The following is a 288,358-nucleotide window of genomic DNA, read 5'->3' on the forward strand; positions in this document are numbered from 1 at the left end:
TCCACCTGCCTCAGCCTCTCAAAGTGTTGGGATTACATGCGTGAGCCACTGTACTTGGCCTGACTGCACTGCTTATGAGGGTTCCAGTTTCTCCTAGTCTCACCAACACTTGTTATTATCTATCTTTTTTATTTTAGCCATTCTAGCAGAGGTAAAGTAATATCTCATGTGTGGTTTTCGTTTGGTTTTTGAGATGAGGTCTCACTCTGTTGCCCAGGCTGGAGTGTAGTGGCATGATCATGGCTCACTTCAGGCCCTGCCACCCAGGTTCAAGTGGTTCTCTGCCTCAGCCCCCCAAGTAGCTGGAACTACAGATATGCCATCACACCCAGCTAATTTTAAAATTATTTGTAGAGATAGAGTCTTGCTGTGTGGCCCGGGCTGATCTCAACCTCCTGGGCTCAAGTGATCCTCCCAGTTTGGCCTCCCAAAGTGCTGAGATTACAGGCATGAGCCACCATGCCTGGGATCTCACGTGGTTTTAATTTGCATTTCCTTAATGACTAATGACACTGAACATCTTTAAATGTGCTTATTAGCCATTTGTATATCTATTCTGGTCAAATGTTTTGCCCATGTTTTAATTGGGTTGTTTGTCTTGTTGTATTGTAAGGATTCTTTACGTATTATGGGGGTATTATCAGATACATGATTTACAATTGTTTTCTCCCAGTCCAAGGCTAATCTTTTCCTTTTCTTAATGGTATCTGTTGAAAGACTTTTGAGGAAAAAAAGGACAAAATACAGCCATGCTTCAGAAAAGTAGGCAGGCAGCAGTACATGGGATAAATCAAAAGGGACAGAGAACTCTTTTTGAAAGTTGTAATAAAGGGAACAGGCACAAGCCAAGTTTTAAAAAATTCTCCGGGAATCAAAGGGTTATAAGCAGCTATTTATTGAAGCCTGTTTACAGTCCAGTTAACCAGTAAACCAGAATCAGTGAAACTACCCATCTAGGGAAGTGCAAAAAATCTTTCAAAAGGCTTTCCCGGATTAGAGAAGGAAAGGGAGAGAGGGAGGAGAGATGAGTGGCTATTCTAGAGCGACATAAAGAATTTCCAGCCTTGGACGGACAGTTCGGAACGTCTTCCAAGTTGGACTGGTGTTTACAAGCGAGAAGCTAGGCGGACCTTGGATTTCGGCGGGTGAAGAGGCTAGGTTGTTTAAGGAGGTGGGGCGCATTTCAGTGGCTCTCTTTGAAAAAGCCCAGCAAGATGTCAGACCTCCTCTCAGTCTTTCTCCACCTCCTCCTTCTCTTCAAGTTGGTTGCCCCGGTGACCTTCCGCCACCACCGCTATGATGATCTTGTGCGGACACTGTACAAGGTGCAAAACGAATGCCCCAGCATCACGCGGGTCTACAGCATTGGGCGCAGCGTGGAGGGGAGACACCTCTACGTGCTGGAGTTCAGCGACCACCCTGGAATCCACGAGCTCTGTAAGTCCTGAACAGCTCTTGAGGGTGTGTGGGGCAGAGCCCTTCCCTTGCAAATCCCGTAATTGGGGTGGTTTCTGGGGTGGTCCGTGGACGCCTCCACCTACAAGGTACTATCTTTCTCAGCCTGTGCTATTTCCCTCTTAGCCCTCAAACTGCCACTGCCTCTGGGGAGCTACAGCCCTCCTTCAGGCTTCAGCCTTTTCCTCCTTTTTGGGTTCTGTTTGCTCAAAACCTTAATGGTAAAAGATGAGTCTTCTTCCCTGCTCATGTCCCACCTCCCTTCCTTTCCCCTATTTCCTTTCTTTTCCCCTTGCTATTGTTCTGTCTTTCCCGATCCAGTGGCTCAGGAGACACAGGCAGAAACAAAGAGCCCTTCCAGTTCTGCCAGGAAGCTTAGAAGGGTATAGGGAAATCTCTTCAGGGAGTGACAGTGTGGTATTCAAGACAGAGTTTGGGGACTGGGGTGTTAGTTTTATTTACTGGATTTTTTTTTTTTTTTTTTGAGACACAAGATCTGGCTCTGTTGCCCAGGCTGGAATTCAGTGGCATGATATCAGCTCACTGCAGCCTCGACCTCCTGGGCTCAGGTGATCTTTTTCCCTCAGCCTCCTAGGTAGCTGGGACCACAGGCATGCACCACCATGCCCGGCTAATTTTTGTATTTTTAGTAGAGACAGGGTTTCATCATGTTATCCAGCCTAATCTTAAACTCCCGGGCTCAGGCGATCCACCCACCTGGGCCTCCCAGTATTGGGATTACAAGCGTAAGCCACCACACTTAGCCTGGATTCCTTTTTTTAGTTTGTTTCTACTACAAAAGCAATTCATGTTTGGATTAAAATTTAGAAATTAGATAAGGAAAAAAATAATAAAACTCACCCCAAATCCCACCACCATTAATGTACTGATGTATATCCTTCCAGACTTTTTTCTATGCATATTTAAACCCCCTGACACAAATACATGTAATCATTTCTATAAAAATGAAATTGCATTGTAACTGCCCTTCTCATTTCACAATCTGTTATGGATAGCATCCATGTCTATAAGTGCAGATCTACACCATTGTGGGTTTGACTGTGTAATAGCTCATTGCATGACTGTATTTAACTGTCCGTATATTGATGGACATTTGTTTCTAATTTCTCACTTCTTTCCTTACCAATTCCTCCTTCAAACTGTCAACTTCAAATCTCCCTTTATCTCTCCACTTCCACATCCCGTCTGAGACCAGACTCCATCACAAGCTGCCTACATGATTGCGCTGAACCCCTAACTGGTCTCTAACTTCTTTTTTTTTTTTTTTTTTTTGAGACAGAGTCTTGCTGTGTTGCCCAGGCTGGAATGCAGTGGCACGATCTCAGCTCACTGAAACCTCCGCCTCCCGGGTTCAAGCGATTCTCCTGCCTCAGCCTCCCAAGTAGCTGGGATTACAGACATGTGCCACCACACCTGGCTAATTTTTTAAATTTTTAGTAGAGACAGAGTTTCACCATGTTGGCCAGGCTGGTGTCGAACTCCTGACCTCAAGTGATCCGCCTGCCTTGGCCTCTGAAAGTATTGAGATGACAGGCATGAGCCACCGCACCTGACCAGGTCTCTAACTTCTAACTGCTGTACTCTGAATCTTCCATTTGGTACACAGATGCCAGAAAAATTTTCCTAAATCCTGACATGATCCCACTTTCCTACTTTAAAAGCCTCACACCCCATGGACTGGCCATGGGATTCAGAATATTGCATGGAGGAGGCTCAAAGAAGGCCATGGGGTTACCTGGGATAATTGCCTCGCTTTGAAATTGCACTTCCATAGCAAGCATCCTGCTGTCAATCAGATCATATGTTCACTGTGGAAGCTTGTGAGTGTTCATGGACATCATGGGGTTAGCCCCCAACACTCCAAGCTCCCTTCTTGGTGCTTCTGTACTTTCTAGCTTTCAAGACGTTCCTTGAAGTTTTTTCACAGGACTCTAGCCCTCACTGTTCCCTCTTTTCTCTGAAGCACTTTAATTGCTATTCACCCATTCATTCCTTTCATTCATTCATTCCACAAATATTTACCAATCACCTACAATATGCAGTCACTTTTGTAGACTCTGGAAGTAAAACAGAGAATAAAATAAAGAACCTGCCCTCATGGACCCAAATTCTAGTGGGGTAAGACTGGCAATAAATGGGTAAAAGAGTAAATATGTATTACATCAGATGGAAATAAGTGCTGTAGAGAAAACTAAATCAGGAAAAAGAGATAAGGATAGCATGGAGGAAGACAAGGGGCGGGAGAGGCACTCAGGAGAGGCGTCTCCACTGAGGTGGCTTTGAGCAGAGAGCTGAAGGATGGGTGTGATGGCACATGCCGTGATGATATCGGGGAGGAAAAGATGACGGGCAGAGGGAAGAGCAAAGGCAATGCTCTGGAGCATGCTTGGCACATGTGAGGAACAGTAAGGGGGCCAGTGGGGCTCCAGCCAAGTGAACCAAGGGGAGAGCAAGAGAGGAGGTCACAGCCATGTGATGGGGACACCAGGCAATAGGAGATCATGCAGGGCATTGTAAGCCCTGGTAAAGATCTGGGCTTTTACTTTGAGTCAAGTGAGAAGCCACTGGAGGGTTTTTTTAGGCAGAAGAGGGAGACGATCTGACTTCAATTTTGTAAAGATCACTCAGAACAGGGGTCAGCAAACTACAGCCCAAGGGCCAGCCACCTGTTTTGGTAAGTGAAGTTTTATGGGAACACAGTCACGTCCATTCACTTTTATCTTGTCCGTGGCTGCTTTTGCTGGAAGAGTTGAGTAGCTGTGACAGAGACAACACAGCCCACAAAGCCTAAAGGATTTACTCTCTAGTCCTTTATAAAAAAGTTTTGCCAACCCCTGACTCTGGAGAATAGACTTTAAAGGGGCTAGGCAGCTGCAGGGAGAGCAAGTGGGAGATTTATTGCAATGACCTAATATGGCCAATAGTACCAAGCTTGAAGGTGCAGGGGCTTGAACCAAAATGGTAGCAGTAATTGTTATGAGAAGTGGTTGTATTCTAGATATATTGAAAGTAGAGGCCAGCTGTGGTGGCTTATGCCTGTAATCCCAGTACTTTGCGAGGATTGCCTGAGGCCAAAAGTTTCAGACCAGTCTGGGCAACATAGTGAGACCTTGTCTCTATAACAAATTTTTTTAGAAAATTAGCCTGGTGTGGTGGTGTGCACTTGGGGTCCCAGCTACTCAGGAGGCTGAGGCGGGAGGATGGCTTGAACCGAGGAATTCGAGAGGCTGTCCTGAGCTATGATTGTGCCACTGCACTCCAGCATGAATGACTGAGCAAGACCCTGTCTCTAAATTAAAAAAAAGAAAGAAAGAAAGAAAGAAAAAGAAAAAAGAAAATAAAAGAAAAAGGAGAGCCAAAAGAATCTGATATTAAGTATCTACTAAGTACAGGGCACTGTCCAAAGTTCTATAGGGCAGTGGTTCCCTATAGATTTCATAAAGAAGTTTAAAAAAGATGTTTTTTCTTTTTTAAATAAATAAGAGACTGGGGGGAACTAAAACATATCTTCCAAATTTTATTTTACTGAATAAGGATATGAAGAAAACTACCTGTCATCTTCTATATCCATCCTTTTGTAACAGAAAAGACATTTTAACACCAAGAAAAGTAAGAAAGACATAATCTACGATTAAAAAAAAAAATACACTAAGATTAAAGAATACCCACTATGGAAAATCCACCACATGATCCTTATGGATTATAAGCATTCCTTTGAGAAAAACTGCTGTAGGTATACTAAGATAAATAATAATGAATGGTGTCACAAGTTAAAAATTATGTACTCTGCTAAGGCCAGGTCCAGTCAAGGAAATAGAACATGTACAAAAACAGGTAAAACCTGCTGGGTGCAATAACTCACACCTGTAATCCCAGCACTTTGGGAGGCCAAGGTGGGTAGATCACCTGAGGTCAGGAGTTTGAGACTAGCCTGGCCAACACGGTGAAACCCCGTCTCTACTAAAAATATAAAAATTAGCCATGTGTGGTGGCAGGCACCTGTAGACCCAGCTAATTGGGAGGCTGAGGCAGGAGAATTGCTTGAGCCCAGGAGGTAGAGGTTGCAGTGAGCTGGGATTGTGCACTTCAGACTGGGTGACAGAGACAGACTCCGTCTCAAAAAAAAAAAAAGAAAAGAAAAAAGAAAAGACAAGAAAAGAAAAAAAGAAAAAGGTAAAACCGGGGAAGCCAACAGAGAGCTCTCTCTCATCAAGGAGAACCCAAGATGACTTCACAGAATATCATGTGAACTGGGCCTAGAAGGGTCATGAGAAGGATTTGGAAATGAGAAGATGAAGAGGTACAGAACCAGAAAAGTCATAGAGGCAGGAAAGTGTTGAGTGGAAGAGAAATCATTTGGCAAGAACTTTTCTCCTACCTCTTGAAAGAGGGCAAGAATGATTTTCTTTAGGTGATGCCAGAAACTTTCAGATCCTCAATTCTTACCTCAAGTTGAACAGTTAACATGGCCCAAGAGAAGACTAAGGCATGAGACATAGCAGGTGCCTTCCTATTCTGTGCCTCCAGCCTTGGCCTGCTTGGATTTGAAGGAGTGATTTTAGCTTTCCCATATTGCAGTGGGGAGAATGGAGAAAAAGCTCAGTCCTGCCCACAGTCCTATTCTTTGTGGTAGGTGGGGTGGGAGGGAGTGGGGAAAACCCCTGCCAGCCCACTGAATCTTAGAGCCATCTCTGCGAAGCTGGTCACCTCTGCTCACCTGCTGTGTTCTTGTTCAGATGGAGTAAGAAACTTTTCAAGTGCCAAGAAAATTAAGTTTTCAACTGGGATCATTAGCAGCTGTTATGCTAAAACCTAGAGTACTTCATGAGAGCAGGTTCTGGGGAAACATCCTTATCCTGAAAGGTTTGTCTCTAAGAAGCAGCATGCTACTGTAAATGGCACTGTAAGTGCCACGTGGGCTTGGGCCTCCATAGAGCTATTAGCTAGACAACTTCAGACAAGTTACTTAATCTCTCCCATCCTTATTACCCTCACCCTGAGGCTATTAATGCCCACTTTACAGGTTTTCTGTGAATTTTAGCAGTATCGAACATAACTGTCTAGAACACTATGGGGGTTCAATAAATGGCACTCATTATCCCTGGCATGAATTTTTGTAGTTTTCATAACTAATTGGTTAGGAAGGGGCTCAGGGATTATTGTAAAAGACCCAATGAAAGCATGAGATTTTCTTTCATTCATTACTGAAAAAGAGAAAAACGGTCTTCGTGCAAGGTTAGGCGTCAATGGCACTTCCAAGCTTCCCCCATCTTTTCTCTTCCTTGCATTTCCTCCTTGCAGTGGAACCGGAGGTCAAGTACGTGGGGAACATGCATGGCAACGAAGCGCTGGGCCGTGAGCTGATGCTGCAGCTGTCAGAGTTTCTGTGCGAGGAGTTCCGGAACAGGAACCAGCGCATTGTCCGGCTCATCCAGGACACGCGCATTCACATCCTGCCATCCATGAACCCCGACGGCTACGAGGTGGCTGCTGCTCAGGTACGAGGTCCAAGGGAGATGCCGGGAAGAGATTAAGGCCTTCTTAGGAAATAAAGGCCAGTGGACAAGATTCCCTCTCTGTCCCACTGTCAATGTCATAAATGTTAAAAGTAAAAGATTAAATAGTCAAGAGAAAAAATCCATCAGAAATATAAGAAAGGATGAAGAGGTGGGTTCAGTCCTACAGCACCGCAGGCAATAAACGTGGGCTCTGTCTGAGCCTGCATTCCCTCAACACCTTTCCAGATGACCTCAGGGTTTTATTGTGAGGATTAATGTGGCAATATCTGTGACAACACTTTGTAACCTGGAAAATACTCAACAGATGTGGAGGGATATTGCAAAACAAAGCTCCTTTCCTGAACTTTTAGCTTCAAACCCTAAATACCTTTCTTCCTTCCACACTACATTTCCATTTGCATTTGTGGAGAAAATATCAAGGACAACAGGCTTTCCACAGAATTGGGGGGTAGGGGGCTAATTCTAGATTCTTCATACTGTATTATATTTCCATAGAGTTGTTTCCTCTACTAGTATAGTATTTAACCTATTGATTCTATATTTTAGAGTTATTTTTGCAATGGGCCCAATAAGAAAAAATGTCTAAGGACTTTTTTTTTTTTTTTTTGAGATGGAGTCTTGCTTTGTTGCCCAGGCTGGAGTGCAGTGGTGCGATCTCGGCTCACTGCAACTTCTGCCTCCCAGGTTCAAGCAATTCTCCTGCCTCAGTCCTCGAGTAGCTGGGTCTATAGGCATGTGCCACCATGCCCAGCTAATTTTTTGCATTTTTAGTAGAGACGGGATTTCGCCAGGTTGTCAGGCTAGTCTCAAACTCCTGGTCTCAGGTGATCCACCTGCCTCAGCCTCCCAAAGTGCTGGGATTACAGGTATGAGCCACCATGCCTGGCAGGACTTTTTACTTTATTTTCTAACATAAATTCAAAATGTCAGTGTGCCTAACATTTGTCTTATTATTAACATCTTAAGTGTTTCAGACCGATGTGCCTAACTTTAAATCAATGTGCCTGAATCAAGTGTTTCAGACCAATATGCCTAACATTAAATCTTTTGTGGCCGTGCATCAGAATCACAGGTGAAGATTTTGAAATACAGATTCCCAGGTCCCATCCCAGACCTACTGAGTTAGTATTGTCAAGGGTGAGGCCAAGCATCCATCTGCTTTATGCAATGGAGATGTTCCTTTAAAAGCTGTGTTTAAAAGGCAGGGTTTTTGGTCGGGCGCGGTGGTTCACGCCTGTAATCCCAGCAGTTTGGGAGGCCGAGGTGGGCGGATCACCTGAGGTTGGGAGTTCGAGATCAGCCTGACCAACATGGAGAAACCCTGTCTCTACTAAAAATACAAAAAAATTAGCTGGGCATGGTGGCACATGCCTGTAATTCCACCTACTCAGGAGGCTGAGGCAGGAGAATCGCTTGAACCCAGGAGGCAGAGGTTGTGGTGAGCCAAGATTTTGCCATTGCACTCCAGCCTGGGCAACAAGAGCGAATCTCTGTCTCAAAAAATTAAAATTAAAATTAAAATGAAATTAAAAAGGCGGGATTTTCTTGGGGGGAGAGTACGTTAAAGCATATTTTAAACTGACTTGAGGATAGGGCCGGGGGGTAAGTAGAGACAGAGAGAGCGATAGAGCCAGGACGTTGAACCAAACACAAACTTGACTCTTGCAGTCTCACCACTTCCTGTTAAAATTACTCAACAGATGAAGAAAGATAACTTTCTTTCACCACTGGAAATCAGGGTGGTGCCCACTACTCTTCCTCAAGACCTGAGTTCCCAAAGAGCAGGAAAATTGGAAAGAGGTGTGGGAAGGAATTCCAGCCTAGCTGATTTCCTTCTATTAGCCCTTTCCTGTGTTGCAGTGGGGAGAGTGGAGAACCAGCTCAGTCCTGCTCACATCCATTGCAGTAGTTGGGGTGGGAGGGAGTGGGGAAAACCCCTGCCAGTCCACTGAATCTTAGAGCCATTTCTGGGAAGCTGGTTAACTCTGCTCACCTGCTGTGTTCTTGTTCAGAGGGACCAGATCTTGAACCTGAACCCAAGAGGACCCATCAGGTTCTCAGACTCTCAGATATATCTGCCATACCCAGAGGCAAGCTGTCTGCGTGGCTACACAGAGAAGAACTTCCTGGCCACCAGACTTTAAAGCCATGTGTAGGTGGCGAGAGTAATGCCCCCCACCAAAGATGTTCACGTCCTAATCCTCAGAACCTATGAATATGTTATGTTACTGGGCAAGGAGGAATTAAGGTTGCAGATGGAACTAAGGTTGCTAATTAGTTGACCTTAAAATAACCTGGAGTATTGTGGGGGGATGGGGCCCAGTGTAATCAATGACAAGGGTCCTTTAAATGTAGAAGAGGGAGACCAAGGTCACAGTCAGAGAGAGATCTGAAGATGTTATGCAGCTAGCTTTAAAGATGGAAGATCCTTGGCTGGGCGCTGTGGCTCATGCCTGTAATCCCAGCACTTTGGGAGGCTGAGACGGGCAGATCACCTGAGGTTGGGAGTTCAAGACCAGCCTGACCAACATGGAGAAACCCTGTCTCTACTAAAAATACAAAATTAGCCAGGCGTGGTGATGCATGCCTGTAATCCCAGCTACTCGGGAGGCTGAGGCAGGAGAATCACTTGAACCTGGGAGGTGGAGGTTGCGGTGAGCCGAGATCCGAGATCATGCCATTGCACTCCAGCCTGGAAAACAAGAGCAAAACTCCGTCTCAAAATAAATAAATAAATAAATAAATAAATTTAAAAACGTGGAAGACCCAAGGAATGTGAATGGTCTCTAGAAACTAGAGAAGTCAGGGAACAGATTACCCTAGTCCCATGAAGGAACGTAGCCCGCTGACACCTTGCTTTTAGGGCTGTGAGACCTGTTTTAGTCTTCTAACCTCCAAAACTATGAGACAATACACTCGTGCTGTGTTAAACCACTAACTTTGTGGTAGTTTGTTACAGCAGTAATAGAAAACACAACACTAGCCCTGTTTATGAAACCTGTTAGGGGAAGCCCTTTCCTGCCAATCTAACTATTGACCAGTGTGCAGGGAAATCAGTGGATAACGCTCATAGCTGTTTATGCTGACGGTCAAGAGCTGCCTTGATATAAATAAGCAAGCAGTGACAAGCCCCTGGAAGCATAAAGAAAATCATTATGTCACAGAAGTGTACACCAAAATCAAAGATCCAATAAATGTTTTCCACTGGAACAGAACTGATGTAGGAAACTTAAAGGAACTTCAGAACAATTATGTTTTCAATGGGATCTAAGAATGAAATCCAAGCAGGGTGCCATGAGAAGAGGAGAAATCGGAAAATAATACTGAATTCTTAGAAAAAAATGTAATCTGCCGCATTTTATTGCTTAGAAAAGTGAAAATATGAGAGCGGCAGTTCATCTGTGAGATTCTAGCTTCCTGGCATCCATTCATTCACTTCTAGTAACAGCCTACGATTTGGGCTCCACCTTCTCAGTCTACAGGGATCCACTTGGCACTATTTCCCTTCTCCAGTGCCACACAGAACATTAAATGGAATTTCAATTTTGAATGAGCCTTGTAACATATCTCTATTCTATCGCTCTATGTATTTAATTATTTATGTGTATATCCATCTCCCCATGTGTACTATGAATTCCTAGAAGGCTAGACTACAATGTCTCACTTGTCTCTTTCCCCAGTGTCTATCTGAGAGCTCTGGATAGAGAAGGACTTAAGTAAATGTTGGTTGACTAAATAGATGACCTAATGAGTGAGTGAATACATAAGCAAATAAATGATAAAACCTGAAATATGGACAGAGAAATGAAGGGATCCAGAAAGTTGATATAGCTCAGAAGAAAGATAAACAAGGATCCTAAATTTTTTGAAAGGGGGAGGAGTGAGTTTCTCTAGTGTAACCACTTTGAAAAACAGTTGAACAGTTTCTCAAAAAATTAAACATAAGGCCATAGTGGGTCACGTCTGTAATCCCAGCACTTTGGGAGGTAAGTGGATCACTTGAGCCCAGAAGTTCGAGACCAGCCTAGGCAACATGGCAAAACCCCATCTTTACAAATAATTTAAAATTAGCCAGGTGTTGTGGCTCATGCCTGTAAGTACCAGCTACCAGGAGGTTGAGGTGGGAGGATCACCTGAGCCCAGGAGGTTGAGGCTGCGGTGAGCCATAATCATGCCATTACACTCCAGCCTGGGCAACAGAGTGAGACCCTGTCTCAAAAAACAAATAAACAAACAAAAAACAGTTAAACATGGACTTACCTTATGACTCGGCAGTTCTACTTATAGATATCTACCCAGAGGAAATGAAAACATACATCCACACAAAGACGCATGGATATTCAAAGCAGCATTATTAACAATAGCCAAAGGGTGAAAACAACCCAAATATCCACGAATCTCCCCCTACCACCTTTCGCCAAAATTCGCATTCACCTGAAATCTGTGACTCTGACCTTATTTGGCAATACATAGTCATCCTTCAGTATCCGTAGGTGATTGGTTCCAGGGCCCCCCACCAATACCAAAATCCTCAGATGCTCAGGTCCCTTATATAAAATGGCATAGTATTTGCACATAACTTATGCACATCATCCTATATACTTTAAATCATCCCTAGATTACTTATGTTACCCAGTACAATGTAAATGCTATGTAAACAGTTGTTATAATGTACTGTTTAAGGAATAATGACAAGAAAAAAGTATGTACATGTTTGGTACAGATGCAACCATTATAGGCCAACTACATTTTCAATCAGCGGTTGGTTGAGTCCACAGATGTGGAACCCATGGATGTGGAGGGCCTACTGAGGGTCTTTACGGATACAATTAAGTTAAGATGAGGTCACATAAGATCAGGATGGACTCTAAATCCAGCATACCTGGTGTCCTTGTAAGAAGAAAGAAATTTGTGAATAGAGATGTGGACAGACTGGGGAGGAGGCCACGTAAAGATGAAAGCAGAAATTAGAGTGATGAGTCTACGAGCCAAGGAATGCCAAGGACTGCCTCTGGCCACCACAAGCTGAAAGAAGCAAAGAAGGGGACCAGAGAGTGTGCTGCCCCTCCAGTTGACCTGATTACAACTTCTAGCCTCCAGAGAATAAATTGGAGAATAAAGTGCTGTTGTTATAAGCCACTTAGTTTGTGGTGATTGTTATGGCAGCCCTAGGAAACTAAGACAGTTTCCTAATACTAATAGTATTAAACTAATACTCATACTGGTGAATGGATAAACAAAATGTGATAAATCCATGTAATGGAACTACGCAACAATAGAAAGAAATGAAGTACTGATACATGCTACAACACAGATGAACCTCACAAACATTATGTCCAGTGGGGGGGGGGAACCCATAAAAGAACAGATAATGTATGACCCACTTATGTGATCTGTCCAGAAGAGGCAAGTCTAAGGAGACAGAAAGTTATTACCTAGGTCTGGGGTGAAAATGAGAAGTGACTGTAAATGGGAATGAGGTGTCTATTTAGTGTCACAGAAATGTTCTAAAATCAGATTGCAATGATAGTTATACAACTCTGTAAACATACTAAAATTCATTGAATTGTACATTTGAAATGAGTGAATTTTACAGTATATGAATTATATCTCAATAAAACTGTTCATAAAACATTGGGGTTCCCATGATCCTGAAACACCCTACTCTTACTAGAACTTCTCTTGAGATATGTACCTCTTACATGTGATCTACAGGGAACTTGAAGCACACCACTGTGACTTTGGATAAGTTAAAGATGAAAATGATTCATCTTCCTGTGATGGGCACTAAAGGAAAAAAAAATGTTACATCATTTGATGAAGCTAATATCTAAGAACTATACAATGTTCTTCAAATATAGGATTCATGGCTGCATGCGGTAGCTCTAGCCTGTAATCTCAGCACTTTGTTTGGTTTGTTTTTTTTAGACAGAGCCTTGCTCTGTCACCCAGACTCTAGTACAGTGGCGTGTTCTTGGCCCACTGCAACCTCCATTTCCTGGGTTCAAGTAATTCTCCTGCCTCAGCCTCCCAAGTAGCTGGGACTACAGGCACGTGCCACCACACCCAGCTAATTTTTGTATTTTTTAGTAGAGATGGGGTTTCACCATTTGGGCCAGGCTGATCTTGAACTCCTGACCTCAAGTGGTCCACCTGCCTCCGCCTCCCAAAGTGCTGAGATTACAGGCGTGAGCCACTGCACCTGGCCTCTCAGCACTTTGGAAAGGTGAGGTGGGTGGATCACTTGAACCCAGGAGTTTGATACCAGCCTGGGCAACCAGCCTCATCTCTACCAAAAAAAGAAAAGAATAAAGAACTATTAGCAGGTGTGGTGGCATGTGCTTGTAATCCCAGCTACTCAGGAGACTGAGGTGGGAGGATTGTTTGAGCCTAGTAGGTAGAGGTTGCAGTGAGCCAAGATTGTACCACTGCACTCCAGCCTGGGCAACAGAGTGAGAAGCTGTCTCCAAAAAAAAAAAAGTTAAAAATATAGGATTCAATCTGAAACTTTCATTTTTCATCTTTTCATTTTCTCCTTAGGGCCCAAACAAGCCTGGGTATCTAGTTGGCAGGAACAATGCAAATGGCGTGGACCTGAACCGTAACTTCCCTGATCTCAATACCTATATCTACTACAACGAGAAGTATGGAGGCCCCAATCACCACCTGCCCCTTCCAGACAACTGGAAACGTCAGGTAGGAGATGAAATTTGCAGACAAAGCAGCTAAATCAGCATCTGGCACTTCTTGAGAAAGACTGCTAAGCCATCTTTACATCAACTAAACAAGCAAGATTTAAGCATCAACTCAAGTCAGTGTTAACCCATCTAAATCAATAATATCTATTTCTTCTGTGTCTTTGTATTTTTCTCCCTCAGCATAGAGCCCTCCATGGAGCACACACTCACTAAATGATTTTTTTTTCTTTTTGTTTTTTTCAGATGGAGTCTCGCTGTGTCGCCCAAGCTGGAGTGCAATGGTGCGATCTCAGCTCACTGCAACCTCCGCCTCCCGGGTTCAAGTGATTCTCCTGCCTCAGCCTCCTGAGTAGCTGGGATTAAAGGTGCACACCACCACACCTAGCTAATTTTTGTATTTTTAGTAGAGACGGGGTTTCACCATGTTGGCCAGGCTGGTCTTGAACTCCTGACTTCGTGATCTGCCCACCTGGCCTCCCAAAGTGTTGGGATTACAGGCGTGAGCCACGATGCCCGGTTAAATGTTTCACATTAGTGGTGATTGTGGTGAAGGATATGAAAGCAGTATCATTTGGTTGCATGCTTCTTAACAGTTTTCCAAAATTATTCCACAGCCAGTTTCAGCTGATCATGACATCATGTGAAATGCACCAAGCAGTGTTATCCATCTCTGTTTTATAGCTATTACACTTAGAGAGAAAATAATTTACATTCTCACAGGTAATGATTGATGGAATCAGGATGAAGACGCAGGCCTTCTGATTCTTATTCCAACACTCTTTCTACTATGCTAGAATGTGGACAGAATCATTCTATAGAGAAGTCTGCCTTACATGTGATAAGCTGTATGCTTACCAACAATTAGCTATGGAAAGAGGTTCAGGCTGGGTGTGGTGTCTCACGCCTGTAATCCCAGCACTTTGGGAAGCTGAGATGGGAGGACTGCTTGAGGCCAGGAGTTTGAGACCAGCCTGGGCAACATAGTGAGGCCCCATCTCTACAAAAGAAAAATACAAAATTTAGCTGGGTGTAGTGACACATGTCATAGACTTAGCTATTTGGGAGGATCCCTTGAACCCAGGAGTTAAAGAGTTCAAGGTTACAGTGAACTATTGTCCTGCCTGCTCTAGCCCAGGCAACAGAGCAACAGACCCTGTCCGCCAAAAAAAAAAAAAAAAAAAAAAAGTTCAGGGAATCTAACCTTTAGTTTTTTTTTTTCCCTTTTTTTCTTTTTCTTTCTTTCTTTTATTTTTGCGGGGGGTGGGGGGGGAGACAGAGTCTTGCTTTTTTACCCCAGGCTAGAGTGCAGTGGCACAATCTTGGCTAACTACCACCTCCGCCTCCAAGGTTCAAGCGATTCTCCTGCCTCAGCCTCTTGAGTAGCTGGGATTACAGGACATGCCACCATGCCCAGCTAATTTTTGTATCTCTATCCAGCACTTTGGGAGGCCGAGACGGGCGGATCACGAGGTCAGGAGATCAAGACCATCCTGGCTAACACGGTGAAACTCCATCTCTACTAAAAATACAAAAACTAGCCGGGTGAGGTGGCGGGCGCCTGTAGTCCCAGCTACTGGGGAGGCTGAGGCAGGAGAATGGCGTAAACCCGGGAGGCGGAGCTTGCAGTGAGCTGAGATCCGGCCACTGCACTTCAGTCCGGGCGACAGAGCGAGACTCCGCCTCAAAAAAAAAAAAATAGAGACAGGGTTTTACCATGTTGGTCAGGCTGGTCTCGAACTCCTGGCCTTGTGATCCGCCCGCCTCAGCCTCCCAAAGTGCTAGGATTACAGGCATGAGCCACTGCACCTGGCCCCTTTTCCCTTTCTATATGACCCTTGACTACTTTATCATTACTGTACCCTCCCTGATTTCCCTTACTCTTCCAATCGGAGGATCCCATTCAATATTCCTAGGCCTCACTCTCCAAAGGCCTGTAATGGAAGTCCTTGGTAACATGAGTGGTTTCACCCTGCTGGTGGGCCTGCTTCTGAAAATAACTAGGCATCCTCTGAGCATCACTGCCACCCCTGGTGATCACGCTGTGTGGGATAGTTTGAAATGTTCTATTTGTGAATGTCTAAACTTAGAGACTGGGGAAAGAAAAGCAAAGCAGGTGTAAGCCTTTTAATTGGGAGTTTCCCAAATGGAATATTCTGGGATTTTTTTCTCCCTTGAAAATAAAGCAAAAGCCATGCTGACATGTTAGATTTCAAACAGCAACTATCCTCTTGGTTCAAGTAAATAGTAAATAAAAAGTAACTTTGTAAGGCTGGGCACAGTGGCTCACACCTGTAATCCCAGCACTTTGGGAGGCAGAAGCAGACGGATCAGCTGAGATCAAGAGTTCGAGACCAGCCTGGCTAACATGGTGAAACCCCATCCTACTAAAAATACAAAAATTAGCCGGGTGTGATGGTGGGTGCCTGTAATCCCAGCTACCTGGGAGGCTGAGGCAGGAGAATCACTTGAACCCAGATAGTGAAGGTTGCAGAGAGCATCACTGCACTCCAACCTGGGCGACAAAGTGAGACTCCATTTCAAAAAAAACCAAAACCAAAAAGCAAAGAACTTTGTGTTAGTCAGCATATCCAACCAGAAGAATGTTCTGATGTATTAAACTTGTTTCTCTAAGTAAAATAAGGTAATTGAATCAAGGATAACTAGGCTCCCACTCAATCCTCTGTCTAAATTTTAGGGGAAAAAGCAATGAGGTTTCCCTGGCTCTAGATGGAACAGCCTTGAGGAAGAGGAACAGTGAGAAGCCGGCCTTGTTCTGATAGAGGCTTAGGACACAAACACAGAACTGCCCCAGAGGGTCTGAGCCCTGGTCACAGACCAAGACTGGTGCCCTCGCAATTATATCCATTCTGATTGAGACTCAACCCTATTTATCCAGTCCCCTTGGGATGGAAAAGATGGAACCTTTAGAGCTGAGTGTGGTCCAGGAGGAGCCATTAACACAGTAACACTACATAATCTCTAAGCTTGTTTATCCTGAGAGGAGGAAAAATGCTGCAGACTGTAAATTATTTACTTATGCTGCAAGTCCAAGTGGATTCAAGGCTTTCTTTGGCATACTGTCACTCACTAGCAATATAATATGCAAGAGAAAGGGTGGAATTTCACTGCTTAGCCAAGACTGGCCCATCTGACAGTATGTCTAACCCATGAAATTTGGATATGACCACAGGTGTGTGTTCTACATGTCAACGTTACAGCAGGGAAGGAGGAGGTTAAAAACCATCACTGTAAACTAGCATTTTTCAGATTGATTTATTGGAGTCCTAAATTTCTGCTAAGATGACTTAGAAGTCGCTGGAGCAGTGGTAAAATGGGAAACCCTTTTCTAGGGTCCAGAGAGAGGCCAAGCTGGGGCTCCGAGCTCTCCAATCATGGTATCTCTTCATACAGAACTTCTCTTTTTTGGGTGGGAATGGTGGCTTAGGCCTGTAATCCCAACACTTTGGGAGGCGGAGATGGGCAGATTGCTTGAGGAGTTCAAGACCAGCCTCGGTAACATGGCAAAACCCCATCTCTACAGAAAATACAAAAATTAGCCAGGTGTGTGGTTGCATGCCTGTAGTGCCAGCTACTAGGGAGGCTGAGGTAGGGGCACCGCTGGAGTCCGGGAGATGGAGGCTGCAGTGAACTGAGACTGCACCACTGCACTCCAGTCTGGGTGACAGAGTGAGACCCTGTCTCAAAAAACAAAACAAAACAAACAAAAAAATCAAAAAAAATCCTCTCTCTCTCTCCCTTTCTTTCTCTCTCAACAGACTTTGTTTTTTTAGGATAGTTTTAGGTTCACAGCAAAATTGAACAAAAACTACAGAGTTCTCATATACTCCCTGCCCCACTTCACCTACCCCACCATCAGCGTCCTACCCGAGAGGGGTGTGTTTATCACAGTCAGTCATGAACCTACCTTGACTCATTATGAGCGCTCTGAGTCCTTAGTTACCTTACTGCTCTCTTGGTGTTGTGCACTCTCTGGGTTTCAACAAAGGTATGATATATAGCCACCATTATGGTATCATACAGAATAGTTTCCTTGCCCTAAATGCTCTCTGTTTACCTATTTTGTATATTGGGATTCCACATAAGATTTCTTTTTTTTTTTTTTTTGAGACGGAATCTCGCTCTGTCGCCCAGGCTGGAGTGCAGTGGCCAGATCTCAGCTCACTGCAAGCTCCGCCTCCCGGGTTCACGCCATTCTCTTGCCTCAGCCTCCCGAGTAGCTGGGACTACAGGTGTCCGCCACCTCGCCTGTCGCCCGGCTAGTTTTTTGTATTTTTTAGTAGAGACGGGGTTTCACCGTGTTAGCCAGGATGGTCTCGATCTCCTGACCTCGTGATCCGCCCGTCTCGGCCTCCCAAAGTGCTGGGATTACAGGCTTGAGCCACCGCGCCCAGCCTTAAGATTTCATTTTGAAAAAAGTTCTACACACTCCATTGTTGAAACCATCATTCCAAAGGTTGACATTCCCCCATCTCCACTTTTCATAGCCGCCAGGACGCTCACTGTTCATTCAGACATTTGATCTCATCAGGCCACTTCCTGACAGACTTACTCTAACCGCCGTTTGTTTGGTAGCCTTAGTTGCCCCTTCACCGCCAACCTCTCGCCTCCTCCCAGGTGGAACCCGAGACCCGGGCGGTGATCCGGTGGATGCACTCCTTCAACTTTGTTCTTTCAGCCAATCTCCACGGAGGGGCGGTGGTGGCCAATTACCCGTATGACAAGTCCTTTGAGCACCGGGTTCGAGGGGTCCGCCGCACCGCCAACACCCCCACGCCTGACGACAAGCTTTTCCAGAAGGTATGTGGAGCGACTGCTTGTCCGGCCAGGGGAACTTGGGGCTCAGGAGATGAGCTTAAGGTCAGTAACAGACCCTTTTTCAGTGCGAGGCCACAGAAAATAATTGAAAATACCACTTGCTTGTGAGGTGCTTACAGTCTACTAAATGACATTTGGTTTTGAATAATAAGCCATAGATTCATAAAAAAGTAAATACAAAGAAAGCTTTATAGTAATTACCACGATGCAGAAAATACTTAGGCTAATGATGAGCAAGAAATATGCCTGAAGACTAATAGCGCGAGTGTCATTAAATGTGAATTTTGGGGGGGTCTAAAGTAGAATTTTATGATAATATATCCACATTAATGAAAAATAGACTGTGATGGTATTAGGTGGGGCCTTAAAGAAAAAAAGAAAAATAGACTACATGAAAAAGGTTTAAATAACAGTTCAAAACAGTAGAATAAAATCAATGTTGACATTAATTTTATATTAACATATAAAATGGTATAATATAATAAATTTGTAAATATTGGCCTGGTGCGGTGACTCACACCTGTAATCCCAGCACTTTGGGAGGCCGAGGCAGACGGATTGCCTGAGGTCAGGAGTTTGAGACCAGCCTGCGCAACATGGTGAAACCCCGTCTCTACTAAAAATATAAAAATTAGCTGGGCATTGTGACAGGTGCCCGTAATCCCAGCTATTCGGGAGGCTGAGACAGGAGAATCGCTTGAACCCAGGAGGTGGAGGTTGTGGTGAGCCAAGATTGCACCACTGCACTCCAGCCTGGACAACAAGAGTGAAACTCCATCTCAAAAAAAAAAAAAAGTACTAATATATTAATATGTATCTATATAATATCAATGAACATTAATGATATTAAGTATTAATCATTAATGTACTACATGGTGAATAGCACATTTGTTTTTTCTCCATTGATCTCACTTTGTCCACTGTATAGTAAATGGTAATGAAGGAGAATTGTAGAGTTCAAATATATTCCTCTCCCTCCAACACACACCTCTCACCCCCCAAATACACATTACTTTTCCTGGAGAAGTCTTGCCTTACTTACTCTTTGATTTATTTGACAAAATTCGGCTAGAAAATGGCACAAAAACAAGGAATCTTCAATGATCTAGTGCGACTCCTGACTTTGCACAAGAGAAAACTCAGCCCCAAGATAGTGACAAAATCGGAATACAGATCTCCTAACTCTAGTCTACTACACATATACTCTCTTAGACACACGGTCACATTCACACACATGCATTCACACATACTCACCTACATACACACACTCATACACACACACATACACACGCTGTCTCTATCCCTGATCCTATTTTCTTTCACTAAAGCAAATAATCCACTGTTTATGTACCTAGCAGGGCTTCTTGGCTTCACCCTCGTTGTGAGTAGGAGCATTGCCATTTGAGTTGGGACTCATCAAGGTCGTTTTCTGCCTGCTTTTCCTCTAGCTGGCCAAGGTCTACTCCTATGCACATGGATGGATGTACCAAGGTTGGAACTGTGGAGATTACTTTCCAGATGGCATCACCAATGGGGCTTCCTGGTATTCTCTCAGCAAGGGTAAAGAGAGTCCTGGGAACTGCTCAAGCTGAAGTGGAATAGTGCTCATTGCTCCTTCTAAATTCCCAGTTTTCTCAGGGAAACAATGGGAATAGCATGGAGTTTTGCACTCAGGTTGAGATCTGGAAAATGGGGAAGTCTCAGGTTGACATTTAGTCATCATCTTGTGATTCTTTAAAACTAAGGTGGGGATGGCTGGGCACAGTGGCTCATGCCTGTTATCCCGGCACTTTGGGAGGCCGAGGCAGGCAGATCACAAGGTCAGGGCATCGAGACCATCCTGGCTAACATGGTGAAATCCCGTCTCTACTGAAAATACAAAAGAATTAGCCAGGCATGGTGGCGGGCGCTTGTAGTCCCAGCTACTCAGGAGGCTGAGTCAGGAGAATGGCATGAACCCAGGAGGCGGAGTTTGCAGTGAGCCGAGATCGTGTCACTGCACTCCAGCCTGGGCGACAGAGTGAGACTCCATCTCAAAAGACAAAAACAAAAACAAAAAAACTAAGGTAGGGACACTTTTTGGTCCTGTAAAACTGGTGGTTTACACAGTAGATTAGTACATAGGAGGAAAATAATATAGTCACTTGTGGGATCTGAGAGTAGATTGGGTTGAAACCTGGCTTGCCCATGTACTAGTCATGTGGCTCTGGGATAATTACTTATTCTCTCTGTGCTTTCATTTCCTCATCTGTAATTAAGAATAATAAGGCCAGGCATGGTGACTCATGCCTATAATCCCAGCACCTTGGGAGGCCAGGAAGGGAGAATCTCTTGAGGCCAGTAGTTTGAGACCAGCCTAGGCATCATAGCAAGACCTCATCCCCCTACCAAAAAAAAAAAAAAAAAAAAAAAGCCAGTCACAGTGGTGCACACGTGTAGTCCCAGCTAATGGGGAGGCTGAGGTGGGATGATCACCTGAGCCCAGGAGGTCAAGGCTGCAGTGCATTGAGCCAAGACTGTACCACTGCACTCCAGCCTGGACAACACAGTGAGACTCCAAAAAAAAAAGCGAATACTTGCCTCATAATTTTAATATAAGTATTAAATAAAATAATACACATAAGGCATTTGGAAATGCCTGGCTTATAAATGTTGTAACTGTATTTTAAAAAGTAGCACAGATATATGCCTCACATAGCAACAGATGAGCAGAGGATCTGGCCTGGGCACAACCAGTTCCCCTGAAATACGCTCCCTGGACCCTGACTGCCTGGCCCCAACAAGCAGGGGTTTGCCATGGACACTGGCTATTGATAATGTAGGCTTCAAGAGCAGAAACCTCCACAAGAGACTTCTGTCCCTATCCCCTGGGCCTTCCCCATGACCAGGGGTCAAGATAGAACCTTTGTTTATGAACCTTCACTGGATTGAAGGATAGAGAAGAGTCTGGAGCAAGAAGCTGGGTTCTTTTAGGAATCATTCTCTAGCATCTGTCTTTCCCCATCCCCTCAAATCTGACCTGGCCATGGCCCAGGCGGCAGATTGGTGAGAGCTGAGTTGGTAGCTGGTCCTGTGGAGAGTAGAAGAGGTGCAAAACTGAGGAGTTGCCATGTACTGGGAGGGTAGACTGGGGACGAAAACTTGCTTGAATACAAGGCACTGCTGGGCGCAGTGGCTCATACTTGTAATCCCAGCACTTTGAGAGGCTGAGGTGGGAGGATGGCTTAGGGTGGGAGTTCGAGGCTACAGTGAGCTATAATCATGATGCTGCACTCCAGCCTGGGCAGCAGAGCAAGACCCTGTCTCTGAAAAATAAATAAATGCACACATACATAATTTTACATTTTTTTAAAGTTACTTTCTTTAGTTTGCATTAGGAAAGCAAAATATTTTTTGCCCTCCAAATTGAAAATAACCAACATACTTTTTCAAATTTCAAAGCATTTTTCAAATGCTTGTTCTTTTTTTCTCTCTCTCCTCCCTCTCCCTCTCCATCCTCTGAGACAGCAAGGCCCATGCCTCCACTGAGAATCATTGCCCTAAATTAAGCTAGTACAATTCCAAGGTCATTACATTTATCAAATTGATTCTTCCAACAGTGTGGTCTCTTGATTAGCATATCAGCATGAGCTGGGAACTTGTTAGAAATGTACATTTCTAATAAGTTGCACCCCACCTCATACCTACTGAATCAGAAACTCTGGGGGTGAAGCCCAGCAAGCTGTATTTAGCCAGAAGACTCAGCCTTCTAGGTGATTCTAATGCATGGAGAGAACCAATTTACTTATTTATTTTATTCAAGCATTTGTAAATTTGTATGGATACATGCGAAGTGTATATATTTAAGGGGTATATGTGATATTTTAATACAGGCATACAATGTGTAATAATTACATCAGAGTAAATGAGATGTCCATCCCCTCAAGCATTCATTTCTTTGTGTTACCAACATTCTAACTGTACTCCCTCAGTTATTCTAAAAGGTACAGCAAATTACTGCTAATGATAGTCACCCTTTTGTGCTATCATTTATTCTTTCTATTTTTTGTATCTATTAACCATCCCCATTCTCCCCACCCCCACCATCCTTCCCAGTCTCCGGTAACCATCCTTCCTCTCTATTTTCATGAGTTCAATTATTTAAATGTTTAGCTCCCACGAATGAGAAAGAATGTGCAAAATCTGTTTTTCTGTGCCTGGCTTCATCCCTGTTTTTGCAAATGACAGGATCTTATTTTTTTTAATGACTGAATAGTACTCTATCGTGTAACCCTGCCACATTTTCTTTCTCCATTCATCCGCTAATGGACACTTAGCTTGCTTCCAAATCTTGGCTATCGTGAATAGTGCTGCAGCAAACACGGGAGTGCAGATAACTCTTCAATATACTGATTTCCTTTGTTTTGGGTATATACGCAGCAGTGGGATTGCTGAATCAACTGGTAGTTCTGTTTTTAGTTTTTTAAGGAACCTCTATACTGTTTGGAGAGAGCCACTTTAATAGGCTATAGTTATTATTCTTCAACTTTCCCCATTCTTTCTGTAACAGCTTGCTTGTACTCATCAGCTTGAAAAGTAAGTGATACTTTTTTCTTATTTATTTATTTATTTATTTATTTATTTTGAGATGGAGTCGCTCTCTGTCACCCAGGCTGGAGTGCAGTGGCTCTATCTCGGCTCATTGCAACCTCTGCCTCCTGGTTCAAGCAATTCTCCTGCCTCAGCCTCCCGAGTAGTTGGTGCTACAGGGAACCACCACCACACCTGGCTAATTTTTGTCTTTTTAGTAGAGACGGGGCTTCACCACATTGGTCAGGTTGTTCTCAAACTCCTGACCTCAACTGATCTGCCCGCCTCAGCCTCCCAAAGTGCTGGGATTACAGGCACCCCGCTTCATTTTTATTGTGGTAAAATATACATAACGTGAAATTTACCATTGTAATAATTTTTAAGCATCTGATTCTGTATTATTAGGTACATTTATAATGTTGTACAGTCACCACCAGCACTCATCTCCAGAACTCTTTTCAGCTTATAAAAGTGAAACTCTATATCCGTTAAACAATAACTACATTTCCCCTTACCCCAGCCCCTGGCAACCACCATTCTACTTTTTGTCTTTATGATTTTGACTGCTCTAAGTAGCTCATATAAGTGGGATCATGCAATATTTGTCTTTTTGTGAATGCCTTATTTCACTTACCATCATGTCCTCAAAGTTCATCCGTGTTATGGTGTTTGTCAGAATTTCCTTACTTTAAAGGCTGAACAATATTCCATTGTATGTTTATACCACATTTTGTTTCTCGTTTATCCACCGATGGACATTTGGGTTGCTTTCACATTTTAGCTATTGAGAATAATGGTGCTACAAACATGGATGTGCACATCTCTCTTTGAGACCCTGATTTCTGTTCTTTTGGATATATAAACCCAGAAGTGGAATTGTTGGACATAAGGTAGTTCTATTTTTAATGTTTTTGAGGAACTGCCATACTGTTTTCCATAGAAAACACCACCCGTGCACAGGAGTTTCAGTTTCTCCACATCTTCACCAACTCTTACTTTTTTTTTTTGATAGTAGCCATCCTAATAAGTGCAGAGTAGTATCTCATGGTAGTTTGATTTGCATTTCTCTAATGATTAGTGATATTGAGCATCTTTTCATGTGCTTATTGGCCATTTGTATACCTTCTTTGGAGAAATGTCTGTTCAAATCCTTTGCCCACTTAAAAAAGTCAAGTTGTTTGGGTTTTTTTTGTTGTTGTTATTGTTATGTTTTAGGAGTTCTCTATGTATTCTGAATATGAATATCTTATCAGATGTATGAATCACAAATATTTTTCCCATTCCATGGTGGCCTTTTTACTCTGTTGACATTGTATTTGTTTGTTTGTTTGATTCTGTCATCACCTGTTCTGTCCTAGAGATACTGTCTTTCGATGAGCAAAATTTTTCCATTTTCATGAAGTCTAATCTGTGATTTTTTTTTTCTTTTGTTGCCTGTATCTTTGATTTCATATCCAGGAAATCATTGCCAAATTCAATGTCATGAAGCTTTTGCCCTATGTATTCTTCTAAGAGTTTTATAGTTTTGGGTCTTACGTTTAGGTCGCCGATCCATCGTGAGTTAATTTTTGTATATGGTGTTAGATAAGGCTCCAACTTCATTCTTTTGCATTTGGATATCCAGTTTCTCCAGCACCATTTGTTGACATGACTGTCCTTTCCCCATTGAATGGTCTTGGCATTCTTGTCAAAAATCCTTTGACCATATATGCAAGGGTTTCTGGGCTGTCTTCCATTCCATTGATCTATATACCTGCCTTTATACCAGTACCACATTGTTTTGATTACTGTAGCTTTGTAGTAAGTTTCAAAATCAGAAATTGTGAGTCTCTAGCTTTGTTCTTCTTTTTCAAGATTATTTTTACTCTTCTGGGTTGCTTAAAATTCCATATGAATTTTAGGATGGGTTTTCTATTTTTGCAACAAACATCATTGGGATTTTGATAGGGATTGCATTGAATCTGTAGATCACTTTGGGTAGTATAGACATTTTTAAGTGGGTAATTTTTAACCCAAATGAAATTGTAATGAAAATAACCATCCTAATAATGAGAAACATATTAAAAAGTAATTGACTTAATTGAATAATGTAGAAGATCAGAACAAGCAAGTATTTTTTAGAAGAAGAAGAAAATATAGCTGTCTTCTGCTTTTTCAGGAGTCTGTTTTTCTGGGATGGGTATTTTCAGATTAATATTGTATTCTTAGATAGGAGAAGGGATGTGAAAGCAAAATATTAATCACATTCCTGACCTCCCAGGTCTGAAGAACATTGTAGTTCAAGGAGAAAATCTGTTCTCTTAAAAACAATCCATGTGCATAGTCAATAGTAGGCACAGCTACTAAGCAGACTTTGGAAATGATAAAAGGGACAAGAAGTGAAATTCAGTCATGAAATGGAAAAAAACATAAAGGATGAAGATGACAAAAGGGACATTTAAGAAGAGAGGAAACTGCAGAGAGAGACGCATGTGAACTGGAAATTTGGGAAAAATTTTATGGAGGAAAGGAAGAAATAGAGGTCAAGAGGTAGAATAGAAGTTGATGAAGAAAAGAAAAAAAAGATAATGAAGGGGGTGCTGGGTATTTCCAACACAAAGAAATGATAAATGTTTGGGAGGATGGATATTCTAATTAGCCTAATCTAATCACTGTACAGTTTATTGAAACATCACTATGTGTGTCCCATGAATATGTACATATTATTAGGTGATGTACATGAATATGTACACATTATTATGTGCCAATGAAATAAATAAAATTAAAAGATAATTCCCAAATAAATAAAAACAGAAAATTTTAAAAAGAGAGAGAGAGATGAGATGGGGCATTGAGTGGGAACCTGGTTATGGGAATCTGTCACTGCCCTCTTTCCCTTAGGAATGCAAGACTTTAATTATCTCCATACCAACTGCTTTGAGATCACACTGGAACTGAGTTGTGACAAGTTTCCCCCGCAAGAGGAGTTACAGCGGGAGTGGCTGGGTAATCGGGAAGCCCTAATCCAGTTCCTGGAACAGGTAAAACCTCATTTGTTAACTCTCATGTTTGCAAAAAGAGAAGTGCTTCTCAATGGCAGACAAGGTGTTTCACAGGTTCAGGTCTGACTTTTGCTCTGACTCAGTCCAATAGATCTGGGCTGCTTCTTCCAATGAGATTTATTCATTCAACATTATTGAGCATCTGAACACAGTGGTTCACACCAGTAATCCCAGCAGTGTGGGAAGCTGAGATGGGAGGATCACTTGAGCTCGGGAGTTTGAGACCAACTGGGGCAACATAGCTAGACCCCATGTCTACTAAAAAAAAAAAAAAAATTAGCCAAGCATGGTGGCATGCTTCTGTAGACCCAGCTTCACAGGAGGATGAGGCGGGAGGATCACTTGTCTTGTGCTGGGAGGTCAAGGTTGCAGCGAGCTGTGATCATGCCATTGTACTCCAGCCTGGGCAGCAGAGCAAGATCCTTCTCAAAAAAATTATCAAGCACAACTATTTGTCAGAAACTGTACTATACGCTGTGAATTATGAATAAATAAGCAAATATCCCTGCCCATATGGAACTTACCTTCTAGTGAGGAGAGACAGGCAGTAAACAATAAGTTGTATAACATGTTAAAAAAGAAATGCTATGATGAAAGTCTTTCAGGGGAAGTGATATTTAAACAAAAATTTCAAGGAGGTGAGGGAGAGAAACATGCAGATATCTAGGGGATAAAAGGGTTCCTTGAAATGGACACAACTGCAAGAACAAAACCAACAAAAAGAATATGAAAAGTGCTCAGCATCACTAATCATTACGGAAATGCAAATTAAAACTACAGTGAGATTCCACCTCAAATTGGTTAGGATGGCTGCTATCAAAAAAACAGAAATTCACAAATGTTTGCAAGGATGTGGAGAAATTGGAACCCTTGTGCACCATCAATGGGAATGTAAAGTGGTACAGTCATTATAAAAAACGGCTAATGGCAATTCCTCAAGCAGTCAGAATTCCTATGTGCTCCAGCAATGCCGCTTTTGGGTATATATTCAAAAGAACGGAAATAAGAGCCTCAAAGAGATATTTGCACACCCATATTCATAACAGCATTATTTACAATAGCCAAAAAGTGGGAGCAACCCAGTGTTCATTGGTGGATGACTGTATAAATGAATGTGGTATATTCCAGTGGAATATTATACAGCCTTAAAAAGGAAGGAAATTGTCATCAGGTGTAGTGACTTATGCCTGTAATCCCAGCACTTTGGGAGGCTGAGGCGGGCAGATCGCCTGAGTTTGGGAGTTTGAGACCAGCCTGACCAACATGGAGAAACCCTGTCTTTACTAAAAATACAAAATTAGCCAGGCGTGGTGGCACATGCCTGTAATTCCAGCTACTCGAGAGGCTGAGGCAGGAGAATCGCTTGAACCCAGGAGGTGGAGGTCGCAGTGAGCCGAGATGGCGCCATTGCACTCCAGCCTGGGCAATGAGAGCAAAACTCCATCTCAAAAAAAAGGAAGGAAATTCTGACACATGCTACAACATTGATGAATCTTGGGGACATTATGCCAAGTGAAATTAGCCACCCATAAAAAGACAAACACTGTATTATTCCACTTATATGAGGTACTTAGAGTAGTCAAAATTATAGAGATGGAAAGTATTGATAGAATGGTGGTTGCCAGGGGCTGGGGGAGGGGATAATGGAGAATCATTGTTTAATGGATATAGGGTTTCAATTTTTTAAGATAAAAAGAGTTATGCAGATGGATAGTAGTGATGGTTGCACAACATTACAAATGGTTTTTTTTTTTTTTTTTTTTTTTTAGACAGAGTCTCGCTCTGTCACTCAGACTGGAGTGCAGTGGCACGATCTAAGCTCACTGCAACCTCCACCTCCTGGGTTAAAGCAGTTCTCCTGTCTCGGCCTCCTGAGTAGCTAGGATTACAGGCACTCACCACCATACCTGGCTAATTTTTGTATTTTTAGTAGAGACGGGGTTTCGCCATGTTGGCCAGGCTGGTCTCAAACTCCTGACCTCAGGTGATCCGCCCACCTGGGCCTCCCAAAGTGCTGGGATTACAGGCATGAGCCACTGCACCTAGCTAAATGTATTTAATAACACTGAACTATACACTTAAAATGGTAAATTTTATTTTATGTGTATTTTATCACAGTCTGTCACAGGAAATAAAAAAAAATTAAAAAAAAGAAAAAGAAAAGAAAGCCAGGACACCAGTGTGGCTGGACTGATCTCAGAAGTAAGGGAGAGAAAAGGTGGTTGGAGATGGGATCAGAGAGCTAACAGGTAGCTTGACAGACAGACCATCAAAAGAACTTTAGCTTTTGCTCAGAGTGAGTTAGGTTTTGAGTAGGATAGTGACATGATTTGAGTCAGGCTTTAACAGGATCACTCTGACCACTCTAATTGCGAAGAGATTAATTGGGGCAGGGAGAGAGGCAAGGAGACCAGTTAAGGGACTATTACCATCATCTTTGTGAAGATAAAATGCAAAAACATACGAGAAAGGGCTTTGAGACTCTAAAACACCATACAAATGTTTTATAATCATAACTATATACTTGTTCCTGCAGGTTCACCAGGGCATCAAGGGAATGGTGCATGATGAGAATTATAATAATCTCGCCAATGCTGTCATTTCTGTCAGTGGGATTAACCATGATGTCACTTCAGGTAGGTGGCCACTGCTTAGGGGAGGAAGGAAGCGTTCACTCCTGCATCTTCTTCAGCATAATCAAGGGGCCAGTTTGTAAGCCAGTGAAACTAGCAGGGGCGTCAAGGATGCTGGGAGTGGGGGCAGGGGGATGGAGGAAAGAAGGGCAATGAAAATGGAGACAGTAAATTAAGAGGCTGAATCAAACAGCCAAGATGTTTTAATGCAAAATCTTTTGCTTCTGATGCAAGCAATCCCTGAGAGGTCAGGTCCAGGAAAGACTGATGTAAATGTAACTTCTCCTCAGCATTCAGGAGTGGCTACCACATACAATTTTGTTAGGGGTATTTTCTGGGCTTAAGCCTGTTAATAGCTCACATACTGGTGTGAAATTGGGTAGAAAGAGGACTGTAAAACGGATAGTTATCCTTGTGGCTGACTTGGCATTTCTCTACACCTCCAATGGGAAAGTTAGCAAGATTCTTTCCATCATAGGCTTACTGTGGGGCAAGATTGATGGTGGAGACGGATCTTAGAGCTACCTGGAACCTCCTAGAAGAGCACAGAATTATGTCACAGCAGAATGGTGTTGTAAGCTGACTCAGCCCAGCTTGATCATGCACAATTTGTAGGATTTTTTGTTTTATTTTGCTTTTAATGCGTAACAGTAGCTACCAACGGTTATGGTTACAAGTAGATGAGATTTGCCTAACTCCCCACCTTTTTTTCTTTCTTTGAAAAGGAGTCTTATTCTGCCATCCCGGCTGGAGGGCAGTGGTGTGATCTCACTGCAACCTCTGCCTCCTGAGCTCAAGCCATCCTCCTACCTCAGCCTCCAAAATAGCTGGGACTACAAGCATGCAACACCATGCCTGACTAATTTTTTGTGTTTTTTGTAGAGATGGGGTTTCACCATGTTGCCCAGGCTGGTTTCGAGCTCCTGGGCTCAAAAGCCTCCCAAAGTACTGGGGTTACAGGTGTGAGCCACCACACCCAGTCCTCCGCGCAACCTTAATACCAGCAAGTCTCACCTGAATTTTACTACACTAACATTTATTACCTAGCAGCCGTTTCACGGTTCCTACAATCTGTTTAAGCTGGATGAACCCTCAGCTTTCTGTTCTTTAAAGTGATCTCAATGCATCTTACATGAAAGGTTCATTCAAGGCAAAAGTATTGTCTAAAGGCAGAATCCTGTAGCCTCACAGTGAAGTATCAGACAACCAGAGTCTGGACACAGGACTGTTTAGGAATCCAGACTCAGGAATCATCCTTTTTATTTGTTTTTTCTTTTTCCGTTTTTTACGGAAATGTTTCTGAGTCGTAGGAATCATTCTTATAAGCACAGCCTTCTTCAGGACTTGCTAGATTCTTTCAAGCAAAGTGATGGGGTCTCACTATGTTGCCCAAGCTGGTCTCAAACTCAAGCAATTCTTCTGCCTCAGCCTCCCAAATAGCTGGATTACAGGGTCTCTATTGCCTGGGCTGCAGTGCAGTGGTGCAATCAGGGCTTACTGCAGCCTTGACTTTCCAGGCTCAGGTGATCCTCCCTTCTCAGCCTCCCAAGTAGCTGGAACTACAAATGCATACCACCACGCTCAGCTAATTTTTTTGTTTTTTATTTTTTTTACAGAGACAGAGTTTTGCCCTGTTGTCCAGGCTGGTCTCAAACTCCTGAGCTCAAGTGATCTGCCTGCCTCAGCCTTCCAAAGTGGTGGGATTCCAGAAGTGCACACCTGGCTTTTGCTAGATTCTTATGCTCTGTCCAAGCAAGTGTGGGAATGTCTCTAAAACAGGCTAGCCAATCAACATATATTGCTGGGCACAGTGGCTCACGCCTGTAATCCCAACACTTTGGGAGGCCCAGGCGAGAGGAACACTTGAGGTCAGGAGTTCAAGACCAGCCTGGCCAACATGGTGAAACCCCTATCTCTACTAAAACTACAAAAATTAGCTGGGTGTGGCCAGGTGCGGTGGCTTACGCCTGTAATCCCAACACTTTGGGGGGGCCAAGGCGGGCGGATTGCCTGAGCTCAGGAGTTCACAACCAGCCTAGGCAACACAGTGAAACCCCATCTCTACTAAAATACAAAAAATTAGCCACGTATAGTGGCGTGTGCCTGTAGTCCCAGCTACTTGGGAGGCTGAGGCAGGAGAATCACTTGAACCCAGGAGGTGGAGGTTGCAGTTAGCCGAGATCATGCCACTGGACTCCAGCCTGGGCAGAGTGAGACTCTATTTCAAAACAATAACAAAAACAAAACATATTAAACACCACTGATTTTTCCAATAAGTGCCACTTTGACCTTCCATTGTGTTAATTAACAAATTATTAGGCTGGGCACAGTGGCTAATGCCTGTAATCCCAACACTTTGGGAGGCCAAGGCGGGTGGATCACCTAAGGTCAGGAGTTCAAGACCAGCCTGGCCAACGTGGTGAAATCCCCGTCACTACTAAAAATACAAAAAATTAGCTGGGCATGGTGGTGGGCAACTGTAGTCCCACATACACAGGAGGCTGAGGCAGGAGAATCGCTTGAACCCAGAAGGTGGAGGTTGCAGTGAGCCAAGATTGAGCCACTGTACTCCAGCCTGGGTGACAGAGCAAGATTCCATCTCAAAAAAAAAAAAAAAAAAAAAAATCATTCATTCACCAGTGAAAAAAACCCTTTGTAAACATTCATTATGTTACTTAGCAAAGCATCTAGTGTTGAGGAGAGAGAAAGCTAGCTGAAGCCCTCATAGGAGCTGCATCTGGAATGGGGCCTTTCTGATACAACACTCGCTCACCACTTCAGGATGCAAGTCCCCAAATTAAGAAAATGACAATCCCTGGGGTGTCATTTCAACTATCCAACATGTGTACTTTGCTGAAGTATTTTAAAGTAAATTACAGGCATTTAATAGGGGGCAGAAAAAGACTTCCTCATTGTTGTTTGTCTCAATGTTTATTGTATTTGTTATTTCAAATATTCATTGCTATATACTTAAAAAAATGAATTTTAAAGTCACTGTCATAACTGAGTCTAAAGGAATGGAAAGTCATTAGCCAAAATGCTCTTTTCCTGTTATGGAAAAACAGTCTTCTTTTGAATTTTATTTTTTCCCTTGCCATATTTTTGAAGGTGATAAAAGACATTTTTTTGTTTTTTGAGACAATCTTGCTCTGTCGCCCAGGCTGGAGCACAGTGATATGAGCCACTGCAACCAGCCCAATAGAAGCAATATTAAAAATAGGATTCTCACTGGGCACAATGGCACATGCCTGTAATCCCAGCACTTTGGGAGGCTGAGCTGGGAGGTTTGCTTGAGGTCAAGAGTTCAAGACCATGCTGGTCAACATAGCAAGACCCCATCTCTACAAAAAATAAAAATAATAAAATTAACCAAGCACAGTGGTGTGTGCCTATAGTCCTAGCTATTCAAAAGACTGAGGCAGGAAAATTGCTTGAGTCCGGGAGTTCAAGGTTGCAGCGAGCTATGATAACACCACTGCACTCTAGCCTGGGCAACAGAGTGAGACCTTATCTCAAAAAAAGAGATAGGACTCTCAAAATCGTATCTTTACTGGTCATGTAGTCCAGCCTTCCCACTGAATATAAGATTACACCCATACAACACCACCAGCAGCTTTTTAATCCAACCCAGGGCCGGCATGTTCAGTGGTGCAGGTTTTGCACTGTACATCTGGGTAGCCTTTCCAGGCTTCTGATCCAGTCAGTGCTTGTGTGCTCACAATTTCATAAAGCAGTCCATTCCTTTTTATGTAGCTCTGTTTCTCTCAATGGGTTTGTATCTTTTATTTATTTGAGACAGAATCTTCCTCTGTCACCAAGGCTGGAGTGCAGTGGCGTGATCTCAGCTCACTACAGCCTCCATCTCCCACCTTCCAGCAATTATCCTGCCTCAGCCTCCCAACTAGCTGGGACTACAGGCATGTGCCACCATGTCTGGCTAATTTTTGTATTTTTAGTAGAGACGGGGGTTTCACCATGTTGGCCAGGCTGGTCTCAAACTCCTGACCTCAGGTGATCCACCCACCTGGGTCTCCCAAAAAGCTGGGATTATAGGCATGAGCCACTGCACCTGGCCTCAACAGGTTTTATTTCTATCTAGCAAAATCTGCCTCCCTGCAACTTAAACCCATACTTCTCATTCTTGTTTCTTTAGGTAGACATCATTTCTTCACAGTGGCCTTTCAAAAATCAAAACTGTGGGCTCATGGAGTTTCTTTATTAGGCAAAACATTCACAGACCTTTCACCCTTTCCTCTCTCCTAGTGATCCTTTACTGGAGATGAGTTTGTATTAAACTGCAGGGTCTGGAATTACATTTAACACGTTCAGTGTAGAGCACAGTAAAACTCCTGCTTCCTAGGAGCTGAGGCCATACTCCTATTAAGATAGCCCGCAAATGATTTAAATCTTCGCTAGTTTCATGCTATTAAGAAATGCCAGGCTAGGTGCGGTGGCTCACGCCTGTAATCACAGCACTTTGGGAGGCTGAGGCGGGAGGATCACTTGAGCCCAGGAGTTTGAGACCAGCCTGGGAAACATAGTGAGAACCAGACTTTGTTTATTTATTTTAAAAAAGAAAAGACGGCTGGGCTCAGTGGCTCATGCCTGTAATCCCAGCACATTGGGAGGCCAAAGCTGGTCAATCACCTGAGTCCAGGAGTTCGAGAGCCATCTGGCCAACATGGTGAAACCCCGTCTCTACTAAAAATAGAAAAATTAGCTGGGTGTGGTGGTGCATGCCTGTAATCCCAGCTACTTGGGAGGCTGAGGCAGGAGAATGGCTTGAACCCGGGAGGTGGAGGTTGCAGTGAGCTAAGATCACACCACTGCATTCCAGCCTGGGCAACAGAGTGACAGAGTGAGACTCCATCTCAAAAAAAAAAAAAAAAGCCAGTGGGCTCAGTGGCTCACGCCTGTGATCCCAGCACTGGGAGGCTGAGGTGGGCAGATCACCTGAGGTCAGGAGTTTGATATAAGCTTGGCCAACATGGTGAAACCCTGTCTCTACTAAAAACACAAAAATTGGCTGAGCATGGTGGCATGTGCCTGTAATCCCAGCTACTTGGGAGGCTAAGACAGGAGAATTGCTTGAACCTGAGAGGCAGAGGTTGCAGTGAGCTCACATTGCGCCACTACACTCCAGCCTGGGTGACAGAGCGAGACACCGTCTCAAAAGAAAAGCTAACTGTCCAAACCAGGTCCAAATAAGGCAAACACCAAGCTGTAACCAATCTGGCTGTTTCTGTACCTCACTTCTGGTTTTTTTGTATTTTACTTTCCTTTTTCTATTCTTAAAGTCTCTTCAACTGTGCAGAGATAACTCTCTGAATTTGCTGTGATTCTGAGGGCCCAATTTGCAAATTGCTTTTTCCTTGATCAATTAAACTTTGTTAAATTTAATAATAATAATTTTTTTAAAAAGCCAAGCTTGTAGTCAGTTAAAAACCCCAGCTTATTTGGGACAGGTTTTTAATCAGTGGACTGAGTTATATCCTTGTGACTTTCAGGTGACCATGGTGATTACTTCCGGCTGCTGCTTCCAGGTACCTACACTGTTAGTGCCATAGCACCTGGGTTTGACCCAGAGACAGTGACTGTGACCGTGGGTCCTGCGGAACCAACATTGGTGAGTTAGGCTGAGTGTGATGGTGCACTATAAAGATCACTTATACAGTTGTACAGTCTATTTTGGAGGATAGTGTCCCACTCTGTCACCCAGGCTGGAGTGCAGTGGTACCATCGTGGTTCACTGCAGCCTCGATCTCCCAGGCTGAAGCAGTCCTGCCGTCTCAGCCTCCCAATAGCTGGGAGTGAGTATAAGCGCACATCACCATGCCCGCCTACTTTTTCTACTTTTTGTAGAAAAAGGATTTTGTCATGTTACCCAAACTGGTCTTGAACTCCTGGGTCAAGTGATCTGCCTGCCTCAGCCTCCCAAAGTGCTGAGATTATAGGCATGAGCCACCGCCCTTGGCCCTTACAAAATCTTCAGTGATTGTACAGCTTTCATCTTTGCCCAGCTTTCTTTTACGGTTTTTAAAAAAATTAATTGCTCGCACATCCTAATTTTTGTTCTGTCACTCTCCTATTATATCCTTACTCACTTCCTTTTGGCTTTTCCTCTTCTGTCTCACATAGCATAGTGATTCAAAGCACTGCCTAGTTCTAAATTCAGCTCATTTGCCCACAGACCTTAGACAAATTACCTAATCTCTCTTGTTCTCAGTTTCTTTCTCAGTAAATTGGTGATGATAGTGCCTCCTTCACAAGAAGCTGAAATGAGAACATGCACATAAAGCCTTTAGTATGCAGGGGCCAAATCAACTCTCAAAAGGCAGATTAATTGGAGAAAAGCCATACCAGTTTATTTTTATTTTATTTTATTTATTTATTTATTTTTGAGACGAGGTTTCGCTTTTGTTGCCCAGGCTGGAGTGCAATGGGGGCATGATCTCGGCTCTCCGCAACCTCTGCCTCCCAGGTTCAAGTGATTCTCCTGCCTCAGCCTCCTGAGTAGCAGAGATTACAGGCATGTGCCACCATGCCCAGCTAATTTTGGGGGTTTTTTTTAGTAGAAACGGGGTTTCTCCATGTTGGTTAGGCTGGTCTCAAACTTCCGACCTCAGGTGATCTGCCCACCTCGGCCTCCCAAAGGGCTGGGATTATAGGCCTGAGCCACCGTGCCTGGCCTGTGTTTTTTTTGTTTTTGTTTTTGTTTTTTTGGAGCATGTTTAATGTGCATACACAGGAGCCTTCAGAACGAAGGCCCAAAGATACAGGGGAAATTGTCCACTTTTATGCATAGGTTCAACAAAGTAGGTACAGCTAGGTATAAATGCAATTGGACAAAAAGTATCAGCTAATGCTATGCACTGAGTAAAGAAATCCAGCAAGGCCTGTCTGTCCAGACTCTTCTGGGCTCTCTGACCATGTATTTCTTCCTTCTGGGTGTGGGCCAGTACCCTCTCTGGAAAGAGGGTCTTATGACCTACAGTCAAACAAGGTAGGTCAGATATGTCCTCCTCCTCTTCCTCCTCCTCCTGCTTCTTCTCCTTCTCCTTGACCTACAGTCAAATAAGGTAGGGTCTTATGACCTATAGTCAAACAAGATAGGTCAAATATGTCCTCCTCCTCCTCCTCCTCCTCTTCCTCCTCTTCTTCTTCTTCTTCTTTCGTAGAGACAGGGAGTGGCTCTGTCTCTCAGGCTGTGCACTGGCACAATTATGGCTCACTACAGCCTCAAACTCAAGAGATCTTCTGCTTCATCTTCCTAATAGCTGGGACTACAGGCACATGCCACCATGCCCAGCTAATTTTTTTTTTTTTTTTGAGACCGAGTCTCACTCTGTCACCCAGGCTGGAGTGCAGTGGCTCAACCTCGGCTCACTGCAACCTCTGCCTCCTGGGTTCAAGCGATTCTCCTGCCTCAGCCTCCCGAGTAGCTGGGATTACAGGCATGTGCCACCATGTCCAGCTAATTTTTGTATTTTTAGTAGAGATGGTTTTTCATCTTGTTGGCCAGGCTGATCTTGAACTCCTGACCTCAGGTGATCCACCCTCCTCAGCCTCCCAAAGTGCTGAGATTATAGGCATGAGCCACCGCACCCGGCCTAATTTTTGTTTTTTTTTTTGTAGAGACGGGGTTCTTTGTGTAGCCCAGGCTAGAGTCCAGTGGTAGTCATGGCTCACTGCAGCCTTGAACTCCTGGGCTCAAGAGATCCTCGCACCTCGGTCTTCCAAAGCACTGGGATTACAGGCATGAGCCAGTGTGCTCCCTCGGCCGAGACTGTGCTCAGCCTAAATCGGTTAATTTCTTTAAGACCAGTTTTTACAGAGAAAGGCAGTGGGCTTGCATTCTTCTGTGCCACTGGTAAGGGCTGCCACCAGAGGGCGCTCTATCATACCTTCTGGTGCTCCATGGGCCCTGATCTTGCTTTCCACTCAAGGCCGCAAAGATCCAGTAGCTGCAGCTACTCGGGAGGCTGAGGCAGGAGAATGGCCTAAACCCGGGAGGCGGAGCTTGCAGTGAGCTGAGATCCGGCCACAGCACTCCAGCCTGGGCGACAGAGCGAGACTCCGTCTCAAAAAAAAAAAAAAAAAAAAAAAGATTCAACTCTCCAGGGCTTTCTTTTACAGATGGGAAGAGAAGCAAAGAACTTCTTTGATTCTACAGCCTGGATCTTTTCAGTTTTAGTTGTACTAAGATCTCAGAGCTAACGGAGCTCAGAGATCGTGGACACTAATCCTCAGATTTCTCAAACGAGGACAAAGTAATGAGGCAGTCCTATTTAACAGCCATCTACAGATCTCATTTCTCAAAAGTCAGCCTTTCCTAGGGCTGCCTCGCTCCTTCTGTACACAACCCTAGAGCTTACTAGACCCTCCCACCGCCTTTCCCTATTAACACAATGCAGTCAAGTCAACCTTGTCTTTTACTCTTTATTGAATAAGTACTATGTATGACAAGATATGAGAGCTTTCCAGCATTATCTCATTTAACCTTCACAACAACCCTGTGAGGCAGATGCAAGTATCCCCATTTATGGCTTACAGAAGATAAAAGAAACTTGTGTAATATCACATAACAAGTGGTAGGAGTCAGGATTCGAACCTATATCAGGCTCTCTGGCTCCCTTCTTAGCCAATGTGTTACTGTAACTCATACTAAGTGTACAACCTGTGTTTGTAGTTCCTTATTGTAACACAAGGATCAGGGGAAATAACTATGCTTTAAGTGCTTTGAGAATTCCTCTGGAATTTCCAGGTAGTTTCTTCCTCCATCCACTCCCCTAGTCCCATCTCCTAAATAATGTAAATTACTTCCCATTACTGTTGCAGGAAACAGAGAGTAAATCTTTCATTGTAGGCTATTAGCTGATCTGGGGTCCTCTTTCCCTTTTTTCTTGTTATATCCTAAAATTGAATGACTGGTAAGCAGCTACATATATAAGTTTTGCATTACCAGCAAGTCTGTTCAACGCCAAATTCAAACAACTGCACGTCCTCTTGAGTAACACACTCAATTTCAAAGAGTTTTGCCCCCTTTTTCGCATATTCTTTAAATAAATTAACATAACCCATCATTATGTCAAATATACTTAGAGAAGAAAAGATGTCTGTCATTTGGACACAATGTCCAGACAAAATAACAACTAAAAATCCATTTATTGATCACAAAGGAGTCTATCTCCCCTCCCAGTCTAAAGCAGATATCCATCTGTCTGGGAAAGAAAAAAGGAAAAAAAGATTGCCCAGGCGTGGTGGCTCATACCTGTAATCCCAGCACTTCGGGAGGCTGAGGCAGGCAGATCACTTGAGGTCAGGAATTCGAGACCAGCCTGGCCAACATGGCAAAGCCCTGTCTCTACTCAAAATACAAAAATTAGCCACGTGTGGTAGAGCATGCCTGTAATCCCAGCTACTTGGGAGGCTGAGGCAGGAGAATTGCTTGAATCCAGGGGGTGGAGTTTGCAGTGAGCCGAGACTGTGCCACTGCACTCCAGCCTGGGTGACAGAGCAAGACACTGTCTCAAAAAAAAAAAAAGATTGTTTATTACAGGGTTTCCAGCTTTAAAATGTGTCAGTCGGGTGCAGTGACTCACACCTGTAATCTCAGCACTTTGGAAGGCCGAGGCTGGCAGATCACTTGAGCCCAGGAGTTTGAGACCAGCCTGGGCAATATGGTGAAATCCTGTCTCTACAAAACAGGACGAAAGTTAACCGGGCATGGTGTCATGCACATGTAGTGCCAGCTACTTGGGAGGCTGAGGTGGGAGGATCACTTGAACCCAGGAGATGGAGGCTGCAGTGAGCCATGATTGCGCCATTGCACTCCAGCCTGGATGACAGAGTAAGACCTTATCTCAAAATAAAAATAAAATTAAATAAAATATCTTCCAGGGCCCAGTGTTCCCTTTGCTTTTCCCCAAGGCCTTCCACATGTGTCACCACTCCTTTCCTTTTCTTCTGTCCTTGCCTCATTTTCTTGTCTCTCTTCTCTCATTTTTTTCTGTCCTAGATTTCCATGTTACTAAATAGGAACTGATAAATAATACAGTACAGTTGGCTCTGATTCTCTCCTCCCCTCCTGGAGGAACTAGCAGAAAAATTGGCTATGAATTTTTGTGGAAGGGGCAGGAAATAACCCCACAGAGAGGCCTCTCAGTCAGGGGCATGTTTTTTAACTCCCAGCTGGCTTCAGGGGCTCAAGCTGTTCCAAGGGTGGGAAAGCCCAGGCCTGCCCCAGGGGAGTGTGGTTAGGACACTGTGCCACTCCCTCTCCTTCCTCTTCAGCCTGGGATAATTCTGCGACTCTTCCACACCCAGAATGTCCCACATTTGTCAGTGAAAAGTATCTTTCCATCTGCATGCCATGGCCAGAAGAGAAGTTGCAATGTACTTGAAAGGATGCATTAACATACATGGAAATTTCCAGTTTAAGAATCCAAGCAGGGTGTGATGGCATGTGCCTGTAGTCCCAGCTACTCAGGAGGCTGAGAGGCTGAGGCAGGAGGATCTTGAACCCAGGAGTTTGAGTCCAGCCTGGACAACATAACAAGACCCCATCTCTAAAATTAAAAAAAAAAAAAAAGTAAACTGAATAAAAGAGTCCATACCAACACTCTTTATCATCTCTACTATCTATAAAGTCAAACACATGTGGCAGAAGGTCTAGTTCTGAAGCACGGTGACACTTACCGGCATGCCTGAGCATGGCACCTGTGAGTCACCCAGGCAGCATAAAGGAGATTATTACAGCACTGTCAGTCATGGCTCTTGTCCTAAGTGGCAGTATTGGTGAAATCATGATTTAATGTGTAGATATGTTTTTCTTTCTTTTCTTTACTTTTTTTTTTTTTTTGAGATGGAGTCTCACTTTGTCACCCAAGCTGGAGTGCAGTGGCATGATCTCGGCTCTCTGCAACCTCTGCCTCCCGAGTTCAAGCAATTCTCCTGCCTCAGCCTCTTGAGTAGCCGGAACTATAGGCATGCGCCACCAGCCCAGCTAATTTTTGTATTTTCAGGAGAGGCGGGGTTTCACCATGCTGGCCAGGCTGGTCTGTAACTTCTGATCTCAAGTGATCTGCCCACCTCAGTCTCCCAAAGTGCAGGCATTACAGCCACCGTGCCCAACCTATTTTTTCTTTCTTTCTTTCTTTCTTTCTTTTTTCTTTCTTTCTTTTTTTTTTTTGAGATAGCGTCTCACTGTCACCCAGGCTGGAGTGCAGTGGCAAGATCTCAGCTCACTTCAGCCTCCACCTCCTGGGTTCAAGCAATTCTACTGCCTCAGCCTCCTGAGTAGCTGGGATTATAGGTGTGCACCACCATGCCTGGCTAATTTCTTTGTATTTTTAGTAGAGACAGAGTTTCACCATATTGGCCAGGGTGGTCTTGAACTTCTGACCTCAGGCGATCCACACCGCCTCAGCCTCCCAAATTGCTGGGATTACAGGCATGAGCCACCACACCCAGCCCGCTTTTTTCTAATACATATAAAATCAATGTATATTAAGTTCATCCAGTCACACTCTATCTATCACCAGTGATTGCATACCAATTTGGGGGGAACATTAGGCAAGTCTATATGACACCACCGTGCTTCTCTGGGTCACTGCTATAATAATTCTCCCTAGTATCCAGCCCTCAGAAACCGGAACTATGGCAAAAGATGGTCCAAATGGATCTCCTAGCTTCTGCTCTTTTCCTTCCAGGTTCACTTCCACCTCAAAAGAAGCATCCCTCAAGTAAGCCCTGTGAGGAGAGCTCCCAGCAGAAGGCACGGAGTCAAAGCCAAAGTGCAGCCCCAGGCAGCCAGAAAGAAAGGAATGGAAATGAGGCAGCTCCAGAGAGGCCCTGCCTGAAACCCACAGTGCCAGGCAACCCTTCAGAAACGCTTTGCTCCTGCTCTCAGATCAGATAAAGCATTCTTTCTATTTTATTAACTGGGACATATTTAAATACAAACATATTCAGAACAGTTCAGAATCGTCTCTGTCTGTTCCAGGGGTAAACCATCTCTAGGTCATCATGAAAGGAATTAGGATCTATAGAAAGGTGATGTGGTGGCCGGGCATGGTGGTTCACATCTGTAATCCTAGCACTTTGGGAGGCCGAGGCGGGTGGATCACCTGAGGTCAAGAGTTCAGGACCAGCCTGGCCAGCATGGTGAAACCCCGTCTCTACTAAAAATACAAAAAATTAGCTGGATGTGGTGGCACGTGCCGGTAATCCCAGCTACTCAGGAGGCTGAGGCAGGAGAATCACTTGAACCTGGGGGGCGGAGGTTGCAGTGAGCTGAGATTGCGCCACTTCACTCCAGCCTGGGCAAAAGAGTGAAACTCTGTCTCAAAAAAAAAAAAAAAGAAAGAAAGAAAAGAAAGCTGATGTGGTAGTACATAAATCTAGGGGTGTTTGGTAAGGTTTTTCCATACTGAGAGTCTGGTTTAGGCTCCATGCCAGTCTACACTGCATCCAGAGACTGGTTCTGGCTGGTTGGCAGCTGCATCTCCAGAATTTAGCACAGAGGTTGCAATGGACTTAGTGCTCAGTGAAGATTTCTGAACCATGACTGAAATGCTGAAGTAAGTGATCCATCATCGATGTTGTTCCCATAGCAAAATTAGGTGACCAGGTTCTTCTGAAATCCCAGAGGATCGTTTCAGCAATAGCCAATAGCATCTTAATAAGAACAGAATTTGACATGCAAATACCCAGTGACATGGCCACCCTTCTTCGTACATGGGCATTTAATAAATATGCATCTTTCAAAACATTTGCTGGATATGGAAATATAATGCAGCTGCCCCGAGGCATGGCTCTGTCCTGGCTCTGTCCCCAGCACGACACAGCACTCTCCCCCTCTTTGAGTTCCCCAGGAAGAACCCGTTTGTACTAAAAGCATTATTGAGCAAAGCAGATGTTACTGAAGATTTGGAAGGGATGTATAGTCTTTCATCACCTACCTTGCAGCACACAAGTTTACAAACCCTCACTAGGCATGTGGGGGTTCCAGAGTCCCCTGTGGGAAGTGGTTTTTTGCCATCACCTCATTTCAGAGCTCAGCCTCAGTTAGGGCAGGCTCCGGTTTCCTCATCTACCCCCCTCCCCACAGGACCTCTAATTAACACAGCCCTTTTCTTACCACTGAGAAATTGAACTCTACTAAATAATTACAGCCATGTGCCACATAATAATGTTTGGTTAACAATGGACGGCAGTATAATGGTAGTCTCATAAGATTATAATACCATGTTTTTACTGTACCTTTTCTATGTTTAGATATGTTTAGATTTAGATTAGATATGTTTAGATTTAGAATAGGTAACACAGGCCGAGCGCGGTGGCTCACACCTGTAATCCCAGCACTTTGGGAGGCCGAGCTGGGTAAATCACCTGAGGTCAGAAGTTCGAGACCAGCCTGGCCAACATGGTGAACCCCATCTCTACTAAAAATACGAAAAATTAGCAGACGCCTGTAATCCCAGCTACCTGGGAGGCTGAGGCAGGAGAATCACTTGAACCCGGGAGGTGGAGTTGTAGCGAGCCCAGATCGCACCACTGCACTCCAGCCTGGGTGACAGAGTGAGACTCCATCTCAAAAACAAACAAACAAACAACAACAAAATAAAGAATATGTAACACAATTACCACTGTGTTACAATCGCCTGTAGCATTCAGTATAGTAACATGCTGTCCAGATTTGTAGCCTAGGAGGAATAGGCTCTACCTTTTAGCCTATGTGTGTAGGAAGCTATACCACCTAGGTTTGTATAAGTACACACTATGATGTTTGCACAATGATTAAATCACTCAGGGATACATTTCTCAGAATGCATCTACATTGTTAAGTGACATGACTGTATGGTGGTCCCTTGGTTCCAGGACCCCCTCAGATACCAAAATCCAAGAGTGCTCAAGTTCCTTTTATAAAATGGCATAGTATTTGCATTTAGCCTAGGTATATCCTCCCATATACTTTTAAGTCACCTCTAGATTACTTATAATACCTGATACAATGTAAATGCTATGTAAAGAGTTGTTATATTGTATTTACTTTGTACTATTTTTATTGTTGCGTTATTTTATTTTATTGTTTTTCTGACAGCCTCACTCTGTTACCCAGGCTGGAATGCAATCATGGCTCACTGCAGCCTCAACCTCCCAGTCTCAAGCAATCCTCTCACTTCAGCCTCCCAAGTAGCTGGGACCACAGGCACGTGACACCCTACCTGGCTAATTTTTAAATTTCTTTGTAGTGATAGGGTCTCAAACTCCTGGGTTCAAGTGATCCTCCCACCTCTGCCTTCTAAAGTACTGAGATTACAGGCATGAGCCATGGTGCTCAGTCTGCATTATTATTATTATTTATTTATTTATTTATTTAAATAGTTTTGACCCAAGGTTGGTTGAATGGGAACCCGCAGATACGGTGAGCTGACTGTATTCCCATACTCATCAGAAAACAATAGGTGCTCTAGCTGTACCCATCAGAAAACAGAGATGCTCTAGCTGTGACAACTCACCCTCCTCTGGAGGCCATTCAGGATTAGGATTAACACATAATTCACTTTTCTGTTACCTGAGCAATCTCTCTGTCTGTGGTCAAAAAGAAAACAGAAGAAAATGTATCTTTTCCCACTTAGGGAATTCACTCCTCAGGTTAAAAGGCTAATCCTTTCTTTCCATTTTTTATTTCTTCCTAATTTTAATTCCATGTTCCTTGTGCCTTTCTTGTTGTTATAAAGAGGCAGCTATTTGAGAGGGTTTCCATTTTTCAATTTAGTGAAACTTTATACCTGAGGTTGCCACATGCGCTTAGTTTTCTGGATTGTCTGAATATCACTTACTTTGTGTTCAGGTTCCTTGGTACAAAGTCACCCGACAGAGCTAATGTTTGTGAAATGTGGTCACAATACTTTCACTGGCATAGCCACAGAATTTTATTCATTCTTCCATTTATTCATGCAGGGAACATATTTTGAATCATTGCTCTCAATAAATTCAGAAAATACAAAGGGGAAGAAGATACAGTTCATTATCTCAGTGCAGCCACAGGCTACTTGGGAAGGAAACAGATCATTCTTGTGCCTTGTAATAATTGCTGTGATTCCGTTGACTCTGGGGGTGAGTACAGAAGCCAGTGGGAAGGGCCTTACTCCAGTCTTGGGAAGGTCAGGAAAGGGATCCCAGAGCTAGGAGAGTCTAAGGTGAGATATAATGAGGTCAGATAAAGAGGCATTGGCCAGGTGGAAAGAAATGGGAGAGCAATAGTTAGGCTGAGGAGACAGCACAGCTTGAGGCTCTTGGACGATTTGCAGCTTGTTCAAGGGAGCTACATGAAATTCAGCATGGTGGCAGCTGAGTGAGATGCCAGAAGTCAAGGCCAGTAGGGTAGGGAGGGACCAAATCATGAAGGACCTTTGAGCCACAGCACAGAGTTTGGACTTTATCCTGAGAAAAACAACTAGCCATTGAAGGGTTCTACTGAGGGGAGTGCAGGATCAGGTTTAGAATGAGGCCCGGCTGCTGCCTGAAGAGCTGGCTGGGGCAGAGGGGAGACTGAGGCTAGAAGGTCAGTGGGGAGACCACTGAAAGCCAGGAGAAAAGGTGGCCTCAGTCCGGGCAGGCAGCAGGGCTGAGGAAACACCAGGAAACTCCAGAGCACTTGCTGCCAGCTCCCCAGGGCTTCTCTGCTGCTTTTAGACTCCCAGTCTGATTCAGACCCACCCTGCCTGCCACCTGAGGATTTGAAGTACTAAAGGAGATGCAAATTTTTAAACCAAGCCCTAAATGCACTCAAGCCAGAGGCGATTATACAGATCAAGTATTATATGGAAAATACAGTGTCTGGCTATGACCACATGAAAATTTCTCACTGCATGCAAAGGACATGAAATCAGGACTCACAGGACGAGAGTGGGCAGGGTTGACAGGACATGAAGGAAGGGCCAACTTTGGGCTCAGCCCTCTCCTGGCTGGTATCCTTTCTATTTTATAGCTAGAAAGTTATTTTAAAGAGGAAACCCTCTGCACGGAATGCCAGCCTGGATAGGTGGTGTTTCCTAAAGGGGAAGAACCCCCCAATGAAGGGCATAGCTTTTGGACTCTGACAGACGTGGGTTTTAACTCTAGCTCTGTTCCTTATTGGCTGCGTGACCTTGAGCAAATAAGTTACCTTCTCTGAGTCATAGTTATTCATCTGAAAAAAAAAAAAAGAATCTCTGGCCAGCCATGGTGACTCACACCTGCAATCCAAGCACTTTGGGAGGCTGAGGCAGGAGGATTGCAGGAGTTTGAGACCAGCCTGGGGAACGTGGCAAAACCCTATCTCTACAAAAAATGCAAAAATGAGCTGGGCGTGGTGGTGTGGACCTGTAGTCCCAGTTACTCAGGAGGCTGAGGCAGGAGGATTGCTTGAGCTGGGGAGGTGGAAGCTGCAGTGAGCTATGATCGCATCACTGTACTCCAGCCTGGGCAACAATGTGAGACCCTATCAAAAAAAGAAAAGAAAAGAAAAGAAAGAAGAGAAAAGAAAAGAAAAATGAAAAAGAAAAGAAGAAAAAATCTATCTCACTGTAACGGCCCAATGAGTTTATCTTGCCTGCTGCCTAGACAGAGGCAATTTATCAATATAGGGGAATTGCAATGGAGAAAGAGTAATTCAGGCAGAGTAGGCTGTGCAGGAGACCTGAGTTTTATTATTATTCAAATCAGTCTCCCTGAGCATTTGGGGATCAGAGTTTTTTGTTCGTTTGTTTTTTTTTGTTTTGAAACAGAGTCTCGCTCTGTCCCCCAGGCTGGAGTGCCGGTGGTGCAGTCTCAGCTCACCGCAACCTCCGCCTCCTGGGTTCAAGCGAGTCTCCTGCCTCAGCCTCTCTAGTAGTTGGGATTACAGGTGCACGCCACCATGCCCAGCTAATTTTTGTATTTTTAGTAGAGATGGGGTTTCACCATGTTGGCCAGGCTGGTCTCGAACTCCTGACCTCAAGTGATCTGCCCACCTCGGCCTCCCAGAGTGCTGGGATGACAGGTGTGAGCCACTGTGCCCAGCTTGGGGATCAGAATTTTCAAAGATAATTTGGTGAGTAGGGTCTTGGGAAGTGGGGAGTGCTGATTGGTCGGGTTGGAAATGGAATCATAGGGGATTGAAATGAGGTTTTTTTAATGTCTTCTGTTCCTGGATGCGATGGCAGAACTGGTTGGGCCAAATTACCAGTCTGGGTGATATCTGCTGATCCACTGAGTGCAGGGTCTGCAAAATATCTCAGACACTGATATTAGGTTTTACAATAGTGATTTTATCCCCAGGAGCAATTTGGGGAGGTTCAGTCTGTTGGAGCCAGAGGCTGCATGACCCCTAAACTGTAATTTCTAATCTCGTAGCCAGTTTGTTAGTCCTGCAAAGGCAGACGGGTCCCAATGCAAGAAGGGGGTCTTTTTTTTTTTTTTTGAGACGGAGTCTCGCTCTGTCGCCCGGGCTGGAGTGCAGTGGCCGGATCTCAGCTCACTGCAAGCTCCGCCTCCCGGGTTTACGCCATTCTCCTGCCTCAGCCTCCCGAGTAACTGGGACTACAGGCGCCCGCCACATCGCCCGGCTAGTTTTTTTGTATTTTTTTAGTAGAGACGGGGTTTCACAGTGTTAGCCAGGATGGTCTCGATTTCCTAACCTCATGATCCACCCGTCTCAGCCTCCCAAAGTGCTGGGATTACAGGCTTGAGCCACCGCGCCCGGCCTAAGAAGGGGGTCTTTTTAGGAAAGGTCTATTACCAGTTTTGTTACAGTCAAACCATGAACTGAATTCCTTCCTCAAGTTAGTTCAGCCTACACCCAGGAACGACCAAGGATAGCTTAAAGGTTAGAAGCAAGATGGAGTCAGTTAGGTCTGATTTCTTTCACTGTCATAATTTCTTCGGTTATAATTTTGCAAATGTGGTTTCATCACTCTGAGTTTGTCGGGATTAAAGGTGCTGCCCTTATAAATGAGTCAGGAGTGGGGAGACCAACACTCGCCTCACACTTCCTCAGAGGATTATCATTTATCTGCCAGCGACATCAAGGACTTAGGGGTGCAAAGAGGAGCTTGGAAGTGAGGCATTCTCCTGAGAGGCTGAACCAAGCCCACCCGGTCCTTTCTCTCTCTCTCTCTTTTAAAACAAAAACAAAAACAAAAAAAAACTTCAAGCGAGGTGTGGTTACACGTGCCTACAATCTCAGCTACTCAGGAGGCTGAGGCAGGAGAATCGCCTGAACCCGGGAGACAGAGGTTGCAATGAACCAAGATCGCACCACTGCACTCCAGCCTGGGCGACAGAGCAAGACTCCATCTCAAAAAACAACAAAAAAACAAACACTTCATACACAGAAATTCAACCTTTATTAGTTCCTTATTCTTCCTGGCACTTTTCCTTCTAAGTTGAGGATTTCATGACACAGTAATTCCCACCCCCCTCACTTGAAGAGATAGGAGAACTGGCAATTTTCAGACAGCATGATACCTGATGACTTCTGGACCTGGTGCTGGTTCCCACGGAGGTTTCTGCTGGTGGGTTTCCGCTCCAGTAAAGTTGTGACTGCCCTGTCTTTGTATCTTTATATCCCAACACTCAGATTATAAGGAAACGTATTACACATATGAACTGAGTGCACAATCTCCAATATTACTTTCACATTTTTTCTCCTTCTGACCTCTTTCACTATTTTTCTTGTTTTATCTAGTGGTAATAGTTTTGCGTATCTATTTTTTAAATTAGAAACTGGTATGCAGAATTCTCATGTCTTTCAATGCCCCTTGCATTTGTATAATTCCCCTTCCACGCATGCGGGTGGAATCTGTAAATATGAGATAGCATGTGTAAACCAGGAGTATGTCAGACAAGTCTCAACCAATTTAGAAAGTTTATCTTGTCACAGTTAAGGACGTGACCATGACAGCCTCAGGAGATCCTGACAACATTTGCCCAAGGTGGTCAGGACACAGCTTGTTTTTATACTTTTCAGGAAGACGTGAGACATGAATCAATATGTGTAAGATATACATTGGTTTGGTCCGGAAAGGTAGGACAACTCAAAGTGGGGAGGGATCTTCCAAGTAATAGGTAGATAAAAGACAAATAGTTGCATTCTTTTGAGTTTCTGATTAGCTTTTCGTGAATACACAAGGCACAGTGAATACAAAACAAAATTTCAAAAATGGTAATGTCTCAATACAATAGAATCAAGTTTATTTCTGTTAAAGATCCAGGAAATGAATTCACAGTGTGATACTGTGATCTATTAAAAGAAAAACCTTAGATAGGTCAAGTGTAGTGGCTCACACCTGTAATTCCAGTGCTTTGGGAGGCTGAGTCAGGATAAGTTCACGAGTTCAAGACCAACTTGGGCAACATAGACCTCGTCTCAATTAAAAAAAGGTTTCTTAATTAAGAAAAACCTCGGCCAGGTACAGTGGCTCACGCCTGTAATCCCAGCACTCTGGGAGGCTGAGGCGGGCATATCACGAGGTTAGGAGTTCAAGACCAGCCTGGCCAACATGGTGAAATTCTGTCTCTACTAAAAATACAAAAATTAGCCAGGTGTGGTGCCTCATGCCTGTTATCCCAGCTACTAGGGAAGCTGAGGCACGAGAATTGCTTGAACCTGGGAGGCAGAGGCTGCAGTGAGCCGAGATCGCACCACTGCGCACTCCAGCCTGGGCCGTAGAACGAGAATGCGTCTCAAAGAAAAAGAAAAGAAAGGCCGGGCGCGGTGGCTCAAGCCTGTAATCCCAGCACTTTGGGAGGCCGAGACGGGTGGATCACGAGGTCAGGAGATCGAGACCATCCTGGCTAACACGGTGAAACCCCGTCTCTACTAAAAAATACAAAAAACTAGCCTGGTGAAGTGGTGGGCGCCTGTAGTCCCAGCTACTCGGGAGGCTGAGGCAGGAGAATGGCGTAAACCCATGAGGCGGAGCTTGCAGTGAGCTGAGATCCGGCCACTGTACTCCAGCCGGGCGACAGAGCGAGACTCCGTCTCAAAAAAAAAAAAAAAAAGAAAAACCTACATTTTCTGTTATTTCAAAAAAAAAAAAAAAACCAAAACAAACAAAAAAACACCTTAGACAGATTAAATTTAACAATTTTTAATTGAGCAAAGAATGATTTATGAACCAGGTAACACCCAAACCAGAATAAGTTCAGGGAGACTCTGGCGCTGTTGTGTGGTCTAAATTTTATGGACAGAAAAAGGAAAGTGATGTACATAAAACAGAAGTGATGTACAGAAGCAGCTGGATTGGATATAGTTTGATGTTTGCCTTATTTGAACACAGTTTGAACAGTTGGCCACCTTTGATTGGTCAAAACTCAAAGATTGCTACAATAGTAAGGTTACAGCCTGTTTACACATTTTGGTTACAGTTCACTGTATACAAAAAAACCTTTAGGCTGAACTTAAAATACGTAAGAAGGCAGCCTTAAGCTTTCATATTGAATTCTGAAAGGAAACAAAAACAAAAGTGTTCTCTTAACCTATGATGTGGGTTAAGAGAAGTCCAATGTCCTGTTTCTGACTGATTATGGAGCAACAAAGGTGCTCAAATTTCTTGCCCATGTTGCCTCCTTATCTTCCATGTATCAAGGGATAAGTTTGTCCATGTACAAATAAAAGTATACCCTGTGAGTGCACACAAGAGACCTCTTTTTCAGTTATATTGTTCATAGAGGCATAAGCAAGGAAAAAACTGAGAGATAAGTCTCATGATACCAGAGGAATCTTGATCTGTGATCCTGGGAAATAGCCGTCTACATCTAGGATGCTGTCTGCTTATAGGGAGAAACTTCCCTGGGTAGCTTTCTTGCTTTCTTTTCTTTTTTTTTTTTTGGAAACAGTCTTGTTTGCTCTGTCGCTCAGGCTGGTGTGCAGTGGCACAATCCCAGCTCACTGCAGCCTCAAACCCCCAGGCTGCAGCAATCTTCCCATCTCAGCCTCCCAAGTAGCTAGAACTACAGGTGTGTACCATTGTGCCTGGCTAATTTTTGTATTTTTTGTAGAGATAGGGTTTCACCATGTTGACCAGAGTGGTCTTGAACTCCTGAGATCAAGGTATTAGCCTGCCTCAGCCTCCCAAAGTTCTGGGATTACAGGAGCGTGCCACTACGCCTGGCTAACTTTTTTAAGTTTTTTTTTTTTTTTTTTGAAACGGAGTCTCACTTTGTCGCTCAGGCTGGAGTGCAGTAGCGTGATCTCAGCTCACTGCAAGCTCCTCCTCCCAGGTTCACGCCATTCTCCTGCCTCAGCCTCCCGAGCAGATGGGACTACAGGCGCCCGCCACCTTGCCCGGCCAATTTTTTGTATTTTTAGTAGAGACAGGGTTTCACTGTGTTAGCCAGGATGGTCTCGATCTCCTGACCTCATGATCTGCCTGCCACGGCCTCCCAAAGTGCTGAGATTACAGGTGTGAGCCACCGCGCCTGGCCTTTTAAAGTTTTTGTAGGGACAGTGTCCTACTATGTTGCTCAGGCTGGTCTTGAACTCCTGGGCTCAAGCAGTCCTCCCAGCCTCTCAAAGTGCTGGGATTATAGGCATGAGCCACTATGCCCAGCCAGATTTACATTAAGGTCCCCAAAGGGGGACAGTTCTAAGAATCTGGAGGGACCCTTCTGAGTTGTGAGATTAGGAACCTAAAGTTTAAGGTTTAGAAGTTTTGCTGCAATGTGGGTGACAAGGGCAGTCTTTCTCTAATGTTCTCAGAAGAACCCGTCTTTTAGTCCCAGGTTGTGAAGAGTTTGATCAGTGAGTGGACCATGAAAAGCTTTCTTAACCTGGTGAAAACACACTTTTGGCATAATGCATTAAAGTTTTTTTTTGTTTGTTTGTGGTTTTTTGTTTGTTTGTTTGTTTGTTTTCCAGATGGAGTCTTGCTCTGTCGCCCAGGCCGGAGTGCAATGGCGCGATCTTGGCTCACCGCAACCGCCACCTCCCAGGTTCAATCGATTCTCCTGCCTCAGCCTCCCGAGTAGCTGAGATTACCGGCGCCTGCCACCACTCCCGGCTAATTTTTTGTATTTTTAGTAGAGACAGGGTTTCACCATGTTGGCCAGGCTGGTCTCGATCTCCTGACCTCATGATCTGCCCGCCTCGGCCTCCTAAAGTGCTGGGTTTACAGGGATGAGCCACTGCGCCCGGCCCGACCAAGGAAATCTTAATCTTTGACCTTAATATGTGTGTATCTATTTTTTGAGACAGTTTCTCACTCTGTCACTCAGGCTGGAGTGCAGTGGTGCTATCTCAGCTCACTGCAGCCTCGACCTCCTCGGCTCAGGTAATCCTCCCACCTCAGCCTCCCAAGTAGCTGGAACCAGAGACACGCACCACCACACATGCCCAGCTAATTTATTTTTGTATTTTTTTAATAGAGTCGGGGTTCTCTCTATGTTGCCCAGGCTGGTCTTCAACTCCTAGGCTCAAGCAATTTGCCCATCTCCCAAAGTGCTGGCTTTCTAACATGCTGGGATTATAGATGTGAGTCACTGTGCCCAGCCAATTTTTTTTTTTTTTAGACAGAATGTCACTCTCTGTCACCCAGGCTGGAGTGCAGTGGTGTTATCTCGACTCACTGCAACCTCTGCCTCCCAGGTTCAAGTGATTGTCCTGCCTCAGGCTCCTGAGTAGCTGGGATTACAGGTGTGCACCACCTTGCCTGGCTAATTTTTTTTTCTTTTTGAGATGGAGTCTTGCTCTGTTGCCCAGGCTGGAGTGCAATGGTGTGATCTCGGCTCACTGCAACCTCCACCTCCTGGGGTCAACTGATTCTCCTGCCTCAGCCTCCCAAGTAGCTGGGACTACAAGCACATACTACCAGCCTGGCTAATTTTTTTGTATTTTTAGTAGAGATAGGGGTTTCACCATGTTGGCTAGGCTGGTCTTGAACTCCTGACCTCTGGTGATCTTCCTGCCTTGGCCTCCCAAAGTGCTGGGATTGCAGGCATGTGCCACTGCACCTGGCCTTTTTTTTCTTTTTTCTTTTTGATACAGAGAATTGCTCTGTCATTCAGGCTGGAGCACAATGACATGATGTCAGTTCACTGCAACCTTTGCCTCCTAGGTTCAAGCACTTCTCCCTCAGCTACCTGAATAGCTGGGATTACAGCCACATGCCACCAGGCCCAGCTAATTTTTTGTATTTTTAGAAGAGACAGGGTTTCTCCATGTTGCCGAGGCTGTTCTCAAACTCCTGAGCTCAAGCAATAGCCACCATGCCCTGCCTGGTCAAGTATTTTAAACACTGAAAAGAATTTTGGGCTGGGTGCAGTGGTTCATGCCTGTAATCCCAGCACTTTGGGAGGCCAAGGTGGGTGGATCCCTTGAGCTCAGGAGTTGAAGTCCAGCCTGGGCAACATGGCGAAACCTCGTCTCTACCAAAACTCTAAAAATTAGCTGGGTGTGGGCCGGGCGCGGTGGCTCAAGCCTGTAATCCCAGCACTTTGGGAGGCCGAGACGGGCGGATCACGAGGTCAGGAGATCGAGACCATCCTGGCTAATACGGCGAAACCCCGTCTCTACTAAAAAATACAAAAAACTAGCCGGGCGACGAGGCAGGCGCCTGTAGTCCCAGCTACTCGGGAGGCTGAGACAGGAGAATGGCGTGAACGCGGGAGGCGGAGCTTGCAGTGAGCTGAGAGCCGGCCACTGCACTCCAGCCTGGGCGGCAGAGCAATACTCCGTCTCAAAAAAAAAAAAAAAAATTAGCTGGGTGTGGTGGTGGATGTCATCTCAACAACTTGGGAGGGTGAGGCCTGAGAATCACTTTACCTGGGAGGCGGATGTTGCAGTGAGCCGAGATCACACCATTGCACTCCAGCCTGGGCTATAGAGCAAGACTCTGTCTCAAAAACAAAAGAGAATTTTGAAACTGTGACACAGGTACCCTCCCCAATGTCTTTCCTAGTTGTCCTGGGTCTCATGTAGTCATGTGGCACCCAGAAGGACTATGAAGGGCAGGGTCTGAGTCCTGAATTTATATACCAGGTGTAGAGCTCCAGACAGAAGACAGAGCGTGAAGATGATACCTGAAGGATCAAAGCCCTCCTAGAATAGGTAGGAGGCAAAGCTGGGGCAGGGAAAAGGGACCATAATTGAGTTTGACTCTGCCTTGCAGCTGGTGGTCTAGGCACTGGGAACATGTCCCCAGGCCCTCCTTTGTAATCACTACACAGGTTCTTCTTGCCTGCTACATAGACAAAATCAACTTATTGAGACCACCGCATTGCAGTAGAGAAAAAGTTTAACTGATGCAAGTCTGGCCCATTTGACTGGAGTTATCAGTCAAATCAGTCTCCTTGAAGGTTTGGAGGTTAGGGGATTTTATGGACAATTTGGTGGGCAGGGGGCTAGCGAATGGGTGCTGATGATTGGCTGGAGATGAACTCATAGGTGTGTGGAGAATTGTCCTCTTGCTCTGAGTCTGCTTTTGGGTGGGGCCACAGGATCAGCTGAGTCATGAGTCATGAGTCTGAGTGGGGTCAGTCTGAAAGATATCTAAAGAAAACCAACCTTAGGTTCTACCATAGTGATGTTTTCTATAGGAGCAATTGGGGAAGTTCCAAATCTTGTGCCTTCTGGCCACGTGACTCCTGAGCAGTAAGGGATTATTGAAATTACACCTACAAACCTGGGAAACAATGTGAGACCCTGGTGATATGGTTGGGATACGTGTCCCCATCAAATCTCAGTTTGAAATGTAATCCACAATTTTGGAGGCAGGGCCTGGTGGGAGATGTTTGGGTTAGGGAGGCAGATTCCTCATGCCTTGCTGGAGTCCTTATGATAATGAGTGAGTTATCATGTGATCTGCTCCTTGCTCTCTCTTGCTCCTGCTTTCATCATTAAGTGAAATCCCTGAAGCCTCCTCAGAAGCTGAGTAGAGGCCAGTACCATGCTTCCTGTACAGCCTGCAGAACCATAAGCCAATTAAACCTATTTTCTTTATAAATTACCTAGTCTTTGGCTTTTCTCTATAGCAATGCAAGAGCAGCCTAACACACTTGGCTCTACAAAAATAAATAAATAAATAAACAAACAAACAAACAAATAAGTAGGGCATGGTGGTATGCACTTATAGTCCCAACTACTTGAGAGGCTAAGGTGGGAGGATCAGTTAAGCCCAGGTGTTCAAGATTAAAGTGAGCTATGATTGCACCACCGCACTCCAGCCTGAGCATCAGAGCAAGACTCTGTCTCTAAAGCAAAACAAAACAAAAGAAACTATACCTATGTCTTAGCAGAATTCAAGCCCCTCCCATGGTACTATTCTTGTGCCCTTTCATTAGTTTTAAAAAGGTAGGTTTCAGTCTCTGAGCAAGGAGTGGGTAAGTTTTAGGGAGGGACTATTACCATCCTTTCTTTAAACTGTAAACTAAATTCCCGCCAAAGTTAGTTTGGCCTATGCCCAGAAATGACCAAGGACAGCTTGGAGAACAGAAGGAAGATAGAGTCAAGTATGCCAGATTTATCTTACTGTCATTTTTTTTTTTGAGATGGAGTCTCACTCTGTCACCCAGGCTAGAGTGCAGTGGCATGATCTTGGCCCACTGCAACCTCTGCCTCCTGGGTTCAAGCAATTCCCTTGCCTCAGCCTCCTGAATAAGTGGGACCACAGGCATGTGCCACCATATCTGGCTAATTTTTGTATTTTCATTAAGGACTAGGTTTCACCATGTTGGCCAGGCTGGTCTCAAGCTCCTGGCCTCAAGTGATCCACTTGCCTTGGCCTCCCAGAGTGTTGGGATTACAGGTATGAGCCACCACTCCTGGTCTCTTACTGTCATATTTTGCAAAGGCAGTTTTACCAGACCCCAGAATCCAGAGGCTCAAAACCAAAATAATAAGCTCACAGTTAAATCAAACAAGTATCAAAAATATTAAGCAGCAGCATTAGTATGACTTTAAAACATGTAGCAGAGAGAGCTTACATCTGTCTGAGCAGTAAATCCAGGCAAAAATATCGTGATTAACTTTCCAACCTGACTCTGGCATAACATTACGAGACAAAGAAGGTCAAAATATTTTACCCTAAAATACATTTCTGTCTGACCAGTAAATCCAGGCAAAAATATCCTAAAGAGATGAACTAAATCTGAATAGGAAACATTTGTCATCTGTTGCCTCTAAGGGTAGTCACTATAAGACTTCAAAAGAACTTTGGTCTCCACAATCTTTATCTTAACCTGAACATTCCCTCTCTATCAATCCCAGGTCTTTAGACAAACTCAACTAATTGTCAACCAGAAAATGTTTAAATTCACCTATAGCCTGGCAGCCCCACCCTGGTTTGAGTTGTTCCACCTTTCTGGACCAAGCCAATGTATTTCTTAAATGTATTTGATTGATGTCTCATGCGTCTCTAAAATGTATAATACCAAGCTGTGCCTGACCACCCTGGGCAAATGTTCTCAGGACCTCCTCCTGGCTAAACTCCACTCTTAAGCCTGGAACCCCTACCCTAAGTGAAAATAACTGACCCTATTTTTCCACCCAAATGATTGCCTTTTTGGCCCACCCCACCCCCTATCCTGTGTCCATAAAAACCAGACCAGTTGGCAGAAAAAAGAAAGAGCAACATGAGCAGCCAATGCAAGTGGTCCGGAACGCAAGCTGCTGAGCCTCAGGATACAAACAGCTGAGCAGCAAGCAGAGAAGCAAGCAACTGGGCATCGGAGACTACAGATAGAAGTAGCTAACTTCAGATGGTGTGGCTTCAGGGAAAGATCACCTTCTTCCTGCGCCATCCCCTTTCCAGCTTCCCATGCCGCTGAGAGCCACTCTTCAAACAGTTCATGTGATCTGATTCTTCCTGGACACTGAAAAAGAACTTGGGTGTCAAAAAGGCAGGTGCAGGAGCCTGTCACCCTGACCCTTCACTGAGCTGTTAACACTTAGCCATCCAAGGACTGCAGGCTAAGTGAAATGAACCACTCCAATTCCTGCCGGCCCACGAAGAGGGTGAGGGTCAAGGGAAGTATTCCATCTCAGGCCTGATAGTAACTAAGCCAAAGGATGAGCAGATTTAATTCTGCTTGTCCTTTTCCTTCTTTCTTCTTTCTTCTTCTCAGAATCTTGCTCTGTTGCTTGGCTGGACTGCAGTGATAAGATCATGGCTCACTGCAGTCTTGACCTCCTGGGCTCAAGCAATCTTCCCACCTCAGCCTTCCGAGTAGCTGGGACTACAGGCACACATTACCATGACTGGCTAAGTTTTAAATTTTTCATAGAGACAATGTCTCACTTTGTTGCCCAGGCTGGTCTTAAACTCCTGGCCTCAAGCGATCTTCCTGTGTTGACCTCCCAAAGTGCTGGAATTACAAAGATTTAACTCTTCTTATCGATTAGCCACATAAGCCTTTTATTTAGTCTTTATAAACAGTCTTTTTTTCCCCCTTTGTTTTATTGGTTGCTTTTTTTTTTTGAGACAGAGTCTTGCTTAGTCACCCAGGCTGAACTGTAGTGGCGCCATCTCAGCTCACTGCAACCTCTGCTTCCATGTTCAAGCGATTCTTGTGCCTCAGCCTCTCAAGTAGCTGGGACTACAGACGTGTACCACTACGCCCAGCTGATTTTTGTATTTTTAGTAGAGATGAGGTTTCACCATGTTGACCAGGCTGGTCTTCAACTTCTGACCTCAAGTGATCTGCCCACCTTGGTCTCCCAAAGTGCTAGGATTACAGGCGTGAGCCACCACGCCCAACCAATTATTTACTTTTAAACTATTTTGTTTATTGGCATTTTCACAATATATAAATATCTTTTAAATTTTTAATTAATTAATTAATTTTTATTTTTTTGAGATGAAGTCTCACTCTGTCACCCAGGCTGGAGTGCCATGGCATGATCTTGGCTCACTGCAACCACCGCCTCCTGGGCTCAAGCAATTCTCCTGCCTCAGCCTCCCAAGTAGCTGGAATTACAGGTATCTGCCACCATGCCTGACTAATTTTTGTGGTTTTTAGTAGACAGAGGGTGTTGCCGTGTTGACCAGGCTGGTCTTGAACTCCTGACCTCAGGTGATCTACCCACCTCGGCCTCCCCAAAGTGCTGGGATTATAGGCATGAGCCACCACACCCAACCAGATATTTTTTAAAAAGCAATTAAAATATCAGCTGGACGTGGTGGCTCACGCCTGTAATCCCGGCAGTTTGGGAGGCTGAGGTGGGTGGATCACAAGGTCAGGAGATCGAGATCATCCTGGCTAACATGGTGAAACCCCGACTCTACTAAAAATACAAAAAAATTAGCCGGGCGCCTATAGTCCCAGCTACTCGGGAGGCTGAGGCAGGAGAATGACATGAACATGCAGTGCCGAGATCACGCCACTGCACTCTAGCCTGGGTGACAGAGCAAGACTCTGTCTCAAAAAAAAAAAAAAAAAAGCAATTAAAATATCGAAATCTTTTCAGAAGTTTCTGTACATCAATAATTATCTCTGGATGAAACTAATTCTGGGGCCCTCATTTTTTTAAACTATTTTTTTTGAGACAGGGCCTTCTTCTGTCACCCAGGCTGAAGTGCAGTGGTGTGATCACAGCTCATGGCAGCCTCAATCTCCTAGGCTCAAGAGATCCTCCCACCTCAGGCTCCTGAGTAGCTCTGACTACAGGTAGGTGCATCACACCCAGCTAATTGTTTTGTATTTTTTGTAGAGACAAGATCTCACTATATTGCCCAGGCTGGTCTCAAAGTCCTAGGCTCAAGCAATCCTCCTGCCTCAGTCTCCCAAAGTGCTGAGATTACAGGTGAGAGCCACCATGCCCAGCCTGGGGCCCTCAGTTTTAAATGCACTTTTTAAAGTGCAGTATTCATTTGAAATGTTGTAATTTTGTATTACTTTTAGCAAGATCTTGCCATTTCTGTGTTTGCTGCTAACCTCCGCCTCCCGGGTTCAAGCGATTCTCCTGCCGCAGCCTCCAGAGTAGCTGGGATTTCAGGTGCCTGCTACTACACCCAGGTAATTTTTTGCATTTTTAGGAGAGACAGGGTTTCACCATGTTGGCCAGGCTGGTCTCCAACTTCTGACCTTGTGATTTGTCTCTCTCAGTCTCCCAAAGTGCTGGGATTACAAGCACGAGCCACCATGCCGGGCCCAAGGGCCTAATATTTATGCATGTATAGGTAAGCATAGCTGGAAGGTGGAGTACTATGTTCTTCAGTAGTAAAGGACCACATTATTATTATTATTATTATTAGAGATGGAAGTTTGCTCTTGTCGCCCAGGCTGGAGTGCAGTGGCAATGATCTTGGCTCACCACAGCCTCCACCTTCCAGGTTCAAGTGATCTCCCTCAGCTTCCTAAGTAGCTGGGATTACAGGCATGCGGCAGCACGCCCAGCTAATTTTGTATTTTTAGTACAGATAGGGTTTCTCCATGTTGGTCAGGCTGGTCTTGAACTCCCGATCTCAGGTGATCTACCTTCTTTGGCTTCCCAAAGTGCTGGGATTACAGGCGTGAGCCACCACGCCTGGCCAAGGATCACCATGTTTACTTTGGATCTTGTCTTTAACTCTCAGATCCCTTTGATTAACTTAGCTAATGCTTTTCTTTCTACCTAAGTGTGCACGAAAAGGAAACAAAAGGAATACTACAACACAAAAATCTCTGTTTGAATTTCTAAAAGCTGAAGTTCACAGCCTCTGTACTATTACCATTTACTGCCAGTTTCTCTCTGACCCAGTCAGACATCTGAGGCCTCTAATTGGATCAAAGCCGTTAACTGTTGCATGCAATCTGATCCTAGACCTAGTTCAGTTTATATCACAACTTCCAAACCCAATTCATATCAAAAATTCATTCAAACAGATAGCTCAGAACACAAACTCATAGAGCTTCAGAATCGGAGAGAGAAGACACCCATGATCCCCAGTTGTGAGAGAGAGCGATGGACAAAAAGAATCTGGTGGGTACCTTGTTTGGTCACTCAGTGCCCCTGGTGGGGGCCAGAAGCTCTACTTCAGATCCCATTTCTGACACCATCTGTTAAAAAGAAAACCTTAGGGCTGGGCGCGGTGGCTCACGCCTGTAATCCCAGCACTTTGGGAGGTGGATCACCTGAGGTCAGGAGTTTGAGACCAGCCTGCCCAACATGGCGAAACCCTGTCTCTACTAAAAAAAAACACACAAAAAAAGTAGCCGGGCGTGGCAGCAAGCGCCTGTAATCCCGCTACTCAGGAGGCTGAGGCAGGAGAATTGCTTGAATTCAGGAGGCAGAGGTTGCAGTGAGCTGAGATTGCGCCACTGCACTCCAGCTTGGGTGACAAGAGCGAAACTCCATCTCAAAGAAAAAGAAAAAGAAAACCTTAGGCAAATTAAATTTACCAGAGTTTATTGAGCAAAGAATGATTTGCAAATCGGGCAGCCCCCAAAGCAAAATAGTTTCAGAGAGACTCCTGCACAGCTGTGCAGTCAAAAAAGACTTACAGGCAGAAAAAGGAAAGTGATGAACAGAAACAGTTGGATTGGTTACAGCTTTGCATTTGCCTTATTTGGACACATTTTGAATAGTTGGCCACCTTTGATTGGCTTAAATTCAGTGATTGGCACAAGAATAAGTTACAGTCTGCTTATGTGTCCAATAAGGTTATAGTTCACTATGTATGGCAAAATCTTTACGCTGAATTTAAGCTATGTAAGGAGGCAGCTTTATGATAAACCTAACTTAGCAGACCTATTAAGAAATACATATTTTGTCTTTGTCCCCTGGCATACAACTTCTAAAACCCTTGTAACTTCCTGAATGACAGAGGTGATAGGAGCTCTTTTGTCACCCATAACAAGGCCCTGAATTTCAATTACATCTGAGTTTATGTTAATAAGACAACTGGTAGCTGAAAGCCCCTAGATAGCTTCAGGATGGGTCTGGTTGCCAAAGAAACCCACCATGTGCTTATGATGGCATCGGCGGGCCATCTGGAGTGGCTGCTGCCATCACACCGGCTGCAGCAGGGAGGTGCAGCTGGGGCTGCAAGCTCCATACAGCCAGCGGGAGCCAGGGACAAGCGGGAGTCCCATCCCTTCTGAGTTGGGGCAGGAGCTCCCCAGGTGCCGCTGCAACTGCCCAAGCCATGGCTATAGACCTGGGCATCCTCGTCCTCTTGGGGCCCGGGATCAGGCAGGAGCACCATCCTCCCAGACACAGCTGCAGCCACTCAAATAGCAAGCCCAGGAGCTCTGTGGCAGGAAAGAGCCCACCTGGTTCTAGCAACTGCACCTCTCGAAAGTAAGGGGGTGTGTGTGCATGCTCAGTTTCCTGATTTATGATCTCGACATGCTAGAAGTCTAACTCAGCACATGTCCAAGACAGTGTAGCATCCAGACCACACTGAATCTATTAATAAGTGAGCCAGTAAGATTCACTTTTTCCATGGCCACAGAAAACACCCCTAAACCCAACCAGCTGTCTCAAAAGCAAGGATGTAGAAAGTAGGACAGCACAACTTGGTACAAATCTGCCATCAGAACCAGAGAAGTTAGACTTCCTGTGTCTAGAGCATCATCTTTACACATGTGGTACCACAATTTGTCTCATACACACACTCTCAACACACACCCTGTACTCCGTCATGCCCACCTCCTGCCTGGAATGCAGCTTCATTTCTACTTTAACACTAACTGCATTCTGGGTTTAACCATGAGTAAACATTCCCCCTGAGCAAATGCCTAAGCAAACATCACTTCTCTCCCTGCTCCCAGAAGTTAAATATCACTACTTATAAAGGCTTCCCCCACCCCTACTGTCTCTTATGCTTTCCCTCACCACTTAATGATCTTCCCCACGCTGCTACTCGTGAATCCTTCTTTCTCCCACCTTCATTCTGTTCACATATTTCCTGCACCCCTTCACCCCCACCCCACCAGGCCCTGCTGCAGGTGGGGTGTAGCATCACCTAAGAAGCAGGGCCTGGAGCCATTAAGGGATAGGTGGCCAGCAACCCGTGAAAAGCAAAACAGAAAAGGCATTGCTTGTTTCTGCTGTTATACTGCCTGCCTCCCCTTGCAGAGTCTCAGGGAGGAGGCAAAGAAAGTCACCCCTTGGATCCATGCTCATCCCTCAGGAGGAGGGAGAAAAGGCATCTCTGACTTCCTTTTAGATTGTCCCATGTGAGCCCTTTGGGGTGAAGTCCATCCCGGGCACTAGATCAAAGGAACTGAGTGAGTTTCCTTAAATCCTTTCTGGAATCAGATGAAGAATAAATAAACAAAGAAATAAAGTGACCACAATTTTGTTCTTTTAAAAAATATCCAAATATAGTATTTTAAACACACTGTAGTTTATAGAAGGCTTTTATTTTACAAGCCAATAATTTTTTTTTAGTGTCAGACATTGGTACATGACCAATGTTGTAGCAAGATTTGAGGGAGGTACATCTCACACATGAGCACGAAAAACCAATCATCATGCTTATGACCTACAAAATGACCTAATTTTTTTTTAATGGAGGGATAGATAAAGGGCCCACGAACTTTCTTTTTTTTTTTTTTTTCCCGATAAGGTCTTGTTCTGTTGCCCAGGCTGGAGTGCAGTGGCACAATCACAGCTGACTGCAGCCTTGACCTCCTGGGCTCAAGTGATCCTCCTTTCTCAGTCTCCTGAGTAACTGAGACTACTGGCATGTACCACTATGCCTGACTAATTTTTAAATTTTTTGTAGAGATGGGGTTTCACCATCTTGCCCAGGCTGGTCTTGAACTCCTGGGCTCATGTGATCCTCCTTCTTCAGCCTCCCAAAGTATTGGGGCTACAAGTATGAGCCACCATGCCTGGCTACTTTCTATTTTGGACTAACTTTCTAATTTTCTGTTAAGGACAATTGGTAAAATACAATTGTTATCCATTATCACCATCAATTCATAAATACTCTAATACCAAAAATTAGGAAAGATATAAGCTCAGAATAAAGAAGTCTTGTAAATGAAATTTTTCTCATCTTACTAGGGAATAGTAAATCTTCCATCTTAGACTGGCATTTGTGAGCCAGAAGTTTAAAGAGGAGACCTTTAGTGGCATATAACTAAAAATATTTATGTAAGGATTTCAGACATAGCTGGATTGAGGTGCCTAAGTTAGGTGGTATGGAATCTCTCTCCATTTCTTGATTTCATTGTCTTCAGTAGTGACTTCATTCTCTTATAGTCTCTCCCCTTGAGGCAAGGTGAATAACAGCTCCTTCAAGCTTATCTTCTATCAGCTATCAAAAGACAAAATTACAACAAATTTAGATCAAAGATCGAATTGGCTTTTATTGGCAATTCTAGAATTGGGTAACAACCCATTCTATAAGATAGAATGAGTGTTCAGATGAGTTGAGCTGAGAAATTTGACTTTATAAGCAGAAAATGGCTGAAGAATGCAGAAACAGAACAAAAACTGATTGGTTGTTACAAAGTTACTTTCCTTACAAAGGTTAAAGCAGAGGGGGCTGCCTCATCATGCTTCCCCAAACAGGCCTGTTTGGGGATTTGGCTATTATCTCTTTCTTGCCTGATTTCTTGGAAGATTAGATGAATAGCTTAGTTTTGGCTTGGTGGAAACTTCGGTATGAGTAACTCCATTTTGGTTTTCTCTGTTAAGCCTAGTGCAAGAAGAGCTCAGTTCCACCCAATGGCCTCCTATAAATTTCATTTAACACAGTTTAGCAACAAACTATTGATTCTTGCGTGTGAATTTCAATAGCACAAACTAGATTATGTGCCTATCTCTAAAACTATCACAGTGACTCTGATTGGTCAGTCTGGGGTCATATGATCACTTCTTGGCGGTGGAATGCAAATATGGGGGACTGAGAGTATAGATGAGTTGTTTCCCATTAAAACAAACAAACAAAATCACCAGGAGGTCAAGGCAGGCAGATCACTTGAGGCCAGGAATTCAAGACCAGCTTGGCCAACATAGCGAAACCCCATCTCCACTAAAAATGCAAAAAGTAGCCGGGCATGGTGGCACATGCCTGTAATCCCAGCTACTTGGGAGGCTGAGACAGGAGAATCGCTTGACCCTGGGAGGTGGAGGTTGTAGTGAGTGGAGATTGCGCCACTGCACTCCAGCCTGGGTAACAGAGCGAGACTCCATTTCGAAAAGAAAAGAAAAAAAAGAGGAATGATGGTTGTGGACAAAACAACAAAAGAGCATTACAATTTTGTGAATTCAAGCACCATTTTGATTTTACTGTGACTTTTTTTCTGTTTTATTTATATTTCATTGACATAATAATTGTGTATATTTATGGAGTACAATATATGTATACATTGTATAATTAGCAAATCAGAGTAATTAGCAAATCCATCATCTCAAATATTTATTACTTCTTTGTATTGAAAACATTCAGAATTCTCTTTTTTAGTTAATTTGTTTTTATTTATTCTTATCATCTTTTTTTTTTTAGAAGAAGTTTTGCTCTTGTTGCCCAGGCTGGAGTGCAATGGCATGATCTCGGCTCACTGCAACCTCCACCTCCCGGGTTCAAGCAATTCTCCTGCCTCAGCCTCCAGAGTAGCTGGGATTACAGGCATGCACTACCACACCCAGCTAATTTTTTTGTATTTAGTAGAGACGGGTTTTCACCATGTTGGTTAGGCTGGTCTAGATCTCCTTATTTCAGGTGATCCACCCACCTCGGCCTTCCAAAGTGCTGGGATTACAGGCATGCACCACTGTGCCTGGCCCTTATTTTATTTTATTTTATTTTTTTGGAGATGAAATCTTACTCTGTTGCCCAGGCTGGCATGCCATGGCACGATCTCGGCTCACTGCAGCCTCCGCCTCCCAGGTTCAAGTGATTCTCCTGCCTCAGCCTCCTGAGTAGCTGGGATTACAGGTGTGCACCACCACGCCCAGCTATTTTTTGTATTTTTAGTAGAGACGGGGTTTCGCCATGTTGGTCAAACTGGTCTCAAACTCCTGACCTCAGGTGATCCCCCCACTTCAGCAAAGAAAGTCACCCCTTGGATCCACGTTCACCCGCAGGAGGAGGAAGAAAAGGCATCTCTGACTTCTTTTTAGATTGTCCCATGTGAGCCCTTTGGGATGAAGTCCATCCTGGGCACCAGATCAAAGGAATTGAGTGAGTTTCCTTAAATCCTTTCTGTAATCAGATGAAGAATAAATAAACGAAGAAATAAAGTGACTACAATTTTGTTCTTTTTAAAAATATCCAAATATATTATTTTAAACACATTGTACTTTATAGAAGGCTTTTATTTTACAAGCCAATAATTTTTTTTAATGTCAGACATTGGTACATTACCAATGTTGTAGCAAGGTTTGAAGGAGGTACATATCATGCATCAGCCTCTCAAGTAGCTGGGATTACAGGCATGTGCCACCATTTCCGGCTATTTTTTCTATTTTTAGTAGAGACAGTATTTCAGCATGTTGGCCAGTCTGGTCTTGAACTCTTGGCCTCAGGTGATCCACCCGCCTCAGCCTCCCAGAGTGCTGGGATTACAGGTGTGAGACACCATGCCCAGCCATGGTTTTTACTTCTGAGTGTGAAAGAATTCTCTGTTTTCCAGCAAACCAATTCAAGCTTCTGCAAGTAAATAGGAAGAGGAGTCCCTAGGCATCAGTATATCAAATATATTAAGAACAGTTCTGAAGATGAACATGATACAGTCTTTTCTTTAGAATATAGAAGCTTTCTTACAGAGTCTGTTCTCTTCTAGGAAGAACAAAACAAGACCTGGTCTTACTCTTGCCAACCAGGGTCTATCCCTAAATGAAACCAAATGGCCTCTGTTGTCTTCTAGGAGTTGGCCTTGTCCTAGCTCAAGTCCACCAGATAGACGCCCTCTGTGAAAACCATCCTGACTTGGCCGGGTATGGTGGCTCACGCCTGTAATCCCAGCACTTTGGGAGGCTGAGGTGGGCAGATCACCTGAGGTGAGGTCAGAAGTTCGAGAACAGCCTGGCCAACGAGGTGAAACCCCCGTCTCTACTAAAAATACAAAAATTAGCTGGGCATGGTGGCGGGCGCCTGTAATCCCAGATACTCAGAAGGCTGAGGCAGGAGAATCACTTGAACCCAGGAGGCGGAGGTTGCAGTGAGCCGAGATCACGCCATCGCACTCCAGCCTGGGCAACAAGAGCGAAACTCCGTCTCAAAAAAAAAAAAAAGAAGAAGAAAAAGAGAAAACTATCCTGACTCCTCCTTTCCCTGTGAGATCTGGTCACCAATCTTCCTCTGTCCACCTCCTTTCAACTTGAATTCTCACTGTTCTTAACCTTGGCCATGAGACTCCCAGGTGCATTGTGTCAACATTTTAATGAATAGTTGTTAGTATTTCTATGTGATGTCTGACATTTTAAGATGCAAACCTATGTCTTCTATGTTCTATCATTAGGTTGTTGGATCGCATCTCCTTTAATAATAGAAATAAACATATATTAACAGTGTTTTATCTGCACATCCCTTCCTCCCCACTGCCTTGGAATTTGGGCCCCTGGCTATTCCAGTATGAACGGCTAGCTGAGCAAGGCCAGCTTTGATTAGTTTCAGCAGCTTGCTACTCTCATCTCCTTGCCATTGCAAACAACAGCTTATGGCTGTGACATGGTGCATTGTGGGGGGAAGCCAGAGAGAGTTGCCTTTGATATACGGGCCAAGCCATGCCAAACTGTTAGTTCATGGTGCAGCCCCTTATAACTGTGATAGAACTTCACTTACAGTATATCCTGACAGGTTGGATTTCAGTTCAGACAAGAGATCAAAGGATGACACACCCAAATAGTTTTAATCAATTAGATGAATCAAAATGTGAATTGAGCTATTCTGTGTTTTGGTTTATTGAGGATTATTCAGGGGGGAAAAACAATATACTTTTTAGTTTTAATATGACATATACAGATATAATCCTTATTGTTAACAAGGCAGTTCCACACACATTTATCTCTTTTGGTTCTTTTCATTTCAGTCCCTTCAGTTGGGGATATTTTAATCATGTCTCAATACATCACCTTATCACAAACATCAGTCTCTTTACCATGACCCACCAAGCCAGGAATGACCTACATACTGTTTGTTAGATGGTTATTATTCAGCCGGGCGCGATGGCTCATGCTTGTAGTCCCAGCACTTTGGGAGGCCAAGGAAGGTGGATCACCTGAGGTCAGGAGTTCAAGACCAGCCTGGCCAACATGATGAAACCCCATCTCTACTAAAAATAGAAAAATTAGCCCAGTGTTGTGGCGCATGCCTGTAGTCCCAGTTACCTGGGAGGCTGAGGCAGGAGAATCACTTGAACCCGGGAGGCAGAGGTTGCAGTGAACTAAGATTGCACGAACTACTGCACCCCGGCCTGGGCGACAGAGTGAGACTCCATCTCAAAAAAAAAGAAAAAAAATATAGTTATTATTATTATTAAGAGACAGGGTCTTGCTATGTTGCCCAGGCTGGAGTGCAGTGGCTATTCACAGGCACAACCATAATGTGCTACAATCTCGAACTCCTGGGCTCAAGTAAGCCTTTCACCTCACCCTCCAGAGTAGCTGAGATTACAGATGCGTGGCACTGCACCTGGCCCTGTTTGTTTTCTAATTTCGTCTCATAAAACTGCCTCCCTTGTTCACATGGCTTCTTTTGTGTTTCTGAAACTTACTAGATGGCTTTCTACTTCAAGACTTTGCACCTGCAGTTTCTCCTGCCTGACGAGCCCTTTACATGGCTGATTCTTTCTCTCTTTTTTTGAGACAGAGTTTCACTCTGTCACCCAGGGTGGAGTGCAGTGGTGCCATCACGGCTCACTGCAGATCGTGGGACTACAGGCTTGAGCCACCATGTCCGGCTTGATTCTTTCTCATTATTCAAGTTTCAGATAAATGTTACATCCCCAGAGGGATGTAACAAGGGGATTTCCCCAACTATCTCTATATTCAGAAAAGGTTCTTATCCCTCACTTTGGCCTTTATCAGCCTAGATTCCTTATCTAAACCACATGACATAGAAGCTGTGTGGAGCGAATTGTTTTCTTAGTTCTTTCAAGGACTGAGTATAACTTGTGCCATTCTGGTTGCTGTTGGGGTCAGGTGAACTTCCTCTTTGCCCTCTGAAGTTTTGCTGAAAAATCAAGTCACAAAAGGCAGATTAATTGGAGAAAAGGCACACACATCTGTTTGACAATAGTTTCATGTGACACAAAAGACCAACCCCCCAATGGGGTGCAGAAGCTTATGGACCATCTTGAGGTTAGAGAAAAAATGGTGGCTTGGATGCTGGCAAAACAGGTTATGGGAGGGCGAAGAAGAGGAATTCTACTGAGGGCAATAAATGATTACTAGGGACAATTCAATGAACTCGAGGAACTTAGAATGGTCTAGGACAAAGTCTATTGGGACCACAGACCAGATAATGGTTTGTGATAAAAGTCTGTCCAGGTTTATTGACAGACTTTGGTCTTCCCTCTTGCAATATGGGTTCAGTTAATCAAAACTCAGGAAAGGGACCAGAGATAATTGTTTTATTCTTTGGTAGGTCAGGACTTTGGACAGATAAGGAAACTTCAGAGAATACTATGCTTTGGGAGAGACAGTGAAGAGGGGCAGGTGCGGGGAGGTTGAGAGAGATTTTGAGGGTGCTTTTTCAGCTCAACATGTACAGAGCACCATATTTTACGGTATTAGTTTCTAAGCCCAAACATTGCATAGGAGAGAAGTTAACTCATTACATACAACAAATGCCTAGGGCACTAGGCTTTAATTCTCTATGATCCAATCTATCACATCAGTTGGTTTGTTTCCTTCATAACACTCAACTACACCCCATGATTATCTGGATTATCATGTTTATTTCTTTATTGTCTGTTACCCTACTCTAGAATGTGAGTTCCATGAAGGCAAGGATCTTGTCTGTGTTGGTCAGGCTGAATGCCAAACACCTAGCACAATGCCTGTTGCATCACAAATGTACAGTAAGAATTCATTGATGAATGAAAAGTATAAAACCACCTTTGCAAAATCATAACTCAGGAACTTATGAAGTGAAAGAAATCAGACCTAACTGACCCCATCTTGCTTCTAATTAAGTTGTCCTTGCTCATTCCTGGGCATAGGCCGAACTAACTTTGGGAAAGAATTCAGTTCATGACTCTGAAACAAAATTGAGAATAGCCCTTTCCCAAAAAGACCCCCTTCTTGCCTGGGGGCCAGTCTGCCTTTGCAGGACTAACAAATTAGCTACAAGATTAGAAATTACTGTTTAAGGCCAGGAGCGGTGGCTCACACCTGCAATCCCAGCAGTTTGGGAGACTGAGGTGGGTGGATCACTTGAGGTCATGAGTTTGAAACCAGCCTGGCCAAAAATGTGAAACCTCATCTTTACTAAAAATACAAAAATTAGCCGGGCGTGGTGGTGCGTGCTTGTAATTTCAGCTACTAGGGAGGCTGAGGCAGGAGAATTGCTTGAACTTGGGAGGTGGAGATTGCAGTGAGCCGAGATTGCACCACTGCACTCCAGCCTGAGCCGTAGACTGAGACTCCATCTCAAAAAAAAAAAAAAGAAAGAAATTACAGTTTAGGGGTCATGCAGCCTCTGACTCCGAGAACCTGAACCTCCCCAAATTGTTCCTGGGATAACATCACTATTGCAAAACCTAAGATCGGCGTTTGAGCTATTTTGCAGACCCTGCACTTGATGGATCCGCTGACACCACCCCGGCCAGTAATCTGGCTCAACCAGTTCTGCATTGCACCCAGGAGCAGAAAACAGCAGGAAAACCTCCTTTTGACCCCCTATGTTTCCATCTCCAACCTGACCAATCAGCACTCCCCACTTCCCAAGACCCTACCAGCCGAATTATCTTTAAAAACTCGGATCCCCACAGGGTCAGGAGATAGAGACAATCCTGGCTAACAAGGTGAAACCCCGTCTCTACTAAAAAAATACAAAAAAAAATTAGCCAGGCGTGGTGGCAGGTGCCTGTAGTCCCAGCTACTCGGGAGGTTGAGGCAGGAGAACGGTGCGAACCCGGGAGGCGGAGCTTGCAGTAAGCTGAGATTGCGCCACTGCACTCCAGCCTGGGTGACAGAGTGAGACTCCGTTTCCAAAAACAAAAAACAAAAAACAAAAAACTCTGATCCCCAGGCCGGGCACCGTGGCTCATGCCTGTAATCCCAGTACTTTGGGAGGCCAAGGAGGGTGGATCACCTGAGGTCAAGAGTTCAAGACCAGCCTGACCAACGTGGCGAAAAAAAAAAAAAAGTAAAATGAAATGCTTGATTTTTCCTCTGAATTTCATATGGCATACTTGACTCCAAACAACATTAGAAAGCTACATCCACAGAAAAGAAAATTGTAGGCAACTGAATAATAAGTTGTTATTATTATTTTGGCTAATAACGTTATCCAAAAATAAAGACAATATATTTGCAATGTTAATTACTTTCTTGAGGAAAGAAAAGTCACTTGTTTTAAAATATTTATTTATTTATTTATTTGAGATGGAGTCTTGCTCTGTCACCAGGCTGGAGTACAGTGGCGCGATCTCAGCTCACTGCCACCTCTACCTCCCGGGTTCAAGCGATTCTCCTGCCTCAGCCTCCCGAGTAGCTGGGACTACAGGCACACGCACCATGTCCAGCTAATTTTTTATTTTTAGTAGAGACGGGGTTTCACCGTGTTGGCCAGGATGGTCTCGTTCTCTTGACCTGGTGATCCGCTGAAAAGTCACTGTTTTACAGGCAAATGAAGCATTTGCTAAGAATTTTAATGAATTTCAGAACATTGATATTTTACTATAAAATGTTCTTTTTACAGTGTTAACATGCTTCAAAAAGCAAAGGAAAAAAACAGTATGGTGGTTTCTCAAAAAATTAAACATAGAATTATCATATGACCTTTTTGGGTATATACCCAAAAGATTTGAAAGTAGGGACTCATATTTGTACACCCATGTTCATTGCAGCATTATTCACCATAGCCAAAAGGTACAAACATCCCAAATGTCCATGGAAAGATAGGATAAACCAAAGATGTTATATACATACAATTGAGTATTATTCAGCCTTCAAAAGGAAGAATGTTTTAATGCATGCTACAACATGGGTGAACCTTGAAGAATTATGCTAGGTGAAATAAGCCATTCACAAAAGGACAATATTGTATGATCCCACTTATATGACGTATCCAGAGTAATCATAGAGACAGAAAGTAGAATGATGGTTACTAGGGGCCGGAGAATGAGGAGTTAGTGTTTAACGCGTACAGTTTCAGTCTGGGAGGATGCAAAAGCTCTGGAACAGGATGGTGGTGGTGGTTGCAGAACAATGTGAATGTACTTAATGCCACTGAACTATACACTTAAAAAGGATTAAAATGTAAATTTCATGTGATGTATATTTAACTACAAGTTTTTAAAAAGCAAAGGAAAGGAGAAACTATATGCAGTATGGGATGAGATTTGTGAAATATTTATTTTTGTTGTGCATGCACAGTGATAGACTCGCCGCCGTCTTCAGAATCCCCTAGGGAGATCCCAGAAACGTGAGGCGCAGCAATTCCAGCAACATAGCCAAGCTGTGTAACTTCGTGATCTTTAACAAACAACGGGAGTACTGCCGGGATTCAGAAACTGAGTGGGAGGAGTTCTCTCAGCCCTGCCCAGTTCTTGCTTTCTGTCATTTCTTGCTCTCAAATTCTCAAAGAAGTCCTGAAAGACTTTCCCCAGAAAAAACTGGGACAGATAGAGGCGAACCCCAGCGAGTATTTTGTGGCATAATAAGGGAAACTGTCTAGGGGTAGCAAAGAGGACAGCATCACACGCAGACGGGAATCGAGATGGACTTCCCTGAATGGAATTTTGACTTTTTTCTAGGTTGGAGGGTGGTGTCGGGGGTGGGGGAACAGCAAGAGGGGAGGAACAGCAAGCTAGGGCTGCTCGTAGGACTGCGTGAGGCCGAGGCTGGAGGAGCCGTGTCGGCGCGCTGCGGCGGGAGCGGGCCCCGTGCCTCAGTTTCCCGGTGGCGTTCTGGGAGCGTTGTCCGTCTGACCTCGCGAGGCGAGCAGGGCCGGGCCGGCCGCCAGGGGGCGCGAGCGCGGGGGTGGGCGCCGCGGAGGTGGGCGCTCGTGCAGCGGGGCTTGGCGCCCCCGGTGCCGCGCGGACAGCGCAGGCAGAGGCGGAAGCCTGGGCGGGAGGCGGGGCGGCGCGCTGACTCACACGGGATCGACCCGCCCGCCGCTTCCAGGGGCGGAGGTGACAGCGGGCCAGGGACGGGCGCTACAACTGCCTGCCGCGCCGAGGGACCGTCGGGCGGTCGAAAGCAGGTCAGAGGCTGGGCCAGGCTGGGGCCGGGCGGGGAGCGGGGGTCGCGGTCCGGGGCCGCGGGCGGAGGGGACCCGCACCCCGAGAGACGTGCCGCGCCGCGCCGTTAGGCCTGCATCGGCCCGTTCCTCGCGGCGGCGCTGCGCTCGGTGGGCCGGGAGCCCGCGAGGGACAGTGGGGCGCCGCGGGCCCCCTCGCACTCCTGGAGTCCCCGGGAGTTGGAGGGGCGGTCAGAGCGATGCGAACGTGGGCTTTTCAAGCGGTGTCAAGCCCAGGGCTCTTTCACTGCACCGCCCTGCCACTCCGGCAATGAGGCGGGATTTTGAGAGCTGGAAAATAATTCGGCATTAGTCCACCCCTCTTATTTTACAGATGCTCAGAGCCTTACGGCATAGGAGGCAGTGATTCTGTGTCAGGGAGACAGGGACGGATGGCTTCCGAAGCAAGGGTTAGACCTGTTCCTCTGGAGATGCAGCTTTGGTGATGGTGGAGTTTTGCAGAAACCCGCGGACACCCGTGTTCCTGCTGCAGGCACAGATGTCCACCGGGCATCATATCTCAAAGGGTAGTGATGCTGTCCCTTGAATAAAGGAATATTGAGGTTATCAAACAGTCCCTTGAATAAAGGAATATTGAGGTTATCAAACAGGCCGGGGCCTGTTGCAGATGAGAAGTATAGACTTAAATTTTAAGTGCAAAAACAACTTTAAATGCAATGTCATTATTACTGCCTGTCTCATTTGTACTGTAATGAAGGGTAAATATTTTTGGCACTCACTTATTCTGGAATATTGGTAGAATCTCCATCAGACCTTTAGGTCTGTTTTATAGTAATTCTTTTACACTAATATGAAGATCTTGTATTAAAACACTTTCATAACCAGTGATGCTGTAGTATGTGGCAGGCGAGTGGTAACGCTAATATTTAGGGTTTGAGCAGAGTCTAGCTCTGCTTGTTTGCATAGCTGAGTTAAAGGTATGAGCAGGACTGATTAATCTGTAGTGGTTTTTGCTAGACTGAAGTACCTGACAGCATTCGGGGATCATTTCTCAGTTGGTGTTGCCTTTATTACTTTCACAGCATGCATACAGTCACGGTGATCAGCAAGTTAGTTTATCCTTTACCCATTTTTCTCTAAAATATTGAATTAAAGGATCTCTAAGGTCCTCTCTGTCTCCAGAGTTCTCCGATTTTACATGTTAACTTGAAACACGTCACTCATTGTGACAAAAATGTTTTAAGAAGAGAAATTTTTTAGAATTCTGTATAATGGGGCATAGCGAATCTTCAAATTCATTATTCTCAGCTCTCTCAGTCACTTTATCGGGGTTGGGCTAAAATAAGTGAAAAGTGACTTTTCAAATTGCAGATACTTACGTATTAAAGTCACTTAAATTCAGAGACTGCAATAGAGTGATTTGTGGAGGGTGGAGAGTAGCTCAAGTCTGGCTTGGGAATGGGGTTCGTGCGGTGCCACTGATAACTTTTACAATAGGCCAAGAACATTCTGACTCAGAGAATGTGGTAAGTTGACTTTTATACAGTGTTTGTATTGTGTATTTTTTGGTTAAGATAATAATCTTCATAAACGATCTGTTTAAATATGTACCAGTTATTTATTTGTCTTACAGCCCCAAGGCAAAGCGTTTCCCTTCTCTACGTTCCATCAATCTCTGCCTCTTTTCTGGCTCCTGACTTCAGGTGATCCGCCCGCCTCAGCCTCCCAAAGTGCTGGGATTACAGGCGTGAGCCACCAGTCCCAGCTTTTGGCTTATTTTCTAGGTTTAGTATTCTGTTGTTTCTAGAGTCAGCTAATGGATTACCTACAACATAGTGTTATTACGAGATTATCTCCTGTGAAATTCTGGAATGTGCTTGATCATCTGCCAAAGCATCCTTAGAATTCATTGAGAATACTTCTGGAAAGTTTTGCAACACCAATTCAATTAATATGAAATCGTTTCTTTTCTTTTTTTTTTTTTTTTTGAGACGGAGTCTCGCGCTGTCACCCAGGCTGGAGTGCTGTGGCCGGATCTCAGCTCACTGCAAGCTCCGCCTCCCGGGTTCACGCCATTCTCCTGCCTCAGCCTCCCGAGTAGCTGGGACTACAGGCGCCGCCACCTCGCCCGGCTAGTTTTTTGTAGTTTTTAGTAGAGACGGGGTTTCACCGTGTTAGTCAGGATGGTCTCGATCTCCTGACCTCGCGATCCGCCCGTCTCGGCCTCCCAAAGTGCTAGGATTACAGGCTTGAGCCACCGCGCCCGGCCGAAATCGTTTCTTATTATACCCACTCTGGGAAACGTCTGAATAAGCTTGAAAGATTGGTTAACTTAGTCTTGTTGGTCAGGAGTTAATTATGAGATATTAGTTTCTTGCCTGGAAAGGCAGAAAGTTCTTAAGTAGCAGCAGTAAAACGAGCTCTTTAATGAAAGAGCCGTTAAACAAACCAAGGTGTTAGCTTTTAGTTGTGTACTTTATCCTCCCTGCTATGAAAGGCAGCTGTGGGAGGTGAAATAGAGTAGCTAAAATGTATTATTTCATTTTTAGATTTCTAGATCTTCTGACTGAAGGGCGTGACCACCAAGAACTGAACCAGCACTTGAGGGCAGGCACATAGGGCATTGTGCGAGGAGTCGGAAGGCATGGCTTTTGGTCCTTACTTGTTTATTCACTGAACACATTCTCACTGAGCACCTGTGTGTGCTGAGACGGTGGGCACCTGTGTGTGCCGGGGTTGTATATGCTGTGGGTGCTGGGAGGGGGAACCAGTTTGAACAAAACAGACTAAGCCCTCGTGGAACAGACACATTCTAATCGGGTGGAGACAGACAAATATGTGATGAATAGGTCAAAGGATCATAATGCTATGGAGAAATTTAGAGTCAGGAAAGGGTAAGAGTGTGTGTTTGTGTGTGTGTGTATGTGTGGTAGGGGATTTACTTTTTATATAGAGGGGTCAGATAAAGCCTCTACTGAGAAAACTTTTTTTTTTGGAGACAGAGTCTTGCTCTGTCACCCAGGCTGGAGTGCAGTGGTGTGATCACAGCTCACTGTAGCCTCAACCTCCTGGGCTCAAGCGATCCTCCCATCTCAGCCTCCTGAGTAGCTGGGACTACAGGCTTGTATCACCACACCGGGCCAATGTTTGCATTTTTAGTAGACATGAGGTTTCACTATGTTGCCCAGGCTGGTCTGGAACTCCTGGCCTCGAGCGATCCACCCACCTTGGCCTCCCAAAGTGCTGGGATTACAGGCCTGAGCCACCACACCTGGCCTAATTCATGATTGGAGACTGGAAGGAAACGAAGTGAGCAGGAGGCAGTGGGATGAGCAGGTTCCAACTCCTGGTACAGGAGCATGCTTGGCATGTGAGGGGCAGCAAGGTCATGGTGGCCGGTCAGTATGGATGTGGGTTGGGGGGAGGTGGCAGCAGATGAGAGCGGGTGGGAGTGAGTAGGGCACATCAGTGTAGGTCATTGTAAGGATTTTGCCTTTACAATGAGTGAGGGGGAAGCCATTAGAGAGCTTTGAACAGTGAGGTAGATGATGACTTAGGTTTTAAAAGGATCACTCTGGCTGCTGGGTTGGGAATAGACAGGAGGAGGACAAGGGCTGAATCAGGGAGACATTTTCAAGCTAGAGCTGTGTGAGTCACACCATAATTCTTCCCTGAATCTTCGTTTCCTCATCTGTAAAATAACTGGGCCCCCTCTAGCTCAAGAATTTTAAGTTTTCAAGTAGTGCAGGGTATTATTTCTACAGGGAGGCAAGAGGATTGGGTAGGAAGAGGTTCTGAAAGTAAATCGCTTCAGATGACCTGAAAACTTGACACCAACCTGCCTGTAGCTGAATCATCCCAAATCAAGAGGTAATCAGGCCTTTTTCAGTCAGGTTGTCAGGTCATGAGAACAAAAACACTGTTTCGTAAATATTCTCTGCTGATCGCTTTTGTACTTTGCTGATCCCTGAATTTTCCCTTCCTGATTGAAAAAGGATGAAAAGCTGTTACTCATCAACAGAACTGGCACCCAGAGTAGCTTTTGTTGTTTGGAAAATTGGGAACTTTGGGGAAGGAAACAATTCTGTGTTTATCGTATGTAGGCCATTCGAGTTTTTCTTTTGTAACACGCAAGGAGTCTAAAAGATTGGTTTTGTTTTAGAATTGCCTTGTCCCATTCATCTCATGCCTCACAGGTATTCATTCTTAATGCATTGCACGTGTTTCCTTTTGTTTACGTAGGAGCTTGCAAGTGGGAATGTTTGTTTTATGTGTATGTATCTTGATTTATAATGCTTTAATTCATTTTCCTTTATGTAGTTTTTTTTTTTTTTTTTGAGACTTTTTGAGACAAGAGTCTTACTCTGTCACCCAGGCTGGAGTGCAGTGGTGAGATATCAGCTCACTGCAGCCTCCACCTCCTGGGTTCAAGCCATTCTCCTGCCTCAACCTCTTGAGTAGCTGAGATTACAGTCATGTGCCACCATGCCCAGCTAATTTTTTTGTATTTTAGTAGAGACCGGGTTTCACCACGTTGGCCAGGCTGGTCTCGAACTCCTGACCTCAGGTGATCCGCCTGCCTTGGCCTCCCAAAGTACTGGGATTACAGGTGTGAACCACTATGCCAGTCCTCTAAGTAGTGTTTTTAAGATCCATCCATATTGTTACGTGTCTAATTCTCTGCTTTGGAATGCTGTGTTATACCCCATGCTGTGTGCATCCATTGATGTTTCTCTATCTGGTCTCTGTGTAGTGAATGGATACTCAAGTTGTTCCTACTCCCTAACACCATAAATATTGCTGCAGTGAACATCTTCCTACATATCTACTTACAAAGTTATATAATATTTCTGTGGAATTGCTGGATTATAGGCTTGCAGGGACTGAATTTGATTAAATAGTGCCAGATGCCTCTCCACAGTGGCTGCCCCAGTCTCTGTGCCTCTGGAAGTATTAATATTTGAGGACTCCTATATCCTCATGTCCCACCAGCACTCACCTCTTTCCAGCTCGCCATATTTTTCAGTCTTGTAAGCACAAAGTGATATCTTGTTTTAATTTATATTTCTTTGATGACTAGTGATTTTGAGTATCTCTTATACAGATAGCTTCCTCTGTAAATTGCTTATTCATGTCTTTGGCATTTTCTGTTGGAGTTGATATCTATTTTGTTGCTTTTGACTTGCAGAAGTGATTTTATAATATAAGTATCTATTCCCTGTTATGTTTAGATTTTGCAGATGTCTTCTCATTTGGGCATCTTGTCATTTGGTGATCAAATCTTCTCATTTAGTTCTCATTTTGTCTTTGCCATCCTTTGATCAAGAAGTATTTTTAATTTTGATGTAATCAGATAGATAAATCTTTGACTTGTGGTTTATGGTTTTGGAGTTTTGTTTAAGGAACTCTTCCTGAACCCTAGGTCATATCTGTGTCTTTAATCTCTCTAGGGCCCACATTTTCATGTGTTAGATAGGAATCCAGCCCTATTTTTCTCCATTTAATGACCCAGTTTTTCTAATAACATATCAACAAAATACATGCTTTCCTCTATGAAATTCTATCTCTTTCTCATTTAAGTTTCCAGGGATACACTTGTCTGGCCCTAAGCCTTTATTTTGTTGCATTAGTCTGTCAGTTCTTACTTCATTTTTTTATTGCTCTGATTTTATTACAGTGACTTTGTGGTGCGTCCTAATGACTGGCACAGCAAACCATCCATCGTAAAGTTTATTTAGCTCTTCCTGGACCAAAATTTATTTTTTCCATATAAAATTTGGAATAAGTTTACCAGGCTACCCAAACATTATATATACATACATACATACATACATATTTATATATATATATTTTTTCTTTTGAGACCTTGTGTCACTCTGTTACCCAGGCTGGAGTGCAGTGGCACCGTCATGGCTCACTGCAGCCTCAATCTCCCAGCTCAAGTGATCCTCCCATCCCAGCCTTCCGAGTAGCTGAGACCACAGGCATGTGCTACCATCCCTGGCTAATTTTTTTTTTTTTGGTAATTTTTTTAGAGATAGGGTCTCCCTGTGTTGCCCAGCCCAGTCTTGAACTCCCGGGCTCTAGCAATCCTCCTGCCTTGGCCTCCCAAAGTGCTTGGATTACAGGCACAAGCCACTGTGCCTGGCCAAAAAATTATATTTTTGAGGAATTTTTAGTGGAGTTTATATAGTTTATAAATTATTCGAGGAGAGTTGGCATCTTTTTTAAATTTAATTTTATTTATTTTTATTTATTTTTTTATGTGCCATGTTTTTTTTTTTTTTAAGACAGGGTCTCTCTCTGTTGCCCAGGCTGGAGTACAGTGATGCGATCATAGCTCACTGTAGCCTCCACACCCAGCTAAATATTTTTATAAGTTTTTTGTTGTTGTAGTTGTTGTTTTAATAGAGATGAGGTCTCTCTCTGTTGCCCTGGCTGGTCTTTAACTCCTGGCCTCAAATGGTCTTCCCACCTCAAAGTGTGCTGGGATTACAAGTGTGAGCCACTGAAATAGTAACTCATTCCATCCAAGAGCATATAATGTCTTTCCATTTATTCAGCTCATTTTTCTTGACATTTTTATAATTTTGGAAATAGTTTAAAACTAACAGAAGAGTCCTGTATGTTTTCTTTGTATGCTTTTTCCCCTGACCCTTTTAATTGTAGACATCATGTCCCTTTAATCTCTAAATACATGCTTCATCAGTTCATTTTTAAGTTCTTTATTAGGGCTTTAAAGTTTTCTTCATAAAGGTCTATAAGGGGCTGGGCATGGTGGCTCATGCTTGTAATCCCAGCACTTTGGGAGGCCGAGGCAAGCAGATCACTTGAGGTTAGGAGTTCAAGACCAGCCTGGCCAACATGGTGAAACCCCATCTCTACCAAAAATATAAAAAATTAGCTGGTGTGGTGGCACACACCTGTAATCACAGCTCCTCGAGAGCCTGAGGCAGGAGAATCGCTTCCAGTTGGTTATTGGTAATTTAAGAAAAATTGTATTGATTATTTTAAGCTGATCTTGTATCTAACAACCTTGCTTCACTGTCTTTTTTTTTTTTTTTTTTGAGACGGAGTCTTACTCTGTCACCCAGGCTGAAGTGCAGTGGCACAATCTCTACTCATTGCAACCTCTGCCTCACAGGTACAAGCAATTTTCCTGTCTCAGCCTCTAGAGTAGCTGGGACTACAGGTGCATTCCACCACGCCCGGCTAATTTTTATATTTTTAATAGAGATGGGGTTTCACCCCATTGGTCAGGCTGGTCTCGAACTCCTGACCTCAGGTAATCCACCTGCCTCAGCCTCCCAAAGTGCTGGGATTACAGGCATGAGCCACCACACCCAGCCGCTTCACTGTCTTATTCAACTAGTTTATTGATTTGTTTGTGTTTATTTTTTCTTTTTCTAGTAATCCTACCCTTTGAAAACAGTAATAACTTGGTTGCTTCTTTCCCGTTGTTTCTTTTTTTCTTCTTCTTTTTTTTTTTTTTTTCAAGATGGAGTCTTACTCTGTCTCGCAGGCTGGAGTGCAGTAGCTTGATCTCTGCTTACTGCAACCTCCGCCTCCTGGGTTCAAGCGATTCTTCTGCCTCAGCCTCCTGAGTAGCTGGGGCTACCGTTGTGTGCCACCACACCTGGCTAATTTTTTTTTGTATTTTTAGTAGAGGTGGAGTTTTACATGTTAGCCAGGATGGTCTTGATCTGACCTCGTGATCCACCTGCCTTGGCCTCCCGAAGTGCTGGCATTACAGGCGTGAGCCACCGTGCCCAGCCCTTTCTCGTTCTTATATTTCTTATTTATTTTTCTTTCCTTATAGCATTGGCCACAACTTCCAGAACTGTGTCAAAACAGCTGCTACACTAATGGGCATCTTTGTCTTGTTCTCAGTCTTAAAAAGAATGAGTCTAAAGATTTCCTATTTCATGTTTGTTTGTTTTAGGTTTTGTATCTAACCTTAAGTTTTAAGGTATTACCCTCAATCCTAGTTTACTGAGAGTTTTCATCATAAATAGGTATTAAGCCTTACCGAGTACTTTTTCAGAATCTTCCTTGAGGAAATAAGATGGCATCAGGATGGTTGTGTACCAAAATCCTAACCCTATGCTGACTTTGTTTCAAGCAGAAGATGTTTATGAACACTACTTATATAATTTATGGAAAGCATCCTAAGATTCCAATACAAGTTTATTTCACCATTAGGTCAGCGTTTTCCTCCTGGCATTAAGAGTCAGAATTTAAGGCCAGGCGCGGTGGCTCACGTCTGTAATCCCAGCACTTTGGGAGGCCGAGGCGGGCGGATCACAAGGTCAGGAGATCGAGACCACGGTGAAACCCCGTCTCTACTAAAAATACAAAAAAATTAGCCGGGCGCGGTGGCGGGCGCCTGTAGTCCCAGCTACTCAGGAGGCTGAGGCAGGAGAATGGCGTGAACCCAAGAAGCAGAGCTTGCAGTGAGCCGAGATTGCGCCACTGCACTCCAGCCTGGGTGACAGAGCAAGACTCCGTCTCAAAAAAAAAAAAAAAAAAAAAAGTCAGAATTTAAATAGCTGATGTGAAGAATGAGAGAAAGAGCCATACTCAGGATGATAACTTTTGTTGTCAGCATGATTGTAAATATAAGATATGTAAAATTATAGTTTCCTTACTCTGTGGATCAGTCTTGACTCCAGGCATAAATCTTACTAAATTATATCTCAAGAAATATTGAGGTGGCTCATCAGTAGAGCCGTAGATAGCTGTTCAGCAGCACTAACTGCTAGGATGTTGGGCAGTGAAATCTCATGGCCAGTTCTTCTCTTTCTTTTTCTTTCTTTTTAGACTAGCCATTTTTTCCTAATTGTAGAACGTATACCTCTTTATTATAGAACATTTGTAAAATATAGAAAAGCAAATCTATCATCCTGCCTTTTAGCACCAATCCCTGTTAAAATGTTGGTTATTTCTCTGTCTCTCTTGTTTTTTTGGGAGTGGGAGAGCATGTTGTGGAGGAGAGGGCACTTAAAATTGCACCATGTAATTTTATATCACCCCTCCTTTTTCAGGGGTAGATCATTAACTCATGTTCATTTTGCTTTGATTGGCCCTCTGAGGGAAAAATCAATAGAAAACTTATAATTAACTTGTAGCAGTGGGGTGATAGCTTGCTCCTCTCTTGGAACAGGTTATGCCTGAGGGAGCCTCTGAGCATGAACAGCCCAGAGTCATTGTCAGAACTTGGAGCAATCCTAGCCCTGAGTCCAGCAGACCAAAAACTAGCTTAAGGGTGTGGAGGGGAGAAGTAGTACTTTTGAGATCTCATTGCTTCAGTTCAGTCCCCCAAGTTGTCACCTTCCTTATCTAGATCACACTTGCTTTCATCTTTCAGAAAATAAATAGAATGGAGAAAATAGTCATTTGTTTTCTTTTGACTTTGAAATAAAACCTAGCACAGGCTGGGTGCGGTGGCTCACACCTGTAATCCCGGCATTTTGGGAGGCCAAGGCAGGCAGATCACTTGAGCTCAGCAGTTTGAGACCAGCCTGGACAACATGGCGAAACCCCGTCTCTACCAAAAAATACAAAAACTAGCTGGGCATGATGGCATGTGCCTGTAGTCCTAGCGACTCGGGATGCTGAGGTGGGAGAATTGCTTGAACCCAGCAGGTGAAGGTTGCAGTGAGTTGTGCTTGCAACACTGCACTCCAGCCTGGACGACAGAGTGAGACCCTGTCTCAAAAAAAAGAGACAACAAAGCCCCATCACAATTGTTTTGTTTCCCTAATCACTTTTTGCCAGTGTGGAAGTGACAGAATTCATAGGTGAACATCCCTATGGTGAGGAGATTCAGTGTCTACCTGCCTTCGTTTCTCACTCTCCATCCTTTTTTTCTTGTTTTTTTTTTTGAGACAGAGTCTTGCTCTGTCCCCCAGGCTGGAGTGCAGTGGTGCCATCTCGGCTCACTGCAACCTCTGCCTCCTGGGTTCAAGCAGTTCTACTGCCTCAGCCTCCCAAGTAGCTGAGATTATAGGCACGCATCACCACACCCGGCTAATTTTTATATTTTTAGTAGAGGTGGGGTTTCACCAGGTTGGCCAGGCTGGTCTCAAACTCCTACCTTGTTATCTGCCTGCCTCGGCCTTCCAAAGTGCTGGGATTACAGGCGTGAGCCACTGTGCCCAGCCTTTTTTTTTTTTTTCCCAATGTCCTTTGGTGTTGAAACTGAAATTCTCCATTCCTATATCTTGCTCTGTTTTTTTTTTTTTTTTTGCCGTAACAGGTGTCACTTTCTAAAACACGATGGTCTGCCATCCCAATTCCTCAAGGAGAAAATTCTTCAAGGGCAGGAATCTTTGTTTTGTTCTCTGTTCATAACCCAAGCCCAACTGGAACAGTGCCTGGTACCTGATGTGCCCTCAACAGATGAATCTATAAGATGAATCAACCTGTAAAGAAACCACGCTGTGATCCAGAGAAGGGCCATCTAAGGGGGGGAGGGGTGAGAGAAGAAGGCTCTCTTAGCTTCCTTTCAATGCATAGGTTCAGCAGGCTAGCAGAATCCCCATTTTTGTCTTTGACATTGCAAGTGAAACCATCTACCCAGACACACAGAAATTAGCTCTCTGCATCTGTTCTAGCCCCTCCTGCGGAGGCTGCATTTTCCCGAAAGTAGCATGTGAATGTTTGTGTTGCTGACAAACACATGGACTGGGAGAGAATAATCAGCGCTGACATTCTAGCCGTGGGTCTGGGCCCAGCGTGCATTCTGCATTGTTTTCATGAGGTGATTCTCTTAGGATAAATGAGCCTGCCTCATCAGCAGAAAATGTTGCAATGGATGTGCCGAGTTATGCTTACCTCCCCAGCCTCACACCCCAGGTCCTCCTGCTTTCTAGTTGGTTCTTTCCTCCCCTCCCGTGCAATGTGGAAACTTTTTAGCTTTTCTGTCATTTCTGAACAATAAGTATTCTGAACAGTAAGTATTCTAATCTGGTTCAGAATTGTCATGATGAACAGTTATGCCTTGCATACCTGGTCACTGTTTTCCAAAGCAAGGCTTCAAATTATATTAATAGCACTATATAAAATGCTTAAAAAAAAAAAAGCTGCCACAAATACAACATAATGGTGTCTTTGAGGCCAGTGTCACACACCCAGTCTATCCTGTAGAGGCCATTGCTTGGCTCATATTCCTGAAATACCACTTTCGTTTATTATTCTACTGCCTGACACTTACCAGTGCCTACCACCTCCCCCAGTAAATTTTAAACTCTGCTGCCTGCCTAGCCCTCAAGTCTGGCCCAAATCCACTTATATAAAGTAGTCCCTGCTTATGCACAGGGGATACATTCCAAGACCTCCAGTAAATGCTTGAAACTGTGGATAGCACCAACCCTATATATACTATGTATTTTCCTATGCACACATGCCTGCGGTCAAGTTTAATTTATAAATTAGGCGCAGTAAGAGATTAACAACAATAACAAAATGGAATACTTATAACACTCTATTGTAATAAAAGCTATGTGAATGTGGGCTCTTTTGCTATCAAAATGTCTTAGTACTGTACTCACCTATTTTCAGACCGCAGTTGACCGTAGGTAACTGAAACTGTGGAAAGTGAAACCATGGATAAGGTGGGGACTATTGTGTGTAACAACAACAATAATGTAAAAACAGCAGCTCATATTTTAGCTAGCTACCATACTAAATGCATTGTCATTTAATCATAAAATGATTTTATGAGGAAGGTACTGTTAGAATCTTCATTTTATAGATGGAGAAACTAAGGTACGGATTATAAGAAACTTGCCCTAAAGTTATACCACTGTTACGTGATAGAATTAGAATTCAAACTCATGTCTGTTTACCTCCAAAGCCCGTGATCTTAACCATCTTGCCATAGTGGGCTCCAGGTAAACGAGTGCCTGAAGACAGTGAGTGACTTGTACAGTCCAGCAGTTACTGAGGTTGTCCTTTTTCAGGGTATGCGAGACTAACTCACCAGCACTCGGTTAGCTGTGGAAGGAAGGGAGGATTCTGTCTGGAGCTGGAACTGCTCAGGGAGCCCCTCTCTGGATTCTGCACTGACAGCTGCAGACAGAAACCACGTGGCACCTCAGAAAGGGGAAAACTCTCAAATCATCCAGGTAGCATTCTTTGATTTTTCAATCCTTTTCATAATAAAGTAGGATTTAAAATGTACAAAAATGAATAAAGAATAATACATCTGATGTCCATGTATTCAACACTCAATTTAAAATCTAGAAAGCTGACTTGGTTTCTATATTCCATCTCCCTTTGCCATTTTATAGATCTTTTGGTTCTAATGACTTAAAAAAAAAAAAGGATTCCCTTTTATTTACATATGACAACAATACCATTATTGTCACTCCCTAAGACAGCAGTAATTCCTTAATATAATCAAGAGTCTAGTCAGTGTTCACAATTTCCCACTTACCTCATTTTTCCTTGAACAATTTATTTGTTTGAATCAGGGTTCAAGAAAAGTACATGTATTTAGTTAACGTGTTTCTTTTTTTTTTTTTTTTTGAGACGTTTTGAGACGGAGTCTCACTCTGTCATCCAAGCTGGAGTGCAGTGGTGTGATCTTGGCTTACTGCAACCTTCGCCTCCCGGGCTCAAGCGATTCTCCCACGTCAGCCTCCTAAGTAGCTGGCATTACAGGTGTGTGCCACTATACTCAGCTAATTTTTGTAGTGTAGTAGAGATGGGGTTTCACCATGTTGCCCAGGGTGGTTTTGAACTCCTGAGTTCAGGCAATCCGCCACCTCGGCCTCCCAAAATGTTGGGATTACAGGCTTGAGCCACTGCACCCGGCCGCTAATGTGTTTCTTAAATGGCTTTTAATTTATGGTTTTCCTTTTTTTTTTTTTTTTTTTTTGAGACGGAGTCTTGCTCTGTTGCCAGGCTGGAGTGCAGTCGCCAGGCTGGAGTGCAGTGGCACGATCATGGCTCATTGCAACCTCTGACTCCCGGGTTCAAACGATTCTCCTACCTCAGCCTCCCGAGTAGCTGGGAATACAGGCGTGCGCCACCACACCCGGCTAATTTTTTGTATTTTTAGTAGAGATAGGGTTTCACTGTGTTAGGCAGGATGGTCTCGATCTCCTGACCTCGTGATTCACCCACGTTGGCCTCCCAAAGTGCTGGGATTACAGGTGTGAGCCACCACGTCCGCTTTTTTTTTTTTTTTTGAGATGGAGTCTCACTTTGTTGCCCAGGCTAGAGTGCAGTGGCATGATCTCAGCTCACTGCAGCCTTTGCTTCCTGAATTCAAGCGATTCTTGTGCCCCACCCTCACAAGTAGCTTGAATTATGACTGTGAGCCACCATGCCCAGAATAGAGACATGATTTTGCCATGTTGCCCAGGCTGGTCTCGAACTCCTGAGCTCAAGTGATCTGCCTGCCTCAGCCTTCCAAAGTGCTGGGATTACAGGCGTGAACCACTGCACCTGGCCTCCTTTTTTAAATTTAAATTTTTTGCTTGCAATTTATTTGTTGAAGAAACTGATTGTATATTCTCTAGAATTTCCCACATTCTGGACTTTTTAAGGTGTCTGATATAACTTTGCTGTTGTCTCTGTAGTGAGTTAACTTACCCTTTAATCTGTTGGTCACTGCAGGAGGTTCCAAGTTATTCAGGCCTCCATAAATAGAAGGGATTCACTGGACCTCGTAGTTTGGTCTGGCCCCAAGGTCATTTCTGAGGAGTCTTTCAAAATGTTCCAGGTGTCAGGGAATGACATTATCAACAGCAGGCCATCTCTAGTGGAAAACATTCTGCTTCAGAAGGAATTTTACAACTGCTATGTGGAAAGGCATTTTCATGTTCCCTAGAGTTAGGGGAGAAAATCGTTAAGAAAATAAGTACCCTAGTTTTCTTCTTTTAGACAGTGCTTGTTGCTTTAAGGATTTCTGGGGCTCAGTGCCAGAAACTCCTTGGGATATTATTGTCTTACAGTTTAGATCTGCTTATCGGGAAACGTCTGAGAATCCCTAGAGGGTCAGGGAAGAGGAGGATGAGTTTATATTAAAACCAGACTTTGTTAGTGCCTGTTAGCGTCCCGTATTTTTGAGCAGCTATATGGGCTGTGGAACATAACGCTCATCCATATGTTTTGCAAGCCCATAGTTTTAATTACTTGTTCTTTTTGCTACCAGTGTCTAGATGTTGTTCAGTAATTACAATATCTGCACTGCTGTGGACACGAAGAAATCCAGTTTTGTTGTATTTTTCTTTTAGTTTTGCTGCCTTGACCTGCTAGTCAGCTGTGATAGTTCTGCCGGGTAGTGAGCCAGTATTAAAGTGAAAAGAATGAAAATTGTTGAAGTATGCAGCTGTGTTTGGGTTTATTTAGTGATTTGAAGGGTATAAGAATAAAGTATCTCAATGTCAGTATTTTCATTTAAAGTCAAACGGTTAATAAGTCAAGACTGAAAATCTAAACTAGAAAAAGAAAGACATTCAATAAATTTATTATAACCCTACTTAATACTTTTATTAGTATTTTACTAGCTGGTTATTTTAAGTAAGGATTTTGCTTTGATTAAAGACATTAAAAACAGTAAGTTATGAAAATCTTTTGAGTTGAATTTTTTTTAAAAATTTAGTTGGAGTCTCACTTTGTCACCCAGGCTGGATTGCAGTGGTGCAATTTTGGCTCACTGCAACCTCAGCCTCCCGGTTTCAAGTGATCCTCATGTCTCAGCCTCCTGACTAGCTGGGATTACAGGTGGGTGCCACCATGCCTGGCCAATTTTTTATTTTTAGTAGAGACAGGGTTTCACCATTTTGGCCAGGCTGGTCTCAAACTTCTGACCTCAGGTGATCCATCTGTCTCGGCCTCCCAAAGTTCTGGGATTACAGGCGTGAACCACCGCCCCCAGCCTTTGGGTTGAATTTTACCAATATGTTCAAACTTTATTCTTGTATACCATAGGTGGGATTCAGGCTTGGTGAATATTCTCTTCTTATGATTCCAAATGTTTAAAAATTAAAATATAATTATTATTCACAGTAAGTGTTAATCAGAGGTGATTTGCTAGTTTACTGATTGTTTTCCCTGCAGTGATCAGCTGACAGTAAAACTAGCACTTCATGTTCACAAGTGTTCACAGGTATCAATAATACATACAGGAGATAAGTATTTGAAAAGCAGTCTGTAAATGTAATTGTACTGTAATAATGTGTTCACGTGGCCTTGCAGAGAACTGCCCATTGTAGATCAATGCCCACTGTGCCTGACATGTGGCAGCACCTGGGTGACTCCACTGTCCCTTCTTGAAGACAGACGTGCTTATTATTGTGGCAACAGCCACTGGCCCCAAAACACAAAGACAGTCAGACGGTGTTTATATAGTTGCTCTTCCAGATTAAGTTTTTCACATTTTTATAGAATAGTCTGTCTCTCTGTGTGTTCACTTTTATTTCTGTCCATCATAAGACACAGGTGCTCCGAGTCACATATCTGCAACCGCTCTGGCCCACCAGCACTTCAAAGCTCACCCCATGAAATGCCCCCAACAAGCCTCTTTGGTCATGACTTAAACAAAATTGGATGTCTTTTTCCTAGATTCCCCTGCCAGTATTTTGGTGAGGCTAGAGCTTAGTGTATATGGTAGGTAGAGGGTGTCAAGAAATGAGGTCAAACTTGTGTGCAGGGACTAGCTCATGACAAGTTTTGTATGATCTGCACACAAGTTTTAGACACTTCCTACAAGTGATGGATGGGGAGCCTTAGAGGAACTTCAAGCAGTAAAGATGGATAAGATTTTGGTTTTGGCCAGGTGCCGTGATCATGCCTGTAATCTCAGCACTTCAGGAGGCTACGGTGGATGGATGGCTTGTGCCCAGGAAGAGACCAGCCAGGGCAACACAGGGAAATCCATCTCTACAAAAAATACAAAAATTAGCTGAGCGTGGTGGTACATGTCTGTTGTCCCAGCTACTTGGGAGGCTGAGATGGGAGGATTGCTTAAGACTGACCTTGGGAGGTCAAGGCTGCAGTGAGCTGTCATTGCACCCAGTCTAGGCAACAGAGTGAGACTGTCTCCAAAAAAAAATTTGTTTTCAGGCTGGGCACATTGGCGCATGCCCAGCTACTTGGGAGACTGAGGCTGGAGGATCACTTGAGTAGGAGTTTGAGTCCAGCCTGGGCAACACAGCAAGACTGTCTCTTTAAACAAACAAACAAAACCAGTTTTAAGAAGATAATCCTAGTTGGGTGTGGAAAATAGGACAAAGGCAGATAAGACTGGTAGGCAGCCATTTAGGAAGGGATTGCAGGAGCCCCAAAGAAAAGATGGTGAGAATCATAGTTTGATGTGTTTAAAGGATTTAACAGTAATGCCAATGTTTTTCCTAGAAGTACAGGATATGTTTTAGAAGAGTCAGTAAATTGATTTCATATCCCTCTTCTGTTTCTGGAAGGCATTTGGCAAAAGCTTTCTTGGACCCAGATGCAGGGATCTCGTTTATACACTTCTGCCAAATCCTTGTGGGTCTGCTGTGAAGACACAGCTCATTTAGAGCTTAGAGTAGAGGGGCACGTCAATTGCATTGTCCTTGTGACCAGTAACCACAGAGTCACGTTACTCCCCCTTCCTCTCAAGAAGACAGCAGCAGTTTTGAGAAGCTGGCCCTGCCCGGAGCCTGCTGCCTCATCCCTATTATTTATGTTCCCCTCTGCCTGGGTGATGATGGTCATCATCGTCATCACCTGCTGTTGTCATCACTGTTCTCATTGCTGACATTTACTGAGTTCTGTATGTACCATTTGCCAGATCAAATTTAATCCGTATACACCGTATGAAATAAATTACGGTTGTTATCTTCCATTACAGATGAGGAAACTAAAGTTTAGAGGGGTTTAAGTAACTTGCCCAAGGTCACATAGCTTGATAAATGGCAGAGCCAGAAATTGAAACTAAATTCTCTCTGACTGGAGTCTGGGCTCTTAACTGTTATGTAGTTATTACTTAATACAATGTAGTAGCAAATATGACTTCTGTTTTTAAATTTGCTCTTTTGTGTGACATCACCCACCCAGTGAAAGTTCACTTAATCAAACACTGTGTTTGTTACCTACCCTTCATGCCCGTCCTATAACAGGCATAAAACACAAGTTTAAAATATCTATTAAAACATGAAGTATAGGAAAAACTTTGTAGGGGAGGGGAGGCGGGTGTGGGTGGCAGAATAGGGAAGCTATTTAAATTTCTAGCTTTTTTCAAGGCAGAGTATTCGTGTATGCCTTCTCTGTTTTTTTTTTCTACCTTCACAGTTTTTTTTTAAAAGACAGGGTCTTGCTCTGTTGCCCAGGCTGGAATGCAGTGGCACGATCATAGCTCACTGCAGCCTCAAATCTCTCAGTCTTAAGCGATCCTTCCCACCTGAGCCTCCCAAGTAGCTATTACTACAGGTGCACACCACCACGCCCAGCTAATTTTCTATAAATTTTTGTAGAGACAGTCTCACTATATTGCCCAGACTGGTCTTGAACTCCTGGCCTCAAGTGATCCAACCCCCTGGCCTCCCAAAATGCTGGGATTACAGATATGAGCCAACAAGCCTGGCCTGCCTTCACTATTCTGTGTGAAGTATGGAGATTTCAGAAAGAGGAGAGGCACTTTACTTTTAAAAATTGAGATACAATTCACATACCATAAAATTCACCTTTTTAAAGTATATAATTCAGTGGTTTTTAGTATATCCACAAAGTTGTACACCCATTCACCACTAATTCCAGAGCATTTTCATTACCCCCAAAAGAAACCTCATACCTAGTAGCAGTCAGTGCTCATTTTCCATTCCTGAGACATTCGTTTTCTTTTTTTTTTGAGGCAGAGTCTCGCTCTGTCGCCCGGACTGGAGTGCAGTGGCCAGATCTCAGCTCACTGCAAGCTCCGCCTCCCGGGTTTACGCCATTCTCCTGCCTCAGCCTCCCGAGTAGCTGGGACTACAGGCGCCGGCCACCTCACCCGGCTAGTTTTTGTATTTTTAGTAGAGACGGGGTTTCACCGTGTTAGCCGGGATGGTCTCGACCTCCTGACCTCGCGATCCGCCCGTCTCGGCCTCCCAAAGTGCTGGGATTACAGGCTTGAGCCACCGCGCCCGGCCGACATTCGTTTTCAAACAAATACCAAAATACATCCCCATGCTATGAAAAAGGTTTTGGGAGTGTCTATCCACAATTCCCCTCTCTTTAATGCAGATAATGATAATAGCTGACACTTGTGTAATGCTTACTATTTGTGAGGTACTATTTTTCGTGCTTTAGATATATTAATTTCATTACAACCCTATGAGCAGGTTTTATTTTTATGTTGAGTCTTTATTTTTATTTTTATGTTGAATCAGGATCTTGCTCTGTAGCCCAGATTAGAGGGTGCAGTCACCACTCACTGCAGCCTTGACCTCCTGGGCTCAAGTGATCCTCCCACTTCAGCCTCCTGACTAGCTGGGGCTGCAGTTGCATGCCACCATGCCCAGCTAATTTTTGTGTTTTTTGTAGAGATGAGATTTCGCCATGTTGCCCAGGCTGATCTTGAAACTCGTAGACTCAAGCAATCTACCTGCCTCAGCCTCCCAGAGTGCTGGGATTACAGGCGCCGGCCACCTCACCCGGCTAGTTTTTGTATTTTTAGTAGAGACGGGGTTTCACCGTGTTAGCGGGATGGTCTCGACCTCCTGACCTCGCGATCCGCCCGTCTCGGCCTCCCAGAGTGCTGGGATTACAGGCGTCAGCCACCTTACCCAGTCAGGTTCTATTATTAAACCCATTTTACAGATAAGAAAGTTAAGACACAGAGAAGTAACTTGCTCCAAAGAAGCAAGTAAGTAATTAAGTAATTGTTCTAATAAAAAGTTAAGCACGGCCGGGCGCGGTGGCTCAAGCCTGTAATCCCAGCACTTTGGGAGGCCGAGACGGGCGGATCACGAGGTCAGGAGATCGAGACCATCCTGGCGAACACGGTGAAACCCCGTCTCTACTAAAAATACAAAAACTAGCCGGGCAAGGTGGCGGGCGCCTGTAGTCCCAGCTACTTGGGAGGCTGAGGCAGGAGAATGGCGTAAACCCGGGAGGCGGAGCTTGCAGTGAGCTGAGATCTGGCCACTGCACTCCAGTCCGGGCGACAGAGCGAGACTCCTCCTCAAAAAAAAAAAAAAAAAAAAAAAAAAAAAAGTTAAGCACTTGCTGTAATAAGGGATGGAGCTGGCATATAGATCTCGGCAGTCTGGCTCTATACTATAGTCTGTGCTCTTAACTATAACGTTTTATTTTGTTTTGTTTTTGACACAGGATATTGCTCTGTCACCCAGGCTGGAGTGCAGTGGTGTGATCTGAGCTCGCTGCAGCTTCAACTTCCTGGACTCAAGCAGTCCGCCCACTTTAGCCTCCCAAGTAGCTCAGACAATAAGCACATGCCACCTCACCCGCCCAATTTTCGGATTTTTTGTTTTAGAGATGGGGTCTCAATATGTTGCCCAGGCTGGTCTTGAACTCCTGAGCTCAAGCCATCTGCCCCTCTCAGCCTCCCAAAGTGGTGAGATTACAGGCATGTGCCACTGCTCCCAGCTTAATTTACGTATGCTTTAAGCTGATCATATTTCTATTTTAAAATGATATGAAGACCTTGAAAACATTGTGCTAAGAAGCCAATCACAAAAGACCACATATTGTATGATTCCATTTACATGAAATGTCCCAAATAGGCAAATCTATATAGAGAGAAAGTAGATTAGTGTTTGCCTAGGGCTGGAGAGGAGAGGGGATGTTGTGGGGAAATGAGAAGTGACTGCTAGTGAGTATAAAATTTCTCAGACTGGCTGCAGTGGCTCACGCCTGTAATCCCAGCACTCTGGGAGGCTGAGGTGGGTGGATCATGAGGTCAGGAGTTCGAGACCACCCTGGCCAACATAGTGAAACTCTGTCTCTACTAAAAATGCAAAAATCAGTTGGGCATGGTGGCATGTGCCTGTTGTCCCAGCTACTCAGGAGGCTGAGGCAGGAGAATCACTTGAACCCGGGAGGCGGAGGTTGCAGTGAGCCAAGATCGCGCCACTACACTCTAGCTTGGGCAACAGAGTGAGACTTCATCTCAAAAAAAAAAAAAACAATTCTTTATGAGGTGTTGAAGTTCTAAAATTGATAGTGATATGGTCATACAACTCTGAATATGCTAAAAACTCATTGTACATTTTAAGTGGGTGAATTGTATAGTATGTGAATTATGTCTCAATAAACTTGTTTTTAAAAAATGATATGAAGAGAAACAACCAGAATGATGTTCCTTAGAATATCTTTGCCTTCACCTGGAAAAAGATATATATATATATGTGTGTGTGTGTGTGTGTGTGTGTGTGTGAATAAAATAGACAAAAAGAATCCCTGCCCTGTAGGACATACAGGAAACAGGGATGGATCCAAAAGATAATAGTTAACTCAGATGATAAGAGTTATGTGTGGGTCTAATAGAAGACTGGGGTACATAGCAGTTTAGCTGTTCTGAGCTTGACTAGGTTGAATCCTATAGTCTTCCATTTTAGTTCAAGTCCGTTTTTTCTTTTTCTTTTTTTTTTTTTTTTTTGAGACAGTTTTGCTTTTGTTGCCCAGGCTGGAGTGCAGTGATCTCGGCTCACTGCAACCTCTGCCTCCCAGGTTCAAGTGATCCTCCTGCCTGTCTCCCAAATATCTGGGGTCACAGGTGCCCACCACCCCACCCAGCTGATTTTTGTATTTTTAGTAGAGACGGGGTTTCACCACGTTCGTTGGCCAGGCTGGTCTCGAATTCCTGACCTCAGGTGATCCACCTGCCTCCGCCTCCCGAAGTGCTGGGATTACAGGCGTGAGCCACCGCGCCCGGCCTCAAGTCTGTTTTTTCTTGTCTTCATTCTGGGGCCCAGGCTAAAGAGCCAGGGGCTTTCAGGACATGTCTTCTAATGGCAGATTACAGGAGCACCAGAGGACAGGCCAAACCATAAAATAATGGCTGAAAGCCTGTGCTTATGCCATCTCCACGTCTCGCCAAAATGTGACAGGGAAACATACTCTGCCTGTAGTGGAAGGCACTGCATAGTTACACAGTAAAGGGTATGAATATGTAATTCTGTATTTGTATACTATTAATGATATATAATGATGTACATTATTATACACATATAATTACACGTCTTGTAAAGATATAATTCCTACAAGAGAGTAAAGATTATTGAACAGCAGTTCAGTCAACTAGAGTGTATATTATAAGGATAAGAAGTAGCTGAAAAACGTTTGAATATAGAGGTGAATGGACATGGGTATAGAAAGGGCTAAAAGTTGGCTGGGTGCAGTGGCTCGCGCCTGCTCAGGAAGTCCGAGGCGGACGAATCACTTGAGATCAGGAGTTTGAGACCAGCCTGACCAACATGGTAAAACCCCATGTCTACTAAAAATACAAAAATTAGCCGGGTGGGGTGGTGGGCACCTGTGACCCCAGATATTTGGGAGACTGAGGCAGGAGAGTCACTTGAACCCAGGAGGCAGCGGTTGCAGTGAGCCGAGATCGAAACTACTGCACTCCAGCCTGGGTGACAGAGCAAGACTCTGTCCCCCCCCCCAAAAAAATTGTCAGGCATATCAAGATATTGCTAGAGGAGTGGGGACAAATTGTGAATTATGAGTGGTTAAATGATGCAGTGATCTTTGTCTTGTTTCAGTGTTGCTAGTATGAATTCTAATTCATAACACTACGATGTAAAGACGTTAGATATTTACTTATCTAATTACCTGTTCTAAGCTCCCCTCTACCTGGCTATTGGAAAACTTAATTTTAGGTGTCACTGGAGCCCTTCTTCCTTTCCTGTACCCAGTGGGCCAGGCACGAACAGAGCAAGACTAACCCTTATATGCAACTCTGACAAGGACATTTAAAGAAAAGAGAGTTATAGATTAATAACCCTTGAGAGCATAGGTGTAAGAATCTGTAACAAAAAAGTACCAAACTGAAAATTGAAGTCTATAAAGAGGATAATACATCATAAGCAAGTAGAATTTATCCCAGGAATGCAAGGTTGATTTAACGTTGAAATTTATGACATCAGAATAAAGGGGAAAAACGGTCATCTCATTGGATGCAGGAAAAGCATTTGATAAAATTCTCATTGGATGCAGGAAAAGCATTTGATAAAATAAAATTCAAGAACTATTCAAATTTTTTTTTTTTTTTAAGCGAAACAAAACGCTGCAGAACTGGAGTGAAGTTGTGAACTATTTCCCTCAGGGGAAATAGTTCCTCTGAGCAGGAATTCCAATGATCAGACATGCTAGCTGCCTAGATGGCCCCGCAAAAGTCTGTGGAGTCTCTAGGACATAGTTAATTAATTGACCTGTGATCATATGCATTTGCTAATTGTTAGGAAGTTAGTAGTCCAGTTTATATCAACTACCATATACTACGGTTAGTTTTTGTATCAATTTTGTAATATTATTAAAATATCTTCTCTGTTCTCTCTCATAGCAGTCTGTAATATAAATCTCCCACCTGTTCCTTTCTCTTTTCATCTTTTTTTTTGACACAGGGTCGTACTCTGTTGCCAAGGCAGGAGTGTAGTGGCATGATCTTAGCTCACTGCAACCTGCACCTCCCCTGGGTTCAAGTGATCCTCCTGCCTCAGCCTTCCAAGTAGCTGGGACTACAGGTGCGCACCATCATGCCCCGCTAATTTTTATGTTTTTAGTAGAGACAGGGTTTCGCCATGTTGGCCATGCTGGTCTCGAACTCCTGACCTCAGGTGATCCACCTGCCTTGGACTCCCAAAGTGCTAGGATTACAGGCATGAACCACTGCACCCAGCCTCTCCCTTCATCTTATCCCAGCTACTCTTTGTAATGTTTTATCCCCAGATTCATGGTTTTTATTTAGATGTATTATTTTCTTTTTCGTATTTATTTATTGTGGAGATGAGATCTCACTGTGTTGCCCAGGCTGGTCTCTAGATCCTAGCCTCAAGCGATCCTCTTGCCTTGGCCTCCCAGAATGGTGGGATTACAAGCATGAGCCATGATGCCTGGTCTTATTTTCTTTATATATCATATTATTGCCCCCCATCTCTTGTTAGAGATTTCTTTTTTTTTTTTTTGAGACGGAGTCTCGCTCTGTCGCCCAGGCTGGAGTGCAGTGGTGCATCTCAGCTCACTGCAAGCACTGCCTCCCAGGTTCACACCATTCTCCTGCCTCAGCCTCCCGAGTAGCTGGGATTACAGGCACCCGCCACCACACCTGGCTAATTTTTTTTGTATTTTTAGTAGAGGCGGGGTTTCACCATGTTAGCCAGGGTGGTCTTGATCTCCTGACCTCGTGACCCACCTGACTCGTCCTCCCAAAGTGCTGGGATTATAGGTGTGAGCCACGTGCCTGGCCTTAGAGATTTCTTTTACATGAAGTGAACCTTCCTACTGTTGAATTTTGGGATGAGTTCTAACATACCTCAAGAGTCATAGACTGTTTTTAGTTTGTTGTATTATAATTTCAGGCTCACTTTGTTGCTCATACTCTGGGCCTTGATGTACTGTATGGATATCTAACCTCTGAGTGTTGTTTCAAGCTCACTTGCAGTTTGTTTTCCTTTTTCTTTTTTTTTTTTTTTTTTTTTTTTTTTTTTTTGAGACGGAGTTTCGCTCTGTCGCCCAGGCTGGAGTGCAGTGGCCGGATCTCAGCTCACTGCAAGCTCCGCCTCCCGGGTTTACGCCATTCTCTCGCCTCAGCCTCCCGAGTAGCTGGGACTACAGGCGCCCGCCATCTCGCCCGGCTAATTTTTGTATTTTTTTAGTAGAGACGGGGTTTCACCGTGTTAGCCAGGATGGTCTCGATCTCCTGACCTCGTGATCCGCCCGTCTCGGCCTCCAAAGTGCTGGGATTACAGGCTTGAGCCACCGCGCCGGCCTGTTTTCCTTTTTCTTCGTTAAATATTATCCTGCCTTGCAGTTTTTTTTTTGTTTTTTTTTTTTTGAGACGGAGTCTCGCTCTGTCACCCAGACTGGAGTGCAGTGGCACGATGTCGGCTCACGCCTTGCAGTTTTATATCTGGGGCTTTGTACTTTTTCTTTTCTCTTTTTCAAAATTCAGCTTAAAGTAATTGGAATCATTCTGGCACATTTCCCACCAAATAAATTCTCCCTTGCTTTTGTGGGGGCAGCTGTCCTTTACCAGAACATATCACGGAAATGTTGTTAGTCTCCGAACTCAATTTTTTTTTCAGAGATGGGGAATTATAGGCATATACCACCGAGCCTGGCTAAGAACTAATATTTTAGTTTCAGAACTTTAATAATTAATGTGGGTCAAGATTTTCCATGAAATAGCATTAGCTTTACTCATGAACTTTCACATTCGCTTTCTTGAATGGAGAAGAAAGGTGTGTATCCTATGTGTCTTAGAGAAGGAAAAAAGGCTTGAATATCTAGAACATTGAGAGGCCAGGCGCAGTGGCTCACACCTGTAATTCCAGCACTTCAAGAGGCCAAGGCAGGCAGATTGCTTGAGCTCAAGAGTTCGAGACCCGCCTGGCCAACGTGATGAAACCTGTCTCTACAAAAAATATAAAAAATTAGCCAGGCGTGGTGGTGGATGCCTGTGGTCCCAGCTACATGGGAGGCTGAGGCAGGAGGATCACTTGAGCGCCGGAGGCAGAGGTGATAGTGAGCCAGATTGTGTCACTGCACTCCAGACTTCACTTTCTGACACCGCTCATCCTTTTATGCAAAGAGAAGAAATTATTCATTTAGCCTTCACATTGTCTTGTATGAGCTCTTGTATTGTCAAGGACAAGAGAAATGTGCAGTCGCTTTTAAGGTTAGGTATTCCTTCTCATTGTTGGGATTTGAGATTTTTTAAATGGATTTTCATTCCCAAAAGGTAATGTTGACTGGAGAGTTTAGTTCCAAGACATAAAGATGCTCGTGGAAGCATATTCTTTTGAAGGAACCTCCGCCTGACAGCCCCTACAAAAAGGGAACCCCTTTCCCAGCTCTTCCCAGGTAGGCAGTCTCCCCTGGGTGGCTAAGCGAGACCCTGACTCAAAAAAAGAAGGACATTGAATTCTTTTGACACCATCTAAAGAATCAGCCATTTATTGGGTTTGCTGTGTTGTGGCATATTCTCTGGTTCATCTTGAAACTATCAGAAGATTTCATGTATACATTTTATTTTCAAGTATAGTGGCTGTGGTTTCTATAAAAGGCAAGTAATACTGCAGTTTTTGTTGTTTGTGTAAAGCTGCTCGTCCCTGGTTTTCCATGGAGCTCAAACGTTGGTACTCCTTAAAATGATCTAAAATCACCTACCCTGCTAATGATGTTAGCTATTTTTAACTCCAATTGGACAGTTTGTTTCCTCCCAATTTTTCTTCCCCAGAATCTTGTTTTCTGAATTCCTTTCCTGATTCCTTCTTCTAAAATATCAAGAATATTTTATACCTTAAAATAGGTTGAGACCAGGCACAGTGGCTCATGCTTGTAATCCCAGCACTTTGAGAAGCTGAGGCTGGAGGATTGCTGGAACTCATGAGTTCAAGACCAGCCTGGGCAACATGGCAAAATCCTGTCTGTACAAAAAAAAAAGAAAAAAATTTGTAAACTAATTATCTGGGTGTGGTGGCACATGCCTGTAGTTCCAACTACTGGTGGGACTAAAGTGGGAGGATCACTTTAGCCTGGGAGGTCAAGGCTGCAGTGAGCCGTGATCATCACTGCACTCTAGCCTGGGCAACAGAGTGAGACCTTACATAAAAACAAAAATAGGTTGAAAGGTAGAGAAATTCCTCATGTCTTTTTAAATCTTCTGTGGCAGAAACACATGTTTATGCTTGAAACGGATAAGAGAAAGAAACAAGATGCCTGCCTTGCAGATCTCACTAACATTTGTCCTCATAACTTGGAACACTGGGTTAATAAATTTTCTTAGTGTCTCCTGGAAACTGTCTTAAAAACTGCCTGTTTTTACATGTTTATTGTGTTCTTTGTTATCTATAGCCACACCCTAAAGTTTCACTTTATAGTTTTACCTTAATCTGCAGGTCTGCAACTGCTATCATGTATATTGTATCTACAGCTTAGTGGAGCTGTTAATTTTAATATGTTACTCAGCTACTTAGCTCTGACATGTCCAGTTTATTTAGTTATGAGTCAGTGGTTCTTACATTTCCACCCATAATTGAGATTCATGCATGATTTAAGAAATGTGAATCTGAGAGGATACTTAGGAACTCCTAGGTTAACCCATTTGAAAATATTTCTTGAATGTATATTTCCTCAAACTTTGTAGGTCCTGAAATATTAATCTTGGGACCTCCCTCCACCAGTGCAGTTCCATTAAAAAGACAGAACTGATGTAGAGATATAGAAGCAATTTTTTTAAAAAAAAGAGCTAAAAAGGGGAGGAAAACAGCAGTTTAATATGGGTGGTGTAGAAACTGTAAATTAGTTAAAACTACCGTCCTGTGACAGTCAATCCTGAAGCTTTCTTATTTTAAATTCTGTCTTTTGTAAAACAACAACAACAAAAAATTACAGACGTGTTTGGGTGGTTTAGACAAGGGTTGCTCAGTTTAAATCCTGAGAAGGACTGAGGCGGCCTTCCACGATTGGTGGAAACTCGGACGTGTATCCTGTTCCATCTGGAGTTGTTGCCTTCCAACTTGTTTGAAATCAGCAAAGTGTTACAGTATAGTTTCAGACAGTATAGGACAGCAGATTCCTTTACTTTCCTACCCTAGTTTCTCTGGTCAGCTCACCTAAGCCAGTGCAGGGTTTTCATTTGTTCTTCCAGTTCGACATTCTGTAACCTGTGGAACCAGAGTCGTGTGGTTAGTCAGTGCTGCGGTCCTGGGAGCACGCAGGGTAGGAGGCCGCTGTGGAAGAGCAGATGGCCCAGGCCGTGCTTCTCAACCATGTGGGTATGCCGTGGCCGAGAGGGGGGTCCTGTTTTTCCCTCATCTGTTGCTAGTTATCTGAGGAATCTCCGAGGAACCTGGCTGTGACTGCTGACCTTCTGTCCAGAGTGAACTCCAGCGACATAAACCGTGGGAGGAAGTGCTGTTTTCCTAGCTCCTCTCGTTTCCTTCCTTCCTGAAGTAGATTTAGACTTCATTTTTCTGACACCTCTCGTCCTTTTATGCGAAGGGAAAAAATTGCTCATTTAGCTTTCATATTGTCTTGTATGAACTCTTGTATTGTCAAGGACAAGACAGATGTGCAGTTGCTTTTAAGGTTAGATATTCCTTCTCATTGCTGGGACTTTTCATTCCCAAAAGGTAATGTTTTCTGGAAAGCAGTTCCAAAACATAAGGATACTCATGGAAGAGTATTCTTTTGAAGGAACTTCCGCTGGACAGCCCCTACAGAAAGGGAATCTCTTTCCCATCTCTTCCCAGGTAGGCAGTCTCCCCTGGTAGAGTAAGCAAGAAAGGAGAGACAGCTGTCTTCTGTCTTTCAGTTAAGGAAACCCCTTCAGAAATTGTGTTCTGGGACCCCAGAATTGAATTCATATTATGGATTGGCAATATTAGGAAATACGTAGAAGGCATCACCAGTGCTTTTTTTTTTTTTTTTAAGTCAGGGTCTCGCTCTGTTGCCCAGGCTGGAGTGCAATAGTGCAATCTCAGCTTGCTGCAGCCTGCACTTTCCAGGTTCAAGCAATGCCACCGCAGAGCTGCTCCCCCATACTCCCCGCCCTGAGTAGCTGCGACCATAGGTGTTCACCACCGCGTCCAGCTGATTTTTATATTTTTGTAGAGACAGGGTTTTGCCATGTTGCCCAGTCTGGACTCGAATTCCTAGGCCCAAGGGATCTGCCTGTCTTGGCCTCCCAAAGTGCTGGGATTACAGACGTGAGCCACCGTGCCCAGCCTCACCAGTGCTTTTTGAAGGAATATACCGACTCATTTGGAGGAGTACAGGGAACCCAGGCATTAATATTTTTCTAAATTTTTTTAAGCCTTCAAAATGTATGTCTCCAGTGCTTATCTCTCACCTGGGTTTAGAATGGTGGATTTAGGGACCTATTTTTATAGTTTTCTATACACTTTGCTGAATTCTTTATTTTATTTTATTTTTTATTTTTATTTTGTTTTTGAGACAGGGTCTCACTCTGTTGCCCAGGCTGGATTGCAGTAGCACGATCTAGGCTCACTGCAGCCTCAACTTCCTGGGCTCAAGTTATCCTCCCACCTCAGCCTCCCCAGTAGCTGGGACTACAGGCGTGCACTACCACACCCAGCTAATTTTTGTATTTTTGTAGAGACAAGGTTTCACCCTGTTGCCCAGGCTGGTCTCGAGCTCCTGGGCTCAAGCAATCCACTCTCCTCGGCCTCCCAAAGTGCTGGGATTATAGGTGTGAGCCACTGCGCCCAGCCCATCCCCGTGTTGTTTCATAAATCCAAATCATCCTTTTGGGCATGTATCACTCGGGCCCAGCAGAAAACAGAAGGCACACTCAAATTGGGTAATTGGAAGAGGTCCAACTTAAAGCAGAATGGAGAAGCTTAGGAAAAATAACGAAGGATTGTACTATATGTCAAGGCTAGCTGGAGAGCCACCCTGCTTCTGAAGGGGCGGGGGAAGGGATGGTTACCTGACGCAAGAGAAAGCTGTTCTGAGGTCTTCATATGGTAGCTGTGGCGTTTAATAGAACAATGCAGCCAACTCACAGCCCAGCAGGGAGAGAGCCAGGGGAGTAAATATCACAACCTCACTGTCCCTTTGCCTTCAGACCTCCTACCAGTGCCATCCATTGGCTGAACCCAACTGAAAGCCAGAGATAGGGGAGGTCCTGTTCAATTCTGGTGTGCCAGCTTCTGGGAACACAGGGCAGGCTGGGGCAGACCTGAAAGGGCAGATTTTCAGTATCCTCAATCTGTGCCAAATTCAGACCTTGATTCCAAAGGCCACATTAGAAATTACTTATTAAACTGTTTGGTATCAGTGTCTATCAGGGTAAAAGTTTATAGTTTGTGATCTCAGGAGATTTTTAATGAAGTTTGTCCAGACTTGAAGATATGTTGGCCGGGCGCGGTGGCTCAAGCCTGTAATCCCAGCACTTTGGGAGGCCGAGACGGGTGGATCACGGGCAGGAGATCGAGACCATCCTGGCTAACACGGTGAAACCCCGTCTCTACTAAAAATACAAAAACTAGCTGGGCGAGGTGGCGGGCGCCTGTAGTCCCGCTACTCGGGAGGCTGAGGCAGGAGAATGGCGTAAACCCGGGAGGCGGAGCTTGCAGTGAGCTGAGATCCGGCCACTGCACTCCAGTCCGGGAGACAGAGCGAGACTCCGCCTCAAAAAAAAAAAAAAAAAAAAAAAAAAAAAAAAAAAGATATGTTGCTTAATAAATTGCTGGCCAGGCATGGTGGCTCACATCTGTAGTCCCAGCTCTTTGAGGGGCCAAGGCGGGCAGATCACTTGAGGCCAGGAGTTCCAGACCAGCCTGGCCAAAAAGGTGAAACCCCATCTTTACTAGAAATACAAAAATTAGCTGGGTGTGGTGGCGCATACCTATAATCCCAGCTACTCAGGAGGCTGAGGCATGAGAGTTGCTTGAGCCCAGGAGGTGGACGTTGCAGTAAGCCAAGATCAAGCCACTACACTCCAGTCTGGGCAACAGAGCTAGACTCCATCTCAAAAAATAAACATTACTGAGTCCTCCAGTCCTTCTTTCGCATTCACATTTTATGACATACCTAAAATTTTTTTTTTTTTTTTGTGGTAAGTGTACATACCATAAAATTTACCATTTTAACCATTTTTAAGTGTACAGTTTTGTGGCATTAAGTAATTCACATTACTTTGCAACCATTACTACCATTCATGTCCAGAACTTTTTTTTATCTTCCTAAACTGAAACGCTGTACCCATTAAATACTAACTCCCTATCTCCTCTTATCGCCCCTACCCCCTGGCAACCACCATTCAGCTTTTAATCTCTATGAACTTGACCACTCTGCGTACCTTATTCATGCAGTATTTGTCCTTTTGTGTCTGGCAGATTTCACTTAGCTTAATATCTTTTTTTTTCAAAGACAGGGTCTCACTCTGCGGCTCAGGCTAGAATGCAGTGGCACAATCACAGCCTCAATCTCTTGGGCTCAAGCAAGCCTCCCACCCCAGCTTCCCAAATAGCTGAGACTATGAGGCACCTGCCCCTGTGCCTAGCTAATGTGTTTTTTCAATTTTAATTTTTTGTAGAGTTAGGGTCTCACTGTGTTGCCCTCCTGGGCTCAAGTGATGATCCTCCCCTCTTGGTTTCCCAGAGTGCTGAGATTACAGGCATGAGCCACTGAGGCCAGCCTCAGCTTAATGTCTTCAAGGCTCTTCTGTGTTGTAGCACTTTACAGTGATACATATTGTAATTTTTTTTTTTTTTTTTCGGAGACAGAGTCTTACTCTGTTGCCCAGGCTGGAATGCAGTGGCACAATCTTGGCTCACTGCAACCCCCGTCTTCTGGGTTCAAACGATTCTGCTGCCTCAGCCTCTTGAGTAGCTGGGATTGTAGGCATGCATCACTACACTTGGCTAATTTTTTTGTATTCTCAGTAGAGATGGGGTTTTGCCACGCTGGCCAGGCTGGTGTCTTGAACTCCTGACCTCAGATGATCTGCCCTGCTTTGGCCTCCCAAAGTGCTGAGATTACAGGCATGAGTAACCGCACCTGGCCCTACATTGTTAATTTTATTTTATTTCTGAATATGTTTTCACTGATACATTTACTCTTATGGGTTTTAACTTTTACGTATCAATTTCGATGTCTCACAAATCTGCAAGATGGATGATGTAAGGGCAAAGGTCGCAGGACTTAAGACATGGCAAATGAGTGGACCTGAGCAGGAGAGGTGGCATCATTTGGAGGAAGTACTCCAGATGTGGAAAGTTCTTAAATATATGGGACTGACCGTGGAAGAAATAAACAGCAGTAAACCAAAAAACAAGTTCTGAGCAGGAAGTGCCTTATGGGAGCTGAGACATTTCATTTGGATGAGACTGCCTGGAGTACTATTTATGAATGACAAGCAGGGTGGGACAAGGTTACACAAATCTGAAGTGGGGCCTGAAAACGGCGTGCTGTGGCCAGACACATTTAGAAATGCCGGATTGAAAAGGATTCTTGCTAAATTGTCTCAGTCTTTAATATACAAATTTTTTTTATGCTACTCTAAGAAGGAAATGTGGTCTATAGCCTTCCTGGAATTTATCGTGATCGTGGAGCTCTTGTATTTTGGAGCACAAAGATTAGTGTCCTCAGAACATGTTTTGGGAATTGGTGGGGACTAAACTAAGCTTCTTGGGTGCAGGGACTGTAATTTATCTCCCATACAATACCTGGAAGGTTCCTGGACACATCATTGGAGCAAAGCTGGATTAATAGGTAACTGCCAAAGGCTTTAGTCCATAAAAAGTGTTAAAATATGCTTGAGGCACAAAAAAAATCACTGCAGATTTGAGTCTTTCCCCCTCCCCCCAATGAATGGGTAAGACTGAATGAGTGTCTCCTTTTGAGATTAGTGCTCAGGCTTTATTTTTTTCCCAGTTGGGTAGATACTTGGTAATAGGAGTTGAATTGCTTAGGACAATAGAGGAGACTCTAAATGCTACTGTCTGCCACCAACAGGATTAGAGAGTAAATACTTAGAGTGTTGGGTAAAGGGTCATCAAATGATTCATTTACCCAGTCACGCCAAATTTTTAGTTTGCATAGGGCTTTGGTTGATGCCATTTGGCTTGATAAATATTTGTTGAATGTATGAATTATAGAAAATAGGAAGACGTGTAAATTCTTATCCAACTGTGTTATATATAAGAATTGACATTTTAGAAAGATTAATCAGGTTTACTGCTATTTTAGTGGGGAGAACAGAGCTGCAATTCTGTTAAAATTCCTTGTATTTTAATTTGTAATTCCTTGGCCAGTAGGAATTTGTATTGTATTTTGTTTTGTATTTTAATTTGTAATTACATTTGTATTTAATTTTATTTAATTGTATTTAATTTGTATTTAATTTAATTTGTATTTAATTGTATTTAATTTGTATTTAATTTGTAATTCCTTGTATTTTAATTTGTAATTCCTTGGCCAGTAGGAATTTGTAATTCCTTGGCCAGTAGGGAGAAGAAAAAGATACTTAAAAAAACAAAACAAAACAAAAAACTGTTGGCTGGGCATGGTGGCTCACACCTATAATCCCAGCACTTTGGGAGGCCGAGGACGGCAGAGCACCTGAGTCGAGGAGTTCAAGACGAGCCTGGGCAACATGGCAAAACCTCACCTCTACAAAGAAATTAGCCAGGTGTGGTAGTACACGCCTGTAATCCCAGATATTCAGGAGGCTGAGGTGGGAGGATCACCTGAGCCTGGGAGGCAGAGGTTGGAGTGAGCCAAGATCACGCCACTACACTTTAGCCTAGGTGACAGAGACCCTGTCTCAAAAAAGAAAAAAACCAACAACAACAAAAACTGTAAACAAAATATTGGACTCTAGTTAAGATATGTATGTCGAAGTTTGGTGGGAAATGTTTGTGGTTTATTTTGAAGTGCATCAAAATAAAAAATATATATATATTTGAAATGCATCCAAAAAATAACACAAATTGATAAATGAATAAAGGGATAGATAATATGTGGTAAAGTAACTGCAGTAAGATGTTAATACTAGAATCTAGGTGGTGGGTGTAAAATTCTTTCAACCTCGCTGTTTGAAAATTTTCATGGTAAAATGTTGGAGAAACAGAAAAATGGAAGTCTAGAGGATGTTGAAGGAAGAACCAATGAGGTTTAAGAAAAGTGATGTTTGCCATAAAAGAACGTGGTCATGGGAATCGAACAGGCCTGAATTTGAGTTCTGGTTTAGCTATTTGTCAGCTAAAGAGATTGAGTAAATTGCTGAGTTGTGGTGCTGGGTTTTGAACCCAGGCACCCTGGCTTTGGAGACTTGCTGTCTACCCTGCAGAGTCGTGAGGATTTAAGCTCCTAGATCAGTGTCTGATACTTGGTGGATAATCATACAGTAGCTATTGTTCTTAGTGTACCATCTGCCATAGAGGATGAAGAAGTCCAAGGTACTAATGCTTGACCTGGAAGAGTTTTATGACATTTCTATGGCACTGTTGCCAGTGCCATACATAGATAGACAAGCTGGAAGGTAAAACTATTTGTAGGGAAGAGATGTAGTTGTAGATAAGTAGAACTTGAGATTTTGATATGAATAGTTTCATATATTGTGACAGGTTGGATTATTGGAAAAACGTTTTTAAAAGATAAGAATAAAAAAATAGTTTCATATATTTTCCCAAACTTCAACAAATCATTTGTTCACCAAAAATCTGAGAATATTTTATGTGCCAGGCACAGCTGTAGACCAGTAAACAAAACAAATATCTTCCTTTACAGAGTTTACATTCTAAAAGGGTTTGTAGAATTTTCTTTCCAAAGATATTTATATTTCAAATGAGAATGATTCTCTAAAGGTGGAAAGACAGGCATTCACCAGAAAGGGAAGAAGATGGTGTTTTCATAGCAAATTTTCCTGCTGTCCCTGAAATCATGCCATCTAGGCAGTAATTTCCTCGGTGTTCTCTCAAGCCCATCTGTGTTCTGATTTCCTCTGCAGTTCTTTTTACTTCCATCTGGAGTTGGTGGAACAGCTTATAGAAGCCATTTATGATTGTTTCAAAATATATGCTCAGACTTCTAAAATGGCTCTGGCATGAATAAGAGTAGCTGCTTTTCATAGTGTATACAGGGCAGAGAAGACAGACGAGATTCATCATATTATACATACTTTTGGGTCTCACACATGAATCATGTCATTTAGCGAGGCCGTGACTTCAGTACCCTTCTGGGGTGTGTGCTCCTCAGCGATTACGCACTCATTCCAGTGGAGTAGGAGGTCAGTCAGTAAAAGTATTTATTGAGCCAGATTCTCCTCTGCTTCTGAGTCATTTTCTGGTAGAGTGAAAGGTTCTCTGGGAGAAGCTTTAACTCTTTCAGATTACAAGTGTTACTCCCTTTGTGTAATAGGGTAGTTCTCTAAGTAATCATGTGGGGCTTATGCTAATTCTTTACTTGATATTTTAGATAATTAGATACATTTAGTCTGATAGATGAAATTTGAGAAAATGTGGTATAAGAAGAAAAATAGTATCTACATTGGCCCAAGGTTAAGGAATTGTTTTAATAACATATAACCATCTAGATGGCTAAGAAGTTTGCAAGACATTATGTGTTTTTTTAAAAAAAAAATACTTAGGACACCACCCTTATGTGGAAATCTGACATCTGGCAACTTCAGTCCTCTGGAAGACAGCCAGAAAGTAAGAAAGGGGCCTCAGTGCACATAAAAATAACTGTTGAAAAACTCTACCATGAACACGTGTCCTTTCCCACCACAGCAGAGTTTGTTAGCCTCGCATTTAGAGCTTGTTTACTTTTATTTATCTGGGAACTATGTATAATTTTGGTAGTGTGTGTGTGGTCTCCCCTCTGTAGCAGATCATAAGCAGCAATGTAGCAAGGGGGTGGAAAAGTTGACTGAGGAGAGCAGAGGGTAGGCTGACATTGAAAGAGAAAGGCCTAAAAGATAGACAGTGCTGGTATTGTGTATCACAGCTTAGTACAGTAATGTGTAGTCTTAATAATGAACTTGGACCCATCAGCCAAAGAGTAAATCATGCTCAAGGTCTTCTAATAAAAAAGTCAGGGAAGTCTGGAGTGTGTCTATTTTTAAACAATCAAAGTTAACCAGGTTTTGACATGTTGAAATGGTAAGCTCTGTAGTGTTTATATGTTTGAAATAGCACATTCTCTGGAAATGCTATAGCAGTGACACAAATTTGAGCTTGCAGTTGATTATGGAAATGATGCATTGTAATAATGACTAACGTTTATTGAGCAGCTACTATACCAGCCCTGACCTAGGTGCCTTCACACTGTTAGCGTACTGGTTAAGGCTTTGGAGACAGACAGATTTGGTTTCCCATTACACCTCTGACTTACTATGTGACCTTGGACAGCTATCATCTCTCTGATCCCGTGTCCCCACCTGCCAAATGGAACCAATAACATATGATAGGGTCCTTGTGAGGACTCAGGGAAGTACATGATACAATGCATGTACCTAGGAAGTACTCAATGAATGTTAGGCACTATTATAACTTTAATAGTCTTGATTATTATTATGAAAGTATGATTATCTCCATTTTTTCTGGATGAGGAAACTGAAGCCCAGAGAGTTTAAGTAAGATGTCCAAGGTGAAATCGCTAATAAATAGTGGAGCTGGGCTATGGACCTGGGTCTCTCTGACTCCAGAAGCCTAGTGCTTTACATTCATATATGCTGCCTCCTCAGCATGTAATTATAATTAGATTTTTTTTTGGTAATACTTAGAGAAAATGTGTGAGTAGCATCTGTGGGAAATACCCACTTACCACTTCTTTTTTCCACTGTGGACTCAAGTCATCTTATAGACAAAGTCTGTAATAAGTAACACAAAGATAACCTACCTTTGCTTGACAGTACAAATTAAATAGGTAATGTTTGATTGTGTAGCATGATTTATTAACATCTTCTAGGTACACCATATGAATATACTCAGTGATTTATTATATGCCTAATATGTTTATCCACTTCAGTGTTTTCTTGGATATAATTTTTTTTTTGAGACGTAGTTTTGCTCTTGTTGCCCCGGCTGGAGTGCAATAGTGCGATTTTGGCTCACTGCACTTCCACCTCCTGGGTTCAAGTGATTCTCCTGCCTCAGCCTCCGGAGTAGCTGGGATTACAGGCATACGCCACCACGTCCGGCTAACTTTGTATTTTTAGTAGAGACGGGGTTTCTCCATGTTGGTCAGGCTGGTCTCAAACTCCCAACCTCAGGTGATCCGCCCGCATTGGCCTCCCCAAAGTGCTGGGATTACAGGCGTGAGCCACCGCACCTGGCTGGATTGTAAATTAACAGACGTCAGGTATGGTGGCTTCTGCCTGTAACCCTAGCACTTTGGGAGGTCAAGGTGGGTGGCCCAGGAGTTTGAGACCAGCCTGGGCAACATAGTAAAACCCTGTCTCTACAAAAAAATACAAAAATATCATCTGGGCATGGTTATGCATACCTGTAGCTATAGGTACCCAGGAGGCTGAGGTGGGAAGATTGCTTGAGCCCGGGATATCAAGGCTGCAGTGAGCCACTGCACTCCAGCCTGGGCCTCAGAATAAGAACCGGTCTCATAAATAAATAAAATTAACAGAGCTACCACCATCTTTTTTTTTTGTGTAATTAGGCACTTCATGCTTTTTAATGTGATGATGGTTTTGTGTGAGATGGAAGTTAGAGTCCTCATTCATCTCTACCAAGACCAAATAAGTACTTGAGCTGATTAAAGAAAAATAGACTTGTACTTGGGAGGCTGAGGCAGGAGGATCACTTGAGCCCAGGAGTTCAAGGCTGCAGTGAGCTATGATTGCACTCCAGCCTGGGCAACAGAGCAAGACGCCATCTCTAAAAAGAAAAGAAAAGAAAAGAAAAATAGATTTCAGGCCTGGGTACTCTGGTGATCTTCAGCTGTTCCTTTAAGAGACCTAGGGAGAAATGTAGCTATCATCAAGGCTGATTATCTACAGGTGGATAGATGTCCACTACTTATGTCCTGTCTTTCTGCTGCTTCAGTACATACTTATGTTCCCCAGCCACATGCATCAAGGTAGTGGACACATCGTCCTATTACAGCACAGACACCGTAACAGTACAAGGATACTCTCCGGGGTTGGGCCACTGACTTCTATGAACTGAGAACACATACTTGATCTGGCATAGGATGCTAAATCTCATCTGGAGGTGCCATCTACATAGTCCTTTCTTCCTTTCTTACAGATTTTTACTTTTCTAACTTTTTAAAAAAATAAAATAGAGATGAAGTCTTGCTGTGTTGCCCAGGCTGGTCTTGAACTCCTGACTGCAATTGATCCTCCAGCCTCTGTCTCCCAAAGTGCTAGGATTACAGACATGAGCCATTCAATAGGTTTTCCCTTTCCTTTTCCTTTTTCCTTTTCTGAGACGGAGTGTTACTTCGTTGCCCAGGCTGGAATGTAATGGCGGATCTCGGCTCACTGCGACCTCTGCCTCCCGGGTTCAAGCGATTATCCTGCCTCAGCCTCCCAAGTAGCTAGGATTATAGGCACCCACCACTGTGCCTGACTGATTTTTGTATTGTTAGTAGAGACGGGGTTTCACCATGTTGTCCAGGCTGGTCTCAAACCTCCTGACCTCAGGTGATCTGCCCACCTCGGCCTCCCAAAGTGCTAGGATTACAGGTGCGAGCCACTGCGCCAGCCCCCAATAGGTTTTCCATCTAGGCCTTTGAGGCATGGTCCTGCTGTTACTCTTCAGGTTGTGGTACATTTGTTTGCAGATATTCTCAGTAGGTAGGAACCAGAATGCCCTCGGTTTGAGTCCTGGCCCTGCTGCTGTGAGTGCTGTGATCTTGGACAAACAATGTTTTCTAACTATACTGAGCCTTAGTATCCTAATCTTTAAGATCGTTATGGGGAATGCCATATTTAAAATCTCTACTTTTTAAAGTGTTGTATTTTAAAATTACCGTGTTGTCTGGTGCTTTAAAAATGTTAATTTCCTTACTGCCCTCTTCAGGCATTCTGAAAATCCTACATTTGCTGACTTGAATCTTTTCTATCACTGTGAGGTCTAGGTTTTTTTTTTTTTTTTGTAATTCCTGAATTCCTTTGAGGGCCAAATGAAAAATATATGAGGAAATTATTATTTTTAAATTAGACCAGGTATGGTGTCTCGTGCCTGGAATCCCAACACTTTGGGAGGCCGAAGCAGGAGGATCACTGAAGCCAGGAGTTCAACACTAGCCTAGGTAACAAAGTGAGATATCATCTCTACAAAAAAAAAAAAAAAGGGTAGGCATGGTGTCTTATGCCTGTAATCCCAGCACTTTGGGAGGCTGAGGTGGGCAGATCACTTGAGGCCAGGAGTTTGAGATGAGCCTGGCCAACATGGCAAAACCCCGTCTCTACTAAAAATACAAAAATTAACTGGGCATGGTGGCGCATGCCTGTAGTCCCACCTACTTGGGAGGCTGAGCCTCGAGAATCACTTGAACCCAGGAGGCGGAAGTGGCAGTGAGCTGAGATTGTGCCACTGCACTCCAGCGTGGAACACACAGCCAGGTTTCATCTCAAAAAAAAAAAAAAAAAAGCCAGGCACAGTGGTGCGCACCTGTAGTTCTAGCTACTCAGAAAGCTAAGGTAGGAGGATCACTTGAGCCCAGGAGCTGGAGGCTGCAGTGAGCTATGATCACACCATTGTACTCCAGCCTGGGCGACAGAGCGAGATCATGTCCCTCCCGCAAAAAAAAAAGGAAAAAGAAATCAGAAATAACTTTGATATTTTAAAATATGAGGCCAGGCACAGTGGAGCATGCCTGTAATCCCAGTACTTTGGGAAGCCAAGGTGGGCAGATTGCTTGAGCCCAGGAGTTTGAGACCAGCCTGGGCAACATGGTGAAACCCTGCCTCTAGTGAAAATACAAAAATTAGCTGGACATGGTGGCACATGCCTGTAGCCCAAACTTCTTGGGAGACTGAGCTGGGAGGATCACCTGAGCCCCGGAAGTCGAGGCTGCAGTGAGCCGTGATTGCTCCACTGCACTCCAGCCTGGGCGATGGGAGTGAGACCCTGTCTCAAAAATAAAATAGGAAGTACTAACTTATTTGCTTAGCTTGGCTTCATTTTAAGAATATTTATATCTTAAGCTTTATCATTCCCAAGAAATAGATCTATATTGCAGTGTCTTAAATATTGATGTTTTCTGTTTCTCTTGATCTTTCTTTCCAGGTTATAAAACATGGAGGCCGGCTCAGTGGTTCGAGCCATTTTTGACTTCTGCCCTAGCGTGTCAGAAGAACTGCCGCTCTTTGTGGGAGATGTTATTGAGGTGCTGGCAGTGGTGGATGAATTTTGGCTTCTAGGAAAGAAGGAGGATGTTACAGGTAAGTAAGAGACTCATAATGGACCACAGGCCCTGACTTCTTTCCATATTAAAAATAAAGACCAGCACTGCACTCCAGCCTTGGCGACAGAGTGAGACCCTGTCTCAAAAAGAAGAAAGAAAGAAAATTATTCCTAGCTGGGGGCAGTGGCTCATGCCTGTAATCCCAGCACTTTGGAAGGCTGAGGTGGGTGGATCACTTGAGGTCAGGAGTTCAAGACCAGCCTGGCCAACATGGTGAGATAGTGAGATCCTGTCTGTACTAAAAATACAAAATTTGCCGGCTGTGGTGATGCATGCCTGTAATCCCAGCTACTCAGGAGGCAAGGCTGGAGAATTGCTTGAACCCAGGAGGCGAAGGTTGGAGTGAGCTGAGATTGTGCCATCGCATTCCAGCCTGGGTGACAAGAGCAAAACTCTGTCTCAAATAAATAAATAATAAAAATAAAAATAAAGGCTGGGCATGGTGGCTCATGCCTATAATCCCAGCACTTTGGGAGGCTGAGATGGGAGGATTGCTTGAGGCCAAGAGTTTGAAACCAGCCTGGTCAACATAGCACATAGCAAGACACCATCCAAATAAATAAATAAATAAATAAATAAATAAGTAAGTAAGTAAGAAAGGACGGGAGGGAGGAAGGGAAGGAAAGAAAGAAAAGAAAGCTAGCTAAGTGGGAAGCCCAAGTCAATAAATTTCAGAATCCTTTTGTATTTTCCTTCTGTATTCATATGTGGTCTCTACCATTAGGGGAAGATTTCTGTTACCATTCCATCTCTCTGTGTTGCTTCCTTCAAGAGGCCGCACTGCTGGACACCAGCTGCCCCAGCCCAGGTTTCTATCCAAGTCTTTCCCTTTCCCCCACTTTCCCTTCCCAGGTCTTTATCCTTTGTGTTCAGTGCTATTATTCTTCTTCTCAAAACATGTGTTATTCCTTTCTTCAGAACCCTGTTGTTTACTACTGCTTTTCATAACCAGCTTTATGATTTGTGGAACACAAGGTGCTCTCCACCTTGTTTTCTCTGGCTGTCTTCTTTGAACATTTTCTACCCTTTCTTTCATTCTTCACTTGATCTGAGGCAAAAGGCTGAGAAGTGATCTTTCTCTCATTTTCTTCAAAGGAGCATGATTCATCCTGTTCATTCCTTCCTGGATCCATGGCTGGCCCAAATTTATTAAAGTTATGCTTTACCCTACTATATGCTACCTACCTCCCACATTCCATGTACCTGGTTAGCTTTCTTCAATTCTGTAAGACACATGTTCACATCGATTTCTTTCATTAATTAGCCTAGGGAAGGGTGGAAGCTTTTCCCACACCACATGCATCTGTGTTAATCCAATCCTTAACTTGCATATATTCATATTTATGTAAGTCTGGGTTGGAGTCCTTCAAGCACACTCTGTTGACACTTAACCCACATTTGAGAGATAAATAAATTATTTCCCAGTAGAAATGATATCTCAGCTGAGACAAAAATGATGAGAAGGAGTTAGCAAGGCAAAGATGGTAGGCAGAGAGGATTGCTTGTTGAAGGTCCCTGGAGTGTGAGAACACAGGGGACCTAGAGAAGTTTAGTAGGGCATGAGGTGTGAGTGGTTGAGGGAGAAAGGTGGGCTGGAGAGATGAGCAAAAGCTGGATCATGGGAGACAGAGTATGCCGTGGTAAGGAATGAAGGAAATGGGAAACCCTGAAAGTGCTTTGAACATTATCAGATTTGAATTTTAGAAAACTCACTGCTGCAAACTTAAGAATGATAGAAAGGGACAAAATTGAAGGCAGGGAAGCATTTGGAAGGTTGCTGCAGTAATCCAGGTGAGAAATGGTGATGGCATGGACCAAGGTGGTGGGTCTGGAGATAAACAGACCCAGAGATAGAAGGTAGAATCAATCAGACTTTCTGATACTTTCCAACTGGCAGGCCTTGTCTTTCTACCACCACCAATTAAAACCTTATCCACCTTCAGATTCAAATACTATTGTTTTCGTAAAGTTTTTTATGTTCTTCCTGACCTATTACCTACCTTCTTTGAACTTCCGTGACAATTTGTGTATTTACATTGTGATACCAGATTTCAGGATTGAATTATTATTTGTGTCTGAATTCGACTTTTTGTCTGAACTAGGTTTTTAGATCTTTGAAGACCAAAACTATCTTACTTATGTTTTCCTCTGCGGTGTGCTTTGCATATAGCATCCCCCAGTAAATGCATATGGAATTGAATTGCATTCTCTCTGTTCTACATGCATCTAGTTTTGTGCACTATACTTCTCTCCAACAGATTCTCCAATTATGAGTTTTCACAGAGTTTTCAAGTTAGGGTCTATACATGGACTCAGAAGAAAAGTTTTTGTCCTTGTACACAGATGGAAAAAGAAATTTCAGTATTAAAATTTAATATGCTTGCTTTTATTTTCAGGACAGTTCCCCAGCAGTTTTGTGGAAATTGTGACCATTCCCAGTCTAAAAGAAGGAGAGAGGCTGTTTGTATGCATTTGTGAATTCACATCCCAAGAATTGGATAGTCTTCCCCTCCATCGAGGTAAGCTGCTCATCAAATAGTAGACTATTTGAAATTAGATGTTTGGAGTCTGCCCATTTCAACAACCGTATCCTTTTTGAATTTGTGAAGTGGCTTAACCTCTAGAGAGTCCTCGGCAATACCAAAGTAGCGTGGACATAATGATGCCTTATAGATTAGTACCATTTTACAATTTCCACAGTATTTTCTCACAAATATATTCTCACTTGATCCTCAGCACAGACCTGGGAGGTAGGAAAGTGGGGATTATTAACTGTATTTTATAAATAATGAGAGCAAAATTCAAAGACTGTTGGCTAAAGGTGAGAAGTCTTGGCCTCAGAATGTGAGCTCATCATATTCTAAGTCCAGGATTATCTTTCCACTGCCCCCATGCTGTAACCACACTTCAGGCTCATGCGCGCGCTCTCTCTCTCTCTCTCACTCTCTTTTTGAGGAAATAGTCTCACTCTGTTGCCTAGGCTGGAGTGCAGTGGTGTGATCTCAGCTCACTACACCCTCTGCCTCCCAGGCTCAAAGAGTCCTCCTACCTCAGCTTCCTGAGTAGCTGGGACCACAGGCACATGCTACCACGCTGGGCTAATTTTTAGTAGTTTTGGTAGAGATGGGGTTTTGCCGTGTTGCCCGGGCTGGTCTCAAACTCCTGGGCTCAAACAATCTGCCTGCCTCAGCCTACCAAAGTGCTAATAGTCATATTTAGCCAGGCATGGTGGTATGCACCTATAGTCCTAGCAACTCAGGAGGCTGCGGCAAGAGGATCACTTGAGCCCAGGAGTTGGAAGCTTTGGTAAGCTATGATCACATCACTGCACTCCAGCCAGGGTGGCAGTGAGACCCTGTCTCAAAAAACAAAAATAAATAAATAAATATACATTAAAACAGGTAGTCATAGCTGTCTCTGCGTGATTTTCCAAGTATTTCTCCCTTCTTGCACTCTGATGAGATGAATGAACTATAAACTATAAACCATTTCAGCAAGTGTCCTTAAGTCTGTTCTGCGTAAACAGAGAAACCAGTAGTGTTCCATAGACAGAAGCTTCTGGTCAGTCCAATTTTGTGATGACTCAGTCATGAAAACAGTAGAAGTTATTAGGTGTGTTATTAATATGACTTGCTCTTTGGCATATGGCACAAAAGGGAGAGGCTTGACTTCTTAAATCATGTACACAAACCCACCCCCTCCCCCAGAAAAACCTAGCAAACTTCTGTAACCCTTAGTGATAAGAATGGAATAATGAATTTTGACCTTAATCCTCAAAATCTATTTTGAGAATTTCTTTATTTTTAAATTTTGTTTTATTTTGTTTGTTTGTTTATTTGTTTTTTGAGACAGAGTCTCATTCTGTCAAGGCTAAAGTGTAGTGGCGCGATCTCGGCTCACCGCAACTGCCGCTCCCAGGTTCAAGTGATTCTCGTGCCTCAGCCTCCTGAGTAGCTGGGACTACAGGCACCTGCCACCGCGCCCGGCTAATTTTTGTAGTTTTAGCAGAGATGGGATTTCACCATATTCGTCAGGCTGGTCTCGAACTCCTGATCTTGTGATCTGCCCACCTCGGTCTCCCAAAGTGCTGGGATTATTTATTTTTTATTACACAAATTTTGTTTTATTTTTTTAAAACACAGGGTCTCAACAGTGTTGCCCAGGCTGGTCTGAAACTCCTAGCCTCAAGTGATGCTACCACTTCAGTCTCCTGAGTAGCTGGGATTACAGACCTTACTTAACTTTAAGAAGTATCATTAGGATTAATAAGAAGCTGGGTACAGTGGCTCATGGCTGTAATCCTAGCACTTTGGGAGGCCAAAGGCAAGAGTATCCCTTGAGCCTAGGAGTTTGAGATCAGCCTGGGCAACATGGCAGGACCTTGTCTCTACAAAAAAATAAAAAATTTTTTAAAAAATTAAAAAATTTAAATTAGCCAGGCATAGTGGTGCATATCAGTGGTGCATGCCCGTGGTCCCAGCTACTCAGGAGGCTGAGGCAGGAGCCTGAGCCCAGGAGGTTGAGGCTGCAGTGAGCTGTGTTTACGCCACTACACTCCAGCTTGGGCAACAGAGCAAGACCTTGTTTCAAAAAAAGAAAGGATTAGTAAGAGAAAACGCCACCATGCTCTGTTGTTTTGAGGGTTTCTTGCACTTCACTTTATACTCAGTATCTACCTCAGTTCTGTATACTTTCTTGCTAATCAGTGTTGGGAAGGTAGACAGAAATAGATTAACAGATTATAGTATGTACCCTATCTGTCCTTACTCATAGCTCTCCCAGTGGAGTCTGTAGTCCATATCTGATGGAATGGAGAAAGGACAAGAGTGCAGTGGCTTCCGCTGAGCTGTTCAGAGGGTGTGGGTAGCGTGGACTTTTCTTAGGAAGCATGGCCATCCGAGAGATTCTCAGAAAGAACCTGGCATCATGAGTCACCTGTCCAAAGACTGACTCAAGTTCAGGCCAGGACCTGGAATCTGTAGATTTTATCTTGACTACCTTTTAACCGATTAAGCCTATTAAGCTTAAAGATGTAAGTGGAATCCAAAAGAAAAGGATGCAGGGCAGGGAGATACATTGGGAAAGAGAGACTAGCACCAGATGTACTAATTATCCATGGTTTTATCTTGTTCTCCTCTCTGTGATAATCTACTGCCAGTAAACACACTGACCGGTCAGCTTTCCTTCTATGAAAGGCATAGAAGGAAATGAAGCTTTCACGTCTTTTTTAGCTCTGTCTTTTAATTTGGAAACACAAACCTTTGAGGATGGAGAAGTTAGTTATACCTATGCAATTTGTCTTTTTCTGGGAAACTTAGCTTGTGACACAAATTATTTTAATTTCTCTTTTCTGTACATGACAAGTCACATCAACAGGTATTAATTTTACTGGTGGGAAACACAATCACTAAAAAATGAAAGTATTGTTTTATGCCAGGTACAGTTTATCATACTTGCATCTAGGCTTCCTGTTTTTCAAGTCTAGTGCTTGGGATGACGCTTCAACTTCCTACACTGAAAATCACTTTTTCCATTAGATCAGTGTGTCTGTAAATGAAATGTTGATGATGGAATATGTCAGGAGGGGATTTGGAAACCTTAAGAGTATGTGGGGCCAGGCATGGTAGCTCATGCCTGTAATCCCAGCACTTTGGGAGGCCTAGGCGGGTGGATCACCTGAGGTCAGGAGTTCGAGACCAGCCTGGCCAACATGATGAAAACTCATCTCTACTAATAATACAAAATTAGCTGGGCATGATGGTGCATACCTGTAATCCCAGCTTCTTGGGAGGCTGAGGCAGAAGAATTTCTTGAACCCGGGAGGTGGAGCTTGTAGAGAGCCAAGATTGCGCCAGTGCAGTCCAGCCTGGGCAACAAGAGTGCAACAAAATATATATATATATATATATATTTTTTTTTTTTTCTTGAGACAGAGTCTCACTCTGTCGCCCAGGCAGGAGCGCAGTGGTGCAATTTCTGCTCACTGCCACTTCTACCTCCTTGATTCAAGTGATATTCATGCCTTAGCCTCCCGAGTAGCTGGGATTACAGGTGTGTGCCACCATCCTCGACTAATTTTTGTATTTTTAGTAGAGACAGGGTTTCACCATTTTGGCCAAGCTGGTCTCGAACTCCTGACTTCAAGCAATCTGCCTGCCTCGACCTCCCAAAATGCTGGGATTACAGGCATGAGCCACCACGCCTGACCTCGAGTTATATTTAAACTGAGAAACAAGTGTGTCTCTTGGAAGAAGAATTAAAACAGGTAGCCAGTGCCCCTGACTGTCCTAAAAAAAAAAAAAACGGAGAGGAGAAAAGAAAGGTGGGGGGCGGAGGGGAGCAAAGAACAAAAGCAGTTAAGAGATTAGTACAAGGAGGCTGGGCGCAGTGGCTCACGCCTGTAATCCCAGCACTTTGGGAGGCCGAGGCAGGTGGATCACGAGGTCAGGAGTTTGAGATCACCCTGGCCAAGATGGTGAAACCCCATCTCCACCAGCGCAGTGGCAGGCGCCTGTAATCCCAGCTACTCAGGAGGCTGAGGCAGAAGAATGACTCGAACCCAGGAAGCAGAAGTTGCAGCGAGCTGAGATGGCACCACTGCACTCCAGCCTGGGTGACAGAGCAAGACTCTGTCTCAAAAAAAAAAAAAAAAAGAGACTAGGACAAGGAAAAGACAGAGAAAGAGGAGAGAAAAAAGTTAGTGCATATTATGACAAGTGATAGAATATCACTAATAATTGCCTCACATAACACAGAATGCTCATCCATTGGCCATAACCTCATGTTTCTAGATCACCTGCCCCCTCAAACAAAAGGCCAATAGAAAATACATTGACCAGTGGTATTTATCAGTCAAAGCACATGTGTTGTAAATTTGTGATGCCATGAATGTGAGCTCTCAGGAAGGAAGTTCTGACATGACTCGTATGTGGTCAGGCTGCATAAAGCACGTCGTTCCCTGGCATTTAGAGAAAGTCCCAAAAGGAGGTTGTGAGGAACCCAGGACTGCAGTCAGACTGCTCATATCCAATTCTAAGAAGACCTGCGTTCCTTCTTATCATTTTATTCCTAATGCATTTCCTGTCCAAATAAAAAAATCCAACCAGAGGAAACAAGCAGTGTGGCTGGGATTAATTGTGCATGAGTCAAAGGCTCAGGCTGACCCTAAGGGTCACCACACTTCCTATTTTTCTGTTCTCAAAATCTGGTCTTGCTATTCCAGGAGTTCCTCATATTGGTATTTCAGAAGTCTGGGAATGACCACTAGTTATTTTGGAGACACTGATCTAATGGAAAAAGTGATCCTTTCCTAAGGAATCACCTAGGATCCCAGGGGAATAGCTTGTAGGACTCTTTCTGATGAAAAACAGAGACTTATGCATCAGTAACAGGGTTATAGAATAGGGACATTGAGGCAGAATATGGTGACTCACACCTTTAATCTCAGCAGTTTAGGAGGCCTAGGTGGGAGGATCACTTGAGCCCAGGAGTTTGAGGCCAGCTTGGGCAACAAATGAGATCTCATCTCCACAATTAAAAAAAAAAAAAAAAATTAGCTGGGCACAGTGGCACACGCCTGTAGTCCCAGCTACTCAGGAGGCTGAGGCAGGAGGATCGCTTGAGCCTGGGAAGTCGAGGCTACAGTGTGCAGTGATTGAGCCACTGCCTTCTAGCCTGGGTAACAGACTGAGACCCTGCCTCGAAAAATAATAAAATGAATTTTAAAATAAGAAGGGTATTGAACCAAATAATTTCTAAAGTACTTTCCAGGTTCCAAATTATATATGTTTTTGAAGATTCACCTTTACTGTGTAGAAATAACCAATAAAATAGCAGTCCACCAGGTAATAAAGCTTATCAAAACAGTTACCCTGCTGAAAATAGACAGGAAAACAAGCCTTATTATGTGGGTTCATGGGGATCTGGCAAAACCAGGAAAATATCATAATTCTACAGCTTTAAGAAAGCCAGTTCATTTCAAAGCCAGCAGAGTGGGAGTTATGGCACGCTTTTATTCTTCTCCTTCACCAAGAGGCCCATTGTGTCTGAACAGCAGTCAATCACCAGTCATTCCGTCTGGTCTCTGGGGCCCTTGGGCCAGTGGGGGAAAATTACTTATGGTTTTTTTTTTTTTTTTTTTTTTTTGAGACGGCGTCTGGCTCTGTCGCCCAGGCGGGAGTGGAGTGGCGTGATCTCGGCTCACTGCAAGCTCCGTCTCCCGGGTTCACACCATTCTCCTGTCTCAGCCTCCCCAGTAGCTGGAACTACAGGCGCCTGCCACGACGCCTGGCTAATGTTTCGTAACTTTAGTAGAGACTGGGTTTCACCGTGTTAGCCAGGATAGTCTCGATCTCGTGACCTTGTGATCCCCCTGCCTCGGCATCTGAAAGTGTTGGGATTACAGGCGTGAGCCACCGCACCCAGCCTTGTGGTTTTTTAGGACCCCAACTTCTGACCAAGGGATAGGGAATCATAAGTTAAAGGAATGTAGAAATATAGGACCAAGACCCTATTTTTTGAGAACATTGAAACAAAATAATATCAAATTTGTGAAAATACGTTGGGCACCTCTCTCTGAGTCTAAAATCTTATGTTAGGTGCTGTATAGTGTATGAAAATACAAGTATCAGAATTCATGATGTAGACAATAATTTCTTTTCTAGGCTATAGGCAGCCAAGATGAATGTTAGCTTCTAAGGTTTTTTAGAGAAGCAAGCCAAGGTTTCAGATGGAGAGACGGTGTAACATGAGTAAGGCTTTGGGGTTAATAATGATGTGGCTTCGTAACAGTGAAAGCCCCCTTGTGTGGAATAGGGTCTCGTATCATAGATGAGATAATATTGGATAGTTGGAGAAGGAGAAGGTTATGACTGGATAATCATGAATGTAAGTTTGCTTTGGGGTGAAAGCATAAGTCTTTTGGTAGCTCAGTAAACCTCTACAGAGAGTGTTCAGAGCAAATTTATATTTTGTATATTTTGGGTAATAAGAATAGGATTATTGGGGAAGAAGCCATTAGCAGTAGGCTCCTTGTGCTTCATGGTAAAAGTTTGGCCTGGGGAGGGAGATGATAAAACTGGTATATTTATAATCTTGATTTGTCATGAATCATTTGGTAGACTTGAAGAAATAATGACCAGAGACAAGATTTAAAAGGGTGAGATGGTGGGAACTGGACCAGGGTCGTAGCATAGAGCAATTAGTAGAAGGAAGAGGCTGGGCACAGTGGCTCACACCTGAAATCCTAGCACTGTGGGAGACTGAGGCAGGTGGATCACTTGAGTCCAGGAGTTCGAGACCAGCCTGGGCAACATAGTGAGACCCTGTCAAAATAAATATTAGGTATGGTGGCACATGCCTGTAGTCTCAGCTACTTGGGAGGCTGAGGTGGGACAATCGGTTGAGCCTGGGTGGTCAAGGCTGCAGTAAGCCGTGATTGCATCACTGTACTCAGCCTTGGTGATAGGGCGAGACCCTGTCTCCACAAAAAAAAAAAAAAAAAAAAGAAAGAAAAAGGAAGAAATATTTTGAAAGAAGGAATTAGAAGAAAAAGGAAATTAGCAGCAAAAGTCAGTTTGGAAAGCAGAATGTAATGAATTTATTTGGGAGTTAGAGTTGAAGAATAATCATCATTAGCAAATGAACATCATACCAGACTCTTGAGATACCAGAGAGAAGGTGGCACCTATCATTAAGGAACCTGTAACCCGCTTGGGAAGATAAGACAGACTTAGGTTTTTTTTTTTTTTTTTTCTTATTTATTTTATTTTATTTTATTTTTTAGTGACAGGGTCTCTCCTTGTCACCCAGACTGGAGTGCGGTGGTCCAATCATAGTTCACTGTAGCCTTGAACTCTTGGGCTCAAGCAGTCTTCCCCCATCAGCCTCGTGAGTAGCTGAGACTACAGGCAACAGCCACCTTGCCTGAGTAGACTTAAGTTTTTTGTTGTTGTTGTTGAGATGGAGTTTCGCTCTTGTCATACAGGCTGGAGTGCAGTGGTTCTACCTCAGCTCACTGCAACCTCTGTCTCAGCCTCTCGAGTAGCTGGGGTTATAGGCGTGTACCCCCACACCTAGCTAATTTTGTATTTTTAGTAGAGACAGGGTTTCACCATGTTGGTCAGGCTAGTCTTGAACTCCTGACCTGAGGTGATCTACCCACCTCGGCCTCCTGAAGTGCTGGAATTACAGGCGTGAGCCACTGCACCTGGTCTAAATTTTTTTTTAAATCAAGAGCATATAAAAATCAAGAGCATAAAAGATAACCCGGTTTTCCAATGTGCTTGACTATAAAATGACTCATAGGATTTTGCCAGGTGCTTTGCTACCCAGATCTTGTTTTACCTAGGCCAGGTGCATTCCTTGAGCACCTCTGACTTGGGTACTGGGTGAGAAGGAAATTTTAACTATAAAAGTGTAGGTGAGATTAACTTTAATCCTAACTGTAAGATTAAAATGGATAATCTACAAATGAATAGCTTATAATCAGATAATTGTTTGTTGTAAAACAATTGATTATAAAATTAGAGTAATTTTTTCAAAATTAAATCATAAATCATATAGAACTGAAATTTTAATTTCATTTTTCTAGAAACATATACTGTGCTCTTATCCTTTCTTTACCTCAGCGTCTTCTGCAATAAGACAGATGCTAACTGTTCAGCTTACATTTTGTGAGGATAACCTGGAAACTGGTTATTTTCAAAAACAAAAATGGTGGTTATTTGTACCTTCTTTTAAGATCTCATTATAATATATTTTCAGGACAGGGATAGTTCAAGAAGGCCTCTGGAGAACATGATTGAACATTCATTGCCCATACCCTTCATCTCCAACACAGAACCCTTTACTAAAGATTTCTTTCTTTTTTTTTTGAGACAGGGTCTTGCTCTGTTGCCCAGGCCGGAGGGCAGTGGTGCCATCATAGCTCACTGCAGGCTCAAACTCCTGGGCTGAAGCGATCCTCTTGCCTCAGGTTCCCAAGTAGCTGGGAATACAGCACTCACCACCACACCTGGCTAATTTTTTTTATTTTAAATAGAGACGAGGTCTCGCTATGTTGCCCAGGCTGACCTTGAACTCTTCTGCTCAAGCAATCCTTCTGCCTCAGCCTCCCAGAGTGCTGGAATTACAGGTGTGAGTCACTGCACCTGGCCTCCTTCTATACTCTTAAAAGTTATTGAGACCCGAAAGAGCTTTTTTGTTTTTTGGGGGTTTTTTGTTTTGTTTTGTTTTTGTTTTTGAGACAGTGTCTTTCTCTGTCACCCAGGCTGGAGTGCAGTGGCACAGCCATGACTCACTGCCAGCCTTGACTTCCCAGATTCAAGTGATTCCCACCTCAGCCTTCCAAGTATCTGGGACCATGGGTGGGCACCACCACACCTGGCTAATTATTGTATTTTTCCCAAAGAGCTTTTGTTTATGTGGGCTGTGTCTGTTGATATTTATCATACTAGCTATTACAACTGGGATTTTTTTTTTTTTTTTTGAGGCAGAGTTTCACTCTTGTTGCCCAGGCTGGAGTGCAATGGCATGATCTCGGCTCACCACAACCTCCACCTCCCAGGTTCAAGCAATTCTTCTGCCTCAGCCTCCCTAGTAGCTGGGATTATAGGCATGTGCCTCCAACCCCAGCTAATTTTGTATTTTTAGTAGAGACAGGGTTTCTCCATGTTGATCAGGCTGGTCTCGAACTCCTGACCTCAGGTGATCCACCTGCCTCGGCCTCCCAAAGTGCTGGGATTACAGGCGTGAGCCACCACGTCCGGCCACAACTGGGAATTTTTAAAACTTGTTTATCAATCCATTAAAAACCCATTACATATTAACATAAATAACATATTTTTATGTAAAATAAGTATAGCTTTCCAAACAAAATTAATGAGGAATGACATTGCTTTACATGTTTGTAAATCTTTTTAATGTTTGACTTACTAAAAGAAAACCAGATTCTATTTGCATCTGTATTCAATCTGTTGCAATATGTTGTTTTCATGGAATTATGTGAAGAAAATCCAGCTTTACACAAATATGCAATGGGAGATGGGAAAATATATTTTAATAGTCTTTTCAATAACTGCAAATATTCATCGTTGATACTGCACCAAAATTCAACGAGTGGTAATTTCTTATGAGTTAATTGCAGTGTGGGATCTGAAGCTACATTGGTGAACTTTCATAATATTACACTAAAATTCATTAATCTGTCTTGCTTTTGGAGTGAATCTTTTTTTTTTTTTTTTTTTTTTTGAGACGGAGTCTGGCTCTGTCGCCCAGGCTGGAGTGCGGTGGCCGGATCTCAGCTCACTGCAAGCTCCGCCTCCCAGGTTCACGCCATTCTCCTGCCTCCGCCTCCCAAGTAGCTGGGACTACAGGCGCCCGCCTTGTCGCCCGGCTAGTTTTTTGTATTCTTTAGTAGAGACGGGGTTTCACCGTATTAGCCAGGATGGTCTCGATCTCCTGACCTTGTGATCCGCCCGTCTCGGCCTCCCAAAGTGCTGGGATTACAGGCTTGAGCCACCACGCCCGGCTGGAGTGAATCTTTTAGCCATGAATAATTTTATACCAGCATACATTTGTCATTTGGGAAGTATTGATTCAGTTAGCTACTCAGTTATTCCAAATGTTGACCATTTCAATGTACAATATGAAAAAATCGCATTTGTTACTATCTTATCAGAAGAATCTTTAAGTATGGGAAAGCTGCCAAGCCCGTGATAGCAGATACAAGTTTTCCAAAATTCTGATTTTTCTCTTGGAAGTTGGAATTTTATCATTGGCAACAAATACTATCATTTGTTTTCCTTGATGTTTCAGACTCACTTTCATTTTGAAGGAAATGTCTGCCAGATATCTAAGTCTGAATAAACATAGTTGTCTGTTATTCATTCTTGCACATAAAATGGTGTTATGTGAAAATAAACAAATGGTTCAGGCATATAACTCAGTTACTCAAGTGCTTCTCCTCAGCCAGTAAAAGTGCTTTATGTGTAATTCCTATATTGTCACACAATATTACAAAAGAATTGTTCTTAAGGGTTGAGATTTAACACAATGCATAATTTGTATTGCCTCTTAACTGAAACTGGCTTTTTAAAAAACTGTGAGTACATGGTTGTGAAGAATATGATGACCATACAGTGACTATTCGTGTAATTTGTTGCTACTGCCTTTGCTTATGAATTGCCAGCAGTTTTTAATTAATTTAATTATTTTTAAAAATTTATTTTTTTTTGAGATGGAATCTTTCTGTGTTGCCCAAGCTGGAGTGCAGTGGCGTGATCTCCGGCTCACTGCAACCTCTGCCTCCTGAGTTTAATTTCTGCCTCAGCCTCCCGAATATCTGGGACTATAGGCACATGCCACCACTCCCAGCTAATTTTTGTATTTTTAGTAGAGATGGGGTTTCACCATGTTGACCAGGCTGGTCTTGAACTCCTGACCTCAAGTGATCTGCCTGCCTTGGCCTCCCAAAGTGCTGGGATTACAGGTGTGAGCCATCACGCCCAGCCATTTTATTTTTATTTTTGAGACAGGTGTTGCTCTGTCACCCAGACTGGAGTGCAGTGGTGAAATCACGGCTCACTGCAGCCTCGATCTCCTGGGTTCAAGCTATCCTCCCACCTCAGCCTCCCAAATAGCTGGGACTACAGGCAGGAGCCACAATGCACAGCTAATTTTTAAATTTACTGTAGAGACAAGGTCTTGGCATGTTGCCCAGGCTGGTTTTGAACTGGTTTCAAGCGATCCTCCTGCCTTGGCCTCCCAAAGTGCTAGAATTTCAGGTGTAAGCCGCTGCACCTAACTGGCCAGCAATTTAATCACCATTGCTTTTTCACAGCTATTATAAAAGTCAGCAGAGTAAAATATGTAGATAAAGTCTTAGTGTTATTATGAGAATGGTTTTGACCTCACAGATTATCTGCTAGGATCTTGGAGACCCACCCATAGGGTTCCATGTATAACTCTGAAAACTACAGGTTTATATAGCTGTTCCAATTCAATAAATTGTCAAAATTGTTCGTGCTCATAAAACTCTAGGTATATATTTCCTTGAATTTGATAGCTGTTTAAAATGAGACGTTGCACTATTAGTCGTGATAATGTTCTGCTGGGTGATGACTGAGGTCACCATCTCTGCTCCTCTTTTCTTTAGGTGACCTGGTGATTCTCGATGGCATTCCCACCGCAGGCTGGCTGCAGGGCCGAAGCTGCTGGGGTGCACGGGGCTTCTTCCCGTCTTCGTGTGTCCGTGAGCTCTGCCTCTCCTCACAGAGCCGGCAGTGGCACTCCCAGAGTGCCCTGTTTCAGATTCCGGAATATTCCATGGGACAAGCCCGGGCCCTGATGGGGCTTTCTGCACAGCTGGATGAAGAGCTGGACTTCAGGGAAGGGGATGTGATCACCATTATTGGAGTTCCTGAACCAGGCTGGTTTGAAGGGGAGTTAGAGGGCCGAAGAGGCATTTTTCCAGAAGGTTTTGTAGAGCTGTTGGGGCCCCTCAGGACTGTGGATGAGTCGGTAAGTTCTGGAAATCCAGATGACTGCATTGTTAATGGTGAAGTAGATACCGCTATAGGAGAAGAAGAGATAGGGCCGGATGAGGAAGAGCCAGGGACCTACGGGGTTGCCCTCTACAGATTCCAAGCCCTGGAGCCGAACGAGCTGGATTTCGAGGTCGGAGATAAAATCCGAATTCTGGCAACCTTGGAAGATGGCTGGCTGGAAGGATCCCTGAAGGGCAGGACAGGCATCTTTCCTTACCGGTTTGTGAAATTATATCCTGATACACGGGTTGAGGAAACCATGGCCCTGCCTCAGGAAGGCAGCCTTTCCAGGATCCCGGAAACTTCTTTGGATTGTTTGGAGAACTCCTTAGGAGTGGAGGAACAAAGACATGAAACCAGTGACCATGAGGCTGAGGAGCCTGACTGCATTATTTCTGAAGCACCCACTTCCCCCCTGGGTCATCTGACTTCAGAGTATGAAGCAGACAGAAACTGTTATCAGGATGAGGGCACCGCTGCGGGGCCCCGGAGAAGCCCAGGCATGGAGTGGGAAATGCCTCTTGCCACAGACTCTCCCACCTCTGACCCTACAGAGGCAGTCAATGGTGTTTCCTCCCAACCTCAGGTCCCTTTTCATCCCAACTTGCAGAGAAGCCAGTATTACTCTACAGTGGGAGGGAGCAACCGGCACTCAGAACAGCACCCTGACCTTCTTCCTCTAGAAGCAAGGAATAGAGACTACGCCAGCCTACCTCCCAAAAGAATGTATTCCCAGCTAAAAACTCTTCAGAAGCCAGTGCTCCCTCTTTACAGGGGCTCTTCTCTTTCAGCCTCAGGGGTAGTCAAACCCAGCCAATCAAGTCCTCAGCTCCACGACATAGCTAGTTATGCTAAAAAGCACCACACGTCCAGCATTTACTCCGTCTCAGAGAGATCAGAGATGAAGCCTGGTCCGCAAGCCCAGGGGCTTGTTATGGAAGCAGCAACACATTCACAGGGAGACGGCAGCACTGACCTGGACTCGAAGCTGACACAACAGCTGATCGAGTTTGAGAAGAGCTTGGCAGGGCCTGGCACAGAGCCAGATAAAATTTTACGCCACTTTTCAATCACAGACTTTAACTCTGAGAAGGATATTGTTCGAGGTTCCTCAAAGTTAATCACCGAGCAGGAACTGCCAGAAAGGAGAAAGGCCCTAAGGCCACCGCCACCTCGTCCCTGTACTCCAGTATCCACTTCTCCCCATTTGCTAGTTGACCAGAACCTAAAACCTGCACCACCCTTGGTGGTGCGACCCTCTCGCCCAGCTCCCCTGCCTCCCTCAGCACAGCAGAGAATGAATGCGGTATCCCCTAAGCTCCTATCTCGACACCGTCCTACCTGTGAGACCTTAGAAAAGGAGGGCCACGGACATACGGGAAGGAATCTGGACCAGACCTCCCCCTGCCCCTTAGTGCTGGTGAGGATTGAGGAAATGGAGCAGGACTTGGATATGTACAGTAGAGCTCAAGAAGAGCTAAACCTCATGCTGGAGGAGAAGCAGGATGAATCATCAAGGGCAGAGACCCTCGAGGATCTCAAGTTCTGTGAAAGTAACATCGAAAGTTTGAATATGGAACTCCAGCAACTAAGAGGTAAGTGACGAGGAAATAATATATACTTGTTTCTTGACACCCACAAGTCCCAGAAACAGCCTACCCATGCTTTTTAGGGATATGTTACTATCTCGATGGACAAAAAATGATTTACATTTTCATTACCTAGTTTCCTTTTTTTTGAGACAGAGTCTCACTCTGTTGCCCAGGCTGGAGTGCAGTGGCGTGAACTTGGCTCATCGCAGCCTCCGCCTCCTGGGCTGAAGTGATTCTCCTGCCTCAGCCTCCCAAATAGCTGGGATTACAGACGTGCGCCATCACCACACCTGGCTAATTTTTGTATTTTTAGTAGAGACAGGGTTTTGCCATGTTGACAGGCTGGTCTTGAACTCCCGACCTCGGGTGATCCACCTGCCTGGGCCTCCCAAAGTGCTGGGATTATAGGCATGAGCCACCTTGCCTGGACTTTTTTTTTTTTTTTTTGAGACAGAGTTTTGCTCTTGTTGCCAAGGCTGGAATGTAATGGCAAGCTCTTAGTGCACCACAGCCTCCGCCTCCCAGGTTCAAGCGATTCTCCTACCTTAGCCTCCTGAGTAGCTGGGATTACAGGCATACACCACCATGCCTGGCTAATTTTGTATTTTTAGTAGAGATGGGATTTCTCCATGTTGGTCAGGCTGGTCTCGAACTCCTGACCTCAAGTGATCCGCCCGCCTCGTCCTCCCAAAGTGCTGGGATTACAGGCGTGAGCTATCGCGCCTAGCCTCACTACCTAATTTCTTATTTCGTCACTATAGATAGGCTGTCTCGAGCTCTGACTCTGTTTTGAGCCTATGAGTGCTGTAGCCTCCTGACTTCATTTGCTGCTCAGATAAAGAATCTCAAACCTTGCCGGGTGCGGTGGCTCACACCTGTGATCCCAGCACTTTGGAAGGCTGCGGTGGGTGGATTGCTTGAGCCCAGGAGTTTGAGACTAGCCTGGGCAACAGGGCCAAACTCTGCTTCTACAAAAAAATACAAAAATAATTAGCCAAGCATGGTGGTATATGCCGGTAGTCCCAGCTACTCGGGAGACTGAGGTGGGAGGATTGCTTGAACCTGGGAGGCAGAGGTTGCTGTGAGCAATGATCACGCTATTGCACTCCAACTTGGGCAACAGAGTGAGACCCTGTCTCCAAAAAAAAAAAAAAAAAAACCAGAATCAAAGAATCTCATACCTCAGAAACACATATACCGGGACATTTATGTCTCTTATTCTGCTATGGCATCCATAACAGTGGTGCAGATGGGAAGTCCCTAAGTACAACTTTCTTTAATCAGGCTCTACTAAGCACTAAAGACTTCCAGGTTAAGACTCATGAGAAAACTCCATGTTGTATCTTTGCTGTCCAGAGAGTAGATTTCTTTTTTTCCTTTTTTTTTTTTTTTGAGACAGAGTCTTACTCTCTCACCCAGGCTGGAGTATAGTGGTGAGATCTTGGCTCACTGCAACCTGTGCCTCCTGGGTTCAAGTGATTCTCATGCCTCAGCCTCCCGAGTAGCTGGGATTACAGGTGCATGCCACCACGCCTGGTTAATTTTTGTATTTTTTAGCAGAGATGGGGTTTCACCACATTGCCCAGGGTGGTCTCGAACTCCTGACCTCAAATGATCCACCCACCTTGGCCTCCCAAAGTGCTGGGATACCCACGCCTGGCCAAGGGAGTAGAGTTCAATAATAGTAATAGCTAACATTTATTACCATGTTAGTAAGCATGTGTTAGAACTTGCTTACAGGAAGAATATTCACAGCCACTCGAAAGGTACAGTGATAATTCATATGGCTACTGTATAGATGAGGAAACTAAGACATAGATATTGAGTAGACTCAAGCCTGTAATCCCAGCTTGGGAGGCTGAGGTAGGAGGATCGCTAGAGCCCAGGAGTTCGAGAGTAGCCTGGGCAACAGAGAGACACCCTGTCTCTAAAAAAAAAAAAAAAAAAAAAAAAAAAAATTAAATTAAAATTGAAAAGAGATTAAGTGACTTGCCAAGGGAGTTGGGATTTAAGCTTACGTTTCTAACAAGTATAGTTCACCACTTCCTACCTGGAACATTGAAAAATTCAAATTCTTTCCTTAATTTGGGAGTGATCACCCTCTGGAGACTTCATTCATATTCACCAGACTCACAGGAGAAAAAATTTATAAATAGGAAGAGTACGAGAGGGAGGCAACCAACAGCAATTGGTCTAGGGCCCAAGAACATGAATGTGTGTCACTTTTGGCTTGTGTACCAGAGACCTCTGAACTTACATGTCATCAGGAAAGTCAATAATAGAAAGCAACCCAGGGGATCTAGGAATAGCAGGATACTAATAAGAGATAAAAGCAGAATGGTGATCCAGAGATCCTGGATCAAGATGGCCTACTGAGCACACACAGCTACCTCCCTCCCTTTCTACTTTAGGTCTATAAAAGTGAATGGAAATAATAGAATAAAAAAATTCTAGTAAGAGTATTATTGGAAATCAAGTAATCTTCTGAAAGATGGATAGTAGATGGTATAGCAGAAAGAGAGGGAAACCTCTATTCAAAATATTCTCAGGAAAGGACTGTTATGCATGTGGGCAGAGTTCTAAGAGAATTGCAGACTAAGAGATGGTGTGGTAGGAGGGGTCCTAGAGCACATTCAGTGTAATTGATTAGGGGCTAGGGAGCCGGGCCTCTGGGTTGCTTGTACTGAACAGCAGGAGCATTTACCCTCAAGCTACAGCACAAAGTAGATGCTTAGACAAGTCCTCAAAAAGGTGTTCATTTAATATGAGTACCTGAGCTCTCAGGGGAATGCCAGATACCTTGATTTCAGAGTCCCTGAAAAGGAATTCTGAGGGAAACTTGGCTGGGTATTACATTCCCAAAGCCCTAGCAAACTCCAGATTCTCCATCACTTTCTATACCTACAAGTTTCAAGATAAACCTGTAAACAATTCTTGCATTAGATATCATATTAGTCCATTTTCACACTGCTGATAATGACATAGCAGAGACTGGGCAATTTACAAAACAAAGAGGTTTAATGGACTTACAGTTCCACATAGTTGGGGAGGCCTCACAATCATGGTGGAAGGCAAGGAGGAGCAAGTCACGTCTTACATGGGTGGTAGAAGGCAAAGAGAGAGTTTGTGCAGGGAGACTCACATTTTTCAAAACCATCAGATCTCGTGAGATTTGTTCACTCTCACGAGAGCAGCACAGGAAAGACCTGCCCCCATGATTCAGTTACCTCCCACCAGCTCCCTCCCACAACACATAGGAATTCAAGATGAGATTGGGGTGGGGACACAGCCAAACCATATCATCCCACCTGGACCCTCCCAAATCTCATGTCCTCACATTTCAAAACTAGTCGTGCCTTCCCAACAGTCCCCCAAAGTCTTAACTCATTTTGGCGTTAAATGTCCACAGTTCAACATCTCATCTGAGACAAGGCGAGTCCCTCCTGCCTATGAGCCTGCAAAATCAAAAGCAAGTTAGTTACTTCCTAGATACAGTGGGGATACAGGCACTAGGTAAATACAGCTGTTCCAAATGGGAGAAATTGGCCAAAACAAAGGGGCTACAGGCCCCATGCAAATCTGAAATCCAGTGGGGCAGTCAAATCTTAAAGCTCCAAAATGATCTCCTTTGACTCCATGTCTTACAACTAGGTCACGCCAGTGCAAAAGGTAGGTCTCCATGGTGTTGGGCAGCTCTGCCCCTGTGGCTCTGCTGGTACAGCCTCCCTCCCGGCTGCTTTCACGGGCCGATGCTGAGTGTCTGTGGCTTTTCCAGACACGCAATGCAAGCTGTTGGTGGATCTACCATTCTGTGGTCTGGAGGATTTTGGCCCTTTTCTCACAGCTCCACTAGGTGGTGCCACAGTAGGGACTCTGGGTGGAGATTCTGACCCCACATTTTCCTTCTGTGCTGCCCTAGCAGAGGTACTCCATGAGAGCCCCGCCCCTGCAGCCAACTTCTGCCTGGACATCCAGGCATTTCCATACATCCTCTGAAATCGAGGCAGAGGTTCCCAAACCTCAATTCTGGACTTCTGTGCACCTGCAGGCTCAACACCATGTGGAAGCTGCCAAGGCTTGGGGCTTGCACCCTCTGAAGCCATGGGCTGAGTTGTACATTGACCCCTTTCAGCTGTGGCTGGAGCAGCTGGGATGCAGGGCACCAAGTCCCTAGGCTGCACACAGCACGGTGACCCTGAGCACAGCCCGGGAAGCCACTCTTTCCTCGTAGGCCTCTGGGCCTGTGATGCGTACAGCTGCCATGAAGACCTCTGACATGCCCTGGAGACATTTTCCCCATTGTCTTGGGGATTAACATTTGGCTGCTCATTACTTATGCAAATTTCTGCATCCCGTTTTTCTTTTCAGGAAATGGGATTTTCTTTTCTATCACATTGTCAGGCTGCACGTATTTGGAACTTTTGTGCTCTGCATCCCTTATAAAACTGAATGCCTTTAACAGCACCTAAGTCACCTCTTGCATGCTTTGCTGCTTAGAAATTTTTTCTGCCAGATACCCTAAATCATCTCTCTCAAGTTCAAAGTTCCACACATCTCTAGGGCAGGGGCAAAATGCTACCAGTCCCTTTGCTAAAACATAACAAGAGTCACTTTTGGTCCCGTTCCCAACAAGTTCCTCATCTCCTTCTGAGACCACCTCAGCCTGGATTTCATTGTCCATATCTTTATCAGCATTTTGGTCAAAGCAATTCAACAAGTCTCTAGGGAGTTCCAAACTTTCTGACATTTTCCTGTCTTCTTCTGAGCCCTCCAAACTGTTCCAGCCTCTGCCTGTTACCCAGTTCCAAAGTCACTTCCACATTTTCAGGTATCTTTTCAGCAGTGCTCCACTTTACTGGTACCATTTTACTGTATTAGTCCATTTTCACACTGCTGATAAGGACATACCCAAGACTGGGCAATTTACAAAAGAAAGAGGTTTTAATGGACTTATGGTTCCACACGTTGGGGAGGCCTCACAATCATGGTGGAAGGCAAGGAGGAGCAAGTCACATCTTACGTGGATGGCAGCAGGCAAAGAGCTTGTGTGGGAAGACGCCCGTTTTTCAAAACATCAGCTCCTGTGACTTATTCACTGTCATGAGAACAACACAGGAAAGACCTGCCCCCATGATTCAATTACCTCCTACCAGGTCCCTCCCACAACACGTAGGAATTCAAGATGGGATTTGGTTGGGGACACAGCCAAACCGTATCAGATACATAGGTGGGAGAATAAAAGACTCCCAAATTTCAGGTAGCAGGAATTTCCCAGGAATGGTACTGTTTAGAATTAATAGTGTTCCACGGAAATGTTATGTCTTCTGTGCTTAACAACACTGTGCAGTGTTTTTATTTTTATTTTTTGCATATGCAGTGTTTTTAAATGGGTAAATGGACTGGTACCACATAAAACTGGTGTTCTTTTTTATTCACCAGACCTTCATTTTCAGAATTAGTTTATTTAGCCAGTGTTCTTACTTTTTTAAAAAATTGCTGTTTAGTACTGTGAAAGACTTAAGGTGGGTGTAGTCTGTTTGGGAAGACTGTAAAATTTGAATCCACCACATGCAGTATTGGGTATGTTAATATTGATTTGATTGATTTCTCAAAAGGTGTTTTGATAATATCTGTCGCTAATTTGATGAAATTACTTATTCCTTGCAGTAACAGCCAATTTCTCATAAGGTCATTTTGTTCTGTCTTCATAAAAGGTGTTTCCAACAATATAAGCTATCCCTCGAGAGGTGGAAATTAACCAGTTTGAGCACCAGGCATTGCTCCTCTAATCTGGTTCTGTGTAAGTTATAATGTTAAAATTTAAGGCTTAAGATTTAAAGAACTTTCAAAACAGCATTTATCTAATTCTCATCAATATTTAGTTGTTAATATGCTTACTGAGAAAACAGATTTTATCTGTTATTCAGTGTGTCATTTCCCACACACCTGGTGTGATGTTCTATGCACAATAGGGACTCAACTACCTAATGAAGGGAGTTGAGTTTAACTGAATGGATTTGAATTGAATTGCCTGCTCTATCTCCCAGAGCTTTCAGATATCTCCTACTTCTGTTTTTACTTTGAACTGGTCTACTTGGGACCTGGGAACTGTCAGTGCAGAGATGCCAGGCCCCTTGTGAGACCAGTGCTGTGCCAGACCCACAATGAGGTTTTTAGTGTAGCTACTGCCTCTTCTTAAAACTCTGCATTTATTTTTTTATTTGTTTGTTTGTTTATTTATTTATTTATTTTGAGATGGAGTCTCACTGTCATTGCCCAGGCTGCAGTGCAATGGTGCGATCTCGGCTCACTGCAACTTCCGCCTCCTGGGTTCAAGTGATTCTTCTGCCTCAGCCTCCCGAGTAGCTGGGATTACAGGTGCCCACCACCACGCCTGGCTAATTTTTGTATTTTTAGTAGAGATGGGGTTTCACCATGTTGGCCAGTCTGGTCTCGAACTCCTGGCCTCGAGTGATCCACCTGCCTTGGCCTCCCAAAGTGCTGAGATTCTATAATCTCACGCCATCATGCCCGGCCTTGGTTTTTATTTTCTTTCCATATGGTAAGCATAGCTGTTTTAGAGTCTGTGTATGTATGATTCCAAGATATTCAGTCTTACTGGGACTGTTTTTGATGTCCCATGGTTCTCATTCTTGTGGTCTAGGCTCTTTGTGTGTCTGGTTATCTTCCTGTGTGCTGGTCATAGTATTTGGAAAATCTTAAGACTTGAGGTGAAGACACCTGAACTCTAGAAGGAATTTGCATTTGTTTCTGTCAGTTGTTTGTAGTCAACTAATGTTTTCAAATTCCTGAAGGATAGTAATATTTGAGATTCAGGAGTAAGAAATTAGAATTCCTGGGAATTCCTAAATTATAACTTCGTATTTTAAAAAACTTTTACTTACACATTCTTGAATTGTAGTAGAGATCATAATCAATGGTGACAAGTTTTCCTGTGCTAGTATTACACTAATGTTTTCAGAGGTTTTATATTTGTATATGAAATAAATGCACGGTTTGTTGTTGTGAGCCACAATGTCATGATATGACTATATATTTTAATAACATGTAAAAATATTCTCGGCCAGGCGCGGTGGCTCAAGCCTGTAATCCCAGCACTTTGGGAGGCCGAGACGGGTGGATCACGAGGTCAGGAGATCGAGACCATCCTAGCTAACACGGTGAAACCCCGTCTCTACTAAAAAATATTAAAAAAAACTAGCCGGGCGAGGTGGCAGGCGCCTGTAGTCCCAGCTACTCCAGAGGCTGAGGCAGGATAATGGCATGAACCTGGGAGGCGGAGCTTGCAGTGAGCTGAGATCTGGCCACTGCACTCCAGCCTGGGCGACAGAGCGAGACTCCGTCTCAAAAAAAAAAAAAAAAATTCTCTACCTGATAATAGACTTTTTTAAAGGACTTGATTTTTGTAAGAGCTATCTTAGATTCACAGCAACACTGAAAGGAAGGTACAGAGATTTCCCATATCTCGTGCCCCCACATATACATAGCTTCCCCCAGCATCAGCATCTTAAAAACATTCTTAAATTTCATTTTTAAATAATTTTAGATTTATAGAAAGCTGCAAAAATAAGAGCTTCCATATCCTTTGCTCAGCTTCTTCTAACCTTAATATCTTACACACCTATGGATTTATAAAATCAGAATATTAATGATAATATAAAACATTAAAAGAAGAACATTAGTACAAGATAAATGTCAAAAATCATTTAAAAATTGAAAGAAATACCACAAATATTTAGTATTTTAAAATTACTCTTTTTTTTTTTTTTTTTTTGAGATGGAGTCTTGCTCTGTCACCCGGGCTGGAGTGCAGTGGCCAGATCTCAGCTCACTGCAAGTTCCGCCTCCCAGGTTTACGCCATTCTGCCTCAGCCTCCGGAGTAGCTGGGACTACAGGTGCCCACCACTTCGCCCGGCTAGTTTTTTGTATTTTTAGTAGAGATGGGGTTTCACCATGTTAGCCAGGAGGGTCTCGATCTCCTGACCTCGTGATCCGCCCGTCTCGGCCTCCCAAAGTGCTGAGATTACAGGCTTGAGCCACCGCGGCCGGCCTAAAATTACTCTTAAAGTCTAATTTTATTTTGACTTTTAAATGTTAGATTCAGGGAGTACATGTGCAGATTTGTTACATAATGCTGAGGTTTGGGCTTCAATTGATCCCATCACCTGTGTAAGAGATCATAGTACCTAATAGGCAGTTTTTCAACCTTTGCCTCCCTCCCTGCCTCCATTGTCCTGTAGTCCCCAGTGTCTGTTGTTTCTATCTTTATGTCCATGTGTACCCAATATGTAGCTCCCACTTACAAGTGAAAACAATGCGATATTTGGTTTTCTGCTTCTGCCTTAATTGTCTTAGGATACTGGCCTCCAGCTGCCTCCATGTTGCTGCAAAGGACATGATTTCATTCTATTTTGTGGCTACATAGTATTTCATGGTGTATATATACCAGGATTTCTTTATCCAGTCCACTGTTGATAGGCACCTAAGTTGATTTCATGTCTTTGCTGTAGTGAATAGTGCTGGAGTCAACTGAGTGCAGGTGTGTTTTAGGTAGAAGAATTTTCCTTTGAACATACCCAATACTGAGATCGCTAGGTCGAATGGTAATTCTACTGTTAGCCCTTTAAGAAATCTCCAAACTGCTTTCCACGGGGGCTGAACTAATTTACATTCCCACTAACAGTGTATAAGTGTTCCCTTTTCTCCACAACCATGCTAACATATCTGTAATTTTTTTACTTTAATACCCATTCTGACTGGGGTAAGATGGTTTCTTATTGTGGTTTTGATTTGCACTTCTCTGATGATTAGTGATGTTAAGCATTTTTTTTCATATATTTGTTGGCCACTTAAATGTCTTCTTTTGAGAAGTGCCAGTTCATGTCCTGTGCCCATTGTTTAATGGGGTTGTTTTTTCTGGTTGATTTAAGTTCCTTATAAATTCTAGATGTTCGGCCTTTGTTGGATGCATAGGTTTTCCCAGTCTGTAGGTTGTCTGTTTACTCTGTTGATAGTTTGTTTTGCTATATAGAAGCTCTTTAGTTTAATTGGGTTCCAGTTGTCAGTTTTTGTTTTTGTTGCAGGTTGCCTAAGCCAATGTCTAGAAGAGTGTTAACTAGGTTTTATTCAAGGATTTGTGTCGTTTGAGGCCTTACATTTAAGTCTTTAGTTCATCTTGAGTTAATTTTTGAACATGGTGAGAGATGGAAGTCCAGTTTCATTCTTCTGCATATGGTTAGTTTTTCCAGTACCATTTATTGTATAGAGAATTCTTTCCCCATTGCTTATTTTGGTCAACTTTGTTGAAGATCACTTGATTGTAGGTGATGCAGCTCTATTTCTGGATTTTCTACTCTGTTCCATAGGTTTACATGCCTTTAAATAGAATTTTAAATACACAGAGCATTAGTTGCCCTATCTGATAGTGTTGATTTTTGTTTTGTGACTAATATTTCATACATCAAAAAAAGGTTTTCATTTTATGTTGATGTTGGTGGAATTGTTAAGTGTGTATTCAAAAGCATTTCCAGGGCTGGGCTCAGTGGCTCATGCCTGTAATCCCAGCACTCTGGGAGGCCAAGGCGGGTGGATCACTTGAGGTCAGGAATTTGAGACCAGCTTGCCCAACATGGTGAAACCCCGTCTCTACTAAAAATACAAAAAATTAGCCAGTGTACACTGGCACACCGCATAGTGGTGAGCACCTGTCATCTCAGCTACTCAGGAGACTGAGGCAGGAGAATGGCTTGAGGCCAGTAGGTGGAGGTTGCAGTGAGCCAAGATCGCGCCACTGCACTCCAGCCTAGGTGACAGAGCAAGACTCTGTCTCAATTTTAAAAAAAGAAAAAAAGAAAGAAAAAGCATTTCTGGTTAGGCCTGTTCTGGTGCATGTTGTCTCATGAAAGCTCATTTTCTTTTTTAATGTTGAAAATATTTCGTCTGCTTGTTCTGATTTTGGCTTTGCCATTGAAATTGATATTGCTTATGCTATGCAGATTTTAGATATGTTCCTGATTTTGTGTAGGAATATTTCACAACAATATTCATATCTTCTCTTTTGCATTTCTTCTATTAAAACATTTATAAAGAACTATATAGCAAATATTAAGCAGTAGAAAACACTGGACAAACATTACTGGATGGTATTCAAATAATGGAACATTTGCCCCTCTGTGCAAGATTTAGCACTATACAGAATCATGTGTCAGAATTGCTAATTTAAGGACTTCCTTTGCTTACAAAACTTTATTTCTTAGACTACCGTTATAAGATCTGTATAAAGCATACTATACAAGTAAGCTTATTAATCTTTATTTTATTTGCAAGAATGACTCACTGTTGGCAACGCACAGGGCCAGGAGCACACACTCTTCTAAATACATGTATTACATAGCAACAACTGTGAGCCAAGTTAACTGATCAGACCCTGGCCCTCCCACCCACTCTTGTCCTCATTCCCAGAAATGTCACCTTTCACACTTTACTCTGCATGTCAGTATTCTCTGCTGTTGCATCAACTTGACACTGGTGGGTTTCTTTAAACTCTTAATGTCTCTGCAGTTATTGTTAGGCTTTATTCCCCAGGAGAATCCTAGTACCTTCTCTCGTTTACTAGAGTTCTCAGCTGATTTTTTTTTTTTTTTTTTTTAGAAAGACATATAAATTTCCTAAGAAATGATGAGAAGGAATTTCCACATGGAAACAAACACTAGTCATTCTCAGCCCAGGTCCAACTTAAACCAATTTCAAGGCTCAGTGTATCTTGTACCTTGGATGACCAAGGTATCGGAACCCAGCTGTAATTTAGCAAGAGGGCTGGCCCAATTCTGATTTTCCCTCGGGAGTTCTTTAGGATCTTAACTTATTACAGAAAAGGTCTCCTTTTCGATTTCTATTTTAAAGACTTTTTTTTTTTTTTTTCTATGAGGGACTGATCCAAATAACATAGATTTCAATTATTGGAAATAAAAAGTCCAGTATTAGTTTTAGATAAGCCAGTCTTTGGCTGTAACTGAGAATGAGGAGTTTTAAATTTGGAATTATCATCTAGAGTCAGGGTAGAATACTAGACAGTATTTATGGTTGCTGTGTGTTGGGGAATGAAACATCATTTTGTGGGCTTCTGTGTGGTGTTCAGGTCAATCACTCATTCACCCAGGAAATATTCATTTGTTTTTACCATGGGCCAGGCACTGTGCTAAGGGCAGGGTACATAGCAATGAACGTTATAGATGTGCTCGCTGGTCTCAAGAAGCTTCCAGTCAAATGAGTTGCTAATTAACAAGTTAAGGTTTAGATCTCAAACACACTACCTTTAAGTCTGATGAACAGGTTGACTTGCAAAGCAGTAGAAACATTAAGAGTTAGTTCTCAGACTTTGAGGTTTCCCAGGACATACTATTTTTAGAAGCTCTGATCAGGACTACCTAGTACTACTCTATCTCTAGGTGAGGTTCACACATCTGAATTTGAAAAGAGGGTGTGCATTCGTTTCTTTGTTCAGTGTATATTTCTTGAGCACACACGATGAGCCAGGCACTGGCTACACGTTGATTAATTTAAAAAACATAGTCATATTATCATTCATATTTGTGTTTCAGACCCCAGTGATCATATTGATATTGACCTTTATAGCTAATTATACTGTTTCCTGCTGCCTTGGAATCATGACCCTGGCTACTTTTGGTGTGGGTCAGTGCCAGAACCCCATTGTTCTAAATCAGTGCAGTGGATGCCAAACTGTAGAGCGAGTCAGGAACCTTGCGCCTAAACTTTCCTCTTCCTGGCCTTTAAGGTAATGTCAAAGGAAGGTTGACCAGAGACTCTAAAAGTAATTTTTAATGACGTCTGTTGCAAATTAAATCAGAATATGTTTTTCAGGAAAATAATATTTCCCCAGTCTATGAGGTAGCATCTAAGGTCCACTAAAGAGAGCCGATAGATGAACAAGCCAGAGAATGACTGATATGGAACAATAACATCTTTATACTAAAGTGATACATAATATTCTAGACAGATTTTTAAAATTTGAACGTGTAACTGTTTTATATGCAGAAGCAGTTTGTCATTCTGCAGACTCCTTGGAATCCCTTGGGTAGAAGTATTCTTTCTCAGCCGGGCGTGGTGGCTCATACCTATATGTGGTGGTTCATGCCTCCCAGCACTTTGGGAGGCCAAGGTGAGAGGATTGCTTCAAGACCAGCCCAACCAACATGGTGAGACCCCATTCCTACAAAAAAATACAAAAAGAGCTGGATGTGGACCTGTCGTCCCAGCTACTCAGGAGGCTGAGGTGGGAGGTTTGGGTGAGCCCAGGAGGCCGAGGCTGCAGTGAGCATGTCATTGTACTCCACACTCTAGCCTGGGTGACAGAGAAAAAAAAAACAAGAATTCCTTCTCAAACTAGTAAGAGATAATAGAATTAAATAGCCAAACCGTTCTGTGTTTTTTGTTTGTTTGTTTGTTTTTTGGGACAGAGTCTCGCTCTTGTCACCCAGGCTGGAGTGTAGTGGTGCAGTCTCGGCTCACTGCAACCTCCGCCTCCCATGTTCAAGCAGTTCTCCTGCCTCAGCCTCCTAAGTAACTGGGATTACAGATGCCCGCCTCCATGCCCAGCTAATTTTTGTATTTAACCAGGCTAGTCTCGAACTCCTGACCTCAGGTGATCTGCCCACCTCGGCCTCCCAAAGTGCTGGGATTACAGGCGTGAGCCACCCCACCCGGCCCATTCTGTGGTCTTTCAAGATAATGAAAGTTTATGTAGAGGAAATAATAATCTTTCTAGTTTGTCAGTATGTGAGAAAAAAGCAAGTATCTTCAACTTGTGTAACATCTGGGTCAGGGTGTTGGCTCAGTAAAAATGAGCTCAGAGTTACTGGTAAAGGATTTTATCTTAGTATAAGACAGCAGCCATCATCAGAACCCATTAATAGGCTATGTTAAGTCAGGAGAGAAACTAGTTTCTCATTTTAGGTTGGATGGTTGAATGTATGTCAAGAAATGTAGCTTAGAATGGTGAACTGAGGTATAATTGACCTGTGAGTCACTGTTCTTAGCAGTTTGTAGGATGGCCTTGTGAACATTTCCTCACTCAGCTCCAGGCACAGGGTGGAGAAGCTGGAATGCATCGAGGTATTTAAGTTTCGGTTTCAGATTTCACTGAGGCTTTGCAGCACGGTACAGGAAAATAATTCATCCTCAGATGGCCTGAGACCCTTAGTTGCGAGTATTCCCACCATCACATCCCTACCTGAGCTGCTTGCTGCCTCCTTTTACTGTTCACTTTACCAGATGTAATAAGACCCAAAAGACAGGACAGTCATCAGTCAACCAGTATGACTGAGCTCCCACTGTATTCCAGGTAGTGCTATTGAGTCACAGTAGCAATCTCTGCCCTCATGGGAAGAGACAAGCAATAAGTAAGTAAAACTCTGAGTATATTTTTTGCTTTTTTGTCAGAAGGGAAAACAATCAATGGAGGAAAGAAATCAGAGAAAACCTTCTGAAAAATAATGTTTGAGTAAGATTGTTGGGGGCCAGCCAAACCATTTCTGGAGGTGAGAGGCATCGTTCCAGACAGATAAGACAGCAAGCATGAGAGTGTGTTAGGTGTTTGAGGAAGAGCAAGGAGACCGGTTCAGCTAGAGCAACGGCACAGTTGTAGTTCGTCATTTAGGGTAAGAAGAGAAGTTACTGGAAGGTTTTGAGCAGGGGAATAATATGACCTGACCTACAGTTTAACAGAAGAGAATAGACAGAAGAGACACAGGGCAGAGGCTGAGAGACCAGTTAGGAGGCTACCGCAGTGACCCAGGCAAGGGATGGTTGCCAGCAGCTTGGACCAGGATGGCAGCAGTGGGGATGATGAGAGGTGCTCAGCTCTCAGCATATTTTGAGTTAGAGCTAGTAGGACTTGCTTGTGGATTAGATATGAGGTATAAGAGATTGAGAAAAGGCCGGGCGCAGTGGCTCATACCTGTACTCCCGGCACTTTGGGAGGCCAAGGAGGGCGGATCACCTGAAGTCAGGGGTTCGAGACCAGTCTGACCAACATGGAGAAACCCCGTCTCTACTAAAAATACAAAATTAGCTGGGTGTGGTGGCACATGCTATTAGGGAGGCTAAAGCAGGAAGATCGCTTGAACCTGGGAGGCGGAGGTTGCGGTGAGCCGAGATCGCTCCATCGCACTCCAGCCTGGGCAACAAGAGTGAAACTCCGTCTCAAAAAGAAAAAAAAAAGATTGAGAAGAGTCAAGGGTAACCCTGAGGGGTAACCATGAGGTTAGGCAACTGGAAGGATTAGAGTTGCAAGTAGCAACCACATTTCTGGTCGTATTAATACTTCTTGAATTCCTGCTGTGTGCCAGGTAATTGGGTGTATAGGAGAGTATGATCTAGAACTTAGCCCTGGGGCATTCCAATCTTTAGGAATACGGAAGACAAGAGAGATGGGCCAGCAGAGAAGCAACCAGCCAAGGAGAAGGAAAGCCAAATGGAGAAACAGTTTCAAGAAGGGGCAGGTGATGCCGGACTCGGTGGCTCACGCCTGTAATCCCAGCACTTTGGGAAGCCAAGGCGGGCGGAGCACTTGAGATCAGGAGTTTGCGACCATCCTGACCAACATGATGAAACCCCGTCGCTACTAAAAACACAAAAATTAGCCAGGCATGGTGGCAGGTGCCTGTAATCCCAGCCACTCAGGAGGCTGAGGCAGGAGAATCACTTGAACATGGGAGATGGAGGTTGCAATCAGCCAAGATCGTAAGCCTGGGTGAAAAAGTTAGACTCTTGTCTCAAAAAAAGAAAGGGCAAGTGACAGGATCAGAAGCTGCCAAGAGGCCAAGTAAGGTGAAGTCTCTGAAATGACCATGGGATTTGGTGACCTTATCAAGAGCAGTTTCACTGAAGGGATGATGTTGGGATGCAAGCCCTGTTGGAGTGGATTAAAGAGAAAATGAGAGGTAAGGAAGAGAGGCATCGAGCATTTAGTGTGCTCAAAAGTCTTTCGAAGAGTTTTTTTTTTTTTTTTTTTTGAGTCGGAGTCTTGCTCTGTCGCCCAGGCTGGAGTGCGGTGGCGCGATCTTGGCTCACTGCAAGCTCCACCTCCCGGGCCCACGCCATTCTCCTGCCTCAGCCTCCCGAGTAGCTGGGACCACAGGCGCCTGCCACCGCACCCGGCTTATTTTTTGTATTTTTAGTAGAGACAGGGTTTCACCGTGTTAGCCAGGATGGTCTCAATCTCCTGACCTTGTGATCCGCCCGCCTCAGCCTCCCAAAGTGCTGGGATTACAGGCGTGAGCCACAGCGCCTGGCCTCGAAGAGTTTTGCTATAAAAGAAACTAAAAAAGGGTAGTGGCAGCAGGGGACGTTGGATTGAAGTGCCAGCGGAAGTTGTTTGTAAGACGAGAAACTTTAGCACGTGTTCATAAACTCGTGGGACTGATCCACTAAAATGGGCACATTGAAGAAGCAGGGAGAGGGGGCCTCACTGCTGTTAGATAGAACAGTCTCTGAGTGGTCAGGAGGGGAGGGAGCCAGCAAGCCCATGGAGAGATTGGCCTGGGATCAGAGCAGAGACACTTCCTCTGTTGTTAAAGGAGGGAGGCAGAGCATTCGGGTTCACAGGCAGGTAGCAGGGTAGGTTTGATGGTGAAAAGGTGAAGAAACAAGCCTAGAGAAATTAAATAACCTCCCCAAGATTATACAGCTAGTAAGTGGCAAAGTCAGGATTTAAATCCAGGGCTATCAAAGCCTGTGCACTTAACCTCTAAGCTAGATGGCCCTCTACCTAGCATCTAGCATGTGCCAAATAAATGCTACATGCATTGATTCATTAAACATTTAAATACCTACTGTGTGCCCCATTGTAATCACCCAATGGGTTCTTCCTGCCCACTGCACAAACAAAACCAATTCACTGAGGCCATTGCATGAAGAAAGAGTTTGACATGCATCTGGCCACTCCATGTAGGGGATGGAGTGACTACTTAAATCAGTCTAAAAAATGCAGAGGTTTTTCCAGGATAGTTTAGCAGCCAGGGGGCTAGGGGAATGCGTGCTGCTGATTGATTGGGGATGCAATCATAGGGGTGTGGACAATGGTCCTCCTGTACCAAGTCCCTTGCTGAATGGGACCACAGAACTGATTGACAGGTCCAGGTGGAGCCATCAGTCCTTAGAAATGCAAAAGCCTGAAAAGACATCTTAAAAGATTAATCCTGGGTTCTACAATAATGGTGTTATCTGAAGGGGTAATTGTGAAAGTTGCAAATCTTGTTACCTTCTAAATAATGGCTAGTAATCCTTTATGTCTACATCTTAGCAGAATTAGACTCCTTTCATCCTTCCGACTTGGTGATCTTTCATTAGTTTTACAAAAGTGGTTTAGTTTTGTGGAAGGGCTATTTCCATTTCAACTGTAAACTAAATTTCTCCCACAGTTAGCTCAGGCCAAGTCCAGGAGTGATCAAGGGCAGTTGGGAGGTTAAAGACAAGATGAGGCTTGGTTAGATCAGATCTCTTTCATTGTTATAATTTTCTCACTGTTAAAATTTTCTCAGTGTTATAATTTTTGCAAAGAGGTTTTACCATCTATAGAGCTGTGCTAGAGATAGGAAGACAAGTTAGACCATCCTTGCCCTCAAGGAACTTTCAGTATAATAAAAGGAGATAAGCAAGTAGTATAATGAAGTAACAACATAGGTTAGCCAAGAGAGATATTTGCATGGTGCTCTGGAAAATAGCAAGAACTATAGGAATCGGAATGTCACTGGGCAGAGTCCTAGAGAGTGAGGGGTTGTTGACCCTCAGAGTGGAGCAACAACATGGGCAGTCACAGAGGAATCCACAAAAGCTTAGGGAGTTACATATTCTTGCTCTTTTTTTTTTTTTTGGCACACTTTTCTCCCTTTTTTTCCTTTACCCTTCCTCTACCTTCTCCCTCTTTTCTCTCTCTTTCCAAACCCTAATTCCCCATCTTCACTTCTAGAATAGGTGGCAGTCTATCTGTCCGCTCTGGGCGTCACACAAATAGTCATGATAGCCCACCCCTAGGAGCAGATAGCAAACATCATAGTGGGATGGTGCTTCAGGACTGCTGAAAAGAGCCATTGTAGTGTGACTGTTGTGTAAAGTGAGAGGGGGTGCTGAAGGAGGGATGGCTGTCTACAGGGTTCTATTTCACCAGCAGTCCTAGCACTGAGAAAAATAGAAAAGTCATTCTCCCTTTTCCCTCAGCCACTTTCTCTGTACACAAATTTATTACTAAAAAATGGCAAGCCATTCACAGCTTTTGTTTAGATCTGGGTCGTAGTAGTGTGGAAGTAAAGCTGAGGGAGTTTACCTCTTTATGCAGACTGCTTATCTTTAATGTCCTAAAGGCAATTGGACTTAGAAAAGGAGGGGGAAGCCCCCTTTTGTAACCAACTGTTTGCTCTCCACTTGCCCAACTATAATTTCTTTTTTTTATTTTTTGAGACGGAGTCTCGCTCTGGCAGCCGGGCTGGAGTGCAGTGACGCCTGTCGTGGCTCACTGCAACCTCTGCCTCCCAGGTTCAAGCAGTTCTCCTGCCTCAGCCTCCTGGGTATCTGGGATTACAGGCGCCCGCCACCACACCCAGCTAATTTTTTTGTATTTTTAGTAGAGACGGGGTTACACCATGTTGGCCAGGCTGGTCTCAAACTCCTGACCTCAAGTGATCCATCCACCTCAGCCTCCCAAAGTGCTGGGATTACAGGTGTGAGCCACCATACCCGGCCAATAATTTCTTTTTATAACTAGGATCCTTACTTATAATTTAGTCCTTTCTTTTTATCTCTTCTCTTGGTTGATTTATTAGGTGTGTTTTTCTTATCTTGCTAGCTTTATCAAAGATATCAAGTTGCTAGAGGACTTTGTTTTCCATAACAGAGAAAGTTTAATCTTTTAACTGGATTAGAAATAAGCAAGATCATAGAATTTTAGATTTGAAGTGGCAGAGAAATCATTCATGTCCACATTTCCTACATAGGAAAGTGACAGCCAAAGAGGGTAATCATCCCTGCAAACTGGTTATTAGCAGAAATTGAACTTCTAGAAGGCAGGTGTCATTTCCTCATCTGGTCTCAGTGCTCTCTCTGTTACACTGTTGCTCTGTTATAACTTGTGGTGAAAGCTATTCTCCCGAATAATGTTGACTTCCTGTTGGTTTGGTGAACCAAGTCGCAATCTTTATTGGGTTTAGGTAATAGGTTGTAATGACTGAATCACTCAGTGCTAGGCTGTCTTGTGTGTCACTGCCATTCTGTGTGCTCATGGTGGTTGGCTGGTGAGGCCCAGCTTGGGGCAGGGTTGGTCGGCCAGGACTGGAAACAAAGAGGGAATGGTGGTGTTGGGGTGTACATGGCTTGCCTCAGTAGTGATCCACTTTTGAATTAGGCCAGGATAGTGTCTATTTGTTTATTTACTTGGTTTGAGGGAAATTAAGATTTACTGTGTTTTGAGATATTCTTCTTAGTCTAGTGACATGAAATCAAACAGATCTGGGTTCAAATTCTAGCCCTGCCATGTACTAGCTTATGTGATCTTGGACAGGTTATTCACACTGCCAGATTGTTTCTTTATCTGTGGTAAAACAAGTATAATAAATACCCTCCTAGGAGGGCAGTGAAAATGGAAAACCTCTACCAACTTCCTAGTGCTGATCGTAGCCCATAGTACACACTGAAAACATGGTAGCTGCCAGGGCTGTCACTGCTGCTGCTGTTGGTTGAGGAGGTACAAGGCACCAGAACAAGTGGACATCAGAAGGTTTGACAATATAGAGGTTCATTCAGGCCCAGCGCGCCTGTAGTCCCAGCACTTTGGGAGGCCCAGGTGGGCGGATCACTTGAGGAGTGATCAGGTCAGTAGTTCAGGAGTTCGAGACCAGCCTGGCCAACGTGGTGAAACCCCTCTCTACTGAAAAATATAAAAATTAGCCGTGTGTAGTGGCAGGCACCTGTAATCTCAGCTACTTGGGAGGCTGCGGCAGGAGAATCTCTTGAACCCTGGAGATGGAGGTTGCAGTGAGCCAAGATCATGCCACTGCACTCCAGCCTGGGTGACAGAGTAAGACTCTGTCTCAAAAAATAAGAAATAAAAGAAGATTTGACAATCTAGAGTTTCATTCGAGCTGGGCACGGTGGCACATGCCTATAATCCCAGCTACTAGGGAGGCTGAGGTGGGAGTGTGAATAAACTGTCCAAGATCACATAAGCTAGTACATGGCAGGGCTACAATCCCTTGAGCCCAGGAGTTCAAAGCTGCAGTGAGCTTTGATCATACCACTTCACTTCAGCCTGGGCAACAGAGCAAGACCCTAACTCCAGTAAATAAATAAAGGCTTATTCAGTAAGTCAGTAAAGAATCCAAAAGGAACCTAGTAGCACATCAAGTATTTGAGGAAAGGAAAAATAAGTTGTGAGGGAAAATAGAAACATGGATTGTTAAAGCTGTAGGGGCCAGGCACAGTGGCTCATGCCTGTAATCCCAGCACTTTGAGAGGCCGAGGTGAGTGGATCACTTCAGGTCAGGAGTTTGAGACCAGCCTGGCCAACGTGGTGAAATCCCGTATCTACTAAAAATACAAAATTTAGCAGGGCGTGGTGACATGCACCTGTAATCCCAGCTACTCGGGAGACTGAGGCAGGAGAATCACATGAACACAGGAGGCGGAGGTTTCAGTGAGCTGAGATCGCGCCACTGCACTCCAGCCTGGGCTAAAAAAAAAATGCTGGGAGAATCAGAGGAGTCATTGTGGCCGACCGCCTCATTTTATTGACAGGTAGACTGAGTCCCAGAGAGAATTAGTCATTATCCAAGAGTAAACATCTAATTATTAACAAAGCATATAACCCAGTTCTTCTCAGGGTTCTGGATATTATTTCACAAATTAAGTTCAAGGAATCATTCCTAGACATCCAATGAATGACCAGACAGCTAAAAGAGTAATCTATTAAGGCCTGTCTCTTAGCGTGTTTCCCCTGCTCAAAACCTCATGACTCTTTGCTTTCCATTGAATAAAATAAATGTCATTGACATCCTCTGGGGTCCACCCCAACCTATCTCTTCAGTCTCCTCTCTTATTTACCACGTATTATATCCTTCAGATTATTCCCTATTTCTTAGTGCTCCATATGTGAAGTCTGCAGAGATCCTGCTTCTCCCTGAAGTCACTGTTTACATCCGACCGCTTCCCTGAAGCCTCCACTTGCCATACCAGGGACTTTGCTTTGGTGCCATTGCTGTTTGTCTTTGCTCCATAGCACTGATCACATTCGATCTTCCTTTAAGCGGGTTGCTTCTGCATTGTAAGAGGCAGGGACTCACTTGTTCATCTTTTTCTCTTCCACAGTGCCTCCTCTGTGATAGGTAACCAGCTAATGTTTGTTGATTTAAATAGCCATTTACCTTCCTTTTTCATTTCTGTCTTCATTTTCCACTTCTTAAATATGTTGTATGAGTTAACTAGAAAAGAAGTTTAAGAAATTAATGTTTTTGATGCTTCCCTGGCATGACAAGTATCTGGGAAAATGTGAAAGCATACCTAACTCCATTCTGGGAAGAGTCTTTACACTATAAAATCACCTACTCTCCAGATCAAAGGAAAAGGAAGTACTTTTTCTTCCTTCAGTTGTATGACTGTCTGCAGGTGGGAGCTTGAGCAGCTTGCGATTAGAGTATACACTAACTGGTGACTTGAATTCCAGAAAACCAAAGCACTCAGAAGAGTCCTGCCTCTAAATTAAGGGGTGAAGTCCTGAAAGGTTTTGGATGTTCATGGATTAGAAAGGTGGACTTGGAGGATGGGGAATGGAGGTCCAGCTTGAGCTGCATGGGAAGGAAAGCATTTGTTTATACCCCTGGTGGCTTACTAAAGGATTAAAGAGGCGGGGGAGACTGATATGTGACCTGACCTGGACTTCTGAAGTGGGGGCTGTTTGTCTTTCACACGACTTTTCCTGCAAAACCTTTAGAGCAGCAGAATGCCTCTATCTTCAGCAAGTAAAGCAGCCAAGCCAGTTTGACCAGCTTGAGGGAAACACCAAACAAGCTGGCAACTCCAATCACATGCATACTAGTTACTCATTATCTGCTGGCCTCTGGAGAAAGAAAGAGTAGCTCGCTGATTGGATCCTGAGGTTGAAATAACTCCACTTCTGTCTGTGCTCTGACCAGAGCGACAAGAAGAGCGCCTGGAATGCTTGGGAGACATTTTAAGCAGGACAAATCCAGCCTAAGGCTAGACTGCACCTGTCCACAGCCCAGACCAGGCCCATGGAAAAGAAAAGTAAAACCTTTTTCTTTAAGCACATAGAATATGTGTGAAACCCACAAGGCTAGAAAAGAAAGTGAAGTGGAGGAAAAAAAGCACTGGGACTCCACCTGGGAGTATGAAGACTACGGGAGTGTACGGAAAAGGAACCTTACGGTGCCGGATGGACTCTACAGAGAAAATGACTTGGATCCCAGGTACTGGGCCAAAGGGCAGCATCGGCCCTACAGAAAAAGGGATTGTGGATACTGGGATTTTGAGCAGAGTGAACCAACCTATGTGGACTGTGGGGAAGCACATGAAAGTGGAAAGGACTGTGTGTACCACGGAGGTCATGATGGTTATAGGAGTCCAGAAAATGTAGATTCTGAGAGTCCCAGCCCTGGGACGAAGGATAATTCGCCCACGAGAAGCCTAGATGTGACCTCAAAAGCTGGTGGATATGGGGAAAATGGCTACCCAGACTGTAAGAATCTGAATTATAATCCTGAGGACTCTAAAAAAGCTGAACAATTGACTGATCGTAGGGGTTTGGATGATTCTTCAGCGAATTTAGGTCGACCTCAGTTGTGGTATACAGACCATAGGAATGTTAATCATAATCTTGAGGATTGTCAGGAAACTAATTTTTATAATAGAGAACACAGCAATTTATATCATGTTCCTGGGAGTTATCCTAATGGGCAGCTTGTGAGCTTTTCAGATTTGAATGGGGTCAAGGAAGATAAAGAATTTATCAAATACCATGAAGGGGACAGGAATGTTTATCAAAATGACAACATGTATCCCAAAGCTAAGACTCATGTCATGGATCAGGGTAATTTTGATACAGAAAATGAAGGCTATGATGCTTTATTTGCAAACTGTGCATATAAATCCCGTAATTCCAGAGGAACAGATTCTCTCCATCAAATGGAGAATTCGGAGTATAATGGCATTGACATACCAAGAACGAAGGCACGTGGGGGCAGCAGGATCCTTCTGGATGGTCTGCAGACTCAGTGTACCAGGGGAGACCAAGGAGGACGTCATTTGGAGATTCCTCAGAGCTCGTCATTAGAGAAGAATATCTGGCATTTAGAGGAAGAGAGAAAATTAAATGGCCCAGAGACTTGGAGAAGGAATAGTTGCCTCCGCCGCACAGCACCCAGCACCCTCAGGCGCTCAGAGTTCGTGCAAAACAGGAAGAAAACCCAAGGTATGAACTCAGCCAGCCTTCTTAGGATAAAGCATAAAAATAGATTTAAAGGTGGTTATACCAGGTAGTAGGAGCACTTGTGTTCTTAAGGAACCCGGGCCCTGAACTTCTTATCAAGTGCACCTTGGGTGAGAACAACCTTAGAGATTTGATTACTTTGGAAGGTGTTGTACAGAGCAAGAGTATATACAGTGCTAAAAATGTGCAACATTTGGACAGCGCTCTCATGGGAGCTTTTATTTACTCTTCTTGTTTTTTTCAGTTGTCTCTAATCTCAAGTATCTTTCCTTTCTTACTTTCATGTTTTTGTTCATCTTGTGGGGGCAGCAAGTTTATTATCAGGATGTCAAGCTGAAATTCATTTTCCTGATGTGTTTTTTTTTTTCTCTCAGTCCCTGCACTTCTTTGGGCATTAATGGAAAAGAAGACTTGACTTTATTTTTATTTATTTAGTTTTTTGAAACAAGATCTCATTCTGTCCCCCAGGCTGGAGAACAGTGGCATGGTCATGGCTCACTGCAGCCTCAACCTCCTGGGCTCAAGACATCCTCCCACTTCAGCCTCCTGAGTAGCTGGGACTATGGGCATATGCCACCATGCCCGGCTAATTTTTAATTTTTTTTGTAGGGGCAGGGTTTCGTCATGTTGCCCAGGCTGGTCTTGAACTCCTGGGCTCAAGCGAACCACCCACCTCTGCTTCCCAAAGTGCTGGGATTACAAGCGTTAGCCACCATTGCCAGGCCTTAATTTTAGTTTTAATATTTTTTTACTGCTCCTTTCAGAGCAGGGCTACCCCATAGGCAGTGTGCCCAGAGTAGCCCTGACTTGTTGTATCAATTGTTCACTCCTTGACATTCAGGAATCTTAAGTGAATGATGAGTACTGACACTCTTGTAGAATCCAGAAGATTATTTCTAGCTTTCAAATCACTTCATGTCACTGAGCCTTAACTACATTATCTGTGAAATGAGAATATTAGGAGTCTTTTATCATGTAGAGATTATTTCTTTCTTGCCATTATGTCTTTTCTTCTTCAGTTCTCATAAGTGAACTTTATTTCTACTATGTTATTTTTATAATTACTGGACTCCCTGTGAAACCTTTCGTGTGTGTGTATGCTGTATGTTGTCTTCATGCCAAATAGCCTTTCTGGTTCTGGCCAATTTTGGGGTCCAGGCTGTGACCAGAGGATAAAGGTTAGTCAGAGAATGTGAATGATCTGGAAAATCCATCCCATACCCTCCTGCTAAGTGGAAAGTTTCTCGTCTAGGTCTCCTTCAGAATGGGCTGGCTGGTTAGATTTGTACTGGGAGGCACCACAGACTGAAATGATAAGCCTGCTGTGGTCCTGGAACGGCCAGTGGTTTACCTGGTGGTCCTCCAACATGGGCTTGACTTAGCTTGAATTTCCAGGGCACCATTTTGGACCTAACAGGCTCTTAACCTACACCTATAAAGACAAAAATGAAACCAAACCCAGCTTTAGTTGGGAGGCTGAGGTTTTTAGCAGCTAGTCATTTTTTCCTAGGTGCATTTTCTTTCTGAAATGATAGGGACTGGATAACTTCTAAATTCCTCCTTGATATTGGTTTTTGTATTGTTCCTCTTCCCTACCCCCACATCTGTTCCTCCTGTGAACTTTGTTTCCTATCTTTAGTTCCTTATTGTATTAAGCCTCCCAACTGCAATCAAAGTGTGTTTATTCTGTTGGACTTCACAGGAGTCAAACCCTTCTCTCTGCAGTGTTGTAATGTGCCCTCTGATCTCTCTGAAACCAGCTGGGTTTCACCCAATGTCATTTCCATTTCTGCAGCTCTCTGTATCTTTAAGGACTTAACTTTTGAAAGTATATTCATATTTAGTTCACCGCTTTTTGTACCCCTAATATCCTCCTTGACCTGTAACAAATTCTGTCTTTACTAGAAATCTTTCAGCATTCTTAACATTTTTGTTAGCTCTCTCACGCCATCACCCTTCGTGAATATTACAAGGGAACACTGTGTAATTACACAAAGGAACATGCATCAGAGTTGGTCTGCCTCGAGTTCAAATCTCAGCTCCATTTACTAAATGGCCTTAACTTGACAAAAATTACGTAACCTCTTGGAACTTCGGATTCTCAATTTGTAAAGTGAAGATAATACCTGTTTCATAATGAGATAGGAAAATAAAACAATCACATATCCGGAACATAGTAGGTGCTCATAAATGGCCATTTCTTTGTGTTTTATCTGCCCACCTCCCTTCCCCTTTACAAGTTGCCCCACCCGCCTGTCACTTCCTTGAACCCAGGAGGCGGAGGTTGCGGTGAGGCGAGATCGCACCATTGCACTCCAGCCTGGGCAACGAGAGTAAAACTCCATCTCAAAAAAAAAAAAAAAAAAAAGGAAATACAGTAATCCTTATTTTGAGAGATTAGGTTCACCCTTTTAAATAAATAAAACCTAAGCACAGGCCGGGCACAGTGGCTCAAGCCTGTAATCCTAGCACTTTGGGAGGCCGAGGCGGGCGGATCACGAGGTCAGGAGATCAAGACCATCCTGGCTAACGCGGTGAAACCCCGTCTCTACTAAAAAATACAAAAAACGAGCCGGGCGAGGTGGCGGGCGCCTGTAGTCCCAGCTACTCGGGAGGCTGAGGCAGGAGAATGGCGTAAACCCGGGAGGCGGAGCTTGCAGTGAGCTGAGATCCCCAGCACTCCATCCTGGGCGACAGAGCCAGACTCTGTCTCAAAAAAAAAAAAAAAAAAACCTAAGCACTAACTACCTAAGTTTATTCTATTTTGTCTTATTATTTTGTTTCATGAATTTATATCTTGCCTGTTAGAATAGATTCATTCACTCAGATGGAACTAACTTTAAAGACCATCTAGTTTAACTCCACTTGTTTTGCTATTCCTGAAGTTCCAACAGATGAAACGACTTGACTGAAACTACAGAATGCTTAGAGGACATTTCAGCTTTCCATATCCTTGCCCTAGCTCCCAGATGGAGCCTCCCTCTGTCGTCTAAGCTGTAGTTCTGTGACACCATTTTGGCTCACTGTGGCCTCCGCCTCCCGGGTTCAAGCAATTCTCCTGCCTTAGCCTCCCGAGTAGCTGGTGGTGTGCGCCACCACACTCGGCTAATTCTTGTGTTTTTGGTAGAGACGGGGTTTTACCATGTTGGCCAGGCTGGTCTCAAACTCCTTACCTCAGGTGATCTGCCTGCCTTGGCCTCCCAGAGTGCTGGGATTACAGGCGTGAGTCACAGCACCCAGCCTATAATTAAAACTTTAAACGATTATAATTTAGATCAATTAATTTTTTGGGGGTAAGGTGGGATAGTTGTAAACGATATATAAAATGTTATGAGAGCAAGTGGAAGGAATAAAAGTAAACCGCCTAATTAATATAAACTGAAGAAAGTGATTTTATAGAGTAGGATAGAAAAATAGCCAGAGGGTTATGTAGTTGAACAAATTTTGAACCATCACTGTAGTGTTAATGGAAATATAATGCAGGAAACGGCCATGCTTTTATGGATAACACACAAAATCCAGAACATGCCTTCACGTTTAATGGAGAGCACTGGCTTCGGAGGCCAGTTTTGAATATACTGCTTTATGAACTGTTTGGTCTTAAACAAGTCATTTTATTTCTCTTTGCCCGTTTCCTCATTTGTAAAATGTGAGCAGTATTATCTTGCCTCAAGAGTCTTGGTAAAATAGAACATCAGAGTGTATGTGTGTGTGTGTGTGTGTGTGTGTGTGTGTAGAAAATAGAACTTTTCATGTAAAGATTTTTTGACATAAAAATTTGCTTATCAAACAGTGATAACTTATCTTTAATTATTTTACAAAAATTATCTTTGCCCTGTTATTTTACTTATGCTGCCTAAATATTAAAAAATAGTAACCCCACAGTTTTAAGCTTATCAGCATACCTCGCTAGGATTTAGTGTATTTGGTGAGTGTTCAGAAATTGCGTTTGAGTTACTCCTAGTATTAAACTCACTATCCTGCCGCATAAGAAGTTGCAGACTCCAGTAATTTGGGCACTTGATCCTCATTTGTTATCCTGTTTGCCTAGATTGGGACCTGGAGATGAAAGAGGGAAAGGGAGGCTTTGAGCTAGGTCTCCAAGGTGGAATTTCTCCCAGCAGGGAGTTTACCTCAGGCTACTTGCCAAAATAGACTGGCATTACAGAGCAAAAGCCACCAGGAACGTTTTTCCTCTTGCTGTTGAGATTTAGGACCTAACTGTAATAGATTTACCTCTGAAGTTGGTGATCCTGGAAGTCTGCTATGAGCCCTGCAGCTCTGGAAGTTTTACACAGAGCAGGATAAAATTTCTCCAAATAGTAAAGTAGGTGCTGGAGGAAAAGCAGTGGGGGTTGGGTGGGCTGGCCGGAGTATTGTGGTAACATGGAAAACCAGGGTTTGTGATTCCTCCAGGCAGGGCTGGGGAGGAGATGAGCACATGTACAGAGAAATTGCCTCCTCTCAGGGTTTGCAGCAGAAAGACTGCTCTAGATGGATTGCTAGGCAGGCAGTTGTGTTTTTGCTTTCTTTTTTGCATATTATTTCAACAACGTTTTCTTTTCCTTTTTTACCTTTTTTTTTTTTTGAGACGGAGTCTTACTCTGTCGCCCAGGCTGGAGTGCAGTGGCGTGATCTTGGCTCACTGCAACCTCCGCTTCCTGGGTTCAAGGGATTCTCCTGCCTCAGCCTCCTGAGTAGTTGAGACTACACTACAGGTGGGCACCACTGTGCCAGCTAATTTTTGTATTTTTTTTTAGAGACAGCATTTCACCATGTTGACCAGGGTGGTCTTGAACTCCTGACCTCGTGATCCACCAGCCTTGGCCTCCCAAAGTGCTGGGATTGCAGGCATGAGCCACCGCGCCCGGCCCCTATTTTCTTCATCCATTTAAAGGGATTGATAGGAAAGAAACCTCAGATTATTAAAAGGTGAAGAACGTTTGAAATGGACTAACGGTAATTGGGGGCTGACTGTTAGAACATTCTCGTTTTACAGCAAATGTTCTTTTTTCTACTTTATTATTCTTTGTCATAGCAATATTATATATTCATCATAGAAATACTAGAAATGGGAATAAGTGAAAAAGGAAAAAATCAGTTTCTGTCACCTTTAACACTTGATGTGCATTTGAAATATTTTTCTCTTTTTAACAAAACTGTAGTTCTTTCATTAACTTTTTTCAGCAATTCACATTAGATGTAGCCTAGGCTGGAGTACATTGACGCAATCTCAGCTCAGTGCAACCTCCATCTCCCAGGTTCAAGTGATTCTCCTGTGTCAGCCTCCGGAGTAGCTGGGATTATAGGCGCATGCCACCACAACCAACTAATTTTTGTATTTTTAGTAGAAACGAGTTTTCGCCATGTTAGCCAGGCTGGTCTTGAACTCCTGACCTCGGGTGATCCACTGCCTTGGCCTCCCAAAGTTCTAGAATTACAGGTGTGAGCCACTGTGCCCGGTCTTATAAGAGTATTTTATTATATGGACATGGCATAGTTTATTTTCCTGGGCCCTTTTGCTTGTTTGGTTTTTTATTGAGACAGAGTCACTCTGTCACCAAGGCTGGAGTACAGTGGCGTGCTCTCGTTCACTGCAGCCTCCGCCTCCTGGATTTAAGCAATTCTGCCTCAGCCTCCTGAGTAGCTGGGACTACAGGCATGCTCCACTGTTCTCTACCCAGACCCTTTTGAGGAAATTTTAGTTCTTTCTGTTTAGGTTGCTTCTAAACTTTTTAAAACATTAACCATCCCTGGATGAACATATTTTTGTGCCCTTGTCCAATTATTTAGTAGAATAAATTCCTAAAAATGGGCTCCTGGGCTATAAGGTTTGATTTTTTTTTTTTTTCAAAGTAGATAAAGTATTGAGGTTTGATTTTTTTTTTTTAAGTAGAAAAAGTATTAAAGTTTTAATTTACTCCCCTATCCCTCTTTGCCCTAGATTTTAACTTTTAAAATGAAAGGACTTGATAAAATTGGCCTTTCCCTTCATTTCACATAATTTCTGCCATAAATTACCTGGAATACTGTGGTATATTTGCTGTATATGACACGACTAGATTAGATTCTGTCTGAGGGATTTACTTATTTTTTTTTATTTTTTGAGACAGAGTCTCACTGTCGCCCAGGTTGGAGGCGCCAGCCTCCACCTCCCAGGTTCCAGCGATTTTCCTGCCTCAGACTCCTAGGTAGCTAGGATTACAGGCACATGCCACCATGCCCAACTAATTTTTGTAGTTTTAGTAGAGACAGAGTTTCACCATGTTGGCCAGGCTGGTCTCGAACTCCTCACCTCAGGCGATCTGCCTGCCTTGGCTTCCCAAAGTGCTAGGATTACAGGCATGAGCCACTGTGCCCAGCCTGTCTAAGGGATTTATAATTTATGTTATATTGGGTGGCATTTTATAAATGCAATCATATTAATATGTGCAAATATGCTTAAACGTATCATTGTTCACAGTCTTATTGTGGGCAAACTGTGGCTCTAAATATGAGGTTAAATTGTGCTCTAGAATTGCACCACTTTGTTATTAGCTACCAGATGGCTACCAAAACTCAAAGGTGGAATTCCAGGTTAGAATGCATATGGTTTGCCTGCCTGGGAAAAAACTGGAGACAGAATAGCTGTTGGTCAAGAGCATAGACTCTAGAGCCAAGGTAGGTTCAGATCTCAGCTCTTCTACTTACTGGGGCAGTTACTTAACTTTTCTCCCTTCCTCATCAGTAAAGTGGGGACAATAGGGTGTTATGAAGCTAAATTAATATTTGTAAAATACCTAGAACAGTGCGTGACACATGTAGTGCCATATAAATGTTTGTTTTCTTTTCTTTTTGACACAGGGTCTCTCTCTGTTGTCCAGGCTGGTGTGCAGTGAAGTTATCACAGCTCACTGCAACCTCAGCCTCCCAGGGTCAGGTGATCCTCCCACTTCAGCCTTCGGAGTAGCTGGGACTACAGGCACGTGCTACCACACCCAGCTAATTTTGTTTGTTTTGTAGAGACTGAGGGTCTCACTGTATTGTCCAGGCTGGTCTCGAACTCCTGGTTTCAAGTGATCCTCCCGCCTTTGTCTCCCAGAATGCTAGAATTACAATCATGAACCACTGTGCTCAGCCAGTATGACCTTTTTTTTTTGAGATGGAGTCTTGCTCTGTCGCCCAGGCTGGAGTGCAGTGGACGGATCTCAGTTCACTGCACGCTCCGCCTCCCGGGTTCACGCCATTCTCCTGCCTCAGCCTCCCGAGTAGCTGGGACTACAGGCGCCCGCCACCTCGCCCGGCTAGTTTTTTTTTGTATTTTTTAGTAGAGACGGGGTTTCACCGTGTTAGCCAGGATGGTCTGGATCTCCTGACCTCGTGATCCGCCCGTCTCGGCCTCCCAAAATGCTGGGATTACAGGCTTGAGCCACTGCGCCCGGCCGACCTTTTTTTTTTTTTTTAAATTATTTTGTGCCTGTGAGGTTAAAAAGTATCAGTTAAGCTCAAGTCCTCATTGATCTCAACTTCTACCCCAAATCCTAGGTCCTTCCCTGAGACAAACTCTGGGATGAATTTGGTGTCTTTTCATTCCAGACCTTTCTCTGTACACTTATATATTTTATATATATGTGTGTGTGTATATATGTATATATGTGTATATGTATGTGTATATATATGTGTGTGTGTGTATATATATATTTTTTTGAGACAGAGTTTCACACTTGTTGCCCAGGCTGGAGTGCAATGGCATGATCTCGGCTCACTGCAGCCTTTACCTCCCGAGTTAAAGCGATTTTCCTGCCTCAGCCTCCCAAGTAGCTGGGGTTACAAGCGTGTGCCACCACACCAGGCTAATTTTTTTGTATTGTTAGTAGAGATGGGGTTTCACCATGTTGACCAGGCTGATCACTCCTGACCTCAGAACCGGCCTCCCAAGGTGCTGGGATTACAGGCCTCACGTGAGCCACCACGCCCAGCCTATATGTTTATATAGAAATATATATGGGTTTTTGCAGATTTTCCTTTCTTTCATCTCCTTTCCCTGTTCTCTATTTTCTTATAAAATCATGCATTTTCTTTAAAAATTGTGGCATATTGTTGTGCACCTTTCTTCTCCTCTGCTTCATTTAAGTGTAAATGTTTGAAAGATGTGAGCAGGACATTCCGGTGAATCACTCCTGCCATCCCTGTTCCTGCTGTCCTGGGACCACCCAGCTGAAATCTGCTCTATGATAGCTTTAGGGTTCATTGACTAAAGGAGGGGGATGTTTGGGGTCCTTTGGTTAAGCTCTGGGTGAAAGACTGCAGAAAGAGGCCCAGGGGCAAACTAAACAGGCAACTGCTGCCCACTTTACAGTTTTGCCTCTTATCACAAGAGAGGGCTGGGCCTTTGGAATTCTTCCCTTTTGAGGGAAAGAATTTCCCACCCAAAGCAACAACAAAAAGGTTTAGCATGGGGTAGAAAAGGAAGAGATAATAATCTTCGATTCAAACTCCCGAGGTGGAATTTCGAGGGTTTTAGGACTAGGAGAGGACACCAAATAGAAAGGAAGGTGTTGATCCCAGGTACTGCTGGGCCTGCTGGTGCACTTCTCAGTCCACTACGCTTAGGGTTCCAGCTCCATCCTTTAGGACGAGCCCTGCTGTGATAGCCCGGGTGACTTGCGCGATTCATATGTAAATGTGGGAAGCCTGAGGGAAATGCCGACCCTATTCAAAGGATTTTAGGGGGTTGTGGAGCATTCCAGAGGTCCGGGAAGATTCTACCCTGCCTGTTTCCCCTGAAGCCCACACCTCCACACACAGCCAACTCTGGGCACTGCAGGTAGGTCCTGGGGTGTGGGAGCCAGCACAGAAGGAAGTGGAACAGGCAGCCTCTTCGTCCCCACTCAAGGGCACCTGTGATCTGGCCGGGAGCTCAAAATTTTCCCCATTAGAGAAAGAGCCAGCTTTCTGAGGCAAGGGAGGGGTGCATGGCTCTACTCTTTAACTCTGAAGTGTGTGTGATGGAGTTGTGGAAAGTCGTGGGCTAATGACTCCCTTCCTTAGAACTTCAGGAAGTGAGCCTGGTGATAATGTACTAACCGGAAAGGGTTGGGGGTGTCTTGAGAAGGAATGGAATCAGGACTTGGGATGGGAGGTAAGCCACAACTACTGAAGGAACCCCACAACGAATTGTTTGATCACAGGAAGTAAATTTGTGCAACAGTCCCAGCTCCTTTAACACGTGCAGAGCCATCCTAGGAAGAAAGAGCTCATCTGCACATTTTATTGTTCTCATAGAAAAGTGGAATTTTAGAGTCTGCACGGGGCACTTGTCTGCTTGGTACATTTTGCCAAGTGCATTTACCATCTATCAGGTGCAGATGGCATATTCGGGCCCACTGTGGGAAAAGGACTGATGTTTGTTGGGTTATTACCTTGTTTAACTCCCTCAACTACTGTGCAAAGCAAGTAGTATTATCCTCGTTTTATAGATTGGGAAATTGAGGCCAAGCGATAAAAGTGGACATTTCCTGGGCTCCCCAGCTACATAGTGGGGAAGTGCAAGATTCAAAGCTTCTTTTTCCACCACAGCTGGCTGAGGGTAAAGTCCGCCTTCTCCCACTTTGTTGTCCGAGATACTAAAAATTTTATTTTTTTAGAGACGGGTGTCTCACCATATTGCCCAGGCTGGTCTCGAACTCTGGGCTCCAGCAATCCTACCATCTCAGACACCCAAAGCGCTAGGATTACAGGCATGTGCCACCACGCGTAGCCCAGATACTAAAATTTTAGAGCAGATATTTTTATTAGAATATATGTGGCAAGGCCGGGCGCGGTGGCTCAAGCCTGTAATCCCAGCACTTTGGGAGGCCGAGACGGGCGGATCACGAGGTCAGGAGATCGAGACCATCCTGGCTAACACGGTGAAACCCCGTCTCTACTAAAAAATACAAAAAAACTAGCCGGGCGAGGTGGCGGGCGCCTGTAGTCCAGCTACTCCGGAGGCTGAGGCAGGAGAATGGCGTAAACCCAGGAGGCAGAGCTTGCAGTGAGCTGAGATCCGGCCACTGCACTCCAGCCCGGGCGAGAGCGAGACTCCGTCTCAAAAAAAAAAAAAAAAAAAAAAAGAATATATGTGGCATAAAGGAAAAAGTTTTTATTTTTATTTTTATTTTTATTTTTATTTTTTGAGACGGAGTCTCGCTCTGTCGCCCAGGCTGGAGTGCAGTGGCACGATCTCGGCTCACTGCAAGGTCCTCCTCCCGGGTTCACGCCATTCTCCTGCCTCAGCCTCCCTAATAGCTGGGACTACAGGCGCCCACCACCATGCCTCGCTAAGTTTTTGTATATTTAGTAGAGATGGGGTTTCACCATGTTAACCAGGATGGTCTTGATCTCCTGACCTCGTGATCCGCCTGCCTTGGCCTCCCAAAGTGCTGGGATTACAGGTGTAAGCCACCGCGCCCGACCAGGAAAACGTTTTTATACTTAACAGTCATTTCAAGCCAGACTTTCAAATTTGACTTAATCTTTGAAAACTCTCTTTGAGTGTTAATAAATGTTTGTGGCACCTGAAGGTCACCTGTATCTTCAGAAATACCTTGGGTTGCCAGGAGCAGTGACAACATGCCTGTAGTCCCAGCTACTTGGGAGGCTGAAGTGGGAGGATCGCTTGAGAGCCCCAGGAGATCGAAACCAGCCTGGGCAACAGCCCCCTCCTTTAAAGAGAGAGGAAGAGAAAGAGGAGAAAAAGAAACACCGGCCGGGCGCCATGGCTCAAGCCTGTAATCCCAGCACTTTGGGAGGCCGAGACGGGCGGATCACGAGGTGAGGAGATCGAGACCATCCTGGCTAACACGGTGAAACCCCGTCTCTACTAAAAAATACAAAAAACTAGCCGGGCGTGGTGGCGGGCGCCTGTAGTCCCAGCTACTCGGGAGGCTGAGGCAGGAGAATGGCGTGAACCTGGGAGGCGGAGCTTGCAGTGAGCTGAGATCTGGCCACTGCACTCCAGGCTGGGTGACAGAGCGAGACTCCGCCTCGGAAAAAAAAAAAAAAAAAAACACTAGGGTTTTATTAGAATTGCGGATACCCCAGTCCCACCCAGATTTGCTGAATCTGAGTCCCAGGGGTGGTGTCCAGGAAACTGCAGTTTAGTGAAAACATCCCACAGAGGTTTTTAGTTTGGGGTTTTAAAAATGTTTGGGGTTTTAAAGGCTGCTCAAGAGTTTATAAACCCCATTTTCATGGGGGGAGGGGAAGGCATGCTGGTAGTTTAAAAGAATTGTTATTGTTTTTATCCATTTTAAGGAAATAAAAATCTAATCCATAGGCTGGCTGGCTTCTGATTGATGAATAGTGCTTGCTGGTACTTTGTGCTTTCAACTACTATAATTAGTAGAATTTTGATTCTCAGGAGAGTACACAATGGTTTCCAGGGAGTTTTTAAGATTTGCAGCAAATAAGTCCCTGACCTTTTCTCATTGAGATTCCAGGCCGGGGAAACCAAATGGTGCAGGATTAAGTACACAGGATTTGGATTTAAATATATTTAGGTTCTAAATCCACAACCGCCATTTACTCACTATATAACCTCAGACAAGTTTGTCAGCCTCTCCAAACCTGGATTTTCTTACCTATTAAATGGGAGTAATAATACCTGCTTAAAAATTCTGATGTGGGTATAAAATGAGTTCAGGGATATAATCTGTAAAGTACCTGGCATGTGATAGGAATTCAGTAAATGTTCTCCTTCTCCAGATCTTTTTAGTCTTGTATTTAAAATGAGTTTCTATTCTCAACTTGGCACTAATGAGACCAAATTTGGGATTGAGAGTCTGTTGCTTTGAGATGACAAAGAAAATTTAAAACAAGGCTATTAAAAATAAATTTTACATGTAACAATGAATTTAGGATCATAATTGAACACTGATGAAATGAGGGTTATGCTTCAAGTTTTGCCATTCGTGCTACCAAAAAGTTCAATAAAGAGCTTTTTCTGTGTTTTTAAAATTTTATTTTGAATAATATCAAATATACGGAAAATTGCAATAGTACAATGAAACTCCTGTATACATTTTATACAAATTCACCAATATTTAACATTTTGCTGTTTTTATCTCATTCTCTCAATCCTCACTCTCCACATGCAGTTTTTTTTTTTTAATGAACTAAGAGTACATTGCATATATCGTGCCCCTTAATAAGTTTCAGTGTGTATTTTGTATGAACATGGATTTTTTTTGAGACAGAGTCTTGCTCTGTCTCCCAGGCTGGAGTGCAATGGCGCAATCTTGGCTCACTGCAACCTCTGCCTCACCCTCCTGAGTAGCTGGAAATACAGGCAAAACACAAATTTTTGTATTTTTAGTAGAGATGGGGTTTCACCATGTTGGTCAGGCTGGTCTTGAACTTCTGACCTCAGGTGATCCATCCGCCTCAGCCTCCCAAAGTGCTGGGATTACAAGCATGAGCCATAGCACCTGGCCGGACTTTTTTTTTTTTTTTTAACCTGGACTGGAGTGCAGTGGCACAATCTCAGCTTACTGCAACCTCTGCCACCCAGGCTCAAGCCATCCTCCCACCTCAGTCTCCTGAGTAGCTGGGACTGTAGGTATGTGCCAGTCCATGCCCTGCTAATATTTGTATTTTTTGTGGAGATGAGGTTTCACCGTGTTGCCAGGCTGGTCTTGAACTCCAAGCTCAAGTGATCCACCAGCCTCGGCCTCCCAAAGTGCTGGGATTATAGGCATGAGCCACCATACTTGGCCTAAAATGGTGATTTTCTGACTCCATTATTTCTTCTTATTTATCAGCTGACATTCTACCATAAGAAAGGGCTTTCTCTTCTCCCCCCTTTATTTATTATCTGTTATCAATATGAACTTACAGATTATTTTATTCAGTGAAATAATCCATTGTTGTGCTTTTTCATTTATACTCAAATTGTGCCAGATTGGCCAGTGGGAGCCCCTTCAAGCTGGCTTCTGTGCCCTTTGACCTGTCCCCACAATGTTGTTGAGTACTTCTTCACTTTCTTCCACATTGCAGGTTCAGCTATACCTTCTCTGCCCCAGCCCTGGAATTAGCCATTTCTCCAAAGAACCCTGCCTCCTTTTAGTGGAAAATGGCATCTAGAAACCAGAATTTGGGTTGTATTCTAAAACACTGCAATTACTCAAGTTTTTGTTTGTTTTTTTTGAGACAGGGTCTCTCTCTGTCACCCAGTCTGGAGTGCAATGGCACTATCTCGTGTCACTGCAACCTCTGCCTCCTGGGTTCAAGTGATTCTCATGCCTCAGCCTCCTGAGTAGCTAGGATCACAGGTGTGTGCCACTATGCTTAGCATTTTTGTATTTTTAGTAGAGACCGGAGCTTGCCGTGTTGGCCAAGCTGATCTCGAACTCTTGACCTCAAGTGATCCGCCAGCCTTGGCCTCCCACAGTGCTGGGATCATGGGCATGAGCCACTGCACCTGTCCCAGAATTCCTGACTTTTGAGAGAAGGCAGTGTGGAAAATTTTTTGGAGAATAAAATCTGCTGTGAAGCCGACTTTCCATAAGTAGTTTGAACACTTGTGTTTTTGCTTCTTAAATCTGGGTTAAAATATTCCTGTAATTATACTCAGACTTACTAGTATATTTACATACCAAATTTGTAGTTGTTTAATTGGATCGTGAGGAATTTGATAGAGACTAAGTAGAGACCGATTGTTTCACTGTTGTTCTTTTCCGTTGCTTATTACCGTGTTTAATGCTCATTTCAGATGAACAGATGCTGTTCCATGTTTATAAATAACCCTCATCCTATGTATCTAAGTAATAGATACTTGTAAAAGCTAATGACAGGATACATATTTGTTTTTATTTTTAGAATAATGCAGTTTAGATTTTAGAGATTCTTATACGTGAAAATACCATTGATAAGCTCCATGTTTATAGTAAGTTTGTATCTACTAGGACATTTGAGGTAACAAAACCTGCTTGTGAGTTTTGGTTAAGGTTTTCATAGGGAAAATCTAAACCTTTTTTTTTTTTTTTTTAACCTGTTTCATTATATGCTAATGTAACCTACTGTTACAGTGACTGGAAAATGATAGGTCCTATAATTATCCAGTTCTCAGATGGATAATTTAATTTGTTATTTTTTATTTTACCCTTAGTTGGCATTGTTTTGTGCTCCCCATAATATTCTGTTTAATGTGCTACATCTGTATTTTGAACTTCCAACTTGTTATTTCTGGTGCTTTGATCATGGACCATGTTTTATATCTGATTAAGTGAAAGCAAGTCTTTATAATGTCAGACCCCTCTAAACCTCTTTTGCAAGGAGCTTGTAGACATGCTTTGTTCACTCAGTGGGCTGGCTACTTCTTTTTAGGACACATGCTCAAAATGGTATTGCACAGGTTGGAGTTCTCTCTGCAGTGATGGCTTTCTAAGCACTTCAGCTGTCCCTATTTACAACTGACATGTGCGATCTGATTTCCTGAGGGTTGACAATAGTGAGACCTTTGGTTCTCAAGGAATATGTTCTCTTTGCCTCAAACTGCGGAAGGGTCCTGCTTTTACACCCAGAGCTGCTAACCAGTTCTCTTTTCCCTTCTAGAAATGACGCTTCTCTCCTCCCAGTCTTCACTGGTGGCCCCTTCTGGGTCTGTGTCTACCGAAAATCCAGAGCAGAGGATGCTGGAGAAGAGAGCCAAGGTCATAGAAGAACTTCTTCAGACAGAAAGAGACTACATTCGGGATCTGGAAATGTGCATTGAGAGGATCATGGTACCCCTGCAACAGGCACAGGTGGGAACTGGGAGACAGAGTTAGCTTGACCTTGAGTATGGTCCTACATGCCAGAAGCGTTAGGATATAGGAGGTTTCACCACAGATTTATTTGATTTGAAGTAGAAACTGTGACTGTGAATGCTACTGTTCTTAATCAGGGGCCTCAACATACGTGTGTCATCAACTTAAGCCTTCAGCATCTTTCACTTGTCAAGTCTACTGTTAACCTACCAGCCACTGCAGTCACTCCCAGGACTCCTCCTGTTTCTGTGGCTCCTGAAAACAGTTCCAGGGAGTCTGAATGGTGGCCCTGCTGGAAGGCTGAGTGATGATATAACAAAGCCTAGGGGTGAGCGGTTACGTGACTCTAGTACCTGTTTATGTAGAGTTTATCCAGGAAACCCTTACTAACATGTGAGTAGGCTAGGGACTTTTCTGGATGCTGGAGGTAGTAAGAAAAGGGTAACAGTGTCCCGGGGTTGATAGTCCTTATTGCTTGTAACTTGACCAGCTGGGCTGGGCTTGGGTTTACACCCTTGGAGCATTCACTTCCAAGTCCTTCTGTAGCAGCTAGGCAGTGCCACGGGATGTTGGGCGTGGGTGGGAATTTATATCCCAGTGCATTTGTAGACCAAATTGGTTCCATTATCATACTAAAGTGCTCATGGGGGTGGCAGAGAATAGTTGGATCAAGGACAAAGGATGACACTAAAGATAATGATGGATATTTCTAGTCTGGAAATTTCATGAACGTGAGTGAAGAAAGTGACCTTCAGCAATTTTTCTACAATTCTTGAAAAGCTGTTCCTAAGATGATTGAAATACCATTAATCTCATTTCCGTGCATCTTTATGTTTTGTTTCCTTTTCTCAGGTACCAAACATTGATTTTGAGGGACTTTTTGGAAATATGCAGATGGTGATTAAGGTCTCGAAGCAATTATTGGCTGCTCTGGAAATCAGCGATGCTGTAGGTACGAGCTCCTGTGTTGTTTCAGAAGCAGCTTTTTAAAAAAACATGCACAGGAGGAAGGGGCCTTCTTGATACTGAGTAACTATGCCGCTGGGAACATACAGGTTTAGGTACTTAGTTCAGAGGTTACTTGTCCTCTGCTTGCTTTCTGTCTCATCCTAGTTTGGGGTAATACATGATGTTAGCAATAGAAGAAGTTTTGGATGTCATACAGTACGACGTTTATTCCACACTCATGGTTGCAGCCCATTACTGGGTCATGAGATCAATTTATTTTTCAAGAAAATAAAATAGAAAATATCAGAATGCGGCCAGGCACAGTGGCTCACACCTGTAATCCCAGCACTTTGGAGGCCGTGGCAAGAGGATCACCTGAGGTCAGGAGTTTGAGATCAGCCTGGCTAACATGGTGAAACCCTGTCTCTACTAAAAATACAGCTGGGCGTGGTCATGGGCTTCTGTAATCCCAGCTACTTGGGAGACCAAGGTGGGAGGATTGCTTGAGTCCAGGAGGTTGAGGCTGCAAAGAGCTGAAATCATGTCGTGAGCCACTACACTACCGCCTGGGGGACGGAGCAAGACTCCGTCTCAAGAAAAAAAAAAAAGAAAATATCAGAATGCACTGTAAGTAAGTTTAACTACCAATTTTTGAAACTTATCTCTGTTTTTGACACAGGATTTTTACTCTGTCGCCCAGGCTGGAGTGCAGTAGTGTGAATTCTGCTCACTGCAGCCTCAACCTCCCAGCCTCAAGCCATCCTCCCCACCTTGGTCTCCCACGTAGCTGGGAATACAGGCATGTGCCATCACGCCCAGCTAATTTTTGTAATTTTTTTTTTTTGTAGAGACAGGGTTTTGCCATGTTGCCCAGGCTGGTCTCAAACTCCTGGGCTCAAGTGATCCCCCCATCTCGGCCTCCCACAGTGCTGGGATTACAAGTGTGAGCCACCACAGCTGGTTGAAACTTTTATTTTCATTTCACATATATGTGTGCTGAGTCATAATTTAAAATATATTTGTGTGGGACATTGTCAAAATGTTTCTAAAACATTAATCTAGTTCTTATAAACAGGGGAACTTATTGGTTATCCATTGCTGTATAACAATTGCACCGAAACTTAGCAGCTGAAAACATTAAACATGTATTACCTCGCTGCTTCTGTAGGTCAGGAATCTGGAGGGGTCTCTGCTGGGTGGTTCTGGCCCGGGATCTCATGAGGTTGGAGTCAGTTGTTGGCCTGGGCTGCCGTCATCTGGGGCTCAGGGATCTGCTTCCAAGAAAGCTCACTCAGCTCTTCAGGCCTCAGTTTCTTGCCACATGAGCCTCTGCCTGGGCTTTCCTCACAACGTGGCATGAGTCATGAGTCACCTAGAGTGACCTGTGAGAGCGAGCGAGAGACAGAATGAGAGCACGCAAGAGCAAGCATGCCTGAGACAGGAGCACAGAGTCTTCTATAACCTGATCTTGGAAATGACACAGCATCACTTCTGTCATGTTCTGTGGGTCATACAGACCAGCCCTGGCACAGTGTGGGAGGGGACATCCTATTATTTTGCTGCTTTATTGGAATCCTAATTACAAGAGGCTACCCCCGTTCCAGCCATGACACTATACACAACAACATCCAGCAGAAAGAGTGACCCCTGTGTCATTTTAAGACTTTGCAAACCTTTTCCAGAGCTCCCCGATCAGTTATCTTATTTCTCGTTGGCCAGAAGTGGGTGACATGCATGCAGCTAAGCTGATGGCTAGAAAGGGGAACGGGTCATGACGCTGGATTACACTAGATGGAATTTACCTGACTCATCTGGGAGAAAAACGGACACGGGAACAAAATCAGGGTTCTGTCCCCTGAAGGGAGGAGGAAAAGCTCTGGGATGTTTTAGCATGGTTAATGTTTCCTGAATGTTTCTCTCATCGCATACCCTCTCAAGATAGGTCCAGCTGGATCTCAATTGTTCTCTACAATAGACAGCCCTCTGAGGTTTAGGCACTATTGTTTCTTCTTTTCTTAGACAGGGTCTCACCTTGTTATCCAGACTGGACTGCAGTGGCACGATGATAGCTCACCTGTAGCCTCGATTACCCAGGTCAAGCAATCTTCTCACCTCAGCTCCCTGAGCAGCTGGAACTATAGGCATGCACCATCAGGCCCAGCTAATTTTTAAATTTTTTTAGAGATGGAGTCTCACTATGTTGCATAGGCTAGTCTTGGTTGCCTGGCCTCAAGTGATCTTTCCTCCTCAGACTCCCAAAATGCTGTGATTATAGGCACGAGCCACCACACACCTTTTTGAGACAAGGTCTTGCTCTGCTGGCTAGGCTAGAATGCAGTGGCGTGATCATGGCTCACCGCAGCCTCGACCTCCCAGGCTCAAGTGATTCTCCCACCTCAGCCTCCCAACTAGCTTTTTCATTTTTAGTGGAGATGAGGTCTTGCTCTGTTGCCCAGGCTGATCTTGAACTCCTGAGCTCAAACGGTCCTCCCACACTGCTAGGTTACAGGTGTGACCTACTCTGCAGCTGGTTTAGATATTCTTTATCCTATTTTACAGTGAAGAGACTGACACTTAGAGGGAAGGTAATTTGCCCAGGTCACATGGCTAGTAATTGAAGGGACTGGCATTCAAACTCAAGCCTGTCGATGCAAATGCCATTAGCCTCTACACAAAATACAACTGTGTCTTTTGCATTTTCTGGAACAGTTAGAAAAACTGGATCCTGAGGTTCTTGCCCTTAGTCTAACCAGAGAGGTCCGGGAAGTTGAGGAAGGAGACACACACATTGAGTTGGGCAGAAGGAAGTCAGAGTGACCCAGTTTTAGTGTGATGGTGAAGCATAAACGCCAATGTATACGATTTTTTAAGGCACTTGAAGTAAGTATCTCTGGGTCATTTATTTGTATTAAGAAAGAAATGAGGTAAAGCTAGCTGCTATCTAAAAGGGCTTAATTATAAATTAAGTGGTTACTCATTTTTCTTCCAGTTTATTACCTGTTGTCGTGCCTGGGGCTCTCAGGTGGTTGGAGTTAAACCAGCTTCTGCAAGGCACCTTCTCCCCTTAGGTCTGATTCAAATCGGAAATGAGAGTCTTAGCATCTGTGTCTCTTATAGTGTACTATACCTTACATTATGACAGTAAACTGGGAAATGAAAGCAAATGTCCACAACCGCACCTCCATAAGATAGCACCTGCATTTATTTTTTCTTCTTCCCTTCGCTTCTTGTCCAAAGTCAAACAAGGAGTTGGGTAGCAGGCTTCAGTGTGTTGAAGACACAGAGAGGTGGTGGAGAGGGCTCGACACTGAAAGGCTGAGACCCAGGCGCGAGGACTAATTTTTAGAGGAGGAATGGTGGGTGGTGGGGCCTGAGGGAGCCAAGACTGACAGCACCATGCCGGTGGCTCTAGCAGAAGGCCAGGTGGTGCGTTCAGTGGGGGATTCACAAAGGACAAAGTCTGAAACACCCGATGAGGGAAGGCTCTGAGAAGTCCGTGAAGGGCAAGACGGGCAAAGGGCAGGTGACTGAGAGAGAGAATGATCAAGCAGCACCGGGAGACTCTGGGTATGTGGTCATAGGTGGAAAAGACTGGCTTTACGTGATTTTAAACACATCCCATAGAGAGCTATGTTGTTCATAATGACCCAGGATGTGTGTTTCTGTGTATGTCTGTGCTTAGTTTTACCATGTCCAATGTTTTCCTTTTCTTTTTTTTTCGAGACAGTCTCACACTGTTGCCCAGGCTGGGCTGTAGCAGTGTGTTCACAGCTTACTGCAGCCTCGACCTCCTGGGCTCAAGCGATCCTCCCACCTCATCCTGCCTAGTAGCTGGGACTACAGGTGTGTGCCACCACACCCAGCTAATTTTTATGTCTGATGTTTTCTGATATTTTCTTTTCTATTTGATCAGCTGGGCATGTTGGCTCACACCAGTAATCCCAACACTTTGGGAGGCTGAGGCAAGGCGGTCAGATCATGTGAGCCCAGGAGTTCTGGACCAGCCTGGACAACATGGGAAAACCCCGTCTCTACAAGAAAAAAAAAAAAAGTCCATTCTATCTCATCAAAACAGTGCTGACTGTGACCTGTTAAGTATATTTCGTGACCCACAGTTTGAAAGAGATTAAGATGTAGCTTTGCTAGTTTGTAATTGATGTAGAATAGTCACTATCAGGGAAGTTGAACAGCAAATTGAGTGTAAATCATCAGTCTGGATATGGTGAAGATTCTGAGAATGCAGCTAGGGAAAGGGCTGCGAAAAGAAGAAGGCAGACTAATGTAGAGTGGTGAAACCAGATGAAGACATGGGTGGCTTAGGGATTCCAAAGTTGCTGTGAAGGCTGGGCACAGTAACACTTTGGGAGGCCAAGGTGGGCGGATTGCTGAGCTCAGGAGTTCGAGACCAGCCTGACCAACAAGGCAAAACACCATCCCTACAAAAAAATAAAAAATTAGCCGGGTATGGTGGGGCATACCTGTAGTTCCAGCTATTTGGGGGGCTGAGGGCAGAGAATTGCTTGAGCCCAGGAGGTCGAGGCTGCAGTGAGCGGTGTTCAGCCTGGGTGACAGAGCAAAACCCCATCTCTTAAGAGAAAAAGAAAAAAAAAAAAGTGGCCCTGAAGATGAAAAGGGAGCCAGCCCCGCCCCCACTGCTGTGACTGGTAGGTTGCAGGAGTAGACAGAAGGGAAGCTTCTGGCCAGGTGCAGTGGCTTGTGCCTATAATTTCAGTAGTTTGGGAAGCCAAGGCGGGAGGATTGCTTGAGGCCAGGAGTTCAAGCCCAGCCTGGGCAACATAGTGAGACCTCGTTCCTACAAAACAGCAATAAAATTACCTAGGTGTAGTAGCACACACCTGTGGTCCCAGGTACTTGAGAAGCTGAGGCAGGAGGAATCCTTGAGCCCAGGTGTTGGAGGCTGCAGTGGGCAATGGTCGCGACACTGCACTCTAGGATACAGAATGAGACCTTGTCTCAAAACAATTTTTTTTTTTTTTTAAGACAGAATCTCTCTCTGTTGCCAGGCTGGAGTGCAGTGGCACGACCTCTGCTCATTACAACCTGTACCTCCTGGGTTCAAACGATTCTCCTGCCTCAGTCTCCCAAGTAGCTGGGAATAAACCACATAGTAGTAGCTGTGACTTTGTCACCAACAGAAGTCACATGTTCCTATCACATTAGGTTGTTGCAAATATCTTGAAATTTCAGTAACCCTCAACCAGAGGCAGCCAATGTTACCAATGTGTGTCACTCCTCAGGCTGTGACAGTCTGGGGATTGTTAGACTCAGTGCTACATTTGGTTATTTAATGCCTTATAAAGAAGTATATGGCTGAGGCTCACGCCTGTAATCCCAGCACTTTGGGAGGCCCAGGCAGGTGGATTGCTTGAGCCCAGGAGTTTGAGACCAGCCTGGCCAACATGGCAAAACCCTGTCTCTACTAAAATTACAAAAATTAACCAGATATGGCAGCGTACATCTGTAGTCCCAGCTGCTCAGGAGGCAGACGCGGGAGGATCACTTGAGCCTGGGAGGTAGAGGTTGCAGTGAGCCAAGATTGTACCACTACACTATAGCCTGGGCAACAGAGTGAGACCCTGCCTAAAATAAATAAATAAATAAATAAAGAAGTATATAGGTTATATCATAAGTTGGGAATTTATCATTATAGGTATTTTAATGTAATAAACTTTGTCCATAGTCTTATTTATGCACAAAAATGTTAGAAACTGCTGCTGTAGAAGAACCCCGTCTCTACTAAAAATACAAAAATTAGCTGGGCATGGTGGTGTGTGCCTGTAATCCCAGCTACTCGGGAGGTTGAGGCAGGAGACTCACTTGAACCGGGGAGGCAGATGTTGCAGTGAGCCGAGACATACCATTGCAGTCCAGCCTGGGCGACAAGAGCAAGACTCCATCTCAGGAAAAAAAAAATAAAAAAAGAAAGTAAAGGGGTCCTTACGGGGTTCTCATTACACATTACATCCCTGCATGGAGAACGCTCTCAGATGCCTGTCTTGGCCCGACTGCAAAGGGACTGGAGGCTCTGTTTCAGAGGCGTGTGTGTGTGTGTGTGCTAAAACAAATACATGAGCCTGGGCAACATGGCGAAATCCCCTCTCTACCAAAACTACGAAAAATTGGCTGGGCATGGTGGCATGCACACGTGGTCCCAGCTACTAGGGACCCGAGTCTGGGAGGTCGAGTCTGTAGTGAGTGGAGATTGTGCCACTGCACTCCAGCCTGAGTAATAGAGTGAGACTCTGTCTCAAAAACATAAAATAAAATGAATACATACATACATGGATGACATGGCTTTCTAAATTTTGCTTTAAATGATTACAACTTTAAGCTGTTAGATGGAAATTTCTTACTATTTGATGGAGTCTTACTATCATTTCTTGTAATAGGTAGGATGTAGATGGTACTGAAGTTTGGCTGTGTACCTTACATTTAGTATACTGAGAAGAAAGTTACTAAAAACACTGTATGTTTGTGTATATTCCAAAGGACCTGTGTTTCTTGGTCACCGGAATGAGCTTGAGGGAACATACAAGATTTACTGCCAGAATCATGATGAGGCCATTGCGCTGCTTGAAATCTACGAGAAGGATGAGAAGATCCAGAAGCATCTTCAGGACTCCTTATCAGATCTGAAGTAGGAGTTTTGACCACTTAACTTCCATCACACACAGTTCGTTAGTTCTCTAAGTTATACCTGTGTATGTGCCTGGACTTGATTATGACATCTATCTTATTTTAAACATAAGATATCTATGATATATATCATTTAAATGGTTTCCTGATTATATTTTTGTCCATGTGAATAAGTTTTATCTGTATGGAGTATTAGGTTAACATTATGAGGTTAAAAAGCAGCCAGGACAGGATGGTTTGGTCCAGATAAACAGGAGCATAGGTGAGAAGACTAAATACAGGGGTTTTTTTTTTTTTTTGAGACAGAGTCTCACTCTGTCACCCAGGCAAGAGTGCAGTGGCGTAATCTCAGCTCATCACCCAGGTCAGCATGCAGTGGCACAATCTTGGCTCACTGCAACGTCTGCCTTCTGGGTTCAAGCAATTCTCCTGCCTCAGGCTTCTAAGTAGCTGGAATTATAGGCGCATGCCACCATACCTGGCTAATTTTTGTATTTTTAGTGGAAATGGGGTTTCACCATGTTAACCAGCCTGGTCTCGAACTCCTGACCTCAAGTGATCCGCTCGCCTTGGCCTCCCAAAGTGCTGGGATTATAGGTGTGAGCCACCATGCCCAGCCAAGGTATTCTTGACATTAGGTGAGATTGTCCTGGTCTTAGGGAAGCAAGGTATAAAGGTATAATGTATGGGTAAGTAGATCAAAGGGAAGTTAGGGGCTAAAAATTTTTTTTTTTTTTTTTTTGAGAGACGAAGTCTCACTCTGTTGCCCAGGCTGGAATACAGTGGTGCTGTCTCGGCTCACTGCAACCTCCACCTTCTGGGTTCAAGCGATCCTTCTGCCTCAGCCCCCCAGTAGCTGGGATTACAGGCACGTGCCACCATGCCCGGCTAATGTTTGTATTTTTAGTAGAGATGGGGTTTCACCATCTTGACCAGGCAGGTCTTGAATTCCTGACCACAGGCGTGAGCCATCACACCTGGCCAGGGCTAACATTTTTTGGTAGACTAAATATGTTACCATAGACATTCATAATTTTTTGTCATACATGATTTATGTTCCGAGAAGAATGTGAAACTCAGGATTCTCTCTCTAATAAGCTGTCTCTTTTCTTTTCATGCCCACTCTCTCTAATAAGCTGTCTCTTTTCTTTTCATGCCCACTGCCTTGTAGGAGCCTATACAACGAATGGTAAGTTCCATTGCTGCTTGATGTATGCACTCATTTCTTTTGTCGATTTTTCCTATCTCTTAAACAACTGTATTTTCTTCCTTTGTAGATAAACCTAGAAGTAGACTCACCTTGCTGGGTTTTTTCTCGTAGCATTTATCCCCAAGTGAACACTTCACTTATTTGTTTTTGCCTATCTTCTACCAGGGCAGAGACTTTTGGGGTCACTATTAAATCCCCAGCACCTAGAATAGTACCTGGTTTTTATTAGATGAATACATGTTGAATGACTGAAATTGGAAAGTAGGGTAAAAGAACAGAGAGCAATATTTAGGAACAAATCCTGCCCATTGGCATATATTATTATGTAAAAAAAATTTTTTAAAGACAGGGTCTCACTTTGTTGCCCAGGCTGGGCGCTATATTATTGATAGCTTGCTAAAGTCTTTTTTCCTTCTCCTACAGGGGATGCACAAATTACATTAACCTGGGCTCCTTCCTCATCAAACCAGTACAGAGAGTAATGCGTTACCCACTGTTGCTAATGGAGTTGCTGAATTCCACCCCAGAATCCCACCCAGATAAAGTGCCTTTAACAAATGCAGTGCTTGCGGTCAAGGAAATCAATGTTAACATCAATGAATATAAACGGCGAAAGGACCTGGGTAAGAACAGCACTATTGTTGAAAAGGAGGTATGCCCTTTGAGAATGCTTTTCTTCTCAAAACAATTCATTACTTCACTAGAGTTGGACAAGGCAGGTGGTAGGTATAATAGGGCTGTGATAAAGAAATGGTGGTTGAATTTGGGGAAAATCTGATTTTTTAAAATTTTTTTTTTGAGACAGAGTCTCGCTCTGTCCCCCAGGCTGGAGTGCAGTAGCGCTATCTCAGCTCACTGCAACCACCGCCTCCCATGTTCAAGCGATTCTCCTGCTTCAACCTCCCAAGTAGCTGGAACTACAGGCATGTGCCACCATGACCAGCTAATTTTAGTATTTTTAGTAGAGACAGGGTTTCACTATGTTGGCCAAGCTGGTGTGGAACTCTTAGCCTCCCAAAGTGCTGTGATTATAGGCGTGAACCACTGCACCCGGCCCAAAATGTGATATTTATTAAAGGCAGAGTAATAAAAGCACAACTATGGTATATTGGAAATAAGGCATCTGTAATAAAATATATAGCAATAAGAGCCTTTCTCAAGAGATATGAAGACAGTGATGGGAAGTTTTATTCAAGCATGAGCAGTTTCCTTCTCAACTCATTTATGGAGCTCCTCTGGAGTCCATGCATAGACTTGTTTTTTCTACGTGTCTTAACTGGATGTCTTACTGCCTCTACTAAAGCTAGGACTTCTTGTCTTTTAGAAGTCTCCAATCTGCTCACCTTTCTTGTCCTATCTTCCCTGCCCATGTCCAGTGACCTCTCTGGGTTGAGTCCCTCACTTCCCTTCCTAAAACAGTCAGTTGCCCACCCACCCACTCCTTCATAACACTGAATGCACTCATCAGGTCTCTTGAGGCCCTAACTTGAGCATTCAGTGAGTATATATAGCACAGTGACTGTGCTGAGCTGATTGATTATTCATATCCTTAAGATATCTACAATACAGTATAACCTTTTTGTCTTTCCATTCTTCTCCACACTTCAAAGCTATCTAAAATCATTTTTCTGCCTTCTACTTCAACTGTGTCACCCTCATTAGGATGGGATGTTAACTGTGGCTTCTAAAGCTCTCTGGTCATCCAGCCCTTTCCCTTGGTTCAAATCTCCTAATGCGATGTAGTCTCCAACTTCTACAACCAGGTATACCTTTTTACTGCCTCCCAGTCTTCCCCTTGCCATCCTTCTACTTTTATCTCTACACTTTTCTATAGGTTGTGCCTAATGTTTGACATGGTAATTAAATTACTGCTGTATAGCATTTTACTGTGGGAGACGATTGGATATCAATATCTCATTTGTGTATGGCACCATTTAAGATGGCCTTACAAGTATTGCTTTCTGCATTTTACTGAAGAGGAAAATGAGACTCAAGGTAAAATGACTGATTTAACGCCATACCTTAAGTGACAGACGCAGGCATTAACTTCAGATTTCCTTAAGTTCTTTCCCTTAACACCCTCTGCTGTTTTCCTCCTTGTCTCTGACCCCTCTCCCAGCTGCCCATTGTCTCTCTACTGTGCTTCAGATATCATGTCTGTACATAAATCATTATTTGGATTAATATTTTGTTATAAGCTCATTGAAGACAAGCACTAGCTCCCGTTTGGGTGTTTGTCTCATTTTATGGCTCATTTTGCAGTATGTCATGCTGAGGAAAGTGCTTTTCTGACTTACTCTCCTAGTCCTCAAGTACCGTAAGGGTGATGAAGATAGCCTTATGGAGAAAATTTCCAAACTGAACATCCACTCTATCATCAAGAAATCCAACCGAGTTAGCAGTCACCTGAAGCATCTCACTGGCTTTGCTCCTCAGGTGAGATCCCCATCCTGGAAGGCTTAGCGCATCTCTGACAGCTTTTCAGGGCTCCATGAGACAGCCTGCCTGGCGTCAGTTGGTACGGTTCCCTTCCTTGGACGTCCTCTGGTTTTGCGAGCTGGTGGAGACAGGGCCCTCCAGCTGCTGGTTACAAAGGCAAATTAGAGGGTCACATCAGTCGACATGTAATAACTATGGTAGTTTTCACCACCTCTAAGGAGCTTATAATTTATTTGGTGGGACAAAACTATAGTTGTAGACTTATTAAGCTAGCAGGAATTTAAGAGATCACCTAGTTGGATACATGATGTTACAAAGAAGGAAACGTTAAGTGTAAGAGATTGAGTGGGCTGAAAAACAGACAGTTTATCTGCAATGCTGAAAGTTGACCTGAAGTCACCAGACATCATTCTGCTCTACTATATATACAAGGTACAATTAATGGAAAATATAAGCCAGAAAATAGTCCATTGCTAGGTTTTGTACTTTGTTCTCCAAATGCTGTAGTATTTTAGAAAAACAGGAGTTCCGTGACAGCAAGAGTCATGTTGACCTGAGCCTTATAGGAAGGGGGCAGGTATGCCACAGGGAGGGAGAGAACCTGCCAGGCAGGGGAACCTCATGAGGGACAGGCCTAGGATCAGCAGACATGGCAGTGCTGGGGTGAAGAGGGCAGCCTGGCCAGAGCAGAGGGCTTGCAAAGAAGGTTTAAAGGAGGACCTGTGTGTATTTTGGAGGTCTTTTGAAACCACGTGCAGGTGTGTAAATCAATTCACTATGATTCCAGGAAACATTAAAGGTTTAAAATTTGAACAAAAGATGTTTTTAAGAAAGCTACTTTTGGCTGGGTGTGGTGGCTCACCCCTGTATTCCCAGCACTTTGGGAGGTCAAGGCCGGTCAATCACCTGAGGCCAGGAGTTCGAGACTAGTCTGGCCAACATGGTGAAACCTCGTCTCTATTAATACAAAAATTAGCTGGGTGTGGTGGCACAAGTCTGTAATCTCAGCTACATGGGAGGCTGAGGCAGGAGAATTGCTTGAACCCGGGAGGCAGAGGTTGCAGTGAGCCAAGATCACGCCATTGCACTCCAGCCTGGGCGACAAGAGCAAAACTCTGTCTCCACAAAAAAAAAGAAAGCTACTTTTGCCAGTAAGATTAAAGGAGCGTCCAAATTTGCTAACAGCACTTGTTTATTTTTGAACAGATAAAAGATGAAGTATTTGAAGAAACAGAGAAAAACTTCCGAATGCAAGAAAGATTGATTAAGTCTTTTATCCGAGACCTGTCTCTCTACCTCCAGCACATCCGGGTGAGTGTCAGCATCACTCTAGTTAGACTCACATACAATGTAATTCTGGCCCCTTTCCTGTTCATCTATCATATTGTTTAATGAATGCTGAGTAATCTAGACTCAAATCATCACTATTATGCGCCTGCATAGTTTTTGTTGAGATGCCAATAGGTCATTTAACAGTTAACAGCATTTAGATCAATGTTGTCGTATTCATTTCAAAGCAGCCCAACTTTTTCCACCCTCTTTTTGGTCTTCATCACCCTTCGTCCCACACACACCTTATTTTTCTTTTTACTTATTACAGTTCACTTTGTCAAGACCAGTTTGAAAATCAAATATTGAATATAAAAGCTAGGAAGCTGTAAACAGGAAACAGACAAGAGAAAGAACAAGCAGTGAATATGAGTAAGAGAATGTTCCTGTGGGGTATGCTTTCCGATCACTTCAGCTCCCAATTTATTAATATTCAGTTGCTATAATAAGGCCTCTAAAGGTATTAGAGCCATAAATAGCTTTGAGATCTAGAGAAGCCAAGGAGATCAGGTGAGCCTAGGTCTTTCCTTGCCTCAAGCAGTGCTTCCTCCCTGAGGTCAGAACCAGGACCAGCATTCCTTCTATTCTTGTCTCTAATTTCTCTGTTGATTTAATATAGGATGCTGTGAGTGTACTCAATACTCCTGTCCCTCTGATCTTTTAGAGACAGAGTCTCTCTCTGTCAGCCAGACTGGAGTGCAGTAGTGCCATCATATCTCATGCAGCCTCCAACTCCTGGGCTCCAGTGATCCTCTCACCTCAGCCTCTTGAGTAGCTGGGACCACAGGTGCACACCACCACGCCTGGCTAATTTTTTAAGCAGAGATGAGGTCTTACTGTGTTGCCCAGGCTGGTCTTAAACAGGCCTCCCGAAGTGCTGAGATTACAGTCATGAGCCACCATGCCCAGCCTGAACATCTGATCTTATAAAAGAATTTCCTTAAAAGGGATCCTTAACTTTTTAAAAAACATTTTCTTAAACTAAATAAAATGGTATAAAATTTAAAGGTACCGAAAAACTAAGTAAAAATAATTATTCCTCCTACCTTGTCACCTGGTCATCTTCTATAGAGACAGTCACCACCCACCAAGTTCTTCCCTCCTATCAAGAGATTTTGTGTGTGTGTGTGTAGGTGGGAGATACACTAGCATCTTGGGTTTCGCACTTAATCAAATTTCAAAAGTGATTTAGCCTTACACAGAGGCCCATTGTTCTTTTTTCCTTTGAGACAGTGTCTCACTCTTGCCAGGCTGGAGTGCGGTGGCGCAATCTCGGCTCACTGCAACCTCCGCCTCCCAGGTTCAAGCGATTCTCCTGCCTCAGCCTCCCAAGTAGCTGAGGCGTACGCCACCACACCCAGCTAATTTTTGTATTTTTAGTAGAGACGGGATTTCACCATGTTGGCCAGGATAGTCTCGATCGCTTGACTTCATGACCCGCCCACCTCGGCCTCCCAAAGTGTGGGGGTTACAGGCGTGAGCCACCACGCCTGGCCTTGGTCCATTGTTCTTTATAACTGCATAGTATGTATCATTCTAAGGTCATGTCATAATATATTTAACTAGTCCCCTATTGACAGATATTTAAATCATTTGTAGTTAAAAAAAGATTAGAACTAGTCATACAAGGAATATCCTTGTGGATACATCATTTCCTGATCTATGTGAGTCTGTCTGAAGGCCAGTGTACTTCTGAGCCAAATCATGTGGCAGTATAAATTTTGATAACTACCGTTAAATGTCAGAGATGTTGTAAAGGGGAAAAGTTCCAAAAGCAATATCCCTTGCTAACTCAGTGTTATCAAAACCAGTGGGTTTTATCTTTGCCTGCAAGAGAGGTAAAAAATATTTCAATATAGTTTAAATTGCCATTTCTTATATTAGAAATGGAGTTGAGGATATTCTCTTATGTTTATATCATATTTTTCTGTGACTTACCTATGTTCTGGCATCTTTATCAGTTTGTTGATCTCTGTATCTATTGGAGGAAATAGTCCTTTGTCTGAGATGGTTTGCAGATATCCTCCCCCTACCTCAGTTTGTTGACTTCTGAGTTTGCTTATAGTGTTTTCTCCCTGTAAGAGTTTAAACTTGCATTTTATGGCTTCTTAGTTTTGTGTCATATGTAGAAAGGCCTTTGCTATTGCAACATCTAAAAATCTCGTGTTTTAGTACTTTTATCATTCCATTGTTTTAAGATTAAATCATTGCTCTGTCCGGACTTTAGTAAATCAGGTTTGAAGCAGGGATTCAACTTTATTTTTCCAGGTGGTTACCCAGTGGTCTATCATTTATTGAGTAATCCCCACTGATTTGAGATGCTCCCTAGTTTCTTTTCAATAGCAAACTTTCACCCTTGTGTTTTAAAAATGTAACTAGTGCCGGGCGCGATGGCTCACGCCTGTAATCCTGCACTTTGGGAGGCCAAGGTGGGCGGATCACATGAGGTCAGGAGACCAACCTGGCCAACATGGTGAAACCCCGTCTCTACTAAAAGTGCGAAAATTAGCTGGGCATGGTGGGAGGCGCCTGTAATCCCAGCTACTCGGGAGGCTGAGGCAGGAGGATCGCTTAGAACCTGGGAGGCGGAGGTTGCAGTGAGCTGAGCCAGTGTGGGGGACAAGAGTGAGACTTTGTCTCAAAAAAACAAAAAATATAATTAGGTAAAAATTAGGGTTGATAAAACTTTGCAGAAGTACATTGGTTTAAAGTGAGAGATTCGACAAAAACACTGAGGCATGAGCCAGGGATGGTGACACACACCTGTAGTCTCAGCTACCCAGGAGGCTGAGGTGGGAGGATTGCTTGAGCCCAGGAGTTGGAGGACAGCCTGGCAACATGCAAGACCCTGTCTCTAAAACAAACAGGCAAGGTGCAGTGGCTCATGCCTGTAATCCCAGCACTTTGGGAGACTGAGGTGGGTAGACCACTTGAGGCTAGAAATTCAACACCCGCCTTGCCAACATGGTGAAACCCCATCTCTACTAAAAATACAAAACTTAGCCAGGCATGGTGGTGGGTGCCTGTAACCTAGCTACATGGGAGGTTGAGGCAGGAGAATCACTTGAACCCAGGAGGTGGAGGTTGCAGTGAGCTGAGATCATACCATTGCACTCCAGCCTGGGTGAGAGTGAGACTCCATCTCAAGAAAAATAAAACACACACAATATTGGGGCAGCTACTGAGTATGTTTCTTTGTATTGCTGCTTCATAGGACTTTCCCCTAATACCTCTCTCATGCTGGTATCCCTCTGTTGGCCATTTTCTCCCCAGGTTTTCTAAAGTGTGACATGCTATACCTGAGCCCTCAGCCCTTAAAAGTCTCACCTGCATAGCAATGACTGATACATTTTGGGTTGGGATATATGTAACGTTGAAAACCATTTGATGGAAGTATCAGTTCGGTTCTGACTGCTGACAGAAATTGAGAGAAAATGTTGAACAGTTTTGTCATGCCACAAAATGAAAAGCCTGCCCAATAATAAAATTAGATAGATTGACTAACAGCAAGAAAACCAGAGAGAACATAAGCTGAGGGCCACTGGCTGGATAATTTGGTATCTACATTGGCATATGGGCTGATATTTGGGGACTTTACAGCATTCCTTTACAAGAAAACAAGAGGACGTCATGTTTCACATTACATCTCCCAGTCAGGAGGAATTAGCAACATTCTCTGGGTTATCTTACTGACAAAGCCCTGGCTTTGTATGTACAGATATAAATATTAAAGACAAAAGGTCTAAACATTGTTATAAAAATAAAGCATCAAACCAATGTGTGAGGCACTGAAGGTTTTTGCTTAGGGACTTTGTTTGCCTTTGAAATAGACTAATGGAGTATTTAGTCTGTTTGGGTTACAGCCTAGCATTGTAGAGATGGGGTTTCACCATGCTGGCCAGGCTGGTCTCAAAAGAAAGCCTGGAAAACCAGCCTGGGGTTCAAACTGTCACTATCAGGAGGAGTTGACTCTGTGATAACGGAGTCAGCAGACAAAACAGACAAAAAAGTCTACCTTTATGGAGCTTGCATTTTTACTAGGAGGGTGGGTGAAGGAGAGCATGACAATAAGCAGGCATTAGTCAATTCTAGTCATGTGAGAGGGTATTTTTTTTGCAAAGACAAAGAAAGCAGCACAGCAGGAGCCGTTGGGAGCGCCAGGGTGTGATGGGAAAAACCGGGTTGACATGATCAGTAGCATGGCAGGGCAGTTGTCTGTGAGACGGTGACAGCGTGAACCAAGACCTGAGGAAGGAGAGTGACTGGTCATTGTCATAATCCTATAGGAATCACCTTGGTTCTAATTTGATAATTTACTTTTTGGTAAATTAAGAAGCCCTATTAGGTACATAGGGGAATGCTAAAGAGATGATAAAAGCCCTCCCTAATTTTTTAAGAAATAAAAGTCTTAGATTTTTCTCTGTGCTCCGTAAGTCATAGTTGTTGAAAATATGCTTATTTCAAAGCTCAAATACCAGACTAGTGAGGAAATTTCAAATTACGGAACTCATTTTTCCCAGATTGCTATTCAGGGTGGGATGACAAAGGCTGGAAAGTTCTGTCTGTTCTGACTTGTGTCTGTCCTAACTGGCTCCAGGAGTCGGCGTGTGTGAAAGTGGTGGCTGCCGTGAGCATGTGGGATGTGTGCATGGAGAGAGGACACCGGGACCTGGAGCAGTTTGAGAGGGTGCATCGCTATATCAGTGACCAGCTCTTCACAAACTTTGTAAGTAACTTCAAAAGTTGGCCCCCTTCCCAGGGTCATCTCAAATACATCAGCTCATGCAAAAGTCAGTTCCACAGACACAGGCCCTGGGCACCAGGCTTATTAGTCATCCTTTAGCTATATTCATATTGGGGTTTGATATTCACAACATGACTTTCAGTTAGTTAAAGGGAAATGTAGGACCTGTGTCTGTACAAACAGGTTTTTTTTAAAAAAAAACAGCTTGTAGGGCCAGGCGCAGTGGCTCACGCCTGCAATCCCAGCACTTTGGGAAGCCGAGGCGGGCAGATCATGAGTTCAGGCGATCGAGACCATCCTGGCTCACATGATGAAACCCCGTCTCTACTAAAAAATATATTTAAAAATTAGCCAGGCATGGTGGCAGACGCCTGTAGTCCCAGCTACTCGGGAGGCTGAGGCAGGAGAATGGCGTGAATCCGGGAGGCATAGCTTGCAGTGAGCCAAGATCGTGCCACTGCATTCTAGCCTGGGCAACAGAGCAAGACTCCGTCTCGAAAAAAAAAAAAAAAGAAAAAAAATAGCTTGTGATTAATTTAGTTTCAGAGGACACAGGAAAACTAGGCAATTAACTCTGATCAAATAAAAACAACTATAGAAGTAATAACTTGAAGAGGGGCCAGGTGCAGTGGCTCATGCCTGTAATCCTAGCACTTTGAGAGGCAGAGGCAGGCAGATCACTTGAGGTTGGGAGTTCAAGACCATCCTGACCAATGTGGTGAAACCTTGCCGCTACTAAAAATACAAAAATTAGCAGGGCATGGTGGTGGGCACCTGAAATTCCAGGTACTCAGGAGGCAGAGGTCAGATAATAGCTTGACCCCAGGAGGAGGTTGCAGTGAACCAAGATCGCACCACTGTACTCCCTCCTGGGCAACAGAGTGAGACTATGTCTCAAAAAAAAACCTTGAAGACAAATATTTAGGAATATAATATGTTACCAAAGAGATTTGAGATGGTAAAAACTACTTCAAGGCCGGGCTCATGCCTTTAATCCCAGCACTTTGGGAGGCCAACGTGGGCGGATCACCTCAGGTCGGGAGTTGAGACCAGCCTGACCAACATGGAGAAACCCCATCTCTACTAAAAATACAAAATTAGCCAGGTGTGGTGGCGCATGCCTGTAATCCCAGCTACTCAGGAGGCTGAGGCAGGTGAATCGCTTGAACCTGGAAGGTGGAGGTCATGGTGAGCCGAGATCGCGCCATTGTACTCCAGCCTGGGCGGCAAGAGCGAGACTCCATCTCAAAAAAAAAAAAATACTTGAAGTGCTAAAGACCAAATTTCTTGAGAAATTCTAAATCCATATATATGGGATTATTTAATCCCTTGTAGAAAAAACTGGATGGGGTTTGATAGTTTCTTAGGGATCTATAAATGGCCTGAAGGTGAAAAAGACACACCCCGCTGGGGAACTGACAGGTGTTCTAATTGTACATTATTTTTAATAAGATGCTATTAAGTACCACTAAGTACTTGTTTATGTTCTTTATGTATTCATTGCCTTACCCTTAATGTCTGTGTGTTAGAAAGAATTAAAGAGAAAAATTTATTATTTTTGATACGGAGTCTCACTCTGTCACCCAGGCTGGAGCGCAGTGGCACAATCTCGACTCACCGCAACCTCTGCCTCCCGAGGAGCTGGGACTACAGGCGCGCACTACCGCACCTGCCTGATTTTTGTATTTTCAGTAGAGACGGAGTTTCACCAGGCTGGTCTCAAGCTTCTGACCTAAAGTGATCTGCCCACCTCGGCCTCCCAAAGTGCTGGGATTACAGGCATGAGCCGCCACTCCCAGCCAAGAGAAAAATTCTTTGAAAGATAAAAATGGGGGCCGGATACAGTGGCTCATGCCTGTAATCCCAACTACTTGGGAGGCTGAGGCTGCAGTGAGCTGAGATTGCGCCATTGCACTCCGGCCTGGGCAAAAGAGCAAGACTCTGTCTAAAAAAAAAAGGGGGGGGGCGGTATTACCTAGTTATGATTAAAGGTTTATGAGTGTTATGAAAGTTACTCCACCCCAGATTTATGTAACAACTAACTCTGGAGTTAAATTCAAGCTATGTAGACATGTACACATAATAAATGTTACCAGGTAAACTATCACATCTAGTTTCTAATGCACACATCAGCGTGCAGCTTAGCATTTATCACCTCAAGGAGCTCAAGTGGGATTAGCTTATTCTACATACTCTTTGGTGTGGGAATTGAAGTATGTAGTGAGAAGTCTCGTGGAGTATTTAAGTAGAGGCTAGTGATGGGTTAGTAGAATACTGTTGTAGATCTGCATGGGTTTAGCTTGTGTACTAGAAACAAAGTAGGTCGTTTAGGACACAGCACAATCAGCCTTAAGAGTGACTTGGAGAATCACAAATGTGGGGTACTGTCCATCTGAGCAATGTGCCTTTCTCGTCCCTACAGAAGGAGAGGACAGAGCGGCTTGTCATCTCCCCCTTAAATCAGTTACTGAGCATGTTTACAGGGCCCCATAAGCTGGTACAGAAACGCTTTGACAAGCTCCTGGACTTCTATAACTGTACAGAACGGGCAGAGAAGCTAAAGGACAAGAAGACCCTGGAGGAGCTGCAGTCGGCCCGGAACAACTACGAGGCCCTGAATGCGCAGCTGCTGGATGAGCTGCCCAAGTTCCACCAGTACGCCCAGGGCCTCTTCACCAACTGTGTCCACGGCTACGCTGAAGCCCACTGTGACTTCGTGCACCAGGCTCTGGAGCAATTAAAGCCACTGCTTTCGGTGAGTTTCTTATCCCTTCAGTGGGATGGTCATCTATGGCCTTTGCCTGGTATTTTTCTGGGAAAAATTATAGCATGGTTTGAAAAATTATCTGAACTAGATTAACTGAACGTGTCGCTAGTTCAGCCCTCAGGAATTCTTGATCCCTTGAGGGTGTCATGAAGCCTGTGGCTTCTGAGACATCCCTTTTCCTCTTGAGCAGTTCCCAGAAGAGCCAGCCAAGCTGGCCTGCAGGCAGTGCCCTGGAGAACTTGTGTTTTGCATCAGGCTGCTGTGTCCGTAGCTCAGAGAGTGAGCTGCAGCTGAACTTTAGCTTCAGTGGTTCTAAGGAGACTTCGTCAGTCTGAGATCTTTCATTGTGTTTTCTTCTTTTCTCTCTCTCTCTGCTCTTCCCACGGACTCCAGTTACTCAAAGTGGCCGGCAGGGAGGGAAACCTTATTGCCATCTTCCACGAAGAACACAGCAGAGTTCTGCAGCAACTCCAGGTTTTCACCTTCTTCCCGGAGTCTCTTCCAGCTACCAAGAAGCCATTTGAAAGGAAAACCATTGACCGCCAGTCTGCTCGAAAGCCACTCGTGGGCCTGGTTAGTAGGGAACGGAGAGGAGCAGCCCCACCTCGGGGTAAAGAGTGGGAAACCCTGCAGCCAGGCCCAGATCCCACTATTGGAATTGGAGTTTCTGTATTTCATAATAAATGGAGAATAATGGTTGCAGTCTCACCCATCATGGGCTCATGCATTTGCCCAGGTTTTGTTTTGTTTTTGAGACAGTCTCTCATTCCGTTGCCAGGCTGGAGTGCAGTGGTGGAATCTTGGCTTATTGCAACCTCTGCCTTCTAGATTCAAGTGAATTCTGCTTTCAGCCTCCCAAGTAGCTGGGACTACAGGCACACGCCAGCACACCCAGCTCATTTTTGTATTTCTTAGCAGAGATGGGGTTTTTACCATGTTGGCCAGAGTGGTCTCGATCTCTTGACCTTGTGATCCATCCACCTTGGCCTCCCAAAGTGCTGGGATTAGAGGTGCGAGCCACCACGCCTGGACTTTTTTGTGTGTGGGGAGTGGGGGCATGTACTCGGTATTAATTTATTGATTCATTAATTCAGGAAACTGATTTAAGGGTGTATTAATTCTGCCAGGCCTCCCTGTTTTTTATCATGTATTCATAAAAGTAATACAGCTAAACAGTTAATGTTTGACTGCCTTTTTTACCTGGAATTACAGTCTTTTTTAACTCAGTTCTTCCATATTTTAAAAATTAGCATAAGGCACACCAGATTATATGGGTTCATAATCTAGAGGACTGCTGATACATCTTCGCTTACAATATTTTTGCCCCATATGATCCCATAGACATTAATTTACATTACCTTAAAAGGGAGAATTATGATTTATTTTTTGAGACAGAGCCTTGCTGTCACCCAGGCTGGAGTATAGTGGTCTGATCTTGGCTCACTGCAACCTTCCAGGTTCAAGTGATTCTCCTGCCTCAGCCTCTTGTAGCTGGGATTGCAGGCATGCATCACCATACCTGGCTAGTTTTTGTATTTTTAGTAGAGACAGGGTTTCGCTATGTTGACCAGATGGGTCTCAAACTCCTGGCCTCAAGTGATCTGCCTACCTTGGCCTCCCAAAGTGCTGGGATTACAGGTGTGAGTCACCATGCCCAGCCTGAATTTATTATTACCTTTTTTCTTATGACTTCCTTGCTTTCACAGGTGGGGAAGTCAAGATAGGGAAATTCTCAGTTGGTTAGGTTCATCTAACAAAATACAAGAAGACCTACTAATATCACTTAGATATTTTGATTTTTTTTTAAGTGGCATTTTAATCACATTTGTCACAGAAAAACAAATGTAAGAATAGGTGTGTATCAAATTTTAACTATAAAGGCAGGAAACATTGCCTAAGGGCTCTTTTTACGTAGCCATGTGCGCTGGCTTCATCACCAAAAAAAAAATGAGGCAGTGACTGACTGTCCCTGCCTCATTTCTGAGGCTGGCCGCGTGTTGGGATGAAATATGACTGCTGGGGTGGTGGCCACTGAGGGATTTTTGTTGATATCTTACCTTTCAGCCAAGTTACATGCTACAGTCAGAAGAACTCCGGGCCTCCCTCCTGGCCAGGTATCCCCCTGAAAAACTCTTCCAGGCAGAACGGAACTTCAATGCTGCTCAAGACTTGGATGTGTCACTTTTGGAAGGTGACCTGGTGGGTGTGATTAAGAAAAAAGACCCCATGGGCAGTCAGAACCGCTGGTTGGTTGACAATGGAGGTAAGAATTTTCAGCAGCAGGGAATCGTAACTGGGAAAAAAATAGTTTTGGCTACACCCGAATCCGTCCTAGACCAGAAAAAAAAATATCTTTGATTAAGGGGAAAAATAGCCTTAACCTTCTCTACAGAGTGAAGATCATTACTGAAACAAAACCTGTTTTTGTTGTGACAAATTCCAGAGGAGATGCCATTGCTTATCACGCAAGCTCCTGCCATGTCTTACAGCACTTACAGGCGGGAAGGCCTGCCTCACGGAATCCTGTTCCTTCTTAGCCTGTTCCCAGTAGGCCACAAAATAAGCTGCCTTCTTTTTTTTTTTTTTTGTGGCAGTCTTGCTCTGTTGCCCAGGCTGGAGTGCAGTGGCACAATCATAGCTTATTACTCCTGGGTTCAAGGGGTCCTCCTGCCTTAGCTGGGACTACAGGTATGCCATCATGCCCAGCTAATTTTTCAATAATTTTGTAGATACGAGGTCTTGCCATGTTGTCCAGGCTGGTCTCCAACTTCTAGGCTCAAGCCATCCTTCTGCCTGTTTCTCCTAAAATGCTGGGATTATAGGTGTGAGCCACCGCAGCCAGCACCTCTTCCAATTTCTATGAAATTGTCTTGTGGAAATTAAAAACCTGTGGGATTTCATTTGCTTTCTTCTCCCCATAACAGCTTTACCTCATGATTATTTAGGGAATTACTTTAAAAACAGCTTACAACTTTTTGGGAGGGAGAGGGATTGACAGAATTTAAGTAAGTGTACAAGGGATAATATTGATCTGTAATCCCTTTTTCCAAAATCCAAAAAGTTCTAAAAAACAAGGATTTTTTTCAGAACACTTTTGCCAAAACCTGAATGAAAGTGATGTGAGACTATAATTGTAACTTAACACTTTTGGTGTGAATAATCGTGTTATTATTTTTTGAGACAGGGTCTAGCTTTGTCACCCAGGCTAGCTAGAGTGCAGCAGCTTGATCTCAGCTCACTGCAGCCTCCACCTTCAAATGATTCTCTTGCTCAACCTCACAAGTAGCATGCACTACCACACCTGGCTAATTTTTTGTAAAGACAGGGTTTCACCATGTTGACCAGTCTGGTCTCCAACTCCTAACCTCAGGCGATCCACCCGCCTACTTCCCAAAGTGCCAGGATTACAAGCATGAGCCATGGCACCTGGCCTTATTTTTTAAATGCTGATTGCAATCTGGTGCAACCAAGAGGTTGCTCACATCATGGATGGATGAGTACAGCTCCAACATGAATGACACAAAAACATCAGAACTTTCCTATTTGCAGTTATGTGAGATACTTTAAGTTTTAGTTTATAACTGACACATACTTGTTAATACCGATGGGGTATGGTGTGGTAATTTTTTTTGAGACAGGGTCTAGCTTTGTCACCCAGGCTGGATTGCAGTGGCACGATCTTGGCTCACTGCAGCCTCCACCCCCCAAGCTCAATCAATCTTCCTGTCTCGGCCTCCTGAGTAGCTAGGACCAGAGGTGTGCACAACCATGCCCAGTTAATTTTTTATTTTTAGTAGAGACAGTCTCCCTGTGTTGCCCAGGCTATAAACTTGTCATTTCTTTGCAGAGATATCATTCAGAATCCTTGGCTTCTGGCCATCTTGAGATACACATTATCATTAGCTACAGTTACCTTACTGTGCAATAGAACACCAGAGCTTATTTCTCCTAACTTTGTACCTGTTAAGTAACCTCTCCCCAGACTCACTTCCCATGATAGCCACACCTCCCCCTCCACCACCCCCAGTCTCTAATAACTAGCATTCTACTCTCAACCTCTGTGAGATCAACTTGTCTAGATTCTACATGAATGAGATTATATGGTATTTGTCTTTCTGTGCCTGGCTCATTTCACTTAACATGTCCTCCAGGTTCAACCATGTGGCCGCAAATGACAGGATCTCATTCTGAATATTCATTAACAGAATTGATTATGGGGCGCTGACCCTGCTGGGGGAGATTTACAAAATATGTAATATAGCTACTTGACTACCTTTCCAGAATTAAAAGAATCTGAATTCCAAAACATGTCTGGCCCTAAGCACTTTAGATAGGGATTGCGGTCCCATCCAACAGGCATCTATGTATTCACCACGCAGAACTGAAAAATGTTACATTTCTTGGTTTCTTTAAAAGCATCTTGTGGATTTTTTTTCTCCCCACTTCTTACCCAGAACAAGAGATTAGAAGTGGGAAAGGAAGGACAGAGGATGGAGCCTGTTAGGGTGACATCAGGTGACAGCTACTACTGGGGTCAGAGACAGGTGGACCCCCTGTAAAGTTCCAAGCTGTTTAAGAAGCTGCTCTATCCTTTATCTACTCAAACTTGAGAAGTGGTAGCAAGCAGCCACAGTATTCAGATCAGCTGTCAGGTACAGGAAATGCATCAGAGATCAAGAGAGTGATGGTCTTTGTTCTCGTGGAGGCTACATACTCTGGGTCTGTGCCTTGAGGGTGTTATGAAAAATTGTCATGTGGATACTCAATCAATCCCTAATGTATACTTAAGTTTTAGCTGAAAGCCCCCTTGGTCATCTTGGGCAATTTATTAAAGTGAACATGTACAGTACATGTTATGTGTACATTCTGACAAATAGTTTCCTATGTTAGAACATCCTCCCAGTATATCCAGACTCCCAGAGCAAAGGATTCGAGTGTCCTGGAGGGAAAGAGCACAGGGAGGCCTATGGAGGGGCTTCTTGAGCTAAGCCTTTTTTTTTTTTTTTTTTTTTTTTGAGACGGAGTTTGGTTCTTGTTGCCCAGGTTGGAGTGCAGTGGCGTGGTCTTGGCTCACTGCAACGTCTGGCTCCTGGGTTCAAGCGATTCTCATACCTCAGCCTCCTGAGTAGCTGGGATCACAGGCATGCACCACCATGCCTGGCTAATTTTTTAGTACAGACGGGGCTTCACCATGTTGGCCAGGCTGGTCGTGAACTCCTGTCCTGTGGTGATCTGCCTGCCTCAGCCACCCAAAGTGCCTGGATTACAGGTATGAGCCACTGTACCTAGCCTTTTTTTTTTTTTTTTTTTTTTTTAAATAGAGATGGAGTCTCACTATGTTGACCAGGGAACTGGGCTCAAGCAATCCTCCCATGTCAGCTTCCCAAAGAGCTGGGATTACAGGCATGAGCCCCTGTGTGCGGCCGAGGCTAGTTCTTAACTTGGTCCTTTCCACACTTGCTGTATTTGAACACAGGCTTAGTCAAGCCTTCCTCTTACGCATGATCTCAGTGTCCTATGACATTCTCTTCCCATGATGATTCCCAGACATAGGATTGTTTTCATTGCTGTCTTCTCGGTTGGCCACGGGCCTCCTGGCACGCATCTGTTGTGAGGTTGTGACATGAATGAACCGGCAGGCAGCTGCGGCTCTTCATCTCTACCTACACACATCACATCCTGGGACTGAGTGTTCCAAGCCGCTTTGTCATTAGGCATTTTCTTTTGTGTCTCACTATTGTCCTGGCTTTGTTTTACTCTTCATTTTACAGATGAATAACCTAGCTTTTAGACCAGTTTTTTTCTCTCGATGCTCCTTCCATCTGTCCATCCTTCTGCCAAGAGTTCTTGTTTATATTTCCTGTTTCCTTTGTAGTCACCAAAGGCTTTGTGTACAGCTCCTTCCTAAAGCCCTACAATCCTCGCCGCAGCCACTCCGATGCCTCCGTGGGCAGCCACTCCTCCACAGAATCTGAGCACGGCAGCTCCTCCCCCAGGTTCCCACGCCAGAACAGCGGCAGCACCCTGACCTTCAACCCCAGCAGCATGGCTGTATCCTTTACCTCGGGGTCTTGCCAGAAGCAGCCTCAAGATGTATCTTCTCCATTGAAGGAATGTGACCAAGGAACTCTCAGTGCATCCCTAAATCCGGGTAATTCAGAGAGTGGTCCTTCCGGATGCCCTTCAGACCCAGACTCTACCTCCCAGCCAAGGTCAGGGGACGCTGCAGATGTAGCTAGAGATGTAAACCAACCTGCTGCCACCCAGAGGAGCTACCGGAACTTCAGGCATCCAGAAATGGTTGGCTACTCTGTACCAGGACGAAACGGGCAAGGTCAAGACCTCGTAAAAGGATGTGCAAGAACAGCCCAGGCTCCGGAAGACAGAAGTGCAGAGCCAGAAAGCAGTGAGGCAGAAGGCAACCAGGTGAGTGTGTAACCAGCCGGCCAGTGTGGCACAGGCGGCAGCAGATGTGTTGTGGGTACAGGCGGGGGTGAGGCAGAAGCGGCTTGCCTGAGGCCTAGGGGTGATCTGAGATGAGCTCACAGACACATCTTCGAAGCACACAAGGAATCTCTGCCCTCAGAGCCTTCGAGCACCTTCCCTGCTGACACTTCCCAGGCTGTTCCTGGACCCCTGTGCCACTGGGTGTTTAAGCAATGCCACAATGAAAATTGCATTACTCTTCCAGTTCACTAATTCTTCAGTTGTATAACATCTGTTTAATCCACTTGCTTGGTTTTTGATCCAAGTAACCGTACTGTTATTTCTGGAATTTAGAAATGAAATTCTGCCCAGTTTTTTTTTTTTTTTTTTGAGTTTGTCACCCAGGCTTGAACGCAGTAGCACAATCTCAGCTCACTGCAACTTCTGCCTCCCAAGTTCAAGCAATTCTCATGCCTTAGCTTCCTGAGTAGCTGGGATTACAGGGGTACACCAACACATCCAGCTAATTTTTATATTTTCAGTAGAGACAGGGCTTCACCATGTTGGCCAGGCTGGTCTCAAACTCCTGAACTCAATTGCTCCACCCACCTTGGCCTCCCAAAGTGCTGGGATTACAGGCGTGAGCCACCAAGCCCGGCCCCAGTTTTTTCTATTCTTTGTAATGGCCTGTTCCTGTTTATGAATTTGATTGTGGGGTTTTTGAGACAGAGTCTTGCTTTATTGCCCAGGCTGGAATGCAATGGCACGATCTCAGCTCACTGCAACTGCCACCTCCCAGGTTCAAGCAATTCTCCTGCCTCAGCTTCCCAAGTAGCTAGAACTACTTTATTAGAGACAGGGTTTCACTGCCAGGATGGTTTCCATCTCCTGACCTTGCTGCCCACCTTGGCCTCCCAACTTGTTAGGATTACAGGTGTGAGCCACCGCACCTGGCCATATCTTGAACTCACCTGCATGCTTTAAAGCCATTTTCAGATTCATAGCTGCAGAGTCCCTGCTTCACCCTCTGTTGCCTTTGCTCGCTCTTCAGCGGAACATCTTCCTGTGTTGACTGTCAGGTTTGTCTGCAAGCTCATCTCTGGTAGGATTTGCCCTCAGGGGAAGGCCCAGTTGCATCCTGGGTTGTAGAGGTGCTGCCACTGTCTGGATTCTACGAGTCCAGTTTTTACCCACTTTCTCAGTTCAGGCTTCCCACAGCACATTCCTCAGTGCCACAGCCAAGCTTTGTGCATGCTCATTTTTCTGGTGATTTCTTACTACCCACTGCCTGGGTCAAACATCCCCATTCTGGGCCTACCAAGCGGACAGTTACTGTAGACACATCAAGGGGTGGGAAAAAAGGACCTTTCTTAAACGGAGTTGGAACAGGGGAATGTAGTTGTAGTCTCAGCTCCTGCCCCTGACCAGGTGCTAAAGCCCTGGCTGTGTATCCCTTCCTTGGGCTCCCATGGGCCTCATGTCTGCTGCTCCTACTCCCTGAGCCCCTCCCTTCCATGGGGATTAGATCATTAGATCTTTGTTTGTGGCACCTGAAGATCAACTTTTCTTTCTTTGAAGTTGGTTGTGGTTTTCTGGTTTTTAATTCAGAGTTTATTTTTGAGGTATGGAAGAATATGCTTGTCTTCCACCCTTCAAAGCAACTCTGAAAGACTGAAAAGGTAAATTTTTTTATTTTTATTTTTTAATGGAGTCTTGCTCTGTTGCCCAGGCTGGAGTACGGTGGTACAACCTCTGCCTCCTGGGTTCAGGCAATTCTCCTGCCTCAATCTCCAAGGTAGCTGGGATCACAGGCGTACACCATCATGCCTGGCTGTTTTTTACATTTTTGGTAGAAATGGGGTTTTACTATGTTGGCCAGCTGGTCTGGAACTCCTGACCCTAGTGATCTACCCACCTCAGCCTCCCAAATTGGTGTTTTTTTGTTTTGAGATGGAGTCTCACTCTCTTGCCCAGGGTCTGGAGTCCAGTGGCACGATCTTGGCTCACTGCAACCTCTGCATCCTGTGTTGGAGCAATTCTCCTGCCTCAGCCTCCTGAGTAGCTGGGATTACAAGTGTGCACCACCACGCCCAGCTGATTTTTGTATTTTTAGTAGAGGCGGGGTTTCACCATGTTGGCCAGGCTGGTTTTAAACTCCCAACTTCCAGTGATCCACCCATCTCAGCCTCCCAGAGTGCTGGGATTACAGGCACGAGCTACCACCCCTGGCCAAATTGGTGTTTCCTTTGAATCATCCCTATTATGGTAGCCATCATCCATATGTACCTATTTACATTTATTTTAGTTAAAATTAAGATGAAAAATTCAGTTCCTCTGTCTCACTAGCCATATTTCAGGGGCTCAGTAGCCACGTGTGGGCAAGTGGATGTGGAACCCTCCCCATCACCACACGAAGCTGTTGGATGGCATTGTTCCCAGCAACTTCCCATTTTCTCTCTCTCCCTCATACAGGTCTATTTTGCTGTCTACACCTTCAAGGCACGAAACCCAAATGAGCTGAGTGTGTCAGCTAATCAGAAACTCAAGATCCTCGAGTTTAAAGATGTCACAGGAAATACAGAGTGGTGGTTAGCTGAGGTTAACGGGAAGAAGGGCTACGTTCCTTCCAATTATATCCGCAAAACCGAGTACACCTGAGCCCATGCTGCCTGCCACCCAGCCTTGCTGCCTTTGCTTTCAGTCCGCCGAGGGTTCTGGCGGCCCACCGAGAGGGCGCCTGCTCCTGAGACACAGGCCCTGTCTGCGTTGCTTAACCATGGCATGGTGGAGCCCACCACAGATCTTGTTTTTCTTGATTGGGTTGTAAACCTTGATGCTCACTAGAATCTCTAGAATTTGAATGGACCCTGGGGCTTTGCAAATGACTTGGTGACCATGAGAAGAGAGACAAGTGTTGGAGCTGGCCTTTGGAAAGGAGAAACTTCCAGTCAGAAGCCCAGTGTCCTAGGTATGCAGGAAGCTGTGCTCTAGCAATAGACAGTGTTGGTATTGGTTGTGCTGTACTGTGTTTGGGGTGGCCCCATGTTCCATGCTCAGCTGACCGGATGCCAACTCAGATGGAGAATTAATGGCTCTGGGCACCCCGTGAGGCAGTGCTTGCACGTGGCCAGGAGTTTGTCGGTATTGAACCAAACCTAGTACTTCAGAGCTCCTGGGACACCTCCAGTGTCCAGCACACATTCTCATACATACTGCCCCGAATTTCTAAAGTCCCTAAAACACTACCTTCTGTAACCTTGTTTCTTTCACTCTATTCCCAGACTGGTTATGCAAAATTCAACTGCTTTCTACTTTTAGAAGTGTTTAGGGCCTTTCTGTTGACCCTTCATCTGAAAGATTCTCTTCCCTTGTTAGGTACAATCACTGACACATTTTTTTCTTTTGAGATGGGGTCTTGCTGTGTTACCCATGCTGGTCTCAAACGCCTGGGCTCAAACAACCCTCCTGTCTCCCTACTGGGATTACAGGCGTGAGCCACCATACCCCAACTTCAATGACACCTTTCTGATGGTCTTTACAGTCTGTAATGTCTGGTGGCCCCCTGCCCTGAACTCAATGATTGATAGATTTTGCTAGAATAACTGTATGAGAGCTCCAGCCATTCCATTAAAAGTATTAATTCTGCTTTGAGCTGAAACCAGTTGAGCCTAGTGGAAGACTGGATGTCTTTCTTCTTCATCCAAGCACCCTAACGACTGTTTAGTTACATCCATAGATGCAGACAACATAACGTATGTGACTTACTTGAATTGGGATAAGCCATTCCAGAAGTAGCATATCCTAGACTTGGAAATAAGATTTTTTCACCACTAACTTCCATGCTTCAGAGATGACAAAGCCCAAGCCCAAGTGCCTGATCCTATCTCCCAATCTCAGGAAGATATTTACTTACCCCTTAGAGCAAAAATCTTAAGATTTTCCCCAGCTATGAAGCCTATCTTGGAATGGGAAACCATGAGATCTGTCTTTTAAAAGGGAAGAAATAGCCTTACAGCCCCTGTTCCTCCAAGTGCACATTTAGCCTTAAAATCCTGGGAGTCTGGGGAGACACCATGGAGTCCTTCCATCCACAGTGTCTCTGCTGGTCGCGGTCAGAAGGCAGTAATGCAACAGTCCTTTTGTGAAGAGTGTTTCTATGTAGAGATGTTTATATTTAAGTAGTTCTTTTATAAATAAAAGCATTTCTAATGGCCATGGATGTTTTCTTGATTTCCCTCCATGTTTAAGCTGAGCGTTTTTCCTGGGCTTCTGGGGATGCCTTCTTGACAATGAGTGATGCCCAGATCTGGGAGAATGGAAGAGGCTAACTGAAAAAATGCCGGCCTAAAGTCATTTTTGTCAAAGATTCCAACAGAATCTCTATGTACTCAGGCCGAGTGTGGTGGCTCACACCTATAATCCCAGCACTTTGGGAGGCCAAGGTGGGTGGATCACTTGAGGCCAAGAGTTTGAGACCAGCCTGGCCAACATGGTGAAACCCCATCTCTACTGAAAATACAAAAATTAGCCGGGCGTGGTGCTGCATGCCAATAGTCCTGGCTAATCAAGTGGCTGAGAATTGCTTGAACCTAGGTGGCAGAGGTTGCAGTGAGCCAAGATCACACCACTGTACTCCAGTCTGGGCGACAGCAAGACCCTGTCTCCAAAACAAAAATCTGATTCCTCAAAAGATGTCCATGCTGCAGGTTGGTTGCCTCTATTTTCAGCCATCTTGTCCTATGAAATTCTAGCAGAAGAGCTGAGATCTCTAGGGGATAAGTATTTCCCTGATTTGCAGATGTGGACACTGATACACAAGATTATCTAACAAGGTCACCGAGCGGCCACTCAGGCAGTTGGGGGCAGGGAAGGGAGTGGCAGGCCTAGTGGCAGAGGTGGAATTGAGGACGTTATAGTGAGTGAGTGACAGTAAAGCGATCACCTAGTATTGTTAAGGAATAGAAATCACAGTTGAATGGGTGGGCTGTGGGAAAGCAGCTGACAAGTCACCTAACACCACTCTTACGTGATAAGACTAGGAAAATGGGGCCCAGAGACATTCGTACTCACCCAAATCATACATCAAGTTTTTGAGGGGTTGTGAATTGAAACTCAGGCCTCGGGGCTGGGCACGGTGGCTCACACCTGTAATCCCAGCACTTTGGGAGGCCGAGGCGGGCGGATCACCTGAGGTCCAGAGTTCAAGACCAGCCTGACTAACATGGAGAAACCCCATCTCTACTAAAAATACAAAAAATTAGCCAGGCATGGTGACACATGCCTATAATCCCAGCTACTCAGGAGGCGGAGGCTGAGGCAATCGCTTGAACCCAGGAGGTAGAGGTTGTAGTGAGCCGAGATCGTGCCATTGCACTCCAGCCTGGGCAACAAGAGCAAAACTGTCTCAAAACAAAACTCAGGCCTGCAGGCTCAGGTTGGGTCTCTGCACCTTGTTCTGGAGCCAGACTGTCTGGCTTCCAACACTTAACAGCTTTGTGACCTTGGCAAATTACCCCACCTCTGTCTCGGTTCCCTGGTTGAGGTAGAGATAGTAATATAGCATCCGCCTTGTAGAGTTGATGGGATTCCGTGAGTTAATACATGCAGCGTGCTTGTATGGAAAGGACAAACCAGTACCAGCCACTACAAAAACACAACAATATAAAGACCAACAACACTATGACGAAACTGCATTAACTAATGTGCAAAATAACCAGCTAGCATCGTGATGTGATCAGGATCAAATTCACACACAATAATATTAACCTTAAATGTAAATGGGCTGAATGCCCCAATTAAAAGACACAGACTGGCAAATTGGATGAAGAGTCAAGACCTATCAGTGTGCTGTATTCAGGAGACCCATCTCATGTGCAAAGACACACATAGGCTCAAAATAAAGGGATGGAGGGACTATTTACCAAGCAAATGGAAGGCAAAAAAAAAAAAAAAAAAAAAAAAAAAGCAGGGGTTGCAATCCTAGTCTAATAAACAGACCTTAAACCAACAAAGATCAAAAAAGACAAAGAAGGGCATTACATAATGGTAAAGGGATCAATGCAACAGGAAGAGCTAACTATCCTAAATATATATGCACCCAATACAGGAGCACCCAGATTCATAAAAAAAGTTCTTAGAGACCTACAAAGAGACTAGACTCTCACACAATATTAGTGGGAGACTTTATTGAAGCCTGACTTCAAACTATACTATGAGGCTACAGTACCCAAAACAGCATGGTACTGGTACCAAAACAGATATATAGACCAATGGAACAGAACAGAGACCTTAGAGATAGATAACACCACACATGCAAACCATGTGATCGTCAACAAACCTGATAGAAACAAGCAATGGGAAAAAGATTCCCTATTTAATAAATGCTGTTGAGAAAACTGGCTAGCCATATACTGTCTAATATCTTTATTAGACAGATGAATGAGACAGAAAATTAAAAAGGATATCCAGGACTTGAACTCAGCTCTGTACCAAGTGGACCTAATAGACATCTACAGAACTCTCCACCCCAAATCAACAGAATATACATTCTTCTCAGCACCACATAGCATTTATTCTAAAATCAACCACATAATTGGAAGTAAAACACTCCTCAGCAAATGCAAAAGAATAGAGATTATAACAAACTCTCAAACCACAGTACAATCAAATTATAAGTCAGGATTAAGAAACTCACTCAAAACTGCACAACTACACAGAAACTGAACAACCTGCTCCTGAATAACTACTGGGTAAATAACAAAATTAAGGCAGAAATAAGTTATTTGAGGTCGGGCACAGTGGCTCACGCCCGTAATCCCAGCACTTTGGGAGGCCGAGTTGGGTGGATCATGAGGTCAAGAGTTCAAGACCAGCCTGACCAACATGGTGAAAGACTGTCTCTACTAAAAATACAAAAAAAAGTCGGGCCTGGTGGTGCACACCTGTAATCCCAGCTACTCAGGAGGCTGAGGCAGGAGAATCACTTGAACCCAGGAGGCAGACGTTGCAGTGAGCTGAGATTGTGCCACTGCACTCCAGCCTGGGCAACAGAGCAAGACTGCATCTCAAAAAAAAAAAAAAAAAAATGTAGTTATTTGAAACCAATGAAACAAAGAGACAACATACCAGAATTTCTGGGACACATTTAAAGCAGTGTTAAGAGGGAAATTTATAGCACTAAATGCCCTCAGGAAAAAGCAGGAAAGACCTAAAATCGACACCCTAACTTCACAATTAGAAGAACTAGAGAGGCAAGAGCAAACAAATTCAAAAGCTGGCAGAAGACAAGAAATAACTAAGATCAGAGCAGAATTGAAGGAGATAGAGACACGAAAAATCCTTAAAAATAAAAGAATGAATCTAGGAGCTGTGTTTTTGAAAATATTAACAAAATAGACCACTAGCTAGACTAATCAAGATGAATCAAATAGATACAATAAAAAATGATCAAGGGGATATCACCACTGATCCCACAGAAATACAAACTACCATCAGAGAATACTATTAACATCTCTATGCAAATAAACTAGAAAATCGAGAAGAAATGGATATATTCCTAAACACATACACCCTCCCAAGACTAAACCAGGAAGAAGCCGAATCCCTGAATAGACCAATAACAAGCTCTGAAATTGAGGCAGGAATTAATAGCCTACTAACCAAAAAAAGCCCAGGACCAGACGGATTCACAGTCAAATTCTACCAGAGGTACAAAGAGGAGCTGGTACCCTTCCTTCTGAAACTATTCCAAACAATAGAAAAAGAGGGAATCCTCCATAACTCATTTTATGAGTCCAACATCATTGTGATACCAAAACCTGGCAGAGACACAACAAGAAAAGAAAATTTCAGGCCAATATCTCTGATGAACATCGATGCGAAACTCAATAAAATACTGGCAAACTGAATCCAGCAGCACATCAAAAAGCTTATCCACCACGACCAAGTCGGCTTCATTCCTGGGATGCAAAGCTGGTTCAAGATACGCAAATCAATAAACATAATCTATCACATAAACAGAACCAATGACAAAAAGCACATGATTATCTCAATAGATGCAGAAAAGGACTTCGATAAAATTCAACATCTCTTCATGCTAAAAACTCTTAAGCTAGGTATTGATGGAACATCTCAAAATAATAAGAGCTATTCATGACAAACCCATAGCCAATATCTTACTGAATGGACAAAAGCTGGACGCATTCTCTTTGAAAACCAGCACAAGACAAGGATGCCCTCTCTTACCACTCCTATTCAACATAGTATTGGAAGTTCTGGCCAGGGCAATCAGGCAAGAGGAAGAAAAAGGGTATTCAGACAGGAAGAGAGGAAGTCAGATTGTCTCTGTTTGCAGATGACATGATTGTGTATTTAGAAAACACCATCGTCTCAGCCCCAAAACTCCTTAAACTGATAAGCAACTTCAGCTAAGTCTCAGGACACAAAATCAATGTGCAAAAATCGCAAGCATTCCTATACACAAATAACAGACAAACACTGTCAAATGATGAGTGAACTCCCATTCACAACTGCTCCAAAGAGAATAAAATACCTAGGAATCCTACTTATAAGGGATGTGAAGGACCTCTTCAAGAACTACAAAGAACTGCTCAAGGAAATGAGAGGACACAAACAAATGGAAAAACATTCCATGTTCATGGATAGGAAGAATCAATATCATGAAAATGGCCATATTGCCCAAAGTAATTTATAGATTCAATGCTATTCCCATCAAGCTATCATTGACTTTCTTCACATAATTAGAAAAAACTACTTTAAATTTCTCATGGAACCAAAAAAAGAGTCTGTATAGCCAAGACAATCCTAAGCAAAAAGAACCAAGCTGGAGGCATCATACTATCTGACTTCAAACTACACTACAAGGCTACAGTACCCTAAACAGCATGGTACTGGTACCAAAACAGATATATAGACCAGTGGAACAGAACAGAGACCTTAGAGATAACACCACACTTCTACAACAGTCTGATCTTCAACAAACCTGACAGAAACAAGCATTGGGAAAAGGATTCCCTATTTAGTAAATGCTGTTGGGAAAACTGACTAGCCATATGCAGAAAACAGAAACTGGACCCCTTACTTACACCTTATACAAAAATTAACTAAAGATGGATTAAAGACTTAAATGTAAAACCCAAAACCATGAAAACCCTAAAAGAAAACCTAGGCAATACCATTCAGGACATAGGTATGGGCAAAGACTTCATGACGAAAACACAAAAAGCAATGGCAACAAAAGCCAAAATTGACAAATGGGATCTATTCAAACTAAAGAGCTTCTGCACAGCAAAAGAAACTACCATCAGAGTGAACAGGCAACCTACAGAATGGGAGAAAATTTTTGCAATCTACCCATCTGACAAGGTCAAATATCCAGAATCTACAAGGAACTTCAATTAATTTACAAGAAAAAAAAAACCCACATCAAAAAGAGGGCAAAGAATATGAACAGACACTTCTCAGAAGAAGTCATTTATGCATCCAACAAACATGAAAAAAAGCACATCCTCACTGGTCATTAGAGAAATGCAAATCAAAACCACAATGAGATACCATCTCACGCCAGTTAGAATGGCCATTATTAAAAAGTCAGGAAACAGATGCTGGCGAGGCTGTGGAGAAATAGGAATGCTTTTACACTGTTGGTGGGAGTGTAAATTAGTTTAACCATTGTGGAAGACAGTGTGGCGATTCCTTAAGGATCTAGAACCAGAAATACCATTTGACTCAGCAATCCCATTACTGGGTATATACCCAAAGGATTATAAATCATTCGATAAAGACACATGCGCACATATGTTTATTGCAGCACTATTTACCATAGAAAAGACTTGGAAGCCACCCAAATGCCCATTCAATGACAGACTAAAGAAAATGTGGCACATATCCACTGTGGAATACTAGGGAGCCATGAAAAAGGATGAGTGCATGTCCTTTGCAGGGACATGGATGAAGCTGGAAACCATCATTCTCAGCAAACTAACACAGGAACAGAAAACCAAACACCACATGTTCTCACTCATAGGTGGGAGTTGAACAGTGAGAACACATGTACACAGGGAGGAGAACATCACACTCTGGGGTCTGTCAGGGGGTTGAGAACAAAGGGAGGGAGAGTATCAGGACAAATACCCAATGTATGTGGGGCTTAAAACCTAGATGACGGGTTGATAGGTACAGCTGACAACCATGCACATGTATACCTATGTAACAAACCTGCACGCTCTACACATGTATCCCAGAACTTAAAACTTAAAAAAAAAAAAAAAACGCACACACACAGACAAGAAATAACAGATGCTGGCAAGGCTGTGGAGAAAGGGAATCCCTTGCACACAGCTGAGAACGTAAATTAGCACAGCCACTATAGAAAACTATAGTGAAGGCCGGCCACGGTGGCTCAAGCCTGTAATCCCAGCACTTTGGGAGGCAGAGACAGGCGGATCACGAGGTCAGGAGATTGAGACCGTCCTGGCTAACACGGTGAAACCCTGTCTCTACTGAAAAACACAAAAAACTAGCCAGGCGAGGTGGCGGGTGCCTGTAGTCCCAGCTACTCGGGAGGCTGAGGCAGGAGAATGGCGTGAACCCAGGAGGCGGAGCTTGCAGTGAGCGGAGATCCGGCCACCACACTCCAGCCTGGGTGACAGAGCGAGACTCCGTCTCAAAAAAATAAAAAAAAGAAAAAGAAAACTATACGGAAATTTCTCAAAAAAATAATAGAACTACCATATTATCTAGCGGTTCCACTACTAGGTATATATCCAATAGAAAGGAAATCAATACATCGAAGAGATACCTGCACTTCCATGTTTATTGCAGCACTATTCACAACAGCTGAAATATGGAATCAACCTAAGTGCCCATAAATGGATGAAGAGATACAAAAAATGTGGTACAGGCCAGGCGCAGTGGCTTGCACCTGTAATCCCAGCACTTTGGGAGGCCGAGGCGGGTGGATCACCTAAGGTCAGGAGTTCAACACCAGCCTGGGCAATACAGTGCAACCCCATCTCTACTAAAAATAAAAAATTAGCCAGCCATGGTAGTATGCACTTGTAGTCCCAGCTTCTTGGGAGGGTGAGGCAGGAGAATTGCTTGAAACTGGGAAGCAGAGGCTTCCGTGAGCCATGATCGTGCCACTGTACTGCAGCCCAGGCAACAGAGCAAGACTCTGTCTCAAAAAAATAAAAAATTGGGGAGATATATACACAACGGAATATTCAGCCATAAAATGTATGGCACTCATTTGCAGCAACATGATGGCACTAGGATCATTAAATGAAACGAGGCAAGTACAGAAAGACAAATATTGTGTGTTCTCACCGATATGTGGGAGCTGAGACAGCAGATCTCATGAAGATAGAGAGTATACTAATGGTTACCAGAGGCTGGGAGGGGTAGGGGAAAGGGAGATGAGAGCTTGATTCATGGGTACGAATATACAGTTTGCTAGAAGAAATAAGCTCTAGGGTTTGATAGATCGGGAGGGTGACTATAGTTTACAACAGTCTATTCTATGTTTCAAAATAGCTCAAAGAATGTGGAGAAGAGGGAACCCTTGTACACTCTGTTGGTGAGAATGTAAATTAGTGAAGCCACTATAGAAAACACAATATGTAGGTTCCTCAAAAAATTAAAAATAAGACTACCACATGATCCAGCAATCCCACTACTGGGATTCCAGAGGAAATGAGCTCTGTGTTGAGGTATCTGCGTGCCTATGTTCATAGCAACATTATTCACAAGAGCCAAGATACGGAATCAATCTATGTCCTTCAACAGATTAATAGACAAAGAAATTGTGGTTCATATACATAATGGGATACTATTCAGACTTAAAAAGGAAGAAGTCTTACCATTTGCAACAATTTAGATGAACCTGGAGGACATCTCGTTAATTAAAATAAGCCAGGCAGGGCCAGGCAGGGTGGCTTATACCTGTAATCCTAGCACTTTGGGATGGCTTGAGCCCAGGAGTTCGACAAGCCTGGGCATTTGGTGAAACCCCGTCTCTACAAAAAAATACCCCACCCCACCCCCCAAAAAAACCCCACAAGAATGAGCTGGGCATTTCAGTGTATGCCCATAGTCCCAGCTGCTTGGGAAGCTGAGGTGGGAGGATCGCCTGAGCCCCAGGGACCGAGGCTGCAGGGAGCCGTGATTGTGCCACTGCGCTCTAGTCTCGGGTTATGGAGAGACCCTATCTCAAAAAAAAAAAAAAAGCCAGGCACAGAAAGACAAATCATGTGACATCACATATGTGGAATCTAAAAACGAACTCACAGAAGCAGAGAATAGAATGGTGGTTACAATGCACTGGGGGAGTGAGGTAGGGGTTGGTAGATGTTAGTCAAAGAATTTAAAATTTCAGTTAGTAGTAAGTTCAAGACACTTATCAAACAATATGGCAACTACAGTTAATGTATTATATTGAATAATCATGAGTTGTTTTTGTTTGTTTTGTTTTAAAGACATAGTTTTGCTCTGTGACCCAGGCTGGAGTGCAATAGTGCAATCTCGGCTCACTGCAACCTCCGCCCTCCAGGTTCAAACGATTCTCCTGCCTCAGCATCCCAAATAGCTGGGACTACAGGCATGCCCCACCATGCCTGGCTAATTTTTTTTGCATTTTTAGTAGAAGTGGGGTTTCACCACATTAACCAGGGTGGTGTCAAACTCCGACTTCAAGTGATCCGCCTGCCCCGGCCTCTCAAAGTGCTGGGATTACAGGTGTAAGCCACCACGCCTGGCCTAAAAATTTCTATGAGATTTTTAAGTGTTCTCATTACAAAAAAATGAGAAGCATATGGGGTGTGCCTGTGTTAATTAGCTCAATTTAGCCATTTTACAACATACATATTTTAAAACACGTACACAAATATGTACATGTTTTGGGTCAATTAAAAAAGAATGCTACAACATTGTCTGACACAAACAATACATTGGAGAGGTTTGAGGTCCAAATCAAGGAATTTCAGTTTGAGGAGTCAGGTAATAAACTCCCATAGGTTTTTAAGGGGATGGCCTGTTTTAAGAAAGCTAAATAGCAGCCAGGTGCGGTGGCTCACATCTGTAATCCCAGCACTTTGAGAGGCCAAGGTGGGTGGATCACGGAGGCAGGAGATCAAGACCAGCCTGGCTAACACGGTGAAACCCCGTGTCTACTAAAAATACAAAAAATTAGTCGGGTGTGGTGGCTGCGGAGCTTGCAGTGAGCTAAATAGCAACAGGCTGCTGTGGAGGGAGAACAGACAAAAGGCAGGAAAAGCCAATGAATGGGGAAAATAAACCAACTGATTCAGGCATTAGATTGAGAATGGAAAAAAATCAGCATTTATCAAAAATATGAAATTGAATAATGGAATCACAGGCAAAAGGGAGATAACTGGGGTGGGAGCAAGTTTATAAGATGAGTCTTTGTGTAACTTTAAATATAAGGATTCCACAGTACTGCAAAATCTATGTAGTTACTTCATCTCAAAGAAATAATTTTTGATTAAAAAAAAAAAGGATGAGTTTTGTTTTAAATACCAGATGACTTCTAGGCTCTTCCTCCTTAAAACGTGACCTGTAGAGCCAGGCACAGCGGCTTAAGCCCTTAATCCCAGCTGCTTGGGAGGCTGAGGCAAGAGTATCCCCTTCAGCCCAGGAGTTCGAGGCTGCAGTGAGCTATGATAGCACTACTGCATCCCAGCCTGGGCAACAGCAAGAACCCACCTTTTTTTTGTTTGAGACGGACTTTCACTCTTGGTGCCCAGGCTGGAGTGCAATGGTGTAATCTCCGCTCACTGCAACCTCTGCCTCCCCGGTTCAAGTGATTCTCCTGCCTCAGCTTCCCAAGTAGCTGGGATTACAGGCATGCACCACCACGCCCAGCTAATTTTGTATTTTTAGTAGAGATGGGGTTTCTCCATGTTGGTCAGGCTGGTCTCGAACTCCCAACCTCAGGTGATCCGCCCGCCTTGGCCTCCCAAAGTGCTGGGATTACAGGCTTGAGCCACTGCGCCTGGCCCTACCCAAACCTCCGCGTTAAAAAAAAAAAAAAGTGGTCTCCAGGCCGGCAGCATTGCCATTGCCATTGCCAGCACCTGTGAGCCCGCTGGGCCTGCAGGGGCCCACCTCCGCAGCGTTACTGAATCAGTCTATTTGAACAAGATCTTCAGGTGACTTGTGTGCACATTAAGGTTTGAGAAGCACCTGTTGTTAGACAATTTTTTAAAGTGGGACTTCTTACTGTCAGAAAAGCAGGATTTACAAAAACCAAGGAAGGAGAGGGTGTCAGATGTTTCAGACACTCTAGGAGGAAATGACAAAGAAAATTCTTAAATCCAGCTTGCTGGCTTACCTCCCGATGTTCCTCCCCTTCTGTCTGGAAGTAGGTCAGTTGTGCTTTCATCCACGAGTCCCACGACAGGGACTGATGGTGGGAACCTATCACGTGTAAACATAGATATGGGGCCTCTGATTATTGTATGTAGATATCTGTTCCTCTCAGGTTACTGTGAGAATCCAATGAGATGATGTCCACAAACTTTCATGAAATGTGAGCTCCAGAGGAGCTCAGTTTCAATAAGGATTGAATTTTGTGTCACCCCATTTTAATTAATTGTGAAGCTTGGCTTCTGTTGATGAGGGTGTTAGTTCAGGCTCAGAAGTACAAACGGGCCTTAGAAGAAAACAGTTGCGCTCAGAACTGTGTTTCATTTGCAGAACCTTATGGCTGAGGACCGAGAAACCTCCAGCTTTAAATACTTCATGCTAAATGCCCTCTCTGGTCACCACATAACTCACGGGGCGTTAAACTCCCACCTGTTGGTACATGATGCTGAAGTCTTCACGGTTGGCCTTTGCCGTGTGTGGCAGAACAGCCAGTGCTGCAGAGCAGGGCAGCAGACTCCGATCTGTCTGAGCCCCTGGCTCATTCCCCACAGCCGGCTAGAGCTTCGCGGCAACTGTTAGTGCAGATCAGCATTAGTATTTTACATATGTCAAGAAGGGAGTTTTCCACAAGTCGCAGATTTTACAAGCTACATAGGGATACCTATGCCTTAACACTCAAGAGATGACCCTCAAGGAGGGAGGGGCAGAGTTAGTGCCTTCCCAGCGATAGGCTGTGGGGTGGTGGTGGAAGGGAGCAAGTCTCAGCAATGTATTCGTTCAGGAAACATTTCTGGGGAGCAGGCAGGTGGGTGAGACCCTGCCGCCACCCTGACAGGCCTGTAGACGGAGCAGGACCATGGCACAGAGTAATGCCTGTGGACCACCACACCTCAGCGTCTAACCCAAGCATTTCCCACAGCGACCACCCCAGAGGTTCAGAATTAGGGAAGCTGAGGGTGAGAAATTCTCAATCCGCCGTCGTCAAAATCGACAGGACTCACTTTGACAACAGTCTTCACCACAGCTTTCAGTTGAGATCAAGAAAATACCTGCAACTCTGTTCAAACTGATTAAGATGTTTGCAATTTGATAGAAGGGATGCCAGGCATGAGTATTGCAACCAACTTTTAGCTAGGCTTAAAAGGCAGCATGACCCTCTACATATTCAAACTACGGTGGAATTTAATGAAGAAGATCCATGAATTGCCATTAAACTGACTTTAGCTGAAGAACTGTGGCAGTTTCATCAGAGCTTCTTGGGCTTACTTTTATTAGTTCCTATTGCTATAACAAGTTACCACAAATTTAGTGGCTTAAAACAAATTTATCTCAGCATTCTGGAGGTCAGAAGTTCAAAACTAGTCTCACCGGGCTAAAGTCAAGGTGTTGGCAGGGCTGGTTCCTCACGGAGTCTCCAGGGAAGGATTCCTTTCCTTACCTTTTCCAACTCCTAAGGTCTGCATACCCTGACTTGTGACCACTCCCTCTGTCCTCAAAGCCAGCAGCGTGGCACTTTCAACTGTCTCTCTCCATCTGTCATCACAGCACGCTCTCACGCCAGCTGTCCTGCCTCCTTCATAAGAATGCTGTGTTTACATTGAGCCCACCTGGCCAGGCCACGGTCTCTCCCCATCTGAAGATCCTTAACTTAATCACATCAATTAAAGTCCTTTTTTCCAGAGAAGGTGGGATATTTACAGGCTTTGAGGATTAGGATGTGGACATCTTTGAGGACTATTATTCTATCACAGGTATGAAGCCACATGACATTTTAAAGGCAAATAGTCTTTTTTTTTGAGATGGAGTTTTGCTCTTGTTGCCCAGGCTGGAGTGCAATGGCACAATCTTGGCTCACCACAACCTCCGCCTCCCAGGTTCAAGTGATTCTCCTGCCTCAGCCTCCCGAGTAGCTGGAATTACAAGCACACACCACCATGCACAGTTAATTTTTTGTATTTTTAGTAGAGATGGGGTTTCTCCATGTTGGTCAGGCTGATCTTGAACTCCCAACCTCAGGTGATCCGCCCACCTCAGCCCCCCAAAGTGTTGTGATTACAGGCGTGAGCCTCTGTGCCCAGCCGGCAAATAGTCTTTTTGAGCATGGAATCATGACCCAGTCCAGGCTACATTGGTGGCTCTAGAGCAGTGGTCAGCAAACCTGTTCTTAAAGGGCTAGATAGTAAATATTTTAAGCTTTGTGGGCCAATTCCTCAACTCTATATTGTAACATGAAACAGGCATAGATGACAAAGAAACAAAGGAGCATGGATGTGTTCCAGTAAAACTTTATTTGCAAAAACAGGTAGCAGGGCAAATTTGGCCCTAGAGCCATACCCCTACTCTAGGTCCAACTAAAATAAAAGAATTCTGCCGGGCATGGTGGCTCAAGCCTGTAATCCCAGCACTTTGGGAGGCCAAGACGGGCGGATCACGAGGTCAGGAGATCAAGACCATCCTGGCTAACCTGGTGAAACCCCGTCTCTACTAAAAAATACAAAAAAACTAGCCGGGCGAGGCGGCGGGCGCCTGTAGTCCCAGCTACTGGGGAGGCTGAGGCAGGAGAATGGCGTGAACCCGGGAGGCGGAGCTTGCAATAAGCTGAGATCCGGCCACTGCACTCCAGCCTGGGCGACAGAGCGATACTCCGTCTCAAAAAAAAAAAAAAAAAAAGAATTCTGTTCAACCTTAACATTGGAGTCAAGTATGCAGAGAAATTAGATGTCGGATTAAGGACAATGAAAAGCTGGCCAAGAGTAATTGGTTTACAGATTGGACCTAATAATCATGTCAACCAGGCAAATATTTATTATACCAGAAGCTACCTTTATGTTACCAGAATGCAAACCCTGACAAACCAGACCACAGGTTACCTGCAGATAAGCACTACAAAAGAAGCCAGCCAGGCAAAGATATTTTTTAGCACCAGGTATCAGGAGCAATACCTGTGACCAGAGGTAATAGTACAACTCGTGCTATCCACAATCTCCTGACAACCAAGTTGTCTCCCAGAGAAGAACGAGTGTCTATAGCAAGCTTGTCCAACCCATGGCCTGTGGGCCGCATGTGGCCCATGACTTTCAATGTGGCCCACCACAAATTTCTAAACTTTCTTAAAACATAATCAGATTTTTTTTGCGATTTTTTTTTTAAAGCTTATCAGCTATCATTAGTGTTGGTGTATTTTATATGTGGCCCAAGACAATTCTTCTTCCCGTGTGGCTCAGGGAGGTCAAAAGATTGCACACCCCGGGTCTACAGGCTTGAGCAGCAAGTAATTGCCCCAAAGATGGCTGCCAAGGAACAGGGCAGATGGATCTGAAATCCTTGATAGTGTTTGTCAGGCGTAATTGCCAGATGGAAATCATGTCAGAACCAAGAGGATTAATCAAGAGATTACCAATATGGTGACCAAGGCCTTGATTGTTAGAACTGAAGAAGGAACTCTATTCTAGTCCATTTTCAAAATTCAGTAAGAACCAAACTAGCCTAATTTTTCTTCTCTTCCAAAAACTCTTATTTTTATGTTCATTTACCTTAAAGAAACACTGCTATACATATATTCCCAGTCCGGTCTTGAACTCCTGAGCTCAAATGGTCCTCCTGCCTCGGCCTCCCAAAGTGTTGGGTTTACAGGTGTGAGCCACTGCACCTGGCCATTTTCCCCTTTTTTCTACTTTTTCCACAAATAGTTGCTTTTTATATTGTAACAGTTACATTCTACAGCATAACTACTTGCATTTGAAATTAAAAGGACTACGACAATGGAGTGCTTTTTACAGCCAATTGTTTTATACATTTTTACAATCTTTTACTTATGATTTTTTTTTTTTGGAGACAGAGTCCCACTCTGTCACCCAGGCTGGAATGGAGTGGTGTGGTGATCTCAGCTCACTGCAGCCTCAACCTCCTGGGCTCAAGTGATCCTTCCACCTCAGCCTCCTGAGTAGCTGGGACTACAGGCACGCACCACTACACCTAGCTAACTTTCTGTATTTTTTCTTTTTTTGTAGAGACAGCGTCTTACCTTGTTGCTCAGGCTGGTCTCGAACTCCTGAGCTCGAGTGTTCTGGCCTGCCTAGGTCTCCCAAAGTGTGCTGGAATTGCAGGTGTGAGTCACTGTGCCTGGCCTACTTATGGTATTTTCAAACAATATGAAACCTTTCAAAAACCAGTCTAGTGTCTAGTCCATGTGGAAGGCCAAACTCAGAGTAGAATATAGTATTTGCTAACTAAATCCAAGTTGCAGGAGCTTAGAGATTTAAATATCAATGTTTGTACAATATTGTTTGCTAATTCTAAAATAAATTCATGATCAGTATGCATTTGTGGTTACATGTATTCTCATTCTATTACATAAACAGATTTATTCTGAGGATGTTTCCAAAAGTGCTTATGCAAAATTATTCTGCCAGAAATGTAGGCCTGATGGTTTATTCTTACAGGTTTATTCTTTATATTTTTATAGACTTTTTCTTCCTGTTTGTGCCAATGTATCAATCTAAAATTAGTTTGTTTTCTTTCAGTCTGTTTATTGCTTCTGAAAAAGGGGACGCTGCTCAGCTGGTGTTGGTGTTGGGCTTGACGACACTGTTTCTGTGAATGTTGAAAAACTGCAAACTAAATTCAATGTGGCTGCTTGTGAGAAAGAACTGCCGCTGCAGAGAAACTGTTAGAGTGGTGCTGATAGCAACAGAGCCAACGAGAAGGAGCACGTTTTCTTCCTCATCCAGCCTGCGTCCAGTGTCCCTCCAGCACCTCCTATTGTCAGAACTTAATAGGAATAGTTCGCAAAGCAGAAATGAGATTTCTAGCGTTACAGAGCAAAATCTAAAAGGGTAGGTTTGAAACTGAAAGACAGTAGCTTAACGATGGCATAGGCCCCTTTACTTCTGAAACACTATGATTCCATGTACCCAGAAGAATTGGGAAGGGCACAGAAAGCGTCCGAAAGATCAGTGAAACACAGTGATGATGTGGTGGAATTTGGGAATGTATAGTTTTAGGTAGTTATCTAAAATTGTCCCTGAAATTGGTAAGTGAAATAAAGCTTGTGAAGGGGATATTAATTAGGCCACAATGGAAAGTAATCTTTAGTTTATATTAGATAACTGTTTTTGTTTTTTTTTGAGATGGAGTCTTGCTCTGTCCCTCAGGCTAGAGTGCAATGGCGCGATCCTGGCTCACTACAACCTCCGCCTGCCAGGTTCAAGGGATTCTCCTGCCTCAGCCTCCCGAGCAGCTGTGATTACAGGCATGTGCCACCATGCTTGGCTAATTTTTGTATTTTTAGTATAGACGGGGTTTCACCATGTTGGCCAGGCTGGTCTCGAACTCCTGACCTCAGGTGATCCACCCACCTCAGCGTCCCAAAGTGCTGGGGTTACAGGTATGAGCCACAGTGCCTGTCCTAGATAGTTTTAAAAAAATTTTTGGCACAGTGTCAGACATTTACTGGAAGCTAAGTAAATAAGTGATGGTTGGTAATCTTCAAAGTTCTCTGGTGATAACTATACCGACATCAGCTGGACCATTTTGTTTGAGAAACAAATTGGGGAAGTATCAGGCTTCTCCTTTAGTTTCACTTTTACCGTTGGTGCTTTACCAAGCTTGCATTTCTCTGGCTTCTGCAGTCAGCATAAATAGTTCCTTTGTTTTCCAAAGTTCCTCCTGCTCCTCTAAATGCTTTATATCTAAAAACTCATTTAAGAAGCAAGTTGGAAAGTTTGCGTGTATGGAATGTGCTTTCAAAATAAACACTAAAAAAATAAAAATAAAAAAAATTAAAAACACCACTAAAAAAAAGAAAAAAGTAGTTTTTTGAAATTCTAATGATTAGAAAGAATAGATGGTGAAAACAGTAGTTAGCTATCTAGCAGTGAAATAGTTGAGAAAAAGAGATAAGGGAAGTGATGATGATGATGATGATATTGGATTAAAAGAGCAATAGAGACTGGAACAATCAGGAAAAAAGAACAAAGGTCAATAGCAGAAATAAAGGACATGACTTAGCTCTTACAGAGCTTTACAGGTATTGTATTGTATTAATCTTAAAATGCTATTTTTTTCCCACAAATAGGATGCATTTTACAAACAATGCATGCTAAAGTTTAATTGGCAGTATCCTTTCTTCGTGGTATGGAAAATAATAGTTATTTTACAACTGATGGCATCTTAAATTAATATATACTAATCTGCAGTTTACAGGAGCTACATTTCATGTACATAAGCAGGTATAGATCTGAAAAGCTAGCTGTAAAAAATAGCCAATGATTATAGAATATTCACAATGTACTAGATCTAGTTTGCAGAATTAAGGAGGGGATTCTCCATGAATAGTGCTCCCCCGCCAGCCAACACTTCAATAGTTACACAACTTTGTTGATCACCATCCATGCTGTGATTCAAAATTTAATTCACAGGGCTATGTGTAGGAGGCACACAAGTTTTTCATACAAATGAGACAATTTTTGTGTGTGTGTGAAAGGGGGGGCTATTACCGTTTTGGGAAAACAGATGTAACCCCTAAGTATTCAGGGCAAGCCAGAGGTATGCTTACACTAGCTATTTGCCCTGCATTTCAGAAGTTTAATGCTAAGCACCTCACTAAACAGACAGTGAAATGCTGAATAAATCAAAATCTTTATCATTACATCACTGAAATGGAGGTAAGGAATATGAAGAACCCAGAAGAATCTGACACAAAGGCCCTGGGGGTGAGGAAGGCCCCAAACTTAGGCTGGCTTCTGAAATGTCCTGCCCAGGAGATCTTAAACTCTCACTTTGTTGATGACGTAGGATGCCAAGGCAAGAGGTAAAGTCAAGGTCTGCTACAGTGCAAACTAAAACCTTCTGATGAACCTGTGTCATGAAAGGGTTATACCTGCAATGTACAGGTAAAGAGGCCTAGATCCTGCCATGCAGAATGCAGGAGTCAAAAACAACAACAAAACCCCACACCCATCTCCAACCTGTCACTCTCCCGCGAGAATCTGTAAATCACAAGCTAGCTCTTGTACAGGATTGTGGTTGCACGGTGGTTTGAAACCCCCTAGTGAAGAATTTCATTCAAAGAGGTTCTGGGCAATGCCCCAGGCAACAGGCTAATGCATTCCCAATTCCCTTAGGAAGAACTCACGGTCAACTTAGGCCTCAAAGAATGTCCACAAAGTTTTAAGGAGAACAAGCTTATAATAAAAATGCACAAGACATACAAGGAAGTAAAATACCATGAGTAAAAACTAACAGAAACAACAGATAAAGAATCCAGACACTGGAATTATCAGACACAATATTTAAAAAATGATTGGAAATGCAAATCAGAAACATGAAAATATATTCATCCCCAATAGATACCAGGGAAATGCAAATGAAATTCTCAGTGATACATCAATTCATATTCATCAGATTGACAGCAATGTTTTCAGTTGGCATTACTAGTTTGGCACCAGCTAGTTAGTGCATGTAAACATGTGCATACCCTCCATTCCTGGGTTATACCCTAGAGGAACTCTTACATATGTGCCAGGAGATGTAGACCAGAATGTCCATAGTAGTAGTGTTTATAATTTTAAAAAACCTGAGAATAATGCTAATGATCCCCAATGTTAAAACTGATACATTGTGCTGTATTCCTACAATGCCAGCCTACAGAGCAGTGAAAAAAAAATAACACACCTATTTGCATCACCATGGATGAATCTCAAATATAATACTGAACAAAAGAACCAAGTCACAGAAGATGTATGCAGTGTGAGTCAGTCCACTTACATAAGTAAAAAAGGGTATACATTGTATAAAGACACATACCAATGTTATGAAACGGAAATGAAGGCAAGGGAGCAATCATCGTGAAATTCAGGACAGTGGTTGTCCCTGGGAGAGGTGGGTAGCAAGGAAGTGCGATCGAGGTAGACAATCGAGGGGTTTCTCAACTACCTGGTGATATTTATTTTCTTAACCTGGGTAGTAGGTTCATGGATGTTCACTTATCCTTTTTTAAAACGTACATTTCATACACACTTTTGTATGTATTCTATATTTTACAAAAAATAAAATTAAATAAGAAATTATTCTTATAGTCCTTTTCTAACCCATGGAGGCTTCTGCTAGAATTCTGTGCTGTTCACATTCTCAATGCCAGCTTCCTTAGCCATAAAGTAAAAGGGTCCAGGGGTTTGTAGCAGTTCTTCAGGGCTGCCGTACTCTATAATCTTCCCATTGTCTAGGACCATTACCCTGAAACAAGGAAGAAAGAAATAAAAGTCTTAGAAAGCAGCATCTCAAAGTCTAGGCATTTATAAGAATAACCAGGACTAAATTGTGGTATAGTCAGACAAGGTTACAAAGCAGTGAAAATCAATGAGCCACAGCTACGCACATCAACATGGATGAATTCTGCAAATAATATTGAACAAAAGAATCAAGTAATAGAAGAATACCAGGCAGTATGAGTCCATTTACATGAGTTTTTAAAAGAAGTACACATTGTTTAAGGATACATTGGCTTACAAAGGGTGCCTATCATCTCCAAACAGCTTTCTAAGATCACTGACTTTGATTGTAATATGACACAGCTGGAAGGAATAGAAAGATTCTAGCTATTTCACAGAGCAGCAGCTGAGGCTCAGGACAGTTGGGAAGGTCTACGGTCAACATCTGCCTCTCACCACTTGAGCTGCCACCTCCTCATACCCAGTTAATTGTTACAACACACAGTTTCCAATTTTACCCTCAAGATACGAATAGTTCCCTTAACCTCGTTCGCTTTCATTCGCTTGATGTAAAATTTTGGCCAGATTACTTGACATCTCTAAGTCTCAGTTTCCTCATCAGTAATAGGGTGGTTGTTAAACCTTCTGCCATTAGGTGTTTCCCGGCAGACACTGTTACTGTAGAGCAAGGGTTAAGCCATCTGTGTCAAGCCCTGTCCCCCCACACTCACTTGTCACTGTCCATGATGGTGTGCAGCCTGTGGGCGATGGTGATCACTGTGCAGTGGGCGAACTCGTTTTGGATGGTCGTCTGAATGAGGTTGTCTGTCTCCAGATCCACCGCAGCAGTGGCCTCATCCAGGACCAGGATCTTGGATTTCCGAAGCAGAGCCCTGCCCAGGCACAGCAGCTGCCTCTGGCCTATGCTGCAGCCAATAGAAGCAGCTATGCGTTAGCTCTTAAGGACCAAGGAAAGACGCAGGGCTGGGGACCATTTTCATGTTCCAGATGAGACTTTCAAAACCCCCACTCCAAAATTGCCCTGGAATGTTTGGGCCTCTTCAACGAGCCGTACGTTGCTATTGTGAGCATCGTTTTTCAAACTTCCCTGATTGAAGACCCACCCCAAGTACTTAATTAAAAAGTCATATTTCTGGGCCCCTGCTTTACTCAATCAGAGTGGGGAGGAGCCTAGGAACGTGCCTTTTTACTAAGCACCCCAGGTCATTTTTATGCTTAAACAAGTTTGGATAATACTGACCCAGGAACAATGCTTTGCATTTGGTTGCCATGATAGCAACATTTCCAAAACAACATGAATGTCACCAAGTTTACTTTAGCAGTATTTGGCCTGAAACCATTAATGTAGGGAGGAACTACACTAGAATGCTCCAGTGGCATTTCTTTGTGGCCTTAGCAAGTCCATTTATTATTTTAATGAGTAATTCTAATCTCAAGGCTATTTTTTCAAAGCCTTCTGCCTTGATTAGAGATGAAGCTATCTAATGAACGTGATGTCTTGGTGTGAGATGCAATGTATGTGGAATTCAAATATGCTTGTAAAATGCAAATGGCTTTAATTTGCTAAAAGCCTGTAATGAAGGCTGGACCTCTTACTTACATAAAGAAGCTTTGGGAAATGATGTGAAGGAAATATTCAGGAATTTGCTAATTGCTCTTTCCTGCTGTGGCCATTAGGGAACATATTAAACAGGGGGTGGCTAAAGTTCTGTAATTCTCTGTAAGAAAATTTCTGCAGGAGATGAGAAGTCACCCAAGATGAACTTCCAGTTTTCCCCCGTAATGTAAGATCAGAGACGCTGAAAAACTATTTACTTAGCTTGTACCAAACTCCTGCCTGGCCCCAAGTGTCATGTACGCTTTGGACTTCAGAGTAACAGACTCTGTTGCTGAGGCGCCACTTTGGCTTTCAGCTGCTCTCGCCCAGCTGAACTTGCCCATCATTCAATAGAGAAATGTAAGTTTTAATCCCCCGGTCCAGATTTGAAACTCAGGTCTGAAATCAATGCATTGGTAATACCATTTAAGCATCTGTCAGCTCGGACAGGAGAAAGATGGCATGATTTTTGTTTTTATAAACCAGAAATGTCAAGGCCTCCCACTGCACCCTACCATAGCATCCCACATGTCCCCTCTGTAGCACAGACTGTACTGGCATTTACTGTCACACGTCTGTCTTCATTATGCTGTAAGCGCTAGGAAGTCTGGGTTGTGTCTCTCTTTGCCTCTGTATTTTCAGTACCTGGCACATAGTAGGTGTTATTACTGTTTTGTTTTGTTTTGAGACGGAGTTTTGCTCTTGTTGCCCAGGCTGGAGTGCAGTGGCACAATCTCAGCTCACTGCAACCTCTGCCTCCCGGGTTCAAGCAATTCTCCTGCCTCAGCCTCCCAAGGGATTACAGCTGGGATTACAGGCATGTGCCACCATGCCCAGCTAATTTTGTATTTTTAGTAGAGATGGGGTGTCTCCATGTTGGTCAGGCTGGTCCCAAACTCCCGACATCAGGTGATCCGCCTGCGTTGGCCTCCCAAAGTGCTGGGATTACAGGCATGAGCTGGTGTTACTACATTTTTGCTGACTAAATGTTTGAATGATCTTTTACACTGGCCTAAAGACCTACTTGAGTCCTGCTAGTTGCTAGATCTGTTGTGGAGGGAAAGTAAACTGCCGAAGCTCTCTACCAGGGCTTGTTCCCTGGGGCTACACACTGAAATCACCTGGGTCCCCGATTCAATTGGTCTGGGCTACAGTTTAGGCATTGGGAGTTTTAAAGCTTCCTGGGTGATTTTAGCTTGCAGCCTAGTTAATCACAAAACTCTAGGCAGTGCTTCTCAAGTGTAATGTGCACACAAATCACCTGGGAATCTTGCTAAAATGCAGATTCAGGTGAGTAGGTCTGAGATTCTGCATGTGCAGCAAGCTCCCAGGTGAAGCCAGAGCGGCTGGTCCATGAATCAGTTACTGAGCCCTCCCTTCCTTCCTGAGCTTCAACTTGCAAATGGCCTATTCCCTGCCAACACCACTGAGGCACCTGGGACAGGAGCAAGACCTGTCCATGAGTAGTGGGCTTTGGCTGAGGGCAGAACTTCAGTGTATGGAAGGAAAAACAAAAAAATGCCAGGTCAACTTATTAATGGATAGGCAAACATACGGTGAAGGCCAGAAGTGAACTGTCAACTATGTAAAAATGTTTTGGAAAGGTAAAAATAACTGAAAGCCAAGAGAGTCTTTTGTTGATTTCAGGTGTTTCAGCAGTGCCTAAGGACTTTACAGACGTCACGTTCCCTGTCATCCGCATGCTCTTTAGATCAGTCGTTTTTAAACTGGGATGCGCTTAACAGCCTTGTGGGGATCCTTTAAAACTCCCCAAGTCCAGTCTAACCTCATACAATTAAATCAGACTCTAGGGTTGGACCAGGCAGCCAGACTATTTTCATCCTGATTGTGCACAGCTGGGAGCCTCTGCTTTCTGTGGTTCTCCACAACTGTGGGATGTGTTAGCTCACATTGTGTAATATCATATGAGGATTACATTTAATAACAAAGGTTTTCTCTTTTTTTTTTTTTTTGAGATGGAGTCTCGCTCTGTCTCCCAGGCTGGAATGCAGTGGTGCGATCTCGGCTCACTGCAACCTCTGCCTCCCAGGTTCAAGCAATTCTCTGCCTCAGCCTCCTGAGTAGCTGAGATTACAGGTGGCCGCCACCACACCTAATTAATTTTTTGTATTTTTAGTAGAGATGGGGTTTCACCATCTTGGCCAGGCTGGTCTTGAACTCCTGAACTCACGATCCACCAGCCTCAGCCTCCCAAAGCGCTGGGATTACAGGCATGAGCCACTGCGCCCGGCCAATAACAAAGGTTTTCAAGAGTTATTTTATTATTATTATTATTATTTTTAGACAGAATCTTGCTTTGTTGCCCAGGCTGGAGTGTAGTAGCGCAATCTCGGCTCACTGCAACCTCCACCTCCTGGGTTTAAGCGATTCTCCTGCCTCAGCCTCCTGAGTAGCTGGGACTACAGGGGCCCGCCACCATGCCCGGCTTTTTGTATTTTTAGTAGAGACAAGGTTTCACCATGTTGACCAGGCTGGTCTCCAACTCCTGATGTCAGGTGATCTACCTGCCTCAGCCTCCCAGAGTGCTGGGACTACAGGCGTGAGCCACTGTGCCCGGCCAGTTTTCAAGAGTTTTGAAGCGCTTTCACCTCTATTTTATCTTGTGAAGTTTACAACAGGTTCATTTTACACTTGAGGAATCAGACCCGGATGACAATTCTATGCCCGGCATCACCTAACATGAGGAACACGAGGAGTGGCCCCTCACATCCTCTCACTGCCTGCAGGGGCAGCAGGCTATGGAACATTACCTCAGGTTGCCACCGGCCTCTGTCACTTCGTGGGATAACCCAAGTTGCAGGTTGGCCACAAAAGACTTGAGGTGAGCCAGCTCCAGGGCCTTCCAAATCTCCTCATCTGAGTAGTTGTTGAAAGGGTCGAGATTCATCCTCAGGCTTCCAGAGAACAGGATGGGGTCCTGGAGGTGAGGGGACAAGGAGGCTGTTGGGGCTTATGCCAGAAAAGGACCTCGGAGTTCCTCGGGACTGGGAGATGGCGGATAGGACTGGCCTGAGGTGGATTCCTGAGGCAGGAAGCTGGTTTGTGGTTCAGCTTCCGCAAGGTTTTCCCTCCTCAGGCTCGGAGTGGCTACCAGCCAGGGGCTAGGCACAGGGTTAAGAGAAGTCCTCGGTTTATTTTTTGCTTTTGAGACCGAGTTTCACTCTGTTGCCCAGACTGGAGTGCGGTGGCACGAACACCACTCACTACAGCCTTGACGTCCTTAGCTCAGGTGATCCTCCCACCTCAGCCTCCCGAGCAGTTGGGACCACAGGCACGCACCACCATGCCTGGCTGATTTTTAAAATTTTTTGTAGAGATGGATTCTTGCCATGTTGCCTAGGCTGATCTTGAACTTTTGGGCTCCAGTGATTTACCTGCCCCGGCCTCCCAAACCCAAACTCCTGGTTTCAAGGTAGAGGGATCAGAAGAGGGTAGAGGAAACAATAGTACAGCCGCATGAGAAGAAGGTGTCACGCTTTTGAAGAGGCTGGAGAAAAGACTATCGAACTGAGCAAACACCAGACACACCAAAGCTACCCCTAGAGGAACTGGGCTGCCGTGGGCGGAGGGGGAAAGTTCTCCTGAGGGACCGCGCTCTGCAGAGGAGCCTAGGGGCCCCGCAGCAATCCTTATCTGGCAGGATCCGGAGAGGAAGCCGAGGGGAAATCTTTCCTGCTGATGCACGAAGCGTTCCGCTTGCTGGCAGAAACCTGCAGCAAATTCCCTCCTCTACCTTTTAACCATAGCAAATGGGAAGTATAAAGCTTAATGGCTTCAAGCTTCAGCGGCAAAACTGCTAATGCTGATTGCAGAAGTCTTGCAAACCGTCATGGGCTATAGCAACGCTAAATAAGCATCTGCTCTGCTTGACTTCTGTTGTGTTGCTGCCACCTAGTGGTCAGATACAGGCAGCCACAAATGCATATTACCAAACATTTCAAAACTTAAGTTCTGGAAACCTGGAAACGACGTGTCCATCCCAGGGAACTAGCTCAGGTATCCGGAGTAGACTGCGGAATTGACAGGGCTGACTGAATAGACATCAAGAAGAAGCTGCATATGTTTCCTGTAAAACAAGCTGCTCCCCACGGCATGTGCCCGAGTAAGTTCTAGAGCTCACCTGGGGGATGATGGTCAGCTTCTCTCGGAGGTCGTGGAGCCCAATGGAAGCAATATCTACTCCATCAATGATGATCTGACCACCGGCAGCCTCTAAGATTCTGAAGAGGCAGTTTGTGAGGGATGACTTTCCAGCTCCTGTCCTGCCCACCACACCAATCTGTGAATATAATTCCCTTACACATTAGTTCCACATGTAATTCTTGGGGAGAAGTTATTTAGCCAGGGCATTCACAGTCACAGGAGGTAAGAGGCAGTGATTGGCTACTCCATCTCTAAGATACTAAACTGATTTTGGTTTTGGTGAGGAAAAAAGTACCCGGATGTCAGAAAAAGATGTCAAAAATCATTGTTTGCTGAGAACTATAGTCACTGTTTGAAATGGACTCTCTTGGCAGCTGTTGTTACAATTATTATTGGAACTTATAGATAAAAACAAAATCCTTGTTTAGGCCAGGCGTGGTCGCTCATGCCTGTAATCCCAGCACTTTGGGAGGCCAAGGCGGGCAGATCACCTGAGGCCAGGAGTTCAAGACCAGCCTGGTCAACATGGTGAAACCCCATCTCTACTAAAAATACAAAAAAAATTAGCCAGGCATGGTGGTGTGCACATGTAGTCCCAGCTGCCTGGGAGTCTGAGTAGGAAAATCACTTGAACCCGGGAAGCAGAGGTTGCAGTGAGCCAAGATTGCACCACTACACTCCAGCCTGGGTAATAGAGTGAGACTCCATCTCAAAAAATAAATGAATAAATAAATAAAAAAAAATAAAAATAAAGAAAAAAGAAAAATCCTTGTGAAGAAGGGAAAGATTAGGTCTGCCACCAGCTGAGAGTCAGACTCTGATCTGGACTTCAGTGTCCTTGCTCATCAGACCCCAAGTCCTCGGAAAACAACAGCACCTAAGGAGGGTGCCCGACTTTGAAGACTGGGAGGAGAACTGGGCCATTCTTCCTTCAGGGACAACCCTCCACACTGCTATTCTCAACAGTTCCTTCACCAGGCCTGGACGCCCCCTTGTTTCCTTCCTGACTTCCTCTCTGCATACTGTGAACCTTACAGGAAAGGGGCCCTGGTCAGCTGGCTAGGAGGCAGGGAGGAGCTGAGCAGAAGGCCCCGACAGCTGCAGTAAGTCTGTGTGATTCCTGGCTGCTATCCTTCCCTCTGATACTGTGTCCCCACACCTCCCCAGGGCAGAGGAAGTGCCCTGACCCTCTCCCTCCATCCAAATGATGAAGGCTTAGGGCCCAGCTGCTCTCTACTCTGTCCAATTGCTGTTTGATCACAAGGCCTCCCATCCAGGCCTTGCTTCACTCCACCTACCTTCTCCATGCTACCGATGTCACAAGTGATCCCTCTGAGGACCAGATCCAGCTCAGGTCGGTACCGCACTTGGTAGTTGTTAAACTGGATCTTGCCTTTGCTGGGCCAATCTGGCGGAGGCCTCTGATCAGTCACCCAGGGTGCCTAGCAAGGAGACAAGATGAGAAGAAAGTTTTATAAGGTGGCAACTGAGCCGAACAGTCCGCCCATGACTCGTGTCATAGAACAGGAGAAGGGTAGCAGTGTCCCAGCTACCTAATGGCCTCTGCATTTGATAGAATGAACTGGACTTGTACTTTGGAAAGTTCTTACCTTATTCAGTTAAAGAAAAATACACCACAAGCTTGTGCTGTAGATCTCCGTGGTATGTTCCAAGACTTGACATCCCCTAAACCATTTCCTATTCTAAGCTTGAAGAAATTAGGTCCTTTGAGTTAGAGGAAAGGAAACTTTAGGGACCCATTATGGGCCCATGTGAAATATGGAGAAATTCTAAAGATGCACCCTCGAAGGAGTTGCATGTTGTTTTTGCCTTGTCCCTGGATTTTTCCAGTTCCTCCTTACCTCATTTTCCACTTTTGTGTACTCAGTTATTCGCTCAGCTGCCACAATGTTGGTCTCTATTTCTGATGTCATCCTCACCAGCCAGTTCAGGGTTTGTGTGATCTACAGAAAAACCAGAAGACTGAAAATCATCATAGGCACAAAACTCAACTCAACCACTCAAACCACAAGGACAATCCAGTGCTAACTTTGTACCCAGCACTGTGCTGGGCTCTGCAAGGGAGTAAGGAAAAGCGTAAGAAAGACAATCCTTGCCTCCTTGGGGAAGGAATTAAGAGCAGGGCATCGAATGGCTGCAGAACAATTAGGTGCTCACACAAAGGGCAATGTGAGTGTCTAGTGGTTTGGGCTAAAGCTGGAATTGGAGAGTCTGGCAATGGGTGGAGTGGGAGCAGAGGTCAGGCCTCCTGCCTGTATGCCTAGTGTTCTTTGTGAATCAGAGAAAGGCATGATCCAGGCCAGGGAATCTGTAGATTACTCAGATGCAAACTTCTCTCAGGAAAAGACTCAGGAGTTTGCATATATGCACAGGGAGTTTTTGTTGAGCAAATGGTGGTTAGAGAAAGGGAGCCATAGATAGCAGAGGACAGAATCATGGGGACTCAGAGTATCCACTTTGTGTAGATTGAAGCATATGTAATTGCTGGTATTTGAGTCATTTTGTTTTGGTTCAATATAATAGTTTCCTATTTACCTTGCCTGTCCTGGGCTAAAAAGCCTAGAAATAAGGGAATGAAAGGGCAGTGACACAAGGAACTAAGTGACTGCAGTCTCTTGCCTCCCTAATAGCTGGGATTACAGGTACCCGCCACCACGCCTGGCTAATTTTTGTATTTTTAGTAGAGATGAGGTTTCACCATGTTGGCCAGGCTGGTCCCAAACTCCTGACCTCAGTTGATCCACCTGCCTCGGCCTCCCAAAGTGCTGGGATTGCAGGTGTGAGCCACTGCGCTCCACTAGCCTTATTAACTTCTAATGAAGACAGCACTATTATACAAAGCCCACATATAACTATGCAAATCTCTTTGAACTAAAAAAAATTAGTTCAAAATGATGGTCAAATGACTCATTTATAACAAATATTGATTGAATAATTACGGTAGTGCCAGCCACTGTCTTAGGTGCTAGAAAAGAATCATGCCTGCCATGTATCCCCTAGTCATGCTGGGGATGCTGCAGTGAGACACATTCTATAGTTTTATCAGACTCTATGTTCTTTATTAGAATTACCTCCAATTATTCTACCATCTAAGAAAAATAAACACAGGAGGAATTATTTGTTCAAAAAGGCTTTCTGATTACTGCTACATTCTAGAGAAGAAAATTATGTATTCTCTCTTTTAACTAGAACCAAGCAAAGAGGCAGACAGGGAACAATTAGATTGAAACATATGAAATTGCCTTCTTAAGCCCTAAGGTCAACATTTATGTCCAGTTTTCTAGATGGCATTCATGTCTACTTAGGAAGAGTAAAGAGCATGTCCATGGGTAAAAGATGGAGCCAGGGTTTGAACCTCAGTCTCCCTTAGTCCCTCTGGGTTTAAGAATGAATCAAGAGCACAGACTCCACAGTATACATCAGGCTTAATTTAAGAGTAAGCGCACTAACGAAACCAAACTCTCAACCTTCAAACTCACATTGAGTGCATTGGACAGAACAAAGCCAACAGTGTCCCCACTTAGGGTATCTCTATAGATAACCATCATCAAGGCTGCAAAGAAGACGATCAGGTTCCCAACCAGCTCCAGGCGAATTGCTAGCCACCTGTGGGGCAACAGAACAAGAGAGTGGGTGTCATTGATCACGTCCTCATCTTAACCAGCAACCTTGGCGTTCACAGAACATTCTCAGAGGGTTTGACTCGATCAGGCTGTACTCTTAGGCGATGCTTCAATTTGACTTAGAAACAACATGTTTTCCTAAAAGCCTATTGATATTATTTTTAAGAAAACAAATTGCATTTTAAAGATCCTACAGGGCTTTGCTGAACTAAGGGAATCCTACAGTGCAATGTCCACCAAACTCACCAAATCATAAGAATCACCTAGGGCAACTGTTAGTATACAATGTTACAAATTCATGTGGAAAATTTCTGGACCCCTTCCTTTAAGATTCTGATTTCAGGGCGTCTAGGATGGGATTCAAGAATATGCATTTTTTCTGTTTGTTTTTGTTTTATGAGACAAGGTCTTGCTCTGTCACCAAGGCTAGAGTGCAGTGGTGTGATCATGGCTCACTGCAGCCTTGACCTCCGGGGCTCAAGCCATCCTCCCACCTCAGCCTCCCAAGTAGCTGGAACTATAGGTGCACACCACCGAACCCAGCTAATTTTGTGTGTGTGTGTGTGTGTGTGTGTGTGTGTGTGTGTTTTCTGTAGAGCCTGGATTTCATCATGTTGTCCAGGCTGGTCTTGAACTCCTGGGCTCACGTGATCTGCTTATCTCAGTCTCCCAAAGTGCTGGAATTACAGGTATGAGCCATTGCTCCCGGCCAAGAATCTGCATTTTAAATGAACGCTCCAAATGACTTCTTTTGATCAGGCTGGGGAAGCAATGCTGTAGTGAATCCATATGTAAGATTAAAAAGTAAGCACCACAGGAAGGGTCAACGTGCCCTGTTTGATTTTAGCATTTGTAAAAGGGGAAGAAGAAGCTGAGGGTGAAAGGAAGTTAGGTGCGAGTTGGCCACAGGTATATACACTGGGATTTCATAGAGAACTGAAGAGAACATGTGTATAGACACAGTTTATAAAAATGGACTTTCCCAGGCCGGGCGTGGTGGCTCACGCCTGTAATCCCAGCACTGTGGGAGGCCAAGGCAGGCAAATCACCTGAGGTAGAGAGTTCAAGACCAGCCTGACCAACATGGAGAAACCCCATCTCTACTAAAAATAAAAAAAAATTAACTGTGCATGGTGGTGCATGCCTGTAATCCCAGCTACTTGGGAGGCTGAGGCAGGAGAATTGCTTGAACCCAGGAGGCAGAGGTTGTGGTGAGCTGAGATTGCACCACTGCACTCCAGCCTAGGCAACAAGAGGGAAACTCCTTAAAAAAAAAAAAAAAAAAAAAAAAAAGGACTTTCCCAAAGAAAATGTATTTAAATGTCCGCACCAATAATTCCAGCATGTGTATGAATAAATATGATATGTACTTTACAGTGAAGGTCTAATAAGATTTACTTACATGCTTTTTCCTTCTTGGAAAGTCTCTAAGAAATAAAATATCTTTACAATCAAACTTCTGACCTTTCCATATTCCAAATAATACTGAGCATCTTTAGCGCCTCAAGACACTTTGGAAGCCACTCAAGAATTTTTCTTCCTGAAAAAGATCTTCCTCTTTCCAGGACATACTGCTTGCCAGGGCTTAAGGATACTGGAGAATAATGCTCACCCTGTTCACAGGACAGAACTTCTCTTTCTGTCATCAATGGTCTTCCCTAAAAACTTCCAACTCTCCTCTCTCCAACCTCCACTGCCTTCACTATCCAGAAAGAGTGTCATGACTATGGAGAATCTCACATCCATTCTCAGAAAAGTAAACAGAGGATGTTCAGTTCACCCAAAACTTGTTTGGTACTGGGTTACAAAACGCTCACAAGTGTCATTTGACTTCCACCATGAGACAGGTGGAACCCTGTGAGATAGGGTGTGTTCTGGCCATTACAAAAACAAAGAAATGGAGATTTTCCTTAGAGAGGTCAAGGCAATTCACCCAGCTTGGTAAACAGCAGAGCTGGCATGGGGACCCAGTCTCTGACTCCAAAGCTCATGCTTTCTTCTCTCCACTTACACAGCATGACAGTGTGTGTGGCCAGAGTGAATTTCACACCACTAGCCATGCCTGCCCTCCCACAGCTAATGTCAAACATGTAGAACCCCAAAGTATTTACACACATGGGTAAATACCCAGGGGAAGCCTCACCTGTTGGAGATGATCCAGGAAAAGACACATTTCTGGTTGGTGTCAATCCTCACCTCATTTTGTTTCAGAAATCGCTGCTGGTGCTCAAAGGCACGGATAACCGGCAAACCTGACACAGTCTCGCTGAAGTGAGAGTAGATTGGGGACCTGGTGACAGAGTCCAGACGCCTCAGCTGGCGGGAGCTAGACACATAAAATATCTGGACACAAAAAGTAAAGAATCAGCCAGTCCCACAGTCATAAGGCATCCACTATCTTCCTCCTTTCTGGCCACAACCCAGCGTTCTTCCCCTTGACAGCCACAGCTTACGTCTGAACAAGACAAAAGCCTGCTGTGCCATGTCTGGCAGCAGAACATGATGAGAGAGACTCTGAGGAGGAGACCAATGAGAAGACTGGGGTTGGTGGGGAACAGAGGAGGGTGAACATGAGGAGACCACACCGCAGCCTCAGCGCTTTGAGTCGCCAAACCTCCTGAGGAGTTCTGTCAGCCTAACCCGTATCCCCCAGATCTATGGATCTCGTCCATGTGACAGTGTCTGTACTCATGAGAGAAAAGGTCCTCAAAAGGATTTTGTAAAGGCAGCAGGGCCCGTGAGGATGGGCAGGAAATGGCTAGAAAAAGGCATGCCTAGGTTTGGGGAAAAATGGAAGAATCTGTTCAGGTAAGTGACCAAAACTGTGCCTCAGTGGTGTGTGAAGGTACAGAGAATTCTGGAGGTATGCAGAGTGCTGAGGGGGTAAGAACTGGAACAGGGTGGAATCCAACGCAGAAAGAACCCTGTGGCCTGAGGGCAAGGGGGAGTGGAATGGGTCCGTGCTGCTACTAGATTCTGTGAGGATTTGTTGAAACCTGGAAAGAGTGGGGCATTGGAGAGTCGGGATGCAAAATGTTATACACGGACGTACAGATGTCCCCTCCAATAACCCTGTTTCTTGTTTGTTGGTTTGTTATTAACAGTTAAAAGGCCACTATAGTGACAGTGTGCCTGAGGAACTGCACACGGATACGGCGGGAGCCGCCAATCGCAGGCCACAAGGCCACAGACCCCTGACCACAATGTCTTCAGAATTGTTTCCCCAGGCAAACAGTTCACCACAAAAGCAGCTGGTGGGACCAGAGTTCCCCCAGAGCCTCCCCCTTCCTCATCCATTTTATTATGGGAATAGGATTCCTTCCACTCATTCCAGTTTCCCTGTTTTGCTTTCAAGGTGCACATTCCCTCGAAGAATACGCTGGAATTGAGCCTAAACTACCCACAGACACCCCAGTGAAACTAGAACTTTGCCAAAGTAAAAAGGTAGACCCAGCTGCTGCTGAGAGACATCTCCAAGCAGCTATGCCTGTCCAAAGTCAACCAAGGAAGCACCATAGCATGGCTCTTCTGGAACCGACCTAATCGTCATGGGGGATCTTACGGAGCTACAAGACTGTGTCCAGAGCCAATCTCAAAGTAGTCTTGGATCCAAACATAGATCTGTCCCACCTAAGCTTCCAGGGAGTGGGAGGTGGGCAGCAGTTAGGGTGACATTTGCCATGAATGGTGCACCCACTGATGCTCTCACTTCAGCTTCAGACGGTGGCCTGTGGGCTCCTGGGTATGCCAATGTACGACTAAATGGCAAAGATGCTGAGGGGAGGAGTGAAGGACTAGCAATGATCCAAAGAAGATTCTCAGGAAAGAGGCTAGGCTTTTGTAAATAGAGAGGAAGGATGACTTAGCCAAATTTCCAAACCTACCTGAACAGATACATAAATAATGCCAAGAGGAATGATGACGATGGTGAAGACAGGCGTGGCCATGCAGATCATGACAAGGGTGCTGATTATCCCCAAGAAGCATGTAACCCAGCTGCGCATGGACTGAGGTAGGGTGTCATCCACCGTGGAAATATCCTAGGAAAACAATTAGGAGAGCTACATCATCATCGAGGTCTTCCTAAGGTAGTTTACATCTTCCGTGTCCTAGCAAGGGATCTGTTGGATTCTGTTTGTTCCCAGTACTCCTTCATGTAATCATTTCATTGTGTCCATTTGCAATAGGCTGCACTGCTCACCCCAATAACCAATTTTCATTTCCATAATTCCTTCATTTAGGCCGGGCACGGTGGCTCATACCTGTAATTCCCAGCACTTTGCGAGGCCAAGGCAGGTGGATCACCTGAGATCGGGAGTTCAAGACCAGCCTGACCAACATGGTGAAACTCCGTCTCTACTAAAAATACAAAAATTAGCTGGGCATGGTGGCATGCGCCTGTAATCCCAGTTACTCAGGAAGCTGAGGCAGGAAAATCACTTGAACCTGGGAGGTGGAGGTTGCAGTGAGCCAAGATCATGCCACTGCCCTCCAGCCTGGGTGGCAGAGTGAGACTTCGTACCAAAAAAAAAAAAAAAAATTATTCACTTATAAAAATCCCTCCAAACAGATGATAGCAGTCATCCTTTACCTTTTTCAACAGATTTGGTAAAGGTTTTCATGCTTCTCAGTGAAATTCCCACTTGTCAGATTTACTAAACCATTCACAATCATTGTAAGCTAATAGAGCCTTACAGGTAAATTCTTCTCCCATAACCAAGCCAATTCAATTATTCTAACTTTACACAGGTCCTAATTCCATTGAGTACCTAGAACAGAGCCTGGCACATAAGAGGCATTTGATAAACATTTGCTTGGAGGCTCTGGTCATCAGGCCCTGCCACCCACTCTTGACTGATACTCAGGAAGTTGTTTCCTCTGCCAAGCATAGAGGACCAAGGGGAAGGGAGTTGGGGTTGAACGTGAACCTGCCTGGACAATGTTCTAACCAAGGAACCCAGTGGGAACAGACGTGTCTTACTGCCATGTTGCCTTCGAGTCATGTAGAATAAATGAACAAATAAGAAAATGAATCAATGGATGGATGGTTTGGAGAACACTCAAGAAGCTTGGTTTATATTTTGGGTTGCCCTTGCCTAAATTTCTGAGGATTATATTGATTCTATGATTAGTAATATGTGAGTACCAAAGTGAGTTTAAGTTATCTCTGGAATTTCTCAAACTGGATCAGGGATAACAGTCTTCCAAGAAAGCTCTGAATCAGGATGACTCCTGAGTCTAACCTATCTTTCCCAAAGTCCTATCAGAATGCAAATAACTATACCCACAGTTGGCAGAGAAAAGAAATCCTTACCAGTTATCAGTTCTATGCAGATTACTTTTGACCCTTACCTGGCACAGAGTCTCCATCTTTTCTTCCTCCACTCCATCTCTTCTTAACTCAGCCATCAATCCCAGAGGCCCCTTGATCAGACTCCCCTTAATAGGTCTGAGCCACCTCCCCAACAAAACTTACCATATAATTAATGACAGTTTCCTTTGTCATGCAAAAGCAGTCTTTAAACTATGACTGTTGCCTAAGTAACTCACAGAAAACCTCTGTGTTCTCTTTCCCAGAAGATTATATATGTTACAACATGGGGAAAACTGTAATCTTTGTAAAATTACTACGAGAAATTTCTCACCCAAAATGGAGTGTTCTTTTAGGTTCGTGTAACGAGCAGAAAGGCCATTGAAGTTGTCTCTAGTGACATCATGCCCACTGTTTCTGCCCCAGAGGAAGGTGACACAGGGGGACCAGTTAACGGCCGACTTTTGAAGTGTTTACTGTGTCCCCAGAATCTGGCTGTGGACTGTGAGCCATACTTTCTGTCTGCCTCAAGGCCAACAAACAAGAGTCCAGAGCTGCTCCATAAGCAGAGGGCTAAAAACTGTGCTGGTGACAGTTACTTGTCATTCAGAATTGCCTGATCTCTGCCTCTGTTCCTGAATTCCCATCTCAGATACACTAAAAAATCAACGAGTCGGGTCTGGCCCATGGCAGAGAGACATCTATGATCTTCACATTCACTGAGTGCCCCGGTGCCCAGTACCGTACTTGGCTCATAGAAAGTGCTCAATCAAGGTTGCTGAATGAATGAGTGAATGAACGCCAAGGGTTCCAGGATCTGGGGTAGATAGAAACAATATCTGAGAACTTCTTAAAATCACCGATGGCTCTATTCCGTAGTCCAGACCAAATTTACTCATTCTTAAAGCATTCTAGATAGAAATTTCAGGAATGGAGGCAGAGGCCAAGCAAAGGGTTATCCTACTATCTCTTGCATTTCCTGTCCCAGGCAGTGACAGTGCTTTTATTTATGTTCTTTCCTCTGCAGAATAATCCTTCTCACCCTGCTCTACTGCCATCCCTGCCCCCAACCCTCGCGATCTCCCTGGCTTGCTTCTATGACTTAAGTTTCACCTTTTCTGACATTTCCTACCTTTATCACTCAGGCTGGGCTAGTGCCTTTTTTCCTTTGTACTCCCAGACCACTTTTCTACACACTGTTGTTACTGGTTTTACTATATTCTATTATAATCCTTCACTTCCTTGGTTGTCTTCTTCACTAGATGCTGAGCTACTTGAAGGGTCAGAGATGTTCATCCCTGAATCACCAGGATCCTTGGGAGCTCACAGCAAGTACTCAAGAGACACCTGCATGTTGAGTAGACAAAAGGACTGGCACTGAACAGTGTTGTCTGGGGGGACATGATAATTCCTCCCTGTCAGAAAGATCCTCAGTATATAGACATACCACCTGACAGTCCTTGAGATACTTACACCGGCAAACCTGTTTACAATCCGGCCTGTGGGTGTTGTGTCAAAAAATCTCATGGGTGCTCGAAGGATATTGTTGAGGAGTTGCTTGTGCAAGATATTTGATGCATGGACGAAACCAAAGGCACTCCAGAAATGTGCTATGAACACAAATATACCTAGAAATGGAAGCAGTTTTGTCAGCACCGTGCACAGGAATCCCTGATGACTTGTGCCCAGGACATAATGGCAAATGCATTCCTGAGTCCAGGAAAAGTACAGGGTCCAGACAGATTCTGTAAGATGTCATAGCCATCAGACATACCTTGCGCTAATCCCAGAGCTCCGTAGACTCCAAGTCTCATGTCCCTCTGAGATGCTGGATAGTTGGTGCTATTGAAGATTTTAGAGTCACTGGTCCAAGCACTGAGCCAGAGGTTGGATCCAATAAAAGCCACAGAATTCATCACAAACGCAAGGATGATGAAGAATATTGAAAAAAATCCTACTGCTTGTAGGTACTCCAGGTAGATGGAGAACTTTACCTGCAAAGTCCCCACCTCAATATTAGTAGAACTCCCTAATGGTTTTTGATAAGGAATCACCTAGAATGCCAACCACAAGGAGAAGTGGAGGCCCCTGGGAGCATGGGTAGCAGGTAGCAAAATTTGGTAGTCTGTGGTCACCATTTCTGCACTGTGCCAGCAAGAACAGAAAAATGCTGAAATACAATGAAGGGTAAATAATCATAAAAGCTAAAGGCATTCAAGAGAAGAAGATATAAAACAGATTGGGACAAGCCAGACATGGTAGCATGCCCCTGTAGTCCCAGCTGCTCAGAAGGCTGGCGTGGGAGGATCTCTTGAGCCCCGGGGCTTCAGTCCAGCCTGGGCAACATAGTGAGACCCTGTCTCTAAAACAAACACACAAACAAAAAATCAGAGTAGAACAGATGATGGGGTTCTACTGCCGACCTTGCAATTTGTGGTTAAATTTCATTAATTTGAATTATGTGCTCTAGGTCTGAGTTTTCCTGTTCCTTCACACATCAGAATGGAATCAAACACTCATGAAGTGTGGGATGAGGACATTCACAGGAAACATGGCATTCTTTATGGAAATATGACTTGGTAGAAAGCCCACAGCCTCTGCTAACATGTTAATAATGAATCTGAAAATTTGCAAAGCACAGAGGACATATTGCTCCTGTAAGTATGCATTCAATTTCCACTTAACATTAAAAATTTTGGGTTCTGAACCTTATAACACCTCAAATGCTACTTTTTTGTGTGGTGTTCACCTTTCCAGTTTCTACGAATTCCTTCTTAATTAGTTTTTGTCCTTTCACTAGTTCTTCATCTTCCTTCAGGCTATTCACATTCCGAGTTTTCAAGGAGTTTTTCAGGGACTTCAGATGCCTGCCACTGGACCTAGAACTGAGAGAGGGAAGCTTCCCTGAGCATGCAGGCGATTCCCAAGGGTCTTCTTGCAAGCAGATGTCATAGTCGCTCAGCTGGCATCAAAGCGCATTTCAGGGCAGATGACCAGGGGAAACTGACACAACCCCGGTTTTTCCCCATCCCCGCTCATACAAGAAACAAAGGAAGAGCTTGGAGTGTCCATGGTGTTAACCCTCACAGGAAAAGCCCAGGAAGAAAAAGAAAAAGATCAAGTGGAAATATGGAGCTGACGAGGGCCGCCAGCTGAATAGATGGCCAACCTGCGGCTAAGCGTTCGACGAAAGCTGTTCTCTCTTCTCATGGTTATGGAGGCTGCATCTTCAGGGATCTCTTCCATACTGGATATCAGCCCAGAGTCATCGTCTTCTTCTTCACTGCCATCGTGGACTAGGGAGACACACTAGAGGTTAGGGAAAGAGCTGCATAGAGCCCTGTCAGTCCTATGAACAAGGAGAGAGAAGCCTTCTCTGATCTTGCTGGTTTCAGCAAGGGATCCCAGATGTACGTACGGGACGGAATACTTTACTTCCATAAATCCTCCATAAATAGTTATTACTACATCTTGTTATTAAGAAATATCAGGATAAAGGAGAGATGAATTAATATTCGACTGGAAGAGAAAATAGTCACAATGGAGAAGAAAATTCCTAGAAATGCCCAGGTTCCTTTGGAGGAAGAAAGAGTTTTAAGGATTATGGTAGACATATAGAAGAGTCACATTCTCAGAATTGACTAATGAAGTGATTGTAAATTGAAAATGCTCATCTTGGCGGAGCATGGTGGCTCACACCTGTAATCCCAGCCCTTTGGGAGGCCAAGGTGGGAGGATCACTTCAGCCCAGGAGTTTGAGACCACCTTGGACACCATAGGGAAACTCTATGTCTACAAAAAAATTTAAAAATTAGCAGGGTGTGGTGGTGCATGCCTGTGGTCCCAGCTACTTGGGAGGCTGAGGTGGGAGGATCACTTGAACATAGGAGGTTGAAGGTGAGCCATGATTGTGCCAATGTACTCCAGCCTGGGCAACAGACTGAGACTCTCTCAAAAAAGAAAAGAAAAGAAAATGTTCATCTTGAAATTCAAATAATTTAACAAACTTATATTAATTTAGAGCCTTAAAAGACATACCCTGAAAATAAAATAAAATAGAAGACATAGTGTGGGCATCAGTGGGGATGGTAGAATAGGAACCTCCAGATATCTACTCCTCCATAAAAGCAATAAGAATAATGACCAAAAAATGGTCAAAGTCAACTTTTTCAGAGCTCTGAAATTAACCAAAGGCTTGCAACAATCCCAGGAGCATTTGTTTTTTTGAAGAGCTGACACTCAGTAATAACAGTAAGCTTGGTGGCAGTTTAACTTACCCTATTTCTGTCCCCCTCTCCTTGGCTGCTACAGCCTAGAAAACTAACAGCCATACAATCCTAGTAGCCATGAAAACCAGCAGCCTAGCAGCCACTGGAGGGGGCAGAGTGGGTTCAGAATGCTCCCAAAAGCCCCATCCCTGGAGAACTGACATTATCTCACCTATCTGGAATTCCCTGAAAACCCCCATTTACAGGGTCTATTTGACCTAACGTTGAGCTAGCTCAAACAATCAGCAGCAATTATTTAACATCACAGCAGCTGCCTGAGGTGGTGATAACACTTGGGGCAAATAAGAAGCTCACCAAAAACTTAAAATGAAAAGCTGGGGAATAAGATGCTCACAGGGGCTTTGATCTCTCTGATATATTCCCAGCAATCTAGAATGCCACGTACACATGCAGAGCTGTGCGCATGTCCAGGAAGATGGAAGTGGGCTCTAATCTCTCACTTCTGGCTGACCATGTGGCTCTGTATAAGCAGGAAGTGAAGGCTAAGGCAGAGATGTAAATTGCTGGAGTGCTGAAGACATGTTCCCCATCACCCACAACACACACACAGAGCCTCTCAGCAAAGGCTGAGACATTTGTTTCCAAGCATTTAAGGAAGTCTCTGTCTAATCACTAGCTGACCACTAAGCCAACCAAACAGAGACCTCAGTGGTCACACATGACAATGACAAAGAATACAGACTTAACAGAATTAGTTCAGGAAATGAAACAAATAGGAAGAACAACCACAACAAACAGCAATGACAAAGATTGCCAAACCACTGGAAACTAGGTGAGAGGCCTTGAACAGATTATTCCTAGCATCTTAAGAAAGAACTAATCCTGCTGACACCTTGATCTTGCCCTTCCAGCCTCCAGAAATGTGTGGCCATTCAGTTTGTGATATGTTGTTAAGGCAGCTAATTAGGAAACTCATACACAGAACCAATCTCAGCGCAGCTCACCTTGCCCTCCTGCCCTTCTCTTCATTCCACCAAGTCCCAGATCCCAGGGCCAACGCAGCAGCATCCTAGGCTCTGGAGCTTACAAAACTGCTCAGAAATGTTCTCTCAGTGTTCACCAGAAAAAGGGCTTATGGGAATGTTTTGCAAACTGTTCTTTGTACACTAAAGACAGGATTCTTCAAAGGAAAAGGGGTTTATAACAGAATCCAGAAACTCAGATCCAGGCTAATCAGAAAAAAATGTTTACCATTAGCATAGGACAAGTGCCCAATTTTCTTACGGTAACCATGGTGATGTGGTTGAGCAATAACTCAGGAAACTCTAGCAGTAGACACTGTTCTTTCCTTGGGACCTTCACTCCCCACTCCAGGCAGGTGCTTTTTGTTTTCTCCAGGCTACTATCTGGAGCACATAAAGGGTTGATGCAAAGCTTTCAATCGCTCCTTTCTGCTGTTCCCTGATACTCCTGCCCCACTCTCCTGGCCGGGCTCCCAATTTCTGTCACCTACACCATCCTGTTCTTTGTTCCCGCCTTCTCCCTCCAAAGCTTACAGACTTCCTGGTTTAGATTTTTCTTCTGTTTTTTTTTTGAGCAGAGATAGGGTTTCACTATATAGCCCAGGGTGGTCTCAAACTCCTGGGCTCAAGTGATTCTTCTGCCTTGGCCTCCCAAAGTGCTGGGATTACAGGTGTGAGCCACCACATCCAGCCCTGGCTTAGATTTTTCTTTCAAACTCTTGGGCTTTCCAGGGTAGTTTTTTTTTTTTTTTTTTTGAGATGGAGTTTCACTCTTGTTGCCCAGGCTAGAGTGCAATGGAGGGATCTCAGCTCACCGCAATCTCTGCCTCCCAGGTTCAAGCAATTCTCCTGCCTCAGCCTCCCAAGCAGCTGGGATTACAGGCATGTGCCACCGTGCCCGGCTGATTTTGTGTTTTTAGTAGACACAGGGTTTCTCCATGTTGGTCAGGCTGGTCTTGAACTCCTGACCTCAGGTGATCCACCTGCCTCAACCTCCCAAAGTACTGGGATTACAAGCATGAGCCATCGAGCCTGGCCCTCCCAGGGTGATTTTAAACCATTACTTGTCCTCACCTCATGGTCAGAATATGCTATCACTTGTAGGCTGTGTAGCTACTCCCTCATCTGACTGATTTCTGGAATGCTCCTACACCCTTCTGCCCTGGCTTTCTCAGACCTGAACTCCTGCTGGTGACCACCTGAGGGTGATAACCAGACCTATGCACAGGACTGCTGTTGGCAGGTCCTTGGGAAGGGTCACAGTAAACAGAGCTCCACTGCTGACTAGGGCTAACTGGTGAACCCAATGGTGGTGATATTAGAGGCTATTGCTATGGTATACTCTGAGACTATGCAACTGCCATAATTTTTTTTTTCTGGTTCAAATGCCCAGTGGTTTTGGTATATTAATCAAAATCGCTTTGTTAGGATTTACGAAGAATTTAGCAGTACACTAATAGTGCCAGCCCAGGAAGTTGTTGAGGAAGTTGTTTTAATGGATTTGGGGTAGATGGGGTAACATGTGTGACTAGAGTCAATAGGAACATGGCATCCCTAAAAGAGGGACTGTTGTGCCACTAGTGTTTCTTCCACAAGGGTTACTCACTCAGACTTTCAGTTGTGCCCTTCTAAAGAGTGTCCTTTGATTGCATGTCAGACATCAGATGAGCAGGATAAGCCACCAGTTTGGCCCAGGCATAGAGTTTCAATTTCTATGTTTCCTCAAAGAGACTCAAAACCCAGAAAGCAGAGTTTTAATCTCTGGGTAGTTCGCTTCCAAATCTAGTTCACTGGATACTGAACAGTTCAGGAAGTAGATACTGGTTTACCATTCCCTCCATGGCCCAAATTCTATCTTGTCCCAATCCTCCTTACATACCTGTGGCTTCTTCTTCAGGGCCTGTATGTCTTAGAAATGTCTTCAGATTCTTAGCAAACTCTCCTTTTTGGGCCAGGAGAGCACTGTAGGATCCTTTCTCTATAATTGTGCCATTCCCCAGAAGTACTATCTCATCCACTTGAGGAAGAAAGTGCATGCTATGTGTAACCAAGAGTCGAGTCTATAAAAATAATATGAAGTTGTGTTAATTACCATATGTCCACCATCTTCCCTGTCTTACTTGCCAGACATGTCCTTCCCTCTCCCTCCCACCCCACCTTTGTATCTTCATCATGTTCAATGATTTCTTACCTTGCCTTTCAACAGGCCATTGGGGCCCAAGACCTTATTAAAAATATGCTTTCCTACATGAGCATCCACAGCAGACAGAGGGTCATCTAGAAGATAGATGTCTAAATTTTGGTAGGTAGCTCTGGCCAGGCTGATTCGCTGCTTCTGACCCCCACTGAGATTTATACCCTGAAGAAGAAAATAATTTATATTAAGTACTACTCCCTAGACCCACCTTCACAGAATCTAATAGGGAGGGGTAAAAGGAAGAAATTTATCCCAATAAGGTGTCAAGGGGTTAAAAATCTAACAAGTTCCTTTATACAAATAAAGAACTGATTCAAATAAATAACTTTAGGCCCAACAATTAAAGATATGGCCAACTTATCACTTTTTATCAGATAATTTACTTATGTAATGGTTTTGTTGCTTGTCACCCCATGAGAATGTAGAACAGAGGTTTTTTCTGTTTTGTTCATGGATGTAACCCCAGCACTTAAAACAGTATTTGGCATATAGTAGGCACTCAATAAGTCTATGCTAATTAATGAACAAAATTACTCTAGAGCTGTATCTTCACTAATCTTCTAACATCTTGAGATTTTTTGTTCCCAAAGATTGCTACATTTATTTCTAGTACTGGGGAGGGAGGATGAAAATATCCTAAATATGCAGGGTTTTTATTTAGAGATTTCAAAATAAATTATGCTAGATCTATATAATAAATATAATATAGTCATTAAAAATCTTTTTCTTTTTTTGAGATGGAGTCTTGCTCCATTGCCCAGGCTGGAGTGCAGTGGCACAATCTCAGCTCACTGCAACCTCTGCCTCCTTGGTTCAAGCAATTCTCCTGTCTCAGCCTCCCGACTAGCTGGGACTATAGGCGCCTGCTACCATGCAAGGCTAATTTTTGCATTTTTAGTAGAGATGGGGTTTCATCTTGTTGGTCAGGTTGGTCTCAAACTCCTGACCTCAGGTGATCCACCCACCTCGGCCTCCCAAAGTGCTGGGATTACAGGCGTGAGCCACTGCGCCCAGCCGTAAAATCTATTTTTAGGAAGGGCCTTTAATAACATCAGAAGATAATTCACAGTAAACGTCTAAGTGTTCAAAGCAGATTAGTAGAATCTTCCTCTGGCCTTGCTGATACAGAAGTAGAATCAGGACACCTAGACTCTGGTCCCACTTCTGCCCAACCTCCTGTGAGATCAACCTTGGGCCAGTCACTGTTAACTTCTTATGGCCTTTGCCTCATCATCTTTGATTTAAATTACGTAATTCCTGTACCTGCTTCCAAGCAGAAGGTTTTAAAATTCTGAGTTATTATGTGGAATATTGTGACCCCATGTAGTTCTTCACCACCATCCTCACTTTTTCTCTTCAATATGCCTTCACCCTTGAAGATCCCTTGTTATCCCAAGTACCTTCTCTCCAATCTCAGCCAAATCTCCTCCAGGCAGCATTTCCAAGTCTGGGAGGAGAGCGCAGGCCTCCAGGACTTGCTGGTACCTCTTTTCATTCAACTCTGCTCCAAAAAGGATGTTGTCCTTTATGGTGCCATTCTGAATCCAGGACTGCTGTGGGATATAGGCAGTGGTGCCCTAGATGAAAAAGGATCAGACCATGTTACAGCCGCACCTCCAGAAATGCAGGGTTGAAGGACGAGGTGGCTGGAGAGGGGGAAGAAACACATGGAGCTTAAATTTGAAGAACTGTGCATCAGGATGACAGAGGATCTGGTATTTATTCATGTGCTTGTAGTTATTCCACTCTCAGGACTCAATATCCTCTTCACCATCAAAAGCCCCCCTTTTTTAGACTATGTTTTCCAGCCATGATCCTGAAAATTAGATGATACATGTGTGTGTTGCTTCTAGAAGAGGGTTTTGGTCAAACCCAATTGAATTTACTAGGAGCAACAAAGGGCTAACACTGACAAGGGAATGGTCCCCAACAGTTTTTGGCACCAGGGACCAGTTTTGTGGAAGACAATTTTTCCATGGATGGGGTGGTGGTGGGAGATGGTTTCGGGATGAAACTGTTCCACCTCAGATCATCAGGCAGTAGATGCAGCCTAGATTCCTGGCATGTGCAGTTCACAAAAGAGTTCGTGGTCCTATAAGAATTTAATGCTGCTGCTGATCTGACAGGAGGTGGAGCTCAGGTGGTAATGCTCGCCCACCGCTCACCTTCTCCTGTGTAGCCTGGTTCCCAACAGGCCATGGAACAGTACCAGTCTGAGGCCCAGGGGTTGGGGACCCCTGGCATAGATGACCTCTTAGGAAGCAAGCTTATATCCAAAGAGAGATGGAGTCTGGGCACAGTGGCTCACGCTTGTGATCCCAGCACTTTGGGAGGTCAAAGTGGGCAAATCACCTGAGGTCAGGAGTGACCAGCCTGGTGAAACCCTATCTCTACTAAAAACACAAAAAGTAGCTGGATGTGGTGGCACGAGTCTGTAATCCCAGCTACTCGGGAAGCTGAAGCAGGAGAATCCCTTGAACCCAGGAGGCAGAGGCTGCAGTGAGCTGAGATTGGGCCACTGCACTCCAGCCTGGGATACAGAGTGAGGCTCCATCTCAAACAAACAAACAAAAAACAGAGATGGAGGCCGGGCGCGGCGGCTCATGCCTGTAATTCCAGCACTTTGGGAGGCTGAGGCAGGTGGATCACAAGGTCAGGAGTTCAAGACCAGCCTGGCCAAGATGGTGAAACCCTGTCTCTACTAAGAATACAAAAATTAGCCAGGTGTGGTGACATGTGCCTGTAATCCCAGCTACTCAGGAGGCTGAGGCAGAGAATTGCTTGAACCTAGGAGGCAGAGGTTGCAGTGAGCCGAGATCGTGCACCACTGCACTCCAGCCTGGGTGACAGACTGAGACTCTGTCTCAAAAAAAAAAAAAAAAAAGAACAACCAGAAATGGAGACCAATAAATGCCTGTGTTTGAGGAAGAACCCAGTTATGAGTTAGCAAGAAAAAAAGCTTCCCCAAAGGAGTTAGAAGACAGACTTAAATCTGTAGTCTGCTCTGCTATAGTGCATGTTTTTAAAATTGCAAATTAGTAGGCCAGGCGCGGTGGCTCAAGCCTGTAATCCCAGCACTTTGGGAGGCCAAGACGGGCAGATCACGAGGTCAGGAGATCGAGACCATCCTGGCTAACACGGTGAAACCCTGTCTCCACTAAAAAATACAAAAAACTAGCCGGGCGAGGTGGCGGGCACCTGTAGTCCCAGCTACTCGGGAGGCTGAGGCAGGAGAATGGCGTAAACCCAGGAGACAGAGCTTCCAGTGAGCTGAGATCGCACCACTGCACTCCAGCCTGGGCGACAGAACGAGACTCTGTCTCAAAAAAAAAAAAAAAAGCAAATTAGTTCATTAGTGATTGCTAAATCAGGAAATGATGTCAGTATATTGTAGAAGAACAGCTGGTTCTTAAATTTTTTTTCCAAGCAGGTCAATATAAATCAATTGGAGGAAGCATTCTCATACTTAAAAAGAAACTCTTAGCAATATATGAAGATCTTAAGAAAAAAAGCTGAAAATCTATAGATATGCCTCTCTTTGGAACAAGCAGTGGTAACAATTCAAAAATGGCTATAATTTTCCCTAAATTTAGCTCTCTGGAAAATTTCAGAGTACTGATGAAGATGCCATGAAAACATTTTCCTCTGTGTTAAAAAAATCATAATTAGCCAGGCGCAGTGGCTTACCCATATAATCCCAGCACTTTGGGAGGCTGAGGCAGGAGTTTGAGACCAGCCTGGACAACATGGCGAAATCCTGCCTCTACTAAAAGTACAAAAGTACAAAAATTAGCTGGGCATCATCAATGATAGACTGGATAAAGAAAATGTGGCACATATATACCATGGAACACTATGTAGCCATAAAAAGGAATGAGATCATGTCCTTTGTAGGGACATGGATGAAGCTAGAAGCATCATCCTCAGCAAACTAACACAGGAACAGAAAACCAAACACTGCGTGTTATTACTCATCAGTGGGAGTTGAACAGTGAACACACATGGATACAGGGAGGGGAACATCACACACCGGGGCCTATTGAGGGCTGAGGGGCGAGGGGAGGGAACCTAGATGACAGGTCAACAGGTGCAACAAACCACCATGGCACACGTATGCCTATGTAACAAACCTACATGTTCTGCATATGTATCCTAGAACTTAAAGTAAAAAAATTTTTAAAAATTAAAAAAAAAAAAAAGTTAGTGGGGCATGGTGGCACATACCTGTAATCCCAGTTATTTGGGAGACTGAGGCAGGAGAATCACTTGAACCCAGGAGATGGAGGTTGCAGTGAGCTGAGATTGCACTATTGCACTCCAGCCTGACTGACACAGCGAGACTCTGTCCCAAAAAATGTATATATAATTGATGAAGACAACACCCTACACCAGATTTTTATTTTGGAAGCAAATGCCATCAAAGATTTAGCTCTCAAAGGAGGGAGAGAGAGGCCCAAGACTAACTGTAATGTTGGGTGCAAATGCCAGTGTTGATTTTACAAGATTACTCTTTTTATTGCTCTCGATGTTATTGCTGTGGTTGGTATTGTTTTTGTTGGTAGTTTGATTACAAAGTTATATAAGATTTTAGTGATCTATTACAGTTCTTTTCCCCAGGTCCTGTTATTTTTATTGTACAGTTTTGCAGAATGTGTGATTTTTCAGAAACAAATACACAGGTAAAGCAGAAATGCCTATACTTTTTTTTTTTTTTTTTTTTTTTTGAGACAGAGTCTTTTTCTGTTGCTCAGGCTGGAGTGCAGTGGCATGATCTTGGCTCACTGCAGCCCTCCTGGGCTCAAGTGATTCTCATGCCTCAGCCTCCCAAGTAGCTGGGATTATAGGCGCATGCCACCATGCCCGGCTAATACTGTATTTTTAGTAGAGACGGGGTTTCACCATGTTGACCAGATTAGTCTCGAACTCCTGACCTCAGGTAATCCACCTGCCTCAGCCTCTCAAAGTGCTGGGATTACAGGCATGAGTCACCGCGCCTGGCCAGAAATGCCTATATTTTGAAGGAAGACATCTCTAATCAACAGTTTTCACACTGTAGTATGCATATGAGAATCACCTTTAGAGCTCCTTAAAAATGCAGATTCCCAAATCTTACCCCCAGCAACTGATTATATAAAGTTGAAATGGGACAGAAAATCACAGTCCACAAATCTACCAGATGTCTCCAAGGCCTCACCTGCTAGCCCTCAGTGCCTTCTCCACAATGAGGCAAAAGCACGAAGGGAGTCAGAGGGAGACTCCCTGCTGACATTCGGGAGTCAGAGGCTTTTGCAATGGCATTCCCTCTCACCTTGATGGTGATGTGCCCGTGGACATTTTCCATTTCTCCCAGCATGGCTGATATCAAGGAGGATTTCCCAGAGCCGACAGACCCCATTATAGCCACAAGTTGGCCTGGCATAATGTCCAGGTTCACACTGAAAGAGAGGAATGTCTTTGAAGGAGATAGCAGGGGTTGGGTATTGAAGAGTAGTTCAAGTCACTTCTCTGAGTCTCCATGAAGTCTGGTATTAGGAGATTTCCCCTCAAGATTGGAAAATTTGCCTTGGATATACAAGACCCCAAAGTGCTTCTTTAATACTTTTTCTTTTTGTTTTTTCTTAGCTCTAAAGGCTAGAGAATGAGCCCCAATGAGCCCTAATTTATCCAACTCATCTGTAAGCTGTTTGTGCCAAATGTACATGATAAAATTCTCCTAGAACGAACATGGTTACCCATTGAACAAGACCCTGTTGGGGGCCTGGAGACCTGGCTTGGTTCAAGTCCCAACCCTGACACTGCTGGGCTATGTTATCTTGGAAGGTCACTTCCTTTGGACTAAGGACCCCTCCTTTCTTACTAATGGGATTGGACTAGATTAACATTTCCCAAATTTAGCTACTAAATGTGTCACCTGGAACATTTGCTGAAAGTAGATTCCCTGGCCTTTCTCCTGAATATTTGACTGTATCTGGCTGGGTAAGGGCCCACACTGGAATAGGTTCCTGGAAACTCTGTGTGCCAGTCCTGTTATTTGAGTTTCTAGAACAGTAGGAACATTAGGAACTTGTTCACAGTCTTTCTGAATCTGCCCATTGAGTTGAATGTCTTCCAGACCTATAACAGTAAGGTGGAAGCCCTGCCCAGTTTCCTCTCTGGAAAGGGAACCTGCTGGGTTAGGAGGGTTCAGAGCAGATGCTCCTGCCCCTAACTCATCCTGGGGCTAGCTCTGGAGTCCATGTTAAAGGCTATAGGAACAAGATAGAGGAGTGGGAAGTCGGGAGTATAGTAAGGAGACAATAAGACGTGCTCAGTCGTCCGAGACCGTGCCACTGCACTCTAGCCTGGGCGACAGAGCAAGACTCCATCTCAAAAAAAAAAAAAAAAAGATGTGCTCAGTTGTGAAGAAAGAAAGACATGGCCTATTCAGGCCCCTGGTGTACTCTGTGTGCTGTGCTCAGTGGATGAATTGGGTGTGCTATTATACATGGTGCTTAAGAGACACACTACGTGCAGAAGATTCACACTAAGAAGCCAGATTCCAATGTTCCTGATCGCTATTCTTGGATGAATGAACTTATACTGAATTCAGGTTCTTGTGTTTATCTTCTACCATACCCAGAGAGGCAGCCACCTGCTAACACTGCACTACCTCCATCCACAATCTGCACACACAAATGTCTTCATGGGATTACAGCTGGATATTCATGGTCCCATAGTAGGAAAGCAGGGTGGCAAATACAGTTATCAGGGGAAGGGGCTGAGAACCTCTGCTTTCAGCTCATCTCTCCAGGGGTTTGTCCTGCACTGGTATCTAATTGAAGACACGCACATAGCTCATTTCCCCATTTATTCTATTACATGGAATTTTCTGAGAATAGGCCAGGCAGTGAGAATGCTAAAGAACATTAGGATGGAAAGAAGGCAACTCACTCTCGGATTGTGGCTTCCACACCACGTTCCCAGGTAAAGGAGGCCTCAGAAAACTGCACGGCTTTGTCTGTTGAGAAAAAGCCCTCTTTTAGTCAAATGTACATCCCCACATGACTGTCTGCCCTTTCTCAGCCCTCATGTGTCTCTGCTTTCTCCATCAGCACCCGGGATTGTTTCTGCTAAGTGCTGGCTCCTATGCTAACAGGAGGCAAATGAAATCTCCTAGAATGAGACCAGAAGTGGCCTGCATATGAAGTCCTTTTTTTTTTGAGTCATGGTCTTACTTTGTCACCCAGACTGGAGTGCAGTGGTGCAATCTCGGCTGACTGCCACCTTGACTTTCCAGGCTCAAGAGATTCTCCTGCTTCAGCCTCCAGGTAGATGGGACTACAGGCATGAACCACCATGCCCCGCTAATTTGTGTATTTTTAGTAGAGACAGAGTTTCGTCATGTCACCCAGGCTAGTCTCCAACTCATGGACTCAAGCAATCTGCGAGGCTCAGCCTCCCAAAGGCCTGGGATTACAGGCCACTGCGTCCAGCCTAAAGTCCTTTTTTTTTCGTTTTGTTTCATTTTGTTTTTTTGAGATGCAGTTTCACTCTTGTCACCCAGACTGAGTGCAATGGTGCAATCTCAGCTCACCGCAACCTCCACCTCCCAGGTTCAAGCGATTCTCCTGCCTCAGCCACCCGAGTAGCCAGGATTACAGGCATGTGCCACCACACTCAGCTAATTTTGTATTTTTAGTAGAGATGGGGTTTCTCCATGTTGGTCAGGCTGGTGTGTCAAACTCCTGACCTCAGGTGATCCGCTCGCCTCGGCCTCCCAAAGTGCTGGGATTACAGGCGTGAGCCACCATGCCCAGCTAAAGTTCTTTTTGATTCAGAACTCTCAAGCCTACTGGAAGGCCAGATTCCTGACCTATGGATACTCTGGGTATACACTCAGGCCCTCTGTTGCCCAGTCCCCTTGTATGAATTCCACCTCCATATATAAATCCTCCCCACCATGGATTCCAGTCCTACTGCCCACTCTGGCCATGGCTGGCCCCCAACCTTTAAACCTTCAGAATCTGAGTATTCTTTCACTCTAGGCTACCGTCCCAATCCCACACACTTGGCTCCATCCCGACTTCTGCTTTCTGGATGCTTTGCAGGATTCCCTGCTTATCCTCAGAAGAGCTGGCCCAGCTTTATTTAGCAATCTAGTTGAGCAATCTGCTCTAAGTGTAAACATAATTCAAGTAAGAACAGTATGTATCTTATGCAAGCATAGGCTCAAGACAAATCTCCAAGCTCTCTCTTTCAGTTTGCTGCTGCTAAGTTCTTGCATTATCAAAATTCTGGCACCAGCACTGCGAATAAGTTTGGGAAGCAACTTCCAAATTTATTTACCAAAATTGCAGTCATGTCGAATGGCAGATGTGTCCAAGTCATCCCCTCCCAAGTACTTCTCCAGCCGCTCTGTGGAAACACCGGCCTAGAGAAGGACACAAAGGATCTCAAGAATCAAAGTCAGTAACAAGCACAAGCAGAGAGATTTTGACTTTGTCATTAGCCCATGATTTTCTATTTGCCACAGCTGGCATCTCCTAAGCTCCACCAAACTCAGCCCTGGAAGCTATCCCACCATAGACAGATGGAAGTGGGTGCTCTATTTCAGTCCTTTAGCAAACTCATGGAGTTCAACTCCTCTGCTCTCTCCAGTCATTGGCCCTAATTCCAGAAACTACCTCCTGCCTTCTAAGACAAAACTTAACTTCTATCTGGTTCTGGTAACTAGGCCTTCTCATCAGTCTGCTGCCTGTCTGGTGACCTTCCTCTACAGCTCTGGTACTTGTCGCATATCAGTGACTATGCTCAGGTAGATGAGATTGGTATAATTATCCTCATTTTATAGTTAGATAAACTGGGGCTCAGAAAACTCATGATTTTTATTAAGGTCAAACCACTGGTCTCCAGAAATCAAACAGATCTCTCTCTCTTGAAAGTTTACCAGCAAAAGTTAGACATGGGATGTGATAGCCAGTCATTCTGGACTCCAAGGCTTTTAACCAGAGATAGGCAGTCATCAGCAAGAGTGCCGACCTACCTGGAGCATGGAGGAGATCATCATGGGAAGCATGCTCAGGGGAAAGCGCAGGATGTTGAAGAGAGTAATGGAGGTGAAGGCCTTTTGTGCATCCAAAATATTGTTGCTATCCACCAGGACATAAACAGAAAATGTGACCACAGATACCTGGAAAGGGCAAGGTCATAAGCAATTTATTCCTAAAAGGGACAAAGCAGCATTGTGCTAGGTTTCAGGAGCACCGTATATCAGAGCTGAAGGCGCCTTAAAGATGATCCAGCCTCTTCATGTACAGATGAGAAAACTGAGCCCGGGAGAGGAGGACATATCTTCCCCAAGGTCACAAGGTCAATTAATGAATTACTAGGACCAGAGTTCAGGTCTCCTGGATCCTATATCAGTGTTCCTTCCACTATAGACCTACACCACCTTCCAAAGAAGACAATAAAGCCTCCTAAGCCAATCATTCCTGATACCACATTCTTGCTGTGCATCCTAAAAAGTTGCTCTGGGCTGCCAGACCACTGTACAGTACATGAAGGTGAAACTAGAGCTGGGGGTGTGGGACAAAGGAGGAAAAGCAGCATGGGGTAGTGAGAGGGACAAGTCCCCTGGATCTTGTGGTCAGGCCTAGAGGTGCCAGCTAGTCTATCAAAAGTGAACTTCCTCTTCAGGAAGCTGATGCAGGTCCAGGTGAACACCCAGGCGAATGCCCATGGACCCCTCTGCTACTCACCAGGACTGGAGTTAACATGAAGATGAACATTACTACACACTGTAGTTGACTAAAGGCCAGCAGGTTCTTGAGCTCTTTCTTCCGGAGGTTCTGGACTTGGTCTCTGAATGAAGGTTCCCAGGCAAAATATTTCAGGATCTAATAAGTTGAAAAAAAAATACAGCTCACGTGATTGTCCCCGAGAGGGCACCAGTGTATCTGATCCACCCATGTTTCAGGATATAGTCCCCAAAATGTGGGGAATAGAAATCCAGATTATAAAGTATGATTACAGAAAGGTAGCTTGTATTTGTTGACAACCTACTATGTACAAAGCATTTAAAATACATTATCTCAGTTTATAACAACCTTAGTATGACTAACTGTTCTAGTTTGCCTGGGACTAAAGGGCTGCCCAGGACACAGGCCTTCCAGTACTAAGACTTAAAAAGTTCTGGGCAAATCGAAGTGAGTCACCTTACATTTGTAGAGTTATTATCTTCATTTAAACGATAAGGAAACAAGCTGAGAGAGGCAAGGGAACCTTCCCAAACTTTTGGCAAGTTAAACCACCCAGTGGTAGAGCTGAGATTCAAAACCAGCTCTCCTTTTAGTTTTGCCACATTAACAGAAGGACATATCAGAGCTCTGTGTGGAGAATTAACAAGGAGTTAAAAGGGGGCTCTGTTTTATTTTTAAGACGTTTAGGATAATGTTAAGATGCATTAATTCAAAACAATATTCAGTTAAACGAAATCATTGGTCACCTCTGGAGGATGAAATGCATTATCATGAAAGCTGGTAAATGGAGGGAAAGAAGCAAGAATTTATTCTGCCTATCCCATACAAACTTCATTTTAGGGTAAACAACAAGTTGATGAAAGATAATTCTTCTTCATAAAATTCCAGCTAATCAATGTCAATGGAATAACAGAATTAAAAAATTTCACTCTTTTGCAATTCCTGATGAAATAACAGACCTAGGCCATGATCATAAAATTCTCACAATAGTGTTTTTCACCTTGGTGGCATATTAGAATCACCTAGGGAACTTAAAAAAAATACATGTTTGGGCCTCACTCCCAAAGAGTCCAATTTAAATGGTTTGAAGTAGGCCCCCAGCCTCAGTGGGTTTTACAAACTTCAAATTTCTCAGGTGATTCTAATGTGCTGCCAGCATCACAAACTACCACTCTAGTGAAAGACTAGCAGGAAATCTTGTAAAGGATGGATCAGGCTGACACTGCCTGGGCCCACTCACGTCATCATCGCTGCAGTTTGGAAGCACACAGCACCACTTGAAAGCAACCTGGTACTCCTACCCCCAAATGAAATCTAAATCAATCAAACCTTTAGATCTAACTATCAATTTACAGGAAATAAGACAAATAACCTAGTTTTTTTGGAATGACCAAGACAAACACACACACACACACACACACACACACAGAGAGAGAGAGAGGAGAGAGAGAGAGAGAGAGAGAGAGAGAGAGAGAGAGAAACTGTTGTAGATTAAAATCACTATCAATTAAATACCATACCATGCATGGACATTTTTTGGGTCCTTATTCAACCTAACCAACAGCAAAACAAACAAACAAAAGGCACATATGAGGCAAATGGAGAACTTTGATGGTATCAAAGAATGTTAATTTTTTTTTGTAGGTATGATAATGGTATTGTGTCTATATTTTAAAAATAAGTTAGAGATACATACACAGTATTTATGAATGAAAGGACAAGATCTCTGAGATCTGCTTTAAAATAATCAAGCAAGTGTGAGGGGAATGGGTTTATAGATGAAACTAGTTAGGGCATGCTGATAATTCCCGGAGCTGGGTGAAAAGTTCGTAGGGGTTCATGATAGTCTCTATTTTTCTATATGTTTAAAAACTTCTACAGTAAAGTGTCAAAACAAAACAAGCTATTTAGGGAGAAGAAATAGAAATAGAGGCTCAACAGAGGACCTGAGAGGGACAGGAGGACATGAAACAAAAGTCATGTGACACAACTGGCCGAGAAGCCGGAATCCATCACCTCTACCAGGGTTTGCGAAGGTCAAGAGAGCTGCTGCTTCTGTCCTTACCCACAGAGAGCCACCTACGCTCAGATCCTCACCTTGATTCCACTAAGAATCTCATTCATGATCTTTAAACGTTTGTCTTTATTCTTCATATTTTTGACCTGCCAGGAAAAAAGCAAAAGAAAAACAATATACGCTTCCATGAGAGAGGGCTCAGGTTTGCTGCAGACCTCAGGCCTCACTGCTACTTTGTGACTGTCACTTAGTAAGAACTTGAGGTGCCCAGTGATGGGATTCACCACCCTCCACTCTCTTTGCCCACTCCGTTCCTGCCACACCCATCTTCTTTCTGATCCTTGCTTGTGCCAAGCTTGTTTCTGCCCCATAGCCCTTGCCTGACTGTACCCAGCTCCCAGGCTGTTCTTCCCCTGCCCTTCCCAAGGCTTTCTCCTTTATAATCAGGCTGTGTCATTCAGAGTTCAGCTTAAATGTCCACTCCCCAAGAGGTCTTCCCTGAACTCATTGAAAATAGCCACCCATTCACTCACTATCTCATCACCCTGTTGAATTCTCTGTATAACACTTATCATGATCTAATATTTTTCTTCTTTGTGTATTGCCTGTCTCTCCACCATCCCACCAGGTAGAATGTAAGATCCATGAGAACAGGAGTCCTAACTCACTACTGTGTTCTCAGAGAAGTAAGATATGCAAGAAATATTTTCAAAACAATTATTTGTAACTTGAATGCAAAACAAATGAGTGAATAAATCATATACATTGTCAAGTCCACCCACCCAACCTGTGACTTCTGGCAGGACTGAGGACACTGTCCACACAGAACCCTCCCACCTGGTGGTAGTGGGGTGATTGCCAAGGCTCAGGCTGAAATTTGGATCACTCATGCGACTGTTCTCTGTGGTTGGTTTAGATTGCTATAACGGAGAAGCAGGGCCCCAAATCACTGTTACTAGGGCAGCCCACCAGAGCAAGAGGGAAGAATTATGTGCAGCATCTCTGGGGCAGCCCTTCCTTCTCCAGTCAGGCTCTTCCCTCTAACATGAATGCAGGGGAGTGTATATAAACCCTAAGAGTCATCAGAAGATGAAAAGGGAACTCAGAGAAAGCCAAGTACACTTGAGATGGTAGAAAGTCTTCCACCAGCTTTGACTTGCCCAAACTCCCATTAAGAATTAGAGTAGAGTAAGAAAAAGGGTTTACACTTTAAAGAAAGCATATATTCTTCTGGGTGACTCTTTCTTTACCTGAATGGTCCTACTCTTGGTGGACAGTATCGCATTAATTGGGATTACAAGCACCATCACCCCAACACCTGCTAAGACTGAGGGTCCCAACTCTCTCCATAGGAAGAAGATGGATAAGACAATCTGTAGAACACTTGACCACAGCAAGTGTATGAAGTTGGTCACATCCATGAGCTTCTGGGCATCCACAGACATCAGGTTCACTGTTTCTCCAACGGTGTACTCCTTCCTGGCCAAGTTGGATAGGGTCAATGCCTAAAGATAAAGATTGAAATTGGGACCCAATGACAAAGCCAGGGATACTAGGGAGTAGAAGAGGAAGCTCAGGAAGTGAGATTACAATGGAAGGATGTGCTCCATATGGACACAGCTTCTCCAAGGCACTGTGACTTCTTGCCTCCAAATCTTATACATGGTGTTCTCTCATTCTTGACCACTCTTTCTTCCTATTCCCACCTTCCTCCAACCCTACACATCCACACACTTCTTTGCCCAAAAAACTCCTATTTATCCTTTGGTGTCAGCCGAGATGTAACTTCTTGTGAGAAAACCACCCTGACTACAAAGTTGGGATTAGATACTTGTCCTGTGTACTCTCATAATATCCTGAGCTTACCTTTGTCATTACATTCATCACAATGAACCATAATTACCTTGTTTTTTTTCTGTTTCTCCACTAGATGTAAACTCTGTGAGGATGAGGGCATCTATCTATTTCACTACTATATTATGTGGCACATAGTAGAGAATCAAATACTGAAGGATAGAAGAAAAGGAGGGATGGATGGATGGAAGGAGAGAGGGAGGAAAGGAAGGAGGGAACCAGCATGTATTGATTTTGACCTCAGAAGCTTTTGATATGGCAACGTTATTTGGAGTCATACTCTTATGAAGAGGTTGCAATAATTCCCAAGAAGGACAGAGAATTTAGAATGAAGAGAAAAACTTCAGACTTCATACTTTGAAGTAAAATGACTTTTGTAGGCCTGGCACAGTGGCTCACACCTGTAATCCTAGCACTTTGGGAGGACGAGGCAGACAGATCACCTGAGGTCAGGAGTTCAAGACCAGCCTGGCCAACACGGCGAAACCGCATCTCTATCAAAAATACAAAAATTAGCCGGGCATGGTGGCGGGCGCCTGTAATCCCAGCTGCTCGGGAGGCTAAGGCAGGAGAATTGTTGGAACCTGGGAAGCGGAGGTTGCAGTGAGCCGAGATTGTGCCATTGCACTCCAGACTGGGCAACAGAGCGAGACTCTGTCTCAAAAAATAAATAAAATAAAAGACTTTTGTATTGTCAGGATTTTTCAGACACTGTCTAGATGCCTGGTCTTGTAGTATGGGCTTCCTGTTCTCATGTTAGAGAGGTCAGGAGGTTGATATCCACAAGTCTGTCACTTACAACAATGCCTTGCACAAATGTATCAGAGTACTGAAACCAACTTGCACTATGCCACCAAGACATGGGGTAGGCTGCATCTTTCTAGAAGAAGGAGAGCCACGTTGTAATTCCCAGAAAGACAGTGTACGGGCTACAAGTGGCCCGCACTACTTCCATCTCCTCCTAGAAGCACTACTGCCATCTTAATCCACCAATACATTCTTTGGAACATATCAGGATTCTTGGCTGTACAGTAAAAAGAGGAAAGTTTTCTAAAATGTTGGACCATCAAGGTTCTAGAGGAATCAGCCCACTGCTATGCCTTCCTTTTGGTATGGAAGAGGGAAGAACAAAAAACAACTAACAACATCTAATTGCCCTTCAAGGTAATCACTACACATTTCTATTTTCAGTAAATTTAGTCCCAGTACGTATCTCAAAATATTAAGAGCTATTTAAGACAAACCCACAGCCAATATCATACTGAATGGGCAAAAACTGGAAGCATTCCCTTTGAAAACTGGCACAAGACAGGGATGCCCTCTCTCACCACTCCTATTCAACATAGTGTTGGAAGTTCTGGCCGGGGCAATCAGGCAGGAGAAAGAAATAAAGGGTATTCGATTAGGAAAAGAGGGAGTCAAATTGTCCCTGTTTGCAGATGACATGATTGTATATTTAGAAAACCCCATCGTCTCAGCCCAAAATGGCCTTAAGTTGATAAGCAACTTCAGCAAAGTCTCAGGATACAAAAATCAATTTGCAAAAATCAGAAGCATTCCTATACACCAACAACAGACAAACAGAGAATCAAATCATGAGTGAACTCCCATTCACAATTCCTTCAAAGAGAATAAAATATCCAGGAATCCAACTTACAAGGGATGTGAAGGACCTCTTCAAGGAGAACTACAAACCACTGCTCAATGAAATAAAAGAGGACACAAACAAATGGAAGAACATTCCATGCTCATGCATAGGAAGAATCAATATCATGAAAATGGCCATACTGCCCAAGGTAATTTATAGATTCAATGCCATCCCCATCAAGCTACCAATGACTTTCTTCACAGAATTGGAAAAAATTACTTTAAAGTTCATATGGAACCAAAACAGAGCCCACGTTGCCAAGACAATCCTAAGTCAAAAGAACAAAGCTGAAGGCATCATGCTACCTGACTTCAAACTATACTACAAGGCTACAGTAACCAAAACAGCATGGTAGTGGTACCAAAACAGAGATATAGATCAATGGAACAGAACAGAGCCCTCAGAAATAATACCACACATCTACAACCATCTGATCTTTGACAAACCTGACAAAAACAAGAACAAAAATTAATTCAAGATGGATTAAAGACTTAAATATTAGACCTAAAACCATAAAAATCCTAGAAGAAACCTAGGCAATACCATTCAGGACATAGGCATGGGCAAGGACTTCATGTCTAAAACACCAAAAGCAATGGCAACAAAAGCCAAAATTGACAAATGGGATCTAATCAAACTGAAGAGCTTCTGCACAGCAAAAGAAACCACCATCAGAGTGAACAGGCAACCTACAGAATGGGAGAAAATTTTTGCAATCTACCCATCTGACAAAGGGCTAATATCCAGAATCTACAAATAACTTAAACAAATTTACAAGAAAAAAATCAAACAACCCCACCGAAAAGTGGGCAAAATATATGAACGGACACTTCTCAAAAGAAGACATTTATGCAGCCAACAGACACATGAAAAAATGCTCATTGTCACTGGCCATTAAATAAATGCAAATCAAAACCACAATGAGATACCATCTCATGCCAGTTAGAATGGCAATCATTAAAAAGTCAGGCAACAACAGGTGCTGGAGAGGATGTGGAGAAATAGGAACACTTTTACACTGTTGGTGGGACTGTAAACTAGTTCAACCATTGTGGAAGACAGTGTGGCAATTCCTCAAGAATCTAGAACTAGAAACACCATTTGACCCAGCCATCCCATTACTGGGTATATACCCAAAGGATTATAAATCATGCTGCTATAAAGACACATGCACACATATGTTTACTGAGGCACTATTCACAATAGCAAAGACTTGGAACCAACCCAAATGTCCATCAATGATAGACTGGATTAAGAAAATGTAGCACATATACACCATGGAATATTATGCAGCCATAAAAAAGGATGAGTTCATGTCCTTTGTAGGGACATGGATGAAGCTGGAAACCATCATTCTGAGCAAACTATTGCAAGAACAGAAAACTAAACACTGCATGTTCTCATTCACAGGTGGGAATTGAACAATGAGAACACTTGGATGCAGGATGGGGAACATCACACACCTGGGCCTGTCGTGGGATTGGGGAGAGGGGAGGGATAGCATTAGAAGATATACCTAATGTAAATGATGGATTAATGGGTGCAGCACACCAACATGGCACATGTATACATATGTAACAAACCTGCACATGGTGCACATGTACCCTAGAAGTTAAAGTATAATAATTTTAAAAATTAATAAATAAATAAATTTAGTCCCAGTAGCCCTTGTTTGGGGACAACTCCTGGCTTTGTGATTGTAGCCACTGAAATTATCTAAGCCTTATTTTTCTCCATAAAATAGGGATAATGTACTTATTTCACAGGGCAATAGCCCTGTGAATTGATAGTAAATGTAAAAAATGTTCCATAAGTAGTGAAGCATTGTCTAAACATATAAATTAGTAATTTTTTTCCACTTTTCTAATAGTGATATTTATTTGAATAAAAGTATCATTGAGGGTTCTATTTTATAAATCTCTTTATTGATTGTAACAGTTGCAAAACCTGGAATATTAAGAATCAAAATAGTGTGAATGAATAATCACAATTATGAAAAAATTGTAGAAGTGTACTTTACTAGCAATGGCTGAAATAGGCTGGTTAGTGACCTCATAACCTGTAAACCAGCAGAAACTCTGTCTCTCCAGAAGGAATAAGGAGATTGTAAAAATCAACTGGAGGAAGACAAATTCCAGTAGGGGGGTATCTGGGAGTTCAAAGGACGTGGCCAGAATTCTGATCTAAAGACACTTGGATTATCTGCCACTGTCTCTCAATGAGCCAACATCTACTCAGGGAAGACAAAGACAAAGTGTTGTTTCTAGAGAGGAAAGCAAAGGAGAAAAGTAGGAACTGTAATAGAGAAGTCACCATGATGGAACTTTGCAGTGATGGAATAAAAAAAGGAAGAGAGTCAACTAGTGTTCCAACCTATAAAAACATTGGAACCTATCTCCTGATGGATGAATTTTCTCCTTAAGCTTGTCGTCACTGATCATAACTACTGTATTTTCATTTCTTAAGGAACAAAATGGGACTTCATCTTGGTATGGAGGACATGAGGAACATACAGTTGCCTTGAGAAAGTTAACCCTCAAAAACAATGTATCACCCGGGCGCTGTGGCTCATGCCTGTAATCCCAGCAGGGAGGGAGGCCAAGGTGGGCGGATCATGAGGTCAGCAGATCGAGACAATCTTGGCTAACACGGTAAAACCTCGCCTCTACTGAAAATACAAAAATGAACTGCGCATGGTGGCACACGCCTATAGTCCCAGCTACTCAGGAGGCTGAGGCAGGAGAATCACTTGAACCCAGGAGGCGGAGGTTGCAGTGAGCCAAGATTGCACAACTGCACTCCAGCCTGGGCAACAGAGCAAGACTCCGTCTCAAAAACAACAACAACAACAACAACAACAACAGAAACAACAACAACAAACCACCACCACCACTAACAAAAAAACCCAATGTATCAGCGGGAAGATGAACAAAATCATCTTAAGGAAAAGAAAAAGCTTCCAGGTCTGCAGAACTCAGTAATCAGCATGAATGTATTTACAAATTGAAAAAAGAAGTCAGGCAGAGGAGGGTTGGGTTAGCGCTAAAGGTTAGGAAAAGAAGTTGCTAGGTGAAATTTGATCTGGGGAGATGGAGCTCTGGCAAGATTGCAATTTGAGATGGATACACCAGGTCTCTGAGCTGGGTTTCATTAAGTATTTGAGTTGAATGTTGGTGGTTTTAAGAGTTTGACCCTTCACCAGCTTCTTTTCTGACCTTACATTCTTTTCCAAGGCATTTTACCTTGTCAAGAGACGCAGGAAGAGATGGATGGGTAGCCAAGCCTTCAGGGCTGCAAGGTGGATCCTGAGCACCAGAACAGCTTGCAAGCTTCTCCCTGGGGAGTACCTTTTCCCTCCTGGCCTCTCCACCCATTGTTTGTGAACACACTTCTCATAATCTAATTTCCAAAGAAACATCTAAAGGAGGCTGTATGGTCAGTCAAAATTAAGTGTTGAGATGAGTTATCATTTCCATCACATTTTCCTCAACCTTGGAATCAATGCTCATATTTACTGAGGGGATTTTCTTTGGTGATACCTGCCATATTCTGCTTACCTTCTTATATACAGAAGCCATGACAGCTGTCCGTACTTTTATACCCAGCATGAAGCACAGCTGAAAATAACACTGAAGGCAGAAAGACTGAATGAGAGCCGCAGTGAATAAGAGGATTGCACAGAGATATCCAATCCACAAATACGTGTCACGGTCACTTGCAAAGGAGATCAGCAATCTGCCAGAGAAAAGCCAAGTTAGTTATATCCATAAGGCCTCCGAGGACACCTCTCTCCTCATGCACAGCCAGCTAGACTATGCTACCTTTATACTATAGGTAACAAAAGTGACCAGAATTGTCCAAAGCCTTTGAAAGACCTAAGCTCTACAGTTTTACCAGTGTTCTTTTTGTTTTGTTTTGTTTTTGATACAGGGTCTCGCTCTGTTGTCCAGGCTGGAGTGCAGTAGCAGGATCATAGTTCATTAAGCCTCGAGCTCCTGGGCTTGGGTGATCCTCCCACCTCAGCCTCCTGAATAGCTGGGTCTTCAAGTATGTGCCATCACATCCAGCTAATTCTTTTCTTTTGTAGTGATGGGGTCTTGTTATGTTGACCAGCCTGGTTTCAAACTCCTGGCCTCAAACAATCCTCCTGCCTCAATCTCCCAAACTGCTGAGATTACAGTCATGAGCCACCATGCCTCGCCTGGCGTTCTTGCTTTTACTTGGAGATGAGCAGCAAGAGCGTAGGGTTTATAACCCATGGCTGTGAGAATGGATAACTAAAGAAATGCTCCACATAGCTGCCCCTGCAATGCTTTGGCCCTGTTTTTCCCTGCAGGTGGTTCATTCTATAGATCATGGCAGATTTTGAAGTCTTGTCAAGATTAACCTGAACCTCCCATGGAAGGCTGTGATGGAGCGATGAAGTCAGTTACGCTCCAGGGGTACGCTGCCCACCCCTTGGGCCTGGCTCAGCCCTTAGCAGTTTAACAAGAAAGAGCCCCGAACAAATACCCGGCCCCCTGTGAGGAGAGAAGACATGGAAAAGAGAGAGGCTAAAGTACATATCATCATACATCTTGAAAACTGTCTGCAGTCTTCATGAACACAATGCTAAGGTGGAAGAAAATGATGAGCATTTTTACAAAATGGGAACTGAAGAAAAGCTGCTGCTTGCACACACAGGGGCAAAAAGGAGGGTGGCAGAGGAGGCCCTGAAAGGACCATCCAAGGCCTGAGGACTCACTTCAGCAGCTGAGGACTCACAAACGTGAAGATGTCATTCACTAGCTTCAGTAGGAACGATTTCAGGAGCACCGTGTAGAAAGTTTTGAACAGAGCCTTGATCAACCAGGATTTTGGAACATCTTTTTTGGTCCCAGACTTCTTTTTTTTCTTTTTAACGTCATCCTAGGTACAAAACCAAACAACAGTGTCCACAGAGTTAGTCTGTTCCTGGCCTGAGCAGCTTCAGGATGGTCAGCCTGTGAGCCCCGTGGCCTTCTATGTCCAGGTTTTGATAGTCTCTCCCTGGCCTAGTTGCTTCTGCCCTTCTAGCTGCCTGCACTGTTCCACTCTCCCACTGCTAACTGATACTTGTAATCTATTTTGGGTTAGAAAACCAGGAAACTAACCTGGTAAGAGTCCCATGTAAAAACAGAGACCCATCTGCGTGAGGGCCTGAGGGGCAGTCCTGAGAGCGAAGGGCCTGGGCATGGTGCTGAGAGGCCCTTTCTGTTCTTTTCATGCTTGTGGTTGCTGTGAGATGTTATGGGTTGAACTGTAGCCCTACCCCCAAAAGCTGTGTTGAAGCCCTAACCCCCAGTACCTTAAAATGTGCCCTTCTTTGGAAATAGGGTCTTTGCAGATATAACCAAATTAAGATGAGGTCACTGGGGCCCTAATGTGGTATAACTGGTATTTTTACAAGAAGAGAAGAGACAGACACAGGGAGAAGATGGTCCTGGGATGGTGGAGGCAGAGATCAGAGTGATGCATCCGGAAGTGAAGGAACGCCAAGGTTACTGGCAAACACTAGAAGGTGGAAGAGAGGATTCTCCCCTCCAGGTTTCGGCGGGAGCATGTCTGCTATCTTGATTTCAGCCTCCTGGCCTCCTGAGCTGGGGACAGAACATTTCTGTTTTAAGCTATCCAGTGTGGTACTCTATCATGGCAGCCCTGGGAAACACACACATGGGGCATTACAACTCAGTCACCAGCCTCTTTGTCTATGCTTTGGCCTCCTCATTACATCCTCCTGAGTCTCATCTTGCCCCAGATTCCAGCTTCTCAGCCTACCAGTGACGCTTTCTCATAATGTCTTCCACTGAGGTTCCATCTGATGGGTCTCCCTTTGCTGGGACAACTGCCCTGGCTTCCCTTCCAGCTTCTACTCTTGCCCCCAATGATCCATCCTCTGGGGAGCTGCCCAAGTAAGCTCTTTACAACATGAATCCAATCTCCTTACTCTCTGCTCAAAACTTTCCACTGGCAATCAGACTTCAGATAAAGTCCAGATTCCTTATTGTGGCCCACAAGGGTCCACACAGCTTAATCCTTGTCCACTTCCTTGAGCCCATCTCACCCCATGCGTACCCTCTCCTGGATCTTCTTGCCATTCCCTGAGCAAGTCAAACATGTTCCCCTCTCAGCCTCGCATGCCTGCTTCTTCTGACTGGAACACACTTCCCTCTGACTGTCCCTCGGAGGGCTTGATCTCATCATTTGAGTGTCTGTTCAGATATCGTCTCCTCTGAGAAGCTTCCCCTGTTACCCTGTCTAAAGTCGCACTTCACTCCAAATACACTACTGCTTTATTTTCTTAATAGCTATGATTACTTTCAAAGAGTAACCTATATATGGGCTTACTATATATTTTCTAGCTCTCAAAAGATGAGCACTCTTTTAGTGCCCGGAATGGTCACTGACACACAGTTGTGCTCAATAAATATTTTCAAGTGAATGAATCAACAAATTGGCTGCTCATGCTAATTTGTACCAAGGTGGAAAATCTAGAAATGCTAAGGTATTATTTTTTTGAAAACTGTATTTCATCACGGAAAATTTCAAAAGTACCTCAAAGGAGAGAGAACAGTACATTACACCCCATATATCCATCACTAAGGTAGTATTAGTATTATGAATACCATTAATAATAGGAAGTGCACTGAGAAGTACAAAGTGCTGTAAAAATGTAAGGACAGAATCGCCATGATGCTGATGTACTCTTGCCTGAAACGCACAGCGCGCTCACACAGACACTCAAGGGAAAGTTACCAGGACAAGGACATCTTGACTTTGACTCTGATTCTTGTTCAAGCCAGGCAGCCTGGCTCCAGAGTTCTGCTGGGAGCTCTTCTGCTGCCGTTTCTGGAGTGCCCGCCTGGCTTTCTGCAGCTCTGTCTTCATGTGCGTTTCAAACTTGCTCACTAGTATCTTGGTTTTCATCTCTTCATCAACTTCCCAGACATCTTCGAGTGTCAGAGGATGCTTGTAGCCTTTCAGAATGATGCTGGAACAAAAGCGAACCACAGGGTGAGACTCCCCAGGATGGGTCAGAGGCTATCTCCACCACTTCTCTCAGAACCTACCTCCAGGTTCTGGGATAGAGGGACAGAAGAATGGGACTATCCCCATCTCCTGGCCCTTTGAACTTGACAGAGGAGTGGGGGGAGCAGAAAAAGGAATGGACAGGGTCAACAGAATGTGTTAGAAGACAAGAGAAGGGAAAGAGAGCTAAAAGAGCATCACCTTACCCTGCCCTTGCTCCTTTCTCCTCAAACCCTGGCTGCCTCTCTGCAACGCTGGCATCTCCTTGGGGGCCTCCTTGATGCCCTCAAGAAATAAAGCAGCCCCTGTGGCATCTTTGGTTTTGTGTGTGTGTGTGTGTGTGTGTGTGTGTGTGTGTGTGTGTGTTTTGAGACAGGAGTCTCACTCTGTTGCCCAGGCTGGAGTGTAGTAGCGTAATCTTGGTTCACTGCAGCCTCTGCCTCCTGGGTTCAAAGTGATTCTCCTGCCTTAGCCTCCCAAGTAGCTGGGATTACAGGTGTGCACTACTCCACATGGCTTCTTCTTTTTTTCTGTTGAGATGGAGTCTCAATATTGTCACTAGGCTGGAGTACAGTGGCGCAACCTTGGCCTACTGCAAGATCCACATCCCAGGTTCAAGTGATTCTCCTGCCTCAGCCTCCCAAGTAGCTGGAATTACAGGCACACACCACCACGCCTGGCTAATTTTTTATTTTTAGTAGAGACAGGGTTTCACCATGTTGGCCAGGCTGGTCTCGAACTTCTGACCCCAGGTGATCCACCCGCCTCTGCTTCCCAAAGTGCTGAGATCATAGGCATGAACTACTGCACCTGGCCCCTGGCTAATTTTTGTATTTTTGGTAGAGACGGGGTTTCACCATGTTAGCCAGGCTGTTCTCGAACTCCTGACCTCAAGTGATCTGCCCAACTCAGCCTCCCAAGGTGCTGGGATTACAGGTGTGAGCCACTATGTCCAGCCACTGTGCCATCTCTCTTGATCAGGGCTCTTAGCCAGGAGTTTGAGAATATAGATGGAAAATAAATTATATATATGTTTAGAGACATGGTCTTTCTCTGCCCAGGCTGGAGCGCAGTGACACAACCATAGCTGATTGCAGCCTCAAACTTCTGGGCTCAAGTGATTTTCCTGCCTTGGCTTCCCAAAGTGCTAGGATTACAGTTGTAAACCAGCACACTTGGCCTAAATTATATATTATATTGTTATTTTGGAAATCCCACATTTTCTTTTCTTTCTTTCTTTCCTTTATTTTTTTTTGGGGGGGGGGATGGAATTTCGTTCTTGTCACCAAGACTGGAGTGCAATGCTGTGATCTCGGCTCACAGCAAACTCTGCCTCCCAGGTTCAAGCGATTCTCCTGCCTCAGCCTCCCAAGGAGCTGGGATTACAGGCATGTGCCACCATGCTAGGTAATTTTTGTATTTTTAGTGGAGACGGGGTTTCACCATGTTGACCAGGCTGGTCTCAAACTCCTGACCTCAGGTGATCCACCCACCTCAGCCTCCCAAAGTGCTGGGATTACAGGCATGAGCCACCGCGTCAGGCTGAGAAATCCCACATGTTCTCATAGCTCACTTATGCTCATCACTACTTTGAAATTATGGTCATTGTTAGACTCATCACTAGATCTTGTTATTTAATGCATTAATAACAAAGTCTATGTATTACTAAATTATGCATTTGTTTTTTAAATATTTTGGTAACTATATTTCAATATATTTGGTTTTGTTTGGAATCCAATGTCTTTCATTTTATTTTATGCATTTAAAACACTTCCTGAGAAGGGATTCATAGACTTCACCAGCCTGCCAAATGGGTCCCTGCAACTATAAAGGCCAAGGGTGTCTGTTCTAGATCCTCTGGTAGCCCAGGCCAGCTATTTCACCCCTTACCCTCCAAACCTGCCTCCAAGTTTTGCTTTTCCTGTCCTACTGCCTCTTTCCTCTTCTCCTGTGGGACTCCCAGGCTACCGAAAACAAATCCCCCTCCTTCTTCTCCTTAGCATCCCAATCTGCCCACTGGAGGGCTTGGATTAAGTTGGTCTGTAAGTTTTAACACTCTCTGACTCTAAGTAGAAGAGAAATGGAGGTCACAGGAGGCATTTTTAAAAAATTAATCTTTCGGTTGGGCGTGGTGGCTCATGCCTGAAATCCCAGCACTTAGGGAGGCCAAGGCAGGCAGATTATGAGCTCAAGTTCTAGACCAGCTTGGCCAACATGGTGAAACCCCATCTCTACTAAAAATACAAAAATTAGCTGGGTGTGGTGGCTCACACTGCAACCCCAGCTACTTGGGAGGCTGAGGCAGGATAATTGCTTGAACCCAGGAGGTGGAGGTTGCAGTGAGCCAAGATCACACCATCGTACTCCAGCCTGGGCAACAAGAGCGAAACTCCATCTCAAAAAATAATAAATAAATAAAATAAAAAAATGTTTCTGTCACTTTCAGAGGAGTGAGAGAGTAAGGATACAGACAACCCACGCTCCAGGCTTTCCTACCTGTCATACCAACTGTAGGTAATGCTGCTCAGAAACGAAGCTGTGGATGATGGATTCTGAAAGACACAAAACAATGGAAAAGTAAACCAGTTGGAGACAGGAACTGCATGGGACTCTGAAATCTGAAACCGATTTTTTAATGATATAATGTTGTGCTAGAAACTAGATATGATGTTAAAGTCAGCTTATCAACATGTGTTTATTTGGAGACCCTAAAGCCACTAGTAGAATGATAATCAGATTTTCTGGCATAGATATATGAATGAGTTAACTATGCTGACAATTGGCAGGTGAAAGTAAAAGTCAGCATTTTAATACTCTCATCACTATCTGTTTCCTTGTCATAAAATGGTCTTGTGGGGCCTCCACGAGACCCAGACTTCTTAAAGTTATATTCATTAAGATATCATCCAATTAAGTAACATATGAGATGGGCATATTTAGAATCTCACATTTGATGATTCATTATTTTCTGAAAATGCTGAAAAGATCAGGATCAGGATCTGGAATCCATAGGAGATGAAGAACAGGCAGGAGTAGGCCAGATTAGAATTGTCACCCTATGAAGAAAAAAACAAAGAGGAAAAAATGAGCCTTTTGTCCAAATGAAGTCTACATGGTCCGTATATATCAATGCTTGTGATTAAAGCCTATGATCAAATCCCTCTAGTACAATTCGATCCCGGAGCTCAGTTTGATGTCATTTACTCTTAGAAGATGCCCCGTGGTACCTCCTCGTGTCATCCACTCTTTTTTCCTTACCTGCAAGAGTGTCCGGATCAGAGTCTGAAATTGGAAAGTGCCACAGAGTATTGAGAGAACCCAGAATAGGGACAGGAACCAGGAGTTTTTCTGTACACACCATTGTCTGCTGTACTGGATCAGCAAAACCAGGAGCTGGAGAGAAATTCACACGATGTTCTGAAGAATACTGCCACTAACCGAGGACTCAGGGGAGAAGGATGTCAGAGAACATGGGAAGAAAGAAAGGAGGGCTGAGGGAGGAGACTGTCGTGACTAATCTGGCCAGGTAGAGAGCACACAGATGCTAGGTTGAACATTTCCCCCCCATGACATCCAGCTTTTTCTTTCAATGCCTTATCTCTCTCCATGGACCACACTTGAGTGGGATGCTGGCCAAGAACGTAGAAGGTCACTATCTGCATTTTAGTGGAGTCACTTTGGGAGCTAGAAAAACCTTTCCAAGACGCACGAAAATTAATTTCAGACATTATGGTAGTAAGGTCGGAAGACAGGTTCTAATTAATTAGGTGCAAGGTGTCCGTAGCTCGATTTTCTAATATAAGATTAAGCAATTAATTTTAAAAAATCGCCCTATGTCATCTACTTTAGATATAATAAATTAAATGTTGATTTCCTAGACCTAGTGCTGTGCTCCTAAAACAGCATTCTGGTGGGGAAAGAGCCATGATTTATAACATTTGCCCAGGGAGAATTGTGCCGAACTCATGGTCTAAAGGGATCACTGCTACTGAGACCCAGCTGACACTGCTCTGCCTGAACGTAGGTTTGCAATTGCCAGACATTCTGATTTTTCAATAAAGTTTGAAAGTTCAAATAATTATGCGTCATTAGTTGCCACTGAATTGATGGCAATTAATTAAATTGTTATTTAAACACTGTCTAGGCCCACCCCCCGAAAAAATGCCTGCAGGAGAGACATTAGTTTTTTGATATCAAGTTTATAGAAACTCTAAGCTCACTGATCCATTGTTTAGAGTCATCAATCAATTTAAAAATACGATTTACAGCATTTAAAATATTCTTTTCCATCAAGAATCTTAGCTCTCCTCTGTGACCCTTAGATGGCAAGATATGTGGACATAAGATATACATCTTAGTCATGAAAGCTAATACTTAACCTAGGGAGAAGGCTCTATACATTAATGCTCAAATGAAGATGAAAAGCTAAAATTAGTTTCACCCCATTCCAACCAAGCTTTGCCTCACTATGGATCCCGTGAAAAAGACAGATGACCTTGGAATTAATTTTATCCCCAAAGAGTACATTTCAGCTAGATGCCTGTGGGTAATGAAAAGGGAAACACAGGGCAGAAGCGGTGATAGGTCTTACCCATGTGCCTAGGTAGAGGCTTGGATTGGTATATCGAACAGCAGGGACTGTGGCTTGTCCAGAGTCTTCTGTGAGTACAAGGGCCAGCTCTATGGCTGCTAGAATAAGAAGAAAACCAACAAATACCTGAGAAGGGAAAAAGACCACTGTTAGGAGGATATCATTCTTTATAAGGCTCTTAGAACATAATGGTTTCCAGTGATGGATAAGAAAAATGGTATACAGCGATTCAGATAACACAATAAATATTTCTGGAATGAATGGATACATACAGTTCAAGCGATAGAATAATGTTCAAAGGATGCCATGATCATTGTTTTTGAGGAATGCTGAGTATGAAGCTTTAAAATATGTCTGCAGACTTTTTGATATTCCTTTCTTCAAAGAGCAGAGCTTAATTCCCCCTCCCTTGAGTGTGGGCTGGGGACTTAGGGATGTACTTCTGGTGAACAGAAACTGGCAGAAGTGACAGTGTGTGACTCCCAAGGCTAGGGCATGAAAAGCAATGTGGATTCTTTCTCCTTGTTCCCTGTCTCCGATTGCTCACTCTGGAAGAAGCTACCAGTCTGGTCATGAGAACACTCCAGTAGCTCTTTGGAGAGGTCCACTTGGTAAGGAACTGAGACCTTCTGCCAACAGCCAGTGAGAAACTGAGGCTTCCTGCCACCAGCCATGTGAGAGTCATCTTAGAAGCAGGTCTTTGAGCCCTAGTCAAGCCTTACATGCCAGTAGCCCCAGACAGCACATACTAACTTCAACCTCATGAGAGACCTTGAAGCAGAACCTGGGTAAGCTGCTTCCAAATCCTGGACCCACAGAAAATGTTAAGATTTAAAGAATTCTTTTTTAGCTGCTAAGTTTTGGGGTATTTTGTTATACGGCAATAGAAAGTACTAGGTTTTAAAGGCACTATTCCCTTTCTTAGGACATAGGTTTTTTGTTTTTGTTTTGAGACAGTCTTACTCTGTGGCCCAGGCCGGAGTGCAGAGGCACAATCTCAGCTCACTGCCACCTCCACCTCCTGAGTTCAAGTGGTTCTCCTGCCTCAGCCTCCCAAGTAGCTAGGATTACAAGTGTGCGCCACCACACCTGGCTAATTTTTGTATTTTTAGTAGAGACGGGATTTCACCACGTTCGCCAGGCTGGTCTCAAGCTCCTGACCTCAGGTGATCTGCCTGCCTTGGCCTCCCAAAGTGCTGGGATTACAAGCATGAGCCACCACATCCAGCCCCAGTCTTGATCCCAGACAATGCCAGTCAATATTTGCCCTATGAGCTCAGAAGACATGATGATACACATTATACTGTTTTAAAGGCCCACATCCCCACCTATCAGGAGGGAAAATTACTGCCTCCACTGAGGAAATATACCAGCATCTTAGCCATCAAAACAAAGATATTTATGTGGCACCATCTCCCCTCCCCTCATCCTTTTATGCTCTTACCCATCTACCCTTATTCATTCTTTTAAGTCTCATTTATCTAGAATGTCTCAGGCAGAGATAATGGGCCCTTTGTAATGAAAACCAGCCAAGGAAGGAGATGAACGCACCTTTACTTTAACTAACAGGATCAGTGCTATTATTTAGTAAGGAGTAGAGTCAAAGACATGTTAATAACTGGAATGCATTTTTTCAAGTATATAATACACTACAGGGTGTTTTCCCCACAAGAGACTATGCGGTTTTGGGGAAAAAATAACAGCTTTATAGGTGGTATGTTACGGTTGCCTTTAGGTAAACTAGGAGGTAAAATAGAGCAAGCTAGAGCTGAGGCACCTGCCCTTGGAGATGACTAGAAGATACTAACCAGCAGCCTACTCCCCAGGCTAGAGAAAAGGAGGGGACCTTGCCACAGACTTATATATATTAAACTCACACAATGGATTTGAAATACACTGAGCAATTTATATCAGAAAAGACCGGTTAACTTTATAAAGAACTTCTACAAAGTAATTTTAAAAAATACTCTAATAACTCAATGCAAAAGAAGAGTATATAATAAAAATGGATTTTTTTAAAAAACACAAAAGGCTTTAAAACGTATGAGAATATGCTTAACCTCATTAATATGAGAATACAGTTTGAAAGTATAATGACATGCCACTTTTGCCTAACCAATTAGCAAACATCAAAAAATGTGATACAAAGTTCGTGAGACTGAGGAGAGCCTCTTTGGAGGGCAGTTTGCACTGTCTATAAAAATTATGAGTTCACATATCCTTAACTCAGTCATTTCATTTTTTTGAATTTATCCTATAGATGCACTTGAATACACAAGTATATACAAAGCTGTGGATTGCAGCATTGCTTATGATGCAAAATATTAGAAACTAATGACACTCAAGTCATATAGGGCACATAAATTATGGTACATTCAAATAACAGCATCTCAAGGAATCATTACAAAGAAAGAAGCAGACCTTTTGTGGGATTGAGCTGGTTGTCTCCTGTTAATGTGGAGGGGACTGACTTCATCCTGGCTTTTTGATACTTTTACATTTGGAGAAATTTTACATATTTCTCTAAGATATTCTACCTAGATACTAAAATCTTAAAGCCTTAGCCATTTTTACAGTTCAGCTCTTTAATTTTCCCCCACCTTTTCTTTCTTTTTCTTCATCTTTTTCTTTTTCTTTCTTTCTTTCTTTTTTTTTTTTTTGAGACAGAATTTTGCTCTATCACCCAGGCTGGAGTGTAGTGGTGTGATTTCGGCTAACTGCAACCTCCACCTCCCGAGTTCAAGCGATTCTCCTGCCTCAGCCACCCAAGTAGCTGGGATTACAGGTGTGAACCACCATGCCCAGCTAATTTTTGTATTTTTAGTAGAGATGGGGTTTCACCATGTTGTCCAGGCTGGTCTTGAACTTCTGGCCTCAGGTGATCCACCCACCTCAGCCTCCCAAAGTGCTAGGATTACAGGCGTGAGCCACTGCACCTGCTCCTCCCCACTCCTTTTCAAAAACACAAGTGTGAGTCCATCCTGTCTCCAAAGCCTGCCTTATTCCAAAGCATCCAGTTCTAGTGACTCTTTCATCAATGCCTGTGACTTGTGGCCCTGAGGAAAGTTATCCATCCTTGCAAATGACATCTGAGGAGGTGTCCCACTCAGAGGCTCTCTCCTCTTCCTTCCTCTGTGGATCTATTTATTCAGGAAAGCCCTAATTCTTCCACTAGTCTCAAAGTAGAACTACCCACTTCTGCAGAGAAGAGCACAGTGAAGGATGAAGATAAGGTCTAGGAGAAGAAACAGCAGACCAGAATCATGTTCTCTCCAGCCCAGTTGTGTGTAATTAATGATGGATTTCAGAGATAGAAACACTGTAGCCTCCAGCAGCTGCAAGAACTTTACAATACCCTGAACCTTAGCTACAAACAGCATACGAGCTAGTTACAGAGAATGAAATCTAAGAGGTGATAGAAAACCAACTGACCAAAGAATAAGTAACAGTATGACTCAGGGCTCAGCATCTACAGAATACCCAGGCCTCTGCTCTTCCTACCGCCTGGGATGCCTGGGGAACACATCTGGAAGCCTTCCAGTGTGGATCAACCATACCTGGAAAAGTCAGACCTGACACACAGAAGACTAGAACAACCAGTCCCGGAACAATCGGTTTCATAAATATGGGGAGGAATCTTGGTAGTCCTGCATGCAGCTCCAGCAAAATTCTCCTGCCAGTTTTTGAAGGCTGTCTTGGAAACTGCTGGGGAAAGCTATGATGTAACACAGCAAACCACTAAGTATTTCAGTGCTTCACAAATCATAGATTTATTCTTAAATTACTCCATGAACATGCAGCCTGAACATGTGTTGAGATGAATATATTAACTCAATTTCAGTCTGGGTAGTGGCGGAATCCTTCCTTTTTCCCTCCCTCCCTCACAGGATTTTTCTTGTTTTACAGCTCTGCATTCTGCCTTGATATCCTGGTTCTCATTGTACCTATTGGGTTGATTTTGGGGGTGGGATATGACTGAAGTCTAATCAAAGAGGTTTCAGTAACCTTGGCTGCTGTATATGACACAATAGATGCCTCTGGCTATAGATAAATAGATACAATCTCATTGGTGTATCTTTAGGATTTAGAGTCTAACTTCAAGAATAGGAAGTAAAAAGTATAAAGATGAAGGATTATTCCTACTTTGTGGGATTGGGGGGCTTTTACTTATTAAAAAAACTCAATTGTTCAGGTGAAGGGTTACACTGTAATGCACTTCACTGATTTCCTCAGCCCCTTTTAGCTCTGTTTTACCATGACTCCCTAATTTGCTCATTACTCTAACATTAATGGAATGATGTTTTGTATTTTGTCACATCATGGTGGTATCAGTACGAGTTTGGCTGCTTAGGTACAAATGAATAACATATCCATCAAAAAAGAGAAACATGCAGATTTTTATGTACTAAAATGGAAGGAGCTCTAAGTCACAGAAAAGCACATATGGGACACTAGCATTTGTGTGAAAAAAATATATGTACGTAGCTGTTTGTAAAAGTGCAGGCTATTTCTGGAAGGAGATACAAGGAACCGGTATCAATGGTTGTCAACTAAGACAGGAATGAGTGACTAGAGTACTGTGTACCCTTCTGTCCTTTTTTATTTTGTTTTATTTTATTTTTGAGACAGGGTCTAGCTTTGTTGCCCAGGCTGAAGTGCAGTGGTGTGAACACGGCTCACCGCAGCCTTGACCTCCTTAAACTCAAGTGATCTTCCCACCTTAGCCTCCCGAGTAGCTGGGACCACAGGCACATGCCACCATGCCCGGCTAATTTTTTAAAAATATTTTTTGTAGGCCGGGCGCGGTGGCTCAAGCCTGTAATCCCAGCACTTTGGGAGGCCGAGACGGGCGGATCACGAGGTCAGGAGATCGAGACCATCCTGGCTAACACGGTGAAACCCCGTCTCTACTAAAAAATACAAAAAACTAGCTGGGCGAGGTGGCGGGTGCCTGTAGTCCCAGCTACTCGGGAGGCTGAGGCAGGAGAATGGTGTAAACCCGGGAGGCGGAGCTTGCAGTGAGCTGAGATCTGGCCATTGCACTCCAGCCTGGGCCACAGAGCGAGACTCCGTCTCAAAAAATAAATAAATAAATAAATAAATAAATAATAAATAAATAAAAAATATATTTTTTGTAGAGATAGGTTTCGCCAAGTTGGCCAGGCTGGTCTCAAACTCCTGGGCTCAAGCAATTCTCCCACCTCAGCTTCTCAAAGTGTTGGGATTACAGGCGTGAGCTACGATGCCCAGCCCCTTTTGTACTTTTTGAATTTTGTGACCCTTTGAGAATTATCTGTTCAAAAGATAAGTTAAATACACTCACACCCCCATTAAAAAAATAAGGAAGTGATATGAACAGACAATTCACAAATGAAATATACTTAACAGATTAAAAAATCAATTGCATTAGTATTCATAAAAATGCAAAGTAACTCAATGAGATGTCATGTTTGCACATAAAAGTTGAAAATAACTCAGTGCTGGCCGGGCGCGGTGGCTCAAGCCTGTAATCCCAGCACTTTGGGAGGCCGAGATGGGCGGATCACGAGGTCAGGAGATCGAGACCATCCTGGCTAATACGGTGAAACCCTGTCTCTACTTAAAAATACAAAAAACTAGCCGGGCGACGAGGCGGGCGCCTGTAGTCCCAGCTACTCGGGAGGCTGAGGCAGGAGAATGGCATAAACCCGGGAGGCGGAGCTTGCAGTGAGCTGAGATCCGGCCACTGCACTCCAGCCTGGGTGGCAGAGCAAGACTCCGTCTCAAAAAAAAAAAAAGAAAATAACTCAGTGCTGACAATGGTGCAGGGACATGCACTTTAACACACTGTTGGCAAGAATCTATGTTGGCAGACTGCCTGGGCGACAGAGTGAGACTCTGTCTCAAAAAAAAAAAAGGAGTGAAATATCGATACATGGTACAGCAATGGTACAGCACAGATAAACCTTGAAAACATTGTGCCAAGGGAAAGAAGCCAATAAAAAAAGATCACATATTATATAATTCCATTCATATGAAATGTCCAGAAGAGGGAAATCTATAAAGAAAGAAAAGAGATTTAGTGGTTGCTAAGGATAACGGGAATGAGGAGACGGGGTTAAAGAGAATGAAATGTTCTAAAATTGACTGTGGTGATGTTTGCATATATGTGTTAATATACTGAAAAAAACGGAATTGTATTTTTTTTTTCTTTTTGAGACAGAGTCTGAAGCTGGAGTGCAGTGGCGCGATCTCGGTTCACTGCAACCTCCACCTCCCAGGTTCAAGTGATCCTCATGCCTCAGCCACCTGAATAGCTGGGGTTACAGGTGTGTGCCACCGCACCAGCCTAATGTTTTTGTTTTTGCTTTTTTGAGATGAAGTCTTGCTTTGTCACCCAGGCTGGAGTGCAGTGGCATGATCTTGGCTCACCGCAAGCTCTGCCTCCCAGGTTCAAGCAATTCTCTGCCTCAGCCTCCCAAGTAGCTGGGATTACAGGCATCCATCACCATGCCTGGCTAATTTTTGTATTTTTAGTAGAGACGGGGTTTCACCATGTTGGCCACACTGGTCTTGAACTCCTGACCTTATGATCCACCTGCCTCGGCCTCCCAAAGTGCTGGGATTACGGGCATGAGCCACGACGCCAGCTGAATTTGTTTGTATTTTTAGTAGAGATGGCGTTTCACTGTGTTGGCCAGGCTGGTCTCAAACTCCTGACCTCAAGTGATCCACCCACCTCGGCCTCTCAAAATGTTGGGATTACAGGAGTGAGCCATGGCGTCCAGCCTGAATTGTATTAAATGGGAGAGCTGTATGATATGTAAATTATATCTCAATAAAGTATTTTATAAAAGAGTTAATAGCTTTTATTAGGATGGGATATTGGTTTGCTCATTAACCAGCTTCTTCTTGGAAGCTCCAGAAAGTGGAAAAAGCCTCCCAACTTGATTGCTTCTAACCTCAGACAATGACTCAAATCCAAGGGTACTGAGAATGTTATTAAATGTGCTGAGTTGTTGTTCAATGTTCAGAATATTCAAAGTCTAACATACATTTCTGTCCTTTTTTTTTTTTTTAAGAGATGGGGACTCACTATGTTGCCAGGCTGGCCTCTAGTGTTCCTACCACTTCCAGCTTCCAGAGGAGCTGGGATTACAGGTGTGCACCATTGAGTTCAGCTCTAACATACTCTTAAATCTACCACTATTCCTAGAATGCATTTAACACCAACATTCAACAAATGTTGAATTCCATCTGAGTGTTTGAAACATGCTAGGTCCTGCGATGGGCACTCAGGTCAACAAGGGAGACAGTGACCCTGCCCCAAGCTCTGAGACTCTTCTTTTTCTAATCAGAATCTAACAAAACCCACAACCAACCCTGACCTCAAAGTGTCAAGGTGAAGTCCACTTCCTTTGGCCAAGCTCTTTCTTCCTTTTAAGGTTCCAGGTAACCTGAGTCATTGTTAGGTATGTTCGTAGAACAATGGAATCTAGTTTGCCTTTCCAAAAACGTGTTGAAAGATAAGGACTGACAGAGGCTGGGTGCAGTGGCTCACGCTTGTAATCCCGGCACTTTGGGAGGCCGAGGCAGGAGGGATCACTTGAGGTCACGGCTTTGAGACCAGCCTGGCCAATATGGCGAAATCCCGTCCCTACTGAAAATACAAAAATTAGCTGGGCGTGATGGTGTGCACCTGTAATCCCAGCTACTTGGGAGGGATTGAGGCATAAGAATTGTTTGAACCCAGGAGGCAGAGGTTGCAGTGAGCTGAGATCATGCCACTGCACTCCAGCCTGGGCAAGAGTGAGACTCCATTTAAAATAGTAGTAATAATGATAATAAAGACAGATAGAAAAAAAAAAAAAAAAACTAGTGAAAGGAAGCAGATGGAAGATTTTATGAGATAATTTTACTACCTCAAATGGGGGTCTTGGGTTCCCACAAGACCCCTCCCTAAGTGAGTTGGTGCAGCTGGCTGAGGGCTCCTCCCCTCCTGGCCCCTCCTGGGCCTCTCCCGCAGACCTGTCCTTTCTGTCATTTCCATACTCGTGCTTGTCACTGTGCACACTCACCCTTCCTCCCTCTACTGTGAGTGATCATCCTGACTCATCGAATATGTGGGGAAAATGGAAACCTTATTTCGGATCCAAGTTTTTGAAGATGAGTGATAGTTGGATTGCCTCAGTGGGGCTGGAGATCCATTATCTAGTTCATTTTCATGAGGTAGGTGCCAACTGAATTACAGTCCACCGATTTATTAGAGCTGTTTAAAGACAGGTGATCCAGTGTTCATTTCTCAAATGCTATAAAGATAATTTGATTGATTATATGCCCTTTGTGTTTAGGGAACCCAATATCCACAAGAATTAAGAGTCACCATTCTTATGCAAAAATCAAAGCTACTTTGATTTAAGAAATGCGGCAAGGGACCCATGAGAATTAGGGTAGACGGAGAGAGGGAAACCCAGAACCTGGCTCTACCTGAGATAATGGCACCTGGGACAGCTGCTTAAAGACAAGGAATAGGACACTAAACACCAAGAAAATGTCTCTAATGTACACCAAGGAATTTGAGTTCAGAAACAGTGGTGTTATTTTACCTGCTTAGCGAGGTAGAGTTTGGTGGTAGAGGATCTCTTGGTCCTGGATTTATACACGTGGAAAAGCTGCCAGGGGGCCAGGAGCCATAGGAAGCCCAAGGGAATCCACACCAGAACAGTTTGCTCAAAACAAAGTGGCAGGTCTGCCTCTGGACTGTCCAGGAATGAGGAATTCTGGAGACCAAAGGGGAAGGATTGTTGTATACATGCATTGTGAAGACAGAAAACCATCCTGCAGCACATCTCACTGCTTCCAGACAATTTAAACTCAACTCCATATCCATATCCAGCCTTACCCTTTAACTATCCATATTTTCCTATTTGTGCACATTGATACAAATTCACCATTTAATGACAAATGTAGTTACTTTCTGGCCAACCCACCCTCTAACCACCTGTCTTCTTGTGATTCTCAGTGAATTTCTGTACCAGCTATCCTGAGTAAACCTCACCACTGCATTTGCCAAATTATAGGATGAAGAAGGACTGTTTCCCAGTTTAAAGGAGAGAATAGTGCTCTAGGATATAAAAAATTATTCAAGTTTCTAGCACTAACTGAATTCAGTGGCAGATATTCAAACATGCAGGCGCCATGCAGGGAAAATGCTTAGTCACACTGTAGCATTTACCTTCTGATGGCCCAGAGCGCTTACATTAAAAACCTGTCCAGTGTCAGCACAGCAGGGACAACAGCACTGTTGGACAGAAGGCTTACTGCCAGCAAGTTTTGTGCAGTCTTTGCATTCTGCGATAAATGGAAGTGTCTTGTGAAGTGGAAGTTGGGGGGTGGGAGGTGGGCACCAATTCCCGTATCTGAGTCACATGAGTGTAGATTTTTCTCTTCCCATAAATAGTTAAAATTTGTTTTATATGGTTATTTGTACAGACTCTTCAAAGAAATGGTTGCGATGCCATGACCAAGAAAGTTGGTCAGGTAGTTAGTGCTCAGAAAGAATTCTCAAGAGATGGCCTGTCTAGATACTGCAGCCCATGAAGACCCACCTTGCCGTGGTATACACTCCTGACCTTGAGGGCCTTGGGACCCAGGTCCTTTCTAACACACGAGGTGCTGCCCAGGTGCTCTGCTATCTCATCCTTGCCCCTCTCACCTCTACATAAGGTTATCAAATGTTATAATTCAGAAGAATCACTTAAGATACTTAAACTATATTAATTGCCCCAGGTGATTCTGATGCTGAGGCTAGGAGTTTGCAGATGACACTCTCTCACTAAACCCTTACCAAAATCACTAAATCTAAGGTCCTTTTTTGTTTTCTATTCCACTAGACCTTTGATACTGTTGATTGGCCTTTATCTTGAAATGTTTTGCTATCTATGACTCCATAATGTTACACTGTTCTTGTTTACCCTCTAAGTGGTGTCTCTTCTTTTCCTTAAAAACAGTGTTACATGTCTCCAGTTGTTCAGAAATTATTTCAGTACTCATGATGCCCAAAGTTGCATCCCTAGACTCAACTTCTAGTCCATATCATTAGTTGCCAGTTCTTCTAGAACTTATCATTATCATTTCAACATCAACATGTCTCAGCAAGACTCAGTCACGACCTTCTCTTCCTTCTACTAGCAAAGTATGCAACAACAATTCTCCTTCCACACACTGATAAAATTGGAAGGTTTTTACCTGTTTCTCTTTAGAGAAGGCAATTTTGCAACTAGCTAGTACAAGAGTCTGAGATAAAATAAACATATGACAGAATAAATTGCATTACCTTTCCCAGATCTTATATCCCTTATATTCTCTGGCGATATTATGAATTATGCTTTCTAAAAAGCCTGAGCTGTAGACCAACTGCACATCTAACATTTCTGGATCTTGTTGGTGGCCACCCTAAGTTAACTAACTACCACTTGTTCTGAGTCTGAGAAGAGTCAATGTGAAGATAAACGTAATTTCTCACCCAAAAAGTAGAGTTGCAGAAGTTCTCCAGCATGATTCCTGGACTGCGTCTGGAACGAAGACTCTTCTATTAATATGACTGTGTTGTTTCTTCTTTACTTGTTTCCTCAAAGAAGGTGGAACAGGAATTATCTACCATTCTGATGTTCTGTGTAAAGGATGACCTTTCATCCCAACTATTTAATCGTTAACCTTGCCTAGGTGCATGTTACATTGAAACAGTGGATGGACATGTGACTAAAAAGCCCTAGGGACAGGGAGACTCACCAGTCCCCAAAGTACAAGAGGCCTCTGGAGGAGTGGCCGTATATGAAAGGAACCACTGAAAGATGTCAACAGAGCTGGCCAACAAGTCAGGAGTGCGCAGTCTTTCATTTTCCTAAGGACATATGACCCACAAAGGGCAGCATCCGTGGAGGGGCAGGCACCCCTAAATGTGCAGTTTCACTTCTGTAGTAAGATCTTAGAGTTTACAGAAATGTGAAATATCCTTCTTCCTTCGATTTTTAATTAAAAATAGAGAACCTAAAACATGGTTTAAACATGATATAAACTTTGTTTGAAGAAGTCAGGTTATAAAATAGCTTATCCAGTGTGAGCCTATATGTTATATACATAATACAGGCTTTCAAAAGGTCTATTTGCCTGAGAGGTAGTATGCCAAATGGGAATGAAGCCTTTGCCAGACATTGCAAATGTGATGTCATGATAAAACATCCGGGCCAGAGGAGGGGCTGATTCTGCAAACCGAGTGGTGGCATCAGTTGCCAGAAACTGTCATCGACCCAACCTTTTATTTTTATTGTTTTTTTTTTTTTTGAGACAGGGTTTTGCTCTGTTGCCCGGACTAGTGTGCAGTGGTGCCATCATGACTCATTGCAGCCTTGACCTCATGGGTTCAAGCGATCTTCCTGCCTCAGCTTCCTGAGTAGCTGGGACTACAGACACATGCCAACAAGCCCAGCTAATTAAAAAAAAAATTCTGTAGGGACGGGGTCTTGCTATGTTGTCCAGGCTGGTCTCGAACCCCAGGCTTCAACAATCCTCCTGCCTTGGCCTTCCAAAGTGCTGGGGTTACAGGCATGAGCTACCATGCCCCACCTGACCCAACCTTTTGTACTGTCACTTAAATTGCTTTAAGAACCAAGCAGTATGTGACCATGACATCATGAAAAAAGTACACATAACCACCCATGCAGTATCCTAACTTAAAAAACTGGCCCTAAATCTGGTCAAATTCTAGGTCTAACTACCAGATTATAAGAAACACAGGAACATGCTAAAGGACTCCACGGCAATGCAATTGTCAAAATCCAGGATGTGGGAGATTCTATGGTGCAAATGACTCCATTTCTTAACAAATAAATTAAAAGAAGGAAAGGAGTCGAAGGAACTTACAAATTAAAAGAGAATCAAGAGGCATATCAGCCAAATGTGGACTGTATGGACCTTGTTATTGATTTTAAAAGTCAAGTATACACATAAAAAAAATGAAAAGGCAGCATTCAGAGTGGCAGAAAATATTTGCAGACCATATAACTGACGAAGAGTTAATATCCATGATATACTATAAGGAACTCATACAACTCAATAGTAAACATACACAAACAAATTAAAAAAATGGGCAAAGGACTTGAACAGACACTTCTCCAAAGAAGACATATAAATGGCCAACAGGTATATGACAAATGAATCAACTTCACAAGTCATCTGGAAAATGCAAATCAAAACCACAATGAGATACCACCTCATACCTATTAGGATGGCTATTATGAAAAAAACAAGGTAAGTGCTGGCAAGGGTGTGGAGAAAAGGGAAACCTAGTATACTGTTGATAGAAATGTAAATTGGTCTGACCATTATGAAAACATATGGCAGTTTCTCCATCATTTTCCATACCACTCACCAGAAGAGCCAGGAGACGTGCTGTGGAACTAAGAGATCTCAGTTGGGGTAGGGTGCACCTTTAGGCTGCATACTTCTCTTGGCACTGGTGGTAGGACTCGGAGTACGGGGGGAACTCTTGGTAAAACTTTGAGAAGTATAAGGTCAAGGATTAACTCTGAAATTTCTAATTAGGTATCTGCAAGTAAATTTACTTGTATATGAGGAAGACAATCATTAGACTGACTTACATGAATAAGGATCAAAACAGGGTTTGTAAAGAGAGGAGAGGGAGAAGGAAAAACGCAAAATCAGTCTTGGAACAGTGAGTTTTAAATTTCTTTTCCTGGGTAGAATGATCAACTGGAGGCCATCACAGAAGCCAGTCTGAGATATCTGCCCTTGAAGCCTAGCTGGGTCATCAGGGGAAAAAATGTGTTATTTGTGGACCCTAAAAGGCCTTGAGGTTTGAGCTGTAGAGCGTGCAGAAAGGTTGTCTTTGTGTAACGTCCTCCAGTGTCTTTCCATTGGTCCGTGAGCCTTAGTGAACTGCGCTATTTCCCTTGATCAGTGTAGGCAGGGTTGGGGTGGAGTAAGAAGGGTGGGAAGAGGCACAAGTCTGAAGGGGAAGGGGTGAAATGGGATCAGTCTTTGGGCCTCAGTTTCCTTATATATAAGATGAAGAAGACTGCAGGTTTACATCACACATTGTATCATGAGACTGGGTGGACACAATGTGTTCTATTTCTCTTCACAGTACTATTCTCAATTTAAAGGTCAGAGAAGGAGCAGTAGAAGTGGTAGCAGTAGTAACAATAATAATTTAAATGACAGCAGTAAACACTGAGCACTCACTATGAGCCAGGCACTATCATAAGTTCTTTAAAAACAATCTCTCTCTCTCTCCTTTTAAAGTTGGGTTTACTGAGGTAAAATTGTTTTTCTTTTGAGACAGGGTATATGGCTCAAAAGAAAAGGGCTAGAGTGCAGTGGCATGGTCACAGCTCACTGCAGCCTCGAATTCCTGAGCTCAAGCGATCCTCCCACTTCAGCTGCCTGAGTAGCCGGGACCACAGGCGTGTGCTGCCATGCTCAGCTAATTTTTTTTGTACTTTTTGTAGAGACGGGGTTTTGCCTTGTTGCATAAGCTGGTCTCAAACTCCTGAGTTCAAGCAATCTGCCTGCCTCAGCCCTCCCAAAGTGCTGAGATTAAGAGGCATGAGCCACCACACCTGGCTGAGATATAATTTATACAGAGTATAGATTCATCCTTTCTAGGAGTATAGTTCTCTGAGTTTTGATGAGGCAAGACTGACAGCCTTCTAGCCTCACCACACCTCTTTCCCACTCTGTCCCACATCCAGACAAGCTGACAAGACAGCATGGGTGCTCCCTTCTTTAGCACCAGTGGGAAGTTCAAACCACGCAACCTGCCTGCACATGGAGGACACTGCACTCCAGCCCACCCCCTAACCACCATAAAGACGCAAGCCTGTCACCCTTCCTGTTCCCCCAAGTCATTTTAAGCTCTGCTTGGGAGCCTCCCCTGCTCTTTCCGGAAATATTTTCTCTTCCTTTTTTTGCTTTTTTTTCTTAGATGGAGTCTTGCTCTGTCACCCAGGTTGGAGTGTGGTGGTGCAATCTCAGCTCACTGCAACCTCCACCTCCTAGTTCAAGTGATTCTTCTGCCTCAGCCTCCCAAGTAGCTGGGATTACAGGCAAGCACCACTAAGCCCGGCTAATCTTTGTATTTTTAGTAGAGACAGGGTTTCGCCACATTGGCCAGGCTAGTCTCAAACTTCTAACCTCAAGTGATCTTCCTGCCTCGGCCTCCCAAAGTGCTGGGATTACAGGCATGAGCCACCACACCTGGCCTCCCGAAATCTTCATTCTACAGATAGTAAGTCTTTTCATACTCTTCTGTTGTGTGTGCATCATCAGTCTTGACATCTGAACCAAATTTTGGATGGTAGGGACCATCCCACCTCTGCAGGGTGATCACAACAGATAGTAAGAAAGTAATGTGTAGTAGAAAAATCTTTTCAACCACATTTTAAAAACCATTGTGATCTTATATAATCTTTGTTGAAAGACAGATAAAATAAAACTTAGGATTCCCAATATTCTTTCTTGAAGGCTTTTTATAGGAATCTAAATTTGAAGAATTTACCCCAGGAATACTGAATACCTGTTTTCCAGCTCTCCTGTTTTCAGTGAGAGTCTTGTGGAACTAATTCCTTAGAAAGGTAACCCATGAGATTATCTGTTCAAAACAGCAGTGACTCCTGAAATATGATACAGTCTACATTCCTGAAAATTCAATCTCAATCACACTGTTTAAGAACAATGTTGGAGGTATAATTAACATACAAACAAATGCATAGATCTTAGATGTTCTATTCAAAGAGTTTTGACAACTGTATATACTTAAGCAAATTGTATCCCAAGCAAGATAGATTAAACTATTTCAGGAACAATGTAAGAATATATAATAATAATCTCAACCAACAGTATAATAGTATAATTTCATTTATTCCTTCTAACTTTTGTACTTTTGTTTTCTTATGTTTTACTTCTACATATATCATAAACCCTACACAACATTGTTATTATTTTTGCTTTAAATGGCTAATTATATTTAAAAGACCTATATATGCACACAAATATAATTTATTAAATATAGAATATATAACAAAAGTACTTAAAATAGGTCTTTTATATGTACCAGATATTTACCTTTTCTGGTACTCTTCATTTCTTCCTGCCTTTGCCCTGAACAACTTGTTTAAGAATTTCTTGGGGCCAGGCAGTGGCTGATGCCTGTAACCCCAGCACTTTGGGAGGCTGAGGTAGGCAGATCACGAAGTCAGGAGTTCAAGACCAGCCTGGACAACATGGTGAAACCCCATCTCTATTAAAAATACAAAAATAAACTGAGTGTGCTGATGGGCACCTGTAGTCCCAGCTACTTGGGAGGCTGAGGCAGGAGAATTGTTTGAACCCAGGAGGCGGAGGTTGCAGTGACCTGAGATTGCGCCATTGCACTCCAGCCTGGGCGACAGGGTGAGACTCCGTCTCAAAAAATAAAAAAAAGAGAATTTCTTATAGTGAGGGTCTACTGGAGACATATTCTTTTAGGTTTTGTCTGCATGAGAATATCTTTATTTCACTTTTATTTTTGAAGGGTATTTTCACTGGATATAAAATTATACTTTGAGAAGTTTTTTTAATTGTTATTTACTTTAACACTTTTTTTCATTTTGTGAATATGTAATGTTTTCTGAGCCTCTATCTCAGGAGGAAGTTAATAAAGTGAATTAAAATCTGTATTAGAAATTTAAATCATTTAATGTAACCCTTAAATGTATTCAAATAAAAAAGAAATTAAAATCATTTTAAAACAAGCATGATTTTTACTTTTTGTGATTAAAACATTCTTTTTATTCTTCTATTTATGCATTTATTTATTTTGAGACAGAATCTCTCTCTCTGTTGCCCAGGCTGGATGGAGTGTAGTGGTACAATCACAGCTCACTGTAGCCTCACTCTCCTGGGTTCAAGGGATTCTCCCACTTCAGCCTCCTAAGTATCTGGGACTACAGGCACACACCACTATGCCCACCTAATTTTCTTTTTAAAATTTTTTCGTAGCGCCTCAAACTCCTGGGCTCAAGCAACCCATTCGCCTTGGCCTCCCAAAGTGCTGGGATAACAGGCGTGAGCCACAGTGTCTGGCCTAAACATTCTAAGTAATCAAAAAAAGAGAGGGTGGAGAATCTAAATGCTCATCAAAACAAGTTGCTTAAATTATAAAATATGTACTCATATGGAATACTGAATGAGAAAAGCAAGTAAGGAGCCAGGAAGTCACAAATCTTTCCTAACAATAAGTAAAAATCTGAACAAATAGAAAAATCAGTAACTTTTCTTAGATCTGTAGAGAGGGTGAGGTTACTGGGCAAACTGAAGAGATAAACAAGTGAATACAAAAAACCACAATTTACTGGCACAGAACTGTCAGCAGGAACCAGTGCGAGGGCAGGAAAACCTGAACTGTAATTGAATTGCCGGAGGCTCAGTGTACACAAGTTTGAGAGAGAAAAATTCCAGAGTGACTCAGCCATAAGGAGGGGATGATCTCCACACTTTCATGAGTTTACCTATAGGAATTCAAAGAGGTTCTCAAATATTGTTTTCTTTTTATTAGAGAAAAATCTCCTCCTGCTTCCATGCCCCTGGCAGAGGGGACAGGAAAAGTAACCATTTGAAATATACCTGGACAGGGCCAGATGTGGTGGCTCACGTCTATAATCCCAGCACTTTGGGAGGCCGAGGCGGGCAGATCACGAGGTCAGGAGATCGAGACCATCCTGGCTAACATAGTGAAACCCCGTCTCTACTAAAAATAAAAAAGAAAATAAAAAAAAAAATTAGCTGGGCATGGTGGCAGATGCCTGTAGTCCCAGTTATTTGAGAGGCTGAGGCAGGAGAATGGCGTAAACCCGGGAAGCGGAGCTTGCAGTGAGCCAAGATCCGGCCCCTGCACTCCAGCCTGGGTGAAAGTCTATTTTAACAAAGATCCTCAAGTGACTTGTGTGCATATCAAAGTTTGAGAAGCACCTGTTTAGACAACTTTTACAAGTAGGATTAATTTGTTATTATAAGGTACTCGCACTACCTGTAAAGCCGCACAGTGTTCTTTGAAAGCAGACTTGGATTCATTGTAAACGTGTATTTAAAACTCTATGGTTGGGATCCTGGGCACTTTGGGAGGCTGAGGTGGGCAAATCACGAGGTCAGGAGTTGGAGGCCATCCTGGCCAACATGGTGAAACCCCGTCTCTATTAAAAATACAAAATTACCCAGGCGTGGTGGCGTGTGCCTATAATCCCAGCTACTCCAGAGGCTGAGGCAGGAGAATCACTTGAACCCAGGAGGCGGAGCTTGCAGTGAGCCGAGATCGCACCCCTGCACTCCAGCCTGGGCGACAGAGCGAGACTCCGTCTCAATAAATAAATAAATAAATAAATAAATAAAAATAAAAATATTCTTCTATTCTAAACAAAGTCTGCCCTTGGGAAAAACTGTTTAAATAGAGCCTAATGCTGGTGATTAATAGGAGCCTAAATGATGCAGAAGGGAAATAACAACTCCAGTCTCCTCTAGCTTTCCACATGAAAACTGAAAATACCCAGCTGCAGCCCACTCTGGCCATCATGTCCCACCTAACAGGATCGGGGTAGATAGGAGGAACTGAGAAGCACTTGGGAAATTCAGTTTAGAGACACAGGTTTACTAAAAGATTGAGACCTCTTCATAGAACTATAGAACTCTTTCTCTCCCCCTCCCCCACTGTATACCACGTTACTAAAGGTCTAATTACAGCACTTCCTTTTACCCTGTATATCCTGTCCAGCTATGAAGAAAACATTGCCAGGCATACTAAAAGACAAAAAAAAAAAAAAAAAAAAAAGGCTTTAAAGAGACAGAGAGCAAGCATCAGAACCAAACTCAGATATGACTGGGATGTTGGAATTATCAGACCAGAAATTTAAAACAACTATGATCACAATGCCAAGGGCTCTAATGGATAGACAGCACACAACAACAAATGGGTCAATCTAAGCAGAGAGCTTAAATTCTAAGAAAGAACTAAAAAGAAAGAAATACTAAAGATCAAAAACACTGTAATAGAAATAAAGAATGCCTTTGATGGGCTTTTTGGTAGACTGAACAAGGCTGAAAACAGAATCTTTGAGCTTGGAAATAACTGCCAAAACTGCAAAAATAAGTAAGACTATACAAATAGAATATCCAAGAACTATGGGACAACTACAAAGATGTGTAATGGAAATAGCAGGAAGAGAATAACCAGAGAAAGGAACAGAATAAATATTTGAAGCAATAATGAAAGAGAATTTCCCTCATATTAATGTTAGACACCAAATCACAGATCACAGAAGTTGAGAGGACACCAAGAAGGACAAATGCCAAACAAACAAACAAACAAACAAAAGCCCTACAACCAGGCATACATATATAAGTTGCAGGAAATCAAAGATAAAAAAATTCTGAATGAAGCCCGGGGAAAAAGGCCTTACTTGTAGAGGAGAAAAGATGAAAATTATATCCAACTTTTCCTCAGAAAGCATGCAAGGAAGAAGAGAACGGAGTGAAATATTTACAGTGGTGAGAGAAAAAAGCCACCAACAGCATTCTGTACCCACAAAATTATACTTTAAAAGTAAAGAGAAGCCAGGCACAGTGGTGCATGCCCATAGTCCCAGCTATTCAGGAGGCTAAGGTGGAGGGATTGCTTGAGCCCAGGAGTTTGAGTCCAGCCTGGGCAGCATAGTGAGACTCTCACTCTCTCACTCTCTCTCTTTCTCTCTCTCTCTCTCTATATATATATATATACACACATGATATATTTAATTATATATTTAAAAGGGAGAAATAAATACATTATCAGACAAACAAAGACTGAAGGAATTTGTTGCCAGTAGACCTGCCTTGCAAGAAATGTTAAAAGAATTCCTATAGAGTAGTGATCCCCAACCTTTTTGGTACCAGAGACCAATTTTGTGGGGAATGGTTTCAGGATGAAATTGTTCCACCTCAGATCATCAGGCATTAGATCTCATAAGGAGTGTGCAACCTAGATCCCTCACATGCACACTTCAGAATAGGGCTCACACTCCTATGAGAATCAAATGCCTCTGCTGATCTGACAGGAGGTGGAGCTCAGAAGCCTGCTGCTCACCACCTGCTGTGCAGCCCTAACAGGCTTTGTACCAGTACCGGTTTGCGGCCCAGGGGCTGGGGACCCCTGCTTAAGAGAGAAGTAAAATGATATAGGTCAGAAATTTGGATTTACATAAAGAAAGGAAGAGCACTGGAGAAGAAATAAGGTAAAATATATTATTTAATTCTAATTGACCTAAAAAATAGCAGTTCACTCAAAATAATAATAGCAACAATATATTCAATCATGCATATTTCTGTGTATATTTTTAAATGCTTATGTATAACAGAAATAAATGACAGCAAAGACACAAGTGATGGGAGGGAGAATTAGGATTATTTTGTTATTATAAGGTACTTGCACTACCTGTAAAGCAGCATAGCATTCTTTGAAAGTGGACTTGGATTCATTGTAAATGTGTATTAAAACTCTATGGCTGGGATCCCAGGCACTTTGGGAAGCTGAGGTGGGCAAATCATGAGGTCAGGAGTTGGAGACCATCCTGGCCAACATGGTGAAACCCCGTCTCTACTAAAAATACAAAAATTACCTGGGCGTGGTGGCACGTGCCTATAATCCCAGCTACTCGGGAGGCTGAGGCAGGAGAATCACTTGGTCCTGGGAGGTGGAGGTTGCAGTGAGCCAAGATGGTGCCACTGCACTCCAGCCTGGCAACAGAGCTAGACTCCGTCTCAAAAAAAAAACCAAAAACAAACAAACAAAACCTCTAGGGCAACTGCTAAAAATGTAAAAAAGAAAAAGAAGAAGTATAACTGATATGCTAAGAAAGAAGAGAAAATGTAATCATATAAAATAGTCAACTAAACTACAAAAAGGAAAAAAAGAGCGGAAGAAAAAATAGGAACAGAGAACAAAGACAACAAAGAGAAATAGTCACCACAAACGTGGTAGATACTAATCCAACTGTATCAATCATCATATTAAACATCAATGGTCATAATATACCAGACAATGGAATATTACTCAGTGCTAAAAAGAAATGAACTATTAAGCCATGAAAAGATGCGTAGGAAACTTACATGCATATTACTAAGTGAAAGAAGTTAACCTGAAAAGGCTACATACTGTATGATTCCAACTAGATGGCATTCTGGAAAAGCCAAAACTAGGGAGATGGTAAAAAGATTAGAGGTTGCCAGGGGTTAGCAGGGAGGGAGGAATGAATAGGTGGAGCACAGAGCATTTTTAGGGCAGTGAAATTATTCTGTATGATGCTATAATGGTGAATAGATGTCATTATAAATTTGTCCAAACTCATAGAATATACAAAACCAATAGTGAACCTTAGTGTAAACTATGGGCTTTGTGTGATAGTGCTATGTCAATGTAGATCCATCAGTCGACACAAATGTACCATTCTGGTGGGGGCTGCTGATAAATTGATGATGAGGGAGGTTATACATAATGGGAGCAGGGCATTATGTGAAGTCTCTATACTTTCTGTTCAATTTTGCTGTGAACCTAAAACTGCTCTGAAAAATAAAGTCTATTTTAAAAAAGCAAGTGGTAGAATAGTGTGATTCCATTTTGATTTTAAAAATTACGTATTTACACTTAACAGATTCAAGCAATATAAACGTTCATTCACATGAACTGTTCATAGTGGTTATTCTTGGGGTGGGGGAAGGCAGGGGATTCTGAGCCTTTCTTTCTTACATTAATGAATGTGAACAATGAAATGAATGAATATGAAAGTTCCTGCAGCCCAAAATGGTTCTAAAAGAACTGACAGAAGCATTGCAGAACCATGATCTGTAATTTTCTGGAATCATTGAAAATCGTAAAAGTATCAAAAGATGGGATGAAAGCCTTGATATTTTTAATAGGGATAGAAAGGCTGTACAATGTAACACTGCAAAACATAAACAAACGAGTCAGGAAACCTGAATTCTAGACTTAGCTCTGCTGGTCCTATGTAAAATGATTGATCCCAAATCTCCTCTTAATGGTCTCAAAACAACTCTTCTTAATAACTCAGTATGGGTGTGCTGCAGTGTAAATCATTGATTGCACGGAGATAATTCAATAGAAAAGAATGACTCATCTACATGATTCAGGAGAAAATATGCTGTATCATTTCTACTTAGCAAGCAAATGTTAACTAATTAAGTTTTGCACTTAAATAACTTTGAAAAATCTACAAAAGTTCAATGTTCATGATAAGCACAGAGTGGTACACCTTTGGTTAATCATTAGAGATAGATTTAATAAGGATTTTCATTCTTGTGTAATATTTTGGAATACATATCTAAATTTAAGTGGGAACAGTAAAAACATTGTTTTCCCTTCGCGTTTTTAAAATTGAGCCTAGTAATTAATGTTCCTATAAAAAATTAAAAACTATAACTAGGAAATAATAAAATAATTACTTCCAAATTCTCCTCCCAAGAATAATATTAACATTTTCATACTTCCAAAACAAACAAACAAAAATATTTTTAGAGGCCGGGCACAGTGGCTCATGCCTGTAATCCCAGCCCTTTCGGAGGCTGTGGCAGATGGATCGCCTGAGGTTGGGAGTTTGAGACCAGCCTGACCAACATGGAGAAACCCCGTTTCTACTAAAAATACAAAATTAGCCAGGCATGGTGGTGCATGCCTGCAATTAAAATTACAAAATTAGCCAGGCATGGTGGTGCATGCCTGCAATCCCAGCTCCTCGGGAGGCTGAGGCAGGAGAATTGCTTGAACCTGGGAGGTGGAGATTGTGGTGAGCCGAGATCATGCCATTGCACTCCAGCCTGGGCAACAAGAGTGAAACTCTGTCTCAAGAAAAAAAAATCTTTTTGGAATATCCAGGGACCAAAAATGACATACAGATAATTGAATTAACATGAATTCTTAAAAAAAAAAAAAAAAAAAAAACTTGCTTCTATTGTAAAACTATTCTTCCTGTAATTATTAAAATTTGAAACACTGTGAAATTCTTTTGAATAAATTGCAAAGAATATATAAATAATGAACTCATTGAATTAGACTTATATTCTATAAAAAAGAGGTAACTATTAAAGGTTTTAGATTAATTTTTACAAAGAGTATATACTTTTACAAATAATGAAAGTTATCAATGGTACAGAATAATGTTCCTTGTATATTCAAAGGATAAACTTTTAACTTTTGACAAACTGCCACAAATGGGCTGGATTGTTCGGTATTTTTTGGGCAGCAGGATATCAACATAGAAAATAAATGATTAGGCAGAGCATGGTGGCTCTCGCCTATAAACCCAGCACTTTGGGAGGCTGAGGCGGGTGGATCACTTGAGGTCAGGAGTTCCAGACCAGCCTGGACAATATGGCAAAACCTCTCTCTACTAAAAAATACAAAAATTAGCTGGGCATGGTGGTGCGCTCCCGTAATCCCAGCCACTCAGGAGGCTGAGGCAGGAGAATTGCTTGAACCTAGGAGGCAGAGGTTGCAGTGAGCTGAAATTGTGCCACTGCACCCCAGCTGGGTGACAGAAAGAGACTCTGTCAAAAAAAAAGAAGAAGGAAGGAAGGAAGGAAGGAAACAAAGAAAGAAAGAAAGAAAGAAAGAAGGAAAAAGAAAGACAGACAGGAAGGAAGGAAGGAAGGAAGGAAGGAAGGAAGGAAGGAAGGAAGGAAGGAAAATGATTAATTTAGGTCTTTACTTCATATCATCCCAAAAAGTATATCCTTGATAGGTCATAAAACACCAGAAAAAAATGAACTAACATAAAAAGATGCACTAGACAAAAAAATACTCTTTTGAGTACTGAAAAAAAGGATATCATAAAAGAGAAATATGTATACATAATTTTTAAAGAGAATGTTATAAAACAAATATTAATATTGAAAGCAGTTAAACTGAAAATATATATGATATAAATAGCATGGGGGGCAATATAAACAGTAAATTATCACATGGAAAAACATATAGCTTTACAAGTAAATACAAGTAAATTATCAAACATTTCTGAAAGAAACTGTTAATAGTGGTTAATTGCAGGAGAGCTAGAAGACTGAAGAAAATAAACTAAAAAAGACACCATATATAATGGCTGGATGCAGTGTCTCATGCTTATGTAATCTCAACACTTGGGAGGTCAAAGCAGGAGGATCACTTGAGACCAGCCTTGGCAACATAGCAAGACCCCAACTCTACAAAAAAAAAAAAAAAAAAATTAGCCGGTTGTGGTGGTGCATTCCTGTAGTCTCAGTTACTTGGTAGGCTAACGGGGGAGGACTGCTTGAGCCCTGGAGTTTAAGGCAGCAGTAAGCTGATTGTGCCACTGCACTGTAGTCTGGGTGAGAAAGCGAGATCCTGTCTCTTTTAATTTTTTTCTTTTCAGAAAGCCCAGACCTTACAAGACACCTTGTCTCTCTCTCTCTCTCTCTCTCAAAAGAAAGAAAGAAAGAAGGAAAAAGAAAGACAGACAGGAAGGAAGGAAGGAAGGAAGGAAGGAAGGAAGGAGGAAGGAAGGAAGGAAGGAAGGAAAATGATTAATTTAGGTCTTTACTTCATATCATCCCAAAAAGTATATCCTTGATAGGTCATAAAACACCAGAAAAAAATGAACTAACATAAAAAGATGCACTAGACAAAAAAATACTCTTTTGAGTACTGAAAAAAAGGATATCATAAAAGAGAAATATGTATACATAATTTTTAAAGAGAATGTTATAAAACAATATTAATATTGAAAGCAGTTAAACTGAAAATATATATGATATAAATAGCATGGGGGGCAATATAACAGTAAATTATCACATGGAAAAACATATAGCTTTACAAGTAAATACAAGTAAATTATCAAACATTTCTGAAAGAAACTGTTAATAGTGGTTAATTGCAGGAGAGCTAGAAGACTGAAGAAAATAAACTAAAAAAGACACCATATATAATGGCTGGATGCAGTGTCTCATGCTTATGTAATCTCAACACTTTGGGAGGTCAAAGCAGGAGGATCACTTGAGACCAGCCTTGGCAACATAGCAAGACCCCAACTCTACAAAAAAAAAAAAAAAAAATTAGCCGGTTGTGGTGGTGCATTCCTGTAGTCTCAGTTACTTGGTAGGCTAACGGGGGAGGACTGCTTGAGCCCTGGAGTTTAAGGCAGCAGTAAGCTGATTGTGCCACTGCACTGTAGTCTGGGTGAGAAAGCGAGATCCTGTCTCTTTTAATTTTTTTCTTTTCAGAAAGCCCAGACCTTACAAGACACCTTGTCTCTCTCTCTCTCTCTCTCTCAAAAGAAAGAAAGAAAGATTGGGAGGCCGAGATGGGCGGATCACGAGGTCAGGAGATCGAAATCATCCTGGCTAACATGGTGAAACCCCGTCTCTACTAAAAAAATACAAAAAAGTAGCCGGCCGAGGTGGCGGGCGCCTGTAGCCCCAGCTACTCGGGAGGCTGAGGCAGGAGAATGGCGTAAACCCGGGAGGCAGAGCTTGCAGTGAGCTGAGATCCGGCCACTACACTCCAGCCTGGGCGACAGGGCGAGACTCCGTCAAAAGGAAAGGGAAAGGGAAAGGGAGAGAAAGAAAAGGAAGGAAGGAAGGAAGGAAGGAAGGAAGGAAGGAAGGAAGGAAGGAAGGAAGGAATATAAGATGTTGAATGTTGTAGGATATTAGCATAATAGTTCCCTGAAAGCATCACCAAGACAACCTGTTGATCAAAACAATCTGTTGATAACACAAAGCTGTGTTTATTTCTATCATGGTAAGGAAAAACACTACCTTGACATACGTTGGTCTTTTTACTATGAACTTGTTTAAATGCATAGTAACAAATTCATTCTCATAATTTATACTTAGACTATTATTATAGTTTTGTGATTTGAGAACATGAGAATGGTCAAATTAGTGGGCCCAAGAAAATTTGCTGAACAAATATCTTTAAGCCTACTGCCAAGACTGTAAAATATGTATTTCTCTGTGTGTTTATATATGTTCAGACATATAAATAGAAATTTTGAGAGTACTTTTATTAGCACTTAAAATACTAGCACTGTAAAATATGTATTTCTCTGTATGTTTACATATGTTCAGACATATAAATAGAAATTTTGAGAGTGCTTTTATTAGCACTTAGCTTTTTAGCTAGTTTGTTTTTTTTTTTAACTTGTTGTTTTGGGACATATTTGAGAGAGATTACCAAGTGGTAATTTGCAAAAGGAGTTTGCAGTAAGAGGCCTATATCTTATTTAAAGGATATCTGACTTTGAGCTTAAATTATTTTACCATTGAGGTTGCATCCACAGAGCATCAAGTACAGAGCTGGGTACAAGGATATGGGCTAAAGTGTGCTGTTCTCATAATCATAACTTCTGACATGAGAGACACCTGTGTTGTATCATGCATCCAGGAGAAGGAGATTCCTTTTGACCTATAAAGAAGGGAAGGGCCATTACTTTGGTATCTTATAAGTGGACTCTTGTGAATAAGTTGAAAGATCTCCAAATAGGATCACTTATTTACAGGTGCCTTATCTTCACAGAAACTATCATTGATTTCTAAACAATTTCAAGGTACAAAGTACTTTATTAACTCGAGTGAACTCTGATTGGCTTAAGTAAGCCGTATGGTGGTTTAAAACTCACTGAACTCAGTCAAGCCAAGTGACTTAACTAGTAACACAGTTTTTCTAAAAAGATAGTTTTCCTAAAGATAGGATATCTCTTGCAAATGACTGTCATACTGTAACGGAGCTTTGGAAGGTTCTTAACCCTACTAACAAAGGTTGCTAGCAACTGCTAGAAGGAAAATGAACTCATTCTCCAATTATATTAAAATTCTTCTGAAGGGCATACCCAACTTTGGCTGGGTGTGGTGGTTCATGCCTGTAATCCCAGCACTTTGGGAGGCTGAGGCGGGCGGACCACTAGAGGTTAGGAGTTTGAGACCAGCCTGGCCAACATGGTGAAACTCCAGCTCTACTAAAAAAAAAAAAAACAAAAAAAATTAGCTGGGTGTGGTGGCACATGCCTGTAATCTCAGCTACTCGGGAGTCTGAGGAAGAAGAATCACTTGAACCCAGGAGGTGAAGACTGCAGTGAGCTGAGGTCATGCCACTGTACTCCAGCTTGGGTGACAGAGCAAGGCTTTGTCTCGAAAAATAAAAAATAAAAGGGTATACCCAACTCAAAATGGCTTGAATGAAAATACTTATTGGTTCAAATAACCAGAACCCACAGCTAGACCAGTTCTCAGGCTTGACTTACTCTAGTGGCTCTGCTCCATCTCCCTCTCATTGTTTTGTTCTCTTTCGCCATCAGTGTAATCCTCAAATAGGTGGGTGAGATGGCTGCATGTTTCAGGACTCACATCCACATACCATAACACATAGTAAAAGGAGAAAGGGTCATTTCCTGTAGGTCTCCCAGAAGAAACCGCCAGCAAACTTCTCCTGGCATCTCAGTGGTATAAATTCCTGTATCAATTCCTTACAAGGATGAGGTTACTCTTGGATTAATCGGGCCCATCCTG

At 43.7% G+C, this 288,358-nt stretch overlaps 3 protein-coding genes and 1 non-coding gene across 6 annotated transcripts; 2 read left to right on the forward strand and 2 right to left on the reverse strand.

The window, feature by feature from the left end:
• Positions 1-938: 938 nt before the first annotated feature.
• CPN1 (carboxypeptidase N subunit 1) lies at positions 939-40,749 on the forward strand. Of its 2 annotated transcripts, none has more exons than XM_033186046.1 (9): positions 939-1,437; positions 6,778-6,974; positions 13,536-13,691; positions 18,329-18,511; positions 19,978-20,089; positions 25,979-26,118; positions 28,676-28,775; positions 34,280-34,398; positions 40,484-40,749. In XM_033186046.1, the coding sequence occupies exons 1-9, from the start codon at positions 1,215-1,217 to the stop codon at positions 40,631-40,633; spliced, it is 1,380 nt and encodes a 459-aa protein (XP_033041937.1). In that variant the 5' UTR covers positions 939-1,214; the 3' UTR covers positions 40,634-40,749. The 2 variants fall into 2 exon arrangements, with proteins under 2 accessions (XP_033041937.1, XP_033041946.1); XM_033186055.1 differs by having other exon boundaries at positions 18,390-18,511; positions 19,978-20,072.
• A 20,364-nt stretch (positions 40,750-61,113) lies between these two features.
• Positions 61,114-61,219, reverse strand: LOC117069963. The gene has a single exon (XR_004431738.1). It is a non-coding gene; the product is annotated as a small nucleolar RNA U13 (small nucleolar RNA).
• Positions 61,220-70,932: 9,713 nt separating this feature from the next.
• On the forward strand, positions 70,933-194,283 carry DNMBP (dynamin binding protein). Of its 2 annotated transcripts, XM_033186068.1 has the most exons (17): positions 70,933-71,050; positions 109,933-110,087; positions 112,507-112,629; positions 124,266-126,251; positions 163,355-163,545; positions 164,401-164,500; positions 171,007-171,154; positions 172,325-172,342; positions 172,787-172,986; positions 174,669-174,799; positions 176,009-176,113; positions 180,729-180,857; positions 183,298-183,630; positions 184,036-184,215; positions 185,707-185,905; positions 189,518-190,068; positions 192,541-194,282. In XM_033186068.1, exons 2-17 carry the CDS (start codon positions 109,943-109,945, stop codon positions 192,724-192,726), a joined length of 4,725 nt encoding a protein of 1,574 aa, XP_033041959.1. In that variant the 5' UTR covers positions 70,933-71,050; positions 109,933-109,942; the 3' UTR covers positions 192,727-194,282. The 2 variants fall into 2 exon arrangements, with proteins under 2 accessions (XP_033041959.1, XP_033041969.1); XM_033186078.1 differs by lacking the exons at positions 70,933-71,050; positions 109,933-110,087; positions 112,507-112,629; positions 124,266-126,251 and adding an exon at positions 147,382-148,762 and having other exon boundaries at positions 192,541-194,283.
• Positions 194,284-212,394: 18,111 nt separating this feature from the next.
• Positions 212,395-273,081, reverse strand: ABCC2 (ATP binding cassette subfamily C member 2). The gene is made up of 32 exons (XM_033186090.1): positions 272,265-273,081; positions 270,346-270,519; positions 261,761-261,886; positions 260,428-260,562; positions 260,118-260,225; positions 259,666-259,721; positions 256,897-257,131; positions 254,867-255,030; positions 253,680-253,857; positions 247,871-248,125; positions 246,701-246,766; positions 244,604-244,741; positions 243,889-244,035; positions 243,192-243,276; positions 241,797-241,863; positions 240,175-240,301; positions 236,267-236,443; positions 234,861-235,028; positions 234,549-234,729; positions 230,588-230,714; positions 230,168-230,303; positions 229,193-229,412; positions 228,892-229,046; positions 225,992-226,147; positions 224,251-224,450; positions 221,964-222,090; positions 220,326-220,427; positions 219,762-219,905; positions 218,441-218,599; positions 217,071-217,237; positions 213,413-213,607; positions 212,395-212,706 (listed from the first exon to the last, which is right to left on the reverse strand). The coding sequence occupies exons 1-32, from the start codon at positions 272,295-272,297 to the stop codon at positions 212,577-212,579; spliced, it is 4,638 nt and encodes a 1,545-aa protein (XP_033041981.1). The 5' UTR covers positions 272,298-273,081; the 3' UTR covers positions 212,395-212,576.
• Positions 273,082-288,358: the final 15,277 nt, after the last annotated feature.

Source organism: Trachypithecus francoisi, unplaced genomic scaffold (genome assembly GCF_009764315.1).
Source record: "Trachypithecus francoisi isolate TF-2019V2 unplaced genomic scaffold, Tfra_2.0 Contig01579, whole genome shotgun sequence".
Taxonomy (NCBI): domain Eukaryota; kingdom Metazoa; phylum Chordata; class Mammalia; order Primates; family Cercopithecidae; genus Trachypithecus; species Trachypithecus francoisi.

Bases quoted from the DNA above. Each gene is read 5' to 3' on its own strand.
- CPN1 (XM_033186046.1), top strand. From the start codon at position 1,215: ATGTCAGACCTCCTCTCAGTCTTTCTCCACCTCCTCCTTCTCTTCAAG. The intron at 1,438-6,777 runs GTAAGTCCTGAA...TCCTCCTTGCAG, and splicing joins CCCTGGAATCCACGAGCTCT to TGGAACCGGAGGTCAAGTAC. The intron at 28,776-34,279 runs GTAGGTGGCCAC...TGTGACTTTCAG, and splicing joins TAACCATGATGTCACTTCAG to GTGACCATGGTGATTACTTC.
- DNMBP (XM_033186068.1), top strand. From the start codon at position 109,943: ATGGAGGCCGGCTCAGTGGTTCGAGCCATTTTTGACTTCTGCCCTAGC. The intron at 163,546-164,400 runs GTGGGAACTGGG...TCCTTTTCTCAG, and splicing joins TACCCCTGCAACAGGCACAG to GTACCAAACATTGATTTTGA. The intron at 176,114-180,728 runs GTGAGTGTCAGC...AACTGGCTCCAG, and splicing joins TCTACCTCCAGCACATCCGG to GAGTCGGCGTGTGTGAAAGT.
- ABCC2 (XM_033186090.1), bottom strand. From the start codon at position 272,297: ATGCTGGAGAACTTCTGCAACTCTACTTTTTGG. The intron at 230,715-234,548 runs GTATGTAAGGAG...GTGTCTCCCTAG, and splicing joins CCCTGAAGAAGAAGCCACAG to TCCACGATGGCAGTGAAGAA. The intron at 230,304-230,587 runs GTTGGCCATCTA...TCCCTCTCTCAG, and splicing joins CGTCGAACGCTTAGCCGCAG to TTCTAGGTCCAGTGGCAGGC.